Source organism: Heterocephalus glaber, unplaced genomic scaffold (genome assembly GCF_053883595.1).
Source record: "Heterocephalus glaber isolate CG9 unplaced genomic scaffold, H.glaber_assembly_v1.0 deba00001503, whole genome shotgun sequence".
Taxonomy (NCBI): Eukaryota; Metazoa; Chordata; class Mammalia; order Rodentia; family Bathyergidae; genus Heterocephalus; species Heterocephalus glaber.
Window position 1 is genome coordinate 1,556,641 of NW_028258323.1, and position 243,793 is coordinate 1,800,433.

General features: G+C 36.6%; 1 protein-coding gene and 2 pseudogenes across 41 annotated transcripts; 2 read left to right on the forward strand and 1 right to left on the reverse strand.

Moving 5' to 3' along the window:
- The first annotated feature begins 28,840 nt into the window (after positions 1 to 28,840).
- LOC101703605 (polypeptide N-acetylgalactosaminyltransferase 1 pseudogene) lies at positions 28,841 to 31,992 on the forward strand (annotated as a pseudogene).
- Positions 31,993 to 38,204: 6,212 nt separating this feature from the next.
- Positions 38,205 to 243,200, forward strand: Ptpn13 (protein tyrosine phosphatase non-receptor type 13). 41 transcript variants are annotated; one of them, XM_021248832.2, is made up of 50 exons: positions 38,205 to 38,337; positions 80,791 to 80,910; positions 89,248 to 89,373; positions 103,253 to 103,431; positions 127,912 to 127,977; positions 130,237 to 130,422; positions 135,061 to 135,148; positions 144,943 to 145,509; positions 161,134 to 161,229; positions 161,564 to 161,657; positions 164,684 to 164,909; positions 168,136 to 168,210; positions 168,338 to 168,512; positions 170,492 to 170,645; positions 171,885 to 172,023; positions 172,821 to 172,973; positions 173,680 to 173,862; positions 177,139 to 177,325; positions 182,690 to 183,110; positions 183,253 to 183,347; positions 184,839 to 184,895; positions 192,273 to 192,362; positions 192,670 to 192,777; positions 192,946 to 193,077; positions 198,695 to 199,158; positions 200,095 to 200,241; positions 201,741 to 201,834; positions 202,515 to 202,600; positions 204,353 to 204,515; positions 205,839 to 206,053; positions 206,154 to 206,252; positions 207,711 to 208,075; positions 208,788 to 208,971; positions 210,366 to 210,524; positions 211,335 to 211,506; positions 211,600 to 211,810; positions 212,221 to 212,352; positions 214,659 to 214,729; positions 216,819 to 216,880; positions 219,522 to 219,615; positions 220,243 to 220,380; positions 221,191 to 221,279; positions 226,199 to 226,254; positions 228,366 to 228,469; positions 229,895 to 230,043; positions 231,378 to 231,468; positions 237,387 to 237,724; positions 239,755 to 239,970; positions 240,852 to 240,892; positions 242,571 to 243,200. In XM_021248832.2, exons 2-50 carry the CDS (start codon positions 80,796 to 80,798, stop codon positions 242,815 to 242,817), a joined length of 7,899 nt encoding a protein of 2,632 aa, XP_021104491.2. In that variant the 5' UTR covers positions 38,205 to 38,337; positions 80,791 to 80,795; the 3' UTR covers positions 242,818 to 243,200. The 41 variants fall into 41 exon arrangements, 40 of the variants coding, with proteins under 40 accessions (XP_021104491.2, XP_021104497.2, XP_087042027.1 ...); XM_087185900.1 differs by lacking the exon at positions 38,205 to 38,337 and adding an exon at positions 38,373 to 38,505 and having other exon boundaries at positions 240,852 to 240,914; XM_021248833.2 differs by lacking the exon at positions 38,205 to 38,337 and adding an exon at positions 38,373 to 38,505.
- On the reverse strand, positions 98,585 to 99,374 carry LOC101715226 (tumor protein D52 pseudogene; annotated as a pseudogene).
- Positions 243,201 to 243,793: the final 593 nt, after the last annotated feature.

Here is a 243,793-nt window from a genome sequence, read left to right on the forward strand (position 1 = left end):
GACTGAACTCAGGTCCTTTCGCTTGCGCAGCAGGCAACGAAACCACTGAGCTAAATCCCCGGCCCCCTATTCTAAATTTTTATCATACCAGTGTGGGCACTTGCCGTTTCATTCTTGGGTCACTATGACTCTTCCCTATAAGGTTTGGCAGTCTGATAAATCCTCTACTTGATCCTGATGGATTCTGCCTTCTAACGTCTATGTTCTTTGCATAACTATCTGTTCAACAGATTCAAGAATTAATGCCCTTGGAATAAAGTTTAAATTTGTAATCTAGCTTCAGCCTCAATGCTTGTAAACTCAGACACCAATCTATTCATCAACTTTGCCTGCTATTAAGTTAAATTCTGGCAAATCATTCCCTATATATGAGACACATTTCCCATTTCTTCCTTAGATCACACAACTCCTTATGTTTAGAATTCTATTGAAATCCTATCCATTTAAGGTCAAGTTCATATACCACTTCTTCCATAAAATCTACCCAGAATTCATTCTCATTCTCTCTCTCTCTCTCTCTCTCTCTCATTTAAATGCTTGAAGTTCCTTCTTTGTATCACTCCTACAGGGCCAAATACTAGGTTGTATTGTTATATTCATTTCTTGCTTCCTTACAAGTATATTTTTTAAAAACCTACCTTTGGTGTATATCTCTTAATAAATATTGGAGGTGTGAATGAATAAAATGAGAGCAAATGTGTAAGTGGAAATGAAAGACAAGAAAATCTTTGTAAAAATGAAAGAGATGAGGCTGAATTTTCAGTTGAGGAAAGAGACCTCATTCGCAGTAATATCTTGGTTTATAGTTTCCTTACAAGAAACTTTCAGTTTCTCACATTCATTTTGTGATATATTTCATTCATTTATAAAATATTGAGGAGGTACAAAAAGTGTGTTGAAGTCAGGAAGTAAAATCATTGTGAAAATTTCAGGAAAGAAATTAAATCAGAATATCTGAAAAAGAACTTGTTTGACAATTCTTATATTTTTGTGTGTCTGTTTAAAAAAAGTAATTTTCTAAAAAAGTAGTATTATTTGTACCCAAATAATTAAATGTTTTAAATGTTCAGATTTATGTGCTGAAATATCTTTTCTATTTATTTATTTACGGTACTGGGGATGAAGCCCAGGGTCTTGCACATGGTAGGCACATTCTCTGCCATTGAGCTACATCTGCAGTCTGCTACTCATTGCTGGTCTTCTATGTCCATGGTAGTGAAGCCCATTTTAAGATTAGAGTAACTTTTATTATTATTTAATAGGTACTTGAAAGCCTAGGCATTTATGGTATGTGTAGCATTGAGATGAGCAGTCTCCTAGTCACTGAAAGCCATTAGACATTGTTGCTTTGAAAAACAAATATAAGAAAGAAGGCCTAAAGCTGTTAGTACTATTCCTCCCCAAAGCAATAGAGCCAGAGTCTCTTTTCCATTGCATAAGATGGGAGATTGAAAAAAGAGTGCAAGTCAACTGCAGAAAGAGCATAAGAACAGTTGTGTAAAGCATTTATTTGCCTATGGATGAAGAATACTGAGCCACCCGTTGTTCTCCCACTCCCCACTGGGCAGTGTGGAGAAGTCTCTAATCTGCACAGGTAGGGAGCCATGGCAAGCCATCCTTTCACCCTTCCATCACCATCTTCAGAGATAAAACAGTCAAATAGTCTTTAGCTTGTAGTTAGACCTCAGAACCCTGAATAAGGGTGTATTTCCTATAGGGCAAGACAGTCTTGGGAAGGAATTCTTCAAGAGTGCAAGGTCAATTCACTTCGGGGAATAACACAATAGAGCATTTGCCTAGGCTTGTGGAACAATCTGCTTTATTCTCTTCAGCCGTGATGGGGGAGGTTCAAAGGCCTCCCACACTGGAAACTGTACTTAGAGATTTGGCATCCTGAGAACGTACCCAGACTCAAGGAAGAAGTCTCACCCTACAAATGTGCTTCTGGGAGACTTCTAACGTAGCTACTCCTGTTGAGAGTGCAGCTGGCTGCTGCACATGTGGCTGGCAGATGGCTCCCATGTTCCCTTAGCATCCAGGGCTATGGGCACAGCAGAGAAGATGAGCCAGCCTCCTACTTTACACGACAACACATCAGTCAAGTCAAACTTATCTATACAGGAATTTCTGCTTTAATACCTCAGAACAACACATTCTTATTGGTGAAACCCAGAATATATTTTTCAAATTACACATACCTTCATTTCTCACATGACTCCAAAGAATAAATCCATTTTAAAATGAATTACAAGTTTTAAATCCTAACATTTTTATTACTTTGTAAAGATCTTAAGTGTAGATAAAATACAAATCATTTTGTATGTTTTTTTATTAAATTCTTTTATTGGTACATTGTAGGTATACAACACAATTACATTTCTCATTGGGAATTGTACCTTTACATGATGCATCTTGGTTCTTATTTTTTCCCCATTCCTAGCCCTCCCTTCACGACCTCCACTCTTCCCTATATACAAAGACTTTATTTCCATTTTTCCATTTCTCATCATTTTTCCTTTCCCTTCTTTCCTTTCCCCTGCCCCTCCCACCACCCCTACCCCTTTGGACCTTTTCTTCCTATTTTACATTATCGATTATTCATTCTAATCATTGGTACATTTTAGATGTACAATATAATGACATTCATCATTGGAAATTTGCACCTTTACATAGTCTCTCTTGGTTCTTATTTTTCACCCTTGCCCAGCCCTCCCTTCAACTCCTCCAGTCCTCCCTATTTACAAAGATTTTGTTCCTAGTTTTCCATTTTCTCATATTAATCCCATTCCCTTCTATCCTTTCCCCTAGCCCTCCCACTTCCTTCCCCTTTGCCCCTTTTCTTCCTATTTCACATTACCTATCATACATTTAGTCCTTATTTACACTTTCAGTTTCACACACCAGATAAACTATTCGGTATTTACACATGTGTGTCCTATTAATTTCACTTAGGAGTATGGCCTCAATGTGTATCCACTTAGCTATAAATGTCTCTAATTTCTCATTTTTTATGGCTGAGTAGTACTCCATTTTATTAAAAAACCACATTTTCTTTATCCAGTCTCCAGTTGATGGGCATTTGGGCTGTTTCCAAGTTTTAGCTATTACAAACTGTGCTGCTATGAACATGGGTGCACATATATCACTGTGGTATGATTCTTTTAATTCTTTGGGGAAGATACCCAGCAGGGGAATAGCGGGGTCAAATGGGACTTCCAGTCCTAGTTCTTTGAGGCATCTCCATACTGATTTCCACAGGGTTGCACCAGTCTACACTCCCACCAACAGTGGAGCAGGGTTCCTCTTTCCCCACAGCCCCGCCAGCATTTGTTATTGGTGGAATTCATGATAGCAGCCATTCTTTCTGGAGTGAAGTGGAATCTCAGTGTTGTTTTCATTTGCATCTCTCGAATGACCAGTGATGTTGAACATTTTTTCATGTATTTATTTGCTATTTCTACTTCTTTGTCTGAGAAATGTCTGTTCATTTCAGATGCCCATTTTTGGATTGGGTCTTTAAATTTGGGAGGTCTGATCTTTTTAAGTTCTTTATAGATTCGAGATGGTAGATTTTTGTCTGAGGAAGAGCAGGTGAAGATTTTTTCCCACATTGTGGGTTGTCTCTTCACACTGCTGGTGGTTTCTCTTGCTGTGCAGAAGCCTTTTAATAAGAAGAGATCCCACTTCTTGATTGTTTGTGCTAGTTGATGGGCAACTGAGGTTTTGTTCATAAAATCTTTTCCTACACCGATGTCTTCAAGGGTTCTACCTAACCTCTGTTCCAACTGGTTCAGAGTTTCCATTTGAATATTTAGGTCTTTAATCCATTTTGATTTTAGTTTAGTGCATGGTGAGAGATATAGGTCTAGTTTTAATCTTTGTCAAGTTGAAGCCCAATTTTTCCAGCACCATTTATTAAAGAGGCTATCTTTCCTCCAGTGAGGGTGTTTGGCTCCTTTATCAAAGATGAGATGGCTGAGTGTGTCTGGCGTTGTTTCTGCATCTTCTAATCTGTTCCACTGGTCCTCAAGTCTGTTTCTTTGCCAGTACCATGCTGTTTTTATCACAGTAGCTTTGTAGTAGAGTTGCAGGTTGGGGATTGTTATACCCCTGCCATGTCTCTGTTACCTAGAATTGCTTTTGCTATTCTGGGTCTCTTCTTGTTCCAAATGAATTTTTGGATTGTTTTCTCAAGGTCCATGAAGTATGCTGCTGGGATCTCAATTGGAATTGCATTAAATCTATATAGCAGTTTTGGAAGTATGGCCATTTTCACTATAGTAATCCTTCCTACCCAGGAGCAGGGGATGTCTTTCCATTTTCTGATATCACCTTCAATCTCCTTTTCAGAGTGCCATAGTTTTCAGAGAAGAGGTCTTTGATTTCTTTCGTTAGGATGATTCCTAGGTATTTCAGTTTTTTGGATGCTATTGTGAAAGGAATTATTTGCCCTATTTCTCTCTCAGTGAGTCTGTCATTGGTGTAGAGGAAAGCTATTGATTTTTGTGTGTTGACCTTGTAACCAGCTACTTCACTGAATTTGGTTATTAAGTCTAGAAGACTTTTGGTGGAGTTCTTGGGGTCTTCTATATAGAGTATCATGTCATCTGCAAATAATGACAATTTGACTTCTTCATTTCCTATCTTTATTCCTTTTATTCCTTTCTCTTGTCTAATTGCCATGGCTAATGTTTCCAGAACTATATTGAACAAGAGTGGTGATAGTGGGCATCCTTGTCTTGTTTCTGATTTTAGTGTGAAGGATTTCAGTTTTGGACCATTTAGTATGATATTGGCTGTTGGTTTTTCATAGATGGCTTCTATCAGTTTGAGGTAGAGACCATCTATTCCAATTTTTTGTAGGGTTTTTATCATAAATGCATGTTGGATTTTGTCAAAAGCTTTTTCTGCATCTATGGAGATAATCATATGGTTTTTGTCCTTGGCTCTATTGATATAGTGTATTACATTGATTGATTTGCATATATTGAACCTTCCCTGCATCCCTGGGATGAATCCCACTTGATCAGGGTGTATGATCTTCTTGATGATCTTCTGCATTCTGTTTGCCAGTATCTTATTAAGGATTTTTGCATCTATGTTCATTAGTGAGATTGGCCTATAGTTCTCTTTTTCAGTTGGGTCTTTCTCTGCTTTGGGGATCAAGGTGATGCTTGCTTCCAGGAATGAATTTGGGAGTATTGCTTCCCTTTCAATTTCATTGAAGAGTTTAAATAGTAGTGGCAGCAGTTCCTCTCTAAATGTCTTGTAGAATTCATCAGTGAAGCCATCAGGGCCTGGGCTTTTCTTAGTTGATAAGTTTTTAATTACATTTTCAATTTCATTGGTTGATATTGGATTGTTCAGAATTTTTGGGTCTTCTTCGTTCAACTTTGGCAATTCATGTGTATCTAGGAATCTGTCCATTTCTTCTGTGTTGTCCATCTTATTGGCATATAGGTTCTGGAAATAGGTATTGATGATCCTCTGGATTTCTGCTGGGTCTGTTGTAATTTCACCCTTTTCATTCCTAATTGCATGGATTTGGGCCTTTTCTTTCCTTTTTCTGATAAGGTTGGCTAAGGTTTTGTCAATTTTGTTGATTCTTTCAAAGAACCAACTCTTGGCTTCATTGATTTTTTTGTATCATTCTCTTAGTCTCCATTGCATTGATTTCTCCTCTGATCTTTATAATTTCCTCCCTTGTATGAGCTTTGGGGTTGTCCTGCTCTTCTTTTTCTAGAAGCTTGAGTTTCAGCATCAGGTTGTTTAATTGGGCTCATTCTGTTTTCCTAATATGCGTATTCACTGCTATGAATTTCCCTTGTAAGACTGCTTTCATTGTGTCCCATAGATTCCGATATGTTGTATTGTCATTGTCATTTAATTGAAGGAACTGTCTGATTTCTTCTTTAATTTCCTCTGTGACCTATTGGTTATTCAGAAGTGTGTTGTTCAATTTCCACGTGTTTATGAAATTTTTTGAGTTTCTTTTGCTATGGATCTCCAATTTCATGGCACTATGGTCTGATAATATACAGGGGATAACTTCAATTCCTTTGCACTTACTTAAACATGTTCTATGTGTGAGTATGTTGTCTATTTTGGAGAATGACCCATGTGCAGCTGAGAAGAATGTGTATTCTGATTTTGTGGGGTAGAAGACTCTGTAAACATCTGCTAAGTTCATTTGTTCAAGAGTTCAATTGAGTTCTAGTATTTCATTACTTATTTTTAGTCTAGTTGATCTATTTGTGACAGTGGGGTGTTGAAGTCCCCCACTACAATTGTATTAGTACATATATGACTTTTCATGTCCATTACTATTTGTTTTATATAGTTGGGTGCACTAGTGTTTGGTGCATAGATATTTATGATTGTCATCTCTTCCTCTTGGATTCTTCCCTTTACAAGGATATCGTGTCCTTCTTCATCTCTCTTAATCAATGTTGGTTTGATCTGCTTGATCTACTTGATCTGCAAAGAGGATAGCTACTCCTGCTTTGTTTTGGGTTCCTGTCACATGGAGTATTGTTTTCCACCTTTTAACTTTCAGTCTATGAGTTTCCTTTTGAATGAAGTGTGTTTCTTGTATGCAGCATATTGTTGGATTTTGCTTCTTGAGCCATTCTGCCAGTCAATTTCTTTTGATTGATGAATTGAGACCAATAACATTAATGGTTATAACTGAAATGTATTGACTTGTCACTGCCATGACTTTTTCTTTTTGTTCGGTTCTCCCCCTTTACATTTAATTTCTTGTCATGCCAGATGGGTTCATTCTGCTTTGCTTCCTGGGGTTGTGATCCTCAATGTCTGTTCCTAGGATATTATGCAAAATTCTTTGGAGTGCTGGTTTGGTATTCATGAAGTTCCTAAGGTGCTGTTTGTCATGAAAGTATCTTATTTCTCCTTCCATTTTGAAAGATAGTTTTGCAGGGTACATCAATCTGGGTTGGAAGCTGTTTTCTTTTAGAGTTTGGAATATGTCACTCCAAGCTCTTCTTGCCTTGAAGGTTTGTGTTGAGAAGTCTGCTGTGATTCTGATGGGCTTTACTTTGTATGTGATTTGTTTCTTTTCTCTAACTGCTTGTAGAACTTTGTTCTTCTGTTGAGTTTCTGGAATCTTAACAATTATATGCCTATGTGTAGATTTTTTTTGATCAAGGCTATTTGGGGTCCTATATGTCTCACTTATGTGTATGTCAAGCTCTTTTCCCCTGCTTGGGAAGTTTTCTGCCATTATTTCTGTGAAGAGATTTTTTTATGTCATCTGCACTCTCTCCTGTTTCTTCATTGAGCCCAATCAGTCTTATGTTATTCTTCTTTGCATCATCTAGCAGCTGCTGGATTGATTTCTCATGTTCCCTTATAATTTTGAAGCAATTTTTCTTTTCCTGGTCACTAATTGCAATCTTATCTTCTATATCTGAAATTCTGTCCTCACATTGGCTCATTCTGCTGTGTAGACTTTCAGTGGAGTTTTTCATGTCCTGGAAATCTATTTGCATCTGTTTTATGGATTCCATTTGTTTCTTATGTTGGGATGTCATCATGCTCCTGAGCTCCTCTCTAGATTTATTAATCATGTCTTGCACTAGGGGCACAATTTCTCCTGTTATCTGAGAAATTATTTCTGATTTCATTTTTTCCAGATCCCCTTTTGTTGCCAGTTCAGTGGGTCCAGGTGGTTGAGTATCTGAGGGTTCCATCTCATTTCCATTTGGGGTTGCTGTAGGTGATCTGGAAGTCTGGTTTTGAGACTTATTTATGTGTTTTCTCATTTCGACTGGGGCGGGGGGCTGTTAGCCCCTGCACGGATTACCTCCTCTGAGCTGGGAGAGTTGGGACAGGGGCCGGGAGCAGCGGTAGGGATGATGGCCCAAAAGCCCTTTCCTGTGAGCTGGGAGCAGCGGGAGGGGTGGTGGCCAGGAAGCCCCTTCCTCTGGACCAGGAGCAATGGGATGGCGGCTCAGCAGCCCCTACCTCTGGGCCAGGAGCGGAGGGACAGAAGATGGCCCAAAAGCCCTATCCTCTGGGCTGGGAGCAGTGGGAGGGATGGTGGCCGGGAAGCCCCTTCCTCTGGACCAGGAGCAGTGGGACAGCGGCTCAGAAGCCCCTACCTCTGGGCCGGGAGCAGCGGGACTCAGTCTGGTGTCCTCTGCGTCTTTGTAGTGTGGAACCAGGTGGGCGTACAGAGGAGTGGGGGTGGGGGTCCAGTGGATTGTTGCCAGAGGGTGGGCTGATTCTGCTTGTTTCCCACGACTCGGGACCTCGGTAGGGCGTGCACAGACCTGCCTGTCTGCAGTGGGCTGATTTGGCGTGTCACAAATCTTAAATATGTAAGATACTAAATTATGTCCTCACACTATAGTAGGCTCTAAAGAAATCTCAAACACACATTTTCTCTACAAACTAGCACTTCAATTCATCAGAAATACAACAATGAAAAAAGGGACACATATTTGAGACAAAGGAAGATTTTCAAGGTTCTTCTGAATCACTAGTGATAAAATTGTATTTAGCTTTTTGAAAACCAACTCTAATGTAACTAAAGAACAATGAAAGGGCTGGGGATTTAGCTCAGTGGTTCCTGCACCTGCCACGCAGGTGCAAGGACCCAAGTTCGATGCCCGGTACTAAAAAAAAAAAAAAAGAACAATGAAAAAAAGTACATAGATGTAGCATTTTTGTGAATCAAAAATAATTAAAATATTCAGTGGTTCAGCCCAGGAATAGATAAGATTAGCTTGCCCAGAATACTCGTTGCCTGTCCCATCCTCATCTTCCTGTTTAAATTTCTTTGACAGATTCTCATTCCCTGCATTAAAATTTCAATCTTTTTTACTTGGCCTTCCTTATGACACTTCTCTCAACACTCCCTGCCTGCTTCACAAGCCCAAGGTCCAGAGTTCGATCCCGGTATCAAAAAAAACCCAAAACCAAAACCAAGAAAAACACTCCCACTGTATTTCCAACTACTTCCCTACATAAAACATAGTAGAGCAGTCTATTCAGTGTTTCCTAGGCACACATTCACATTATTTCACCTTTGTGTTTTTGCCCAGTCCCTTCCTAGAGTGTTTTACTACTTCTCCATGGCTGAGGCTGTACCCTTTCTTGAATAGGTAGTTTTATTACTACCTCTTCCCGGAAGCCTTTCTCAACCATCTGTCCACTGAAAGGTCTGTACTTTCACATCCTTGTGGACTGTTCTCTCCCCTGCATCCTCTGGCAAGTATTGTCTGCCCTCCCATTTGCTACTTTGTTCCCCTATCCACTCTTATCAATAAAAATATATTGCTCTCAACTATTAAAGCACAAATTCACAGATAAGTTTGACTTAACTGATGTGTTGTCATTGTACAGTATTACCCTTTACCAAGCCAAAGATTATGTCTACTATTTTTATTCTCATAAACTAGAACCAAAAAGTTCTCAATAAATACTGGTACTAATAAAAAGGAATTTGATGTGATGGTAATTATGGACCTATGGAAAACAGAGACCAGAATGGAATCTTTTAGGAAATTACTAGTTGTAAACAAAAAGTGAGTTTATTTTAGTGAGAACACTCTATTCCTTTCCTCCATTTACCAGATATCATAGTGACTTTCACTTCTTTTGAATAAAATATGGTTATCATCTCCATTTTGGTACATCTTTCAAGACTACATTTAAAAATTATCTAGACTGTGTACTGTGCAAAAAGTATTTTCAAAAGTAGAAGGTTTCAAGGTCCAAAGCGGTAGGGGTAGTGGGAGGGGCAGGGGAAAGGAAAGAAGGGAAAGGAAAAAATGATGAAAAATAGAAAAAATGGAAATAAAGTCTTTGTAAATAGAGAAGAGTGGAGGGTGTGAAAGGAGGGCTAGGAATGGGGAAAAAATAAGAACCAAGATGCATTTTGTAAAGGTACAATTCCCAAAGAGAAATGTAATTGTGCTATATACCTACAATGTACCAATAAAAGAATTTAATTAAAAAAAATAGAAGGTTTCACATTTGAAAACTCAGGGCAGAAAATTATCTCTAGGGATTTTAAGTTCTAGTAAGATTTGAAAAATTTTTCCCTCTAGAAGCCATGTAAAGTCCTTATCTCTGCTAGTCCACGCTGGTTTACTTACACTCCCAAGTTTTCTGATCATTCATAATTCTCGAAATGGACATATTTGAGGATGTATGCCACAATCATTGGAAAAACCCTCTCTACCTGAGAGTAAGAATGCCTTAATTTTTTTCTTTTTTTTTTTTGGTCTGCCTCTGTGTCACTGTGGGCAAGTCCTATTCACCTACATTCTCCTATCAATATCAGTAGTTTTGTTTATTTTGAATGTTGTTTCTTTATTAAAATTATTTCTCCTTTTTAAAAACTTTAATAAGATAACTGTATTAAACCAAAAATCTGCATACCACATAATTTATGAACTTAAAATATGAGATTCAACAGAGCCCAGCACATTGTCAGAGTGGTACAAACAAAACCACAATAAGGCTTATGTCATTTTTGCCGTGCCAAATCAGAACTCCTGGCTATGGTCTCCCAACCACTGCCCCCCTAAACCTAGGTAACCACTGAGCTACTTTCTATCGTCATAGATAGAAAGAATAGGAAATACCCAGAATAGGAAATTTACTTTTTTTTCTTTCAAAATAGATCATGTTCTTTTTATTGCCTAGGTATGATATATTAGATAACAGAAATAACAGACCTGAAAATCTGTACAGAAATACCAATAAAATCAAGGCAGAATACAATGAGATGGAAGCCTGAAATAACCATGACTCAAACATTTATTGGTTGAAATCAAATTACTAAGCACCTATAATGTGTTAGTAATGCCTTGCCTGGAATTCAAAGATTAATAAAACCTGAGAAAAATTCCAAATCTCAAAACACAGTAGATACACTGAGGTAAACAGATTTGGGCCAGCAAACTATGCTGCATGGGGTTTTTTGTTTGTTTGTTTGTTTTTGTTTTGTTTTGTTATTCCTGAGGCAGGGTCTCACTGTGTAGTTCATGCTGGCCATGAACTCACTACAGTAGCCCAGGCTGACCTCCAACTCCAAGTGATCCTCTTGCCTCAGCCTCGAGAGTACTGGGATTACAGGCCTGTGCCACCACGCCCAGTTTGCTGCATGTTTTTGTGAGACTTCTGAGATAAGAATGGTTTTTACAGATAAACATTTGAAATTGATTTGATGACAGAACAGCTGGAATCCTAGTTAAGAGAAATGTTATCTTCCACCAAAAGAATTCCATTCTTCTGATTAGTATATCTCTACTTTTTAAAAAAAATTGTACTCGATTTTCAGTATACTGTATATTTAATTTTGCCAACAAAAATATTGTGGAAATGTATCTTTTCTTTCGTTACATACATATATTCTTTTTTTTTTTTTTTTTTTTTTTTGGTACGGGGGATTGAACTCCGGACCTTGTGCTTGTGAGGCAGGCGCCGGAACCACTGAGCTAAATTCCCCGCCCACATACATATATTCTTAATTTTGCATCTTGGCCTTCAAACTCTAAAATATTTACTCATTGCATACTACAGAAAATAATTTTTTACTGCAAAATGAATAAATAATTAAAATGTGGTAAATGCATTGAAAGAGAATGTAGCTTGAATTCAAGTCATTACGAAAATATTGAGGAGGAACACTTGAATCAGGCTGGGATAACGATTTCAGAAAAGACTTTCAGCAGTAGGTAGCAGTGGACTGAGCCTGAAAAACTAGGTGTCAACAAAACAAGGTGGAGGAGACACTAGTGGTAGTTGGTAGAGGAATTTAAATCACTCATGATTTGGGTCATTGGCGAGAGAGACAGACACCAGTCAGGGATTACATCTGATTAACTTCAACTATTGATAACATCTTCACTTCATGTATCTACCACAGACCTGGTCCCAGTTATAACCAGCTGTCTGATGGTATTTTTAACCTCTTGAAGAGCTCTGTCATTCATATCTCGCACTCTATCTCTAAACTCTTCCTGGTGATACTTATCTCTAAGTATCACACTGCCTTGAACACAGTAGATTTATAAGTTTTGAAATCAAGCAGTGTCAGGTCTTGTATTTCTTTCTGTTTGAAAATTGCTGTGCCTGTAGGTCTTTTGCATTTTCAAATAAAGTTTAAACTCTGCTGTTAATATCTACTCCAAAATCTGCTAAGATTTTGATTGGAAATGAATGGATTCTGCAGATAAATGGAAGTTGAACTTATATATTTTTTTAAAAAGTAAGTTTTGGGCCGGGAATTTAGCTCAGTTGTTCCACTGCCTGCCTTGCAAGTGCAAGGTCTCAAGTTCGATCTCCGGTACCAAAAAATAAATGAATAAATAAACATAAAAAATAAAATAAAAAAGTAAGTCTTTCAACTCATGAACATTTATTAGGGTTTTAATTTCTTGCACCAATGTTTTGTAGTTTTGTGGGGGTTTTTTGTTACCGGAGATTGAACTCGGGTCCTCGCACTTGCGCAGCAGGCGGCAAAACCACTGTGCTAAATCCCTGGCCAAATTTTTTTTATTAATGTTATTATTATTATTTTTTTGGTACCAGGGATCAAACTCGGGTCCTTGCACTTGCGAGGCAAGCAGCAGAACCACTGAGCTAAATCCCCAGCCCTGTTTTGTAGTTTTAAGTATAGAAATCTTCCACATTTTAAAGATTTATCCTTGAATGTCCATGCTTTTTGGTGCTATTATATTTTTTAAAATTTTCAGTTTACAATTATTATTATAGAGAAATATTGATTTTATAGATTAATTGGTTCAACTCAATTTTTGGAGAACATTTTGTGATTGGGAAGGCAACATGGAGAGATAATCATATCATCGGGAAATACTGATAGTTGTATTTCTTCTTTTATAATATGTGTGCCTTTTATTTATTTTTCTTGCCTTATTGCTTTGACCAGGGACTCTAATTCATTGTTTATACATTTGTTGTTGCTGTAATAGTATACATGAAACTGGATCGTTTACAAAGGAAAAAAGTTTATTTTGGCTCACAGTTTTAGAGGCTGGGAAGACCCAGAGCAATGTGTGGCCTCTGCCTGGCTCCTAGTGAGGGGCTCATGGTGGAAGGCAAGTGCAAAAGAGATAAAACATGAGAGATGGACTTGCTTTATAGCAACATGCTTTCATGGTAACTAATACAGTCCCATGAGAGTGGGAACTCATTGATGGAAGAACTCATTAATGCCTTCATGATGGCTCTGTGCATGACATGAATACTTCCCTCAGGCCCTACCTCCCAGCACTGCCACAGTGAGGAATTAAGGTTTCAACACATCAACTTTCAGGGGACACATTCAAACCATAGCTATGCCTAATGAAACAGGATGGTTAATTTTGTGTGTCAAGTTGATTGCATTACCAGCACCCAAATTTAACATTATTTGTGGGTGTGTCTCTGGGGGTTTATTGGGATAAGATTAGCATTTGAATTGGTGGGCTCTAACGTAGATCACCCTTCTCATGTGGTATATCATCCATCTGTTGAGGGTGGAATAGAAGATAAAAGTGGAAGAAAGAGAAAGTCCCTGTTCTTTTCCCTACTTGTCTGCTTGAACTGAAGCATTGGTCTTCTGCCCTGGGATGGAATTCACACCAACTCCCCCTTTGCTGTGTAGGTCTTTAAATTCATACTGTAATCACCCCACTGGTGTCCAGTTTGAAGACGGCAGATTGTGGGACTTGTTGGCCTCCATAATTACATGGACCAACTCTTCATTATCTCTCTCTTTCTCACCAATAGCATGAAGAAAGAGCTCCAACCACCAAGATGTTTCTCGGGATAATCTTGACTAATGCACAGAAGCAGTTAGAGCAAAGATCATTTCTTCCTAATTGTGAAATTTCTGTGCACCATAGACAAAGATCCCGAACCTTCCACTAAGGAAAAATAATTTACACAGAAAACTCCAGAACTGGAATGTCAGACTTTTCAACTGAAACCCTGAAAGTCAAAAGACAATAGACCAATGCCTTTAACATTTGGAGGGTAAATAATCTCCAACACTGTATTTAGAATAAACTTTCAGATATCAATAGGTCTATAGAAGTTGCCCTAAATTGTGGGAGCAGGCTAGGAGGGAAAAGGCCTAAGATCTTCAAATAGAGGGGTCAAGCACACAATTAGGATGAGACAAAACTCAATAATTGTACAAAGAAATTCCAACATGAACCCTGTGTGGCAGGCCTGGAAAGCAACAAGCCTATATTGGAGCAGAACACAAAGCTCTAGTAAGAACATCCTGAAACAGGAAAATTATTTGTTTGCCAAATATTTTCAATTTTATTGAGAAAATATTTTCATTTCTGATAAACAATTTAAGCATATTTAGGTACAAAGAAAACTAGGAAAACAAGCAAAAGAGGGACAATTGTTTACTCTAGAAGAAAATAGCTAAGAAAATTACTATAATCCTAATAAATGACTCAGTGTTGAGTAATTATCCAGTTATAATCATTATAAAGGCTGAATATTGACATAAACAGGAATTATGATATTATATGGAAAAACAAGGGTTTGTGCCTTATGGATGAATCATGGAATGAAAGAATTTAAAATATTTTATTGTGGGGCCGGGGATTTAGCTCAGTGGTTTCACTGCCTGCTGCGCAAGCGCAAGGACCCAAGTTCGATCCCTGGTACCAAAAAAATAAATAAATAAATAAAATATTTTATTGAAAAATTTTAAAAACTACTTACTATATGCTAGGGAGTAAAGGTGTCACAAATACTACCCATTTAACCTGATTCTGGCTCTATAAAGTATTATTATTATTAATTTTATTATTATTATTCTTTTCAGTGCTGGAGATTGAACCCAGGGCCTTTGTTCCCAGAGAACACTTAGCAATACCTAGGACAGTTTTGGTTGTCACAGCAGGGGTTGGAATGTTACTAGGATTTTGTGAATGGAGGCCAGAGATGGCATAAGACAGCTTTCCACAGCAAAGAATTATCTGGCAAAAAATATCAACTTTGTGCTTTGATTAAGAAAAGTTTAAAATGAAAAGAAATCATGAGTGACAGAATGAAGTTAAATCTTAGCAAGTCTTGATGATTTTACTATGTTGCCTTTCAGTGAAGTTAAATCTTAGCAAGTCTTGATGATTTTACTATGTTGCCTTTCAGTGAAGTTAAATCTTAGCAAGTCTTGATGATTTTACTATGTTGCCTTTCAGGGTTATATTTAGAAACATGAAGGCAAATATTAGAAGAAAGAGCTGGAAGAACTGAAAGTAGTTGCCTCTAAGGAGAAATAAACTAGTGAGGGGGGTGAAAGCCAGCAAAAGGTTCTTGTGCTTTTGTGATTTTGTTGTTTTCTGTTGTTCTCTTAAAGGTATTGAAGAACTACTTAAATTACAATATGCTTATTTTTAAATGTTAAAATGTGAATATTCAAATTATTGAATTCAGCTTAATTATCATTTCCCATATTTAAGACTGTTTATTAAAATACAGTTTGTAAAAGATGGCTAGGGCAGGGGATTTAGCTCAGTGGCAACACGTCTGCCTTATAAGCGCAAGATCTGAGTTTGATTCCCGGTGCTGGAAAAAAGGAAAAAAAAAAACAACAAACGATGGCTCTCAGTAAATCTTGTAATGAAGGCAAAGAAGAAAAACATGTTCATGGAGGAAACAGCATATAAAAAGAAATTTGGGACTGGGGATTTAGCTCAGTGGTATCCCCGCCTGCTGTGCAAGCGCAAGGACGAGAGTTCGATCTCCGGTAAAAAAAAAAGAAAGAAAGAAAACTTTTGTTGTGACTGACATCTTGCACATCAAGTTCCGACTTGCAACATGATGAGGCATTTCAGACAGAAAGTCCTGAAGATCCAGATTTGCTACAGAAAGGCATTCTGATCTTATAAGCAAACAACAAAAATTCCTTTACAAGATAATGATAGATTACTAATATATCATTACATATATAGAAACTCATATTACAGGAACAATGAGGTTTTAAAAAAATATTGAAAGCATGGGGTCAGGGATTTAGCTCAGTGGTTCCCCTGCCTGTCTCGCAAGCCAAGGACCCGAGTTCAATCCCCAGTACAAAAAAAAGAGAAAAAAAAATATTGAAAGCAACTAAAATAAGGGTGACACCTTTGTTAAGAACAACTTTTAAGGGCTGGGGATTTAGCTCAGTGGTTCAGGTGCCTGCCTCATAAGCACAAGGTCCCGAGTTCGATCCCTGGTACCAAAAAAAAAAAAAAAAGTGAGCCAGGCATTTAGCTCAGTGGTTCCACTGCCTGCCTCACAAGTGCAGGGACCCAAGTTTGATCCCTGGTACCACAAAAAAAAAAAAAGAACAACTTTTAAATTTATAAATGTAATCTTTCAAAATCCATATAGAAAATGCAAATTTTGATGTACCTTTTTTTTTTTTTTTGGTACCAGGGATGGAACTTGGGTACTTGTGCTTGTGTAGCAGGCAGCGAAACCACTGAGCTAAATCTCCAGCCCAGAAAATGCAAATCTAATTTAGAAAGTCAGCCCTAACACCAGGATCTCCTCCCAGTAACAATTTATCTTTAATGTAACAGGATACTTGAGCGAGAACAGGAAGAGAAACTAAGCTCATATCGCTCCTGCATTACTATACTGGATGAGCAGCCATCTCACGAGTCTTTGTCCTCAGAAAAAGCAAAAGCCATCTTCAAGGATCTTCCCATCTCTATTTCCTTCCCACACATCTTTTTCCCCCTTGGGTGTCTTTCCCTGGTCAATGTCTCTATGTGTGCTCTTTTTTTCTAACTAGGAGATTTAAAATTTCACAAAGATGTCCAAATGTCTACAGTTTTAAGTCTTGGATGTGCTGGTGTCCACATTTACCGCATCCTTCCCAGTCCCTGCAGGATTATTTTTAATAGTATTATCCTCCCAGTGTTTCTTTATGTAAATATATGTAAGTACAGTTATGTATATAAATATGTATATGTAAATGTATTTTCTTATACTTCCCATATACTTTTCTATAACTTGCTTTATTTCACAATATTTTAGAATAAAGTTTAATATATTATTTGAACTTTGGTCATCTTAGAAATACCATTTAAGGGCTGGGGATTTAGCTCAGTGGTTCTGCTGCCTGCCTTGCAAGCACAAGGTCCCGAGTTCAATCCCTGGTACCAAAAAAAAAAAAGAAATACCTTTAAATTTAGAGAGATTATAACTTTAAAATGCTGATTATAATATTTATTTAACAAAATTTATTAAGGTTTCAGTTCTCAGATACACTGAGGAGAAAAAATGATTTTAACTGGGCACATATTTTCTGTGTTTCTTAGGATTTCAAAAAAAATTATTCAGCCAACCCAAAGAAAATAGTACTGTAGTATGTTGTGAAACAAATTCATAGAGACTTCAAGATATACTTTATATATAAGGTCTTAATTTGGCTCAATTTTATATCATTTTCTGTATTTCTAAATAGAAATTAATTATATTTTAAATATAATTTCTCAAAGATATAAATTTCTCATATTTAACAACATATTCCTGATATAGTTAAAGGCTATAAAACAAATGTTGAGATACTAAATAATCACATTTAAATCAGTTTTTTCCAGCAACATCTTAATGGGGCTAAGAGAATTGGGGCTGTATAGTCAGTTAGACCCTCTCCCTAGCTCCTGCAACAGGGGCTCAGTTGGAAACATACTTCTTTTGAGTGGAGCTCAGATGAAATCCTGGTGGGGGAAAGAAAAAAACCCTACAGCATGTGATCTGCACACTCTAAATTACATCAGGATTATCCCTCTCAGGAAAGCCTATCAGTCAAGCAGACCTGTCTTGGAATTGGGAAATCAGAGGCATTGAGACTTCTCTGAGGTTCTGCCCAAACTTCCAGAGATCTGAGCCTATTCAAAAGCCATGGGAAGGTCGCTCTTATGATCAGTGGTCTTGGAATGAATGGTCCTCAGCCCTAATTCAAATTAGTATTGTCTTTGGGGGTGTATGTTAAATTACTTGATCCTGTTCTATCTCAAAAGAGATAAGAAATTACTTTGTCTTTGTGGATTCAAGTTACTTTCCAGATCACAGGAAGATGAACTATAATCAGAGGGCACTGCACTACGTCTGTTTGAATTTTCTGTGATTAAATTAATGATCTTATTTTTTTCATTTTATGAAAAAATAAAACAAAATTTCATAACAAATAATAAGAGAATAACTACATAAGAGAATAATACACTGTGTATCATTATGTTCAAAGTAGTTACTCAGAGTACAAGACACCAAAAAGATTCTTACAAAAAAGACACAGAAAACACAAAACTTTCTTTTCAATGATCTAAGATAAAGTAGTAGTATAAATGAAACAAAATAGCATATATATTAAAATATTTTTGAAACAACAAAATACATAATTTGGGGAAATATTTGAACTTTTCCCTATTTAATATTTATCTCTCTTCTATTTTGCCCTTTATTTGTATATTTATGTATATTTCATGTTTCTCATACAAGAGAAACAATAAGATATTTGAGCTTGTAGGTCTGACTTACTCCACTTAACATTATGTTTTCAAGTTGCATCATTTACCTACAAATGTCTGAAGTTTATTTTTCTTTATGGCCACTGTTATAGCTTGTATCTAGATGTCCCCCTAAAGCCTCATGTGCTCATAGGTGGGGCTTTGTGAGGTGGTTGGATCTAGGGTGTGTGATGCTGTGATTAAGGATGTAGAACCAAATTGGTTTAGCTTAGTTTTGGATGTGGATAATGGAAGGCCCACCCAGTGTGTACAGGTAATGACCAATAGGCTTACATAGGGAAAGATAGAAGGCAGGGTGCTTGCTACTTGCTGCCTCCTGCCTGCTCTGCCATGGACTGTTTCTCCTCTGTGATCCCCATCTGCCATGCCATCCAGCCTTTCTGATCAAATAGCTGTACATGCCTGGGGTTGGGTTCTGCTTAAAGCCAATTGATTATGGACTGAAACCTCTCCCAACTGTGAGCTGAAATAAACCTTTCCTCCTTTAACTTGCAGGTATCAAATATTTTATCTCAGCAATGAGAAAAGTATGGTGTGTTTTCTTTAATTTTGGTACTGGGGATCAAACTCAGGTCCCTGTGCTTGCGAGGCAGCCCTTAGCAATGGGAAAAGTAAGACAGCTGTGTAGTACTCCACTGTGTCTAAGTTCTACATTTTTCTAGCCTATTCATTTGTTGATGGACATATATGCTATTTCCAAGCTCTTGCTATTATAAATTGTGCAGCTCTAAACATGGGCATGAATATATCCCTTTAATATGATGATTTTAAATCTTTTGGGAAGATACTGAGAAAGGAGATAGCTGAATCAATTGAATTTCTATTTTTAGTGTTTTGAGGAATCACCACACTGATTTCCAGAGTGATTGTCCTAGTTTACCTTTCCACCAACAATGTTGAAGAGTTCCTTTTTTCCCATATCTTCACTAGCATTTGTTACTATTAGATTCTTTTGATGATAGCCATTCTTTTAAGTGTAAAATGATATCTCAGTATAGTTTAAATTTGCAGTTCTCTGATGGCAAGCAATGATGAGCATTTTTTTCATGCATTTATTGACCATTTGTACTTCTGAGAAGAGTATATTCATTTCAGTTGCCTATTTTTTCACTGGGTCTTTAATTTTGGAAAGTCTAATTTTTTGAGTTCTTTATATATTCTTGTTTTGCTTAAATTCCTTTATTGGTACATTTTAGGTATACAATACATTTACATTTATCATTGGGTATTTGTACCTGTATATGATGTGTCTTGGTTCTTATTTTTTCTCTATTCCCTGTCCTCCCTTCACCACCTCCACCCTTCCCTACAAAGACTTTGTTCCGATTTTTTTATTTTCTCATAATTTTTCCTTTCCCTTCTTTTCTTTCCCCTTCCCCTCCCACTTCCCCTACCCCTTTGAACCTTTTCTTCCTATTTCAAAGTATCAATCATTTGTTTTAATCATTTTAATCCTTATTTATACTTTAAGTTTCTCATACCAGAGAAACTATTCAGTGTTTACACCTGTGTCCTATTTATTTCACTTAATAGTATGACCTCAACATGCATCCATTTAGCTATAAATGTCTTTAGTTTCTCATTCTTTATGACGGAGTAGTACTCATTTTATAAAAAAAAAAACCCACATCTTCTTTATCCAGTTTCCAATTGATGGGCACTTGGGCTGTTTCCAAGCTTTAGCTATTATGAACTGTGCCACTATTAAACATGGGTGCACATATATCACTATGGTATGATTCTTTTAATTCTCTTGGGAAGATATCCAGCAGGGGAATAGCTGGGTCAAATAGGACCTCTAGCCCTAGTTCATTGAGGTATCTCCATACTGATTTCCACAGTGGTTGCACCAGTCTGCACTCCCACCAACAATGGAGAAGGGTTCCTTTCTGCCCACACCCCCGCCAGCATTTGTTACTGGTTGATTTCTTGATAGCAGCCATTCTTTCTGGGGTGAGGCGGAATCTCAGTGTTGTTTTCATCTGTATCTCTCAGATGACCAGTGATGCTGAACATTTTTTCATGTTTATTTGCTGCCTTTACTTGTTTGTCTGAGAAATGTCTGTTCATTTCAGATGCCATTTTTGAATTGGGTCTTTAAATTTGGGGGGTCTGATTTTTTTTGAAGTTCTTTTTTTTTTTTGGTACTGGGGATCGAACTCGGGACCTTGCGATTGCAAGGCAGGTGCCAGAACCACTGAGCTAAATCCCCAGCCCTTTTTTAAAGTTCTTTATAGATAGTAGTCCTTTGTCTGAGTCTTTATATATTCTTTTTTTTTGGTACCGGGGATCGAACTTGGGTCCTTGAGCTTGCGAGGCAGGTGACAGAACCACTGAGCTAAATCCCTGGCCCTGAGTCTTTATATATTCTTGATGTTAGTCTTCTGTTTCTGAAATACTTGGCAAAAAATTTTCCCCTTCTGTAGGTTGTCTCTTTACTCTGTTGGTGATTTCCATTGCTGTCCAGAAACTTTTTAATTGTTATCTCTTCCTGTTGAATAGTTTTATCAACTAATATATAAAGTTCCTCTTTGTCTCTTTTGATCAGCTTTCGCTTGAAATCAACTTTGTCTGCAAAGAGGATAGCCACTCCTGCTTGTTTTCAGGTTCCCACTGCATTTGATATTGTTTTCCATCTTTTGATTTGTAGCCTATGAATTTCTTTTTGCGTTAAATGTGTTTCTAATACACAACTTTCTGCTGGATTTTGTTTCTTGATCCTTTCTGCTAATCTGTGTCTTTTTATTGACTAATCAATCTATTTGCATTTATAGTTATAATTGATAGGTATTGACCTATTCCTATCATTGTATTATTTTCTAGTTAGATTTGTTTTGTTTTGCTTTCTTTCCCTTCTGCTTAATTCCTAGTCCTACTTGATGTATTAATTTCATTGGACCTTTTGCCATTGTTAGCTTCATTGTCTCTTTCTAGAATACCCTTGAGAATTATTTGGAGTATTAGTTTGGTGGTAGTGAATTTTGGGGTTTTTTTTAAATGGAAGTACTGTATCTTATTTCTTCATCAATTTTGAAAGATAATTTTGCAGGATATAACAGTCTGGGTTGGAAGTTATTTTCTTTATAAACTTGAAACACTTCATTCTAAGGTCTCCTTGCCTTTAAGATTTGTATTGAGAAATCTGTTGTAATTCTGATGAGTTTTCCTTTATTGGTGATTTGTTGTTTCTCTCTGCAGCCTTTGAGATTCTGTTCTTGTGTTGTATTTCTGGTATTTTAATTATTATGTGGCATGGAGTGGTTTTTCTGATCATGGCTGTCATGAGGTTCTACATGCTTCACTTATCTGTGTTAAATTCTTTTTCTATGTCCAAAAAGTTTTCTGTTATTACTTGTGTCAACAGGTTTCTTATGCCCTTTGTACTGACTTCTGATCTTTTACTAATTCCAATTACTCTTATATTAGTCCTCTTTGAATCATCTAGGAGCTGTTGGATCCATTTTTTATGTTCTCTTGTTGATTTTAAGGTATCTAATTAATTGATCATTGACCTTTCCTCTTTCCTCTAGATCTGACACTGTCTTCACATTGGTCATTTCTGCTACCCATACTTTTCATTGTGTTTTTGAGCTCCTAGATTTCTGTTTGGACTTTTCTTATGGACACTCATTCTTTCCTATGTTGGGCATTCATGTTTTGCATTTCTTTCACTCCACTAGCTGTTTAGTAGTGTCTTCTCTAGACTCACTGATCATTTGTTTCATCAGTGTCATTATCTGATTAGTTACATATTTTTATGTTTCCAATTGCCTTATTGAGCTGTTTTACCTCCATTGGTATCCTTTCATACTTATTGTTATCTTTTGTGTAGGTTATGATTTCCTCCCCCTCAATGCCCCTGGTTTTGAGAGAGTTGGGTGTTTTGGGCACATTTTGTTGCCTTGTCTTTTCATGTTTCTGGTTTTGTTTATTTTTTTGTGCTGGAGTTTTCAAATTCTTTGGCCTAGTGCCCTGTTCTCCAGGAGTACGCTACAGTAATCTTTATGACCCCCGGGCAATGCAGGTATTGGCATAGAGATTAAACCAATTGCCAGTCATTACTATCTTACCTTTTCTACTGTAATAAATTCAGAAACAACAATGGCATCAAATATCAATTGGTTTTTGCCAAACCCCAGGGACTACTCATGAACAGCCCTTCACCAAAACAAAGAGGATTATGATTTTAGTGAAGATGATTAGGCTCCCCTTATATTGACCTATAGTAATTCAGACCACTTACTTTTGCTTGATGTTGGCAGCAGTACCAGAGCTCAACATACCACCAGACCTTATGTCTTCTTCTTCAGGACTATCCCCTCTAAAGATTACTTCCACTGAATGTGGCCTCTCACAGCAGAACACAGGCCCTATGATCTTCTTGGTCTGATTCCAGGCCTCCCAGGAGATCCCCAGGGATCGCTATTTAGCCATCACCCTCTCCAGCCCTATCTTCCAAGGCTGTCTCTTACCTGGTCTCTGTGGTAGGGTACCATTTCTCCTCTCCTCCTGGGTGTTGGGCTCTCATTTGATCAGGTTGGTCTGCAGTTGTTACTTCTGTTGCCTTGTGCTGTAGAGAACCTAGAAATGAGGTGGGCTGGGGGAGCAGTTCCTAGGTCCTCTTGGCTGTGAATGGGACCTGGGCAGGCTTCAGCTATGACTGGGGGTAGAACTTGAGATTCCTAGGTACTGCTGGCTTGGAATGGGGCCTAGGCCAGCCCCGGCATCAGCTGGGAGGTAAGGGCATAGTTTCTGGGTCCTCCTGACTGGCAGTGGGGCAAGTGTGTGTCAGTGTTGGCTGCAGGCAAGGTACAAGGTTCCTTGGTTCCTGTTTGAATTCCTTAAGACATATGGATGTACTCTTGTCTGAAGTTAAAAACTGTAGAAAGATAAGATCCAGCCACAAAACACAGAGAGAAAAGATTTCTACATCTGCAAAATAATTAGAAGAAATTCAATGCCTTTTGAAAAACTACTTTAACAAATTAAGAAGGTGGCAAATCCTCCTTCCAACTTTTCAGAGCTTGATTAAACAGTCATGTATTAATTATATACTTGATTAAACAGTCATGTATTAATTATATACATGATTAAAACAGTTATGCATTAATTATATCAGTTTTCTAGTAAAGAAAATTAAATCAAGATTCTTCCATGAAAGTCATGTATTCTCACAAGCATGAAAATAAAAATTGATAAGAAATGGTAAGAATTTGTCAAGATTCAACTGACAATATTTTAATTGAACCAAATTTTCTCATCAGATATTCATTCTTAACAAATTTCTTAGGTTCATACTGGGAATTTGTATCTGTATGTGATATATATTGGTTTTTGTTTATTCCCATTCCCCTTTCCTCCCTTCCACTCCTTTACCCCTCCTTCTTTACAAAAGCTTTGTTTCTGTTTTTGCCTTCTTTTCTAACCATGAACATGTGCTTTATAGTAAAGATGAGGTGTAAGAACTCAAAATTTATAAGCCTCTTTCCAAGCATCTTTGAATAGACTGTCAATTTTTTGAAACATTACTAATTAGATATATCAACTAAGCTGCACACTCTTGTGTGTTATTGCCTTACATTAATAAGTTTCTGGAAATGACTAAAATATCATAAATTATTTATAAATATCTTCAAACACTGAAGTGGCATGTGAATCAAGTTGTTTGGAAAATTGATGTCCAAATAGAAATATATTTATTTATTTATGGATTTTTAAAGAGTGCTACAGATCAAACCCAAGGCCTCATGTGTGTTGTCAAGCACTCTACCAATGAGCTTTACCTCCAGTCCTAAATTTATTTGCTGTTAATATTACTTACTGGGTCCCAAGTGAATTCTCAGGAGCTTCATAGTAAATCTATATGTTTTTTTCTTTGACTTCAAAGGTAGAAGACATATTTCATTGTCATTTTTAAAAATGAAAGTAATGGGGCCAGGGATTTAGCTCAGTGGTTCTGCCGCCTGCCTCACAAGTGCAAGGACCTGAGTTCGATCCCTGATACCAAAAAAATAAAAATAAAAATAAAAATGAAAGTAATGATAAGTATAAAATCCATATAGGAAAGAATAGAAAAGGTAAACCAAAAGTTACTCTCTAGCTCTTTTAAAGTAAAATATACTGACTTTCAAGAAGTAATTTAAAAGTCCAAGGCAAAGTAGCTTGTGCATTTTTGTTTACTTTGTCAGAAGTAGAGTATAAAATTAGTATTATTTTCAAGGAATGGATATCATATTGCTAGTATAAATGAATGCTTTTCAGTGAATGATGACAAAGTAATATGAAAGAGACAAAATCAACCAAACTTTTTGCATATATCCTGTAAACATAAATTCAGAACTTTGGTTTTATCAAAACTGTACAAACTTTAACCCCATTTATGTCTATGTCAAATAACATTTATAGGTTCTTTGTTTTCACTTTCAAAACAGGCCTTTGGTGCCTTACAGTGATTTCATTTTTCTTAGCTTAATCTATAACCAAAATTAAACTAAAATAATCATCCATGTCATCTAAAAAAACCACACCTTTCCAAACAACATCATGGGAAAGGAGAGAGGCAGTGACCTGGCACTGATGACCATCAATCGGAAACTGAGAACTAAACTGATAGGCCCTGGAAGACCAGAAATTTGATAGGAAACTTTCTATAGCAGCTTAGAAACAAATGATACTTTGCATAAAATTTAATCTATTTCCTAGGATTTTTGCATTTTCAATTACATTCATATTTTGATATCATGGTCATAGTTATGGTCTGAACAAGACCATATATTATAATATTTGAGGTATTATAAAGTAAATTAATACTTTGTTTTATGAAAATATTATTGTATTGTTCAAAAACCAAATCATTGTTCTAAAGTAAAATGCACATAAGATCTTGCTGATTTATTTAGACATTCACAGTAAAACTTATTGTCTAAATAACCTGTTCTTCCTACCCTCACTACCCACCAAATATTAACTCTGTACGTGGTACCCCCACCCTGGAGATACTAAAGAACAGAGACTAATGCTTACCTAAATAAACAGTGTCTTTTCCAGCCCCTGCTTCCCATGGCTGCTTTCAGTAAAGGTTAGAAAAACTAAGTACTTGTTTCTTTCCTTTCCTTGCAGTTAGAGGTGAATATATCACATAAATCTGGACAATTTTCAAATGAAGAGGCTACTGGAAAGTGCTTTGGGGAAAACTAAATTTTCTATATAAAAAGAGACTATTGGGCCGGGGATTTAGCTCAGTGGTTTCGCTGCCTGCTGCACAAGCACAAGGACCCGAGTTCAATCCCTGGTACCAAAAAGGGACTATAGCAATCCTCTTACAATGGTAAGAGAAAAGGATGGAGAATTGCAATGACCTTAACTTAGACATTGTTGAGCTATGCCATCATCAGAAGAAGATGCCTACAAGTTCTTCCTTTTGTGACAAAATAGCCCTTTCTGTTTAAGCCTCTTCTTATCAGATACTCTGTTACTTGGGGCCAATAGCTTTTCTAAGGCATTGCCCTCAAAGAGTTCATATGCTACTGAGAAAAACGTAATCATATGCCCCAAGAAGGTAACAGTGCTATAAATACATTGCTTAACATCTTCCATCCCCACATCCCCCTTGCTGCATTCTGAATATCAGAGTCAGGCTGTTTGCTGGAAGGGCGGGCAAGTGATCTCTCCAAGCATCTGTTGGAATTTATACATAAAACTGCTTTTGCTTTTGGTTGAAGGACAGAGAAGGGGTGTGTGTGTGTGTGTGTGTGTGTGTGTGTGTGTGTGTGTATACAGGTGCATGTGTGTGCTTAGATCAGACTAACCTTGCACTATTTTTTTTTTACCTTGCACTATTAATGCAACTAAAATATAGTCCATACCCTAAGCTGAGGAGGACTCTAAAAAATGTGACTTTTGACTGACAAAACAGATTTTTGGCAGACACTTTAACTTTTCATCCAATTCAAGTTGCTGTTGGGGATACTGGGAAGGCTTTCCACTAATAGAAATAGAGAAGAGAAAGGGGGTCATTTGAACAACAATGAAGAAGAGAGAATGCTTACTGAAAGCTGAGTCACTGGAGTATGTTTTCTGATAAAAAGAAAGAAGATTTTGGCCAGGGATTTAGCTCAGTGGTTCCACCACCTGTCTCACAAGTGCAAGGTCCTCACAAGTGCAAGGTCTTCAGTTCAATCCCCGGTACCACCACCACCACCACCCAAAAAAAAAGAAAGATTTTTTTTTTTTTTGATACCAGGGATCAAACTTGGGATCTTGTGCTTGTGAGGCAGGCAGCAGAACCACTGAGCTAAATCCCCAGTCCTAAGAAATAAGATTTTATTCTTTTGGGGGTTTATATTATATAATAGAATAGTTTAGGAACTACTTTGTTGAAAGGCTTAAAAGTCTCTTTTCCCCTGAACACTCAAAGTCTCTGTGTTGATCATTTACCCTTCCCTTTTCTTTCTACAAGAATAAAGAGATTAACAACAAACTAACAAAGACTAACATTTCTTCAAAACAAAATAAAAGGTATATTAAACCACCTAGACTTAAACCCTAACCTTAACTAATGCCCCACAAAGACACACCAAACAGACCTGTGGTCTCGAATGTGTATGAGTGGGACATAGCATAGAGTACCTGAACATCTATGCTTCTTCCAGCAAAGTCATCACCAACAAGAGCCCTTAATTCATTCTGTTCCTAGTAGTATCTGGGTGTTATTATATAACAGGCATTCTTCTAGCAGCTAGGGATACGGCAACCAGTAGAACAGGCAAAATTCCTGTCCTGATGAAACTTACATAAAAAATGATTGTTTTAGTTTCCCAAATTCTTTTTTTTCCATTAAGTTTATTGGTACATTTTAGGTACAATACAGTTACATTCATCATTGGGATCCTGTACCTTTACATGATGTATCTTAGTTCTTATTTTTTCCCCATTCCCCTGCCCTCCCTTCCCTATTTACAAAGACTTTGTTTCCAGCTGGGGATTTAGATCAGTGGTTCCACCGCCTAAGTCCAAGGTCCCAAATTCGATCCCTGGTACGCCCCCCCCCCCAAAAAGTCTAACAACAAAGACTTTGTTTCCATTTTTTTCCTTTTCTCATATTTTTTCTTTTCCCTTTTTTCCTTTCCCCTACCCCTCCCACTTCCCCTACTCCTTTAGACCTTTTCTTCCTATTTCACAATATCAATTATACATTTTGATCCTTATTTACACTTTTAGTTTTTCACACCACAGAAACTATTCGGTACCAAATTCTTTTTGTTTTTTCTCCCCCCTCCCCATACCTGGGCTTGAACTCAGGACCTTGCGCTTGTGAGGCAGGGGTGGCGCCACTGAGCTAAATCCCTGGCCCTAGTTTCCCAAATTCTTTTTTCTTTCTTTTTCTTCTTTTTTTGGTACGGAGATCAAACTCGGGTCCTTGAACTTGCAAGGCAAGCGGCGGAACCACTGAGCTAAATCCCTGGCCCCTAGTTTCCCAAATTCTTAATGACTTATCCTTGCTAATGTAAAGATGTAACAATTTTATATACTTTACTAAATATGCATGAAATTTTTTTTATTAAAAAGGATATCAATACCTGAAAGTGGCTGGTGATAAATTGTACGTTATGTACATTTTACAATGAATTTATAAAATACACCTGAATGCCATAGAGAGATAAATTACTGCCATAAATTACCATGGCCAAGAAAACTGAAATACATTATCCAAGTATAGAAGAATTCTAAACTTGTATTATTTCATAATTGTCCTCAAGTTCTATATTTCCTTTAAGAAAAACTAAAACAAGCAGAGTGCGGTAGCCCATGCTTGTAATCCTAACACTTGGCAGACTGAAGCAGGAAGATTGCAAGTACAAGACCAGCCTGGCCTGCATAGTGAGCTCAAGGCCAGCCTAGGTTACTGGATTTCATAGTAAGACCTTGTCTCATAAAGCAAAAAGAGAAAATTGTAGCTCCATAGTCAAAAGGGTTTGGCTCAACATCAAAAGATTGGCTAATAGGGCGGCCCCGCGGCCCCGCGGCCCCGGGCCGCCGCCCTGAGGGGCCCTGAGCGAGCCGCAGCGGTGCAGCAGGCAGGGCGGCCTGGACTAGCACGCCCAGCCCAGGAGGCCTGGCGCGGAGGCGGGGGCGGCCACGATGGAGGCAGGGCCCGAACCGGGCTCGCCCGCCTGCTCGGGAGCCGCGGGCAGCGGCCGAGGAGGTGATGCGGTGGACAGTGGCCCGCGGGACCGCGCCGCGACCGCGGGGGCTGCCCCAAAGGAGCGCCCGCCGCCGCTGCTGCAGCCGCGGGCACAGCGAGGAGATGTGGGATATGTGGATTGGGAATATGAATTCATTTGAAAAACCCATTTGGGGGTATGAACGTGATTTCTGATGAAACTGGATTGGGATAATTTTCATGATCTTTCTCTCTCTCTCTCTCTCTCTCTCTCTCTCTCTCTCTCTCTCTCTCTCTCTGTGTGTGTGTGTGTGTGTGTGTATGTATGTATTTTAAAATTTTGCATTTGATTTAAAGTGCCATGAGAAAATTTGCATATTGCAAGGTGGTCCTAGCCACCTCCTTGATTTGGGTATTCTTGGGTATGTTCCTGCTGCTTTACTTCAGTGAATGCAACAAATGTGATGACAGAAAGGAGAGAGGACTTCCTGCTGGGATGGTGTAAAACAAAGGTGTATCCAGATAATCTTCCAACAACAAGTGTCGCGATTGTTTTCCACAATGAGGCTTGGAGCACACTTCTTTGAACTGTTCCTAGTGTCATTAATTGCTCACCAAGACACATGGCAGAAGAAATTGTTCTAGTAGATGATGCCAGTGAAAGAGACATTTTGAAAAGACCTCTAGAGAGTTATGTGAAAAAACTAAAAGTGCCAGTTCAAGTAATTCTAATGGAACAGTGTTCTGGATTGATCAGAGCTAGATTAAAAGGAGCTGCTGTCTCCAAAGGTCAAGCTATCACCTTCTTAGATGCTCATTGTGAGTGCACAGTCAGCTGGCTGGAGCCTCTCTTAGCCTGGATCAAACAGGACAGGAGAAGAGTGGTATGTCCTATCATCGATATGATCAGCGATGATACTTTTGAGTATATGGCAGGCTCTGATGTGATGTATGGTGGATTTAATTGGAAACTCAATTTTCGCTGGTATCCTGTTCCCCAAAGAGAAATGTACAGAAGGAAAGCTGATCAAACTCTTTCTGTCAGAACACCTACAATGGCAGGCCTTTTTTCAATAGACAGAGATTACTTTCAGAAAACTGGAAAGTATGATACTGGAATGGATATTTGGGGAGGAGAAAATCTAGACATTTCCTTTAGGACCTGGCAGCGTGGAGGAACTTTGGAAATTGTTACATGCTCACATGATGGACATGTGTTTCGGGAAGCAACACCTTACACATTTCCAGGAGGCACGGGGCAGATCATCAATAAAAATAACAGACGACTTGCAGAAGTGTGGATGAATTCAAGAATTTCTTCTATATAATTTCACCTGGTGTTACAAAGATAGATTATAGAGATATATCATCAAGACTTGGTCTGAGACACAAACTACAATGCAAACCTTTCTCTTGGTACTTTGAGAATATCTACCCTGATTCTCAGATTCCACATCATTATTTCTCACTGCGAGAGATACGAAATGTGGAAACAAATCAGTGTCTAGATAACATGGCTAGAAAAGAGAATGAAAAAGTTGGAATTTTTAGTTGTCATGGTATGGGAGGTAATCAGTTTTTCTCTTATACTGCCAACAAAGAAATTAGAACAGATGACCTTTGCTTGGACGTGTCCAAACTTAATGGCCCCATTACCATACTCAAACGCCACCACCTAAAAAGGCAAACAACTCTGGGCGTATGACCCAGTGAAATTAACCCTGCAGCATGTGAACAGTAATCAGTGCCTGGATAAAGCCACAGAAGAGGATACCCAGGTGCCCAGCATTAGAGACTGCAATGGAAGCTGGTCCCAGCAGTGGCTTCTTCGAAATGTCACCCTTCCAGAAATAAATATTCTGAGACCAAATTTACAAAAAAAAAAAAAAAAAGGGATTGACTGGGCTACCTCAGCATACATTTCTGCCACATTCTTACGTAGCAAAAAAGGAAAAGTGCTTTCTTCCTCTGCAGGATGTAAGGTTTATCAGCCATTAAAACTCAGACTCCTCTAGCTTTTCACTAGCTCTGAACCAGCCTTCCTGTCCAAGGAGGTGAAACTGCATAGTAGTGAGACTGTGCACTCTGATGTTTACAAGATGGAAAGTCTTTCAACAAGAGACATGGGAAAGAATAATCAGACAGCAAAATTTAATCAACAAAATGTCCTTTTTGAAGAACTGCACCTTTTATGGTTTTCTTGCACATCAGTAATTTCTGCTGAATGTGCTGTCATAATGAAGATATTTCCAAGATTTTTTTCCTGATTAGAACTGGTAGTATATTAACTATTGATATACAAATAGGTGAAAAAGAACTGGAACCAGATTCACAATCATGAAAACAACATTTTTACAACAATTTTTAAAAACTACATTAAACAGGGTTTAAAGAAAATTACAACAGAACTATGAGAAGTACAATTTGTTATAGTATAGTATCAAGTTTCTATATAAATTTTATACCTCAGTGGGGGAAAAAACTGATTTCAATGACATTTTGTTTTCATCTGTGATAGTCATGGATGCTTTTATTTTTCTTGGGGTGCAGAAAATGAGCTGGGAAAAAAGCTCTTTGAACATAGTTTTAATTTCTACAATATTTTTTATTTGGTTTGTGGGCTATTGGAATTGTAATTTTTAATTGCCTTCTAAAAATGGAGAATTAAAATGATGGTGTCTGGTCTCAACTGAACAAGTTAAATATTTCAGTTGCTCTTGGGTCAAATGGCTTACAGTCTGTCTCTCCCTTTGCCTCATACACACACGTATGCACACACACACAACCCACAAATTTCTTGCCACATCAACTTCTTAACTTGATTCAACAGGTTATGCTTAATACCCAAGATTCATACTACTGTATTACAGATTTGTTTTCTTAGCAATAAATTTTTAGTTCTTTATGATTCCACTTAACAAAAGGCTTATAGAAGCATTTTATTATTTGGGTATTTGGAGATAATATATTTGATGGTTTTTTGGAAAATCTTTTTCCCTCCATACTCATATGTACTTCATTGTCAAGTGCATACTTAGATTAGATTCTTGAATTGTAATGTTGATCTACTGCTTTTTTAAAAATAAAATTTATCTGAAAATGTTCAATTGGCAGTTTTTACTGAGTTAGCCAAAGAAGTGCAGCTCTTTTTTCATATGATTAGACCTACATTTCTTCCCTAAATTGCATTTAGGTTAAATTGGTTTTATTTTTGTCCGATTTTTAATATTTAGGTATCCATTAAAAGTTGATGTCAGTTAAAGGTAATTTTTACTCTCATAGAAGGAAAAATCTTGTTATGACACTCTCCCCAATATGTAAAGCAATCTATTGGCAAAGGTGCATATATTTTTCCTTTCTGCTCGTAAGATTATATTTAATGGTAGTCTTTTATTTAATTATCAAAGACTGTCACTGCAGGCAATGCTATTGTGTCTAAGAATGTTTCTGAAAGTCATATCACTAATGAAACTTGCCAACTTGGGTATACACAAAGCTTCTCATGTCCTTTTATTAAAAGATTAATCCACATCAAGCACATGTGGATGTTTTAGGGTGAGGCTATAATACAGAATGCATAAACTGTCCCCAGGAAATTTGAAATGATTCAGGTGCTGGATGGAATTCTTTTTCCTACTCCACAGCTGTGTTCAGTAGGCCTACTGCTTGAATAAATCAGATGTCTAATCAATAAATTATTTTCATGCTCAGAAAAAAAAGATTGGCTAATGAATGTAATGATAGGTTTTTTTGTAAAAGTAAAACACTTGCATTATGTCTGTATAATGTTTTACAGTTCTCTGCTTTCATTTTTGCTGAAGTACTACTCAGCCTAACAGTTTCAGCTCTCTGAGATAAATTCCCTGTCTTCATGTTGTTGTCAACACATCAGGGTCAGCATTTCCCTCTTTTATACGAATACTGTAAGTCAGGATTTGGTCTTCCAATGGTTAGCTAGGCTCTCTACCTAAGACCACTTCCCTTCTAAATTTTCCATTAGACACTATAGGGGTAAATGTAAAAATCAAGGCAATTCATTTTAAAATTATTTTTTAAAGTGATGCCTTGTTATGTTAAACATTCCAGCTCCACCTCACAAGCCTCTAATTGTCAGTTTTCTTACACAGCAGCCTGCTCCCATCAGTCAGTGTAAAATCACCCTCTTGAAAACAGGACATAACTAGAAACTTTTGTCTTGGTCTCCATTGAGAGAGCACATTAAAAACCAAGATTAGCAGCCAGGAACCATCAGGCAAGTCGCTCTGGGTCAGGTTTGGATGACAGTATATTCATATTAAATTACTCAGTGTTGTTCCAACAGGGTCAGATTGGAAAAACCAGAAATATTATGCTTATTTGCCATACTCCTTTCAACCAAATTGAATAGGTGGCTCTATAACTTGCCAGAACAAGAAGTAGAAATGAGTCAGAGACAGGACCAACCCTAGTAAAAACGTGAATTAAGTAGTTTGACTTCAGTCCCACACCCCCTTCATGTTACATATAGTGTACCGCCCTTGTCCCCTCCTTTGGTTGGTTCTCTCTCTCTCTCTCTCTCTCTCTCTCTCTCTCTCTCTCTCTCTCTCTCTCTCTCTCTCTCTCCCTTCCTTGAAACTAGCTTCCCCTCTTTCCTCTTTCTCCTTCATTAATTACAGTTTACTGCTCTAGTATCTCCCTCAGTTTAAAATGACAACTACCTAATCTAACAAACTAACCCACACTCGTGTCAGAGAAAAGGCTGGACGGTAAGGGAATTTTATCTCTGACTCTCTCAAGATATCAGCTTTGCAGATTAACTCAATGGTAACTGCAAGTGAAAGTTTGCACCCAAAGAATGAAGGTGTGGAAAATGTTTTGGTTCAGGAAGAGCCTGGAAACCCCTGGCAGATCAAATAAGAACAGACGTGTAGCCTAACAAGCAAGAGCACCGCTCCCAGTACTGTAACTAGCCCTGGGCAGTTTGAGGCCAGGGAGGGGAAACTGAGAGTTAAGTGTCAAAAGGAGGTTGCTTGGCAAAGACAAGTGCAGAATACAAAAGTATCACAACTAAATTTTTCTAACTTAGTCTAGCTAGTTCTAGTACCTAATAAGAATGAAAGAGAGTGTCTGAAACACTAATTCCAAAATCCATACAGCTTTTGGTTGCTGTTGTTGATTGATTTTTTAAAATAGTGCTATGCTGTTTACAAACACTTGTCATATGCAGATTTCATTTGATCCTGATGAATATTTACCATGTGTGGAACATCATCAGCTGTTCTTATTTCTTGCACTTTATAAACAAGGGAATTGCGGGTCAAAGAAGTCAGGTGGTATGCCAAAGTTTGCACCTGGGTCTTCTTTTCAAGGTACTGAACTTCCAGGCTGCCTCCCAACAGTTAGTTATCTGTGCCATTGCTGTCATGTAACTCGACATCCTAGGGGAATTCTCAAATTTTAAAGAGAGTCTGGCTGCCCCCAAAAGAAAATAACCTATTTATCCACTGGACCAGAGGGTAATTATAGTCCTATCTGCTTTCTACCCCTGCATTTTTTCCCTAGCTAGTTCACTTGCAAGTGTCAGTACAGCCTCATAAAGTTTTCCTTAAGCAATGTCAGAGTTTGTGCTCCAATTACCTGCTCATGTTTTGCTGGATTACTTATCTTGCTTCTGCTTCTCACCTGGGCAAAGTTCCCATCACAGTCCTCAGCCTGTAACCAAGAAGAGATAATACATTTCTGGTTTAACGGTGAGAAAAACACTAACATAGCTGGTCCAAGCCAGAATACAAATATTTCATGTTGAGACCAACACAAGAAGCCAGCTGAGAAAACACTGCTGTTTACAGTTTTGGATTAGTCCAGAATTAATTTCACCCTTGGAGATAAAAAGTGATGTTTTAAACATTGACATTTAAAGCACATAATCTTAGCATTCTGGACAATTTTTTGAAACATACAGATACATTTCCTATAAAAAACACTTAATCAAACATAAAGTAGTATATAGGCCTCAGGATGTTCATGACCTAAGAATCATCCTTGGGAAGCACTAAGTGTATCGCAGTAATTTTTATATGGGACTCCTAGTCATCCCATTCAGATCCCCAAGATTATATCCCAAGTATGTGTATTTGTGTTTATAGACATAAACTGAACACACATTTCCAGAATGGAGGGAGTCCACCTATGGATTCCCATGGGACATTATCTATTTCTCATATTTTCACCAGTATTAGATATTATGTCTTTAAAAATAGTTACAAATTGGTAGTTTTAAATGATATCATGTTTCTCTTTTAGTCTTCCTTTCTTTAGCACAGTTGTTTTATTTGCAAATATTCATTGCATTCTGTATTTGTTCTCTTGTAAATTTCCTATTCAACAATTTTTATTTTCCCAGAGCTTCATGCATGGTAGGCAAGTGCTTTACCACTGAGCTACATCCCTAGGCCTTCTTTTATTTTATTTTGAGACAAAGTCTCACTAAATTGCCCAAGCTGGCCTCAAAACTTGCAGTCCTCCTGCCTTAGTCTTCCAAGTAGATGGAATTTCAGATGTGTGCCACTAGGTCTGACTTATATTGTATTTTCTAATTGTTTATGGTTTACATATGGAAAAGCTCTTGGTTTTTGTGTTTATTTTATAACTGGCTGCTTCAACTCATGTTTTACTGCTTTTAAATGTTTTTCAGTTGATTCTTTGGGGTTTTCATATCATTTGCAAGCAAATGACAATCCTGAAGGTAAGCATTCTTGCCTTGTTCTGGCTTCAGTGGAAACAATTGCAGTATATAAAGCAAATTGGTATACCATATCTATTGGTATAACATACCTTTTTCAGAGTTCTCTATTCCAAATTCTTAAAATGTTTTTATTAGGAATGATGCTTCATTTTAGAAAATCTTTTCAGCATCAGTTGAGACATACTCTTTTCTCCTTTGACCTATTAATGTAGACAACTCTATGAAAAATTTTCTATTATCAAACTGATTCTATAAACCTGGAATAATTCCTCTTAATTTTGGCATATCATTTGTTATGTACAGCCGAGTTATATGTGTTAATATTATATTTTTATTTTTACATTATATCCAAAAGGAGATTAACCTATAGATTTCCCTTTTGTGTATCTGGTTTTATTTTAAAACTAGTCTTTCAGCTCATCCCAAACAGAGGGATTACTGGGGGAAAAGCCTCAGAGGCAACCACCTGAAATGGCCTTAATGCAAAAGAAAAAAAATGCTCACAACACTGTGGTTTGTCTACTTTTGTGAAAATTTATAACATCATTCTTTTCATACTTTCTGATACAACTTCACAAGTTATTGCAGGTATTATGCATATTCGTTTTCTTTCTAAAAAATACATGCATTTTCAGTGGCAGAGACAGATGTTGGATGAAGTTTTTTGTACTTCCAAGCCTAACTGTCTTACTGCCCTGAAATGACATGGACCACAACATGGAAAACTTTGGGAAAGGCTATGTATCAATTAGCTTTCCTGTCACTGGAACACAATATCCCGCACTCACAACTTACAGGTGATGAAGCTTAATTTGGCTCATGATTTCAGAGGATTCAGTCCATGGTCAACTGGTTCCAAGGTGGAAGCATCACAGCAAAAGGGCCTAGTGGAGCAGAGACATTCAGTTCATGGCAGCCAGGAAACAAAGAAGGTGAACAGTGCCAGAGAGGAAGGGGCCTGGGACCATACAGTCTCCAAACTCACACCTTATCACCTACCCAGACACAACCAGAAGTGTGCTTTATTAGTAATCTCTTAGGAGATTCCCAAACCAATCAAGTTGACACAATCAAGCTTATCTACCATAGATTGGAAAAACAAAACAATGACAACAAAAAACCACCACCAACCACGAACTCCAACCATTCTCTTGTCTTCACTCCAAAAAGGCAAGCCATCTCACTGTTATTTACTTTTTCCACACATTCCTCCTGATCCTTTGTTTGGTGTTGTTTCCCTCAACTGCATTGCCTCATCTTCACTACATTCATTCCACTACCTGCCATTTAAAGCCCAGATTAAATTTTCTTCCTCCATAACTTCCTCTTATCTGCTGCTGAACATTTTCTCTTATCTGCTGGCCAAATATTTTAGCTACAGTCTTCAAATTGTTTCAAGAGGGCTGGCTTTCTCAGGATCTCTGGTTAGCTCCTTGAAGGCAGGGACTTTATCTTAGAATTTTGCGGTGCATTCTGCATTGTGTTCAGCCCTGTGAGTAATCACTTTCAGTGCACCCTGGCAAGGCATATTTGAGGGAAGACATCCATCACAGTTATTTATTTAGTAAATGAGATAATGAAAACTCAAGTGCTAGCCAAAGGTAAATCATTACTATTAATTCCCTCATTCATCATGCATGTAGGGCAGCCTCAGGGGCTAGGGAGCCTAGGTCCGCAGCTTTCTTGGGGTAGGCAGATAAACCTAGATCTCTCCATTTTGGAGCCAGTCATGAAGGAAATAGACTCCATCAGGGCACAACACTAGGGTCTCAGACTCTATTAACTTGGGGGGGGGGTCCCCTTCCCTGAGGGGAACAGGTTACCTTGTACCTTTAAAAATAAGCCAAAAACTCAAATGGTAAGACACTATTTGCTCATGAATTCTACAATACTTCCCTGTAAATTATTGAAAGTCAGATCTTTTAGTTTTCAGAAGAGACATAGCTACCAGAATATACCTTTGTCAAATTGTAGAATGCATAGAAAAATGAAATTATTTTATTGATTATGCTAAACCTTTTGCTTAAATTTTAGGATTGCTTTCATTTCTTAGGACATAAAAATTTACTTTTTAATTTTTATTTATTTTTTTGCAAAAAATGAGTACCCAAGTTTTCCCAAGGGCCTTTCAGGGTGCGCTGCCACCACACCTTTGCGGCTCACTTTGAGCGGTGGCAAAGCTCCCCAAGCGGTTGTGGATGACCTCACCACTGCTAGGTGGCTGGGTCGTTGCAGGGAGAGGGCACGGCTCTGCTCTTTCTGTCCTCTTCCCCTGCCGCCAAAACTCAGACAAAGCCTGACGACAATTTGGAAACAAGGTTAGAGACTGGGAGGATCATTTCGACTGTTAGGGGAAGAGCAGCGGTCCTGCCCCCACCACCCCGAATTCCCCAGGCCCGTCAAGTTCTGCTTCTGAGGTGGAAGGGTAGAGACAGTCCACTGAGTCCTCAGGTTGGCCTAAAGCCCGATTCCACCCTGCAGGGACCCGGCGCGTGGCCGCCGGCCTTCCACCTGCGCTTGGGGCGCGTTGAGCCGAGTCGCGAACCAGGCCCCAGGCGCTGGTCGGCTGGTCGTCATGGGAACCGGGCGCCAGTCTCCCCTGGCGACCTTGTCCCGCGGGAGGGGCGGGTCCGAAAGCCCCACCGGCCAATGAGATAGAGAGGAGCGCAGGGTCAGGGAAGCGCGGGCCTCTGGAGCCTTGACTGACAGGCCGGGGCGGGGCCGACGCGGCCGCCTGAGGTGGAGCCCGCGGAGGGTTGGAGTCGCTCGGGCGGCCGCGCGGCGCTGAGGTGACACACCATGGTCTCTGACCCCACGGACCGTCCTGCTGGCGAGCAGCAGCGCTCCTGGGCTCTCCGCTCCGCCTCCGACACCCGGGCCGCGCTTGGAGCCCGCTGCAGGCGCTGAGGCGCACAAGGCTCCGCGAGGTCCGTAACGCGGCACTGCGCGGCGCTCGGGCGGGCCGGGCCGGCGAGGTCGCCCGAGGGGCGTTCGAGGCGCGTGCCCGGGAGATGCGGCTGCGGTCCGCGCGCGCCCCACGCTCCCTCCAGCTCCGCGGAGAAGAGCCGGCGGGACCCGGGCTCGCGGTCGCGCGGGTGAGGACCGTGGGGGAGGCCGGAGGGCGAGAGAGCGGCGGGCGCGCGTGAGGACGGCGGCGGGGTGGAGGGCCCGGGCGGCGCGAGGCGGGCGCACGTGCGGGCGAGGCTCTGACGCCGCGCTCGGCTCCTCCTGCTGCTCAGGCGCGGGCCCCCGATCCCCAGAAGGTGGAAGGCGCCTAGTTTTGGTGTTAGTGGTGGTGGTGGGGAGATGAGATTGCATCGGGCACTTCCCTCGCCCCCGCGGGACACAGCGAGGTATGGGGCCCGGAGGGCCGCGAGGTCGGGCGGCTCCGGTGACATCGCCCCTTCGCTCCCGCGCCAACGGCTCCGTCAGTGCACTTCGGGGAAGCACCGGGTCTGCTTCGGATTTCTGCGGTGACCGAGGGACTGCGTGGTCCGGGGCCGCCTAGGAACGTGTGTGGCAGGGCCGGAGGGGCGGTGACAGGCCAAGCGGACAGTGCTTGACGCCAACTCTGTTGCTTTCCTGGTTCAAAAGCTCTCCTTCCCACAGGCTCCCCCATCCCTGTGCACAGGGTTTGATGGTGCCAGCGGAGAGTTGCAAAGCTGGAGTTGAGCTAAAGTCAGGACAGTTCTGACAAACTTTAGCTTCTTTCAATTGTGACTGCTTTGGAGAAGAGAGGGTGGATACAGATACTGTTCCTAAGGGACTTACAGCAGTGCAGTTTTCATTGCACTCACATTTCTGTGAGCCACACCGCCACACACTTCCAGCTCATCTCTGACGGCCCCGTGTCATTTTCGTGTAATTACATCTTTGAAACAACAAACGCGGTGACTTCATAGGGAGCTGCCTAGAGCTGAGTTTACCTCTCAGAAAATGGGGCAATTGGGTTTGTTTTCAAGGCGGGATCTAAACAAAATGTAGGACACCTGATCTGGGTTGAAGGACACTGGTAACTAATGAGCAAGATTTTTAAATGTGTGTATGTAGAGTTTACTAAAGGATAAGAGAAAATAAAGGTGTTGCATTATGAAACAGGCCTTGCGGTTTGCCCAAGTGTTTGACGGCTGGGTTAGCAGGGACCAGGTGAAAACTTGCTTCGTGCTCATCTGCTGCTTGCAGTGGTGCAATGTACAGATTCTTTCTTGTTTTACTATCATGAGAATGTTTTACTGAGTTGATACACATACTGCATCAGGTTTTTGGGGGGGGGGGCGGTACCAGGGATAGAACTCTGGACCTTGCGCTTGCGAGGCAGGAGGCGGAACCACTGAGCTAAATCCTCGGCCCGAATCAGTGTATTCATAGAGGAGTGTTCACTAGTTTATTATCCAACCCTAAATTTATTGTAATTTTTTTGTAACATTGTGTCCTAACTTTGATATTCTAGAGGCTTTGTGGGAGTATGTGTGGGGAGAGGATGGGATGAAAGCTGAAATTTAAAAACAATTAGGGTTAGTTGTTAAGAAAAAGGACAAATTTTTTAGTGTCTTTCACTTCTACAATTAGAGAATTATGACTTCCTTTAGCATTATGTCAGTTTGTCTTTGAATTTACATTTGTCCCATCAGCATTTTTGTTCGTATACTTATATTTTGAAGGTGATTGTGCAAAAATATGACTTTTCATGTTGCAAATGACATGCACACACACACACTCACATACTCACATAAACACCCCCATTCTAAAAAGTGCCCATTTAAAGGACAGATTTTAATATTACTGTATGTGGGGTTAAACTTGTAAAACTTAACAGCTTTTTGGGGGAGGTGGTTCTGGGATTGAGCCCAGGGCCTTGGGACTGAGTTATATCCCTAGTCCATTTGCCTAAGCTGGGCCTGAACTTTCCATCCTCCTGCCTCAGCCTCCCAGGGTGCTGGGATTGTAGGTGTGTACCACCATGTCTGGCTTGAGGGATGCTTCCTGAGTGTGGGACCTGAATGTGAGAGAATTGGCTACCCTAATGTTTTAGGGTAGGTGCTAGATGTTCATCTTTGAATGAAAGGTATGTATTCTTTATTAAGAAGAGCAAGTCTTGTTTTGTCTCACCTTTAATAAGTTAGAGATTGTACGGGGAGCCATTGTAGTTTCTTCCATCTTAATTGGGTATATATTTTTCCAACTCATCTTCTTACTCAGCCCCAAAGATATTGGAGGACTATAGGAAATAAACTAGGGCTTCTTCTTTCTCTTTCTCCTCCTCCTCTGACCGAGTGTGTGATTTTAAAATAAACTACATAACATTTTTTATAGTGTGGTTAAATTATAATTAGTACTATTTGAAATAGAAAAGAAATCCAGCCTTACTACAAGCCAGTGCATTGAGAAGTTACTCCTTATCAACACACTATTATTTTGGAATGTGTTTTAGGAAAATCTGTGCCATTCATTAGAGTAGCAAGATCAGAGTATTCTCTGGGCCTCTGATGTAACCAAGTATGGCTTCTTTGAATTTATGTCCCTTAACAAGGTAGGAGCCTGAGAAAGAAAAGATACTGTGTCTCAGGATAGGTCAGTGCTGATGGCCAGGGTGGGATTTGTTGCTCTGCACCATCCCCCTTTTATGAAAAACTTGCTCAGTTTGAAAATTAAGATGGGTCAAACTGTTCAGGAGCTGGATTTTTTAAAGATAGCTTTTAACTAGTAAATTAATACGTGACTTTTAATGGCATAAGTTAAAGTATAAATCCACACTCACTACAAATCTATTATGTCAAAACTGTGGTCTCTAAACTTGGGAGAAAGAGTTCCAATAATCTTAGAGTTTGGGAAAAAACCAAAACCATCTTTAAGATCCTTCTCTGACTTGGTTTTCTGAATAACTAGCCAGTTCTAATCTGTCCAGTTGAGTTCCCAAATGTGTGACTGCAGTATCACTAATAGTTTGGAAAGCAGTAGGAGACCAGTTGTTTAATTTCTTTAGCATACAAAACCCAGCAACTCCTAAGGCTGGTGTAAATTTGAACCACAAACTTACCTTTTTTTTTTTCCCAGAGTCTGCTGTCAGATGCATACAAAGTGTGGAAATGGGGACTGGCTTACCTACTTGTTTAAGCTTGTTCGCCTTACCCTGTGTTCTAACATTGAATCCTCTTTTTTCTTTTTTATGTTTTGTTTTCACACTTGAAAGTTGTGAAAAGTTTTTGAAACAAGCTGCCTTATAATCCTTTTGCACTATAGAGTGTAAAGAACTTCACTGTCTGACAAAGGTTACAAAATCCTAGTGAATGTCTTTAACTTTTTTCTTCTTAAACAATTTAATAATACCTACCCCCAATGAAATTAAGTAATACTGTAGATGCAGGAATGGCAAGTGTAAGCTGATGCTTAATAGTATTTAATTTCCTTCTTTGTTAATGATCTTTTTTTGAAAACTAACATTTAATAATTGCAAAAACTTAATGATGGCTACCCAAGTAATTTCTGAATGTCTAGAATCTGTAACTTATATTTAGCCTCAGATGTTTTGACTTCAAGTTGGGTTGTCTAAAGACCCTGTTCACCTCCTGATAGCCAAGAAATGTCTTGAGTTGCATACTACACCTGGGTTTACTGAAGTTTCTAAGTTTTCTTTGTATTTTAGTGGCACTCAACTATGGCTCTATGTTAGACTCAGCTGAATAGCTGTAAAAATTTTTTGTACTCAGATATCAACCCAGGCTGATTAAACCAGAATTCTTTTTTTTTTTTTATGATACTGGGGATTGAACTCGGGACCTTGTTCTTTCGAGGCAGGTGCTGGAACCACTGAGCTAAATCCCCTGCCCTAAACCAGAGTTCTTAAGGGTTGAGATTCAGGCAGTTGCATTTTAGAAACTCCTTAAGAAATTGCAACAAAGGCCGGGGATTTAGCTCAGTGGTTTTGCCGCCTGCTGCACAAGTGCAAGGACCCGGGTACCAAAAAAAAAAAGAAAGAAAAAGAAATTGCAACAAAGAGCCAATTTGGGAACCCATGTTCTAGGAATTGAGTACTGTATAGAAAATTTAGTTTCACAAATGCAGCAACATTTTTATGTTGTCTTGTAAATCACAATGTTTTAAAAAGTGTAGACACATCTGTGTATATGACCATCTACAGGATTTTTTTACTGTTTAAATGAAAATTTAAGGTACAAATACCTAACTAAAGTTCCCTATGGCAGTGTTATTCAGATTTATAACTTAAAATATAGTGTTATTTTTTCATATTTTTTTAGGTGAAAAGAAATACCATATTTTTGTGTTTTTTGGTTTGTTTTTTTTTGGTACTGGCGATCAAACTCGGCACCTTGCGCTTTTGAGGCAGGCGTTGGAAATTTTTGATGATTACATTACCTCTTTCCTTGATCTGTTGTACATAGTTACAGGGTTTTCCTTTTCAAAGTAAGAAATTTAGTACCCTCGTTGTTATTTAAATCAATATGCTCTAAATCTAAAGGGCTTTATCGTATACCACAAAAGTTTTAGGTCTGGAAATGTAATGTACCAAACACTGAAAACAGAAACAGTTGTCATTCCAATTCAAATGTTAGGACTTGATTAAAGGTTTTCCTTTTTGACAAAGATCATTTTTTTCTTTACCTATGGAGACCCTTAGTTATTAAATGACATAATCAAAATTTTCAATAAAAAACTGACTTATTTTAATGTGAATGTACAGATGCAAGAGAAACTTATTTTTCCCACACAGAAGGGCATCCACTTTGAAAAATAAAATTGCTACAGAATTTCAGACAGTTGGAAGCTAGCTCTGTCTCATTGCATTTAATGGCGATTGCCACTTGTTAATGACTGATGGACAGCTTAGAAGAAACTAATATGTAGTTCATCCCACCTGTACCCTCTCATTAGGACCCCTAAAAAAGATGTCTTTTAATCAAAGTTTTATTGGCTTAGTGAGTTTTTCATATAGATGAGAACAAAAATTAATTTTAATTACAGTATTCTTTCTTGATGGGTGCTGTGTGTGTGTGTTTCAGCTAGCCTACTCAGATCAGGTAAATTTGCACACAGAACATTGGGGATTATGTTGTTGAAAGCATGATGGACGGAAACTTTTGCAAACAGTATCATTTTTCATGTCTTAATGTTTCTCTCCCTAGTTGTAGTATTGTACATGGAATAAAAATGAAACATTCTTGTTGAATGATATGAATTAAGTTTAGAACAATTATGTAACCTGAGACGGTAGTAAAGATACTCAAAATTGCATTTTGTTTCTTTTTTTGTTTCTTCTTTTTTGGTACCGGGGATTGAACTCTGGTCCTTAGCTTGCACGACAGGTGGTGGATCCACTGAGCTAAATACCCGGCCCTTGTTTCTTTTTTTTTTTGAAGAGTCTGAGAATTTTTAAAAAATAAAATAGTCCTTTAAAGAAATTTGGTTTCTTTTAGCACTGTGTAAGGGTTACGTTTGGTTCTTTTAGAAAAATATCATCTTGAAAATAAACATTTAAATTATTTAAGGATAATTAATTTTATATCAGTATAGTTAAATATTTCTTCTGAAAACTGTAATTCTTTTTTTTTTTTTTTTTGTACCGGGGATCAAACTCAGGTCCTTGCGCTTGCGGGGCAGGCAGCGGAATCACTGAGCTAAATCCCCGGCCCATGTAATTCATTTTTTTGAAGAAAGAAAATAATCAGTATTTTGGAAAAGAAATTTTAGTTTGGAATTACATATTATTTTCCTCCTCAGTTCCTGATGAGCAAATACGCAGTTTCATGGAATTATTTGAACATAATATTGATAAAATTCACTCTTCGTGCAGTCTGTTTTATTTTGATGATTTTTTCTATACTTGGTTCGTGGCATGAGTTTATAGCAATAATTTATGTGTAAAATATATCAGTTATCTAAGAACTGTATTAAAATTTATCAAGGGTGAAAAATTATTCCTTTTAGCTATACTTTAAGGTAAAATAATTTTATTTTTAAATCTGAAATATTTTCAAAGTCAGTACAATAAATATGATGGAAACTTTTAATTATCAAATCTAAATCACATAGAACTGCATTGTAAATATATACCATTCATTTAATGTTCAAGGAGCTTTGAAATTCCTGATCCTCCTGCCTCAGCCTGTGGAGTAGCTGGGATTACAGGCCTGTGCCAGTGTGCCCTGTTTATGTTCATAGTTTATAGTATATAATTCTTAGCATCTCCATGAAAAGTCTAGAATGTTTTATTCTCCAATATTAAGATTTAATGGTGTCAGGTGTGGTGACACCCCTGTAATCCCAGCTACTTGGGAGGCTGGGGTAAGAGGATTGGCAGTTTAAGGCCAACCTGGGCAATTTAGCAAGACTTGGCCTTAAAATTAAAAAAAAAAAAAAAAAAAAAAAGGGCTAGAGATGTAGCTCACTGCTCCTTAGATTCAATCCCAGTTCTGCAAAAAACAAAATAAAACAAAACCCCCCAAATGGGAATTTCCTTCAATTTTTAAACACAAAATATTTTATGAGGTCACATAATATATTCCATTCAATGTGTGAATGAAGACTAAACTGAGCTCTTTATTTTTTTAATAAAAAAAATAAAATTTTGTAACCAGATGAGAGAATAACAATAGTTAATACACCATGTATTGTTATCTTCAGAGTAGTTACTTAGAGTAAAAGTCATAAACCAAAAAGATTTTTACAAAAATAAACCGAACTCTTTTAAAATAAAATTTCATTGAATCTTTCTCCATGTTTGTGTCAGTATATCAGGATTTCTCTAACTTCAAAGGAATTTTAAGATTGTATTAAGATACTATGATTAAATAAAAATAGGCATCCCCCTGCAGGGATACTAAATAATCACTTAGATGGGCCACACCATTTTGGGTATTTTTCTAGTAATAGGAATAATGAATCTAGGCCAGTCTAACCACATTCTTATGCAGTTCCCTTTTTTGATGGTTCCTCACTCATAAACTCATATTCTCTGCCAGGCACTCTGTAGGCACTGATGATACACAGAAAGGACACATTTCCATGCTGCTTGAGAGGCTCATTGTGCTCACTGTAAGGTCACTGCAGTGAATTATTTGTGGGGCTTCCTGCAACAGTTAGAAATGGCAGTAGGTAGTAATTCAAAAGATGTAGCACAATAATAGCCTAAAGATGGTTGGGATTTTTCTTTAATGTATCATACAGTCAGCCCAGGCATTAACCTCCAGTACTGGTTTAGTGGCTTCAAGTGAATCCAGACGTGTGATTTTCTTCTCAATTTCTGTAATCCATGGCTTTTATTCTCAAAGTGGCTTCTTGGTTGCAAAACGGCTGCCAGCTGTTCAAAATGTCATTCCAGACAGAATGTGGAAGAAAGGAATATGACAAAGATAATGTGATCTTCCAAATCATTCAGGATCTTGTAAAGAATTTTCTTGAAAGCTTTACCCAATGATTTCTTTTGACCACCCCTGCTTGTAAGGAAGTTCAGAATTGTAGTTTTTTGCTAGACATTTGCTTATTTCAAAACAAACTGAAGAAAATGTTGGAGACCCAGTTATATTTTACTCTAGACTTCCTGGCATCTGGTCTCTGCTTTAGGGTTCATGGAATTTGATTGTCATAAACATAGAAAATTATATAGACTATCTGCCTGGTTTCTCTGGGACAGGGAGCTTGATTTTATTGATTTATACTTGATATCTAGCACACAAATGATGCTAGTAGAGGACCTTGCCCCCGTGAGTAGTGAACGCAGTGGGTTTACTTGGGGGGCCGGGTACAGAGCCACTGAGATTATTTGGTACTTTGTTCTTTTTGTTGTTAATTCCTTGTGTTATGATTCATTCATAACAATTTTTTAAAAATCAGTACTTTGTCAAATACTAAATCTAGTAAATGTTAACCTTTTAATAAAGCAAAAGTAATATATACATTTATATCTATTCATAAGTGTTTAGCTTTTGTGAAAACTGAATCCATATAGTGTAATGATTTGTTTGTTCACATTTGACCATAAGTTAGGAAACAGTATGGCAGAAAGAGTTCAGATTTTGAATTTAGTAGCCTTGGGTCTGAGTTTTAGCTCTTTGAACAGTGATTGTGATAATTTCTTTCTCTCTGTTCTATAAAAGGGAAATAACATCTACTTGACAGGGGTTTGCAAGTTTTATTTCTAAGTCATAAACATGTAAAATGATTGGGCATGGACTATCAGTTCAGTTTACAAGAATTCTTTACCTTTAATTTCATTCTTCTGCTGCATTACTGAGGGAAATAGCAATTTAAGAAAACTGATTAATAAGCAGAATGTAGTGTGGCACGCCTATAATCCTAGCAGTCTGGGAGCCTGAGGCAGGAGGATCAAACCTGGGTAATTAAGAGATTGGACAATTTAGGGATTTAGTGAGACCCTGTCTCAAAAAAGTCTGTGGATGTAGTTCAGTGTGAAGGCCCTGGGTTTAATCCCTAGTACAAAAACAACAAAAAACACACAAAAATGCAAAATTTGATTAGTAATGCTTAACAGAAGCATGGCTTTGTATTTCTCAGATTTTAACTTCTGCAGTTCAAATTGTTTTGAGCAAGCTCCTGATTGTGCTTATTTATGTAAGCTCTTTTTAGGCAGAAGAGCTATATATAGGTTGCTTTAGGAATAAAATGGTTAACATTTTAAAGGAAACAAAATAGGTAAATCTGTCCTTGAGTATGAAGAATATGGAAATTGGTAGAAAAATACCCACAGTATTTGACTGTAACTAAAATTGCATTTACGAGTAATATAAATGAAATTGTGTGAATCGTTCATACTTACTGTAAAATATTTAACTAACCAGTCTGTGCTCAGAATTGTTTTCTGTATTTTGATACTGAAGAAGAAAATCAAAACAGTTCCTACCAAAATTTCTTTTAAAAAGCACAGGGAAGATAAGAAACTATTATAGATTGTAAAACAGTGAGTAAGTACAATAAAAGTCTGAAGGAAGAAAGTGTGATCTGATCTAATCTGAGGATTCATTTGGGAAGTGAGCTTGTATGAGCTGAGCCTTGAAGACATCTTTAGATGTCTGGGAATGAGCATGCTGTGTCCTGGACCAAAACAAAAGATAAGCCTCAGGGAGTTCAGGAGAGAGGAAGTGTTTAAAAAGAAGCCCTGGAGCAGGCATGTGAAAGTAACAAGGGGGGAGACTCAGAAAGGAATGTCTGAAGAGGAAAAGAATTTGGAAAGTATAATGTGAAAGTGTGTTTGGAGAGTGGGGAGTGCTTGATTGTAGTTGCAGATGCGGCAAGGAGCCAATGGAAAAGACACAGGAAAAGTATGTAGAAGAAAAAGAACACTGACTGCCTGAATATTGTTATCTTCAAAACTTTACTACTTTACTACATTGATATGAAGGGGGATAGGGAAGAAATTGAAATAGTGGATGATATTTGGTGGCAAAATGAATGAGAATTGGATGACCTGGGAAATTTCATAGAATCAGGAAAAATTCCCTTTTTAAGATTGTAAGTGGTGATAAAAGTTTCTATGAGCTCATTTAAAATGATAGACTAAGAATCATCTCCTTTTAAGGAGGATCTATCATGATAGGAAGGAATGAGATGTAGGTAGAACTATTAGTTTTAATCACGAAGGCAGCAACTTTTACCCTGAGAATGAAGGGAAGGCTACAAAGACTGATGTGGGCCTACTGATGAGTGGAATGAAAATAAAGCGCTGAAAGAGAATTGCTCTGATCTTCAGAAAGTACTGTCAGAAGTGACAACAGCTTTCAGGAATGATTTGGGTAGTAAGAAATGGAAGCTTATTAAGGGGAGAAGTTAAGCTAGAAATCATCACTGTTGGAAAAGTTATGAGAGATTGATAAAGGATTTAAGAGGGCTTATCAATTTGAGGTTGAATATTTCAAATAATAATAGCCTCAGTCCACATCTGAAGAAAATGAAGAGTAAAATACAGAGATAATTGCAGTCTATAGTAGTCAAATAAAATATGGACCCTGGAGTAATGAGGAAAATCACTGAGGCTGGGAGGGTTGGGTGAAGTGGAAAGTAAGTACTTTACTCAGTACTTTCTGAATATGCCCAGTAAGCTAGCTATTGATTGAAGTAAATATATTGATCATTTTGGACTAGTTGATAATTAGTACAAGCTGACAAAAGATCTGGACTCTGAATAAAATGTGTGCAACACTTGCTTACTTGACAATGCTATGTGGGTTTACTGTTGCTTGGCTCACTTACTCTGGCATTAGGGATTGTATTTAAAATGAGCCATCTAAATTATAAATTCATAAAAATTGTTTAAATCAAAATCTCATTCTGTTCAGTGTTACGCTATCATACTTTCTTTTAAAGGGTACTGAGGTACATCTCCAGCCCTTTTAAAATTAAAAACAATTTTTGTTTTGTTTTTAAGATTGAATCTGGCCAAGTTACTAGATTGCCCAGTCTGAGCTCAAATTTGTGATCCTCCTGCCTCAGCTTCCCAGAATGCTAGGATTACAGGCATGTACCTCCACACTGATCCATAGTTGGGTTTTTTATTTTGTTTTGTTTTATTTTTGGTATCCAGGATCAAACTTGGGACTTTGCGCTTGTGCAGCAAGCACCAGAACCACTGAGCTAAATTCCCGGCCCCATAGATGGGTTTTTAGAGTTTTTGGTTTTTTTTTTTTGGTACCAGGGATTGAACTCAGGACCTTGTGCTTGTGCAGCAGGCGCCAAAACCACTGAGCTAAATCCCGGCCCAAGATGGGTTTTTAATTAGCCATTAGTGTTATTTTTCTGTCAGTTTTTATGCTTGCTTATTTATTATGATAATCATTAGTATTCAAAGTTAAATGAATTGGAAACACTTTTTGCAAATTGCTTTGATTACAAAAGAACTTTCTATTCTCCTTAGAAGTTAGCATTGTTGGGGCCGAGGATTTAGCTTAGTAGTTCTGCAGCCTGCCTGGAAAATGCAGGGTCCAGAGTTCGATCACCAGTACCGAAAAAAGAAAAAAGAAATTAGCATTGTACTGAGCAGGTTTTTTCTAAAAGGTTTTGAAATGAATCCAAGCCTTCCATTTTAAGTTCAGATAAATGTTTTATCTGGTGTAGCATCGAATGTGTTGCAATTCAGTAAACACATTTAGTATTTTACCCACTCAGGGGTTGATACAAACTTTTTAAATTCCAGAAATAACATCATGAAACTCCCTTAGCTATTTGCAGATACTAATTTGATAGCCTAAAGTCACCTAGTTGATTATGGATTAACAGCAAAATTTAGTGTAGTCCTTTAAGATAGTGTCTTAAGTAGCTGAGCCTTCTGAGGCACTCTCATTGCTTTGATGAATAAGAAATGCATAAAAGTAGCCAGTGCAAATGCAGATTTTCTTTTCTGCTACTTTTCCAACTACTTTTTTTTTTTTGGTGCTGGCAATTGAACTCTGGACCTTGTGCTTACGAGGCAGGTGCTGGAACCACTGAGCTAAATCCCTGGCTTTTCTGCTACTTTTAATGTTACCAGATATTTATAAGGGGGAAAAAAAACCTCAAGAGGGAATAATGTTTTTCTAGTATAAAATTAACTTTTAAACAGCTCCCTCTTTTTTTTTTTTTTGGTACCAGGGATAGAACTCAGGTCCTTGCGCTTGCAAGGTAGGTGGCGGAACCACTGAGCTAAATCCCCGGCCCTTAAAATTAACTTTTGATTCACTTAGCATCTGTATTTAATTGGCTTGTTGTGTTGTGGGAAGACAATAAGCAACACTCGCAAATTAAAGGAGAGGTTTACTTTAACTCATGGTTTCAGGGGATTCAGTCCATATTTGGCTGGCTCCAAGGCAGGAGCATCATAGTGGAACCGGGTGTGGTGGACCAAAGCTCCTTATTAGTTCATGGCAGTGGGGAAGCTGTCCAGGGGAGCTGTTCCTGAGAGGAGGGGCTGGGGGCCAGATAGACTTTAAGGCCACACTCCCAGTTGCCTCACAGATAAACCCAGAAGTGTGCACTGCCAATCCCCTGGGCCACTCCCAAGCCAATCAAGTTGACAGAATGACGCTTAACCTTCATAGCATTTCATGTACGTTATATTGGAAATTTTAATCATGTGAAAAATATTTAACCTGTCTCAAGGTAAATAGTTGCAATGCATTATGCTACAAGGAGCTAAACTTACGATTTGTTTAAAACTGTTATTTAATCTGGTTGATTTGTGTTGCTGGGTATTGAACCGAGGGCCCTATGGCTGCTAGACTTATCTTTTTAAAAACTTAATACTTAAATAACCTTAATAATAAGGAATGTTATAAATATTTTTATATCTTCATATATAATTTTGCAATTTTTTTGTACTACATGAAAGATTTTTTTTCCATTTAGTTTATCATGAAAGATATATATATATATATATATATACACATATATATATATATATATATTTTTTTTTGGTACTGGGGATCAAACTCGGGTCCTTGCACTTGCAAGGCAGGTGGCAGAACCACTGAGCTAAATCCCCAGCCCCCATGAAAGATATTTTTAAAGCCATGTTGCAGCAGTCTGTGAATACAATCTGTGCCATCATGCTTATAGATTAAGCCAATAGGTTATATACAAACCATACATCTAGATGTTTTCTTATCTTTCAAACCACCTAAATGAACACTAAAGATGATTACAATGATAAGGTTCTTTTCAGTTATTTATTGTATGTTAAGCACTCTTTTAAGAATTTGACACATAGGATATTATTTCTTTTTACACCGATCCTGTGAGGTAGATGCTATTTTTCCTGTTACACAGATTTGAAAAACAAAAACAAAAACAAAAAAACAGGCTCAGGGAGGCTTAATGAGTTGGTGGTAGAGCAGGTATTAGAATCACAGTTGGTCTGATTTCACAGCCAATTATCTTAAATAATGTCTTTTAAAATGAGTTGTATTAAGGCGAGGCAAAAAAAAATCACCTCAGTTTATATGAGAAAGATGAAAGAAACTTCAGCACTCTAATTTGGAATCTAAATTTATGAGATTGCCCATTAGCTTTTAAACAGTTTTATTCTTTTTTTTTTTTTTTTTTTTGGGTACCAGGGATCGAACTCAGGACCTTGTGCTTGCGAAGCAGGCAGCAGAACCACTGAGCTAAATCCCCGGCCCTTAAACAGTTTTATTCTTAAAGTGATGCATGGCCCCCTCCTCCAGGGTCTTCATCTACTAATCTGTCACTTAGGTCTTCACAGCATTGAGTTCCTATTCATCTGTTGAGTGAAGTAAATAAAGGGTCATTTTGAAAATCATAAAATGTTTAGATGTGCTTTTGCAGCGTTATTTATGGTGGTGTAAAATTGAAAGCAATGTTATTAGCTTATAGAGGAATGATTTAAAGTATTCTAAATTCTTACAGAATTTTGTGATCAGCAAAAGTTATATTGATAAGGAACTCTTTGTAACGTGGAAATAAAATATTCAATTAAAAACAGGTTAAAATGGTAAATAAAGCATAATTATAGCCATAGATCTTGTTTTGCTTTATTTTTTATGAAAACTTTCATTTAAAAAGGCCAGAAAGAGACAAAAAAGCCCAAAATGGTGATTTTTTTTTTTTAAAAAAAGGGAAACCAACCTATTTTAGGAGTAGAATATTAGATTATGAAGACATTTTGAGGTATAGAATCTGTTGAGGTGAGAAACAGATTTTTTTTCTTTTAAATATGGAATAGTCTTGCTAATTCTCATGCTTTGTATTACTTATCCAGTTCTTTCTTTAGACAAATTAGATATACTTGGCTGAATTACTGTTTTACAAAGATATTCAGGTAATAATAATGATAATTATAAAATGTACTGTTGATGTAGTAAAAATGTAATTCTTCAGAACAATCCTTTCTGGACTTTTACAGGTATGGAAACTGATTTGAAGCTAGAGTAACTTACCTGAAGTAAAGTGGATGGTCAGTGGGAGAGAGAGTATTTTGTATGTAGGCAGTCTGGTTCCAAAGCCTGTAACCTTAAATACTACACACTATTTTAATAGTAAAGATCATTTCTAACTTTTAACTCAGGGTTGCAAGTAATGAACTTATTAAGGTGTGGTCATTAAGAATAGTTTATGACCGAGTCTCAATTTCATGATTAATGCATTTAAAATTTGTCCTTTGGTTTGGTTGACAGCTATTATTTACAAAGTCCCAAACTGTTGTGACTGCAAACAAAGTTTCTTTTCTTCTCCTTTGAATCAACTCTTTCAGTAGACTTGGATGTGGTCCTTTAAAAGTTCCTGATAAGAGAACTACAAAAGTTTGTGGATTTTAGCTTATCAAATGGTTTTAAAATTCATTCAGTCTTGTTGGTTGACATTTGCTTTTATTTGAAGAAGTGGAATTTGTTTCCTAGAATTCTTTGAGACAAAAAATTAAAATCACTATTAACTGTTTCCCTTAGGTGACTGTTTATATCCTTTTTTCTTTTTTTTTGCTTAAGACTTACATGGACTATCAATATGCAAATAGTTTAGATGGTCACACAGTTCTTCCAATAAATAAACAGTTTTGTCCTCTAAAAGACATGGAGTATATAAACTCTAGTAATTAGAGCAGATAAAAGCTTGTTTTATAATCTTAAATATATTTTTTCTGGATAGATAAAACTTGTACATTATACAAAATTTAAGTCTTGTTTCTATTTTTATTGTGAGGCATCCCTCCCTGGGGTGCTTTTCTGTAGTGTTCATTCCCATTAACATCAAACCTAGGAGGAAACATTAGTGACATCCCAAATTGTTGTTTTAGTCTTCCTTACCATGAAACTATATATATGATTAAAAGTGTGTCCTCCATCCGCATGCACTGGGATGAAACTTAGGGCCTCATGCAAGCTAATCAAGCTCTGATACTGAACTACACTAGCAGCCCTAGTAGATGTTTTTTTCTTTTTCTTTTTTTCTGGTACTGGTAATTGAACCCAGGAACCTCATACCAGGCTATAAACTCAGCCCTGTTTAGTTTTTATTTTTTTTAAAAGAATTTATACAAATTCTTTTTTTTGTATGTTAAATAGCACGACTTCATTTTCCTGTTAAATCTCCTCATAGTCAAACCTTTCTCAAATTTTTGACCCATTAATCTCATTCTTTCATTAGCCATTAAAAATGTTAGTAAAAACAAACTTGGAGTAGCACTACTCCTATAATATTTAAGTTGAAAGTTTTCTTTCAACTGGAATTGATCAATATTGGATACAAAAATTGAAAGTTGGATCATTTTATGGTCCAAAGGGGAATTTAGATTTATTTCATTTCCTTTGTAGAGCGCAAGGATATAAAGAAGTTAAGTGTATAGCAATTTTTAAAAACATATTTGTTCTTCTGGTTTCCTTGGTTTGAAGATGAATAGTGAAGACTAAGTATGAAGTTACTGTTATTATGTACCTAAAGTTCAGATTTTTTTTTTTCCCTGCTTAAATGTGGTGCATTGAGAGTAAAGGTGTTCCAGAACATAATTTGCTGGTCACATCATTTCAGTTTTTTGTTATTATGCTTAATCATGTGTGTACCTTTTGAAACAAGCAAAATGGTACAACAGATGATTTGTAAGGATAAGCTATGTATGAATTACCTATGAATTTAAAAAAAAATAAACATTTTGGGGTACTTTCTGAAGCCACAGGAATCTGTAATTTAAAATTGTGTCCCGTTGACTATGAGTATACCTCAGTGCTAGAGAGCTTGTCTGACGTGAACAAGGCCCTGGGTTTAATCTTCAGCACTGAAACAAAACAAAACAAAATAAAACAGAATAAACTTAAAATGTGTCTCAGCTAGGCATGGTGGCACACATCTGTAACCTCAGCACTCTGGGAAACTGAGGCAGGAGGATCACAAGTTCAAGCCAACCCCAATGGGCAATTCAGTGACTTAGCAAGACCCTGTCTCAAAATAAAAAATAAGAACTTATTTTCAATGAGAAAAAAGTACTGAAGAAAAAAAAAGGTGTCTCAAAAACAGATTTCCTACTATTGGAACATTTTCAATGAATCTTTCTAGGAATCTTGTCTTTAAAGAAATTAGATATTTTGGTTGTGCTTTTATATGATTCTGTAAGTTTCAAAATGCCAATTTATTGGAATATTATTATATATACTTAAGATCAAGTATCACTATCCTAAATGCCTAGAGGGGCAAAGAAGTGCAAGTGTTTGGGGAGGAAAGCAATAGTGATAGAACCGTAGTGAACTTGTTAACAAGCTTGACCATAGCTAATGTGGGCATCACCAAGAGCCCTACACCATCTCCCAGTGTCTTCCCCAAGATTTTTATATGAAATCTAGTGTGTGAAATTTTGTAATTTATAAATATTGGCCATGAATGCAGACTTTTGCAAATTGGCATAGGCCATCACTCTGAAGACCAAACAAAATATGTGTAGGCTAGGTAAGTCCATGGGCCACCAGCTGGCAATTTATGCTCTTATTATCTTAGCCTTATACTTGATGAATTGTCCATATTTTGTTTTGACATTTATTAAGAGATAATGGTTCTAGATATCTGCTTTAATATTTCACCTTAGCATATTAGTTTAGTAAATACTGAGTTTTGTATAGAAAGAACAAAGATGAGATCCTAATATGTATGGAAGATGATGTCTTATGTATAAATTTTCAGATACTTGGTTTCCATGATTGAAAAAATTTATTCTCAATCTTTCCTTCTCAAGGCCTGCCATTCTTCCTTTTTTCTGCCTTCACAGCCAGTATCTCCCCATTCTTCCCATGAATATTCTTTTCATTTGTAAGAATTATAAAAGAAAAACCCTTCTTAGAGAAACTCTATAGAAGAAAAATCACTTTGTGAGAACTTAGCTGCACAAACTTCCATTCTTCCTTGTAGCATTAAAATTCCTTAGCCTTAATACTGTTTCTTTCAAGTATGCTTTTTAAATAGAAGAATGACTTCCTTTAAGGCTGTTAGTGAAAAGATCCACAGAAATAATCTAGAGGAGCAACCTCTTAACCATGTCAGATTTGACCCCAATCCATCTGGAATAATTGAACTGAGACACCATTTACTCTAATTTAGTACAGAGGAATAAACATAACCCAGTGAAACATCTAGCCAAGATAGGATAACAAGGTGAAATTTACCCTCCCACCTACAGCAACTAAAATACAGATAAAATATCTGAGACAATTTTTAAGACACTAAACATTATGTAATGAAAGACAGTGACCCCAAAGAGAAAGAAACACGATGAGGGTTGTAGAGGTCCCAGCTTACTGCCTTGAGAGAGTTTTTCCAGGATGTGGTATGTGGTAGGGGAAACTTGGTAGGGAGCGCTGAACTCTGTTCCCAAAAATGGAGTTGAAAGTCTGGGAGCCCAAGGTGGTTAGAACAAAGAGGGCAGGGAACCAGAAAGATGAGAACTTCGGAGTGAAACATTGGAGATATCCAGAGGGATCCCCCTCAGGTCTTTAGTGGAGTACTCTGTATTACATGCCTGTGAGGAAACTGCCAGAGGCTTGGGAAAGAACCACACTAGAAGATTGAAAGATTGCCAGGAACAGCACCTGTTTTCACAAGGTAGACCAGAAAAACCTCGAGTCATGAGGCACTGGGGAGAGCATGCAGAAGAATCTTGACTAGTTGAAAGAGTAATTGGCCCTTGGCTTTTGCTGTCTTCCGCCACCATGAACTGTTGCCCCTCTGCCATGTGCCACCTTTCCCTAAAGCCAGCTGATTATGAACTAAAACCTCTACAAACTGTGAGCTAAATAAACCTTTACCCCTTTGAAAAAAAAAAAAAAAGAGTAATTGGCCCTTGACTACTATAGACAAGCCTAGCAAACTTTAAAAATAAGACCTGAAAGGATCACGTTTCCAATGTTTAAATAATTTAACTTCATCCCTGAGCAAAACTCAAGACTATTTACTGTCATTTTAAACCTAACAAGATAAATTTCACAGTAGGTAGCATCCTATCAAAAATTTTTATGAACACAAGCAGAAGAATATGATCCATGAAGAAAAAATAAATAATCAAAACTAGAACTGACATAGAGGTTAGCAGTAGCAGGCATTACATGAGAATATTTTTATAACTATTTTATGTATTCAGAAGTAGAAACTCCAGGGATTAAAAATTGAACGGAGCACCAGTGGGTTGTACAGTAACTTTAAGTGACCAAATACATGTGAAATTTGAGTCTCTAAAGGAGAGGAGAGAGGGGCATGATAGAAAAAAATTTTGAAAAAGTATGGCTGTAACTTTTCTAAATGTTATAAAAACTATAAACCTGCAGAGTCAGAATGTCCATGAACACCATGAATGTGAAAGATGAAGGAAGTTACACCAGGAACTCATATTTAAATTATTCAAAAACTGTGATAAAGAGAAAAATTTAAAGGCTGCTATGAGAAAACACACGTTATGTACAGAGGAACAAAGATAAGGATGTTAACAGATAAGGGTTCATACACTGAAGTCCTAATCCCCAAGTGACCACATTAGGAGATGGTGTCCTGAAAGTGGAACCATCATGATTGAGATTAGTGCCTTTAAGAAGGAGACCTCATAGAGCTAGCTAGACCCTTTTACAGCTAGAAGATGCTATTTATGAGAAAGCTTTCAATAGACACTGAATCTGCCAGTACCTTGACCTTGGACTTCACAGCCTGCAGAACTGAGAAATATCTGTTGTCTATAAGCCTGCCCAATTTGTGGTATTTTGTTACAATAGCCCAAAAAGATTAAGAAAAGTCTGGAAAAATATACAATGCTAACACTAATAAAAAGAAAACTGGCTTATGTTAATACTAGACAAAGTAAATCTTGGGACAAAGACTCACCAGAGTAAAAAGTATCATTTTGTATGATAATAGAATCAGTTCATCAAATCTTAACTTAAGTACTGCGATGGTTAATCTTGTTTGTCAAGTTCATTGGCTTGAGAGATGCCTAGGAGATTGATAAAGGACACTTCTGAATATGGCTGGGTGAGTCATGGGTGCCTGATGTTGGGGGCCAAATCTGGCCCAGCTCCTCTTGCTAGGGCTCTTCCCTTGCTCTCTGCTTCCTAGCTGCCATGAGGCAAGTAGCTTTCCTCCATCATGCTGTTTCTGCCTTGGAACCCACCACCAGTAGACTGTAACCCCTGAAACTGCGAGCCAAAAGAAACCTTTTTTTGTCGGGGGGGAATCTGGGATCAAACTCTGGACCTTGCGCTTGCAAGGCAGACGGAGGAACCACTGAGCTAAATCCCCGGCCTGAACCCTTTTCTTTAAGGCATGTATGTTGGATATTTCATCCTAGCAACAGAAAGGTGACTGATCATGTACCTAAAATAGGGCCAGGGGATTTAGCTCAGTGGCAGCGCACCTGCCTTGAAAGCCCAAGGTCCTCAGTTAGGTCCCCGGTACCCCCCCCCCCCGCAAAAGATGTTCCATAAGGAGATAGCTTGTGCCATTAAGATGTATTATATAGCTGGGGATTTAACTCAGTGGTGCTGTGCCTGCCTTGTAAATGTGAGGTACCGAGTTCAATCCCTGGTACCAGAAAAAAAAAATACCTAAAACAAAGCTTTAAGATACATGAAGCAGGGCCGGGGATTTAGCTCAGTGGGTCTGGTGCCTGCCTCACAAGCGCAAGGTCTTGAGTTTGATCCCTGGTACCAAAAAAAAAAAAAAAAGATACGTGAAGCAAAACCAGATACGACCGAAGGAAAATGGACAAATGTACGGTTGTAGTTGGAGGTTTTAATATACCTCTCAGTAGCTGACAGACAAGTAGACAGAAAAGCAGTAAGATACAGAAGACTTTAACAACACATCAGTTAACCTTACCTAACTGAAGACAGGTACCCAACTACAGCCCAGTGCATATTCTTTTATAGCACACACACAGTATTTACCAAGAGAGTTTACATTCTGGATCATGTTCTGATAGATTTGAAAGTATTCAGTAATATAAAGCATCTCAGAAAAATCCCCAAGTATTTCAAAACTAAATTACATACTCCTAAATATCCCATGGCACAAAGAGGAATTGAGAAAAGTATACTGTATGGATTACAAATGAAGGTGAAAAATATAAAAAAATGTGTAATTTAAGTTCCTAAAACAAGATAAGGGGAAAATTTATAGCATAAAATTCCATACTGGGAAAGAAAGAAGTCCCAAACTAATGATCTCATCTTTAACTTAAAGAAGCAAAGTAGTACATAATAAATAAATTGTGTGCGTGCGTGCGTGCGTGCGTGCGTGCGCTGAGGATCAAACCCAGAGCAGTCTACCACTGACCTACATCCTCATCCCCTTTTATTTTTTATTTTGAGACTGGCTCTTGCTTGGTTACCCAGGCAGGACTAGAACATGCAGTCTTTCTGCCTCAGCCCCCCTTATTGCTGGGATTATAGACATCCCCACTGTACCTCGCTTGTAAGTAAAATTTTAAAAAGGACTGGTCGCCGCCTGCCTCGCAAGCACAAAGTCCCGAGTTCGATCCCCAGTACAAAAAAAAAAAAGGACTGGGGATGTAGCTCAGTGATAGAGTACTTACCTAGTATGTGTGAGGTTCTAGATTTAGTTTCCAGTAGCAGAAAATTTTTTAAAGAAGTGAATACAAGAATCAACAGAATAACGATCAGAGAATAAATCAATAAAATAGAAAAAAGATTAATAAAATCCAAAGCTAGGTTATCAAGGAAACCAATTAAACAGACTGCTCAGGAAAGGGAGAAAACCCAAATTACCAATATCAGGAATGAGGTAGTATCCTCTATCTGTACTATTTAATAGAAGGAAAAAAGGAAGGCAGAGGTGTGGGTCAGAGATAGAGCACATGTTCAACATGCCCGAGACCTTGGTTGCAATCCTCAGAGCTTGAAAATATCATAGAATCTTATCAGTGATTTTTATGGCAATAGATTTGACACAAGACATGATCAAGGCTCTGAATAACTTACTGAAATACAGGTACTCTCCAACCTTGGATATTGCTAAAGAGGTGATATTCAGTGAAACATCTTTAGATCTCTCTCTCCCTCTTTCCCTTTCTTTTCTCTGCCCCCCCAACTTGTTTTTTTGTGGTGCTGGGAATTGAACCCAGGGCTTTGCACATTCTAGTTGAGTGCTTTACCACTAAGTTATATCCCCAGCTGAGAGCATATTTATTTTATATTTGTGATTTCCTTGAAAAATTGATCTAAAAATTTAAAAATACTGAAGAACATTGTCTTCAGATGACCCTATTTTACCTTCACATAATCAATTTTTAGAAAGTACAAGGATTCATTTCATTACAAATGATAAAATATCTTATTTTTAAATTTTGAACATAAGTCGGGAGGTAGGAAGTTTATAGATTTACTCATTGGCTCAGTCATTATTCTGTAAGGTTCCTTGCTTAATCTAGTCTAGCTTCTGAATGTCACCTTGCTCTAAATGTCACCTTGAACTTGCAAGGTTTATCCTATAGTAGTTCAATATGTAGGCCTGCCACAGTTTTAAGTATTGCCTGTAGACAACCCTCCAGCTAGTGTCGGTGGGGTCTAAGCCGGGAGGACTTAGCACTGCAGATTTATTACTACAAAAGGATATGGCACAACACGAAAAAGCAAAGGTAATGTGGCAAAACTTGGAAGCAATCAGGCATAAACTTCCAAGTGTCCTTTCCCAGTGAAGTCACACAGGATATGCTCAAATCCCTCAGCTAAGAGTTGTAAGTCACAAGTGAGCTGTTGTCTCCCGGGGAAGATTATTCAAGATGCAGTACTCAGTTTTCACCAGGGTTGATCATGTGGACGCCCTCTGCCTAGCCCTAGCCATACTAAAATTCCACATTCCCAGAAGGAAAGCAGGTGTTCAATATAAATGACATTGTTTGCACAAACAATTTAGACACAGTGAGCCACTCATAAGCCTTCTGGGAGTGGTAGGAACCCTGCTGAAGTCTCAGTTCTCAAGTGCCAGCCAAGCAGCTGGCTATTTTAGTTCTTTTCTGCATAGTTAGATATAGAATGAAGACATTTCCTGTCGTGTCTAAATAGGATAGACCAGTCTTTCCTGCTTTTCCTTTCTTTAGATTCTGTCTCAATACTATTAGCTAGGTAATGAGTATAGGTTGTTGCTATTCCCCCTCCTCCCCCATGTGTCCCTTAGTATTGAGGATAGAACCCTGGGCCTTCATACTGAGCTGTGTCCCTAGTCCTGTTTTTTTTTTTTTTTCTAGACCTGTTTTTATTTTTTGGAGATGGAGTTTTCCTAAGTTGTTTAGGTTGGGCTTGAACTTGGGATCCTCCTGCCTCAGGGTTTCAGAGTGCTGAGATTATAGGCATGTACCACCATGCCTGGCTGTTACTTATAGTTTTACTGCAGTGATGCTAGGAAGTTAACTCTTTGGTTTCTAGCTTTATTGGAAGACAGGCTCTGCCAACAAGAAGAACAGGCATGGGAGTGGGAGGGAATGTCTGTTAGGAAGATGAATATTTTTTGAATTCATAATTGTTAATAGTACTTTTAAGGATAAAGTGCTAAGATACTCATAGCTAGAAAAAGTAAGCATCATGGCCATTTACTTTTCATATGAAATAGGAGAGTGAGGTGTAGTTCAGTGGTAGACCACATACTTTACATGTTCAAGGCTGGGATTTGATCCCAGTGATACACAAGGAAGAGATGTAACTCCCAAACCTACTAGATATCCAAAACGCGAGTTCCTGTTCTCTAAAATAGAAGAATGAATTCTAGGAATAAGAGAGGTTAAGAGTAGGAAAAATTTATTGGGAGAAAGAAAGCTTCTGCCTAAGACAAGGGGGACCAGAAAGTGGGTTGCCCGCCCACCCCTCTTTTCAAAGATGTTTTATACAGCAAGGTCATGTGGTGAGGTGGGTACAAAGTGCTTGTGTGACAAAACTATAAGACCCAGTGGAAATTTACAAAGTGGGCATGAGGTGGGACAAAACCATGACCAACCAATAAGATTACAAGTACAGTCACTCAGGTGATATTTATTGATTAAATAGGGATCAAATGGGAAGACAAGTCACATAGAAGGAATTTCCCTTTTAGAATGTCACTGCTATCTGTCTCTAGGAGACGTAGTACTTCTTTTCTTTTTTGTAATGCTAACTAGTGAATGTGCCTCAATTGTTCTCCCTGTTGGTTCCTTGCTGTGTTGGCTCCTGGAGGGCTGGCGCCTTAAGGGAGGCCCTGTCTACTTGCAAACAAGATATCTAATTAATTTACCTATCTATAATACCAGCACAGGAGAAGGAGATGGAAAAATTATAGAGTTTATTAGTAAATTTTCAGAAATTTAAGGTAGATTTTGTTGAACTTTAGTATACAAGACAGATTTGTAAACATTAAGGCACAGTCATTATCAGTAAACTGAACAGGAAAACGAAGTCTCAATCCTCCTTTTATAAACAGCACAAAAAATAACCTCCCTCTAAATTGTTTAATTGATTTATCAAATAACATGCTAATTGACTTATTTTCACACAAGAATTTTTGTCTACACTATTCTTTAAAAAGAATCACTTTTTTTTCTTTTTTTAAACCAGAAGAACTTTTAGCATTTCTCAGTGATTAGTTATTGCTTTCACTTTTAGGAATTGCCTACACTTTTAGTCACTTAAATAAGTGGTCAATTAAGAAACCCAGTTGACATTATTGGGTAAATGTAAAGTGGCATTTACAGCAAAACATAAGCCATCAGAATACGTTTCCTGATATGAAAATTCTGCTGTGTTGTCCGTGGTTTAAAACAGGACAGTTGTGGGGGCAGGAGATATAGCTCAATGGTAGAACACTTGCCTAGAATGTTGGAGGCCTAGGGTTCAGTCCCCAGTACTGAAGAAAAAAAAATGCAGTCCTGTAATGAAGAATGTAAACTTGCTTATCAAAAACCCTCAGTACTAAGGAATGTTACTACTTCTGATAAGGTGTTACTGATTTTGGAAATACCTCTAAACATTCAAGTGCAAGGATTTATTAGGTTTAAGAAAGCTGAAAGGCCCTTCATAGAAGAGCAGACTTAAACATTGTCCTTGTTTTTCACATTAAGAAACTTGGGTAGGAATATAATTGCACTGATTACCTAAGATGTAATTACTAATTGAAGTAAGAGATTGTCATCCAGATTCTGATTATTCACTAACAAGTTTGAACCTGCTATGAAGCTACTTGGCTAGTACTAAAGTCTGTTTTACTGCACAATTTGATTTTAGCTGATTTTTCAAGATCTTAAGAATTGCTTGGCCTATTACTTGTAAGAGTGTACAAGTGACTGTCATGGTCTACTGGTTACAGTTAAGGACTTTACCATGTTTTGTTGGTATACATGAAATTTTAGAATAAGATCTATGATATTGAATTGATTTTGTTTTCCTGAACCAAATATTTTTAAGAATGATTGGGGCCGGGGATTTAGCTCAGTGGTTCCGCCACCTGCCTCATAAGCGCAAGGACCCGAGTTTGATCTCCGGTACCAAAAAAAGAAAAAAAAAGAATAACTCTCTAAAGCAGATAGAGAAATTACATAGTGACTATATTAATAAACCCTGGAAGTTCATTTTGAAGTTAAATCATAAAAATAATCAAATAATGTTAGTTTCATATGGTTCAGTGTGATATTTACTGTATATAGCTATATTTCTACAAACACAGGTACAAAGTGTTTTTAATTATTCCATAGAATATTTGTGTGTTAACTGTTTTCATTTTCATTTTCATTCCTTCCTGTTAGGCTTAAGAATTATTACTTGTGACAAGCAAGAAGCACCTGGTCAGAAAATGGCTGGTGTATTAGCTTGCATTCATTATAGTATTTTATAGACAATATGTTAGACTTCGAAAGCCTGTTAGAGGTCTTCTAAGGTAACTGTACTTGGCTAACATAGGAAAATCTCCTTGACATCCTTTACAGTTGCTTGTTTCTCCCTCACTAACCACATTAAGACATTTTCTCAGGGAGTTTTCTACATTATTAGAAATTCTAGATAGTGACCTGCAAACTACCTGACTTTACCGCACTGATCCCAGTTCTGTATTCTGTTAGGAATACCATAAAAAGACTACTCTTTGCCGGGGATTTAGCTCAGTGGTTCCACCGCCTGATCTGCAAGCACAAGGACCTGAGTTCAAGCCCCGGTACCAAAAAAAAGACTACTCTTTGCTGATGCAAATATTTTAACATTAAAAGATAGACATTTTTATCTCCTATTCTCTTCCCCAAGAAAAACAATAGCAGCTATTTTCAATTGAATTCACAGATTCAAAATTTTAGGATTTAAAGAACTAAGTATTATTCCAGTGGTAATCTGATTTACAAGCTCTAAACTACCACTTGAATTCCCCACATTGTCTGATGCAGTGCATTGAAATATTTAGCACTAAAGAAATATGCGAATGGAGGGGAGATTACTGAGATTTGAGTTTTTTTGGCATTTAATAAATATTTATTGGGACTCTACCCTGTGCTAGGCACTGTCCTAGGCCTGTGGGAAAGTACCATTTCACCAGAGACAACTGCTCTCATGAGTTTTATTTTGTTGTGAAACACACTCAATAAAGATCCATTCTAAAATATATCGTCAGACATTATTATAAAGTATAACTGGAGAAGGTATGAGAGTGAGGGCTTAGACGATGCTACTATTTTAGATTGAGGTGACTGAGAAAAGCCCTTCTGCAATGTAACAACTGATGAAAGAGTTGAGTAGGCTCAGCCATGTGGCAGTTTGGGACAGGAGTGTTCTAGACAGATGTCATGTCTTAAGAGTCAGTGTGGCTGGGGTTGAATATGTCAGGACTAAGAGGGAGAGATAGTGGGTAGTCGAGGTGGAGAAGAGCCTGGGGAAGAACAGTTTAGGAGATCTGAACTGAATAGGGATTTGAGATTATTCCCAGTGTGATGGGCAGCCAAGAAGAGAACAGTGACATGTTTGGACCTGTACTTAAAAAGGATTACTGTGGTGGGAATAGACTAAGGGGGACAGGAGAGGAAACAAAAAGACCAATTGAAACCCTATCATCATCGTTTTCTAGACCTCCACTGTCCAATACAGTAGTCACGAGCCACTTGTGGCCATTTTAAAAAACTTAAGTTTAGGGGCCAGGGATTTAGCTCAGCAGCACCGTGCCTGCCTTGCAAGAGCAAGGTCCTGAGTTCGATCCCCAGTACCAAAAAAAATTGTTTATTGTTACATTTTAGATATACATGGTGATCACATTCATCATAGGGAATTTGTACCTGTACATGATATATCTTCCTTTTTCCCCATTCCCCTCCCCTCCCTTCAACCCCTCTTCCCCTCCTTATTTACAAAAGCTTTGTTTCCATTTAAGAATGGCTATTATCAAGAAATTAATCAATAACAAATGCTGGCAGGGCTGTGGGAAAAAGGAACTCTTCTTCACTGTTGGTGGGAGTGTAGACTGGTGCAACCATTGTGGAAATTAGTGTGGAGATTCCTCAGAGAACTAAAACTGGAGGTTCCATTTGACCCAGCTATTTCCCTTCTTGGCATCTTCTTGAAAGAATTAAAAGCATCGTACCACAGTGATATATGCACACCCATATTTATAGTGGCAAGGTAATAACTAAATCTTGGAAACAGCACAGATGTTCATCAGCTGCTGAGTGGATAAAGAAGATGTGATTTTTTTATGCAATGGAGTACTACTCTGTCATAAAGAATGATAAACTTGAGACATTTCTAGGTAAATGGATGCACCTTGAGACTATACTCTTAAGTGAAATAAATTAGACGTGTGTGTAAATATCACATTGCTTCTCTGGTATGAGAACCAAAAGTGTAAATAAGGACCAAAATATATAATAGATATTGTTAAATAGGAAGAAAATGTTCAAATGGGAAGAGAAGCTAGGGAGGTGGGAGGGGTAAAGGAAGGAAGGGAAAAGAAAAAAACTTGTGGCCATTTAAATTAATTAAAATGAAATAACACTTAAAATTCAGTTCCTCTGTGACAGTAGTCACATTTCAGGGGCTCAGTGGCCACATATGTTTAGTGACTTTACTGCATTGGACAACATAAATATAAAATCTATCTACCATCACAGAAGGTATAGCAGGCAGCACTATTCTAGACAATGCAGAGTGTCCAAGATTGTGCCATATAGTAGAAGCCATGAGACTAGTCACATATATTTGCAATATATTTTGAAGGTATAGCCAACAGAATTTTCTAACAGACTGAATGTGGGATATCAGGAAGAAACTGCAATCTGGTAACTCCAAAGTTTGTTTCTTGAATAAATACCTGCAGTTCCATTTCAAAGTAGAAAATAGTGGAGAAGAGGTTTAGTAGTTAAAATCAAAAGCTCAGTTTTGAATTTAATAAATGACATGTTTGTTAAATTGTTTTTAGGATGAGGATCAATGGATTTGACAATGTAGACTTTATTGTTATTTTAAAGTTTTTCTAATGACTAATTTTTTTGTTTACTATCTGCCCCATAATTCATCAGATCTGTATATTCTGAATTTTTCCAATAAATGAGGATACAGTTGTTCAGTATGTACTTACATCAGAAATGTACCTAGTCTTTGAACTTAAGAGGGTTGGACAGATTTACAACTTAATTTCCTAAGTGTCTGCTTAAATGATGGTATACAAATTAAGATGCTACAAACTCACAGTAAAAAAGTGAAGGGATGAGGGAATATCTGTTTCTAGAAATCTCAAAAACTTTCAAGTGACAAGCTGAGGCAGGAGGATATCATACCTACTGTGAGATCCTGTCTTAACAGAATAAAACAAAAACAACAAAACTTCAAATGGGCATAAAGAGCAAAGGTACCTGAGAAAGTCAAGTGGAGGAAATCAAGTACAGAAATGAACAGAGTGAGATTTTTTTTAATGGAATAATTTGGTCCCACAAACCCTGGAGAGGACTTGGTTTAGAAGCATTAGGTATGAAGGGAGCAGGAGTGAGTTGTGCTATTGGGAATGAGGGTGTGAGTTAAAAGATGGACTATAAATCAAGTTTATTCATGCTTCAGTTTTTATTTCTAAAAATCCTATTAAATTATTATGTTGTTAAATTACAACACTGGTCAATGAAGTTTTAAAATATTACCCAGAATATAATATTTTCTCAGTGCCTTGACCAAGTACTTGCATGTTGGATCTGCAGTTATCTTTAATTTTGGGGAGGGATCCAGATATATGTGTCATACAACATAATGAGAAGTGGAGGAGACAATTACAGTAAAATATTAAATATGAGAGACATCTTCAGGTTCCTCCCCGCCCTCTTCTGATCTTTGCTGTAGGCACAGAGGGCAAGGAGAACTGCCTTTTGGAAAATCCAGGACAATTAATGAAGCCTGTTCCTTGCTGCTGAGCTACAGCCTCAGCCCTAGCTTCCCTTCTCTTTCCCTTCATCCTCTCTGCACTTCCCAGTGGGAAGCTGAAAAACTGAACATAGACTCACTAGAAAGGTGAGAGATGCAGTGATTTAGGGAAAGCATCTTTAAAAAATACTATTTTTTTTGTTAAATAGGGAAATACAAAATGTATATAAATAAATATATTTTGTGAAGTAATTTGAAATTTAAATTTAATTGAAGTGTGGTATATCTTGTTTCATTATGTCTGCTGTTTTGGCTAGTTAGACATGAGGTTCTGCCTTAAAGCTCTGTGTTGAGAAACATGGAGAAAGATTCTAGATTGTTCCTGCTCTTCTCTGTCATACACATGGCTCACATACGTACAGCATTAGTGAGCCATATTGCTAAATCCTCCATTTTCTTCTAAGAAGGGTATTTCCTACCCTCATAATCTTGCCACATTCAAATGCCATTTACTTAATATTTTTGTAGTGTCTCATTTATATGTTTGAAATTATTTCAAAGGAAATCTTAGATCAGTATTATTTTATTGAACAGAATGCCAGTAAAATTTTCCATAAGTAGAAAATTAAGTACAAATCCATGCTGGTGTGATCTAGGAAAACAGCAGTGTGATTGTGTATGGGCTGGGGATGCAGCCTGTGCAGCGGAGGCAGCACTCTGGAGGGGCAGTCTCTCGCTATTAAAGGGAAAACTGGCAAGTCACAAGCCAGCCAGCACCAATCCGCAACTTTCTCCATGACCTAATCTGAAGGATCGAAAGAAAAATTAAGAGAGAGTAATTTGCTTATTGTTGGCAAGCTTTTCTAAAATCTAGCTGCAGACACGATCTCCATTGCTAGTATTACTCTTAGAAGAACTGTACTTTAAGCCAAATGTAATAATCAGGAATGTTGTAGAAGATGCTGAGAAATGTGGAAGTGTGTGGTATGGTGATAGCAGTTGGGATTTGGACTCTTTCCTCACTCTTTTTTTTACACCTAAGAAATGACAGGAACCAACATTTGGAAGGCTTCCAGACTTGTCTGTCATTGCTCTCTGTATTTTAATGTAGTTTCAACATGTTTGCTTATTAAGACAGCAAGCAATGCCTTTTTCATGCTTAAATTTTAAAAAATTATTATAGTTTTAAAGATTAAAGATTTTGCGTTCTCTTCATCTGTAGGGAGCATCTCTCAGATTAGTAAGCTTGTAAATGTAGCTTACATTTGCCCCTTCTTTATCAGTTTTTCTGTGAGCTGCTTCTGTACTGGAAAATTAAGTTCATATTTTGTATTTCTCTATTGAGACCTCTCACTAACTTTTTAATTTTTAACAATATTTATTATAATTTGTTTGGCACATGGACAATTACATGTTTTAAGTCAGCAACTCCCATTTTACAAATGAAGGAGCTCATGAGCTTGTAGTTCTAGAGTTTGTATTCTAGCTCTGCAGTTTACTGGGTGTATAATATTGGGCAAGTTATTTAATTTTTGTGTCTCTACTTCTCATCTGTCACATGGACTACTTCATGGAATCGTTGAGATGATAATTTTCTGTGCAACCCATAGAACTATTAAAGAGTTAAACACCTCTTTCTATTTTTTTGGTACCAGGAATTGAACTTGGGACCTTGTGCCTGTGAGACAGGCAGCGGCACCACTGAGCTAAATCCCTGGCCCCAACACCTTGTTCTTAATATGTTCAGTCTGTCAGTAGCTCAGTTTAAAAACTAAACCTTTCAGTGAAGCAGGTGGTGCCTGCCTGCCTATAATCCCAGCACTCTGGGAGGCTGAGTCAGGTGGATCACAAATTGAAGCCTAGCCTGGGCAACTTAGCAAGGCCCTGTCTAAAAAAATAAAAAAGGGCTGGGGATGTAGCTGTGCCTGAAGGACCTGCTTTTCATTACCACAAAACAAAACAAAACAAAACAAAACCTTGTTTTTCTTCTTCCCTCTCTCCTTCTCTCTCCCCCTCTCTTTCTTTCTTTTGCAAATTAGTATTAGAAAAAATATTCTATAACTTGTAAAGTTCTTGTAACAGCACTGAAGGGAATAAAGTTACTTCTTTTTTCTGTTTTTGGAGATGCTGGAAAAAATTTCATACTGACCATTTTGACAAATGCCCTTTTCTATAAAATTATGAATAAAGAGAACTAAAATCTAGTAATGATTTTCTTCTGAATGTATAATAGTTGAGCACATCTTTTTCAAAAGTATCATTAAATTTGTTTCTGCATAAACCATTTTCAAAATTAAAACTGACCAAAGCCCAGTTTTTAGTGAAGTGTTTGGAAATAAAGATCTTTAAAAAGAAAACTATTCTTCTTGAGCCCTGTCATGGAATTATCTCTGTATGATATTTGCATAGTTCCGCTAATTCAAGAGTTGAGAACTTGACCCAACAAACATTTCTTTCATTCAGATACTTAAAATCCTTTGTATATGTGAGTACATGGAAGTGTTTTTGAGGGTGATTCATTTAGGCTATGATATATCCCTCATGTCATACATGATAGAATGCAGATTTTTTTTGGGTTTTTTTTTTGTGCTGCTGGTGATCTGACCAGGGCCTTTGAGCATGGTAGGCAATTGTTTTACCACTGAGCTACATCTCTAGGGGATATAATAGAATGCACATAATGGAAAACAGAAGAGGTAAGCACTGTATTCTTTGAATCATAATGTTCATATGTACAGTACTATTTCACAGTTCTCCTTGATTAATGATCACAGAATATAATTAAGTCACCATAGTGCTCATTAATTAAATGCCAATTTTTAAGTCTTTTTTTTTTTTTTTGGTACTGGGGATCAAACTCGGGACCTTGTGCTTGCAAGGCAGGCGCTGGAACCACTGAGCTAAATTCCCAGCCCTTTAAGTCTTGTTTTTACCACCCAGAGTCTAGAGATGCCTTTAGATATTCTCAAATAGATACCAAATGCACAGATACTATCTTTTTTTTTTTTCTTTTTTTTTACAGATACTATCTTGTAGCTCCAGCTTTGTTTCTTTCTGATTACTTGGGTGTTTACTGTTATCTGATATTGGTTGAAGATTTCTCCCTTTTTGTTTAGGTATCTATTGTTTGTTTCTAGAAGTCTCTTCTCAGTTTCTCTTGAAGTGTCCCATTTTGTTTCTCCATTTAAAATGGAAAAAGAATGTAACTGTCCCCCATATAGGCTAACTCCAAGTAGGCCTTGTATGCCAAGATCTTGTACTTTCTCACTGGCTTTTTGAATTCTGTACACTCAAAAAGCAGACAGCCTCTGGGCTGGGGTGTGCAAATGAGAATCACATTGCAGGCTGGAACTGTAGACAGGGATCTTGTTTTAAGGGGTGTGATCACTTTATTAGTGGATCAAAAACTCTAATGTTCACAATAGGCAATGGGATTTTTTTTTTCAATTTTTAGCTGTTTTCAAAAAGAGAATCTTTTTTTTTTTTGGTACTGGGGATTGAACTCGGGACCTTGTGTTTTTGAGGCAGGTGCCGGAACCACTGAACTAAATCCCTGGCCCAAAAAGAGAATCTTTTAATACATCTGTATACATTTTAATTAGGTTCAATTCTGCTCTCAAGTTCTTTAAAAAAATAATAGAATTTTCTATAAAATTAACAGCCTCTTTAATAAATATGTGTTTATAAGCCCCTTTTTCAGTTCCAGAATATGAAAAAGTCTAAACAAAGCAGTTTTGTAACTCATTTGAATGTAAAACCTGTCCTGTGCTTTTTTGGTGGCAAAACCTGAAAACTTATGTGAAGAAATTTACAGTTGTTATTTATCTCACTTGAAATGAATACCATAGATATATACTACAGAAGTGCTGGCCCTTTGCTCAAGATGTTTCATAGTATAAAGTATAAGCACTGCATTGGTTTTGAGAAATCTGAGATATTGTTGCTACTGAGATGCAGTTGGTCCAGAATTTCTTATAAGTGGTTAGGAACTTGTATATAAGGAAGATTAAAAAGAAGAGATAAAGTAAAGCTTAATCATTTTCTTTTTTTTCTTTCTCATTATTTTCCTTCTTTTGAGTCATATTTTTTCCCTCCTCTTTCCCTCTCTTCTCCACATCCTCGTTCCTAATAAACAGTAACTAACAATAATCTAACAATAATAAATGATTGCAAATGTACAGAGTTCTGTCCTTGATACATTTTCAGTGACCTTAATAAGATTTGCAGTTCACTGTCTATTATACATTACAAAACAGAACCTTAAGTAAACACTGTTTTCTAAAAATTTCTCTATTTCATGTCTCTGAAAGACCTTTTTAGGGTAATATAGCAACAGTGTCATTTGGTTTTTTTTTTCTTTCTAAACTGCATTTTGGGTAATTACCACATAGCTTAGTAAAATTCTGTCAATTTTATCTCCAGACTGATACAGTATGGCAAATAAGGCCATTGCCTTTATTCCCTGCTTTGTGCATCATTTTGGAAACAAATTATGTTTTACTTTTCATCATTTACTTTAGCTTGGTTTTTCTTTATTTCTTCATATAATAAAGACTAATTCATAAAAAACATAATTTTTGACATAATCGTGAAATGCAGGATTATGGGGAATCTTTGCTAATAACTAAATACATAATAGTCCTTCTTAAAGTAAGCAAATGAAAGCAAAAGAAACCTTACCTAATTACCTTGAATTTAAATAATCCATTTCTAGTCATAGGACTCTAGAGCTGAAAATGAGAGGAAAAAATACCGAACTTTAAAAATATTGAACTATGTTTTACAGATTAATGGCATATTTACAACAGAGATCACTTATATTTAAAAAGATATATAATGTATGGGTCATATTTGGATCCTCATTTTTTTGTTGTTTTTTTTTTGTTGTTTGGTACCGGGGATCGAACTCGGGACCTTGTGCTTGCGAGGCAGGCGCCGGAACTACTGAGCTAAATCCCTGGCCCTGGATCCTCATTTGAACAAATGCAATTTAAATAGCTAATCCTATTCTGAGATAATCAGGGATCACTGGAATAAATGATTGTGGGGAAAGACCACTCCTATTTACTCTCCTTTTCTTATTAGTTCTCATCCCTCTGGTCTTGATTTCTCTTCTATTTGCATATACTACTTTGGATACCTCATGAAATTTCAGGACTTTAAAATACCACCTATATACTGTCTACATTTAAATGTACATCTCCGTATCATATAACCAGTTACCTACTTGACATTGTCACTAGAGTATTTAATTGGCATTACAAGCTTAGCAAAATCAAACTCAAAACTCTGAAACAAAATCAAGCCTTGAAAATTTTCCTCCAAACCAATTCCTATCGGAGTCTTCTCCATCTTAGTTAATGGTAACTCCATCCTGCTATTTCTAGGCAAAGTTTATCCCTATCAACAAAGCCTTTGGCCCTCCCTTCGGAATATTTCCAAATTCTGAGAACTTCCCACTTGTCCTGTAACTACCCCGAAGGGCTAAGCTACCATCATTTCTTGCCTGGATTATTACCTTAGCTTCCACCTTGTCCTTCTGTATTTTGTCAAAACAGCAGCCAGAGGGATCCTTTTAAAACAGATCAAATCACATCTCAAAAGCTCCCAGTGACCTTTCCATCTCAGTGTAGAAATCAGTGCTTCCAGTGACCTAGACAATCCTGCCTCATTTATTTTGTTATCCCCCCTCCCCGGCACACACTCATGGTGTGTCTCCTTCCTGTTCAAGTGACATACTTCTGTATCAGAGTTTTTTTATTTTCTGCCCAGAACATTTCTTTCTTGTTACCTATATGGCTTGCTCTCTCACCTCCCTCAGATTGTTACTTAGATGACATGTTCTCAGTGAGGCCATCCTTCATTATGTTATTCACTCTGTAATTTCCTTGATTTATCACTATAAGATCTCTTTATTGTGTATGTAACTTATCATCTCTCTTCTCTGGTAGAATGTAAATTCCATAGAGCCATGTATTTTTGTCTGGTTTATTCCCCACTATACCTTCAGTGCCTAAAGGAATGTGTGACTCATAGTTGGTACTCAATAAATATTTGTTGATTGATTGAATAAAAACTCATTACCTGGGCCAGGGATTTAGCTCAGTGGTTCTGCCATCTGCCTCACAAGCACAAGGTCCTGAGTTCGATCCCCGGTACCCAAAACAAACAAACAAAAAAACTCAGTACCTATTAGTCTCTAGCACACAACCGTTTTAGTAAATATTTAAATGAGGTATTAAGTAATATGGGGAGTAGATCATCTTATTCTCTCCTAAGCTATTTGACTTTATCCTATTTTTATTTTCTTTTTTGGTCATCATCTATCCCATCAATAACCCCTGCCTCAAACCCTCAACTCTCTTTTTGGTCATATGGATCAAGGCAACCTCTGGCTGCTCTGTTATCTATTGATTGCCAAGTACAACCAGGACAAAGCTAAGAATCTGACCTCTGGCTTTAGGGAAAGCCAAGAATGAGACCGTTCATGGACCAGTACACCCCTAAATGATATGTGGTCTGTAGTACCTAAGCACTGCAACTCCAGCAGACTTTTTGCTTTGGTTAGTTTTCTGATTTTGTAGATTGAAAAGGCACCACTTAAAAATAGCTCATTTATACCGCTGCCTGCCTCGCAAGCGCAAGGACCCTAGTTTGATCCCTGGTACCCCAAAAAAAGCTCATTTTTGATTTGTTAGTTCAAGAATCTCCAGTTGCTAGAAATCAAGGATAATGTACTCGCTTTGGCAACACATATACTAAAATTGGAAATCAAGGATAAGTGTGGTAAGGACATTCTCACCTGACTCATCTGTAGATAGCAAAGTCTGGGATTGACTGTTTCTCTTTTAGAATAGAAATTGTTGTAATTGAGTGTTAAAGCTTTATCCAAAGAAGTTTAATGTAATGATTCTTTAACTATTGTGTTTGGGAATTACCTGGGGAGTTACAGATTCCATAATACACCCTGAGAGACCCATCTTGGGGGATCTGTAAGCTAGAAGGCATTTGAAGTTGGTCATGAGGACAGCCTCACTCAGCTAGTGAGGCCATTAGGCAAGACATTTCCACCTGTTTTTATGTGTGTACAGGTTTTTTCTCCTTTGACTTCAGTGGGCCAGATGAAGTCTCATTGGAAGCGTAAACACTCTTCTAACCTTATGATGTTACCTTATTGGTCACTTACCTCCTCCTGTATCTTCAACTTCTTCATTGACTCATCATCTCAGCCTATAAACAGTCTCTTTACACCTTTTAAATTAGCAAATATCATCCAGCTTCCACCTTCAGATTTATCACTGTAACTTTACTCCCACCACCAGCCCAGCTTGTAGAAATTAGTACCTAGGATTCTGCTTCCTCTTCTTCATCAATGTGAGGCAGGTGGCGGAACCACTGAGCTAAATCCCCAGCCCTTCCTATTCTTCATCGATGTGCTTTCACGTGATTGAAACTCCTTTTGGTAAAGTTACCTGTGATATCCATGTAGCCATATATTCTGATGTTGCATGCAATCTCTGTGTTGAGACTGTTGATGATAGATAACACTTGTTTGTTTATTCTCTTATCAGGCCCTGAACCAAGGATATCATGTGTATCTCATTTAATTCGTGCCAACATCTTGTGAGATAGGAACTGTTAATAACTTGTTTTGAGAAGAAAACTGAGCTTGGAAATATTAAGTTAATCTGACAAAAATTATGGAGCTAGTGATTTGAACCCTGATGACCTGGCATACAAATCCACAGAATTTACATTCTGCTGATTCCCTATTTGAAACTTCCCTTTCATCCTAACATAATAATCCTGAGTTTTTCTTCTTATTTTTCTGGCTAAATTGTTTTTTTTTGTATTAAGTTCTTTTATTGGTACATTGTAGGTATACAACACAATTACATTTCTCACTGGGAATTGTACCTTTACATAATGCATCTTGGTTCTTATTTTTTCCCCATTCCTTGCCCTCCCTTCACGCCCTCCACCCTTCCCTATTTACAAAAACTTTATTTCCATTTTTTCCATTTCTCATCATTTTTCCTTTCCCTTCTTTCCTTTCCCCTGCCCCTCCCACTATCCCTACCCCTTTGGACCTTTTCTTCCTATTTTACATTATCGATTATTCATTCTAATCATTGGTACATTTTAGGTATACAATATAATGACATTCATCATTGGAAATTTGCACCTTTACATATTCTCTCTTGGTTCTTATTTTTCACCCTTGCCCAGTTTCTGGCTAAATTTTTATGTAGTTATCTTTACAGCCCTCTCCCCCAACTTTTTAATGCTAGTCTCCTTTCTGTTTCTGTATTTGACTCTTCTTGTGTGTTCTTCCTCAGTAACTTTATCCAGATCCTCGACTATGTCCATCACTTACATATTGCTTATTCTCTTTATTAATTCTACTCTATAATTTAAATGATCTTTAAAAATTAAACCTCATAATTTTATGGCTTCCCCTGAAATTAGTCAATGCTTTCCTTAGGTTTCAGAATAAAATTCAAAGTACTCAACACCTCACAAAAAACAAGGTTCATATCTGGCTACAGTTTTTCACTGTAGGCTTATCTCTTTTCTTCCTTTCTCTTTCTTTAAGTAATCTACATAATTTGAAACCTCTTACTATTTCATGTCTCTGTCTTCATACAGTTTGTTTCCTCTGCCTGGAAGATCTTATTTTTAAAATCACATCCCCCATCCCGTGTCCCCTTTTCCTTTCTCCTACCTATTTCTCAAACATCTCTCTCTCTCCACCCCCACCTCAGAAGCACTTCCAGAATCTGTTTCTATTATGATTAAATGCCCTTTTTGGAATTCCATGGCACTTGGACTCATTATAACATTTAACACAATATATTATAACCACTGAGTTAGTCTGTCACCCTTGATGTTGAGTATGTCAGGTAGCACACCTATATATGTTTTGGTCCCAAAGTCAATATAAAATCTGCCATATGAGAGGTATTTGAATATTTAAGTAGTGCATTGATGAATATGTGAATATGGAATTTATTTGGTGTGAATATGGCCTTATGTGAAGGTTTGTGAGCTTAATGATCTGATGATAGCTCTGCTTTAGAAAGTTAATTTAGAAGTATGAAGTTAATCTAGAAGTTAATTTAGAAATATAAAGTAGATGGGATATTATTTATACTAAATTTTCATTTGGTGAGGCATCAGGTAAATAAAGAAACTTATGGGCTGGGGATTTAGCTCAGTGGTTCAGCTGCCTGCCTCACAAGCAGAAGGACCCAAGTTCGATCCCCAGTACCAAAAAAAAAAAGAAACTTACGTACATGTTACAAATTTATGTGTTGTGGTTCTCTTGCTAACTACTTTAGGCTTAATTGTGGTCATCATTCATATGCAAAAGCGCCAACCCCTCAGTATTTCAGAATGCAGCTGCATCAACTGCAAGTGGAGGTAGGATATTTAAAGTGGTGATTAATTTAAATGAAGTTTAGGATGGACCCTCATCTAATCTGACTGGTGAAGATAAGATCAGGACACAGACAACACAGAGAACAGACCATATGAAGGCACAGGGAGAAGATGGCCATCTACAAACCAATAAGAGAAATGTCAGGAGAAACCAACCCTGGGAATCTGTAATTTGTGACAAAATAGATGGAACTGGAAGATGCAGGAGCACTTTATATACTATTCTGAATACAAATCCTTTATCAGTTAGCTGATTTACAAATATTTTCTTTTAGTAGTTTGTGACTCCTCCCTCCTTCCCTTCATCCCGCCATCCCTCCCTTCCATGCTGAGTATTGAACCCTGAGCAAAATTCTTTGTCTTGAGGCAGTCTCCCTAAATTGCCTTGAGTAAATTGGACTTGAACTTGTGATCCTCCTACCTCACCCTCCCAGAGTGCTGGAATTATAGGCCTTAATCCCATTTTCAAATCCCAGTGAATTATAATCTCAGAAGTATTTTAAACTGCATTCATACAATTAAAAATCAATTTTAAAAGTATGCCGCCATGTACCTGGCAAGATATTTTCCAAATATCCAGGTCTTCTAATGCATTAGGACTTATTTAGTAAAATTTTTTTTTATTAGTACATGTTTGCAGGTCATAATGATTACATTCATCATGGGGAGTTGGTACAGGGACAACGTAATTTATCTGATAGGATTTATGTATGGCAAGGCATTATTTTACACATTTTATTATATGTTTCAAACATCATCTGTTTCTTAGCTGAAATATATAGGTTCATTAACTTAAAAAATACTAATATATGTTGTGCTTCTCTTAAATATGTACTTAATTCTGAATCTTCCCAGGCTAGAAGATGCTTGTAGTTTGGAGTTGCCTTCTCTACTCACTGTGGTTTCTTAATGACTAAAGATGCCCTCAGCCAGGATGCTGAGTGGGTCTGTGGTCAAATCAAGTGCATATACAGAGGTCTATCTTATATTTGGTTTGTTTAAGGCATTACTGTTGCCCTAGTTTCTTAGAGTCAAGTTAATCATTCTTAATTAGTCTACTCATAGACAGGTGATTATATCACTTGATTGGATTGTTAATCTGTTTACTGCTCATTCTTTTTGGAGTGTGTTGTCCTTCAGGATTAAAATGACATTTCTTACTTGAAATTATTTACAAAAACTTTGTAGTATCTTGTAGCATATAACTTTCAAGAAAATAAAAGTAAATAACATGCTTATGTTTACTGTAAAGAATGAATTTTGTGATTGTAAAATAGTCCCTATTCTGTATTTGTACTTCAAGCTATCTAGTACTGTAAGGAAGTAATGGAAATAAAACTTAAAAGATTTTTTCTTCATCAGTTCTTTCTGTTACTTATTGGTTAACTTAAGATATTTCCCCCCTACTTTCTGTATTTTTTTTCTGAGGGAAAAACTCTCTTTTTCTCAGTTCTTTTTGCATCCCTCTAAAAACATCTGTATTTCCTTCATTTCCTTTCCTTCAGTTTCAGAGGTAATGTAGTAAATGTGGATAAACATAATTAAGAGAGAAATGGTGAGGGTAGACAATTTATAATCTTTATGTTTGTTGTGTTCTAGAAAGCTACTGTAGGGCTAGGGATTTAGCTCAGTGGAAGGTCCCGAGTTCGATCTCTGATACCAAAAAAAAAAAAAACAAATACTTAATGTAAAGCTACATTAAGTTTTGAGATTGAGTGATCAGGGTGAAGCAGTTTAAAAATTTTTAAAGTTCTGTTCTAGTAAAGCTATAAACTAAAAATAGCAAATCTGTTAGCTAAATGATACTACTTTGAAAAAATTTCCTTCTGTGTTTCAGAATTTCAAGTCGTAGCCATAGATGTGCTTGGTAATCCTATATTGAAAAAAAAAAAATTAAATAAAAATTAACAGGGTTAATAGAGTATAATTTGGAACTGATTGAATTGAACAACAGAAGTATAATTAGTAATCTTTATAGACAACAATCAAGCACTAAAAAGTATGTTATATGTGAAGTTATTTTTCCTTTCTATTGTCTTATAGGGAGTAATTATATTTTTAAAAATTTCTTTAGAAAATAAGTATAAACCAAGTAAATAATTTTAATAAGTAAAAAACCAGTAAAAAATTTTAAGATTTAAAATTTAGTGCACCTACAACAAATACATGGCTTTTCCAATGTGATACACAAGACGGGATCATAAACAACTTACTCTCCATCACTTTTTTTTTGTGGTTCTGGGAATTGAACTCAGGGTCTCCCACAAGCTATGCAAGCACTTCACTGAGCTACATCCCCAGCTCTCTCTGTCTCTCTCCCTCTCCCTGTTTCTCTTCCTTCCTGGTTCCCTCCTTCCCTCTTTCTTCCTTCTGGAGGGTAAGTTCTTCCCCTGCCTCCGTATAAAAATTCAGGTCCATAATTTTACAGTCATTTTCACTTAAATTTAGAAAGCTTTGTCAATTCCATAATTAAAAGTGCCTTTTCAGTACATTAATCACCATTTTATTCTTCCCTCAGAGCTAAAACTTGTCCTTTCTCTTAAGGACAACAAACTGGTGGGAGGCCACTCACCAATATTCGCATCCTGGCTGGCTCTCAGCCTGCTTACCTTTCAGGCCACTTTGTGGAGTCATCAGTCTCATTCTTTTTCCTCATCTTCCTCTTTCTTCCCTCCCCTGTCTCTCTCATTTCCTCCCTCTGTTTTCTTGGGGTTATTCTCGCTACTTGAGGTGGTACTTTGAGTAGAATTTTGTCTGTGTATTTATATTTGTGGTGCTGAGGCTGGAACCTTACGGTGATCACGGGAAGTTCAGTAATCAGTCAGTCATTTATTTATTTATTTATTGTGCTGAGGAAAGAATAATTTTCTTTTTAAGCTATGACAACGGATTTTTGAGATGTAATCCACACCACATACAATTTATTTAAATTTAACACATACCTTCAGTAGTTACTAGCATGCACACAGAGTTGTGCAAGAACTACTGCTGTCCAAAATTTGAAGACCTCTGGTCCTCTGGCCAGGACCTAATCCAGCTCCACACTGAATCAGTGTTGTCCTGCCATCCTGTGTCCTTTCCTCTCCCGTCCCCACCTTGGAAGTGGAGCTGGCTCTGCCACAGCAAGCTATGCACTCTCCTCTTTCCCCTCTTGCTCCTGTCTCTGGGCAGTGCGGGAAGTGTGTATCACGTACCAATCTGCTGTGTTATCTTGCCTCCAGGCAATACCTATGAAGTCCTTCACAGCTCCCACTGAAGCTTCTTTCACTGGCTTAAGAGAAAAGCAAGGCTTTTTCCCACACTGCTTCTGCTTTAGGGGAGAGACATGGAAATCTGTACAACTCTCTTCAAAGAAACCCTTGTGCAATCTTCTCACTTTATGTCTGTGTGTAGGCTTTGGAGCTATCTAACCAGTTCTCAGACAAAACACTTTGGGAATTTGCTAGAGGGTAGTCTTTCTTACAATTCACATTGGTGTTTGATTGCTCATAGGATCTTTATGTCTCTATTAAAACTTCCAGTTTATTAATGTTTCATGTGAAAGATAAAAATACACATCTCTTTGAAAAAAATGCAGCTTCTATTTTTTCCCTTAAATAAATGTAATAATTTTTATTTTTTAGGCATGTCAATTCAGGAAAATTCACAAAGGAGAATTTTGAGGAGCAGCATTTTCCCCTTACAAAATAAAAATGAGATTACTAAACCTGATATCAATATGTCACCTTAAGCAACACTGGGAAAATTGATCCTATAAAAATATCCCCAGAGATATTTTTCTGATCTTTTCTTAATTCAACTTGTGCAGAGTTTTAGGTTACAAAGCATGTTCAGAGACATAGCCTCTTTTCTTATCATAGTCAAAATGGTTATTATTATTATTATTATTATTATTATTATCCCAAAATCACAGATGGGAAGCAGATGTACAGGTAAAGTGACTACCAGGAGCAAATGGTGACTTGTCAGCAAAGTTGGTTCTAGAAATAATTCTATTTTTTGCAAAATTTATGCACACACACATATATGGAAGAAATGTGTTGCGTATCATTCCCAGCTTCTTATGTGATGGCCATAAGTCTCTTTTCTGCTGTATATCTGGGAAGCATAGAATGAAACTTAGGATTCGATTCTGAAAGGCCTTTTGTTTAGTCTGGCTGCTTTGGTTTCATCATCTGTAGTTTGGTGCTTCCTGTCCTCTCATGAAGTAGTCACCACCATCCCCCAGTTCCTGCTCTGAGGTTGACCCTGCTAGTTTAGAGCAAATGAAATAGTTATTTTGAGGAGTTATTCCTCACATTTCTTTGCCTTTTTTTTTGGTACCGGGGATCAAACTCAGGTCCTTGCGCTTACACAGCAGGTGGCGAAACCACTGAGCTAAATTCCCGGCCCTCTTTGCCTTTTTTTCAATGAGGCAGGGTCTCTCTGTTTTGCCCAGGCTGGTCTCAAACTCCTGGGTTCAAGTGATCCTCTTGCTTCAGCCTCCCAGGTGGCTGGAACTACAAACACTAACCACCGTGCCCAGCTTCTTTTACTCTTTATGAGTTTAAGACTGTAGGATTATATGTAGACTGAAGGGTGTATTGAGAAATGGGTAGATGGGGGTTTGTCACCTTCAGCACTGAGTTGCTGACACACAGACATCCTTTACCTTTGTTCCAGATAATATGCATGTGTCACTAGCTGAGGCCCTGGAGGTTCGGGGTGGACCACTGCAGGAGGAAGAAATATGGGCTGTATTAAACCAGAGTGCCGAAAGTCTCCAAGAATTATTCAGAAAAGGTAAGTTATTGTAATTTTTTAAAAATTTTATTTTGTATATTGAAGAGCTGAGATTAGATTTTTGTTTTGCTGTTCTTGTGCTTTTGACAGAGAATGAAAAGGAACATTTCATCTTGTCTCTTGTAAGAGAAGTGACAGTGCTCAGATTCTGTCTACCAGGCACTGCAAGTACAATGGATATCAAAAAAAAAGCATTCCTTGCTTTTTTGGAGCTTTCACTCCAATGTAGAAAGTAACTATTAATAAAATATTTATACATTTGTAAAAAATACATCCATGACGGGCTAAAGAAGAGGAAGTTCAGTGACTATGAGACTAGGCGATGGGCGATGTGACTTGGTCACAGGGAGGAAAAGGAGGGATTACCTTCACAAGTCATCCCTGCATTGAGATCTGGAAGAAAAGTCCAAGTTAGCCAGGTGAAAAGGAGGAGAAACTCTAGCAAAGGGAATAACATGTGCACCCCTGTTACTCTGAATTAGATAATGTAGGCTGAATAAATACTATAGTTTGATGCTTCTTTATAGGTGGTCAGTTGGTCCGAATGATTGTGTGGAAAAGCTAGTCACTTGTGGTTGTCTAAAACCGTTTGAGATGGTGCTGAAAAACTCCATATGAAGATGTTGTTTGTCATTCACATCATATACCCAACACCTGTTTAGAACAGTAGGTAAATAAACCAGGTTTCATCTCTTTGAAAAAAATCAGAATCCTGATTTTTAATATTCTATTAAAATAGAAGTGCATAAATAAATTATACAAAATAAACATAACAGAAGTAAGTGGGGATTGAGTGTAATGATAGGCTTCAGAGGGTGGAAGCTGGAGCAGCAGCAGCGGCATCACCTATAAACTTCCTGACCCCACACTAGAGACCCACCAAAGAAGAAACTCTGGGGATGGAGCCCAGCAGCTTGTGTTTTAACAAACCCTCAAAGACATTCTGCTGCTTGCTGTGGTTGAGAGCCAGGAGTCATGAAAACCTGGTGGAAAGGTGCAGGGATAACTGTGGATTGAGTATAGAAAAGTCTAGGACACAGGAGAAGAGCATTTGGGGACAGTAAAGTTTCTTTGTTGTTTTTGAATTTAGTGACAGGAATTTGAGCAAAACAGTGTTAGGGCCACTTATTACTGCTTCTTACTCAGATGTATGAAGACCTTTGATCAGAGTCAGGATTAATCTAAAGAAAGTGTATTCTTTTATCTGAAATCACTTACCAAAAATCTGGTTATCTTAAGTGAACTCTATAACTGTGCTTGCTTCACTTTAATTTTTCAGAAAATTCTAAAGTATAGGAACCTTAGAAAATAGAGCAGTTAGCCACACTCCAAAAGTGTTGTTGAGGAAAAATTTGTTGGTTACATTACTCAGTTAATTACCAATTAACAATAGACAGTCAATAAATATATAAGAAACAAATGCTTTGAGGTATATAATATGTGGGAGATCCAAATAAGAAGGTGTCATTGTTGCCCTTAAGGGGTTTATTCAGATCAAAAACAAATAGATGCATGTGAAAAGTTTACCATTTAAAATGGTGTGCCAAATGAATGACAGAGACAGTGAGTACTACAGATGTTCAGAGGAGGGAGAGATAATACCTCTTTTATTATACTAAGGGCAGGATCACTGCCTAGGGTGTGACTCACAGAATATAAAGCAACTTGCGCACTGTAAGTACCTAAGATTTTGTCCTTGTTTCAGATTTTGTAAGGGTGATAGAGATTGTCTGAATTTACAGTTCTTGTCATTGAGAGGCAATTAGTACACATTGGCACTTTACAATAAAGAAATCTACTGAATGTGTTATAAAATTAATTGTGAGGCAGCTGTATGTTAAGACTGCCCAATGAGAGCTGGTTACTCTAAGGGCCCCAGTCATTCACAGAATGATATCAGTAATACAGAGAAATTAAATTTGGCAGTTGGGAGCTTACCGATTATTATGATTGCTAGTTGGAAATTTCTGTTTATTTGGAGAAAACAAATGTTTAGTTGATTTATTTGAAATTTCTGGTTTTTCATTCATTTCATTGGGTAATGCAGTGGTCATTTTACTTCACGTTCTTCTCCAGAGTCTTACTGTAAGCTGAAATAAAATTACTATTAGTTTGTTATTTTTCAGATGAATTGTATATGCCTTCATTCTCTAGTAGACGCCCCTATGAAGAACAAGGAGAATGTTAGGGGAAAGCAGGTGAAGCGACCTCCAAGAAGTTTGTTTTTTTAAAATGCATCATCCTATATTAGTTTTATTTGTCTATGTTTGCTTTGTTTTGGTTCTTGTCTGTGTCTTTCTTCCTAGATCATCCTAATCTTCTTTGTTACTTTCTTTATCTTTTTCAGTGTATGAGTTCAGACATGCTATTGATAGTCCTATAATAAAAAGGTAGAAATAAGCATTTAGCAAAATTCAAGGAAATGATGTATTACTTCATGTTTTTGAGCCTCCCAGAAATTTAAGCCTTTACTCATAGAGTAATGGTAGCTAAGCATTTTGTTTACTTGAAGGAAGTAACCGTCTTCAAATGTTTCTCTTCATAGGAGAAAAAATTTAAAACTTGAGAAACATGCAGTTCCACACACTTAGATAACGATGATAATGGTACTTGGTTCCCTTTTTGTTTAACGTTTCTTAGTTTTATTAATATGTGAATTCTGTATGATTACTGCTGTAGAATTTTTTGAGATTTGTGTATGGGTGTTTGTTTGTTTGTTTGTTTGTGATACTGAGGATTGAAAGCAGGGCTTCATACATCCTAGGCAAGTGCTCACCACTGACTACGTCACTAGCCCTTTTTATTTTTATTTTGAGACAAGCTCTTATTAAGTGTCCTTGGCTGGTCTTGAACTTGTGATGTCCTGCCTCAGTCTGCTGAGTAGCTAAGATTACAGGCATGTACCACCATACCCAGTTTTTCTTGTGGTCTGGTACATGATCTGTCTTTGTTTTTATTCTGTGATCATTTGAAAAGTTTGTGTGCTTTCTAATATAGGCTATAACTTAGATTTGTTGATGTTTGTGATTTTAATTTTTTTAAATAAATCTTCATTACTTGAATCCTTGATTTGCAAAATAGGGATAGTTAAAGTTTCCCATTGTGATTGAGTTTCCATCTTCTTAGTTCTTCTGTCTTCTTACCTCTGTTTATACTTATTTCTTGTAATTTTGTTTGATACATATAATAGTTAATAACTAATATAAGTGGACTGGATCTTTTCACTACTCTTTGCACTACATTTTCTCTAGTCTGGTTTTGTGCATAAATGTATGTGTATACTTGGTTATTGTTGGTTTTGTGTTTGTTTTGTTTTGTGGAGTTTTTTGGTACCGGGGATCGAACTCAGGACCTTGTGCTTGCGAGGCAGGTGGCAGCAGCACTGAGCTAAATCCTCGGCCCTGTTTTGTGGTTTTTTTTATACTGTGCTACAACCCCAGCATTTTAAAAAATTTTTACTTCGAGACAGTATCATTGAGTTGCCCAGCCTGGGGTCAAACTTGTGATCCTCCTCCCTCACCCTGCCAGAGTGCTGGGATTACAGGTGTGCAGCACTGTGCCCAGATTTTAATTTGTTCTCAATAATGCCTTGGGTTTCTTTTACTTGCCATTTATCTAGAGCAGTAGTGGTGAACCTGGGACATGCATGTTATTTATTTCTCTTGACAAAAGATGTTAATGTATGAATTGTTTTTTCTAAACCAAAACCTCAGTATTCGGGTTTAATTGCAATGTTGGCACTTTGTGACAAATAAATGGATTTGAGGTTGCAGTTTGGGCACTCATTTCTAAAAGGTTCACCATCACTGATCTCTAGAGTATCTTTCTTTATTTTCATGTGCTCTACATTGTAATTTAGATACAAATAGCAGGTAACTGAATTTTGCTTTTTTATCTAGCTAAGGAGTTGCTCTTCTATAGAAATTTGAATGTAGTCATTGAAATAAAAGTTGTGGGGAAATTTCATTAAAGCTTTTACTATATGTATTATACTTCCTAATTATATACCTCTCTGTCCATTTTATTAATTGATTGGGAAGCATAGCTTAGATCAGAAAAAAATACATAGACAGGAAAAAAACAAACTAGTCTCTCCTATCCTCAGACAACATTTCTGTGACCAAATAAGTGTGTGGGGTGGGGGAGGTTAATGGCAAAACACTGTGTCTTTCCTAAGAGCAGGAATAAGTCAAGGATGTCTATGTTCATTACTTATTTTCAACATTGTATTTGAGTTCTAACCACTGCAGTAAGAGAAGAAAAACAAATGAAGAGCATACACATTAGAAAAAAAAAAAAGTCAAATTACATTTATTTAAAGATGATATCCTCTATATAGAAAATAGGATAGAAACTACAAAAAAAATCCACTAAAACTAAGCATTGTTCAAGTTGAAGGGCACAAGTTCAGTATACAAAAATCAGTTGTAGGGCTGGGGATTTAGCTCAGTGGTTTCACTGCCTGCTGCACAAGCTCAAGGACCCAAGTTTGTTCCCCGGTACCAAAAAAAAAAAAAAAAAAAAAATCACTTGTCTCTTTACATCATAACAATGAGCAATCAGAAATTAAAAATTTTAGATGCCTTGTAAAAATGGAAATAAAAGTGTAAAATATGAAATATAAGTCTGGGTATGGCAATACACACATGTAATCCCAGCTACTTAAGAGGTTGAGGAAGGAGAGTTGCAAGTTTCAAGCCAGCCCTGGCAACTTAGACTTTGTCTCAGATTTAAAAAGGCAAGGGATGTAACTCAGTGTTTCCAGAACTGATTGACTGCAGTGCTAAAGAAGAAAAAAAGAAGAAGAAATTTAAAGATATGAAATAACCCGGCATGGTGGCACACGCCTGGGATCCCAGCACTTGGGAAGCTGAGGCAGGAGGTTTGCTCTGAGTTCGAAGCCAGCCTGGGCTACATAGTGAGTTCAAGACCAGCCTGAACTACAGAGTGAGACCTTGTCTCAAAAAAACACCAAAAAATAAAATAAAATAAAAATAGGAGTGAATCAGAGAAAAGATGTAAAGACTTGTATAATGAAAACTAAAAGCAATGCTGAGAGAAGTTGAAGATCTAAATAAATGAAGACTTGTACTGTGTTCCTGGATCAGAAGACCCCATATTGTTTTTTTGTTTTGTTTTGTTTTTGTTTTTTTGGTACTAGGGATCAAACTCAGGACCTTGTGCTTGCAAAGCAGGCGCCGGAACCACTGAGCTAAATCCCCAGCCCGACTCCATATTATTAAGATGTCAGTTTTCTCTAAATTGATAGATTCATCAGCCCCAACAGTCTTTACTTTTGTAGAAATTGAGAAGTTTGTTCTAAAATTCACATGGAAATTCAGTGTAAGTAGAGTAGCCCAAACAACTTTGAAAAGTTTGAAGACTGACACTACTTTATTTCAATACTTCTAAATCTGCAGTGATCAAAATATACAGGTAGATCAGTGAAACATAATAGAGTACAAAAATAAACCCACATGCTGAACTTGAAATTGACTTCCTGGGACATTTTTAAAGCCTTTGTAGGAAATAAAGAAAGATTTTGAGTAAATCTTTGTAGAGTGTATGCAACCTTTAAAAGACGAGATCCCAGCTACTCCCTTTTTATTGCCTTCCTCATTATCTACAATCATAATTTTGTAGATTAAGAGGGAGTATCAGTTGTTTTTGACATGCTACATCTTGCCTTGCATTTGTAAGGCCAGAAGTAACAGGTCTTTCAAGTTAAATGTGTTTGAACTGGATAAAATTAACCCATTTGTTTCCTGGAAACAAACTGTAAAACATTAAATTTAATGCCTAGCACTCTTTAAAAGATCAGTATAGACTGACAAGTGAATGAAACACTCACAGTGAACAGTACCTTCCTACATATGCACCAGCAGTACCCTGTGTCTTAATATGAAATTATTTGTATTTTAGATCTTCTAAACAGACAATCTTATAAATTTAAAGATTCATACATTTAGGGGGGAAAGTTGCTAAGGTCATACTCTTTGGTGAATGTATATTTTAATTTTTTAAACCTAGAGGAACTTTATAAAGTTTAGGTATAATTATACAGTAAATAGCATTATTGTTAATTGTACAGCCTGATGAATTTTTTGACCGTATGAATACACTCAGATAACTGCCACCAAGATCAAGATATAGAACATTTCTTGCACCCAAAAGGCTCCCTAAGTCTCCATCCTAGTCAATCTTTAGTCATCAGGGTTAATCACTGCTATGACATAGCACTTAGACAAGTTTGCCTAGATTTGAACATCATACAAAGACATTCATTTGTGCCTGGCTTCTTTTATTCAGCATTCTGATTTTGGGATTTTTTTCCCTTGCTTTACTCAATTTATATTTCCATACTCTAATAGTATTCTAGTCAGTTACCAATTACATTGTAAAAATTGACTGTGGGATTGATTCACATTATATAACTAAGGTTTTAAAACATTGTTTTACAATTTTTTTCTTAACTTTCTTCCCTGAAATAGAGAAATTTAAAGGGGGATGTATGCTTTGTATCATTTACTTAAGATGTTTTTACTTTCTTAGGGTGAGGTCTATTAGCTATAGTTAACAATTTTGTTAGCACCATATAAATAACATTTCTTTTTAGGGAATGAATTATTCATTTATTTCACAAATGATTATTCATTCAAATAATCCTCTGTTCTTTTAGAAGGAAAAGATCTTTATAGAGTAAGCTGGGGGTTGATATCTGAGGAGTAGCAGGAAATAATAAATGGCATTAGTAATCAAACAAATATTTTTCCTATGTGGAATCATGTTGTCACAAGATGGTTCCTCTCTAGAAAACTGGTATTTTTCCTTTGGAAATTGAAAATATACTGTAAGTTTCATTGACCTTTTTATCCAATTCTCCAAAAATGAAATCAATGCCAGACTCCCATTAAGACTATTGTTTTTTTCAGTCTTTGCATAAATTTCAAGCCCTTGAAAGTAAAATGAAGTCATGAAGTTCATTCTTTAAATTTAGTTATTTTCCCTTCTGATTTTATGGGGATAGTAGACATGGGAGAACAAGATGTCTTTCAGCTTGGAACTTTATCTGCACATAGGGGAAAAATTCTCATGCTTTACGAAGGACTTTTATCATAAAACTTATTTACATTGTTAATTGTCTCTGTTATAGTTTGTATGGTAAAATGACGTACATAGGCTATCATGGAGTCATCAGGTGGCAACAAAAATCCCAGCACTTTGAGAGGATTAGCACATTGTCCCAAAATTGCTTAGACAAAATTGTTAAAAGCTAGTTCTTAGTCACTTTCCCATCACTGGGACAAAAATACCTGCAACTTAAAGGAGGAGAGGTTTGTTTTGGCTCACAGTTTTAGGGAGTTCAGTCCATTGTCAGCTGGCTCCTAGGCAGAAAAGGCATGATGGAAAGGCTTGGAAGAGGAAAGCTGTCCCACCTGTGGCAACTATGAAGCAGATTAGAGAAGATCTTTTTTTTTTTTTTTTTTTTTGGTACCGGAGATCGAACTCCAGTCCTTGTACTTGCGGGGCAGGTGGTGGAACCACTGAGCTAAATCCCCAGTCACCTTCCAAGTCCATTTCTGAATACTTGAGACTTTTGGAGGTCATTTTAGATCTAAACCATAATAACTAGCAATGATACTGTTTTAAAACAGACTTTACTGTTTGTGGTTAATATTTTTGTAGCTGCTTAGATAGGATGATCAAACAAGACATGTCTTATATTTTAAAAAGAAATCACCTTCAAGTATACTCCTTTTTAAAACATCTGCAGCCTACATATATGATATAGTCTAACTCAAATTTTGGATCCTTCCTAAGGAAATAAAAATTGATATTAGTCCCAGGAACTTTCCTAGGTACTGGTGTGCTTAATGGCACATTCATGTATCAGATGGCTGGAGGAGACCCAAGGTGCTCATCCCACAGCTTGAGCGGGTACAACATAGATATTTACTGGATATATGGAAAGCATTGCAGAATAAATAAAAGGAATAGGAAACTCATTTGTAGTTTTTTTTTCTTTAAAAACAAGATAGAAAAAACCAAATGAAGATAATGTTATGAAGTAATCTAGGGAGGAAATCATTCCTATTACTAGCTTCATAGCTGAGGCCCCTATAATAAGACAGATTAACAGGAAAAAAGGACAAAAATTTATTTTTTGGTGACACAGGAGGCTTCAGTAATGAAGACCCAAAGAGACAGGCAAACCTATGATATATTTTGTTTTGGTTTTAGCGCTAGTGATTATACCCCAAACCGTATGCATTGTAAGCATGTGCTCTGCCACTGAGCTATACCCCTATCCCAACCCATGTATTTTTTTTATTCCAGATTCTGTGGAAAAGTGGATAATTGTGGACAAGTATGATAGGATAGCAAAGTTGAATGTAATGGTAATACCTAGGTGGAACTTTGGAAGGCCTGTTCAGATTTTCCTCTGTATCCCTGTCTTCACAGGTAAGACTGGTCCTTCCCTCGAGTTATAGGGAGGGCATCTCTTGAATGAGTGTCTTTTGACCTCTTTTCAGGGGAGAAGATCAGAAAGAGGCCTTCCTGCTTCTGTAGTATTCTCAAATGTCAATGGGCATGTTTTGGGATAGTAAATCCTGAATCCCATCAGGATAAAACATTTTATTTCTAAATGTCAGTATCATGAGTTGGGAGCCATTTAATCAGCCTCTCCCTTATAAACAGAGAAGAGTTATTTATATCTCATTCCTAGTCTAAAATTATTTCTGATAGTTATTCTGCTTTTCTAATGTAATATTATTATTTTAATAAAATAGTTACTTTTTGACCTCTTGTAGTCTTGTATTCACTGTAAAAAAAACAAAAAAACCACATATGGAAGTATATAGTCATAAACTCTGTGATGAATATATCAGTTGACTTAGAATTGGAGCAAGTGTAAAAAATCAAAAAGTCACTTCTTGCCGTGATACTGGTTTTTTTAATGATACCATTTTAATGCTAAAGTAAGAGCAGGGGTTCTTCTTTGTGTGCAGGGTAGGTTGGTATGAACATCTGAATCCCTAGGAAGCTTTTGTGAGGAATCCTGTGTTCCAGCTCCAGAATTCACACAAAAGCTCCTCTGTGGCTTAGGAGACAAAAGGTTTCTTAATGATCTCAAGTCCCCAAAGTCAGACACTTTGAAAGTATAGTTGTTTCAATGTTCAGATTAATAAAGCTGACACTTACTTTGAAATATAACTAAACAAGATTGCAGAAATAGAATCCAAATCCAGATTATTCTTTGGGTGAATAAATACATTGGTCAACCATTTACTGCATATAATAGTTTATCTGGATGTTACTTACAAGCTCAGGTCTCACTCATGTGTTGTGTTAGTTCTGGAATTACCTCATGAATCCTGCAGTACATAACAGAACAAATTGCCAGAAGGTTCACTGATCAGAAGCCATCCCAAGGTTCCAGTGCTTATGGTTTATGCAAGCAGTTCACATCTCGTTAGTCATTTAAAAACAAAGAAAAACAGTTTCTGTGGGGGGGGGGGGGCTGTCTTCATTGAGAAATAAAAATGGCTTTTTTTCTCCTAATCTAGTGAAGAAAATTCATAAAATCAGTGTGAGAACTTTGTAATTTTATGTTATCAAAATGCTACAATTTCTATTACAAATAAAAAATTTTAAAACTGTAAGATTGATCTTGTAGTGATATGTATATCCAAATAAATATTTAATAATTCATTATATACCTAAAGATAATGACCAGATACAGTAAAACATCAAATTTGGCAAGTATAGTTACTCAATAAGTACTATTGGCTAGATTGTGACTCTTAAACCCCTTATTCTAAATTTGGGATTTATGCTAACTAGGAATGTCATATGATAAATAGAATACTTATAGAAGAGATATTCCCCAAGGAACTAATTATAATGAAAGAACAAATTAGCATTTTAGAATACTTTGTACTCACATCATCTGTTTCTAATATGACTTCTAGGTAAGAGATGCAAAAAAATCTTAAACTTACAATAGAGCAGTTTCAGAATTTGATCAGTTACTCTAAAACTACGGTACTAATTATGTATAGTGCATGCTTTGGCTCCCATTGGGTGAGACATTGAGGATATAAATGAGAACGAATTTTGAGGAGTGACTTTTCTTAGATGCCTGCACCTTTCCTTAGCAGTCTATACCTGCTATCTTTAGGGAGATTTTTATTAAATAGTGATAGTGTAACTATTCAAAGTGCTTTTTTTCATTAATCCTCATAGTGACCTTATCTATGAGGTTAAAAAAAACCTAGATTTACAGATAAATAAATTTAGGAACAGAGAAGCTAGATAACTATGTATTGAAGATCACAACTGTAAATTCTAAATACAAACCTAGGGTTTGAACCAAGAGCTTCCAGCTTAGTCTGTGCTCCCTACATTGTACATTCTGTCTTTCTTAGTTGCCTGAAACTGAAGTCAGATATTTAAAAAAGAATGAAATGGAGCTGACAGTTTCTCTGATATCTTTGTAAATCTCCTAGATGAGCTTAGAGATTTGGGTAATTAGCAAGGTCTGGGACCTACTATACCAGAAGATAAACTCTTGAGAACCAAAGACCTGGTGAGAGTTCATTAAGTGCTGTTGAATGATTGGCTATATCAAGAAAACTTACATGATATAAAATATCTTTAGAAAGCCTATCACCATCAATTTGTATTATTATAGACATCAATTTACACAATTTATTTTTAAAAAGTGATTACTATTGTATCATTTTTTACACTAGAACAGGTAATTTTTTTAAGTAGTAGCAAAACTTAGGAAGAATTAATATATTTTTAATTTATAACCAATCTGTAGCATATACCAAAATTTCAATGAACCTTAAATAATTTATCACAAAACTTTACTATCAAGAAAATGTTAAAATGTAGGGGAACTGTTCTAACCATCTTTTGTTTCTGTATTATGTTCTGTCAAGTGGTTGACTTAATAACATATTCTTATGCACATATCAACTGAATTTTTGAGAAAATTGTGTTATAGAGTGAATTCATCAAATCTTTCTGCATATGTTTTTGCTAAGCTCCTTATTAGAACATATGAAATACAAGGACTACAGTTTCTTTCCTGAATAGGCAAGGATTTTCAGTTCAGAATGGTATATTATTCTAAGTCTCTAGATAAGCTTCCAACACTTTTCATTACTGTTCCCTTACCTTATTTTTTTATCTATTTCTGATCATTTTCCAAATTTTTACATTGTACATGGGAAACAAAGAATTAAGGGGGAAATGTAAAAGAAATGACAAGGGCCCTGAGGAAAAGAAAGTATAAGTGTTAAGTGGCTCGTGGATTTTAAGTTTAGGAGAACACTGGAAAGAAGTTTTAAGATTTTTTTTTTTTGTATATCAAATTTCTGTGTATTTCTAACTTTGCTTCTAGCTTCTTAAAATTCTGTTTAAGCAGTGTTTTTCTGTGGAATCTTGATTAAAAGTCTCTAAATAGAAGAACTTGACTACTGATTTACTCTTTCATAATCATAGCATTCTTCATTATAGTCAGTATACAACTAAAACAGGATATAAAATTATAAGCTTCTGGAAACTCATTTTAGAGTATTCTCTTATTAGCATTCTTTGAAGAATTTTGAAAATATTTTCTTTAAATTCTTTCCTTTTAGTGTCAAGGATGAATTTAAAACTGCTTCTACCTACAACTCTAAATTCCCTCACTTGTAGGTTTGCATAAGCCATTACAATTATTTAGAAATAAGCTTTGTGGTTTGGGTCTGTTTTTCTCAAGAATCCAATACTTAAATGTCACGTGTGTGTTTTGGAAATTTGACAACAACATAGTTTGTGGTCACAGTTGCTTTAGCTATTACGAGACATTTAAGAATCACTTTTGAAAACACTCCTGTCATTTCTCTGTATGTGTTTTTTAAAAGGGAAAATTATTACCCACCTTTGTTTCTGTTTCTGACTGTTCTCTGCTATTCCTCTGCCCAAAATACTTGCTATTCTTTGTCCAAACTTAATAATTTTCTGACCACATGTGCATGCCTTTGCTTTGGCTGTTTCATCCCCTTGGAACTGTACCCTTAACCACAGTCAAGTGTTCTGCTCTTAAAGGGCCACATATATTTTTTAAGATAATAGGGAAAGGGAGGTTCAGGAAAGGGAGGCTCAGAAAAGGAGGAAAGGGGAGGGGAGAGAAGTAAAGGAAAGGAAAAGGAAAGGAGGGGAGGAAGAAAGCAAGGGAGGGAGAGATAGACAAAGTTTCTTTATGTGTTGTTATTGATACAGTTTTGCTGTCCTTGAAACTTCCTTTTATATTATGCATTTCTCTCTTAGACACTTTATACTTTCTATCTTGCATATAATTATGTACATATTTTATCTTCCTAATAGTACATTTTGGACTCTATTAGCAAATGACCTATAATGTTGAAAAGACTATATTAATATATATAATGCTTAAAAACGTTATGTTCATTAGATTTCAGTAAAAACAAGAATGTATAAAGCAAAAGTTTAAATATATAGTTTTTGGCAAAGGAATAATAGTTTTATTGATCTTGGTTGTGGTGGTTAGTGAATAAATCTCTTAATAATTTCAGAGTGATAAGCAATAATAGATTGCTTTCACTCCAGCAGTTTCTACGTGATACCACCATGTTAAAGAGGGCACAGATTTGGTCTGTGGCCAAGGTGAGGTAGAAGAGTGTAGCAAGCCCTTGTCTGGTCTCTGGATACCAGCGTCCAGGATAACAGGATAGGACACAGTATTTATATTTTCAGCTAGCATTAAGGCCTCTGGGTTAGCTGTGATCCTTGATAATTTATAACCTGAAAATGGTAGCAGGTACCAGAAATCATAAAAATTGTTCCCAAAAGAAGAACTATCGAAAATTGGCCATGAGAGTCATAATTATGCATGTCTCTTTAGAACGAAGTACTATACTGGGGATCTGGATGGAAAGGCTAATAAGAAAAAAATTAATTAAAAGAGTGTGGTGGAGATTGGTGCTAGTGAATTCAAGAAGTGTTAGAGGGAATTATAACATTATACTTTCCGTGGATGCCCAAGAGAACAATAAGAACTTAAAAAAAAGACTGAGAACGAAGTCACTCTTCATTTTAATACCCCAGGACTCAGTGCTTGGTCTTTAATTCTCATTTATATTAACTCACTTTATGGATGAGCAGATCACATGACTTTAAATACTATTTGTTACACCAATGACTCCCAAGATATATTTCCAGTTCTGACTTCTGTCCCATTCTCCAGGTTCAGCTGCCTTCTTGACATCTCCATTTGAGTATCTACCAAGTGTAGAATGTGTGAGTGCTTGCATGTGTGCCCATATGCATGTGTGTGTGTGTGTGTGTGTGTGTGTTGCTGGAGACCAAACTTAGTGCCTTGTGCATGGCAGGCAAGCATCTTACTACAGAGCTATACCCCCAAGTTCTGACAAATATCTTAACAAGTCAAAGTAAAGTCCTATTTTTTACCACTACCACACAGCCTCACTCCAGGAACTCAGCCTTCTGCAGTCTTCTCTCTCAATTGATGGCATTCCATCTCCGCAGTTACTCGATCAAAACTTTGGCATCATCTAGCTTCCTCTCCTCCTCTCCCTGCACATCCAGTCTGTCAGGAAATTATCACTAGCTCTAAACTATGTTCGGTATCCTGCAAGTTCTTACCTCTTCTACAGCGACTATGTATAACTATGGTTATACATCATCATCTTGGACCAGATATTAGTGCTTTGGCTTCATAATCTATCTCTTGGTGTTTGAGCTCCTTAGTGGCTTATTTGGAATTGATTTTAAACTGTTTTATCATGTTTCAGACCTGAAATCTCAAGGTTTTGAATAGCATCTCTGCCTTGTTTGAGTAATTTTCCAGATGGATTGTATTTTGATTTTTCCTGAAATACCAAAGAAGAAGCTTATAACAGAAAATGTGTAGATTGGCTGTTAAAGACAACAATATGTTGAGAATTCACAGCATGTTCACCCATTGAAATATGCTTTTCCATGAGAATTGTGAGCCATGTTTCAGCTGTCTCATATATGGCTGATAAAGACTAAAACGTCCATTGGACTGCAAGTCTACATCAGCACTATGTAAGATGTGCAGACTAATTAAAACTTGTGTTCAAGCCATGCATGGTGGTTCATGCTTGTAATTGTAGCTACTCAGGAACCTTGAGGCTGGAGGATTGCAAATTCAGGCCCAGCCTGGGCAACTTAGCAAAAATTTGTTTCAAAATAGATAGATAAACTGGGCTTGGTGGTTCACACCTATAAACCAAGTACTTGGGAGGCTGAGGCAGGAGAATCACTGAGTTCAAGGCCAGCCCAGGCTACCTAGTGAGTTCAGTATCAGCCTGAACTACAGAGACCCTGTCTGAAAAAATAAAAAAATAGAGCTGGGGATGTACCTCAGTGGTAGAAGTGTTAAACCACATGCGTAGCATATGTGGGTTCAGTTCCCAGTACCACCAAGAAACAAAACAAAAAAGGTGGATTCAAGCATTCCCCCAAAACACAGTTATTAAAGATATTCCTCAGATTCATAAATGTATAGGGACATTTTAATCTTCAAAAGCGGAATGACTTTTAATAGTTTTTTAATAAAATTAAATCAGATTCTCTTTGTCTTGACCATAGGTTGAGGTTAAATCAAAGGATGGATGATTTGGTTCTGATAAAAGGTGTTTTCAGGAAAGCATAGGTAACTTTATGATTGGTAAACTAACTGTTCCTTGGACTTGTGTCAGTTATCTGAGCTACAGCAATGTTAGTACAGTGCATCAGATTGAATAATGGACTTGGCAGTCTCAGGCCTTCTGGGACTTTTCTGTAGCAGTTTCTTGAGTCTATAGCCCAGTACACCTAGAAATTATCTTAAAACCTATATTCTTTCTTTTGATAGGGGAGAATAACGCTTAAAGTTCTTTCTAACGAGTCTGTTTTCTTGAGTCTAATGTACACCTTTATTTTTTGGAATAGGCGTTCTGAAGTCTAAGGGATTCATTTTTAGAAAGCTCTTCTTAAATATTGAGGTGTTAAACACCTATAGAGGCAAATAACAAAACAAGACATTAAAAGACCCTGTCAATCAACCTGGTAATACAAAAAAAGTCACCTGAAATTAAAGTTAAGTAATGAGCAAATGCAAACAAGACAAAATCCAAATTCTAGAATTCAAATATGCAAAAGATGTATTTTGACTAAAAAACAACAAAACAGCTTTTGTTGTACACCAATTCCAAATCTAAGGAATTTTCAAAGGAACTGACTTCTATCAGTTTAAGAACATTATAGTCTAAGAGAATATTGACCAAGAGTTCATAAATGAGCTATAAGTGAATCTATGAACTCTAGGATTTACATACAGTTTTATGTTTTTTTTTAATTTGTAAATCTATTTATCTAAATCTTTTCAAATCCATTTTTCTGAATTCATCTTTTTACTTCTAAGAGCAGAGTGCTGTATAATAGATTAATTTTTAAATTAGGTATCTAGGAAAGGAAGTTTCCCATTTCTTTTATAGCCATCCCCAATACTCACCTATATAGACGCATCCCCACTTCCCATACCCATTTTTCCTCATGGTGGGAAAAGAGATTTGAAGATATATCTCTTACCTAAAGAAATTGCCATTGTGGAAAAATAGGAACAGGGCAGGACACCCAGCAAACAGTATGATGAAGAGAAGATATAGGAACACACCAAAAAAAAAAAATCCTTGATAGAAAAAATAATTTAACGGCTATGTTAAATAACCACAATATTTCTACAAAGTGACGAACTTCTACAGATCTGCTCTTCTCGGACAGAACTTCGGCAATCTTTGCCTTAAGCCCCTAGAAGGAAATTATTCAAAATGTTAGTCTGATAGCATTAAGCAGTGATTTAAAATTGACAGTGAAATACAGTTTTCAAAGTATAGACACTAGATGACTCTTTAGTACAACAAGTTGTTCCAGACCACTGGCCTCATAATAAATATTGAGACCTATATTACTGATATGCAGAATTTATTAAGCTTTGCACATGTAATAGAGCAGTTTCATTTGCATCCAAAGTGCTAACAAAATCTCTAGCAATCAAGAATGGCAACATGCCATTTTATAACAATCAACATTGTAGCTTTTCAAATTTGGTTTTCAGAAGAATCTATCTTCAAGTAAATCTAGTCATGCTTTTAAAAATTGCTTTAGGGGCTGGGGATTTAGCTCACTGGTTTCGCTGCCTGCTGTGCAAGTGCAAGGTCCCAAGTTCGATCCCCGGTACCAAAAAAAAAAAAAAAAAATTTGCTTTAGGTCACTCCAAGCTTGGCAGTTAACATTTGGCATAAACAAGAAAACAATCCCAATTTGATAAATAACAGATAACATTGTAGGCCATAAACATACAGCATAAGGAAATGGTGGTGTAAGTCAGTAGTTATTAAGTTACTAGAGTACCTTGGCCTCTATGCAGAGGGTTTGATTCACTAGCCTGGACACCCAGTTTTCAAAGTAAGAGCAACGTCTACAGTATCATTTCTAACATTGCAAACAAGCAGAGAATGAGGAATTCCTTTTTTGTTTTGTTTTGTTTTTTTTGTTACGGGGGATCAAACTCGGGACCTTGCACTTGCGAGGCAAGCAGCGGAACCACTGAGCTAAATGAGGAATTCATTTTTATTAATAAATTACACCCTCAGGAGTTAGAATCAACACCATAGTATAAAAATGTTCAAGTTATATCAGTCATAACTGTATGCTTATTTTAAAAGGTGCTAAATGGATTAAATGGAGACAGCAATGCTCCCCCTAATGTGATTGATCTTACTTACCATGTTTACAGCTATCAAGACCTAAAACTTCAGGTGTTTGAACTGAATATTGATGAGGACACTTATATTTCAACCTGATATGCTAGACTCTGTTATTTGGTCAACTGTCCATTTACTCTGAAATTAAAATTTTAATATTATCAAAAATTGATATAAGTGGCATAATAACAAATACGCTGAAATGGTTATAGTCGCAAATGGCAGTTAACAAGGATATGGGGAGATCCCACTCCCAAGTCACCCAGTAGTTGGAATTACTGTATATACTGTCATAACTATAACAAATTGGATTTAAAGCTGCTTAGTCTGACATCTTCACACACCCAAGATATGTACCTTATATGAAAAGAGTGTTTATTCAAAAACAGAATTTTTGTAGCTGTTAAGTTCTTCCCTTAAATGTAAATAAAATGGCACAGAAACTTATAATAACCAGGACTCAGAAAATTTAAAAGAATAATTTGAGTTAGGAATCAAATATACAGAGTCAAGGAAAAAAAATCATCTAGAAGACAAAAATCCAAGTAGCATCTCAGATGCAGAGCACTTTTGTAAAGTGGGAAAGCAACTGTGATCACCTACAGCTTCTCAGATCATTCTAGCAAGTGTCTTCAGGTACTACCTGTTGTCTGTATAATAGTATTTCCCAGGGCCGGGGATTTAGCTCAGTGGTTTTGCTGCTTGTCTTGCAAGCTCAAGGACCTGAGTTCGATCCCCGGTTCCAAAAAAAAAAAGTATTTCCCTAAATAAAGGGCCTTGAATGCACATTCAGTGTGTTTCCTGTGAGTAGAAGTGAAGATATTTTCATTTTGTTTAACTCACAAACTATTTGGTCAAAGAAATATGTAAAGCTAAATAAAAGCACATCTGGTAGAAATCCCTAGCGATGAATGTTGACAAGATGTGCTTGGATCTTGCTTGCAGCATCTGGCAGTGGGTAGTGGAACAAAGGTAGCAATCTCACAGATTCTCCTGTGTCTGTTCTGGAGGTGGCTCCATGGCGGTGGCACTAGCATTTGCAGTTGAATTCAGGACTTCTCCAAAATCACTGTCAGCAGGCTTGGTTCCCCCTGCTTTAGACTTTAAGTTTTTGACCTTTTCTTCAAATGACTTGAAAGTTGGGGAATTTTTTACATCTTCTAGCTTTTTGGTGATAACAGAGCCAACAGATGAAAAGGCCACTGAAGCCTCCTGTCTGGCCTGAGATAAGGTTTCAGTGGTCTTCCTGTATGCGGACGTGGCTGTCACATCCTGCCGCCCTTTGGCAATGTTCTGCTTTAGCTCCTGTAGTGAGCCAATCCCAAGTTTCCGCTTGATCTCTGCTAGATGCTTCTCTTTTGCTGCTAACACTTGAGACAGAGTTTCGATTTCTTCTTCCACATTTACCAGCTCTCTTCTCAGCTCATCCTGCTCCTCTTCGGAGAGTGTCTTGGTGGCGCTAAGCATGGCTGCAGCATCTTCTCCTTCCTCAGGTACTGGGTTTGTCCTGAGCAAACCAAGTTTCTCAGTAGGTGATCCGGGTAGAGATGAATTCCCACTAGGGGACAGGTAGAGGTAGTTTTTGTTCACTCCTGCATTGAAATTGAACGGGAACTGGTAGTCTTCATATAAGTCTGTGTCTCTGTGATCCATCATCCCAGGCAGAGGCAGAATGCTTGGTTTTATGGCTGCCTGAGCTCCCTCCGCAGTTGCTCGCCCCTTTGGCCTTATTCCCCTACAGTTTTATGAGTAGTGTCCTTGAAAGAGAAACTATAGCTTTCACCAATTTTTCAAAGGAATCTATGATTTGAAAAAAGTTTAAAGACCTACCATTCCCTATCAATTTTTGTATGTCACTGTAATAAAATACCTGAATAAAGTTTCTTATGAACAGTAATGAAAGTGCTTTATGTCTCATTTTGTGATAGTCACATTCCTTGTCATTGAGGCACGATACCAGACACCCACAATTTAAAGGAGGAGAAGTTTATTTGAACTCACATATTTAGTTCATATTTGGCCAGCTTCAGGGCAGAAACAGCTCGATGGAAGGGTCTGGAGGAAGAAAGCTGCTCACATCATGGCAGCCAGGAAGCAAAGAAAGAAGGAAGAAGGTGAAAAGGGAGGTACAGCTTTCCAGGTCACACCCATAGAGACTCACCTCTTCCAACCAGGTCCCACCTCCTAACAACAAGTCAGCTATGACGCCCTTATAATCTAGTTATGTTCCACAAGCCCTACCTCTAAGAGCATAAGGCTTTGAGGGGACATTAAGATATAAACTGTGACAAGCTTCGAGAACCCATGCAGATTTTTTTTCTGCATTAGGTTTATTAGTACATTTTAGGTATAAAATACAGTTAACATTCATCATTGAGATCTTGTACCTTTACATGAGTATCTTGGTTCTTATTTTTTCCCCATTCCTCTGCCCTCCCTTCACCCCCTCCACCCTTTCCTATTAACAAAGACTTTGTTTCCATTTTTTTCCTTTTCTCATATTTTTTCTTTTCCCTTCTTTCCTTTCCCTACCCCTCCCATTTCCCCTACTCCTTTAGACCTTTTCTTCCTATTACACAGTATCAATTATAATATCAAGATTCAGAGGACATTACCACAGATTTTACAGAATTTAAAAGGATATGAAAGCATATTACAAAAATCTTTTTTGAAATGAATTTGACAACTTCTAAGAAGTACCTTGGAAGACAAATTAATGAAACTGACTCTGGAAGAAATATAAAATTTAAATAGCATCTGTTAAAGTATATTCCTAGCTTGAAAACCCTACCTGTATGACAACAACAGGCTCATATACATTTTAACTGATTAATTATATCAAACATTCTTTCGAAGAACCAACTCTTGGCTTCATTGTTTTTTTTTGTATCAATCGTTCTCTTAGTCTTCATTGCATTGATTTCTGCTCTGATCTTTATAATTTCCTCCCATGTATGAGCTTTGGGTTTGTCCTGCTCTTCTTTTTCTAGAATCTTGAGGTTCAGCATCAGGTTGTTTAATTGGGCTCATTCTGTTTTCCTGATATGTGTATTCACTGCTCTGAATTTCCCTCGTAAGACTGCTTTCATTGTGTCCCATAGATTCCGATATATTATATTGTCATTGTCATTTAATTGAAGGAACTGATTTCTTCTTTAATTTCCTGTATGACCCATCGGTTATTCAGAAGTGTGTTGTTCAATTTCCATGTGTTTATGAAATTTTTGCGGTTTCTTTTGCTATTAATCTCCAATTTCATGACACTATGGTCTGATAATATACAGGGGATAACTTAAGTTCCTTTGCACTTACTTAAATATGTTCTATGAGCAAGTATGTGGTCTGTTTTGGAGAACAATCCATGTGCAGCTTAAAAGAATGTCTATTCTCATTTTGTGGGGTGGAACACTGTAAACATCTCTCAAGTTCATTTGTTCAAGAGTTTGAGTTTTAGTATTTCATTGCTTGTTTTTTGTCTAGTTGATCTATCTATTTGTGACAGTGGGGTATTGAGGTCCCCCACTACTATTTTATTAGTGCTTATGTGATTTTTCATGTCCATTAGTGTTTGTTTTATATAGTTTTGCGCACTGTTTGGTGCATAGATAATTATGATTGTCATCTCTTCCTGTTGGATTGTTCCCTTTACAAGGATGTGGTGTCCTTCTTCATCTCTCTTAATCAGTGTTAGTTTGAAATCCACTTGATCTGCAAAGAGGATAGCTACTCCTGCTTTTTTTCGGGTTCCTGTCGCATGGAGTATTGCTTTCCATCCTATAACTTTTAGTCTGTGAGTTTCTTTTTAAATTAAGTGAGTTTCTTGTATGCAGAATATTGTTGGATCTTGATTCTTGAGCCATTCTGCCAGTCTATTTCTTTTGATTGGTGAATTGAGACCATTAACATTGATGGTTATAACTGATACATATTGACTTATCATTGTCATGACTTTTTCTTTTTTTTGAATTCTCCCCCTTTGTGTTTAATTTCTTGTCATGCCCAATGGATTCATTTTGCTGGGCTTCCTGGGGTTGTGGTCCTGGTTGTCTTTTCCTAGGATATTGTTTAAAATTTTGGGGAGCGCTGGTTTGGTATTCATGAAGTTCCTAAGGTGTTCTTTGTCATGAAAGTATCTTATTTCTCTATCAATTTTGAAAGATAGGTTTGCAGGGTACATCAATCTGGGTTGCAGGCTGTTTTCCTTTAGGACTTGAAATGCATCATTCCTTTAGGACTTGGAATGCATCACTCCATGCTCTTCTTGCCTTGAGGGTTTGCATTGAGATGTCTGCTGCAATTCTGATGGGCTTTCCTTTGTATGTGATTTGTTTCTCTTCTCTAACTGCTTGTAGAATTTTGTTTTTCTGTTCACTTTCTGGAATCCTAACAATTATATGCCTATGTGTAGATTGTTTTTTGATCAAGGCTAGTTGGAGTCCTATATGCCTCACTTATCTGTATGTCAAGTTCTTTTCCCCTGCTTGGGAAGCTTTCTGCCATTACTTCTGTGAACAGTTTTTTTATGTCATCTGCACTCTCTCCTGTTTCTTCATTGACTCTGATCAGTCTTATGTTATTTTTCTTTGCATCGTCTAGGAGCTGCTGGATTGATTTCTTGTGATCCCTTACAATTTTGAAGCGATTTTTCCTTTCCTGGTCACTAATTGCAATCTTATTTTCTATATCTGAAATTCTGTCCTCACATTGGCTCATTCAGCTGTGTAAGCTTTCAGTTGCGTTTTTAATGTCCTGGAAATCTGTTTGCATGTGTTTTATGCATTCCATTTGTTTCCTATGTTGGGATTCTATCATGTTCCTTACCTCCTCTATTTTTTTAATCTGTGTCCTCTCTAGATTTATTAATCATGTCTTGCACTATGGGCACAATCTCTACTGTTATCTGAGAAATTATTTCTGATTTCATTTTTTCCAGATCCTCTTTTGTTGCCAGTTTTGGGAGTCCAGGTAGTTGAGTATCAGAGTGTTCATCTCCTTTCCCTTTGGGGTTCCTTTAGGTGATCAGGAAGTCTTGTTTTGAGTCTTTTCTACATGTCTTCTCATTTCAAGGGGTGGGGGATATGTGTGCTGCTGGCGCCCACGCGCCTCAGCTCCTCGGCGCTGGGGGCGGCTCTGCTGCTCAGGACTGGGGGCAGTGGTATGGCAGCCCAAAAGGCTCATCTCCTCCACACTGGCCTTGGCTCTCTGAACACAACAGTGTTTCCCATCTGTGGGAGCAGAGAAGGATGGCCTTATTAATTCACCTTTCCTGGCAAGGGAGGAGATGGTCAGCCCCATGAAAATTTTGAAAGATTAAGCCAAATCAAGGTGGTGTTAATAATGTTAGCATTGTTAACAATGTTAGCATAAATAATTTCATTGTATTTATATGAAATCTCTTCTTGTAGCATGTTGATTTGTTGTGTTTAACTACCATTAATATTTTTATGAACAAGCTGAGGTACTTATTGAAGTGATCTGTAGTAACTTTAAGCAATTTTTTTTTCTTTTTATTTGGTGCAATTATAAACCAGTGAGCATAGCAGATCCTGCTGCCCTTGGCTTCATCATTTCTCCATGGTCCCTGCTGTTGCTGCCATCTGGTAGTGTGTCATTTACAGATGAAAATATTTCCAATCAGGATCTTCGGGCGTTCACTGCACCAGAAGTTCTTCAAAATCAGTCACTAACTTCACTGTCAGATGTTGAAAAGGTAACTGTTAAATCTTTTTAAAAATTTTGTGTTTTACCTTAGCCCTCTGAAAAATATCCATTCAATACAGAGTGATTCTGTATTAGGAATCTCATATTTATTTTTCTTAAGGAAATTCAGAAGAGTTCTATAAAAGCTTATGGATCTGAGAAACATATCTTAAAAGTGAGTCATTATTAATTCATGTTTATACATATGAAATGCTTTATAGAAATCTCTTCATTAGATAGAAACAAACATAACTAGAAAGTACACCCTGATTATTATATACAGAATAATCTATAATACATGGCAGGTTGAAAAAATACTATGTAAGGGGATAAAGTGTTTTGAAAATATGCAAAAGGCACAATTTTTAGCATAAAGCAGTATCACAAAGATGGTAGCATTTTCAGTTATCCAAATTCTGCTTATTCTTCATTCCCTGAGAATAAGTAGAATTTATTTAAGTGTAAATTCCTAGAAAGGACATTGCACTTAGGCTTACTAATATGAACAGTGACAGGAGGGAAGAAATTGTCCACTGGTTGGGAATGGCTGACCAAACCAGCTAAAGGAGAGCAGTAGCTGTCTAAAGTGCTATAGTTAAAGAAACGGGCTGCAGGTCAACGTGAGGGCAAATTTTGAATGCCAGAACCCGAATCTTTCTTCTGAGGCGCAGTGGGGATCTGTTACGCTTTTAGGATTGTGATGTGGTGGGATTTTTGATCTTGGAGGTGAGGCCTGAGAAAAATAGGTAGCCTGAAGAGATTAGATTTCTTGAGAGTCTAATTGGGGAGCTTTAATAATCTGGAGAGAAGAACTGAAAATAGTGTAATGCCTTGAGAATATAAAAACGTGGATGAACAGGACACAGTGGACACCAAACTGGTGGAGATTTCCAGTTCATGTGATGGAAAAATGAATAAGATGGGAAAGTTTATAATAGAAATAGTCACTCTGACAATGGTGATGTCATTAACTTCATAATATGGTTTAATTTCATTGTTAAAGCTATGAAAAAAATCAGAGGGCAGGGGCCAGGGATTTAGCTCAGATGTTCTGCCTCCTACCTCACAAAGGCAAGGTCCTGAATTCGATCTCCGGTACCAAAACAAACAAACAAGCAAAAAATCAGAGGGCAAACATGAGTTATTGTATAACAGACTATGGGTGTTAGATAGGGAGCTCTCGAAACTAGCATTTGCTATGAACATCTTTTCCCATACAGCAAATTTTCTAATAGTAATTTTGTTAAATAAAAAGTATGCGGGCTGGGGATTTAGCTCAGTGGTTCCGCCGCCTGCCTTGCAAGCGGAAGGACCCGAGTTCGATCGCCGGTACCCAAAACAAAAAACAAAAAACAAACAAACAAAAAAGTATGCACATTTTATATTTTCATATACATTGTTTAGTTGCCATCTAAAGAATTGTACTTATTTATCTTTCTACTGACAATCATATTTCCCTTTTGAGAGAGAGAGATTGAGAGAGCGAGGGAGAGGGAGAGAATGAATGAATGTGACGATTAAGCCTCTTGATTTGGGCTGTCAACTTTATATCTGAAGAAAGACTGATGAGAATTGGTAGTGTGACTCCAGGCTTCAGTTTATCTACTTTTTTTTTTTTTTTTTGGTACTGAGGATCGAACTCGGATCCTCTCGCTTGCAAGGCAGGTGGCTGAACCACCGAGCTAAATCCCCGGCCCCTCAGTTTATCTACTTTTTATAGTTTATAAGCTACTTAAGAAACTTGGGATGTACAAACAACCAAATAAAGGAGACAGAAGCTGAGGTGGAGGGAGTGCATAAAGCATTAGCCCTAAGAAATTTCCACTACATAAGATAAGGTATTTGAAGAGGTCTTTGTGTAGTATAGAGTGTATACAATCCTGGCTATTGTTACATATCATGAAAGTATTCAAATATACTGGTAATGTTTTATTAAGCTGAATAATATATACATAGTTATTCCTTAAACAGTATGCCTTCATTCTGTACACCATATGATTCATTTAATAATTCACTTAAAAGACAGGCTGATTAGAACTTTGGAAATAAGTAAATTGTGTGTGTGCAAATTTTTTATCCCTTGAAATTTGTGGATCACAATCAAGCTTTAGGGTTTGTACAAACCAGTAAGTTTTGTGCGGTTGACCACTTTTGGAAGAAGGTGTCCATAATGTCATCAGTTTCTTAAATAGTCTTCTAGTGACCTCAAAAGACAACTACTGCATTGTAGTAAAGCTATAGATACCTTAGTTTTTAAAACCGCTACTGCATTATAGGAGAATCTCGTTCCCTAATTATGAATAATTTTGGATAAGTGTCTGAATTCTTTCTGTAAGGCTTTTAAAATTTACAATAAAAGAAAATAGTGCTTAATACAAATTTCAGGTGTACAAGTGCATTTCTAATTTGCTAAGAAGTTTCCCAGTTTGCCTGTGATGTCAAGATCCCAAGCAAGTAAAGTGCTATGTGTTAGAACAATTGGTAGACCACCTGTTTGACAGAGTGTTTAGGAGTAACTGTTGGGTATGTTACCATTACATTACTAAGTCTGACTGAAACTTCTAGTTTACCTTTGTGTATAAGTTATATGCAAATGTTATGCCATTTTATGTAAGGGACTTGAGCATTTATTGATTTTATTATACACACGGGTCATGGAATTTATCTTTTCCAGGTTAAGTATAGGATATTGTGATTTTAATATGGGAAGGACATGTTGAAAAAGCGGATGGTAACTGCATTCGATAATTTTCATGAGTTAAAGATATCTCATTGATTGACATTCAATAAATGCTTGCTATTGCATATAGGTCACTGATTAGTACTTTATTGTGAATAATAGCGAGTGCTTCAGCAAGATCTTGACACATGAAAGTGTTCCCCTTATTCAGTAAGACTTAAAAGTATCTTGTAAACTATATGAATACTTTTGTAGGAAACATGTCCCTTTGAGTAGCTAAATTTATACAGGTCACACTCAGCTTTTTGGTCCTCTGGATTTTCCCTTTTGCTTGTAATTTTCTGCTTTCAGCTTGCTATTTGTTACAGTTTTGATGGAATCTGAATCAAATCATTGTAATTTCGCTTCTAGAATATTGATGTATACCAAGGATTTACAATATTTAGCTTAAATATTCATTGCCACTGATTTCCAGTCTAAATATCAAGAATTGTGACTTCTACCATCTTTTGCTTTACTTCTTCAACCTTACCAGCAACCTCAGTTGAACTTGGCCAAAGAAAAGATTGAGAGTTCTTAACCACACTATACTGTATTTACTCTTCTTAAATTTTATTGATCCATTTTCTTTCTTCTCCTTTCCATGTATTCATTTGCTTATTTATAAGTTTGACAAATATATTTCTTATATGCCAGTTTGATTTACTGAGAGCAATCAGAATTGTCCAGTCGCTGAGTCTAGTGTGTAATTTGATAAACATTTAAAAATACTAGATCCTAGGGCCGGGGATTCAGCTCAGTGGTTTCGCTGCCTGCTGCGCAAGCACAAGGACCTGAATTCGATCCCTGGTACCAAAAAAAAGAAGCTAGATCCTAATGCTTTGAGGAACCTCTCCAGCCTCCTCAGTCCTTTTGTGCCCTTGATGAAAGAATTCAGTCAAGACACCTACGAGGCTCTCCAGAACTATAGATAGAGTTTAAGATAAAGCAGATATAGATGGATGTCTTTAAGCTAGAAGGCAGGCATGACATACAGACATCTGCACTGAGTGCAAACAATTTTGTGTGCATAAAATTTTTTTTTATGTACACAAGATTTACTCCTAGGTTCAGGGAACTATAGTGATTATGATGCTGGATGCTTATAGTTCAAAAATGTCTTCCTTTTTCTTTTCAGATGGTCGGTGTTCCCTCAGGGGGCTTAATTATATAAGAAACTTAGGAATGAAAGAAAAAGTTCTACAGTAATCTAAATTAAGTCTCAGCCCAACAAGGGAAGGTCCCTAAAGGACATTTCCTCTCCTGATATCACTGGGCTCTAGGCTGTGGCAACCAAGAATACTATATGCCTCGTTCTAGAAATGGAGGCTTTCTGTCTTTGAGTCTGAGACCTAGTAAATAGTTGCTAATATATTACATATTGAGATCTTTGTTTCTTTATATTTAACTACACCTGGCAAAGCATGCTATTTTGTGCTCTCCCTTTGTCTCTCAGTCCTGCTAACACCTAACTATCTGCATAACATGATGGCTTCTACATAAGGAAAATAACAACTCTTGGTGATGATACAGAGAAATTGGACCCCTTGTACACTGTTGGCAAGAATGTAAAATGGTACCGTCACTATGGAAAATAGTACAGAGATTGCTCAAAAAGTTAAAAATAGGATTACCACATGATCCAGCAATCCCTCTTCTGAGCATATATCCAGAAGAACTCAGAGCAGGTTCTCAAAGAGATATTTATGTACCCATATTCGGTGTAGCACTATTCACAATAGCCAAGAACTAGAAGTAACAGATGAATAGATAAAGAAAATGTTATATACATACAATGAATATTATGCATCCATTAAAGAAAATAGAAACTCCTGTTACATGCTACAACACAGATAAACTCCAAGGACATTATGCCAAACAATATAAGCCAATCACAAAAGAATGAATGCTCTGTGATTTCACTCATATGGAGTATCAGAAGTAGGTAACATCAGAGAAACAAAGAGAGACAACTTCAGATCTGGGACGATGGGAGGGTAAAGGTTAGCATGTGATAGTTTTTCCAGGGCCTGGAATGTAGACATCTAGAAGACAACAACATAGCAAAGAGGAAAGGAAGAACTCTGTGAATCAAGAAAGAACTGATAGGGCCAGGGATTTAGCTCAGTGGTTCTGGTGCCTGCCTCACAAGCGCAAGGTCCTGAGTTTGATTCCCGGCACCAAAAAAAAAAAAAAAGAAAGAAAGAACTGATAGGAAAATTAGAAATCACAGAGAAACTGAAGACATGCAGGGAAAAGAATAAAGTAGCCTGGACATGCAACGCAGGCTTCGGGTTGGGGGATGTATCTCAACAAACACAGGATAAGCATGGAGGGGCTCAGCAGCCCCAGGAAGAAAAATGGACCAGTAGCACTGGCCACAATAAAAGCCCGTGATTGTTATAAACTACAAATAAAATTTTACTGTGACTATAATTCCTTCTGCATGGCAGGCTAGAGTTTGAAGAAGAAATCCAGTGCAGCATCATAATATTTGGGCATGATTAATCAGGAGCCATTTGGGGAAGGGGTTAATTGTTTAAGACTGAGCTACTTATGGAATGAGAAGCCACAGAACAACTACATTTTGGGGTTTCTGGGATTATTACTCAACCATAGTGACTGGTTGGGAGGTGACCACAAGAGACTGTTGGAGAGAGGGTGTAGGTTATGGACCTCTTGAGAAGTTTCAGCAGTCCCACCCTCTGTGGTGAGAACCCAGGTGGCTTGCAGTTACATGTGGTTTTCTGAGGGGGCTGAGTCTGAAAGTCCTGGCATTAAGTCCATGGGAATGCTCAACAATCTCTCACTACTTGAAACACAGAGCTTGGCGGTCTGTTTGCTTTTCTCATCTGCTAATGTGATCAGGGATATGTTTCAGCTTGGATGGTTGCCAAGCCCAGGATATATAGAGGGGCCTCACAAACCCTCAGGCCATAAAACTAGCTGGAGATACATAGCAGTGACTTAGGCACACAGAGGGCCAAAAAACACTTAAGACCCACTGGAGTGAGTGCAGCCCTAAGGCAGACCCAAATCCATTGATAGACCATGCCTACCAGGAAATGTGGAGGAGTTAGCATACACACAAAGAATTGTGTGGAAACAAAGTAGGACTTAGATACTAACTCACTATTCCCTGTAATACTGCAAGCTCTAGAAAGAAACCACTTACCCAAACACACAGAAGTATTTTTCGGCTCATTTTTGTTTTGGGAGGTTTGGGGGGTTTTTTCCCCTTTTTAAAACCTTTGTTTTGCTCTGTTTTATTCTTTTTTCTTATTTTTTGTTACTTTTATATAATTCTGTTAACCTTTATTAAATTTGGATTCTTTATCATACTTTTCTCTCATCTTCTTTGGCTTTCATTTTCAATTTTTACTTTTCTTTCTCTCCTCACCCTCTCAATTTTAATTATTATAATAATATAATTAAATTTAATTATTATAATACAATTTAATTATTATAATTAAGCTTTATTAATTTTCAGATGTTCACTTAACTATGATATTACTAAATTCTTTTCTATTAATGGTAGTATAGCTGTTGCACTTAGTATTTACTCTTTGCCAATATTGGGTTTGTCTTTGTAACTGTTGTTATTGCAGATCTCTTTTCTGTTGTTAAAAGTGTTTTAGTTGTAGCCTTTATTGCTTCTTATGGTAAGTAAAACTCTGGTTTATCTTTGACTCTTGCTTTTGCTGATTTCTTTGTGATTGCTAATGGTGGCTAGTTGTTGCTGTTCACTGGTTTTTACTGTATACCAATATCTGGTTTATCTTTGGGATGTCAACATTGCTGAGGTTTGCTTTCTTCTCCGTGTGGTGCTGGGGATCAAGCCTTCAGAAGAATGTTGGACACTAGTAAGACACTTAAATATTACTCTGAGTAGGTTGAAGAGGAGTATAAACAACAAAACATAACCAACACAATGTCACATCACCGAGAGACAGATTCTGACTAAAGAGATCTCCACAAACAACAGTGGAAATACGAGAAAGCAAGACATCAAGCTGCTTCCTTAACTCCCCAAAAGCGTATCTCACAGAAACTGAAGGAGAGGAACTTATAGGCAGAGAACTCAAAAACAAAATGATCAAAATGTTTGAAGAACTCAGAGAATAAACACATAAGCAAATACATGTTTTACAAACTTAAAGAGAATTTTATTAAACAGAGGATTTTACTAATAAAACGCTTGACAAGCTTAAAGAAGAAATCAAAAACTAATTGAGTTAAATAAGATAATACATGATATGAATGACCAGTTTGTCAAAGAACTAAAATTTATGAAAAGAAAGCAAAGCAGAAATACAAGATATGAAACATTTAGTAGAAAGCATGGGTACCAGATTTGACCAATATGGAAACAGTATCAGAAATTGAAGATAAGGTGGATGTAGCAGATCATAAACTCAGTGATACTCTAAAGATGACAATACAAAATGCAAGCTAGATCTAACAGCTGCAAGATGAGTAAAAAATATATATCAGAATTATAGAAGGAAGGAAAAAATTAGATGACTCAAACAGAATTAAAAAATTTATTCACTGGGCCAGGGATTTAGCTCAGTGGTTTCACTACCTGCCTCGCAAGTGCAAGGTCCCGAGTTCTATCTCTGGTACCAAAAAAAAAAAAGACAAACCTTATTCACTGAAACCATAGCAGAAACTTTTTAAGAAAGGAATCTAGGAAAAGAATTCAGTATTCAAGTATAAGAGGCTATGGCCAGCAAAGAACTTGTAATACATCATGATCAAAATTTCCAGAATTTCAGCAAAAGGAGAGAATACTGAAGGCTATTAGAGAAAAACAGCAAGCTAATTAGAAAGGCAAGCCCATCAGAATTACAGTGAATTTCTCAGCATAACCTTAAATGCCAGAAGAGATTAGAGCAAAGTTTTTCAAACCCTAAAAGAAAACAATTGTCAAGCCAGATGTCCATATCTTGCAAAATTAGCCTTCAAAATTGACAGAAAGAGAGAGAGAGGAAGAGAGAGAGAATTGACAGAGAAGTAAAGACTTTGCATGACAAATCCTAAAGAAATACATGACCACTTAACATTGTAGACAGAACTCCAGGGCATCCTACACAGAGACTGGGAAGCCACTAGCACTAAAGAGGCCAAATGGAAGTATACATCTAACTGGGAGAGTTAACAGAAGGAGAAAAACAAAGGAATTAGCACTGTAAAAAATAGAGTGACAGAATTCCGTAAACATTCACAATAATAATAAATAATAAACAGATCTGTTTGTCCTGTCAGTTTTAAGATATCACTGACTTTATGATCTGCTACATCCACCTTATCTTCAATTTCTGATACTGTCTCCATATTAGTCAAATCTGGTACCCATGCTTTCTACTGAATGTTTCATATCTTGTATTTCTGCTTTGCTTTCTTTTCGTAATTTTTAGTTCTTTACCAAACTGGTCATTCATATCATGTATTGTCTTATTTAACTCAGTTTTTTATTTCTTCTTTAAGCTTGTCAAGCATTTTATTAGTTAAAATCCTTTGTTTAATAAAATTCTCTTTAAGTTTGCTAAACTTATATTTGCTTATATATTTATTCTTTGACCTCTTCAGAAAATAATAAACAATAATAACTCTTAATGTCAGTGATCTGACTCCCTAATCAAAAGACACAGACTGGAAGATTGGAGCAAAAAACAAAATGCAGCCAGCATATTTGCCTACGGGAGACCTACCTCATCCAAGAAGAAGCTCATAGACTAAAGGTGAAAGGATGGAAAATGATATTCCAGCCAACTAGAGCCTGAAACCAAGCAGAAGTAGCTAAATTATTTTCAGACACAACACACTTCAAGCCAAAACTGATCAGAAGAGACAAAGATGGCCACTACATACTGGCAAAGGAAACAATTCAACAGAAGAGATAACAATTATAAATATGTATATACTCAACGTTGACATACCCAACTTTATAAAATAAAACTACTGGACATAAAAGAACAGATAGACACCAATACAGTCATAATGGAGCACTTCAACTCCCTACTTTCACAATTAGACAAAAAATTAGTAAAGAAATGTAGTTAAACCACACCATTGAACAAATGGACTTAACAGATACTACAATACTACAGAATGTATCATTCAACAACAATAGAATACACATTTTTCTCTGCAGCACACAGAACTTTTTCCAAAATAGACCATATCTTAGTCCAGAAAGCATGTTTAAACAACTATAAAAAATTGAAATAATCCACTGCAAACTATCAGATCATAATGGAATGAAGCTACAAATCAACTGCAAAATAAACCATAAAAACTGCACAGAAACATGGAGAATAGATAGTACATTATTGAATAATCAATAGATCACTGAAGAAATTATGAAATAAAAAATTTACTAGAATCAAATGGCAGTGAAAGCACAACATGCCAAAACCTGTGGAATACAGTGAAAACAGCTCTAAGAATGTGAATGCACACATTAAAAGAATTCAGCAATCCCAGATAAATAACCTAATGACTTCCTAGAAAAACAAGAGCAATCCAAATCTGAAATTAATAGAAGGAAAGAAATTATAAAGATCAGAACATAAAATAATGGAATTGACACAAAAAATATAAAAGATCAATGAATCAGAGTTGGTTCTTTGAAAGAATAAACAAGATTGGTAAACCCTTAGCCAAACTTACAAAAACAGGAAAGACAAAACCGATGTCAATGCAATTAGAAATAAAAAAGGCAAAGGACAACTGACACCACCAAAATCAGAGAATCATAACCTACTTCAAAAACTTACATTCCAATAAATTGAAGAAATTGAGAAATTCATAGACACATATGAATCACCAAAACTGTACCAAGAAGATATAAAAACTCAATACACCAATAACAGGGAGTGAAATGGAGTAATAAAAACTCTGCTCACAGAGAAAAGCCCAGGACCCAATGAATTCACTGCAGAATTCTACCAGATGTTCAGAGAAGATCTAACAGCAATACTTCAACTTTCAGTGCAATTAAAATGGAAAGGCTACTGCCATACTCATTCTGGAAGCTAGAATTATCCTGATACCAAAACCAAAAAAAAGACTTAACAAAGAAAACTAAAGACCAATCCCCTTAAATAACATAGATGCAAAAATCCTCAACAAGATGCTGCCAAACTGAATATAACAAACCATTAAAAACCGATCATGTGTCATGGCCAACTTGGCTTCATTCTAGGGATGCAAGATTGGTTCAGTATACTTAAATCAATAGATGTAATACATTGTATATATAGGAGGAAAGACAAAAATCACATCAACTCAATAGACACAGAAAAAACCTTTGACAAAATCCAACATCTATTTATAATAAAAACTCTAATGAGAATAGGTATAGAAGGACATTATCTTAATCTGATAAAAGAAATTTATGACAAATGCACTGTCAACATCATACTAACTTTCCCTGTGAAATTAGAAGACAAAGGTATCCACTTTCACACTCTTGTTCATATAGTACTTGAGACTTTACTCAGAACAATCAGTCAAGATAAAGAATTAAAAGGTATACATACAGGAAAGGAAGAAATCAAATGATTCTTATTTGCAGATGACACGACCCTTTACATAGAAGACCTAAAAAACTCCACCAAAAGATGCATAAGACTTAATAAATCTAGCAAAGTAGCAGGACACATACTAAACACACAAAAATCAAGAGTGTTCCTATACCACCAACAATGAACCTACCAAGAAAGAATTTAAGAAAATAATCCCAGCTGGTTTTGGTGGTATATGCCTGTAATCCCAGCACTTGAGAGGCAGAGGCAAGAGGATTGCTGGGTATTTGAGGCCATTGTGGGCTGCATAGTGAGTTCAAGGCCAGCCTGAATTACAGAGCAAAGCCCTGTCTAAAAAAAAAAAATAAACCTCATTCACAATAGGTTAAAAAAAATAAATACATAGGCATTAACCTACCCAAGGAAGTGAAAGACATCTATAATGAAAAGTATAGTATTCTGAAAAAAGAAATCAAAGAGATCATCAGAAAATAGAAAGACATCCCCTGTTCCTGGATAGGAAGAACCAATATTGTCAAAATGGCCATACTTCCAAAAATTGATTTATAGAGTTAATGAATTTCCAATCAAAATACCAACAACCTTCTTTACAGAACTGGAAAAAAGTCATAAAATTTGTATTGAACAAGAAGAGACCTACAATACCAAAAGCAATTTGGCAACAAGAGCAAAGCAGGAGGCATCACAATTCTGGATTTCCTCATATAACTAATCTACAGTGATAAAAACAGCATGGTACTAGCACAAAACAGACATGTGGACCAATATAACAGAATAAAGGATGCAGAAAGAACCCCAGGTGCATTTAGCCATCTGATTTTTTTACAAAGGGGCCAAAAATATATGCTGAAGGAAAAATAACCTCTTCAACAAATAGTGCTGCAAAAACTTTTTATCAGCATGAAGAAGGAATCTAGACAAGTATCACTCACCTGTACTAAAATAAAGTAAAAATGCCTACATATTAAAACAGAAACACTTAATCTGGTGAAAGAAAAAATAGGCAAAACTGTTTAGGACACAGGAAAGGAGTTTGTGAACACAATACGAGTTGCACAAGAAGTACAGTAATATGAAGAGTCAACAAATAGGATTATGTCAAATTAGAGAGCTTGTAAACAAAAGAAACCAACAGAGGTAAGAGAAAACCTACAGAATGGGGAGGGGGGCTACTTCTCAGACAGGGGGCTAATACCTAGAATATATAAAGAACTGAAGGCTGGGTATTTAGCTCAGTGGTTTTGCCGCCTGCTGTGCAAGCACAAGGACCCAAGTTCAATCCCCGCTACCAAAAAAAAAGAACTGAAAAACAGACCGTCAAAATAAAAGATCCAATAAAATATGGGCAATTGAACTGATAGGCCCTTCTCAGAAGAAGTACAAAGGTCCAATAAGTACTTGAAAAAATATTAAACAATTTTGGCTATTAGAGAAATACAAATCGTAACAACACTGAGACTCCATCTTATTTTAGTAAGAATATCTGTCATCAAGATCTCAAAAAACAACAAATGCTGATGAGATTGTTCAGAAAAGGAACCCTTCTACATTGTAAATGGGGTATAAAATAATACAACCACTGTAGAAATTAGTATAGAAATTCCTCAAAAAACTAAAAATAGAAATTCCATTTGACCCAGACATACCACTTTCTAGATATCTTCCTGAAAAAATTAAAAACATATTACAATGATACATGCATGCCCATGTTTTCAGCAGTGGAAGTCACAATAACTAAGTCTTGGAAACAGCCTAATCGTAGGGCATGGCAAAGGAAAGCTGCTCACACCATGGCAGGCAAGAAGGAGGAAGTGAGAGAAAAAGAGAGGAGGAGTGTTAGGAAAGGAATGGAGGAAGAGGAAAGAGAGACAGGCCAGGGATAAGATTATGCCCTTCCAGGGCATTTTCCCCAGTTACCAGCCTTCTCCAACCAGGCCCCACTTCCCAACAGCACATCAGCTATGAATTTATCACTGGACCAATCACCAGATGAGTATAGCTTCCCAATAATCTATGGCCTATATGTTCATCACCAGATGAATAGATAAAGACACATGTGGTATGTATTCACAACAGAGTATTAATCAGCTATAAAGGATAAATTTGAGTCATTTGTAGGAAAATGGATGCATATTGTATTTCTCTAGATGGATATTTTATTTTCATATGTATTAATAACAGGTTTTTTTCCATTAAGTTTATTGGTACATTTTAGGTATAAAATACAGTCACATTCATCATTGGGATCTTGTACCTTTACATGAGTATCTTGGTTCTTATTTTTTTTCCCTTCCCCTGCCCTCCATTCACCCCCTCCACCCTTTCCTATTTGCAAAGACTTTGTTTCCATTTTTTTTCCTTTTCTCATATTTTTTCTTTTCCCTTCTTTCCTTTCCCTACCCCTTCCACTTCCTGTACTCCTTTAGACCTTTTCTTCCTATTACCAGTATCAGTTATACATTATTTTAATTACAATATCAAAATTTAGAGGACATTACCACAGATTTTACAGAATTTAAAAGGATATAGAAAGCATTTTACAAAAATCTTTTTTGAAATAAATTTGACAACTTCTAAGAAGTACCTTGGAAGACAAATTAATGAAACTGACTCTGGAGGAAATATAAAATTTGAATAACACCTATTAAAGAAAGTATAGTCCTAGCTTGAAAACCTACCTATATGACAACAACAGGCTCACGTACATTTTAACTGATAAATTATATCAAACATTTAAAGCAGAAAAAAGAAGGAACATTTCTCCCCTCATTTTAGGAAATCAACATTGTGCTAATACTAAAACTGGATAAAGATAATAGAAGAAAAAAGTATGAACATAGATAGAAATTTGTTTAATAAAACAAACTATTAGAAGTCATATCTGGTAGTATGTAGAAAGTGGTTTTGTTATAGGGATGGCAGTGTTGGTTCAGCATTGGAAGATCCACCCCCAAAAGTCATCATTTTAACAGAGGAAAGGAAAAAACCATATCCTGTCAGTAGTTGCAGAAAAAGTATTGGACTAAATTCTACAGCTGTTCATGGTAAAAGCTATCAGGAGACTAGAAGTAGAACAGAACCTTCTCAACAGATCAAAGACATGTACTCCATACTTCCAGCAAGAATGCCTTATATGAATGGAGAAGATACAATGCTTTCTGCCTAAGGTGGAGAACAAGGGCAGATATGCCTACTCTTCATCTGTTATTAAACTTTGAAACCTAGGCCCAAACCAAAATAGTCTGGCAGTAAAAATAAACAATTAGCGTAGGATTGGCAAGGTAGAAGCAAAATCTTTACATGTAGATGAAATGATCATCTACAGAGAAAATACTAAGAAATCTCAAGGAGCCCCTAGAACTTGTATTTGAATTTAGCAGGATTAGAAAACACAAGGTTTGTATAACAATTCAGGTCTGTGTATACTTGCTATAAATGAAGAATTGGATATTGAAATTTAAAAGTTATGTAGGAGTACAAAGGACCTAGAAAAGTAAAAAGAAAAAAAAAAACTGTTGGCAGACATTTATTACCTAGTTTTAAGACTTTTTCTAAAGCTACAGTACTGAAGGCAGTGTTGGCATAAGGAAAGACATATAGATCAATGGAATGAAACAGAGAATCTAGAAATAGAATCACATATATATGGTCCACTGAGTTTTGAAAGATAATCAACATTAACATTTTATAGAACATAAATTCAACTCAAGAGCAGAGGAAAAGATAGTGTTTTCAGCAAATGGTACTAGAACACCTGTTATCCATATGTAAAAAATTAACCTCAATCCTTTATTTCCACACATAAAAGTAACTTGAAAGGATCTATGAACTTAAATATGAAAGATTAAAACTTTAAGAACAAATTATAAGGGAAAATGCTCATGAATTTAGGGTAGGCAAGAACTTCCTAGGATACAAAAAACATGATGTATAAAAGAAAATTTGATAAATGAGATTCCATCAAAAGTTAGGACTTTAAATGACATCATTAAAATGAAAAGTAGTCCTTAAACAGACCACATTTATAATGCATATAACCTATGACCAGAATATATAAAAAACACAGCTCATTAATAGACAACCCAATTAAAAAGTAGACACAAGAAGATGATAAATAGCCAGTACAGCACAAGGAAAAGTGTGCAACACTAGTATCAGAAAAATACTAATCAGTACAGTAACAAGATCTTATTATACACTCATTAGGGAGATGAAGTTAAAAGTTTTAAAAGAACAAATGTCAGCTTAGGTGTGAACCAGTTAGAACTTTCCAATACTGCTAATGTGAATGTAAAATGATAAAACATTTTGGAAAACAATATACAAGTTTGTTGTATTACTGTTAAGAACCAAAGTTTCGTTCTTATGTTTTTACTTAAGATGAATGAAAGCACACGTTCACAATAGATTTGTACAAACAAGTTGACTATCCCTTATCTGAAATTCTTGGGACCAGAAGTGTTTCAGATTTTGGGTTGAAATCCACTTGATCTGCAAAGAGGATAGCTACTCTTGTTTTTTGCGGGTTCCTATTACACGGAGTATTGTTTTCCACCCTTTAACTTTCCGTGTATGAGTTTCTTTTTGAATTAAGTGTGTTTCTTGTATGCAGCATATTGTTGGATCTTGTTTCTTGACCCATTCTCCCAGTCTTATTTCTTTTGGTGAATCGAGACCATCAACATTGATGGTTATAACTGATACATACTGACTTATCATTGTATGACTTTTTCTTTTTGTTGAATTCTTCCCCTTTGCATTTAATTTCTTGTCGCACCCAACAGATTCATTCTGCTGGGCTTCCTGGGGTTGTGATCTTCATTGTCTTTTCCTAGGATATTGTCTAAAAGTTTTTGGTGTGCTGGTTTGGTATTCATGAAGTTCCTAAGGTGTTCTTTGTCATAAAAGTATCTTATTCTCCATCAATTTTGAAAGATAGTTTTGCGGGGTATATCAGTCTGTGTTGGAGGCTGTTTTCCTTTAGAGCTTGAAATACATCACTCCAGGCTTTTCTTGCCTTGAAGGGTTGTGCTGAGAAATCTGCTGTGATTCTGATGGGCTTTCCTTTGTTGTTGATTTGTTTCTTTTCTCTAACTGCTTGTAGAATTTTGTTTTTCTGTTCAGTTTCTGGAATCTTAACAATTATATGCCTATGTGTAGAATTTTTTTGATCAAGACTAGTTGGAGTCCTATATGCCTCACTTATCTGTATGTCAAGTTCTTTTCCCCTGCTTGGGAAGTTTTCTGCCATCACTTCTGTGAATACTTTTTTTTATGTCGTCTGCACTCTCTCCTGTTTCTTCATTGATTCCGATCAGTCTTATATTATTCTCCTCTGCATTGTCTAGGAGCTGCTGGATTGATTTCTTGTGGTCCCTTATAATTTTAAAGAAATTTTTCTTTTCCTGGTCACTAATTGCAATCTTATATTCTCTATCTGAAATTTTGTCCTCACATTGGCTCATTCTGCTGTGTAAGCTTTCAATGGAGTTTTTAATCTCCTGGAAATCTGTTTGCATCTGTTTTATGGATTCCGTTTGTTTCCTCTGTTGGGATTCCATCATGTCCCTCAGTTCCTCTATTTTTTAATCTGTGTCCTCTCTAGATTTATTAATCATGTCTTGTACTATGAGTACAATCTCTGCTGTTACCTGAGAAATTATTTCTGATTTCATTTTTTCCAGATCCTCTTTTGTTGCCAGTTTTGGGAGTCCAGGTAGTTGAGTATCAGAGTGTTCATCTCCTTTCCCTTTGGGGTTGCTTTAGGTGATCAGGAAGTATTGTTTTGAGACTTGTTTACATTTCTTCTCATTTCCACGGGGTTAGGGGGTTGCTGCTGGCACCTGTGTGGCTCACCTCCTCTGCGCTGGGTGGGGTGGTGGTACAGTCGCCCAGAAGCCTCCTCCTGAGCACTGGGAGTGGCTCCCCTCCTCTGTGCTGGGGGGGTGGTGATGGTATAATGGCACGGAAGACTCCTCCTGGGCACTGGGAGCAGCTAACCTACTCTACGCTGGGGCGGGTGGTATGGCGGCCTGGAAACCTCCTCCTAGGCAATGGGAGCGGCTCACCTCCTCTGCACTGGGCGGTGGGTGCGGGGTGGTGGTGGTGGTAAGGTGACTCAGAAGCCTCCTCCTGGGCGCTGGGATGCTCACCTCAATAAGGGTTTTTCAAGAAACAGAACCAATAGGATGTATGTGTACATATATGAGGTGTGATTAGAAAATACTGTTTAAATTTAAACGTTTAAAAATTTTAAAAGTATTACAGTCAAAGACACATTGCTAGTAATCCTCTCAAAATACTTCCCCTCTCTTGAGACACACTTATTCCATCATTCTTGGCACTTTCTGAAGGAGTTCTTGAAGTCTTTAATGAGTATCACTGTCATGGAATCCTCAATGTCCAGAATCAATTCAAAGGGTTTACCTTTTATTGTCATTTTGACTTTGGGGAGAACCAGAAGTCACACAGTGCCAGATCAAGGCAGTAAGGTTGATGGAAACAAAATGTTTTTACTTTTTTGTTGGGTAGTACTTGTCAGCAATATTCTCTGTATTTTTGATCACATCTCATAAATCTACCCATGAAAGTGGATTCCAGAACTGCTTCAGAAAGTGGCAAGAAGGATGGAATAAGTGTAATTCAAGCAAGGGTTCATTTTTTTATAATAAAAAAATGTGTATTTGGAATTAGCCAGGTGGACTCAGTTTAGATGTCCCTAGTTTTGATAGCAACATCCAAAGCATCATAGTCAGGAGCCAGTAGAACATATTCCATCTTTTCTCCATCAGGCCTGATCCCATGTCATAGAGCTGCTTCAGAGCTTATTTGATCTGGTACTTGTTGGCCTTGACATCCACAATCAGCTTGAGTGTGTTGTTGCCCTCTATCTTCTTCATGGCTATCTCTGGTCAGGGAGAACACGATGATGGCATGGTGGTCAAGCTTGTTTCTCCTGGAGGCGTTCTCCCAAGGGTGTTTGGGCTGCCTCCAGAGCCACAGTGTCTTGGGATGGCAGAAGGTGGGTGACATGCAGATCTTCTTCTTCTTCTTGTGGCAGTGGATGCCTTTCACACTGCCTTCTTGACCTTCAGAGCTTTTGCTTTGGCTTCAGCTTTGGGAGGGCTAGGACCTTCCTTCTTTGCCATTGGTGCCATCTTGGCAAAAAAGAAGGGGTCCTTTTTAAAGGGTAATTAATGGCAACATGTCTTTTAACATAATAAATTTTTCCTGTAAACATTCACCGTATTTTTCCATCACCCCTTGCATATGGATACATGTGTATAAAAAGATGTTTTATAAGAAGATGGCACGTGCAGTGACAGAGGCTAACCAGTCTCAATATCTTCAGGGCAAATTCTCCAGCAACAGGCCCAGGAGAAATGATAGATCCAGTCTGATTCCAGAAGCCAAAGAACAGTAGAACTTCTGATATGGTTCCAGTGCAAAGGCCGGCAGGCTTGAGGCCCAGGAACAATAGTTTCAATCCAGAGAAGAAAAAAGTTAATGTCTCAGTTTGAAGACAGTCAGGCAGAAAGAATTCTTATTCAGGACAGCAAGCCTTTTTCTTCTCTTCTGGTTTTCAACTGACTGGAAGAGGCCCACTCACTTTAGGGAGGGCAATCTGCTCATTCAGTCTACTGACTTAAATGTTACTCTTACTCAAAAATACCCTTACAGAGGGCTAGGGATTTAGCTCAGTGGTTTCACCACCTGCTGCGCAAGCACAAGGACCTGAGTTTGATCCCCGGTACCAAAAAAAAAAAATACCCTTATAGAAACATCCAGGTTAATATCCCGCCACATATCTAAGCACTCCATGGCCCACTCAAAATGATACAGAAGTTCTACTCTTCTTTGGCCTGGTTAGCTATGCAATGGGAACCTGAAAAAAAGCAGGAGTAGCTATCCTCTTTGCAGACCAAGTGAATTTCAAACCAACACTGATTAAGAGAGACAAAGAAGGACACTGTATCTTTGTAAAGGGAACAATCCAACAGGAAGAGATGACAATCATAACTATCTACGCACCAAACACTAGTGCACCCAACTATATAAAACAAATATTAATGGACATCAAAAATCATATAAGTACTAATACAATAGTAGTAGGGGACCTCAATACCCCATTGTCACAAATAAACTAGACAAAAGCAATGAAATACTAGAACTCAATCAAACTCTTGAACAAATGAACTTAACAGATGTTTACAGAGTGTTTCACTCCACAAAATCAGAATACACATTCTTTTCAGCTGCACATGGGTCGTTCTCAAAAATAGACCATATGCTTGCTCATAGAACATATTTAGGTAAATGCAAAGGAATTGAAGTTAATGTATATTATCAGATCATAGTGTCATGAAATTGGAGATTAATAGCAAAAGCAATCACAAAAACTTCATAAACACATGGAAATGGAACAACACAGTTCTGAATAGCCAATGGGTCACAGAGGAAATTAAAGAAGAAATCAGACAGTTCCTTCAATTAAATGACAATGACAATACAACATATCGGAATCTGTGGGACACAATGAAAGCAGTCTTACGAGGGAAATTCATAGCAGTGAATATGCATATTAGCAAAACAGAACAAACCCAGTTAAACAAGCTGATGCTGAACCTCAAGCTTCTAGAAAAAGAAGAGAACAACAAACCCAAAGCTCATACGTGGGAGGAAATTATAAAGATCAGGCCAGAAATCAATGCAATGGAGACTAAGAAAACAATACAAAAAATCAATGAAGCCAAGAGTTGGTTTTTCGAAAGAATCAACAAAATTGACAAACCCTTAGCCAACCTTATCAGAAAAAGGAAAGAAAAAGCCCAAATCCATGCAATTAGGAATGAAAAGGGTGAAATTACAACACACCCAGCAGAAATCCAGAGGATCATCAATACCTACTTCAAGAACCTATACGCGAATAAGATGGAAAACAGAAGAAATGGACAGATTCCTAGATAGATTACCAAAGTTGAATGAAGAAGACCTAAACATTCTAAACAACCCAATATCAATCAATGAAATTGAAAATGTAATTAAAAACTTACCAACCAAGAAAAGCCCAGATCCCCAACTTCCCTGGGTGATGTCTTTCTGGGGAGCATGTTTTATTCTTTTATTGGCAGTATCTCTCTCTTTGGAGGTGCTTCAGCGAAGCATTAACCTCTCTGGAAGTGAGGGAGCTGGGAGGACTCAGACTCTTTCTTATCTTGATGGTCAGTTCCCTTTTATATAGGGACCTCTGGGTTCCCCCATCCGCATCCTCCAGCTTCTAGCACTCTTCTAGAGAGAGGGGCAGGCAGGAGCCATGGCCTTTGAGGCCAAAGCCTTACTTACTATCAAGTGTCTTCCTTATGTCACAGGTTAGCATACACCTTGATGTAAAATCATGCCCCTATGACCAATCCCTCTGTGGCACTGCCTGACACCAGTGCTTGAGGGGCTGGGTGGCCTTCCTGCCCTGCAGAGATCTACACCAGCTTTCTTTGCTCAGCTGTGGCTGAAGGAAACAGAACCAAACTGGCCCTCTCCGGTAGCCTGAGAGGCTTTGGCCTGCGACTTCCCTGCTCCCCCCTTTTCTCAAGTGCCTTAATAGAATGAATTGTTGGGGAAGTGGGAGAGGGCAGGCTAGAAGCTCGCCAATCAAAACACACGGTTTTCAAAGGAGCTTGACTCTTGCTCTTTCCACTCTGAACTAATAAATGTGTTACCAAGCTGAAAAAAAAAAAATTCAGCTTCACTGCTGAATTCCACAAGACATTTAGAGAGGAACTACTGCCACTACTGTTTAAACTCTTCAACAGAATTAAAAGGGAAACAGTACTCCCGCATTCATTCCTGGAAGCAAGCATCACCTTGATCCCCAAAACAGAGAAAGACCCAACCGAAAAAGAGAACTATAGGCCAATCTCACTAATGAACATAGATTCAAAAATCCTTACTAAGATACTGGCAAATAGAATGCAGAAGATCATCAAGAACATCATACACCCTGACCAAGTGGGATCCATCCCAGGGATGTAGGGATGGTTCAACATATGCAAATCAGTACATGTAATACACTATATCAATAGAGCCAAGGACAAAAACCATAGGATCATCTCAATAGATGCAGAAAAAGCATTTGACAAAATCCAACATGCATTTATGATAAAAACACTACAAAAAATCAGAATAGACAGTCTCTACCTCAATCTGATAAAAGGCATCTATGAAAAACCAACAGCCAATATCATACTAAATGGTCAAAAACTGAAATCTTTCACACTAAAATCAGGAACAAGGCAAGGATGTCCACTGTCACTACTCCTGTTCAATATAGTTTTGGAAACATTAGTCACAGCAGTTAGACAAGAGACATAAAAGGAATAAAGATAGGAAATGAAGAAGTCAAATTGTCATTATTTGCAGATGACATGATGCTCTATATAAAAGACCCCAAGAACTCCACCAAAAGTCTTCTGGACTTAATAACCACATTCAGTCAAGTAGCTGGATACAAGGTCAACACACAAAAATCAATAGCTTTCCTCTACACAAACAACAGACTCACTGAGACAGAAATAGGTCAAACAATTCCTTATACAGTAGCATCCAAAAAACTGAAATACCTAGGAATCAACCTAACAAAAGAAATCAAAGACCTCTTCTCTGAAAACTTTGAAAAGAGAGATTGAAGAGGATATCAGAAAATGGAAAGACATACTTTGCCCCTGAGTAGGAAGGATCAACATATTGAAAACTGCCATACTTCCAAAACTGCTATATAGATTCAATGCAATCCCAATTGAAATCCCAGCCACATACTTCATGGACCTTGAGAAAACAATCCAAAAATTCATTTGGAACAAGAAGAGACCCAGAATAGCAAAACCAATTCTAGGTAACAGAGACATGGCAGAGGGTATCACAACCCCCACCTTGAAATTATACTACAAAGCTACTGTTATAAAAACAACATGGTACTGGGAAAGAAACAGATCTGAAGACCAGTGGAACAGATTAGAAGATGCAGAGTCAACTCCAGACACACTCAACCACGTCATCTTTGACAAAGGAGCCAAACACTTTGACTGGAGGAAAGATAGCCTGTTTAATAAATGGTGCTTGAGAAATTGGGTTTCCACTTGCCAAAGACTAAAACTAGACCTATATCTCTCACCATGCACTAAACTAAAATCTAAATGGATTAAAGATCTAAATATTAAAACAGAAATGCTGAATCGGCTGGAACAGAGGTTAGATAGAACTCTTGAAGACATTTGTGTAGGAAAAGACTTTATGAACAAAAACCTCAGTGGCCCATGAACTAGTGCAAACAATCAACAAATGGGATCTCTTCTTAATAAAAAGCTTCTGCACAGCAAGAGAAACCACCAGCAGTGTGAACAGACAACCCACAATATGGGAAAAAATTTTCACCAGCGGTCCCTCAGACAAAGGTCTACTATCTTGAATCTATAAAGAACTTTAAAAAATCAGACCTCCCAGATTTAAAGACCCAATCCAAAAATGGGCATCTGAAATGAACAGACTTTTCTCAGACAAAGAAGTAGACATGACAAATAAACATATGAAAAAATGTTCAACATCACAGGTCATTTGAGAGATGCAAATGAAAACAACACTGAGATTTCACCTCACTCCAGAAAGAATGGCTGCTATCATGAAATCAACCAATAACAAATGCTGGCAGGGCTGTGGGGAAAGAGGAACCCTGCTCCACTGCTGGTGGGAGTGTAGACTGGTGCAGCCACTGTGGAAATCAGTATGGAGATACCTCAAAGAACTTGGACTGGAAGTCCCATTTGACCCAGCTATTCCCCTGCTGGGTATCTTCCCCAAAGAATTAAAAGAATCATACCACAGTGATATATGTGCACCCATGTTCATAGCAGCACAGTTTGTAATATCTAAAACTTGGAAGCAGCCTAAATGCCCATCAACTGGAGACTGGATAAAGAAAATATGGTTTTTTAATAAAATAGAGTATTACTCAGCCATCAAAATGACAAACTAGAGACATTTGTTGCTAAATGGATGCACATTGAGGCAATACTCTTAAGTGAAATAAATAGGACACACGTGTAAATACAGAATAGATTCTCTAGTGTGAGAAACTGAAAGTGTAAATTAGGACTGAAAGGTACAATAGATAATGTGAAATAGGAAGAAAAGGGGCAAAGGGGAAGTGCGAGGGGTAGGAGAAAGGAAAGAAGGGAATGGAATTAATATGAGAAAATGCAAAAAGGAAACAAAGTCTTTGTAAATAAGGAGGGATGGAGGGGTTGAAGGGAGGAAAAATAAGAATCAAGAGAGTATGTAAAGGTGCAAATTTCCAATGATGAACATCATTATATTGTACACCTAAAATGTACCAATAAAAGGATATACCAAAAAAACCCACCAAAAAAAATAAAGAAAGAAAGAAAGAAAACAAAAACTAAAGGTTATTATAAAAAATTTTGCTTTGTAAAATTTAGGAGTCATGAAAATATTTGTAAAGCAGATCCATTTTTCTAATCTATAATTCAGGTGACAATATAAAAATTATATTAAAATGTTATGAGATTGTGAGAATGGTACCCACTTTGAATTACATATTATCAATAATTTCTAAAGAATTGAGAGAGGTTTTTTGTGGTTTTTTTGGTATGAGGGATCGAACTCGGGTCCTTGAGCTTGTGCAGCAGGGGGCAAAACCAATGAGCTAAGTCCCGGGCCCCTGAGAGAGTTAACTGAGAGAATTAAGAAATAATGGTGAGAAAATAGAAGTAGTGTTAAATAAAGGCAAGAAAATAAGACAAAGCAAGATATGGTTGGTGCCAAAAAAGTATGCAATAAGAATCCAGTATTGATAAGAGATAGGCTAAAAGTTTATCTGTGAATCTCTTACTTAGGAGGAAAAGGGAAAGGTGATTACTTAAAAGATAAACTATCCCCACTCTCAGCAGGTAATTTTGCTTCTTCTTACATAAGAAGCAAACAAAAGAAAACAAAACAAGAATCAGGCAAGAGGCTTTTCCCAGCATCCCTTTACCCGCTGGCCACATGAATTCCCCTGTCTTTTGCCTCCTCGCCAGTTGATTGACTGTGCCCCTCTGTAAAGCCAATCCTTCATTTGTACTTTACCTTCCAACTCCACCACTCTACTCAACAGTTTCCTCCATCAGCTGCCATTCTCATCTGCATGTCTAGCTTCCCCTGCAAGATCATTCCTATCCACATAAAAATATGTTGTTTTCCCCCCAGTCTTTAAGAAGCAAACAACACAAAAGAAAACTTTGATCCTGCATCTTCTTCTTTTCCAACACTAGACATTTGTCGTGAAAAAAATGTTAAGCAAAATTGCAATTAGATTTCCTTTTACTTTCACATTTTATACTGGCAAAAATCCAAATCTTGTTGCTGGTTGAAATGCAAAATGATAAAACTTCAATGTAGTTGAATGTGACAATATGTATCAAAACTATAGGTGATTAGCCTGTTCATCCACAATTTCAGAATTAATCCAAGAGAAATACTTTCATGTACAAAATTACATCTTAAAACTGTTGAAACATTAGTTATAATAGAAAACATTTGCAAAAATCTTAATTGCCCTTTAGTAACAGATTGGTTAAATAATGTTACATCACACAACAAACTTCTTTGCAATAGTAAAAATGGATAAGTTCTCTACCCATTGATATGGAAATATTTCCCTTGATAAATTAAAAATACAAGGCACTGAGTAACTTAAAATTTGAGATTTTGTAAAAGAAGAGAAAAATGACTATACATATTTGGTTGAATTTGGATGAAGAAACTTTATGCTTTTTATACTTTTAATTTTTATTTTTATGAGTACATGTTTGTAGAAATAGTGATCACATTCATCATGGGAATTGATACATATACATAATACATTTTAATTTTTTATATGTTCCCTTTCTCCTTTCCCCCTCCCTCCATCTCTTTGTCCTCTTCCCATTTGAATAAGATCTAAACTTCAAATAAAAGCTTTTAAAGTATTATTCACAAGTAATGGGCTCAGAATTGTAAAAAAGATCTATTCTAATAATTTTTTATCTTGTTTTCTGTTTTAAACTCATGCAGAATATAAAACGATTTTTCTCAAATTGTATTCATATGTTCTTTGAAATAAAAAAATATAGTACTTACAAAATGTTTTATTCTATCATAAAATGATTGTTTAAAAATTTATTTCTAGATCCATATTTATTCTCTTGGAATGACATTATATTGGGGGGCTGATCATGAAGTACCTCAGAGCCAAGTAAGTTGTTTTTACATTTGTTATCCTTTTTACCTTTGTGTAGTTTCACAGTTTTTAAAAAGTTCTTTCATGTACTTGTGGATTACAGCACATTAGTATGCATGTCCACATTTTTATACTGGTTGTTCATGTCAATAATGTCACCCTTTCAGAATGAATTAACAGTATAAATACTAATGAAATTATTTTCAAGGTATTCGTAGAATTATAGCAGTCATCACTCAAGTTTTAATAATTCAGTCTGTGAAAGAGTTGGCCTCTTCAAAAATTATAGCCATGGAAATGGGAATATATTTTATTTCTTCTAATTTAATGACTGCTAAGGATTATAAATATCTTTTTTTTTTTTCATACTGGGGATCGAACGCCGGTCCTTTCTCTTGCGCAGCAAGTGGTGAAACCACTGAGCTAAATCCCCGGCAGGATTATAAATATCCTTGATGGTCCATTCTTGCACCGAAAGTAGAACCCCTTTGATACCAAAATTATAATAATAGTAGCCCTCACTCTACTGTCAGCAGATAGTATGAGAGAACATCATTTCTGCTTTCTCTTAGCAATTCAGAATCATATTTTGCTACCCCTGCAACGGAAGGTGCAGGATAATACCTTCTCAGGTCTTAGACTTGGATGACCATTGAGCCACTTCTAGTCTTTATTTTCTAAAATAGTTCTGATTCTTGAATCATTGTATACGTCAATATAAACATAGTAGTAAGTAGTAATTGAAAATTTAGAAATAGTTTTATTTTTTCAAAGCTAGTATAACATTTAAAATTGGGTTTTATTTTAAGTATTTAGAAGTCAAAACCAAAACTAAATATTTTTTCTTACTAAATATCAGAAGTAACAAGGATTTTAGCCTAAACTCACAAACATCTTAAAATCCATGAAAGATGATTCAACTTAACTTGATCTAATTTTACGTCATGAAAAATAGTGTGTATTTTCTATCTCTTCTCACTTTCAGTTCTGTAAGTATAAATAAGAAAGTCAAATTATTACTAGAAATGTTCATGTTATATATCAGGAGACCAAACTTCATGTAAAATGTGGTCACAGTTTGTAGTTAACATTTTAATCTTTTCCGATAACTAGAAATAAAGTCAGTATCAATAATGAGTAAATTAAATAGGAAATATAAACTTATGTGTTGATCAGAAACCATCATTTTGGAAATATTGCATATTAATTTAAAAATATTTATTAAGTATCTTTCTTGTATCAAGACATTGCCTATACACTAAGACAACAGTTGGTCACACCTGGAATCGATGGGAAGGTTATAAACAGCTAAATAGTTCGCCACATCGTGAATGCTATGTTAGAGGAAATGGATAGGGCTGTAGCAAAATAGTTGGGGCTCCTGATTAGAATTGCAGAATCAGGGCGGGTCTCTTGAAGGACACTCCCTCTAAGCTACAACCTAAAAGAAAAAATAACTGAATGGATGAGAAGCTGAAAGGGTCATGAGTAGATGTAAACATTTAACTTCCCATCAGCAATGGAGCGTTCCAGTTGCTCTACTGTTTACCAGTATTTTGTATTATTAGTCTTTATACATTGGATGAAAAGTGGCTTTTATTTATTTGGCAGTGCTGGGGATCAAACTTCTGCTCTACTGATAAACTGTACCTTCGGTTCCTTTGTGGCTTCTTCTGTGATTTTTATTTGCATTTCTTAGTAATGATGTTGACCACTCAATATGCTTATTGGCCACTTGGATATAATATTCCAAAAATTATGTTAACTAATAAAAATAATCTCACATGATTGTGTTCTTTGTTTCCCCAGATCAGAACTTGTATTTAAGTGATCTTGAGTCATTGTAATACCTGAAATCTTCCGCCTTATGGTAGAAATATCAAATTATATTTATATAGAGAAAATGTATTATATCTTATTGAATATTAGAAAACAGTTTACTGCCCCCAAATGGTATATAGGCAAGAACTGTTTTCCAAAATATTTGAATAATCAAAAAATTCCACTTCTTCATCAAGAAAACAAAACAACCCAGCTGTTTTCTGTAATACTTCCTATCTGGGAAGATGTATGTTAACCATCTTCTGTTAATTTTTTTGGACCAGGAATGGTAAAATGCACCAAAATATGTATGTGCTAGAAGGGAAAGATTTCATTTTCTCTGTGCATTTGAAATATGCTTGTTGTGTTTCCTAAGATTCATAGACAGGCTTTTCTCACATTGGAAAGAAGATTATTCATACTTAACATGGCTTTTCCTATCTTTATTTTCAGCCCATTAAGCTTGGAGATCATCTCAACAGTATATTGCTTGGAATGTGTGAGGACACTACTTATGCTCGGGTTTCTGTTCGGACTGTCCTGGATGCTTGCAGTGCCCACATCAGGAACAGCAATTGTGCACCTTCATTTTCCTATGTGAAGCAGTTGGTAAAACTGGTTCTGGGAAATCTTTCTGGGGTAAGCTACAGTTCCATATATAAAAATTTAGTGTCATATCACAATTTTCTTTAAAAATACTGTATTAAGCAACATTTTCTCAGTGAAGACTAGGAATGAGAAATTGAATTTATTATCCAAATGTTAATTGTTTACTTGAAACAATACTTAAAATTTAGAAGACTATTGCAGTTGCTTAGTCTCCTACATTTTATGAGAGCTGGGGTTCTTTAGCACTTTATTCCAGAAGACATCATAGGATCACAGCAACTTGAGCTAGAAGTGTCTGCTTTTGCCTTCCGAGGTATTTTCCCAAAGACCTTTTAAAGTGATTCTATCATTGTGAACACCTAGAGAAAAATGCATTAACATGAAAAATATTTAGAAATATTTTAAATACCTTTTCTTTCCTATTTCTTTATGCCTGCTTCTTGGCCACTCATTTGTCTGGATTCTTTAGATTTTTGTTTTGTTTTGTTTTGTTTTGTTTTTGGTGCTGAGGGATCGAACTCGGGACCTTGTGCTTTCAAGGCAGGCGGTGGCACCACTGAGCTAAATCCCTGGCAAGGTTTTTTTCCAACCTTTCCCATCTTCTTTGGACACTGGCATCTTGGTGTGTTGGAAGCGTCCATGCTGTGTTTCTGCCAGATGACCACAAGACTTGGACTCTTCCATTTCCTCTTGTCTTGGATATGAAGAATCCCAAGAATAACAAACTCTGTATCTGACAGTACCATCTCTGCTCTGCATCCCTTCACCTGCCTTCTATCCTGTTTGGCCTAGTTTGAATACTCCTTGGTTTTTCATATCTCCTCTGCATCTAAACCTTATCTGCTCTTTCCCATGGTAATTTCTTCTCCTTTGGTGGGCTATAAATTTGTTGCTGTTACACAGGGTTTCTCCTGGCTTCTTTTATTTGGGGGGGCGGGGTGGGGAGGTTTGGTACTAGAGATCAAACTTGGGTCCTTGGGCTTGTGCAGCAGGCGGCGAAACCACTGAGCTAAATCCCTGGCCCTCTCCTTGATTCTTCATCTCAAGAAGTTTAGTTCCCTCATCTTAGCTAGGATATTGTATGGCTTCGAAGAATATATCCAAGTTCCATAAATTTGTAGTTGATAAGAAACAGGCTCAGGGATCTTCTGGACAAATGGCTTATAAACTGTCTCCTTTTAAGCTTTCGCAGTTCTGCAGTGAGGGATGGGGTAGTAGAGGCTAAGTGATTAAGATTCTTGACTGCCCTTTGACCCTTTTAACTACAGCAGTTCCTATTTTGATTTGTTTGTGTTATTTCTACGTGTTTCTTTTTTTTTTGAACAAAGGTAAAGCTAGTAAAAGTATGTGAAAGCCCTTTATCCAGACCAGTTTCCCACATTACTGCAAATGTATTTTTATTAAATCTGTGATCAAATGGACTTGAGAGAAAAAAACATTTAAAGGAAATTAAATGTATTTTCACTGCAGAAATTCTCAGCACCTTTAATACACTAGACTGTAGTATGACTCTTCAAGAGAGATGAGCATACTGACCAAACTTTTCTCAAACTTATTTGATCCTAGAGGTTTTGTTTAATAAGCCTATGATAACACTTATAATCTATAAACTATTTCTTTATAGATGAGTTCCAAATAGCTTTAGGATTTAATTTTCTTATTTTTGAGTCCAGGGGTCTTGCTATTACAACACATCTTCTGTAAAACATTTGTGTTCTTTGCTGATTTTACTTCTATAGTAAAATTGCTAGAAATATTTTTTCTTCTGCCTTTCCATGAAGAAATATTCCTCCATAGGAATTTTATTACCTCATCTATAATGATTACCTATATTACATAAAAGATCTCTATCCCTTTAAGATTTGACATTTAGTTCAGTTTATTATATTTATTGTTTATCTATGTCTGAAACTTGTACTAGAGGAGACATATTTGAATAAAATATTTGATATTGGTGCTTTTAAGATAGAACTATTTGCTTAATTATAAAATGCAAATAGGGCTCTGAAAAACAACAGCAAAATTTTAAAACCTATGAGATTTGCAGGGAAGGCTATAAGTTAAAACTCAATTTAAAAAATAGTTCTTTGAGGTAAATCTTGTAGGCTAGATAGAAAGTAATCTCAGCAGAGGAAAGTAAACCTGCATACCTGCTGTAAGATGGGAAAAGAGCAGGTGTTTGGGAGCAGTAGTAAGTCTGGCATGAGGTGTGCCGGGGGTTGTTGTGGGAGAGAAAAATAGAAGAGTCAGCTGGAATCAGCATGTGGAAAACCTGGGTTTACAGAGGCCAATTTTTACTAATAGAATACTTCTCCCCCACCCTTCCACTGTTCTTCCTAGTCCCCTGGACAGAAGTAACTACAGCAGATATGTTTACTTTGTGCCAGGCACTGTTTGCTATTTATATGCTTCATCACATTTCTTTATCATAACTCCACCCTAAAATACTTTTATCTCATTTTAGTGATGATGAAACTAAGGCTCAAAATGATTTAATAACTTGGCTCTTGCTGCACATATGATAAATGACTGAGAAATAATTGGACCTGGATGTCTCCAACCCCAAAGCCTGTGCTTTTAGCTGTTACTTTCCTGTGAGGCTGTTATTATCCCCAACTGTTCATAGAATGAATTAGTCTTTCACTACTGTGAAATCCATTCTGAGTAACAATAATTCTTGCTTAAGATTAGTTAGCATAGAATTTTTTTAAAAAATCACCAGGACAGCTTATTCTGCTTGGTTCTTACAATTTTGTAATATTTTGATCTCAATTTTAGTTATTTACAAAATAGGAATATTATTACATACTATCTATTAATATTACTGAATAGCAGTGAAAATAATTATTTCAGTATTGGTGAGCTGTTTTAAGGTCCTTAGAAGGTTTTTTTTTGCTATTTCTAATGTTATATATAACATAGGAATAATAGTAACTACTACATGATGTTGTTTTGAGAATTAAATAACATAGTTTGTAAAGTCCTAAAGCAATGACTGATAGAGTAACTGTTCACATAACAACAGCTGTTCTTAATATTTGCTTCAATGCAGGAATTCCCAATTATGTAGAATGTTCACTATCTTTTCTACCACTGACACTATGCTGTAATCTAGACTAACAATTTATGCAGTTTAAAGGATAGCATTATTTCAAAAATATTTCCACTCAAGTCTTCTTAGAGGTTGGAATCATGCTAGAACTTCAAATATACTCTCTTCCACAGGTTTTTAATTCATAGTAAAACACATTTCAATTATGTAGGGATTTTAAAACGTGTGTGTGTGTGCAGAAACAAGTGTGTATGCGTGCTCTTGGTGGTAGATTTAAATAACTTGGTTTCATTTTCTCTTCCATTTTATATCTTAATGTTTCTCCTCTGTTTGGTTGTTCTGATTAAACTAATTTTCTAACTTTTCACCCTTCATAATATGAAGTTTGACCTAATTTGAAGCACTTTATTTTATTTTATTTTTTTAATTTTTAAATTAATTTTATTAGTACATTTTATTGGTACATTTTAGGTATACAGTTCGTTTACATTTATCATTGGGTGTTTGTACTTGTACATGATATATCTTGGTTCTTATTTTTTTCCCCATTACCTGTGCGCCCTTCACCCCCTCCACCCTTCCCTTTTTTCATAGATTTCATTTCCATTTTTTTTTCTTTTCTCATAGTTTTTCCTTTCACTCTTTTCCTTGCCCTTTCCCCTCCCTTCACTCTTTCATCTTTGGACCTTTTTTCCTATTTCAAATTATCAATTATTTTAATCATTTTAACTCTTGTTTACACTATCAGTTTCTCACACTAGAGAAACTATTCGGTATTTACATGTGTGTCTTATTTATTTCACTTAAGAGTATGGCCTCAATATGCATCTATTTAGCTATAAACGACTCCAGTTTTTCGTTCTTTATGGCTGAGTAGTACTCCATTTTATAAAAAAAACACATTTTCTTTATCCAGTTTCCAGTTGATGGGCACTTGGGCTGCTTCCAAGCTTTAGCTATTACAAACTGGATGCACTTTATTTTAAATAAATATCCTTGGTTAAAAGTTCTTGATGTTTAAGATTATTAAAATATTTTGTTGGGGATTTAGAGATTATTGATTTAAATTTAATTGCTGTCCACCAATGTGTCCAGTTAGTTTAAAGACTTAACATTTCTCAAATGTTCTGGCAGGCAAGATCTAGAAAATTATTTTTGAAAATAATTTAAATTAGTTTTCTCAATACATACTTATAATCAGCAGAATGTTTCATCATTCCATAATCTGATTTTTAAATTTTATAATTCAATCAAAGATAAATTAGTTACCAGTTGGGAGAAAAAAAAATGGACACTTCAAGTTTACTGTTTTCAAAAGCAACTCAGTTTAACTATTACTTTTATCTGGCTAATTATGTTCCCAGTTGGCAATACTCTTTGGTAATTATTTCTCGAGTTTTAATTTCCTGAAGATGAGTTGGCCAGTACTGGCTGTAAAAATCTTATCCAAGGAATACAAATTATAATAGGATGTGGAGTCTGTTTGTAATAGTATTAAGTCTTTCAGTGCAATACCCTCCAAAAATTGTCTTACTGGTGTCATTCTGTAGACAGTTACAGTGAAAACAAAAGAGAGTTTCTTTTGTCAAACTTGATTTTTGATTACCTATGTACAGACGGATCAGCTTTCCCGTAACAGTGAACAAAAGCCTGATCGAAGCCAGGCTATTCGAGACCGATTGAGAGGAAAAGGATTACCAACAGGTAAGAGTATATTAATAGGAAACTTCTAGGCTTTAATCTCATTCTATTATTTCTTTTATGAAATTATACTTACCTGGCCTAGAAATCTAATAATTGTGACTATGATTAGTTAGAACATGGGATGCAAAGTTGAGGCAAGGAACAAACAGAAATATTAGCTACATTAAGAAATAGCTGGAGATTTAGCTCAGTGGTTCCGCCGCCTGGCTCGCAAGCGGAAAGACTGGAGTTCGATCCCCCGTACAAAAAATAAATAAATAAATAAATCCACCGAAGTTATGCAGAAAATATTAATACAGTCAAGACTCCCATAGTAAGTTATTTTCCTTTCTGATATTGTTTTTATCAATAACATTATTTATTATTTTAGCATGTTATTTTATATTTAAAATACATTTTTTTTTCTTGATACCAGGGATTGAACTCTGGACCTTGCACTTGCGAGGCAGGTGCTGGAACCACTGAGCTAAATCCCCGGCCCAAAAATGCATTTTAAAATGTGACCAAGCTCAAGGTTGTGAGTACAAGGTTGTTTGTGCAAGCGCAAGGTTCTGAGTTCCATCCCCGGTACGGAGGTGGGGTGGGAGTGTGAACAAATACACGCATATATTTGTGAGTATAAATATTAATGCTTCAGTAATCAGCATCGCACTCACATTCTCTGTTCTAATTCTTGAATGATAGTCACAATCATTAAATTGATTTCATGACTTGAAGTTATCAAATGCTGCTTTAGTAAATAAAAATGAATGATGAATAGTGGTTTTGCATTGCCAATAGCATTTTATAGTAATTATTATATAGATTTTTTAAAAAATGCATGGAAACCCCAAAATACTTGAAATAAAAATAGAAATGAATTTTTCTGTGATAATTTATTTTCAGTGTTAAATTTCAGGCCTAGCGTAATTAATTTTTTTTGAGGCAGGGTCTCACTATGTAGTTCAGGCTGGCCTTAAACTCACTGTGTAGCCCAGGCTGGCCGCAAATTTAAGGCAATCCTCTTGCCTCAGCTTCCTGAGTACTGAGATTACAGGCCTGTGCCACAACACCTGGCCAGGCTTAGTTTAATTTAAAAATGATTTTTTTGTTTTTGATGATTATCCTTGTTCTTTTAACTTTTCTTTTATAATACTAAAGTCATGATAATCTAAAACAGAAATATTTTGTGGGTGAAATATTTTAGCTTTTAGAGCAAGGGAGAAGTAAATAAAGAGAGCTTAAGTATATTCTAATAAAAGACTAATTGATACCATCTAATGAAACATTGAAAAGCCAACATCTGATTTTCATTTTTGTTTTTTTGTTTGTTTGTTTGTTTGTTTGTTTTTGGTACTGGGGATTGAACTTGGGTCCTTAGCTTGCGAGGCAGGCAGTGGAAACACTGAGCTAAATCCCCGGCCCAAGGAAGGAAAAACATCTCTTTTTTTTTGGTACCGGGGATCGAACTTGGGTCCTTGTGCTTGCGAGGCAGGCAGCGGAGCCACTGAGCTAAATCCCCAGCCTGATTTTCAATTTGATCAATCATCACTAGCTATCTTATTTAAAAATTTATGAAAAAATCTCTTTGTGAAAAGTAAACACTTGATTATCTGGACCAAGTGTTTTGTAGGGTTCAGAACTCCATCTCTCAATACAAGGACTATAATATAAACAATTGAATTGCTTATGAAGTCAAAGAAAAGCAGTAAAATTGTTTCTAAGGAAGTGATTCTCTAATGATACACTTGTCATTTTGGTGCTTCATGTTACTTACTTTGAATAAGGATTTTTTTCTGTAAAAATATCTTAGCTTTCATGTCAAGATAAATCAATTTCTGGTTAGATGAAGTTTCTTTTCTAATACATATATTATTTATATGTGGATAAAAAATGCAAGCTAGACTTTGTCTAAATTGCTTTTTACAATGCTTGATGGCAGTTAGCGTATTTAAAATCATTTTTTGTGTTTCCTTTACCATACTTATGCCTTAGGGGTAAAAATCCATTTCCCTTTACTATTCTAGGATTTGAGGTAGGATATAAAATGAAACTTGATGCTAAGAATAACAGCAATTTGTTAATCTATTAAATTTTAAGTTATTCTCCCATTTTAGAACTAAAGAAACAGACTGTCCAAACACAGATAATGAAGGTGTATTTGAAATGACCACAAATTAGTAGACCCTTAATAGACTATCCATTGATCTTATTCTCTAGTGCTGATCTCAGAGAATAAAATCTTCACTAGAGAATAAAATTTTCAGGAATTGCAGTTAGTCACTCAGGATAAACCTGATTTTATGTTTATATTTTTTAGCAGAATTAGAGATCCTTAATTCTTTTTTTTTTGTATTAAATTCTTTTATTGGTACATTGTAGGTATACAACACAATTACATTTCTCATTGGGAATTGTACCTTTACATAATGCATCTTGGTTCTTATTTTTTCCCCATTCCTAGCCCTCCCTTCACGCCCTCCACCCTTCCCTATTTACAAAGACTTTATTTCCATTTTTTCCATTTCTCATCATTTTTCCTTTCCCTTCTTTCCTTTCTCCTGCCCCTCCCACTACCCCTACCCCTTTGGACCTTTTCTTCCTATTTTACATTAGAGAGATCCTTAATTCTTAATTAATAGCCTTGTTTGAATCAGATGTAATGGAAAAAGATTCTTAAGACCTTCTTAGCCATTGCTTTCTACAATAGTATTACTTCACTGAAGCTCTTAATTTACCTTTTACAAATTTAAAACCTTATTTCACAGGCAAAAATCAACATAAATATACCAATTATAGCCATTAGGGGGTAGAAGCAGTTAGCAGCCAATAGTGGCTATTTTTAAAAGTTTTTAAAGATTGAAACAAAAATTATCTCTTGAAAAAGAAATCTTCTAGGACACTGGTGTTGGTTTTGGGCACTGTTAGTTAACTCACAGTTATCACTTGCAGCAAAGCAGTCTTGTCTTCCCACGTTGGTAGTAAAGTATTCTCTTCAGTGGGCATCAATCTAAAATGTTGCATACTATTATCTTTAGTTTATTAGGATCCTTACTACAGTGTTCAGTAAAGAAAATGTCAAGATGGGCATTGAGATATCAGAATTAGATTAAAAGAAGTAAGTAAATGTAAGGTTACCTTAAAACTAGCAATTTAACTTGCCAACTTAGCAAGACCTTATCTCAAAATAAAACTAAAAGGGCTGGGGATGTAGTTCAGTGTGAAGACCTGGGTTCAGTCCCCAGTACCACACACACACACACACATATTTAAAAAAAAAATTGGCAAGGGTAGGAGGGATGGTCTCTTTCACCAGAGAAGTGTTTTATTATTGTTTCTATTTTTTGTTTGTTTGTATGATATTAAAATATAATATAGAACAAAACACTCATCAGCTAAAGTTTAATGAAACTGTTCAACTACTAGTAAACGACCTTTCAGTGTCTTCTTATATCTTGCTTTTGAATTCTTTCACAAAGCTAAAGCCTAAACATGTGAGATGTCTGCCCTGCTTCATTTACTTAACACTCCCACTGCTGGTAAAATGGTTTCAATAAGCAGAAAAAAAGCAGGCTTATGGTGGAACCTACACCGTAATCAGATCAGCATGATAGTGCTTTGGAACTTCGGGTTTGTTGATAACATCAAGTGTTTTTTAATGCACTTGAACACATTTGGGAGAACAGATGGGGAATTGAGGAGCCTCTTATAATACTGAAATGTTGGTTTGAAGTTAACTTCTAAGAGATGCTGTGAATCTTTGGGTCTATGTGTGAGGGGAGAGGTGAAAGATGATATCCAATTAGGGGTCATGTTAATCAGTAGAACAAAAATAGTTAAAGCACAATATACAAGGAACTTTTTTTCCCAATTTAAAATAAATGCAATATATTCTATTAATAAGAGTTTATATTCTTAAAAACTCTTACTGTAGCTTTTTAATGTATATTTATTGTTTTCCATTTAGATTTTAGCAAGTTATGCTAAAATTGTTCTTTAAAAGGAAAATGTTTATGGTTTTATTTTAAATTTGAATGCTTATAATTTTATGTAATTTAATGTTATCTGTAAACTCTCTGAACTCAGAGCCTCCCAAGAGATGGAAAATCCACTTGTAGTCACCATTTTTCCTATTTTGAAAAATGTGATACTCCCCACTCCTGGTACTGGGGATCAAACTCAAGAACTTGCACTTGTGAGGCAGGCACAGTGCCACTGGGATACTTTTTAGTGGATATCTTTTTCTTTTTTTGGTATCAGGGATCAAACTCGGGACCTTGTGCTTGTGAGGCAGGCGGCAGAGCCACTGAGGTAAATCCCTGGCCCTGATACTTTTAAAATAAAGGATAAATCTAAAACATTTATGGGAGATCTTCTGATGCTTGGTTTCTATTATTTCCTCTCAAAAGAACTTTTAAAAATCCCCCCTCAAGAGATGATTATATGCTTAGGAAAACAAAGCAGAAATGGAAAAGGGAGGCAAAATTTAGAATTTTATGTTTCCCTTGTTCAGAAGAGCTCAAAATAGTTCATATGGGTTATTTCATTTATCCTGTCATCTCTGAAAAGAAGACTGAATAAATTATATCTACATTTTGTTGAGTAACTTGCCCACACTGATGAATGGAAGGAAAGCTTGTATTAAAGCCAAGTCTGTTCATTGTAATCTTTCTAGTAGATTATGCTTCCTAAATTAAATTTTAAAGGTTTCCAAAGGTTGTGTAATCGACCCCATTCTGTTAGCATTCTTTTGGAATCAATCTTATTAGGGACTGGAAATATAAAAAAAGACATGGTCATTACTGTTCCACTTGGGAGTGGGATTGAGGAAGTTAGTGGGCGTGATGACAGATGGACCATACAATGGACAGTTTTTAAACAGTGAGACAAGTATCATAATGCACTTGTTCTTTGAGCATAGTGGGAGGAAATCTGTGCCAGGATAGGACAATATCAAGATGTGTTCCTTTTAGCTGAAATCATTCTAGAGTAGCTCTGATGGTGTTGCTTTCAGCAAAAGCATAAGCTCAATTTGTTATTATCACAATAGGTAGTAAGCACACCTATTAGATGTACTTAATGATTCCAGTGTTGTTCATTACTTATTAGGTAAAATGATCCTAATAGCCCAAACACATGTTTAGAGAAATTTAGAAAGCAGTTGAATAAGTTGCCCTCTGTGTAGTCTCAGTTACGAATTAGTACATGGCCCTAATGTTAACAACACTACATGATCTTCACTGTTGTAGAACTTAATAAATACCAGCCCAGCATTCATCTGGCCAGGTTCTATATTTGAACTTCCATTTTCTGTGCCTATAATAGTGAAATTATTCCCTAGTCTTTAGCAGCATAAAGCAGCTCACTTTATTTAATAAGATTTGTAATTTTCAGAACTGAATTACTACTTTATATTATACTATATATTTTCCTTTATATAAAGAAACCTTTTGCAGAAAATAATTTTATCAACCTGTGAGGAGTTGGTTAAGCAATTGCATAGCCAGTTGTTTAGTTGAAGGTAATGGTGTCATTAACATGATAAAATGCAGTGATACTTCTGTGAGATAGGAATACTTGATTGAAGAATGGTATATTTGTACCAGCTAAAACCCATTTGTGTACTGTATACCTAGATACCTACCTAAAGATATGTCTCCTTTTTCTTCCAAAAAGCAAACAAAAGCAGTCCTAGGCTAATGGACCCAATAGAGAAACTAGCACTTAGCTCAAAGCTTCTCTTTCTCATCACTTCTTTTTCCGTCCATATTATTTCTTCCTTTTATCCTTTTGTGATTCATAGCTCGTAAAATTTTACCAGCTCATCTCTGACAGGTGTATTCCTATCACTGTGAATCTTGTTTCACACTTCCTCAGCTTTGTTCAGTTTGTTCAGGAAGATCACTATTCTCCTAGCTTTCTTCTTTTCTAGCTGCTTTCTGTTGGTGGCCTATTGGACACCAGAAAAGAATTTAACTACGTCTTAAAATCATCTTTTATAAGTGCAAATAATTGTCATGAGATTTTAAGTTACCTATATTAATTTGATTTTCAAATGTAGCAAATCAAACCATAGCTAATTTTTAATATTTTGTAGAAAAAGAACAAAGTTACTGTAAACTTTCACATAAATTTTTGTTTTATATTGCTTTATTTAAAATGACACCTTACTGATTTTTAATAAATATGTATGGAAATATTTTCATATCTAATTAATTTGCACTAAAACAATAAAAACCCAAATAGGAATTATCCAAGAACCACCTAATTAGCATTTAGCTTTAGGCCTGATATGGCTAGTGAGAAGACAGTGGTTCTCTTAAGACACCATGGTCCATTAGTATATTGTTAGTAAATACTAATGACCTAAAAGAGAATAGTACATTTACCTGCCTCAAATGGAATAATCTCATGATGCATTTGGAAAGCCATCTATTTACATTATGGTAAAGTTAGGGTAGATTTCTTTGAGAAAATCATATTTAAAATAAAACTATAGGATGAGAAGCAAGTGGTCATGAGAACAATCTGGAGTAGTATTCAGGACAGCAGAAACATATGTGTTATACAGAGGCCCTTATGTATTAAGAGTGCTTAACAGAAGAAAAATCTGTAGCCTGGATTGAATTAGAGAAGTAGAAACAAGACCAAAAAGGATTTAGTGGCCAATGTAAAAGGAATTTAGATTTGAAAATGCAAGAATATGTCTTTAAGTTTCATTAAACAGGATTGTCACATTGTGGAATTTACATTTTAAAAAAATATTTGGGCTGCTGAATGGAGGATAGTTGCATGAGAAAGTAGAAGCAACAGGAAGCCTGTCTGGAGATCACTGCAGCGTTGTAGCCAAATGATAGTGTTAATTCAGACTAAAGTGATGACAGTGGAATTGGAAATAAGCACATGAAGTTAAGATATCATTGAGAATTTAAATCACTAGCACTTTCTCATGAATATGATAGGGGTCCTAAAAGAGATGACACATTTAAGAATGGTGCCCATACAGTATTTCTGTTTTGAGCAAGCCACTGGATAATGGCACCACTAATAATAATAAAAGCCGAGGGACAGTAAACAGTTCTGGCTGTGGGAAGCAAGAGATTAGTTTTAAGCATGTACAGTTTGAGGTGCTTTTGTAATATACTAGAAGTTCAATTATAGAAGATCGGAACTTCCAGAGGAGGTCAATGTTATAAATTTGGGAGTTGTCAGAATATAAATTTGGGAGGGTTTTGGTTTGGCTTGGTTTGGTTAATGGAAGTAACTCAGTAAAAAGGAAATAATGAAGGCATAAGCAGATAGCATAGAAGTTAATCCAAAAAATTAAATCTTTGATAAAATAGATGGGAATCCAGAATATATATTGGAGATTGGCCTTCAACTAGCTGGAAATTTCATCCTTTGCAACAGCAAGGAAAAGATCTGCAGAGTATGTAGAATTAGTCATGAAAAGATGAGAAAGCACTTCTTTTTTTTTTTTTTTTTTTGGTACTGAGGATTGAACTTGGGTCCTTGCACTTGCAGTACAGGTGGAGCAGGTGGTAGAACCGCTGAGCTAAATCCCCAGCCCTAGAAAGCACTTCTGACAGCTTCTGTTTTCTTGGTAGACTATGAGACAGGATCATCAGCTAAAAGAGTAGAAAGTTAAGGTGAGAAAGTTGGAAAATAAGGAAAAGTAAAATAGTCATAATGGAAGTGAGTGAATCTACTCTTAACACATGGTATTGACTGTCCAAAGTGATTGTCTGTGGGTTTATGGTGTTGGTAAAATACCTGCTTGTTTGAATTTTTCCAAGTTTTGACTACTTGTTGGTAGTCAAAGTAATAGAAGAAGGCAGATGGTTGCATTCATCTTTGGCTTATGATTCTTCAGTCTTTATTGATTCTATTGATGTAGCTGTCAGTTTCCAAGAATATCTCAGTTCTCTAGTCAATAAAATTTTAAAGTAATTTGTTTTGAAATGTGGTTCATTTAATAATATAATTTATATATAACATAAACATGTTTACCAATTTTCAAATTAGATTAGAAGCTAGAGTCTGTAACAGTCTGCATGTTGTATGGCATATTGCTTGGTATTCTCTGCACGGATATTATTCATATTTGCGCTTGAGTAGCTCTAGAGGAAAATGAGACATAAGTAAAGCATCGTATTTGAATCTAATTCTCAAGTAAGCAGGTTGTTGCCATTTTGAAAAGAACTTATTTTTTCTAACATTTTTACAGTAAAATTTGTGGTCATGGAATCAGTTTATAGTTACTCAGAAGATATAATCAAGGTCTGTACATGAATAAGCAATTTATTATTACTTGGAAGGTTTTAGTTATTTTATATTGCAGAGCAGACAGGCTATCAAAGAAAAGTTGCAGAAGGTAGCAGGGAGATCATCAATGTTTATGGCCTATTGGATTAGTATTTTTCTGTGTTCTTCAGTGGTGGACAAACACGATTTTTTGTTAAATCTGTGTGTTCACAAGATTAAGGTCTGAATGGACATTTTTGGTTCTCAGCATATATGGACTGCTGCCTTAAAAACAAGTAGAATGGGTTACTGGTTTTAACTACTCCAAAATCTAAAGAAAAAGTAAGAATTAGTATTTTATTCCAGTTGGCAGAAATTAATACATTGTGTTTTAGAGGGAAAAACTATTTTAGTACATGATGGTTTGCCATAGAAAAATTTGGTTTCTTTCATAATTTAAATGTAACTAAATTACCTGGATTTCAAACACCATAAAAATGTTTGAAAAACATATCTAATTCTAATAAAATTTTGAACTTCAGAATTCCAAATGCTATAATCTTTTTCATATCTATAATATAGCAAGAATTCATTGTTTCCCCTTCAAATGTATTTATTTAAAAGACCATAATATACTCGGTTTTTATATTCAAGTAGTATGTTTAAATTATTCCTTTAGAAGTTAAAGGAAGAGATTGAACATTCTATTATTACTACAAATCATTTCATAGATAATTAATATTGTACCAAACCAAATAGTATCACCAAATTTTATCCGTTTTAAAACTAATTAATAATTCACCTTTTATTTTTTTTAATTCTTTTATTGGTACATTTTAGGTATACAACACAATTACATTTCTTATTGGGAACTTGTACCTTTACATGATGCATCTTGGTTCTTATTTTTTCCCCATTCCTAGCCCTCCCTTCACCCCCTCCACCCTTCCCTATTTACAAAGACTTTATTTCCATTTTTTCCATTTCTCATCATTTTTCCTTTCCCTTCTTTCCTTTCCCCTGCCTCTCCCACTACCCCTACCCCTTTGGACCTTTTCTTCCTATTTTGCATTATCGATTATTCATTCTAATCATTGGTACATTTTAGGTATACAATATGATGACATTCATCATTGGAAATTTGCACCTTTACATACTCTCTCTTGGTTCTTATTTTTCACCCTTGCCCAGCCCTCCCTTCAACCCCTCCATTCCTCCCTAAATAATTCACCTTTGATAATAAAATGGTGCTCAAAGAGTAAGTTCAACATGCTGTTTATTAGATAACAGACATTGGACTGGGAGTATAGTTCAGTATGCTTGTATGTTCTAGGTTCTTGGTTTGATCTCCAGCACCACAAAAATGAGCTGGGGAATGGAGAAGAGGGAATTGGACCATGAAAAGTTAGACAAACATAGCATGTCTTTCTACTTCATCATCCTATGTCATCTCTGATCTTCCATTTATAGAATTTAGGAAATTACCACTGCTTTCATTGTCAATAATGGGTTACATTCCAATTTATTTTCTAAAACTTCTGTGCATACATGATAGATTCTTATCATTCCAGGAAGAAGCCCTACTTCTGATGTACTAGACATACACAAGGCTCCATTCTCTCATCAAACCTTTCTTAACAAAGGGCTTAGTAAATCTATGGGATTTTTGTCCATCAGAGACACTCAAGATGAGGAAGATTATTTCAAGAACATTTCATCAGAGAATAATTCTGGACATGAAGATTTTGAAAATACCAGCACTCCTTACCAGCTCAAAGGCGATGGCCCACAAAAAAAGGTTGTCCCTGTCATTGATGTGCTTCCCAAAAAGAAGATTTGGGCTTCATCTGTGGACTTGCTGTCTTCTCCTGATAGAGATTTCTCTTCTGGAGAGATCAACAGATACCAGCGCTGTCACCCTGATGGCGTCACAGGGCGGACTCCAACTACTCCTAGGAAAAAAGAGGCCAGATACTCTGATGGAAGCATAGCCTTGGATATCTTTGGCCCTCAAAGAATGGATCCAGTATGTTATACGCGAGAATTGCCCACTCCCTCAGCAATATCAAGTGCTCTGGACAGAATTCGAGAGAGACAGAAGAAACTTCAGGTTTTGAGAGAAGCCATGAATGTAGAAGGTTAGTAGTTCTGTGTGTGTGCGCGAAAGAATTGAATTGAAATATTTAAAATTGTGTTTTGAAATAAACGGTTATTAAATCATTCCACAAGTCTTATTTACACTGCCAAGCTTTTGTATCCAGATTACATTTAATTCTTCTGTCAGTTTTTATTCTTCCACCAAAATCCTTGACACCATTTCTGCTTCTACAAAGTCATCCCTGTGAAACATGCCAGGTTCCAATTACTGTATATTCTCTTGGTCTATTGGGTTGTGTGTTTTCAGACTGTGAGCTTTTCAAGGGCAGGAGGCATGTTTTCCACCTTGTGCACTCTCTTGTGTGAGGCTTCAGGAAATGGCTGGCTCATGGGAATGAGGACCAGCAAATCAGAATCAGCAATCTGGGGGAGGCAGAATGGTGTGGAGATGGTGTGGTGGGTCCATAACCACCAGTTCAAAATCACATTTCAGGACACCACTCCTGGAGCATAAGATTTCTTTTGTCTGAAATAGTTTGGAATCTATACTTCTAAAATCATAGTGATAAGGTTTATAGATTTAGAGTCAGCCTAGATTTGAATTAGTTCCCCCCTTTAGTATCTGTGAGACCTTTACTTAAGTATTTGGGTGGATCTCTTCAACTTAAAGTTATTCCATCTGGAAAACAGGCCTGCAGAAATAGATCAGTTTAACTTTGGTAAAGAATTTAGAGTGATTAAACAAATTATTGCATTTTATGAAATAACTTTATGCATGAAAAATTCTAGCTGGGCATGGTGGCACATGCCCGCAGTCCCAGCATTCAGGAGTCTGAGGCTGAAGGATTCGAAGTTCAAGGCCAGCCTAATCTATATATGGAGTTCAAAGCTAGCCTGAACTACAATGAGACTCTGTCTCAAAAGAAACAAAAATAAATAGCTAGTAGATAGATTTAAAAAATGGTAAATTTTTATTATTCTATGGTAACACTCCATTTCAAAAAATAGCTGATTCATGAAAAAAATCAATATATTGAATGGAATAAAATTATGTTCTAGACATAGGAATAGAGCCTATGTTTAGTATAGATGCAAGAGAAAACAAGAAAATTTTCAATTATTTCTGTACACTTTTAAAGATTAACGTTTTATAACTGCCTCTGCCTCCTAGTCAGACCTTGTGACAGTTAATTAAAGGGCATTTTACGATGCTTTCTAGTTCAGAGAGGAGCAGTGTAGTTAAGGATCATATTTATCTTTAAGGTCATTGATCCAGTATAGTATATTCAACTCATAGATTACTTTTAAAATATTCTGCCAAGGGGCTGGTGATTTAGCTCAGTGGTTTTGCCGCCTGCTGCACAAGCACAAGGACCCGAGTTTGATCCCCAGTACCCCCCCCAAAAAAAATTCTGCCAAAAGCCTTTTGTTCTATTAAGTTTAATCAGAGCTGATCACTCAAGAATTATGCTTTACTTAAAAGAAACTTTGTAATTTTTTTGTCAATTCAGGAGTAACAAATTAGTGAAAAGTTTGGAAGCATAAGGAAATTATTGAATACTTAATTGATATTATGGGTTTCCATAGTAGTATATAACTTTGGGGGGGGGGTTGCTGAGGAGTGATCCCAGGACCTCACTCATGCTAGGCAAGTGCTCTTCGATTGAGCTACACCCCCATCCCTTTTATTTTTATTTTGAGACAGGAACTTACTAAATTGCTCAACTTGCAATCTTCCTGCCTCAGCCTCCCAAGTAACTAGGATTACAGACATGTGTCACTGGGGTGCACTATAACATGCATTTTCGAAAGCACTAGCCAACTTTATCAAGTAGTGGTATCTATTCTTCATCTGAAAAGATTTTTGAAAGTCTTGCAAAGGAAGAAAATTTAGAAATTAATTTATTCAAAATTTCACTATTTAATGTTGGGAACTGTGACAATAAAGAGTAGGCAGTTTCCTTAGCTCAAAAGTCTCCCATTTCAGAAGTTGCGTATCATACCTGTTTAGTGTTGCACAGTAGCTGGGATGGGAAAAGTACTGTAACCTAGGCTTCATAAGAGCACCCCTCATGGAGACATTAAGTAGAAATTTTGTCCATTGTGAAAAAAGACAACCTTCAATGATTCAAATAGAGAAAACCATAATAGTCTAAAAGTCTAAATAGTGAAGATATTTACCAATCCAGATGAGCATTTCCAACATTTAAGAGGTTGTGCACTATCTTTTCTTAAAATGTTAATACTAAAAATAAAATAATTTTTGATGTTCTCAAGTGTAATTTAGTTTCAGAAGACTATTTTCCTTAACATTTGGTAAATTAATTATGAATTAATGAAATTTAGTGAATTGTTTTTACACTTGAACCTTCGTTTGAGAATTAAAAAGGAAAGAAATCAAGCAGTTATGGAAAGATGTTTCATCTGTTAATTTGCACCGTAATTGTATATTTGATATATTTTGTTTGATTTTTATCTTGATTAGTCATAACAAAACATTTTAGACTACTGTAGTACTATGTGATCCTACTATCTTATCAAGTAGTGTGTGTACACATATATAAGCATTAATGAAACTCAAGTAGACCAACTTCTTTCCAAATATGCATATATATCTGCAGAGTTGATCCATGGTCTTTGTTGAACCTTATTTGTTTAAAAGGTAACTACTTATGAAAAGTCATTTCCTGATTTAGAAATTTTAGATTTGTTACAAGAGGTAACAAAGGAAAAGCTTACTTTTTAAAAATAAAATATGCTTTGAATTGTTGGAGATAGAACAGTTTCTATCTATTTCTTTTCCATTATTGAAAATTATTCTAAAGCATATCCATGTTTTGCCAAAGGATATTTTAAAGCCTAAGTAAGCAAAACCGGAAAATGTTGGTTTATTGTGAGAATACATCACTTTCCATAAACTTCCATTGTTATATTTGCAAATAGTAATAAATTATGCTTGCTTGAGAAGAAGCAGCATTATTTGAAAGGAATGTTTGAGATATGGAAGTCAAAAGAAATAATCCTTATTAATTATTTAGTTGAGTAACTTGCTGGTCTTAGGCTGTGCTGTCTTTTTCTAAAGGTGAAGCAATATATGTTAGCTATGCAAACAAGAGTGCAGATTGCTAATATGAAGATGTTAACTAGTGTAAAAGAAAAAATGTGAATAGAAAATAATGTAAATTCCATTTATCTCATTTAATTCTCATAAAACGTAGGCTCTCTAGATCCCTTTTATGTGTGATAAGTCATGCAGAACAGTGGGTGTCACTACGTATTGACACATATATTTCTAATATTTGTATTTTAAAATAAATGCACTGCATAATTTTTGTGATCTTTAAATTTGGTAGTTGTTGATGGATTTAAGTAATGTTAGAAGCATGTGAGGTCTTAGATCATATGTTATCTAACTATATTCTTGGGCTCAGGAAGATTTAGTAACATTAATGATAGAGTGTGCATCATTTTGGGAACTGTGGCTTTTACGTCATGGATTTTCAGAGTTCCAGTCTAAAGATTTCTTAGCACATATTACTTTAATTTTTTTTTTTCCGGTTTTGGGAATTAAACTCAAGACCTTGTGCTTGCCAGGCAGGCATAGCACCACTGAGCTACATCCCCAGTCCTACTTTAATTTTTTGTTTTCTTAAGAAGCATAACAATGTTCATTGAGCTAATATAACAAGATGAAATTGTTGTATTTCTGTTTGTTCTTTTGGATTGGCAAGGAGAGCTGTTAAACTAGTAAGCAACACAGTTGTCTTCTTCACCTTCTGGTGTAAACTCTTTCCTTAGTGCAGGCCCCATTCTCTCTCTTTTTTTTTTTTTGGTACTGGGGATTGAACGCAGGTCCTTACACTTTCAAGGCAGGTGGTGGAACCACTGAGCTAAATCCCCGGCAATTTTGGATCTTTCTAGAGTATTATTAAACTGTAGAGGCCTTAAGATGTAGCTCCATTTTGCTGGATCCTCTTTATGATAATGTTTTGGTAGGGTTTGACCATGGTAGAGCTTGAAGGTGTTTAACCCAACAGCTGATGAGATGAGGGTATAAACTCTCAAAAGACAGTGTTTGACATTGTTCATGCTGATTTTTTTCTCTTGAAAGGAGCCTTTACCTAAATCATCTCCACAGCATCTCCTCATCTAATACCATCTACCAACCAATTAGCACAGCGGACACCAGTTTTAAAGTCAAGGAGCTTGGAGCTGCAAGGAATCTGGCTACCATTTAATCCAAACAGCTCATTTTCAGAGACCCAGAAAAATAGGCTAGTTTGTCACATGACATACATAATTCATAACAGAGCTGTTTTTAATCATATCTCTTGAGCCGTATTAAATATTTGCCCATGCTACCATACTGATATTAAGAAGTGACCACATCTGTTTCAAATACATTGTTGGGAAGACATTGTTACTGCCTGGGAAAGTTGAACATTCAACTAACCACCTAACCCCTTAAGTCTCTCCTTGTTAAAATTATACATGTAACTTTTAGTACATTGACACAAAATAGCATTATGGAAGAAAGACTAAAAATGAGACACTTTCGGATTTTTTTTTTTTTTTTTGGTATCGGGGATTGAACTTGGGACCTTGTGCTTTCGAGGCAGGCGCCAGAACCACTGAGCTAAATCCCCAGCACTTTTGGATCTTTCTGGAGTAAATTAAACTGTAGAGGGCTTAAGATGTAGCTCCATTTTGTTGGATCCTGTTTATGATAATGTTTTGGTGGGGTTTGACCATGGTAGAGCTTGAAGGTGTTTAACCCAACAGCTGATGAGATGAGGGTATAAACTCTCAAAAGACAGTGTTTGACATTGTTCACACTGACTTCTTTGGGCACAGGTGAGAGTCAGAACAAAAAACTATAGTTGAAGTTTGAAAATTAACAATGTAAGATTTCTAACGTATTAAATTAATACTTAAGCTTTCAGATCTCTTTATAAAGCAGTAGGGAAGAGGAAGGAAAAAAACATAACTTAGATTTCTCTTTCTCCCTCTCCCTCTCCCCCTCCCCTCCCCCTCTCTCCTCTCTCCTCCCCTCTCCCCTTTATTCTTTCACCTTTTTTCACCTCAGCATAGAACTGTCTTTTCCTTTTCTCCTATTCCCAGCATGTTCTTTTCTCTCTCTACTGCTTCTCAAACCCTGGTAAGTTATCTGTTTTCTAATAGCAATGTGTCTAACAAATGTCACTGTTTCCCTTATGATGCAATCACTACACACACCCTGCCCATTGCTCTGCGGTTGACAGGAGATTATGAGAGATTGACTTGGAACCAGTACTGTGAGTATAGTGTGATCAGTACTCCCACACCCTAGGTGGGGACCATGAATAGTATTTTGCTTCCAGCTGTTGAAACTGCTCTGCATTTTACACAATACAGTGCCATGAAGGAAAGTGTAAAGAACAGATAAAACTTTTCTACAAGAGAGGCTATGGTTAAAGGTTATTTATTTAATGAACTGTTAGTTCATCTTACCTCAAAATTAAATACTGTGTCCGTCCTTCAGGTTCTCTGACTTCTGATCATAGCCTAATTTTGTTATCCCGTGACAGCCCTGTAAACGCAGCTTAAAGTCTGCATTGTGCAAGTAGAAAATATAAACCCTTAATAGAGGGAATATTCTCTATCTGTGCAGTCCAACTCACTGGGAGTGTTAGATGATTGTGATGTGGCTAATGCCATTGAGGAATTAGCTTATTTAAATTTACTCACCCAAACTGACCACTGGCCACCATATTGGACAGTGCCACTTCAGACCATTCTTATATAAACCTATTCCAATATACAGTATTGACACTTAATTGAGGAAGCACTCGCTTAGAAGCATTTGGGAAGAGATGGGTAGTAAATTATTCTTTAGTTTAAATAAGAACACAACTGACAATTGACACACCTCTTCATTTATCCAAATGGAAAAAATGAAGTTGAATTTTCAAATAATAATGAAAGTTAAAAGTAAAACCATTGCAAACATTCCAGTATCTGCACTTGTAAGTGTAATATTGATTTTGGACTGGTGAAATAATACGCTACTTTGTTGGAAAGTAGGGGCCTAATTTAAATCTACTCACAGAATTATTTATATAGACCCAGTTTTTGCTTTAACTGTGCCACCTGTGAGACGTATAGGCTGCTGTATCTTAAGAAATATTGTAAATAGATCTTACTAACAATGTATGTCATCACAGTTTAGACCCAGTAATTTTAACCTCCAAAATATGTCTTAATTTCATCGCAGGCCCTATGTCTTTATGATGCAGTTTGTCTCTCTGCCATGCAAACCTGAATACACTTCTTTGTTCCATCACCTGTGCACCAGAAGTTTAGATCCTTATACTTAAGGCTCTCCGAAGTTGTATCTCTTGTCTTATCCTTTAGCATTTGCCAACTTCCTCATTCTCTCCTCCCTTCCTTTCCAATTCTCCCTCCCTTCCACCTCTTTGTGTGTATATATTGAGAGAAATAAATATGTGTATGTGAACACACACTTGTATATAATGAAATATCTGCCTACCCATTTAAAAGTCATTTTACATTTACATGCTTTTGTTCATACACCCATCCCTCCTTAAGACTATCAAGCAGTGCCTGGTTTAGAAATCTTTCATCTTCCCAGTTTAGAGTGATGGTCTATATTTTTTCACTGAAATTATTTCTTTTGAATAGTTTATTTCTCCTGCAGACCTCAGAGAGTTGGCCTAGTCTAACTCATAGTCATATCCTTGGCATCTGCCATTACACCTATGCAAAGGTGCTAAATAAGTGTTTGTTAATATAATCTGAGTATCACAGGGTGGCTGTTAAGGAACTTCAGTTTATTCAATGATAGTTTTCAAAATACAGATACAATAATAATTTCTAGTCAGTTATACATATGAGTGAGGAGAAATCTGACCTCCTTTTCTGTTTTGTCCAAGAGTAAAATCATATACTCATCAATCATAAGCTAACAAGGATTAGCAGCTTGAATCAATTTCCTATGAACTCTGTAGTCTTTGAGAGTTCTAGAAGGGTCAGCAAAGTAGAAAAACAGGGAATCCTACAGGATTCTGGAAGAGCATAGGCCCAAGTCATGGGCCAGATATGTGATTACTACATTGCACAGGAGGGAACTGGAGGTCATTTCTTATTCCATTCCTGTCTCTGCACAAGTTTGACATAGATCAGTTTACCGTATACAGAGAGTTTCTCCATATGCCCTTCCTCACTTGCACCTCACTTCCATATATTCATACTTGCATGAGCTTTGCTCTTCCAGGTTAAAAATTTTATTTATCATATCTTCCTTTCAAGGGACTTGAGAACATATTTTCTTCTAAAGCATGGTGAAATATAGAATGTGGAACCCATAAAAGGTGCTATTTCTACTCTCCAGAAGTTAATCTCCTGAAAAAGAAGCTAGAGAAAAACAGTATATGAATATGTGGTGATATTACTTGTGTGTCTCTGCTTTGTTTGAAAATTGAAGGTTTTTTATTTATTAGGGCTCATATCCTTAAAAATGTGAAGCTTTAAGAATGTTTTATAGTTCTGAGCTACAAAAGTACTCATTTTAATTCAGTTCTCTGAAGCTTGTATCTGTCACTTCAGTCACGTAGTACAGGTAAAGAATGGCCAAACTAAAATCAATTATGTAATTCCTGTTTTTGCCATCGCCTGAGTTGTACTTTCTGCATATTGCTTGTCTGAGCTTGAATATGTGTCACTTGTAAATGATGTTTTTAGATTAAAGTGTGTGCTGGCTTGGATTTACTTCAATGTAAAAATTGCAGACTGAAAATAGCTTAATGTAAACCCAAAATAGTATGCAAATCTTCATAATCAGAGTCTAATGTCCTAAACATTTACAGTGTTATGTGATAGTAGAAATTGTGGCTTTTAGTTGTCAAGATCTCACAACAAACCACTAACCTACTGAAAACTGCTTTTTATTGTTGCTATATAAAGAGACTCAATAGGATAGTAGAGTCACTGTAAATGCTGTTCAGAGGATAGGTTATGATTAAAGGATAATAAAATATTTGTCAAGTTTTTTATACTTAAATTCTGGCAAAAATAGTATATACTTAATTATGATCAAATAGTTCTAGAAATTAAAGAATCTCTTCAGTTTTCAGAGTACTGTTTGATTACAGAATCTCTATAAATGGACTTCTATCCAGATCTTAATTCTTTAAGCAATTCTACTTTAGTCCCTATTCTTTTCATTCTCTCATGACTAGTCTACATTAGGAGAAAATATTTTTATACTTGATTTATGTGTTTATATATATAGTTTTTTGTGACATGTACCTGGGCTGATTTTACCCTCCCATTTGCTTTTTTATACTCATTAGTATGTCTAACGTTGTTACTCTTTCCTAAAACTTTATTTTCTTCATCTGAAAACTATTCATAGGAAGTCAAAGTAAAGGAAACTATCTAATGAAATGAGGAATAGTCATGATTCTAAATGGCCCCTCGTACAATGATTTGTACATTGTAAGCTTCATTTAGATATATACTCATTGAGAGAAGGAAGTTTCAAACCAACAAATTAAATGAGACTGGCTTTACCCCACAAAAGACAGATACATTCAGTTCTGCAGTTATAATGGTGAAAACTCCAATTTTTCCTACTAAATTATTAACATTGCAGTGAAGGTAGCCACATGTGTATTTTATAAAATGTATATTTGGATGCTATTCATGGATCCAGTGCACATGATCCAAAAGTTTTTAGTGTTCAGAAAACTTATAATATTCTGTAAATATGTAAAAACATTATTTTGGTTTAAAAAATGGCATGAGGGCTGGGGATTTAGCTCAGTGGTTTTGCTGCCTGCTGCGCAAGCGCAAGGACCCAAATTTGATCCCCGGTACCCCCCAAAAAATAAAAAATAAAAAATGGCATGATACTTTCTGGCTAAAATAATTAATCACCAGGTTTTGTTGACACTAGGAAATGGTATGCAAATATTTATGATACTGTTTGTTATGTGCCTGTTTGGATCTTTGCATAATACTCAGTTTTCTTAAAAATCACCTAGTTGAGTTAAAATGGTTACAATGAATAATTGATAATTTGAAATAGGAAAAAAGGTCCAAAGACAAAGGAGTGAAGGGAGGGGAAGGGGAAAGGAAAAGAGGGAAAGAAAAAACTATGAGAAAAGAAAAAAAAAATGGAAATGAAATCTATGTAAATAGGGAAGGGCAGAGGGGGTGAAGGGCGCACAGGTAATGGGGAAAAAAATAAGAACCAAGATATATCATGTACAAGTACAAACACCCAATGATAAATGTAAACAAATTGTATACCTAAAATGTACCAATAAAAGAACAACAACAAAAAAATCATCCAGTTGAGGATGAATGGATAAAGAATATGTGGGCTTTGTATACAATAGAGTACTACTCTGCCATAAAGAAGGATAAACTTGAGATATTTTTAGGTAAATGAATGCACTTTGAGAACATAATTTTAAGTGAAATAAATTGGACACACATGTTTAAATATCACATTGTTTCTCTTGTGTGAGAAACCCAAAATGTGAATAAGGAGCAAAATGGAGGACAGGTATTGGGAAGTAGGAAGAAAATGTCCAAATGGGAATGGGGCAGGGAGAAAGAGATTAAAAAAAATAAAAGAATGAAAAAAAAGAATGGAAAGAAAGCAATAAAAACAAAGTTTTGTAAATAGAGTAAGAAGGATTGAAGGGAAGGGAGGGAAATGGGGAAAAAAGAATTAAGATATATTATGTACAGGTACAGATTCCCTATGATGAATATGATTATTATGTATCATACAAAGATGTATCAATAAAAATTAATTTTAAAAAAAAATCACCCAGTTGCTACCATATTCCTAGGATCTGGACAAAATGGACGATACATTAAATACAGGTAGCAAACCTACTTGGGATGTGTAGATCTTCCAAAAATTAAAAAAGAAAAGCTGTTAATAATGATAGGGCATTTCATTGAAATTAAGCATGGGCTAGAAGTATAGCTGAGTGGTAGAACACTTGTCTGGCATACACAAAACCCTGGGATTGATCCCCAGTATCAGAAAAAAAGGGGCAGGGGTGAGAGAAAATTAGATAGTGCATTTCTTCTGCAGACAGAACAGTACCTACTAGACACCTTTATATATATGGGTCATCTCAAAGACTCAAGAAATGTTCCTGCCCAGATGATCTGTAAGCATAGGAAATATACTTCTCTATATGTACCAATCCAAGATACTCTTGGTGAAGAACATATAATTTTATAATTTCTGGAAAAGTTACATTTATTACTTACTTCAGAAAAGGAAAACTCAGACTACATTTTTTTTTTTTTTTTTGGTACTGGGGATTGAACTCGGGACCTTGCGCTTGCAAGGCAGGTGGCAGAACCACTGAGCTAAATCCCAGGCCCCAGACTAATCTTTTTTTGTCAGCATGACTGAGTAGTAAATTTTGGCTTAGGTCTTTAATCACATTAGAACCTTTTTATAAGCATGACTGAGTACTAAATATTGCCTGGAATTTTTAATCTAATTATATCTTTCATGCCATTACATAAAAGGAACGTGGCTAAAAACACTTTAAAAGATACATCACTGCAGAATACAGGAAGCTCACATGCGTTCTTTTTCCCCATTCCCTTCTCTTCCCTTCAATTCTTCTTACCCTCTCCATTTATAAAACTTTGTTTCTATTGTTTCCTTCCATTCTTCTTTTTTTCAATCTCTATTTCCTTCCTTTCCTCCCCCGCCCCATTCCCATTCGAACATTTTCTTCCTACTTCCCAATACCTATCCTCCATTTTGCTCCTTATTCACATTTTGGGTTTCTCACGCAAGAGAAACAATGCGATATTTAAACATGTGTCCAATTTATTTCACTTAAAATTATGTTCTCAAAGTGCATTCATTTACCTAAAAATATCTCCAATTTATCCTTCTTTATGGCAGAGTAATACCTTATTGTATAGAAACCCCACATTTTCTCTATCCATTCATCTGTTGATGGGCATATGGGCTGTTTCTAAGATTTTGCTATTAGAAATAGCAAATAGATTTTGCTGCTAGAAATATTAGTGCATATATTGCTGTGCTATAATGCTTTTAACTCTTTTGGGAAGATACCTACAAGAATAGCTGGGTCAAATGGAACCTCTAGTCTTAATTTTTTGAGGAATCTCCATACTAATTTCCATAGTAGTTTTACCAATTTGGACTCCCACCAACAGTGGAAAAGGGTTCCTTTTTTCCACACAGCCTTGCCAGCTTTTGTTATTAGTTGATTTCTTGATGATAGTTATTCTTTCTGGAGTGAGATGGAATCTCGTGTTGTTTTAATTTGCATTTCTCAAATAACTAGGGATGTTGAACATGTTTTCATATATTTATTTGTTGTTTGTACTTCATCTAAGAAGAGTCTGTTCATTTCAGATCCCCATTTTTGGAGTGGGTCTTCAAATTGGGGGGGGTCTGATTTTTTTGAGCTCTTTATATATTCTTGATATTAGCCCTTTGAGGAATAGCTGGTAAAATTTTTTTCCCATTCTGTGGGTTATTTCTTCACTCTGTTGGTGGTTTCCTTTGCTTTTCAAAAGCTTTTTAATATGATGTGATCCCAGTTGTTGATCTTTGTAACATTTCCTCTGTGATCTGGATTTTGTTCATATCAGGGTTTTGTTTATAAAGTCTTTGCCTACACCTGTGTCTTCAAGGGTTTTACCTATTCTATCTTGCAGCAGATTAAGTTTTTCTTTTAATATTTAGATCTTTGATCCATTTCATTTTTGTTTAGTGCATGGTAAGAGATATGGGTCTAGGTTTAATCTTTGACATGTGGAAAGCCAGTTTTTCCAGCACCATTTATTAAAGAGGCCATAAACACTAATACAATTGTAATGGGGGACCTCAACACTCCACTGTCACAATAGACAGATCAGCTAGGCAAAAAAATCAACAAAGAAATATCAGAGCTGAACCAAACTTTTGAACAAATGGACTTATATATCTACAGATTGTTCCACCCAGCAATGGAATATACATTCTCAGCAGCACATGGGACTCTCTCCCAAACAGACCACACACTAGCTCATAGAACATGCTTAAGTAAATACAAAGGAATTGAAATTACCCCATGCATAGTATCAGATCATAGTGCAATGAAATTGGAAATCAGTGGCAAAAGAAACCATAAAAACTATATAAATGCATGGAAATTAGACAGTATGCTCTTGAACATCCAAATTTTAAAAAATGAAAAGGCCTGAGGATGTAGCTCAGTGTCAAGGTCCAGGGTTTAATCTCCCAGTTTCACACACAAAATAAAACAGATTATCAAAGTTATGTAAATTGTATTTATTTGTCTTAGAGAACAAAACCAGAGATTGAAAAAGTTGCTACAAGTGTCAGTAAACTAAAGAAAAAGAAGACCAAAAAAACATAGACTAGGTTAAAAAAAAATGTACATATAAAACAATAGAAGAACAATTATAAAGCATCACCAAAAAAATGGAAATTCAGATTAAATTTATGTATGATCTTACACCAGCTTTGCAGAAATAGTTATGAAATAGTAAATTCATTTATTGCCTAATGTGGAGTATGGAATTGTTATAACAAGGACTGACATCCAAGTGACTGAAAGGTCTCCACTCAGTTTATATTGCCTCTTTAACTTTGGCCTTGTTGGTTTTACTGTCTTGAAAGTTGCAATTCTGCATTTGTAATTTGGTTAAGTCTCCTTGGATAAGTCTCAGAAAACAGGAAGTCTGTAACAGTAAAACAGAAGCGCTTTGATGCTCCTTAAAAATAACAGTTCTTCCTAAGTAACTCTTTAACTTGTGTATAATGTTATTAAGTTTAAACTGGTATTACATGAAACAGTTGTTTTCAGTCTTCTATAATACTTTCACATCACATTAATAGTAAACTAGAGGATTTGAAAAATTACTTATTTTACAATGACACTTCTCTTTGGAAGAATACCATCATTAGAAAAAAGTAATGGTAAATTCAATTCTAAAACTCTTTCCTCTATTATGGTATTACTTGATATTCATGTTCACTGTACACAAACCTGGTCAAAGTACCAGTCTGCTATATTATGCCTGTTTATCCAGGTAAACATTGTCTCAGGAACAGTATACAACTTCTTTTCTATTCAGTCCATGGCCAGTCATCTATCCATTTAACCATTTCATTTATTTATTAATTTATTTTTCTTTTAACAACCTCTGTCAAACACCTTCTAGCACAAGGAAATCCCTGTCCTCAGATATGCAGACTACTGAAAAAGAAGCCCTCACCTGTCTTAGTTACCTGCTGCTATACATGCTCTGTCTCCCAGTTCTAGATATTACCTGTGGACTACTTTTTCCAGTGCCAATTAAAAGCTCCTGAATAATTCTGATCATGCAGTCTCTCCTAACTAAATGCTTATGCCACATGAAAGATTGATTCTATGTGGTTTTTGCTGACTCTTCCCACATCCTTCGAGGCAGGCAGTGGAACCACTGAGCTAAATTCCCAGCCCTCAACAGAATTTCTTTACTCAACCCTCTCATCAAACAGGCTCACAGGAAGTGATTCATTTTTATTAACAGGCAATTTTCTGGCATGAATGTCTTGGAATTTTGTCTGCATTTTCACCCTTTCTCTTGTTCATCCTTTTTTTTTTTTTAAAGAAAAGGTCTCTCCCTTGCCGAACTAATCATCCCACGTGAGTTCTTTCTCCCATGTCCCATTTCCTTCAGCACATCAGTTTCCATTTGCAACTCCAGACTTCACTCAACAAACATATTATCCACTGCTTGGAGCCATGTATAAACATTCCACTATACCAGAAAGACTGATAAGTCTGTATTTTTACCTTTCCTTTTCAAAACTTCTTGAAAGAATAACATATAACCATTTTCTCAATTTCTTACCAACTAGTCCTTTACCCTTCTCTGATTTGGTCTCTGATCTGTTGGTGCAATGAAAAACAGTTCTCTTGAAGATCATCTCTGTGTGGGCTTTATATAACACTTATATAACTTATTCACTCAGAAAATATTTTGTGCTTATTATGCACTAGGAACTGCTAAATACTAGAGGTTCATCTGAAAAAGACAAGATCCTTATTGCCGGAGAGCTTGTAATTTAGGTAAGGGAAACAAGAAGTAGAGAACTAGTAGATAGTGGAAGAGTTGCAATATGAAAGTAATACAAGCAATATGAAAGTAAAACAAACAGTATATCACTCAGCCTTTGATTGATCATAAAGACTTACAGGGTAAGAGGTGAGGCTTCTCAGAGAAAAAGGGAAGATACTCATTTACAGAAGAAGGGAAATCATATTTCTAGTAGAGCAAGTATCTCCCAAGAAGTGATCTAGAAGTTTATATTCTTTGGTTATCTGCAAACTAAGTAATTTTTTGTGCAGAATTTGTTTGGGGAAGAGAATGGTGATGAGGCTTTTACCTGAATCTAGTTTTTAAATTCGTATTTAATTTTTGTGTATATATAAGTCTGAGGGGAGTGGAGAGATCTAGACTTTTTGCCAGTTGCTCACAAAGGAGTGTATGACTTCAAAATATGTAGATGTAGGTGGGGTCTAGGTTATAAAAGGCTGAGGAGTTTCTGAGCTACCTCGAAGGAGGAGTTCAAGAAATAAAGTATCCTGCTCAGGCTTTGATTCTGGAAAGGCCACTCTCTGAATTTACCAAAAGAGAGGATCATGTCTGCAGAGGGAATTGAGGCATGCAGTGGTCCCGACAGGAGACAAAACACTTGGTTTTTTGTTTGTTTGTTTGGTTTTGGTACCGGGGATCAAACTCGGAACCTTGCGCTTGTGAGGCAGGTGCCAGAACCACTGAGCTAAATCCCTGGCCCCAATATTTTGTCACAGGGACAGTGGAGACAAAGAAGAGGGAGCGGGTCGGAAGTATTGAGAAGGCAGTGTTTAGATATTAGTAACTGTTGGCCAGGCCCTGCCCACTTGTAGTCACATACTGCAGGAGCTTGTGCAGTCCCCCAACCCTGCACTTAGTGTCTCATCCTAATGGGCTGGAGTATCCTGTCTCAAACAAGAGATTGTACATTTGTCTTATCATCTGTATTTTAAATGCTCTGTGTCTGTCTTTGTGTTTTCAGTCACAACGTGTAACAGAATTTCACATAACATTCTAAAAACTGCCTATTAATGATGATGCTGTTATAGCACTGTTCTAAGAGCTTTGCGTATGTTCATTCATTTAATTCTGACAACAAACCTATGAGGTGTGCACTGTTATTATATCATATCCCATTTTTGGTTTAGAAAGAAATGAGTCACTGGAAGGTTGGAATTTTTTCCCTGAGATTCAAACCTAGTCACCCTGACTCCAGAGTATATGCCCTTAATCAGTATGCCAGACCATCTCAGAATTAGAATCTATTAAATACAATGATTGGTAAATTTATTTATTTATTTTTATTTTTTTTGTTGTTGTTGTTGTTTTTCAGTGCCTGGGATTGAACTCAGAAACTTGCAAGGTGGCATGGGTGCCATTGAGCTAAATCCCTGGCCCTTGGTGATTAGTAAATTTAAAGCAATAAAATATTCTAGCTCCATAAGATTAAACGTAATTTATTTGTATAGAACAGCTCATAAGTTTGTTTTCTAATGTTTTTGTTTTAATCTCCCTAGAACCAGTACGAAGATACAAAACTTACCACAGTGATATCTTTAGTACATCCAGTGAAAGTCCATCTATTATGTCCTTGGAATCAGATTTCAGACAAGGTAAGAGGCATCTGAAACAAGCAAAAACAAAAAGTTAAAGAAACTATGATTATATTCTTCAGAAATATTGAAATTTAAGTGAAGATTTAAGAGTTGTAAAATGTTGTCATGTACTTATTTTGATAGTATTACAGGAATTTAATAGCAGTTTCAAACAATGATGTCATTTTCATCATAAAGACAGGAGATCATGGTTTTTAAAAATAGCATAACTTACTTCAGGATTTAATAACATCATTAGTTTGGTTATATTAATATGATTTGTACAGTTATACAAATGCTTGAGTTTTAGATAAGATTGTTTTCATAGTTTTATCACCTGTGCCATTATTAGTGAGAAGGAGTGATGCTTCAAAGAGGTTCGAATCCGGCAGCGGTCTCCCAGGACTGGATGAAACTTCAGGTCAAGGCCAGCCACAGAGACCAAGGTATGTTGGGCGAAATGGCAGAGCAATAGACTGCTAGTGACAGGTGGTTTTTAAATTTTGTTTTGCATTTTTCTTAAAATCAGGTTGGACTTCTTTTTCTTTTTTGCTGTTGGGGATCAAACTTGGGACCTTGCTTGCGCTTGCGAGGCAGGTGGTGGAACTAAATCCCTGGCCCAGTAATACTTTTTTTAAGGTTAGAATAGGCTCTACCAGCAGGCTTTCAGTGAGAATTTATTTATTGAGAGAATAATGAGTAGTAGCAGTAATAATGAGTACATAGTAGTTACTACTATGTGACTTGTTACACAAAAAGTAAATTATTTGCTATCTGGCTCAAAAGAGTTATCCAGTATTGTTTAAAAGCCTGATTTGGGATGTTTTGAGTTCATTTTCTTAATGAAATACTTGGCAAACTTCTTGTGTTAGTATTGTTTATGTTAGGCTTAAGATGGTGGTGTTAACAGCTGTGTATTTTCTTTATTGAAACTGAAAGATGTCAGGTCAATAATGAGTATGTTGATAACATATCATTGTCATGTTTATAGGTCCCTTATGGGAACAAAAGAGGCTGTTAATGATAAGTATTAATTTCAAATTGTAATATGACATTAGAAGTCTGAAGAGTGCTTTAGAATTTATTCCCAAAGTGTGAAAATCTTTTTGAACTTGATCTTTCAGTTTGTTTAATTCAAGGGCTACTAGATACAAGAGAATCATTTAAAAATTAACAAAAATTTGTCCCTTAGCTAATTAATTTGCCAGATACTGTTTCACACCTGTAAACTATTAATAGACCAGGTAACTCTAACGGCTAAAACGTCTTATCCATGGCTTAGAGTTCAAGTAATTAAATCATTTTTTCTTAATTATGTTCCTTAATGTTTCAGTTTTTATTGACTTTATTTTGTTTTTTATGCCTTTTATCAATAGCATATAATATTTTATTTTCTTTGGGGAAAGCTCCAGTAAGTATTCATTTACCTAAAGCTATGTTTGCATAAAAGTCTTTTATATTATTGTTTCCTTGTAATGACCCCATCTTGATAATTTGTACAAAGATGCAAAAAGCAATGATAAATGTATATTTGATTATATAGGTTTTACTAATGAAGCAGAAGCATTTGAGGGTGAAGAGCAGTAAGAAGCCAATATTGAGTTGCACCCAGCTCAGGGCTGCTTGGAGAGGAAACTTCTTTAGAATTCACTCCTCTCTATATCTGACTTGCAGAAGGCCTTAAACAGTTAATATGATGCCCTTTTAGCTTGACTGAAAAAAGTAGAGGCATCAACTGGAAGAATTAAGATTGTGTATTAACAATTTGTTTGTAGTTTGTTATTTCAGGACATATTCTTTCTAAACAAAAATCATCTTGTGAGGTTTATCTCAGTTTTCTTAATAAATAATCTCAAAAGTGTCAAGATTATGGGATAACTTTAATTTTGACTGTTTTCAGATTCTATTCAAGGAAACATTAACATTGAGGCCATCTTAGCTTGTTAGAGCTGTGTTTTAAAGATAAATTATTATTGTTTCTTAATTTATGGAAAGAAAAACCCATGTGGTATACATAGCATCTGAGTTAGATACAGGTATAGGTGGAAAAAAATATTTCCAGGACAGGTGGATTGTTTGATGTATGTCTTGTGTCACAAACATTGCTAAACTCTCTTTTAACCAGTCCCATCCTTTTGCTGCCCCGAGAAGGACACATAACCTCCAATACCATAAAATCCTTATGCAAGTGCAAAGTTTTGTGAATGTGTACAGAGGTTTCTGATAGTGTCCTCAACATGTAGTGCACAGTAAGAACCTTCTGCTTCATTCTTCAGGGCACATATTGTGAGAGCTGTAAACAATGCTGTATTTATATGTGTTGCAAGCTTCCTTATTAAGAAAAATTCCATTCCCTTTAGCTGGAATGAGATGACGAAACAGATCCAAGCAGAGCTATTGATTCTATCACACAGATGAGGGGGAGGGACAGGAAATGATGAGTCAGATGTAGCAAAATAAGTAATTTTGGATTCTCAGTGATCAAAAGTGTCTTTCAGTGACCAAAAAGGATACCCAAAGCTGTTTCCAGAGAGCGTGCCTCAACCTTTTCATGTGTCAGCTTTTGAAGTACAGCTTAAACATGGTACAGCTTCCAGTGCTTCTGTGGCTCTGCTTGTTGAGATGACCTTCTTTCTGACTCCAAACAACCTATTTTTTGATCCTTCAGTGATACAGATTTTCTGAATCTTCGGCTTGTTTTTGTTGTTTCCCCTCTCAGAATTTTAGTCTTTGTAGAAACTTCTACCAGTTACTGTTTTGAAAGAAATAAAATGATAATCACTTTTGTTACCTGTGAGTAGCTCTGATATAAAATAATTTGAACAAGGAGGCTAATATAATTGATGAAAATTCTTCATTTAGCTGGACATGGTGTTAATAATTCCAGCATGGAGGGAAGCTGAGGCAGGAGGATCCCAAGTGATGGTGAGCCAGAAGATTATATTCAGTCACTCACTCAACACGTAATTACTGAGCACTATCACTTAGTAGATACTTTTAGGTATTGGAAATAGAGTTAACAACACAGAAAAACTCTCAGGAGACTTGCTAGAGATGAGAGAGCCAGTAAACAATTAAAAAACAAGTAATGAATGCACTGTTATGTAGCATAGTGCTTTGAAGAAAAGTGAAGTAGGTTAATGGGACAGAGAGTGTACAGATATGTGTGATTCTATTTTGCATAGCTACTATGATCAGGTTTGATAATTTGCTAGGTTGGCATAGAGGCTTTGATGGAGATTTCATAGGCATGCCACGTCCCTCAGGTATTGCAAGGGATTTAGGAGCAGTTTGTATGCAATACACACACACACACGTACACTCACAAGCACACATCTTATTATGCAAAGATTCTTCTAAAATGAAAACAGAATTTGCTTAAATTCTTGATGCCTTTACTCAACACAGAGTTTTCTTCAGTAGCCTTAAAATAGTTGTGCTGTCCCCAGCCTTGACTTTTCCTCTTTTTAAGTAGCAGACGATATGAAACACCCCTGGAAGGCAACACAGTCAACCAGGAGATCATGCTGAAACGGCAGGAAGAAGAGATGATGCAGCTGCAAGCCAGGATGGCTCTTCGACAGTCTCGGCTCAGCCTGTGTCCTGGAGACACAGTCAAAGCTTCCATGCTGGACATCACCAGGGATTCGCTAAGAGAAATGGCCCTAGAGACAGCCATGACCCAGAGGAAACTGAGGGTAAGTGCATTCTCAGGTTGAGGCATCCAAACCTGCTTTCAGTTACCTGTTAGGCAAAGAACTTTTAAAAATTACTAGCAGTACCCAAAAGTTGCCTATAAGTGAAATTGAAATTCCATACTAGTTTTCATTTGGGATTAAATATCTTGTTAGTTGACATTAAGGTAGATAAATATTTAGCTGTTGTCGTTACCTTATTCTAAAATAAAATTAGATAGATTTAGAGTATCTTGACTCTCTGATTTTAAATTCTATGCCTAGCCAGGTATGGTGGCATGTGCCTATCACCCCAACTGCTAGCGAGGCTGAGGCAGAATTGATCACTTGAGCCCACAGGCCTGGGCAACACAGCAAAACCCGTAGCAAACGAAAATGTTTTTTAAGTTTTTGTGATCCTCAGAAGCCACTGGCTTTATTCAGTATTATGGGGGATCATTTTTTAATCCAATAAATTGAGAGATCAGAGATACAGAGAGTTGAGGGTTGGTTCAGAAGCTCAAGATAATTATCCAGTGCATCTTTTTTTCTGCTCTACCATTCTCAGAATTTTGGCAGTACTTTGCTTTCTAGCCAGAAGATAACTGCATTAGCTCCAAGCATCACATCCAAAAACAGGAAAGAACAATCTGCAAAGAATACCTTTTGGAAAGACCTTTTTTTCAGCACTGGGGATTGAACCCAGTGCCTTACACATTTTAGGCAAGTGCTGTACTCCTGAGCCAGATCCTTAGCCTGTGAGGGGATATTTAAAAATCTGTATATTCTCTTTGGGATATTTTTCTGTAAACATACATATGAACATACATATAAACATACATATAAACTTATGAACTTTAATATAATTTTATAAACATGAGCTCAAAATGATCATGTCTTTTCTGATATAAAAGCATACTAATATGTATTAGTAAAGATGATATAACTGATGATTTTTTTTCTTTTTAGTTTTTTTTTGTTATTCTTGTTGATTGCTTCAAAGAATTACCTTAAAAGCATATTCAAGTTGGTAGGATTAAAATTTCCTTTATAGAATTCTAAGGACAAAAACAGTATTGGGTGGTGAAAATTGTGTTGAGCTACAAATTTAAAGACTTGAATTTTATTCCTTGTGATGCTGTTATATGACTTTATGTAAAATTTTAAATTGCTTTGTGCCTCATTGTCCTAATTTTTTACTTTTAGGGATTTGTTTTTATTTGTTCTTTTGCAGTGCTGAAGATTGAACCCAGGGCCTCATACATGCTAGGCAAGCACTGTACACCTAGCTACATCCCAGCCCCAGTAGTAACTTTGTAAATGTGGAATTGGATTATAATTCATAAGACACTGATCAATTTTAAAGTTTTTAGATTCTAATAAAATATAAATGCATTTTAAGCTAAAAGGAAAGAATTCAGTAAGGCTTTACCAATTTATCATTATAACCAATACCTGTATCAAAATTGGGGAATAAACTAAGCAGGATACCACAGAAAATATTGTGAGCTTCCAAAATATTATGGGCATCTCCAATATGATAATTCAGTAAAGAACATGAAGAGCATATACATAAACAGACCTGTTTCCTAAACCATGGTTTCAGAGAGCTGGTCTAGAGCTTTGGTCTATTAGCAAGTCAAATTATAGATTGTGCCATTACCGTATCACTTTATAGCACTATCATCTATTATCTCAGTCAATTTCTGGCTATTTTGAGGCACATACATCTTTACCAAAGACATGCTATGTCAGTGATTAAATCATGTGAACTACTAGTCATTTAAGTACTACACAAAGTAGCTGGGGATTTAGCTCAGTGATTTCACCGCCTGCTGCGCAAGCACAAGGACCCGAGTTCGATCCCTGGTACCAAAAAAAAAAAAAAAAGAGCAGAATGATATATATTTGAGGCTGAAAGGGTATACTAATATGTGGAAAAACAATTTCACAATTGGATTAATATTCTTTTTCAAAATATACATTAAATTGTTTTCCTGTTCTCCTTTCCTTGCAGACACATTTAACTTGTTAATACTCTACTGCCTTTGTTGATCTTTATTAGATTCACAGACCATTTTTATTTACTCTATTTCTGTCCTTGTTTAAAATGTGTCCTGTCAGTTCATTGACTATTAACAAACCGTTGATGTTAACTTTTTACTTAAATGTTCCACACTCAGTTAATTGAATAGAATTCCCACACCAAGCAACCAAATGAGCTGTACAACCAAATGCAAAGAAGAAGCCAACAAAAACAAAACTCCAGTGACCTCCATTAGTTCAAACACACATGCAGGACCACACACACTACACCACCTGACTCAGCCTGAATATTTGCCTTGCCTCCCTCCTGCCTTTCTTTCTAACTGTTCTCATTCCTGCTACCCCAGAGTGTAACTTGTTTTAAGTTATCTCTTAAACCAGTTCTCCCCTCTTAACTAAAGTCCCTGAGTGTACAAGAGGATAGGGGAGAGGACTGAAGAGCAATAAATTCAGAGTACAGATTCTGCTCTCCCCATCCTTTGAGTGTTCCCAATTCCTGAGGTATTTTATTGATGAGAGATAGAGACAATGTGATGTCTATATTGTCCCTAATTCTCACTGTGTAAAACAATGTAAAACAAAAGTGTGAAAAGCATTCCAGAGTCATGGGTACAGATGGATATGTGTATTTTGTACTCACCAAGTAGGTTCCTTTTACTGTAATTCATTTTAGATTGAATATCACTCTAAAACAATGCAGTTCTCTTCACTCACTTCACACATTACCAATATAAAAACAAAACTGTATATGAATGAACTTAATAACTAATTTTTTTATTACTTTATGTGTTGCTTTGTGTGTGTGTGTGTGATGCTGGAGATTGACGCGAGGGCCTCATGATGTTAGGGACGCACTCTACCACTGACCTACACCTTGAGCCCAAGATTACTTATTTTTTTAAGCTACCTGAGGGCCAAATATTGAAAACCAGTAAAATAATAAAACAGTATAAAGCTGGGCATTATATTTGACCTCACTGGTAGAAAACAAATATTTAGGAAGAGCTTCTGTGTGTAGGGTATGTTCCATTCTTGGTTTTGGCACATTTCCCTAAACTGCTCTGTTGAAAATTTCTGCATTTGTTTTAGATCACCTAGTTCTAATGTGGTAGCTTTAAATGTTATGCATTATTATAGCATTATTTTTCTTGCAAGGAAAGAGAAGAAATGGTAAAAATATTAATTCTTCTTATGTAATTTGCAGAATTTCTTTGGCCCTGAGTTTGTGAAAATGACAGTTGAACCATTTGTATCTTTGGATTTGCCACGGTCTATCCTTGTAAGTAATAAAACCAATTTGTATACCTGGTGCAAAAGTATTATCCCAGTACTTTTGTTTTAAAAAACCCATTTAAATACTTATAAAGCTTTATTTAATAAATGTCATTTCTTTTTTTCAATTGTAGACCAAGAAAGGGAAGAATGAGGATAATCGGAGAAAAGTAAACATAATACTTTTGAGCGGACAGAGATTGGAACTGACCTGTAATACCAAAACCATATGTAAAGATGTGTTTGATATGGTTGTGGCCCACATTGGCTTAGTGGAGCATCATTTGTTTGCTTTAGCAACTCTCAAAGGTACCATGCATTTTAAAATCAGAGAACAGAATGGAAACTTAGCAGCAAACTGACTTCCTTTAATTATTATCTTGCTCAACTTCATTTTGGGAAACATTAACTTAATGAACAAGTCAGTGTTGAAAAGTGGAAGTCAGTTAGGAACTTCTCCCACCTTCATTTTTTAATAGCCATGTTTGTTAGGTACCTTCTGTATCTACTATGAAGATTTTTCTTTGGCTAACACTGTAAGAATAGATTGGGTTTTGCTGCTTTATCTTGGGGTATTTGTTTTCCTAGGCCAGTCTCAAATTCTTAGGCTCATATGATCCTCCTGCCTCAGCCTCCTGAGTAACTGAGACTGTACCATTGGACCCAGCTAAAAATACAATAGATTTTAATTGTCACATTCTAGGGACCATTATCAATATGTTAACTGCAAATATATAAGCATATGGTGTATATTTATATATCACAGGGCTCTATCTCTGAGTTTTCACAACTTATAGTCTACTGTCCTAAAACTATGTAGTCTTTCTTAAGTGTCGTTAGTTGATGACTGAAAATTAGTCATTTCTCTTATCTTCTAAACATTACATCCACTGAACTCCATGACATACACAACCATAGTGGTCTCAGAGCACAGCATTAATAAAAGCTCCTCTTTATCAATTATAGTTGTCATAGCAATAAGAAGCTCTTCGGAATTGATTTTTATTCTTTGATAAATCATTATGCTTATGAATTACTCTTTAGTATTTCAGATTTCTTATAGTTTAACTTAGACAACAAGGTACCATAAATGACAAAGAGTCAGTGATCTTGAAACTCTACAATATTTTAATGACTTTTTTAAAGGAAGTAAGTATTTCCAGGCTGGGGATTTAGCTCAGTGGTTCCAGTGCCTGCCGTGCAAGCGCAAGGTCCTGAGTTCGACCTCCGGTACCAAAAGAAAATAAGTATTTCCTTAAACATATTTTACTGGGCTGGGGATTTAGCTCAGTGGTTTCGCCGCCTGCCTTGCAAGTGCAAGGGCCCGAGTTCGATCCCCAGTACCAAAAAATAAAAACCAAGAAAAACCAATAACATATTTTGTTGAATATTATGCCTTAAAAATGAATAATTTGTTTTGTAGAGTCATTGAATAAATATGCAATTAATACTTAATGATATTCTATTATTTAACAATTCTCATTTTTAGACTAATCAGACATGAAGATAGTCAGAATTTCTATTTATAATATACCAAATTGCTTAAACATTTAGTACAAAATCAGATTTTATTGAATAATCCTTTTATGTATTTGTAGAGAATAAAAAATAGTTAAGTAGTAACATTTAAAAATAAAAAGTATTATCTTTAGTTAGGGCCAGGGATTTAGCTCAGTGGTTCCGCTGCCTGCCTTGCAAGCATAAGTACCCAAGTTCGATCCCCGGTACCAAAAAAAAAACAAAAAAACAGTATCTTTCATTTCTCCTAAGTTTCAGCTAGTGGTTCACTTTTTTTTTTTGTGCCAGGGATTGAACTCGGGACCTTGCACTTGCAAGGCAGGCGCCGGAACCACTGAGCTAAATCCCCGGGCCTAGCTAGTGGTTCAGTAATAACAAGTAATAGCTCACATTTATTTTAGTACCATGTACAACTTGATTTACCCAGTATTTTATATCCAGTATGTCATCTGATCCTTACAACAACCATAAAAAGCAGGAACTGGTGTTACCCTAATCTTATAGTCAGGAAAATTGATGTCCCGAGAGGTAGAATAGTTTATTCAGTGGTGTACAGGTAGTAAATGATGTGGCCAGGAATCGAGTCCAGACCTGTCTGTCTTTAGAGCCTGCACTTTAAAAGATGGAGCCATATTGTCTTCACCCATACCCAGTGATGTACAGCTCCTTGTCATACTTCATAGCAGTCATATTCTTGTGTGATAATGTTTTGTACAATGAAGAAATCAAAGGGACACTTTTATCTGATAGTTCTTCTCCCTCTGTTTTAGATAATGAGTATTTTTTTGTTGATCCTGATTTAAAATTAACCAAAGTGGCCCCAGAAGGATGGAAAGAAGAACCAAAGAAAAAGAGCAAAGCTGCTGTTAATTTTACCTTGTTTTTTCGAATTAAATTTTTCATGGAGGATATTAGTCTAATACAGTGAGTACACCAGAGTTTCTCATTTACTCTTTTTGGGCCCCTTCTCTTTTGACCCTAAGACTTACTGGTGGTGAATTACTCTTGACTTACGTGTAGTGAACTACTTGATAGTGATCAAGGATAATTTCAGCTTTATATTAAAAGAAGTACAGTAGGCCCTCCCGTATCTATGGCTTTGTTTCCATAGTTCAGTTACCTGTGGTCAGCCACTGTGTTAGTTACTTTTCTCTCATTGCTGAGTCAAAACACCCGACACCCAAAGTTAGGGGGAAGGGGTTTATTTGGCTTACAGTTCATAGAGGTTTCAGTCCATAATCGTCTGGCTCCAAGGCAGGGTGAATGACAAACACTCATAGCAAAGGAGAAACAGAATGGTGTGCACAAGGTAGCAAAGGCAACAAGAACCCTTCATTACCTCTTCTGCCTCTTTTATCCCATCTAGATTACTGGGATTAGGGTGGTGCTAAACCACTCACTCACATGTAGTGGTTTAATAATCACATGCCCTTAATCCCAGCATCACACATTCCAGATTCAGCTACCTCTGACTGAATGAGGCTTTGGGGGGACATCCAGACCCAAACCATAACAGCTATGGTCAGAAAATGTTACATAGAAAATTGCAGAAGTAAACAATTCATGCATTTTAAATTGCACTGGGTTCTTCTGCATACCATGTTGTACCATTCTACTCCTCCCTGCCAGTGTATCTGTGCTGAATACACAGTCTGCCTGTTAGTCACTCAGCAGCTGTCTTGCTTACCACATCAGCTAGCATGGGATTGCAGCATATGCCACACATATGCCACAGAGAGTCTGTAAAGTGCTTCGTTTAAGTGAAAAGGTAAAAACTCTTGACTTAATAAGAAAAGAAAAGAAAATAGACTAAGGTCACTAAGATCTGTGTTGTTACTGTTATAAATATCTTATTGTGGCTACTTTATAAATTGAACTTTATCAAAGGCATGAATGTGTAGATAAAGATACAGTGTGTATAGGGTCTGGTGCTACCTGAGTTTCAGGCATCTGCTGGGAGTCCTGAAACACATCCCTCTTAGATAAAGGAGAAGATCAGTATTTCCTTCACATAGCTTATTGAATTCTTGCACCTTTTAAAAACTCAACAGCAAACTTAGTAATAAACTACATTGGAAACTAAATTTGTGTGCCTATAATTAAATTCACCTCAAGATTCAAGACTAAAGGCCAGGGTGCTGGTGTGCTTGTTTGTTTTTTCAGACATACTCTGACCTGTCATCAGTATTACCTTCAGCTGCGGAAAGATATTTTGGAGGAGAGGATACACTGTGATGATGAAACTTCCTTATTGCTGGCATCCTTGGCACTCCAGGCTGAGTATGGAGATTATCAGCTAGAGGTTGGATTTATTTTTTTCCCTCAAGACTGCTTTTATATTAGCATTACCCTTAGCATAATTGAGAACTAAATCTGGTTAAAAGATTTCATGCTCAGGTCTGAAGTTTTTGAGGCTAGTTTGGTGCCTCAGAATGACTAAACTCCAGAAGTACATTTGCTATGCACAGTCATACAGAGTGGGACTTATTTTTCCATTTAAAATTATCCTATTTTAGAGTTTGGGACTATCTATCACTTACCTTCTCCTCTCCCAGTCTCTAAGTAATAGAGTCTGTGTAGGGGTCAAAGGGTTCCTCAGCATTGCACTCATATCTATGAAGTGAGAGGCTGAGAACAGAGCAGAGCTCAGCGTGTGGAAAACTCACTGTATCCTCACAGCCTCCTGATCCTGTGTATCCGTGAGCTAAGAGGAACAAGGTACAAAAGACTATACCACCTGAGCAGCAGCCCTCACACATCAATTCTTTTTTTTTTTTTTTTTTTTTTTGGTACTGGGGATAGAACTGAGGACCTTGCTCTTACAAGGCAGGCTCTGTGCCGCCGAACTAAATCCCTGGCCCCCTCACACATCAATTCTTAGCAGAGGTAGCATGAGGCCCTCAGATGTCACGTTCCTGCAGCTTGCCATCAGTTCAGTCCTTCTGCCTCCCTGAATAGAAGAGAGACTGATGCCTTTCCCTTAAAGCTCATTCCTCAGAGAGAGAGAAGCAGAAACAGTATTCATCTCTTGACTAAGGCAAAAGAGTTGTCTCTAATAAAAGACAAATAGGACCGCTTATGAAACATTCTCCCTTCTAGGTTCATGGTGTATCTTACTTTAGAATGGAACATTATTTGCCTGCTAGAGTGATGGAGAAACTTGATTTATCCTATATTAAAGAAGAGTTACCAAAATTGCATAATACCTATGTGGGAGCTTCTGAAAAAGAGACAGAGGTAGAATTTTTAAAGGTAAGCATATAAGACTACAAAAGATAAACATCCTCCTACAAAATAAGGAGATGTTGGAGGACACACATCTAAAAGCTCAGAGGCCAGTAATTGATACTGTGGATTATTTTATTTCATTTATTCCTGACTAAATCTGTGGTGTTCTGGCTTGTTCGTTGTTTATGGTTTGTTTGTTTGTTATGGTGCTGGGGTTTGAACCATGGCCTTGCACATGCTAGGCAAGTGCTCTTCTACACAGCTATATCCCCAACCCTTTTTATTTATTTTGAGACAGAGTCTCACTAAGCTGCTAAGTTGCCTAAGTTAAGCTGAGACATGAAATTCTCTTGTCTCAGCCTCCCAAGTATCTGAGATTATAGGTGTACACTACTGTGCCTAGTTTAAATATATGTACATAGATCTACTTCTCAGGGTGTATTTGCCTTTACATTTTAAGATTGACTCTTGATGAGCAAGTTTTTAATGTTACTAAAGTGATTTGTTGTTAGATTTGTTTTCCAATGCTAAGTATCAAGCATAGTAAAATTTTTATAAGTGAAATAAATGTTGAGGTTTATTTTTTGGCAGTGGATATACATTGTTCTGGCAACATTGTTGGAAAGACTGTCCTTTTCACATTAAACTACATTGGTGCAAGCATAACTTCTATAGCTTCATGTCACCATTTATCAAAGTACACTGCCATGGTATGATATTGTTCCAACAGGTCTGCCAAAGACTGACAGAATATGGAGTTCATTTTCACCGGGTACACCCTGAGAAGAAGTCACAAACAGGAATACTGCTTGGAGTCTGTTCTAAAGGTGTTCTGGTGTTTGAAGTTCACAATGGAGTTCGCACATTGGTTCTTCGCTTTCCATGGAGGGAAACCAAGAAGATTTCTTTTTCTGTATGTCCATTTTTAATCCCCTCTTCATTGTATTTTAAATGACTATTTTCAATTCCTATGTAACATACTAATTGACTTTCTTCAACTAAACTTAGGCCCTACCTTTCAGTAATGTTATTATGTCTTAATACTATTTAACTCTTCTTTCTTAGCTATAGGAAGTATTATTGAGATTTGTTTCTAGTTTTCTCAGATAATTTTTCACAGCATACGATACATTCTGAGCTGGTTATATGCTTGGTTAACCTAAGTTAAACTACAACTAAATTGGATTCTCTGTTAAGTCAGAACTTACTCCAGGGTTGTATACAACTTTTCACATGGAGAAACTCCTCCAATATTTTTAAGGTAGATGACTATCTTGATAAAATTTGTCTAGCTCAAGAATGGGTCCCTTATAGCAACTATTATGGGAATCTCAAATTCAAAGCTATAATGCATTTTATAAACTAGTCCCATGACTTTCTACAGTTTAAGGTTTTAGTGCATATTCTCTAGGGAGATAAAGTTAGAAAAGTTATATTCAGAAAATACCATGTTTATGGAAGATGCTAAGCTCTAAAGGCCTATTTTGATTTTGGACATAGAGTATCTGGACATTGAAGTGCCATTGGCAAACCCCAGAGGTGAATAGAAAATATGTTCGGATATTTATTTCCTTGTGGTATTCGTGGATTCCTGATATCTTTACTTCATATTTGGGTTGAAATATGTTTTCAACAGGATAATATTTGTAAGGATATCAAGGTCATGATAGACTTTGGATTATGTTCAGCCTAAAGGGACTGGGGATTTAGCTCAGTGGTTTCGTCGCCTGCTGCGCAAGCGCAAGGACCCAAGTTCAATCCCCGGTACCAAAAAAAAAAAAAAAGTTCCAAACAAAAAAGTTCAGCCTAAAGAACTTTGAAATCAGTTGTAGACCTAATGGTGGGTTGGTTTCCTGTGAAACCCAGAAGTACCACCAGGATTATCAGATAGTAATTTGTTCTATTCAGGAAACCACAGACCACCCTCACCTTCTCCAGATTGTCAGCACCAGAATATTACCTGGGTTTAATTTTCCTCCAGTGGATATTCTAATGTAACAGGTGTCTGAAGAAAACTTTAGATTAATTTAATATAATCCATTTTGGACCAGTTTTGAAAGAGCAACAAGTAATCATTATAGTATTTAGCTCTGTTATTCACCAAGCTATCACACCATCCACCTTATAAAGAGTACTGTGTGTAACCATGATAAACTCATTTGTAAAGATCTGCAGTAATAAAGAGTAGACCACATTCCCACATAAGCTATTCCGGTATTTAACAGCACGATTTGTCCTGAAATTCTTTCTGTAATGCAGAGCTCTCTTTTCTACTAACTTTGGGGGTGATGGCGGGAGGGGAGGGGGTGAAAAAAATCACCCTTCAGCCTTCAGGTCTCTCACAACTGAGTTCTCACAGTCACACTTCTTGTCTGCTCATCAGTTAACTCTTATAGTCAAATATTATTCTAGTTTGTTTCAAACCAGTATTTCTTTCTTAGATGTTAAATCATCTACAACAACATAGGGAGGGAAGGGGGCTTGAGGTGGGGAATGGTATCATCTACAACATCACTTTTCATAATTATTCTGTACCTCTAACTTATCTTTGGTGGGGGTTCTTCTGCCCACACTCCTTTGTTGCCTTTGGGTATCTTATACAGATTCCAATTTTGTTGCTCTTTTGTCTCTCATATGATTGACTTAGTCAGTGAGAGTGCTTTACCACCTTAGAGTTCAGTGTCCTTGCAAATTACTTGATAGTAGTTAAGTGATAAGTTTGAAAGGCAAAATGTTCTCTATCTAATGGAAGAGTTACTAATTATACTACTTGAAGAGTTACCAATTGTACTACTCACTATCAAGATAATACTCACCCTGACAAGGGTTAGGCGGTTTCTGAGGGCATTCCTGTGTCTTTGCTTGTTTGCACTTAAAGCCCTCTGACTTGCTTCCATCACTCTCTGGATTACCTCAGTTTCCTTTAGTACTGCAGGCTTTGTCAAGAACCTTATCAAATATGGGAAGCATAGTTTGGTGCTACTGTCTTTAAGGCTTCTCTAACAGTTGCTGATTTCCACTTTTAATAGAGAACAGGCTTAGTCTCAGATTTCACTGGCAACCATATCTAGCTAGAATTTAACAAGGTTGTTTTGGTTTTATTACATTCATTATCATGTATTTCTAGAGATAGATTCTATTTGTGGCAAGTGATAACTAGTTTTCTGTTTATCATTGGGACATAAAGTTTCTTTAACATAAATTTTTGTAAATAAAAAAATCAATTTAAAAATTTATAAATAAGCAAGGCCAGAGATTATGAAGATGCACCTGAGTAATTATAGTCTGGGCAATTCTATTGTTGTATCTTTTGTGATCCTACTAAATTTGACTTTTCTGCATCTATTTTTGCATTTGAAATAAAAATAAAGGACATGAAGTAAAAAGAATAATTTGCACAGTAGGCAAGCGACAGCCTGTACTCTAACTGGATTGAAGTAATTCTCCAGGAATATTACCTTAGATGTCTAGAACATTACATGCTTATCTCTAAAGGTATATATAGATCCACCTACAAGCTTCAGCACATAGCTTGCAAATTTGAGGAAGACTCATACAAGAAACATTCACTTTTTGGGAATCATCAGGGAAATAAAGCTAGCTTGTTATTTTCCTACTTTCCCTGAGTTGGTAAGAATTTCCATCTCTGAATGTCAAAGCATTTTATCTCTCAACCCAGCAGTTATCCAGTACCATTTCATTACCACATTTTTTAAAATTCCCACATCTATCCTAGTCTTCATACCGTCCAGATTCTGTTTAACTGAATCACAGCTATTATCATTGTATATAAATTAAGAAAAACAATAATTGTTGAACTTCAGTTTCTCTACTCAGACAAATAGAATACATATTTCTGGTCATTATTTTAAACAGGCTTGATAATTTGAAAACACTGCCATCAACTTAAAATACCAGTCATCTCATTAAAAGAAACTCCTCTCTAGCTCATGCTGACCTGCAATCTGATTTAGGCTACAACTTCTGAAAGTGGCAAATAATTTAATTTGTTTCCTGCATTTGTTTATAATACAGGATTATATTTTTATATTTATATTAGGTATCAGGCAAGGAATACCTCTGCCTAATAATAGGAAATATAAATTATATTTTACTTACTAGAGTATTTGTTTATATAAAAGTCATAGGAAAGCATCCTAATTATGAATACCCCTGGTTAATATTGTAGAAAAAGAAAATTACACTGCAGAATACATCAGATGAAATAAAACATGCCTTCCAGACAGACAACAGCAAAGTCTGCCAGTACCTGCTGCACCTCTGCTCTTCCCAGCATAAGTTCCAGCTGCAGATGAGAGCAAGACAGAGCAACCAAGATGCCCAAGACATTGGTAAGGAGAAACAAACTGCTCCAGGTGACTCATGCATGATTTTTGCTGCAAATTTTGAAAAACTACCATGCTTAGAATGAAAACTTTATATATATATATTGACTACATCAAGTTTGCAAAGGTGTCACAAGTGAAGCAAGGGGCTGGGGATGTAGCTCAGTGGCACTGCGCCTGCCTGGTGAGTGCAAGGTCCTGAGTTCAATCCCCAGTACTAAAAGAAAAAACAAGTGAAGCCAATATTTCAACTTTATGTTCATTTTGAAGACACCACCCCAGCTTAAGTCAGGGAGAATCTGTTGAGAGGACTACTTTGTAATTATCTATAACGTATTTGATATAAATATTATGAAAACATTTGGGCCACATTCTCTACCTATAATAAACTTACACACTATTTGGAAAAGTTAAGACCAATATACATGAAACAGTAGGACACAAAAAGTTTCAATAAGTTCCGTGAGTTTAACTGATTGTATCATATAGACTCTATGGTCTGCATTGTAAGAGAAGAGGAAGATCAGGCTGGAGGACTGGAGAGGTGACACTTAAATTAGACTTAAAAGGCAGAATTACTTCAGTAGTGGCGATAAATGAAATGGATAAGGGAAATAACATGGGAAGCAAGGCAGGAGAAGATGGAGTAAGTACTCAGGACAGGAAGAGAATCTTCCCAGGATAGTAAAGAGATAGACATGCATTTTTGTGAGTGGCCAGTTTACCATCTCTTAGTTTTAGCTGAGTGCATCCCTGCTCAGAAATTGAAATAAATAACCACAGTACTCAATATAAATGGTGAGGACAGTGGTTTCACTTTTTCTGGAAAAAAAAATGGAAAAACTAATTTAGCTCTAATAATAACTCAATCAGAGCTGAGTTAAAGTTTATCCTGCAAGACGACATGCAGAGATTAAAGTGATACAAAATCAGTTCCACATAGCAAATTCTTTTACACCTAAGTGAATACTCTGAAGTGTATGATTTTAAAATTTAATGGAATAGCAGTAATGACCTTGTGCTATGAATTCTTTTCTCAAACTTTCTTACATGCTGAAATCTTACAGAAAATATTTTTCCCATAGGATCAGACTGGGATGATGGCAAACTATGAATAGATGCCTCTCAATCTTTCAGAATCAAGATGAAGTGAGACCATATGCTTATTTAAAATGAAGATTCTAGGAATCTACCTGAAACTTGGAAAAATACATTCTTTGGGAATTAGGTCCCTAGAATCTGCATTTTAATCAACTTTCTTCAGTAACAATTTTTATGCATGCTAAAATATGATAACCATTACTATAAAGTAATTGCATTTTTAAAATTTCCCTTCTTTGCTAAAAAGTTTATGTGCTATTATATATTTTCAAAGGGTAGTGAAGTGTCAAACTATTAAAGCTATCAGAATTATCATTAGGAATTCCCACTTGGAACCAGAATTGATCAATTGAAGATTATATCATTTTAGATGAAATATAGTAAAAAGAGTCAGAAGGCAAAACTTTGAAGCCATTTGTCTGTCTTCAACATTTCATATTAAATAACAAATATAATGCAGTTTGAGTATCCCGTATCTAAAATATTTGGGGCCAGAAGTGTTTTGGATTGGAGATTTTTTTCCAATTTTAGAATAATGAGGTATATTGTGGATGGGACCAAGTTTAAACACAAAATTCATGTACATCTCATATGTGCCTTACACACATAGCCTGAAAGTGACGCTATATGTATTTTTAATGTGCCTGTGTTCTGGCTGTGACCTCTCAGATGAGATCGGATATTGAATTTTCTACTTGTAGTGGCATATCAAACACTCAGAAAGGTTCACATTTCAGATTTTGCATTTTCAGATTAGGGATATTCAACATGAACGGTGGTCAAGAGCTTGAGCTCTGGAGTCCACCTGCCAGTGTCCAAAGTGGGTTCTGTCACTTACAGACCCTAAAGCCTGGGGCAAGCTGCTCAAATTCTCTGCCTTGGTTCTCCATCTCTCATGATGATGATGTCTGCACCATAAGATTGTTGTGAAGTAAAAAGGATTTATACATGGAGAACACTGTAAACACAGTGCCCAGCAGACCAGGGCTAAGGATGTAGCTCAGTAGTAGAATGCTTGCCTAGCATGCATGAGGCCCTGGGTTCCATCATAAGGTCACATACACATGCCCAGCAGTGAGAATTCAATAAATATTCATTATTGTTGTTGTTGTTGTTGTTGTTGTTATCACCACAATCCAGGTTTTACCACTACTCCTTTGCTACTTAGTACTTTGGTAATTGTAGTACCAGCAGCAGCAGGAGATAATGCTACTACTATACTCTGTGCTCTTCTGTGATGTACCACATACCATATAATAGTAGGAGTAGTAGTAGATGAATGACCTTAGGAAAGCAACTTTTAGTCTCATTTTTCTCATCCATGAAGGGAGAAATGCTCTGCGCAGCTCACAGCTTCACCTCTGGGCTCACCATAGCTGTGTATCTTTGAATTCATATTGTGAGAGCACTTTTAAAGATGATACTCATAATATTGCCCAGATTTTGTTGAATTTTGAAAGGAATTATTTTCTTTTAGAATTGGGTGAGGAGTCGCTGTCTACCACTTACCTATCTCCACTAAACAAGTAAAAATTACTGGTACAATCTGTAGGAGGTTGAAGTACTAATAAATGTATTGAACTTCTTTAGCATCGTAGAATGTGGGTGGCAGAAAGTAGCTTTAAGGCCATTGAATCCAAAATTTTACTAATGAAGAAACATGTTTAGAGAAGAGTGTCTCAACTGACCTCAAAGGAGGTCAAATTCGAGTGGAGCTCTAATCTCTGATTCTCAATTCAGTGTGCTCTCCTTTGGAGAGTCTCAAAGAACTAATTTGCCTGAAATTGAATTAAGAAGTAATCACTTGTTGAACACTTAGTATTTGTAAGTAGTAGTACACTGGGATAATAGAATAATGAATGAAGTGTCTCCCTGCAAAGAGCAGGAGGTTAAGTGAACAGTGCAAGGAAATGCACAGTGGTATGAGGAACTGAATAGTGGCACAAACACATTAGGACACATGGGTCACAGGCTGAGGGTGAAGCCCACGTGTTCAGCAGTGATGCCAGGGCAGAGGCTGTTCTCATACCTCTCCTGGGCTGAGGCCATGCTAGAGCCCTTTTTGGTAGAGGGTGGGGGCCAGGGAGATAAGCAGATGCTTTATGTTCCTGTGGCATGAGAATATGCAGTGCTTTAAGTCATGAGAATATGCAAGCTTTAAGAGTAGGCTGTGAGCCAGGCATGGGGGCACATACCTGTAATGCCAGCACTTGGGAGGCTGAGGCAGGAGGATCACCATGAGTTCAAAGCCAGCCTGGGCTACATAGTGAGTTTAAGGCCAGCTGATCTGCATAGTGGGACCCTTTAAAAAAAAAAAAAAAGAGGCTGTGAATGAATCTGAATACCATAGTCCCTGAGATGTTCACAAAACAGGCAAAATCTAGACTCAACAGGCACCCTTATTGGTGCCCTTTTCCTTAAGGATAGATAATGCAGAGGTGTAAAGACATTCCACTCTAAGTAATTGAATCTATACAAGACTCTTTTCCTTCTTTAATTAAAGGCTGCTCTCAACATAAAAGAAAATAGTGTCATCTGCGCTAATAAAGATTCCATATCTTAAGTTAAAGATAGTAAAGGTGATTCTGGGAAGTTTAAAACAAAGGTTGGGGGGCCCAGGGATTTAGCTCAGTGGTTCTTCTGCCTGCCTCACAAGCACAAGGTCCAGAGTTCAATCCCCAGTACCAAAACAAACAAAGGTTGGGCTCTTTCTCTCCCCACTCCCTCTCCACCCTCCCCCCTTTTTTTCTCTCTCCCTCAGACTGGGGATTGAACCTAGGGCTTTTTCAGTGAGCTACATCCCCAGCCCTTTGTCACTAATTTGTCCAGGCTGACCTCTAACTTGGAATCCTCCTGTCTCAGCTTCCCAGAGTGCTGGGATGACAGGTGTGCACTACCACACCCAGCTTACAGAAGTGTCTTTTTAAGTTCTTGTTTTAATTCGATGTCCTCTTCTACTTTAGAGAAAGAATGTTGAATTTTCTTGGTAACAATGAGATGTTAATTTAAACTTCATTCTGATACATGAATATTAGAAGTCTTCAGTGTGTTTCAAGGAATCTAAAGTTCTAAGTAATTATTTGACATTTTTTAAAGGAAGTTTTTCCAGCTATTCACCATAGTGCTCAAGCTTCACTCCAAATTAAGCACAACACACAATGACTGCTGCCTGGGGTCGGGGGGACAGTGGGGGTGCCAGTGATGTGGTTGTGTAATTCTTGAACCACCCTATTTGAATTGTGTTTCCTAGTCCTTCATTTACATATGAGGCAGTGCTTTTGTGAATAGCCTCAAATGTCATATACTTGTGTGAAATTGGTTCCTACACAGTAGAATAGCCAAGTGCTTGTTAGAAGGTATTCCAAAAGTTAGACTCTGAAAGAAGACTTTGTATTTAGTAGTGAATTTAAATACAGAGCCAGAGCTTGTGGGCCACATTAGTACAGATGCCAAAATAGAAGAGTAGCACTGTTTGATCCTCCCGTGGCTCCTTGCTCTTGGTGGAATCATGAAATCTGCACGATGAGAAGGGAGAATCAGCATGACAGTGAAAAAATTAAAATTAAAAATGTTGCCTTAAAGGCCTTGGCCTGGGGATTTAGCTCAGTGGTGCCCCCGCCTGCCTCCCAAGTGCAAGGTCCCTAGTTTGATCCCCGGTACCAAAAAAAAAAAGGCCTTTTTTAATGACATTATTGAGCTGTGATTTTAGTAATAAACAGTTGTAAAATGTACAGTTCAGTACTTTTACTACGTTCAGAGGTAGTGCATCATTCCCAAAACCTGGAATGTTTTTAAAATTAAAGGAACTGAAAACTTTTTCTTGGGACAAAACTCTCCTTTGCACACCTTCTTTTTCAAGCATATCATCCTATCCAGGTTGCATCTCTCCCTCTCCTCATCTTTTTGGTTGCTGATGTTTTAGTGGAAACACTACTAGGGTTAAAGTTTTCTCTTGTAAATGTCAATCTCATTTCTAACTGAAAGCCGTTAGGAACTTAGGGTCAGCAGGCCTAAAGTGCAAATTATTGGATCCAGGAGAATTGTTAAATCAAGTAGGAAATGCTGAGTAGGTTATGGCTGAGCAAAAACTAAAAGAATGGAGAGAGGGTGTGAAAACCAGGATCTGCAAGCCTCCTTTTAAAACCCTTGATTGCCATACTTCGAAAGCTATCCACTTAGGTCGGCAATCAAAATGATTAAAAACTGCATGCTGTATTTTACATATGACAATGACTCTTCTCATAAAGATACTGTGGTGTTCCCATCGTGTAAAGCAATCCTATTTCCTTGTAGAGAGAGCTTCGTTTAGGAGCCTGAACCTCCAAGCAGAGTCCGTTAGAGGATTTAATATGGGACGCGCAATCAGCACTGGCAGTCTGGCCAGCAGCACCCTCAACAAACTTGCCGTGCGACCTTTGTCAGTTCAAGCTGAGATTCTGAAGAGGCTCTCCTGCTCAGAGCTGTCGCTTTACCAGCCATTGCAAAACAGTTCAAAAGAGAAGAGTGACAAGGCCTGCTGGGAGGAGAAGCCTAGCGGGATGAGTAAATCATACCATGATCTCAGTCAGGGCCCCCCCCTCTCTCCTCATCGGAAAAATGTCATTGTTAACATGGAATCCCCACCACACACCATTGTGGAGTTGGTGGGAAAACCTTTCCACCAGATGACAAGATCTGATACAGGATCTTGGGCAGGACCCACAAAACTCAATAAGTAAGAACGTGATTAATTCACCCAAACTATATATTTGTAAATTCTACATTTCATACATTTGGGTTTTTGTTTAAACATTTTGTTATTTTCATCATTTTTTTACATTGACACTTCCCCTCCTACCTTCCTTTTCCCTCTTTAGTTCAAAGTCTGTTGCAAGTTTAAATAGAAGTCCTGAAAGGAGGAAACACGAATCAGACTCATCCATTGAAGACCCTGGTCAAGCATATGGTATAGGTCGGCATAAACAAACTTACCTTCTTTCTCCCAAGCCTCATGCTCAGAGTGAAGTGAACAAGATCCTGTCAGTGCCCAAGAAGTTACTGTAGGTTCCATGTCCTAAAGTACCAAATAAGATAAAAGTGATTGTTCCATGGCATCGACTATTACTTAAGCTTCTTCTTGATCGCAGTAGCCATGGCAGTCCCGTGAGAGAATCCAGTCTGGTGCCGCTACTGTGGATTGCTGTCCCTTGGCTGCTTCTGACTAGTCTGTGTGGCTTTCTGATAAGGCCATATTTTTTGAAACGTTTATTTAGGCTGCTTTTAGCTTAGCATGAATGTGATTGTCTCTGAAAAGTTAATTTATGAAATGTTTTACACTTGATGGTTGATAGGTACAAATCCTTAGTTGGTTTAAGTTTCCTTAAAGTCTCCCAGCTAGCTGTTAAAGGGATATTAATTATTTAAATGCAGAAGATATATATATCTATAGATATATAGATATATATAAAATATCTTACAAGATAAGTAGTTTAGGTTGTCCTTGTCCTGTGTGTTAAAAGGAAAAGGCAGTGATGTGAGACTCTTAGAAACTTCAATATCTAGGCACAGAGATCTGAACTACTACTCAAAATAAAAGCAGCTGACGAGACAAAAGAGAAGCAAGGATACCCTCTTCTGTTATTTTACCAAATACTACTACTTAACTCTCTCCTTAGGTCCAAAATTTAGCCTTAATTACCTAGCTTAAAAAGTACTTTTTTCATTTTGTAATTGGAATACGGATATGTGGAATAAATGAAGTTGGAAGAAAACTCTATATTATAGATGATAAATATTTATGGAAAACAGCATTTTTAATGTAGGCATCCACAACTTTCAGAGATTACCACCCATTTAAAATCAGTTTTTAAAAACATTAAAGCAGATAAAAGGCAAGATTTCTCCTTGGAGGTAAAACTGTGTTGAAATAGTAAGTAAGAGACTCATCAATACATTAGATTTTCAAAGTATGTTCACATAGAATGAGATCTCATAAATTCTAAGCTATTTTCACTACAAAGGCTTTGTCCTATAAGAAAATCTACCATGTGTTAGGAAAGTAGTAAATATTCTATAGAAAAACAGATAAAATAAAACGTCCATAAGGGAAATTTACTTTCTCCATTTGTTTTTTGTTTGAATTATTCATTTTATTGAATATCAAATTTTTTAACATTTGTACAAATGCTTTTAAAACTTTTATCATTTCATATTTGACATGTCAATGTCACTGTCAGAAACAACACATTTGTGTTTAAATTTATACTGCAAAACAGGTTAATAGGCTTAAATATTATTTAAAAGTAGTAAATGTACCCATTATAGGTAGATGTATTTTTCTCAGTATATATTAAAATGTTGCTGCCTTAATGTTTTATTGATTTTTATGAATATTTCAGAAGAAATTAGTTCTGTAGTATCTGACTATTTTATAAAATGTCTAATAACTTAATTTATATCACAGGAATGACTATGCATAATTCTGGAAATTCTTCATCCCAAGTACCCTTAAAAGAAAATGGTAGGTTTACAAAATGTTTTTCCCCCATTTCCATCATTTCCTTTTTTCTTTCTTGTATCTTGATGCAACAGTCTTGGAACTAACAGTGGAGATCTTTAATTCTGTGCAAGGAGTTAGGCCTCACCTGAGAGTCAAGAGAGACTGGTATTTTTCAGCATCATGGTGTTTTAATGGGACCTATTCATTAGGCTGCTGTTGATAAAGTAAATAAATGACAAATTGAAGATTTAGAAATCTAAGATAATACTTCAGGTGAGAGATAATTTTGACTAAAAGTATTTTAACCAAGGGAGTCATTTTAGAGGGATGCTGGAGCTGAATCTTGAAAGGAGGGTTTGCTCAGAGGAAATGAGCTTCCCAGACCAAGGGCACAGTGTTTTTACAGACACAGAGAGATAGGAGAGAAAGTAAGATTCTGAGAACAGAAAAATCTCAGGATGGAGGCATGTTAGATTCAGGTTAAAGCTAGGAACCAAGTAGAGCCAGATGTGATGATTCACATCTGTAATTCCAGTACTCTGGGAGACTGAGGCAGAAGGGTCAGAAGTTCAAGCCCAGCCTGGGCAACGTAATGACTTAGTGAGACCCTGTCTCTAAATGAAAAATAGGAAAGGGCTCAGGATGTAGCTCAGTACAAAGGTGCTAAGCTCTAAATCTCCAGTACCACCCCCCACCAAAAAAAAAGAGAGAAAGAAACAAAAAACCGTAGGGACCAGCCTTAAATCCTAAATATTATGAGGAGAATTTGAAGACTTTAAATGTTAAGATTTATAGTTTAGAAAGAATTTGAAACAAAGCTGTAGGAGTAATACTGGAAATGTGCAGTGACTTAAGTCAGTGGGTTCAAAATTTTTAGAATTTAAATTCAAAGTACTTTTACTTTGTACATTATCTTTTATTTGATCTAACAATTTTAAGGGTAGAAAAATGTTTTGTTACTACCTATACATTTCTTACCTCCAAAAATTTCAGAACCTTACCCTTAGATCCTGAAAGAGGAACTAATTAAAAGTCTGATTAGAAAGAAAGAAAAATGCTAGTCAGAATTATTGTTTTAGCCAAACTTGATGAAGCAGTAGTTCCTGATAGAGAAGGCACAAAGAGGCATGAGACAAAGGTTGAACCATGTGGAATTGGTGTTTTGTAAATCAAAACTGTCAAATACCAAAATGTTATTTTATATTATTTTCATTTTATCTATATCATAGAATTCATCCTCATTCTTCAAGAGGCCAAAATTTTTCTTGAAAGTAAAATTATTTCCCAAGTAAAAAATGCATACAATGTCTTAAATACCCATAACAAATGAAGATTTTTTTAAAAATCTCTATTCTGGATGTATTAATCCTCAAAAAAAGTTGAGGGCATATCATTAAAGACAAAAATATTTGGACATGTGCATGGGCCTAAATGAAAGTGACTAAGACCTCAGTATATAGTTTTCTGTAATCAGACTTCTTATGTGGACTGAACATAACCATAATGGTGATTATCATTGACTAAAAACATTGAGTGCTTCTTACTGAACTAAGCGCTTTATGTTCATTTCTCATTTAATCCCCATCACAGTCCTATGAGGTGGGTGCTAATGTTATTCTTCTTCACAATGATAAATCAGAGCATAGAGAAGTTCACTTGTGCAGATCACAGAGCTAGTGAGTAATAGAGCCAAGGTCTAAAGGGGGGGAAGTCTTCCCAGAGCCCACGCTCTAATCCACTTTTTAGACTGCCCCCTGGTGTGATAATGCCTAGCTATTTGTGGATTTTATTTCTCCCAGCTGAACTTTTAAAAGAAGCTGGATAATAATCTATACAAGGATGAGAACTTGCAATTTGTTTTAACTACAGTTCTGATGGAAAAGAATAGGAATTTACTTTGGGTATCCAGTGAGCATGGGCAGGTTAAAGTAGGTTCTCTGGAGCCCCATCTCTTCACCTGGCCCTACAGAAGGGCCACTCCACCTTCCTGTGGAGGTGTCCCCCAGTTAGCTTGCAGACAAGGCTGTGGTCCCCTCAGTACTCTTTTGCAATCTGCCTAAGTAAGCTGAAATAATGCCCTGTTGAGAATCCAGTTTTTACATAATAGAGTATGGCTAGCATAATTTCCAAATACAGCAACAAAGGGTCGAGAAGTTAAATCTGTTCTACAGGTAAGTGTAGGACTTCTCATTATCATTTCAGTGTTCTTCTTGCTGGCTGAGGTTATTAGATGACAGTTATAAATGAATATCACATAATACCGAACTATTTATCACCTGAAGCAAGAATGAATGTATTAAGTTCAATCTTACCTTTCTCGGCTTCCACAGACTCTTAAGGAATATAAAACTTGAAGAAAAGACAAAAAAGTCATGAAGTCTTCTAAATTTACACTTTGAAACAGATATGGGAAGGATTCTAAACCCTTGATTTTTTTTTTTTTTGCCCCCCTTGATTGTTCTTTTTGATACAAAAAAGTCGTGACACCTTTCCAGAAACATGCTTTTCTTAACATTTCCTCATAAGAGAGTAAAAACAAACTATGTAAAACTTATCCAAGAATTATGTGAATTTGATTCTTAATGTTTCTTGTTTTTCTTGTTTATTATTATACAACAGCTTAAAAGAAACTTTGAGCTAAATTTGTCATGTTATTTCCTGGAGTATCCAAAACATGAAATTCATGCAAGTATTTTATGGAGTCTAACATAGGACTCTTAACAAAAATGAAATGCAAAAACTAAAAACCTCCTGTAAAATAGACTGTTCTAGTGCACAGTAACATGGTACAAACACTGAAATAAATATCTTTCAATATTAGAACTCATTATGGGCCAGGGATTTACCTCAGTGGTTCCACCGACTGCCTTGGAAGCACAAGGACCCGAGTTCTATTCCCGATACGAAAAAGCAAAAAACTCATTATATTCTTTTAGTGAAGTGTTAAACAACTAGAATAAGATTTTAAAACATACTTTATTTACTCAGATACCAAGGGCCATGGTAATTTCACCTGCTAGTTTTCCTCTCTAAAGAGGAAATACTAATTTGAATACCTGCAAAGTTAAAAATAATAATTAAAAATAAAAGTCCAAAGTGCCCATAAAGGATTGAACAAATAGGAGAATTAACTAGATGCAATTTTAGTAAATTGAAAGTATCCAATCCATCTCTCTGTATTCTATGGATGATTTAAATGAGTTGGAGATGTTATGTGGTCCTAGTTGACTTAATAGCCGACATAGAAAACTAAAGTTTTAATTATGTTCCTTCTTACCACCAGAATAGATAACATTTTAAGTTGTGTAACAGTGAAAACTGCTCCTCTCTGTTTTTATACCAGTATGATGTTGTTGGCCCATTATCCCAAAGATTTGAAATAGGTCTTTTTCCCTAGAGAGAATGATGGGTTGGTTTTTCCAGAGCCCCTTCTGCCCTCTCAACAAGAGCCTTTTGTACCAGTAACTCTTCCAGTCAATGGCATGCAGCTGCTAATGCTGACTGGGGTTGTGTGGTAATGGGAAAAGGTTGACTCTAGCACGCATGAGATACTGGGTACCACACGTACACACAAACACACATTTTTAGATTGATACAGATTTTCGCTGTATCATGACCTTTTCATTCTATTAACATCCTGCCCTACTTCCTTGAAATCCTTTCCTCCTCCAATATAGTTTTGACATTGTCGGAGCTACGCTCTTACTGGGCAACTCAATTAGTTTACTCACATATCTATCATTAATATTACTTCATGTATTCTAACTGGGGCTGTGTACAATCTCATGAATGTAATGACAGCTGGGTAAGGCAGGATTAGAGCCACAGTTGCTAATGCAGAGAGCATATACACATAATCTCTAAATTGTGCACTGGTTGATCCTTCTCAAAGAATTTCCCAGGTAAGCCCTGTTGGGGATGGCACCAACATGCCATATTACCTAAAGAACTGGAAATTTGGGCCAGGGATTTAGCTCAGTGGTACCCCCGCTGCCTCACAAGTGCAAGGTCCCAAGTTTGATCCCAGTACCAAAAAAAAAAAAAAGAACTGGAAATTTCAAATTGAAGTTTTTCCACTGTATTATTTGCAAACTTTTCTGTGATTATAGTGTATACTAATAGGAAAGGAAAATCACAGATTTAAAAATAAGTACTTGAGGGCCAGGGATTTAGCTCAGTGGTGCTGCCGCCTGCCTTGCAAGCACAAGGTCCCAAGTTCAATCCCCGGTACCACACAAAAAAGTACTTGAATATTAGTGTTTTCATATAGTAATTAAAATAACTCAGAAATGTCATGGTTCTTAAAATATCTGTTTCACTTACAGAAAAACATAAAACCTACTCAGTTCTCATCGAACACTATGAATATTTGCATAGATTGTCACGTACTATACTATGTAACATCAGATACTGCCTCCTCCAATTTAAAAAAAAATCAGTGTAAAAGTATTTTTGGACATTTATGGTGTGAAAAGAGTTGAAGATAGACACTCAGAGTGTCTGCAGTATTATTCAGTAACGTGCAACTGCGCACCATCTTTCCTTCTTTCTACCCACCACAGTGATGGGTCACTTCATGTACCACCAAGGCTCTGGCATGGGGGGAAAGGGAGTGTTAAAAAGTAAAAAAGAATGGTGGACTAGCAGAGTTTCCCTTCCTAATCAAATAATCATTCAAATCTTGTTCTCTAGACATTTCCTTGGGAATGCTTTCAGTCTTCTTCTCATGTGAATGTCTTTCTTGTTACAGTGTTGCCATCTGTATATTCACTTATTAAACCCTACCCTATTTCCTTGACATCTCCTTTACTTCCAGCAGGAAGAAGCCTCTCCTCTCTGGGAATTTCTTTAGCACTTTTTAGGACTTCATGCCTTTGTAATGCAGCTATTTGATTGACAGAATTAAGGGGATTCTGTGTCATAATGAATGAGCTCTTTGCTTTTTTTCTCACATTTGCTGTGCTATCAGCTTTCATATACGTCACCTCCTTTATTTCTCAAAGAGCTTAGGGATGGACATTCACAGTAGAGTTGCACAGTTAAATGTGAAGGATAGAATTGAATGAATGAATACTGAAATCACAGTAGTGAATCCTTGAATATAGAGAAATCTTCTGATTAGGGAGACAAAAATATACTCATGCATGTGTGCGTGCGTGCACACACACACACACACACACACACAATTAGCCAGATGAGTAATAACCAATCCTTATTAGCACATTATGTTGAAAATAAAAATAACACAGGGCCAGGGATTTAGCTCAGTAGTTCCACTGCCTGCCTCTCAAGCACAAAGTCCCGAGTTTGATCCTCAGTACCAAGAAAGAAAGAAAAAAAACACAGCATTTTAACTTTTTAAATGAACATCTATGATTTCAAACATTCCATAGAAACATTAAGACTATTGATCAAAGGTAGAAACACTGTATAAAGTAGGTGAATTTTATCTTCACAATGGTAAAGAAAACTTATCAAGGTTAAGTACAGCACTGACCTATTCCTAGTTGGATTTTATTTTGTCTATATTGCCTAGGAATTTGCTTTTTTGGAAAATGCAAGCATTTGCTCTTACCAGGTACTGTGGAGAAATGATTTTCATCCATTTCCAAGTATCCTAATTCCTTGTTAATCAAATGCTTAAATCTGTGACTTGAGGGCAAGAGTGGAAATTGAAAGCAATCATCAGTTAATCACTCTATGCTTTGATCTTTATTGATTCTCTCTTCCACTTCACTAATGTGGTCACTTTAGCACTTTGCTGACTTCCATTCTTAGAATGTGGCCTCACTCCTTGTTTATTTCATTGTATTTTATGATTTTTGTTATTTTGTATTCTAGCTGAAAACTAGACCCTATTGTTTATTTGAGGATAAAAAAATCTTAGGGTGATATTTTTGTAATCTTGTTAATAAAATCATTAGAAATAACAAATTACTACTATCTTTACTGATCATAACTATGTTTTGGTCAAAAAGAAACGACTGACTAGTAGTATATGCACTATAAGGAGCTAACAAACATATTAATATTATGGTTAAGATACAATTAAGAAGGGCTGGGGATTTAGCTCAGTGATGCCACTGCCTGCCTTGCAAACACAAGGTCCCGAGTTCGATTCCTGTATATAAAAAAAAGATACACAATTCACTCCTGAGAGGAAACGATGTTTCTCAAACCAAAAGAATGTATTTCTAGAATGTAAAGTATCACATTTATATCCCTTCAGCTTCTATATATTGTGCAGCAAATTACCAACTGTTTTATAGCTTAATGCAATTTTACATCCATGGGTGATCTGATGTTGGAAGGTAAACACATAAGGTCTGTATTCGCAGTAATTTGCCTGTTACAAAAATGCATATAAAGGTTTAAGGCAATTTAGGTTTGTATTTTAGATATACCATAATCTCTACTTTTCAAAGTTTCAAAATGCTTAAGAACTACATAGAATTTGAAAATTCAGTTTACAAAAACATATCTTTAAAAATGTGTGGAACTCACTGTTGCTACCACCTTAGTACACAGGCCATTTTGAGCTATCAAATTATAATTGATGTTAAGAACTGTGTGTTTAAATACTTGAATTGCTAAATAGATGAACTAATTGAATAACGTGGCAATTAAGCATATTTATTGGTTTAGTTAATATATTTGTGAATGATTAGCCTACTTAAAACTAAGTGGAAGGCTGAGGATTTAGCTCAATGGCACTGCGCCTTCCTCGCAAGGGCAAAGTCCTGAGTTCCATCCCCAGTACAAAAAAAATAAACTAAGTGGAAATCAGAAAAAAGTAAATTCTCATTCTAGTGCTGACATTCTTTTACTCTTTTTTTTTTTTTTGGTACTGGAGATCAAACTCGGGACCTTGTGCTTGCGAGGCAGGCGGCAGAACCACTGAGCTAAATCCCTGGCCCTGCTGACATTCTTTTAACTGATTTATTTAGCCACTATTTACTAAATACTGACTTGAAACATTTTTCTGGTAATGGTTTGTTAGAAGGAAATTCGTAATAACATTGAATATTGTCAAATGTGATATAACAGAAACACCTGGAGCCAGGAAACCTGAGTTGAAGAGAGCTCTTTTCGGTGTTAGTCAACTAAACCTGTTCAAATCCTTTATCCTCTCGAAATTTATTTACCTACTTGTAACTGAAATACATAATTTCGAAGAGAATAATTTATGGAGAATAAATATGATAATAGTTGTTTTTGTAAGCTAGAAATCACTAAAAATATGACAGCAATACCAATAAATGCAAAACACATTTTTAAAGTGATCGATCGAGCAATCTGTTAACAGTATTTGTTGGTATATACATTGGAGCAAGCTGACAATTTTACTGCTTGAGCATATGATACTTATTTTCGTTTAAAATTATAAATTCTTAATAGATGTGCTACACAAAAGATGGAGCATCGTGTCTTCACCAGAAAGGGAGATCACATTGGTGAACCTGAAAAAAGATTCAAAGTATGGCTTAGGTAAGTCTGTGAGATTCCTGAAAATCTCTGAAAATCCAAATAATCTGAGGCATAGCACTGACATTGAGGCAATCAGTAGTCCACTTCATTGCTCGACCCCTGCAATCTACCACCCCACCCAAATTACCAGATCCCAAAGAGGAGGTACCTACAAGAAACACTTCCAGCAGATTTAACAGATGTTTCCATGTCAGATATGTTATCTGTTAATCATGTTTGACCTGCATCTCCACATTTCTGTTTCTCAAGAAAGCTAATCATTGAAAACATCTGTATCCTGAAGATCTTTTTAAAAACATGTTTACAGGATTTGAAATTATTGGTGGAGAGAAGATGGGAAGACTGGATCTAGGTGTATTTATCAGTTCCATTACCCCTGGAGGACCAGCTGACTTAGATGGATGCTTAAAGCCAGGTACTTTGCATTTTGGTAACTTCCTGAGTACTTACTAATAGGCATGAATTTGCAAAGAGGGCAAAAGTGGAACTTAGGCCAAACAAAACTAATAACATGGTGACATTTCTACAGTTTGGTGTGAATCTCCCTTTGTTGTTGGAAATACAGGATTATCTATTTTTACAGGAGACCGTTTGATATCTGTGAATAGTGTGAGTTTGGAGGGGGTCAGCCACCATGCTGCAACTGAAATTTTGCAAAATGCACCTGAAGATGTGACACTTGTTATCTCTCAGCCAAAAGAAAAAATATCCAAAGGTAATGTGATTATTTCTTAGTTATGTGTTCTGTTTCACTTTTCACAAGCACTTCAATACAACGGCCCAGTAAATTGAAAATAAGCTGGTTTTTTCCTTTCTGGTAGTCTGACATGTGTGCTTCTAATTGCTTTAATTTTATGTGTCAGTGTAACATTTCATTCATTGTTCCAAGATTGTCTGATTTGTTCCTGTTTAGTAATATATGCATCAAATAGATTCATTGTGCAAAATCAGTGTCATTTGTTGAATGTGATGGTGCATGCCTGAAATCCTGGGTGATCAGGAGGGTGAAGAATGAGAATCCTAAGTCGAGGCCAGCCTGGACAACTTTGGGAGACGCTAGCTCAAAATAAAAATAAAATAAAATAAAATGTGCAGGAAATACAGCTCAGTGTTAGCACACTTGCCTATCATCCACAAGACCCTAAATTCAATTCCAGTACCACCAAAATAAAAAAAAAAGTCACAAATGAATTCTGAATACTTGGTGTGTTCATCTCTACTCAGGTCTAGTGAGGAATAGAATTATTTTATCATTGTGTAATTAATATGGTTCTATGATAGTTATCTATGAAGTCCTGCCCATAATCTTTTCTCTATAAAAAGGAAAAGAACAACAAAGCAGAAACTTAAAAACAAGACCATATTTTGTCTTATAATCCCTGCCATTAGCACATTGTAAGAGAAAAAGCATGTGAAGTAGATCAGAAACCCTGGGTTTAAGTTTTGCCTGTCTCATTTATTAGCTCTATGAATGAAATCCTCTTGAGCCACAGTTTTATTTCATTATGTTATTTAAAGAGAAGACTGATCTCTGTCCTGCCTTACCTGCCTTGTAGAATTGTTAGGGGTGGGTGCTTGTGAGAGAAGCGTGCATGGCCATGTGGGGGCAGCACAGTGCCCTGGACCATGGCAAGGGCTCCACAGGCCAGCACTGCTGTCTCCACCACTTGATTCTGTGCCTTGAGAAAGGCTTAGAAGACCTCCCTGTGCTTAGAGACCCACATAGTGACATATTTTGTAGATTATGAAAAGTAAGGCAACATAAAGAATTAGTACATGCCTGGAATTTATTAAGCATTTAAATGTGCATTTTAGTTCATTTTTAATAGTATTTTCCAAAAATAGGGAAATGTTAGATATATACACATACTACACTCATGTACATTTTTTTTTCATCCCAAATATATACTGGGAAATATTTTTTTGAGTTCTAATTGTGATTTTTATTTTTTAAACATTCTTGTGTATTCAGTTAGGGCTGTCCATTAAACTATCATCACAAGAGCATGGGCTGCTGATACAATTTGATGGGCCCTGGGGAAGGCCTTTTGCTTAAAATTACTTCCTGCTGTGTATACTAAAGGACTACAGTTCACCTGTATTGGTAAATAATTATCACTTTCAAGCTCTATCATGTATTAGCTCTTGATTTTTTTCAAGATACTAGGTTTCAGTGCTCACAATATATTTAGATCAAGCCAGGCATGGTGGTACACACCTGAATCCAAAACTCTGGGAGGCTGAGGCTAGAGGATCGCAAGTTCAAGCCCAGCCTGGGCAAGTTATTGATTTAGTGAGACCCTACCCACACCCTTAAAAAAGGCTGGGATATAGCTCACAGTGAGAGAAGGCCCTGGGCTCTGGAAAAAAAAAAAAATATATATATATATATATATATACACACACACACACACACACACACACACATACATACGGGGATATGCATATCTCCATTCCCCATTACTCTCCCTTACACCCTCTTCCCCTGCCCCTTTTCCCTCCCTTTAGTCTCCCTTCTACTTTCATGTCATCTTTTTAGATTCCATATATTAGGGAGAACATGCACTGTCTTTGAGTCTGGTTTATTTTGTTCAACATGATTTCAGATTCATTTTTCCTCCAAATGACAAAAATTCTTCCTTCTTTATAGTTGAATAGTACTCCATTGTGTGTTTTTTTTAATCCATTCATCTGCTGATGAGCAAATAGGTAGGTTCCACATCTTGGCTGTTGTGAATTGTGGCACAGTAAACATGGGTATGCAGGTATCCCTTTAATGTACTGACTTTAATTCCTTCAGGTGTATACAAAGGAGTGGTATAGCTGAACCAAAAGGTAGACCTATTTTTAGTTTTTTGAGGAGGCTCCATGCTGATTTCTATAATGGCTATACTAATTTACATCCTTACCAGAACTTATTCTTTCCTGTATTCTTGATGACAGCCATTCTGACTGGGAGAGATGGACTCTCGATCATTTCCCCAATGGCTAAACATGTTAAACATGTTTTCATATATTTATTGGCCATTTGCATTTCTGCTCTTCAGAAGTGGTCCAATTCCTTTGCCCATTTATTGATTGGACTCTTTCTTTATATATTCTAGATATTAATTCTTTGTTGGAAAAGTAACTGGCAAAGATTTTCTCCCATTCAGTAGGCTGTCTCTTCTCTCTGTTAATTGTTTTGCTTGCTGTACAGAAACTTTTTAATTTACTGTAGTTCCATTTCTTGGTTTTTACTATTATTTCCTATACTGTTAGAGTCACATTCAGGAAGGCGCTGTCTGTGCCTGTGACTTGAATTGTTTCCCCCATTTTCTTTTAGCAGTTTCAAAGTTTTAGATCTTATGCCTAGGTCTTTGATTCATTTTGAACTGATTTTGTTTTTTATAAGGTGAGAGACAGGGATCAAGTTTCAGTCTTTGATAAATAGAAATCCAGTTTTCTGAAAAATATTTTAAAGAATTAAGAAAAAGCTGAAAAACAACTTTAGATAGTGAACATTAGTCATAAATTTAGGTGTTTATGATAAAAGATGAAAAAATATAGTTCATATAATATGACAAAATTTTAAAAATTTTATATAGATGTCATTTTAACTGTGGTTCCTCTGTAACCTAAATATTATGTCTATGTTGTATTTATGTGTGAACAAACACAATAGATGGATAGGAAATAGGAGACACTGCCACTACCCATAAAAGCCTTCTATTCCTACTGAAGTCTGGTCAGGCAAAGAAGGAAACCTGAGTTTCAAGGAGCCAAAATCTTTTTTTTTCCAAGAAGCAGAACATTGGGTTCCGTTATTCACTATTATTTTATCAAAAGAAGTATATAAATTTAGAATAAATTCATTTACCCCTGAATTCCCTAGAGGAGATTTTAATTTTTAAGATGTGTTTTATAGGGCTGGGGGTGTAGCTCAGTGGTTCCGCCGCCTACCTTGTAAGCACAAGGTCCTGAGTTCAATCCCTGGTACCAAAAAAAAAGATGTGTTTTATAGGAAATTCTTTCAATTGTTCAAATATTTATTATGTGGAATGTACATGACACAATACCACCACCTTCATGGAAATCACACTGTATCAGAGGAAATAAATATTGAACAACTGACTAGACAGACTTAGTTATACCTGTGTCAGCAGGGAGTCAAAGATGTGAAGACTTGACCCTGTGACACAGAAACTTTACACAGTATGAGGGTCAGAGGAGGTGTTTGTCTCAGCAGAGTTTCCTGTGGTGTTGGTTTGTTTGTTTTGCTCTACTAACCTCAATAGAAATTAAAAGCACAATGTTAAAGTGTGCTTGTGTGAAATTATTTCTTTAGAAAGAGATTAATCTTATGCTGCGTAGCTGTGCTGTAGTGTGTCTTGAAAGGAGGTAAAACTCAAAAGTACCTAGAAAATGACTAGTGTGTACCCCGGGCTATTTCTCTCAATTACAGCTTAACCAGAGAAGAGGACTTTGTCTTGGTCCATTTTGCTCTGCTACAGCATAACACTCCAGACTGAGTACTTCAGAAAGAACAGAAGTCTGGTGGAGAAGGTCTAGATTTCTTGGGAAATCAAGATGGGGGCCTACATCTGATGAGGGCCTTTTTGCTGAGCCATCCCATGGAGAAAGGGAGAGGGCAAGAGGATGAATTCACAGCATGAGTCCTTTTTCAAATTGGCACAAATCCACTCATGACCTAAACAGTCCCCATTAGAGTCCACCTATCAGCTGTCACATTTGGAGTGAAGTTTCCATCACATGAACTTTGGGGGGGGTCACATTGAAATCATAGCAGCTCTTGTTTTTCTTTTTGTTACTTATCTCTAAAGTTATATGATGCATGCTAGCTCATTAAAATGAATCTAATTTATGCAAAACTCATGAGATAAGAGCTAAAAATCTTCTTGCCCTATTTTCTAAGGAAACTATCTGGTGTGTATGTAGTTTTCTGTCTATTACAGATATTTACATAATTTATATGTGTTTTATATATATATAAAATGCAAGCATTTTTACTAAAAATTTTTATACTCAGCATATCATTCTGTTTCTTGTTCATTCAATGTATTGTGGACATCCATCAACATATACACCTTTTTAATGGGGCATTATATTTTATGTTTTGAACATATTAAAATTCATTGACTTTTTTATAACATTGCAAATGTATATATTTCTGGAGGTTAGATACCTGAAACTAGGTTAAAGAGTATGTACAATAAAGTTTTGACAAGTGTTACCAAATTGCCCTGCAAAAATTTGTAGCCTAACCTAGTAGATTTGACATTCTTCATTACATCTTCAGTGGAAGTACTAGAATTACCAAGTTATTCTCATTTTTGTCAGCCAAATAGGGGGTAAAAAACTTCAATAAAGTGTGTGTGCCTAAGCAGTAGGGAAACTATCTTTTCATATATTTATTGGTTATTTGTATTTTACTTCAAATTTCCAGTCCACATATTATGCCCTGTGTTTTTTAGGAGGTTTGTTTTTTAACCTTCTTATTAAATTGTAGAAACTATGTGTATATTGGGGATATTCTATCTTTTGTTGTTGGTGTTGGAAATATTTGCTGTCTGGTTGCTTATTCTTTTAACTTTTTCTTTGATGTCACTTGCTATGTAAAACTTTGAAGTTTTTCTTTATAAATTCGCATCTGTAATTCTTTTCCACATGTCTCCTGTGGTTTGTGTCTTCAGAAAGTTTTCATAAGTGGCTTCTGATAAGAATTACGTATAAGGAATTTAGAGTTGCCCTCCTTGGTAATTACTTGGAGTCCAATAAATGCTGTCTGGTAGGAAAATATATGACTAGTATACAAATAACTATTACATAAAGGAGAACAAGAGCTAGAGATAAAATTCAATGGTAGAGTGCTTACTTAGCATGTATGAGGCCCTGGGTTCAATCCCCAACACTTTACAAAAAAGAAAGAGAGAAAGGAGGAGGGAAGGAAAGAAGGAAGGGAGTGAGGGAGAAAAAGACCAAGAATGTTGGAGACTCAAAAAAAGTATACATTATCTTTGGAACCAGAAAAGTTATCACAGAAAATTGATTTGAAATGAGACTTGAAAAAGAGAAATGAGATGGGGAGCCAAAAAGGGTACACATTTTAATAGAGGTTGTTGTAAGAACAACCAGAGGAGGGAGAAAGGAAAACAAAACCAATCTCTACTCTTTGCAGGGACCCTGCTGTGGCTCCACAGCCTAGGTTAGATGTTTTGCCTGTGTTACTTTGTAAAACTCCAGTGATCCTCAGGGAGCCTTGTGTATGAGTATAAACACAAGCATGTATGGCATGGACTTTGTTTATTCTCTTCTTGGATCTTGGCTTACAGTGCCTTCTACTCCTGTGCATTTTCCCAATGGGATGAAAAACTACACGAAGAAGACTTTCTACACACGAGAAAACACAGTGGATTCTTTGGAGGACCCCCCCTGGCAACGGGGTGCCCTGAGGCACCTCACAGAGGGCTCCTGTATGCTGCCTAGGGGCCTGTGGGAAGGAAGCCTCAGTTCTCAGGACTCCAGGACAGAGAGTGCCAGCTTGTCCCCAAGCCAGGTTAATGGTTTCTTTGGCAGCCATTTAGGTGACGGAGCCTGGCAGGAATCACAGCATGGCAGCCCTTGCCCATCTGTAGTATCCAAAGCTACTGAGAAAAAGAGAACTTCCTCCAACAGTAACCAAAGCAAGTCCAGAAAGCCAGCCATTCCTGATGCACCAGATGACTCTGAACGCGGAGACTCAGACATGGATGAAGCCACTTACTCCAGCAGTCAAGACCATCAGACACCAAAAAAGGCATAGTTTTAATTTGTTTGTTTGTTTGTGTTTTCCACTTAACAAAGCAAACAACAGCAAATACATTGACTAAAAGCTGCTTACATGATTTTGGAAAGGAAGGATGGTAATATTCTCTGCTACTAACTGCTACTGCATTTGATGCTAACTTGTAGAGAAAATAAAAGCTCTGACACTAACCTTAAAATGACTGTACTTAGATTTTGATTGATCTCTTACAAGTTGTTCACCTCTTGCATATTTAACATATTAGGAAAAGAACTTTAAAATCTGAAAAATTCTTCCTGAATAGGCAGTTAAATTTACTATTTATGGCTTAAGTTCTTCTGAAAATTTGAATGGATGCAAATAATAACAATGAAAATGGCATATTAGAAATGATAGAAATGTAAGCTCACATTCACGAACAGCTTTAGAGAGATACCTTATACCTTTTGCTCACTAAAAATGAATATTCCTCCCAAGAAGGTTATGCCCTTATAAACAGGGCTTAACTGTTATTCCTGTGTTTATATTGAGTTTGCAGACATAAGCAAAACAAAACACGAAGTTGTCTTAGAAGTTCCAGTCCAGCCTACCACTTGAGATAGAGATTTTTAAAGAAAATGGAAGTTTTTGATGAACTTGGAAATATAAAATGAATTAAACAAGTAATCCTAGTTAAGTTCTAGTTAGGATCTAGGCCTCTTTCTGCCATATCTTGCTGTTTGACCTCAAACAAGTACTTCAAACTCTGGGCATTGGTTTCCTCAGCCGTAAAAATGAATGCATTGGACTCTTAGTCTTCCAACCCTTTTGTTTTTTTAATACACTCTAACTCTATCCCTTAATATCTTGTGTTTTAATTTTTTCCCAAAAAACACATATTTGTCTTCCATTAGTAATTCATTTTGACCCTAACAAGAAATCCTTTTTTGTTTGTTTTTCTTTGTTAAGGAATCTTCTTCCTCAGTGAATACATCCAACAAAATGAATTTTAAAACTTTTTCTTCATCACCTCCTAAACCTGGACATATCTTTGAGGTTGAACTGGCTAAAAATGAGAACAGCTTGGGGATAAGTGTCACGGTACTGTTTGACAAGGTTTTCAAATGTTTTCTCTTCTTCATTTCCAGCAGCCTATTATATACCAACTTATTAGTTGAATTATTTTGCTTCATATGGAGCACTTGTCAAATACAAAATTTTAAAATTAATTATCTTAAAACTTTTTTAAAAATTGAGTGTTGGGCCGGGAATTTAGCTCAATGGTTCTGCCACCAGCCTCACAGGTGCAAGGTCCTGAGTTCGATCCCCAGTACCAAAAAAAAAAAAGGATAAAATTGAGTGTTAGTCATTTTTTCCTGTTTTAAAAAAATTATAGAGAAACACTGCCTTTCTTCCCTTTCATGCTTGCTTAATCTGAAGATAAGACATGCAAAGTATAAAATGAATCTGTATGCTTTATACACTTGACAGTTTCTGCATGAGTGTAGAATAATGAGATGATGCATCTCTAACCTAGATCATGAATAATTAAGACAATAGGTATTATATGTCCTTTCTCTAAAATATATAATACTTGTAAAAATATTTAATAGTTAAAAATTAGATGTTCCAAAAAATATGTATCTTAAAGGTTATTTAAATATGAGCATGGGCTCTTTGATAAAATTATTTTGGAATATTTTAGAGTTATACTAATCTCCTGTTCTTGAATTATTATAATTATCATTTACTACATTCAAAAAACTATTGAAAATTATGAAAAATCATTCAAACATACAGGAGAAACAGCACTGTAAATATATTGAGGTCAAAAAGAAAACCTGATTTTCTAGCATATTTTAAAATATTTTAAGAAAAATCAAGATATATTATGTACAGGTACAAATTCCCTATGATGAATGTGATCATAATGTATAGCTAAAATATACAAATAAGGTCAATTTTAAAAAATATTTTAACACTTTTCCTCTCTCTTGTCTTTCTGTGGTGAAGGGAGATAAAAAAAAAACTGCATGGGGCCAGGGATTTAGCTCAGTGGTACTGTGCCTGCCTCACAAACACAAGGTCCTGAGTTTGATCTCTGGTACCAAAAGGAAAACCTACATGTCCATAAAAGATAGAAAACTGATTCATTACATTTTACCTATATCATAAAAAAACTTCTCTAACGACCCTTTTAAATTTTTTTTAAACTTTTTCCTTGCCTCATGGGATTTGCTCTCAGATTTGCAAATATGATCTGAAAGTATTATTCCATACACTGTTTTTCTGATAATTATATTCTCACACTAATTTTGCATAGATAGACTTTGCTTTCTGCTTGCTTATAATGCATGATGTAGACTTACAAAGGAAGAGCAATTCCTCACAGAGTTCTTGTATAGTTACTTACTGAATTAAATAGTTTGCCAAAAAGAAATTGTTTTGACATTTAGAAAATTTAGCTAACAATATTCTTGGGTATTAAAATAACTGCACATGTGGAAGTAATGGTACTCCTTTGTCTAGTCAGTTGAATGCTTTCTAAGGCTCATATTTGGCAGAGTGCAAAATTTTTCATATTACCAAATATTTTTTTTTCTTTTTCTGTTTAGGGAGGTGTGAATACCAGTGTCAAACATGGTGGAATTTATGTGAAAGCAGTTATTCCCAAGGGAGCAGCAGAGTCTGATGGTAGAATTCACAAAGGTATGCTTTTATGTATGTAGGAATTATATTCACAAATAGCCATCAAATAGATAAAAAATAATAGACCTGATATAGACACTTAAATTCATAATATGAAATTAAAATATACTCAGTTATAAACTACATTAAGCAATTCCTTAACACCGCTTTAAAAACTCTTCTTTCATCTTATTCCATAGTATCAGAAGATATCTTGGGCCAAGGATGTAGCTCAGCAGTACCATGCCTGTATGGCAAGTGCGAGGTCCTAAGTTAGATCCCTGGTACCAAAAAAAAAAAGAATATATCTAGACAGTGTTTTAGTGTGTATTTTGTACCTGTTAATAAGCAAGTTTCCAAAGAATGATGAAAGGATAGTATGTGTCCTTGCAAAAAAAAAAAAAACACCCAAAACTGACTTTTGTATTTCTAAGGACTAACCAGGGACTTGCTTCCACTCTCTGCATTTGTAATTCAGCTTTTTTTTATGATTTAAATTGATTTTTATAAAGATGCTCTAAAATGTAATGGAGATTAACAGTGTAGAATTGAACAAGAAATTAAATAACATGTTAAGATATGAAGCAGTTTTGTCCAGAATTTGTCTGTATCTCTCCTCAAATTAATTTGAAATAGAACTAGCAGATATAAGCATGTAGAATCTTTGATTTCTTTCTTTGAAAATTACCGCCTAATTTTAGGTGATCGTGTGCTAGCTGTCAATGGAGTAAGCCTGGAAGGAGCTACCCATAAGCAAGCTGTGGAAATACTGAGAAATACAGGACAGGTAGTGAATCATAATACCAACCTGTTAAGAAACCTTAAAAAGACGTAATATGTGAATAGTATCAGTTGCATAGAGACCTCTACATTTGTTAATAAAGAAACCAAGCCTGATTTATGTATCTATTCTGGGTCTGTTTTTTGCCTTCCAAATTGACTAGTATTATGACAGAAAGGTTTTTTACTGAGGAAGTTGGCTTTCTGTGTCTCATTTACCCCTAATATTACCAAAGATGAATGACAGGGAAAGGGATGGAGATTGGATTGTTTAAATGTTTCATAAACATTTCCTAGTTTTTAGTGATTTTTCACTTCTAGTCATTCGACAGCCCAAAAGCTAAATTCATTTTATTCAAATACATTTTAGGACTGGAAGTCTACCAAATTATTTATAATGATTTTTATACTACAATTTAGTAGTAATTTTTTTCCTAGTACTCAAATTTTCAATGATTTGTTTATGCTATTATCATAGATTTTAACATGTTTTATGGTAGGGTGTTTTTTTGTATATCCTTTTATTGGTACATTTTAGGTGTACAATATAATGACATTCATCATTGGAGGTAGGCACCTTTACATACTGTCTTGGTTCTTATTTTTTCCCCCTTCCCCTGACCTCCCTTCAACCCGTCCATCCCTCCCTATTTACAAAGACTTTGTTTCCATTTTTTCATTTTCTCATATTAATTCCATTCCCTTCTTTCCTTTCCCCTACCCCTCTCACTTCCCCCTCCCCTTTGCCCCTTTTCTTCCTATTTCAGATTATCTATTATATCTTTTAGTCCTTATTTACACTTTCAGTTTCTCACACTAGAGAAACTCTTTGGTATTTACACGTGTGTCCTGTTTATTTCACTTAAGAGTATTGCCTCAATGTGCATCCATTTAGCAATAAATGTCTCTAATTTCTCATTATTGATGGCTGAGTAATACTCCATTTTATAAAAAACCCACATTTTCTTTATCCAGTCTCCAGTTGATGGGCAGTTGGGCTGCTTCCAAGTTTTAGCTTTTACAAATTGGGCTGCTACGAACATGGATACACACATATTACTGTGGTATGATTCTTTTAATTCGTTGGGGAAGATACCCAGCCCGGGAATAGCTGGGTCAAATGGGACTTCCAGTCCTAGTTCTTTACGGTATCTCCATACTGATTTCCACAGTGGTTGTACCAGTCTACACTCCCACCAGCAGTGGAGCAGGGTTCCTCTTTCCCCACAGCCCTGCCAGCATTTGTTGCTGGTTGATTGCATGATAGCAGCCATTCTTTCTGGAGTGAGGTGGAATCTCAGTGTTGTTTTCATTTGCATCTCTCGAATGACCTGTGATGTTGAACATTTTTTCATATGTTTATTTGCCATGTCTACGTCTTTGTGTGAGAAATGTCTGTTCATTTCAGATGCCCATTTTTGGATTGAGTCTTTAAATTGGGGAGGTCTGATTTTTTTAAGTTCTTTATAGATTCGAGATAGTAGACCTTTGTCTGAGGGACTGCTGGTGAAAATTTTTTCCCACATTGTAACTTGTCTGTTCACACTGTTGGTGGTTTCTCTTGCTGTGCAGAAGCTATACAGAAAGTAATAAAAATGTGATTTTGAAGCTTTTGATCCTTTGGTCTGTCTTTTCCCCCTCTAGCTATATTTTGGTAGAACAGGTAGCTACTTTAAATTATTTTATACTCCAGCTGTACAAAGTCCTGATAGTATTTTCTTGTTACTCTTCCTAATTAAGTGCTATTCTATTTATCCAGGTGGTTCATCTACTGTTAGAAAAGGGACAACCACCAGCATCCAAAGAACATGTCCCTGTTACCCCACAGTGCACCCTTCCAGATCAGAATGCACAAGGTCAAAGTCCAGAAAAAATGGTGAAGAAAGCAACTCATGTCAAAGACTATAGCTTTGTTACTGAAGGTCAGGCCTTGGGAAACTCATGTGTCACTGTGAAATTATTATTACATTATTCAAAATATGGTATTTACATGTTGGTTTACAATTCATGCCCTAGGCAACATTCCACCTAATAATTCCCAAATACTGGTCTTTCTTAAAAAATTTGCCAGCCCATGGACATATCACCAGTTGGTAGTAAAATTTAAAAATTAAGAATGATATAGTAGTGAATTCTCAGTTGTTTATAATACTGGAGTAACATTTATCTGAGATTCCAACTTTCCACCTCTTAAGGGACTTAAATGCTCTTTACCTTATAAATATGGTGCCTGGTACACAGTCATGGCTTGTCTTTTATTTAAAATCTATATTTGATCACACAAATGTTACAACTCTGACTCAGTGCCAAAAGTAAGGTGGTCTACCCGATATTATTTTTCCTGATTATGAAAATAAAAACAATATAACTATCTTTTCACACTGTTCTTTTTTATCATTCTTTTTTTTTACACGTGTTATTTTTAATGCCTTAAAACCATAATTGAGGGGTTTTTCCCAAAGAATTTAAATTCTTAAAAAGGATATCTGCATATAAATGTCCTCTTATTCAGAGTCAGCTCCAGTATATGAATGGCAAAACTTCAGACATGAATGGCAGCACATCAAGTTAGTACCATACAAAAACATCACAAATTTAGGCACTTTATCAAAGGAAATGTCTAGAACACTGTCAATGAGGTTGTCCTATCTTCTGCCACACCTAGTCAGGGCTCTGCTGGTCCCCACTCAAATACTTTATAGCAGCCTCACTCCATCCTATCATTCTTTCTTTTTTGTGTGTGTGCGTGTGTGTGTGTGTGTGTGTGTGTGTGTGTGTGTGTTTTCTGGTCTTTATTCCTTTATTTTGCTGCTGAGAATTTTATTAGAATCCCATTGTAATTTTTCTGGATTAAATTAGACCTCACCAAAATATCCATGTCAATTTTCCCATACCCTCAGCTAACATTTACTCTGCTCTTCTTACCACATATACCTGAATTTCTCTTGTACTTCCCCTTCTCTGGATCCACTCACCCCATCCCACCCCACCCCTTATTAAACTGTCTTTTATGCTTCAGAAGTCTTTTCCATTGAAACAGCTTAGTCCTTGTAAGTAGTTCATTGAGTTTTCTTAATGACAGAGTGGAAAATGGGATTTGAGTATAGTGTGAAGGTGCACTGTGTACATACAGAGTAAATATCATGGGTGAATTGGGATTTTTAAAAACGTGTCTAAAAGTCTATATTTTTGTATGCTTGTGTGCATACACAGCTTTAAAATATTTAAATTTTCTTTTTTTCCAGAAAATACATTTGAGGTAAAACTGTTTAAAAATAGCTCAGGCCTAGGATTCAGTTTTTCTCGAGAAGATAATCTTATACCACAGCAAATGAACACCAGCATAGTAAGGGTTAAAAAGCTCTTCCCTGGACAGCCAGCAGCAGAGAGTGGAAAAATAGATGTGGGAGATGTTATTTTGAAAGTGAATGGAGCCTCTTTGAAAGGACTGTCACAGCAGGTGAGCCCTAGGACTAGAGTGTAGCATTTGTAATGAGGAGCTGGGTAGCTTGGGCCTTGCTGGTTAATGGTGTCTTCATTTGTTATTCATGGTACCCCAGGAAGTCATATCTGCTCTCAGGGGAACAGCTCCAGAAGTGTGCTTGCTTCTCTGTAGACCTCCACCCGGTGTACTGCCAGAAATTGATACTGCTCTTCTGGTAAGAAGTGTGAGAAATAATTCATATTTTTGTAGAATGTCAATTTAGTAATTTGCTAATTCAGTTGTAGTACTTACATCATGGATTAGTCTCCTGGGTTTCATCCCTAACTAATTCTTTACCTGGGAGTGCTATCTTGTGTCACTCAGCCTCTTTACATATATTCCGTATTTGTAAAGTAGTCAGTTTAATAGGCAAGATAGCACATTCCTGTAATCCCAGCTACTCCAGAGGCTCAGGGAGGAGGATCACAAGTTCAAGGCCAGCCTGGGCAATTTAGTGAGACCTTACCTCAAAATATAAAAATAAAAAGAGTAGAGATGGAGCTCATCACTCCCTGGATTCAATCTTCAGTAACCCCCACCACCACCATGCACATGCCAAATGTGATCAATTCACAATTCACTTTCTGTTCTCTTCTGCATTTCTATAATTCTAGATGCTAGAACTTCAGGAATGTGTCTTCTAAGCATAAATGGAAAAGATAAAATAATGGTTACAAAAATCTTATGTCCATTTTTTTCACTGAAGTAAACAAGGGCTGAGCTTGTTTGGATAAAAATGAGTTAATATTTTTAGGGCCTTCTTTTTTTAACAGAGAATAGAATATGTTTGAGTTCCTTTCCTGCCAAGGTTTGGTTGAAGGATCCAGAATCTATTTCAGTGGTGATTTACAAATGCATACCAATAGGTAGGGGTCAAACCTAAGTGAACACTAATGCAATTAAAGAAAGTTTTCCCCTTGTCTGTCTACATAAAATTGCTGCACTACTAGTGAATGGTGACTCTGGGCTTTAGAAAGCAGGAGTATCTGAGACAGAAGTTGTAACCTTTATACTGGGGAGAGGGGAACCATTAGGAAGACATTAGTAGAAATGGAACATTTATATAAAATACACTAGAAATAGCATTTTAAAAGATGACATTGATTTAGGGCACCAGATATGATGAACCAGATGGAGGTCTCTTAAAATCTTCCTGGAAAGCAATTTGGAAATATTTAACAGAGCTTTTAAAAAATCCTTTGTCTGATAGTGTAGAAAATTACAAGGGAATAGAAACCCAGGTGAAAATTTACATATGCACAAAGAAGTTCTTCTAGTAGTAAAAACCTAGAAACAATGCTATAGCCAAAAAGAAAAAGCCTGAAATAAGTTAAAGGTATAGCCATCCTTAGGATTGCTAGATGATTATTAAAATTATTTACAAAGCATATTTAAAGAGTTTAGAAACCTAAATTTTGAAAGTAGGATACAAATTAGAATATGTAATTCTAATTCTGATTTAAAATATAAGTCATACAATATTAGCTGCTGACATATTTTTTTCTTTAATGATTTTAAATTACTGTTATTGTCAGAAAATTAATTGAATATTTTAATAGAAAGTGCTGTTATTCAACAGGTTTGTTTCCAGTTGAGTTGTCACCATCTGTCTCTTTAAATGTGTCCATTACAGACCCCACTCCACTCTCCAGCTCAAGTGCTTCCAAGCAGCACTAGAGATCTTTCTCAGCCATCGTGGGTGGAGCAAAGCACCAGCTCAGATAGAAATGAAGTGTCTGACAAAATCAAGAAGCCGTGCAAGTCCCCCTCCAGGAAAGATAGCTATAGCGACAGCAGTGGGAGTGGAGAAGATGACTTGATAAAAGATCCAGCAAAGATATCAAATATAACTTGGAGTTCAGCTTTGCACCAGACTCTAAACAACATGGTAGCCCAAATACATACTCAACACACAGCACCCACGAGTCAAGAAAATGCCATGTACACCATGTTTTACTATCCTCAGAAAATACCCAGTAAACCACAATTTGAGGACAGGTATTGTCAATGTTATGCTTAACACTCAAAATAACTGGTGATGTTAGCAACAATAGTGGCAGAAATATATATATTTCCGAAAGGAGTGTGTCTGTGAACTTCCCAGTGATTAGGGAAATGATGACTTTTTTCAATGTCTAGCTATTGTGACTACCAGTTTTATTTGGTTAAGCAGTAAACACTCTAGCCAGGCAACCTGAGCGTTGCTTCTCTCTTGAGCATATTTACTAGTAATTGAGAAAATTGTTTTTCAATACTACTCAACCAGAAAGCCACAAGATTTATTTAGGTAATGATGCAATGGAAGATTAGAGCAAATTACACAGGGAAGGGAGTGGGGAGAAAAGTTTGTAAATGGCAGTTCATCCAAGATGGGAAAAGAAGAAATGATTGAAAGCAAAGATGCATACAAAGGAAAGATTAGCTTCAGCCTTGAATTATCAGCTAGGAATCAAGAGTATAATTCTTTGACCTGTCTTTATACAATTTAAAAGATTTGAGTTCCTCCAGAATAAAATCTAGATAGAGAATAAATAATGACAATATTAGCATATAATAGACAAATAAATTCTTAGTCTAGAACCAGACAAAAAGTAGCTAGGATCTCAAATCAAAACCAGACAGGAATATGGGAGCATTTTCTGTTATAGCACCAACTTAACTATGTTGACATTGGAATGTATTTGAAAATAGTCTTGCTTCTTTGTCTCAGTAGTAACCCTCCTTCTCCTCTACCACTGGATGTGACTCCTGGGCAGAACTGCCAGCCCCACTTAGAATCTGCTTCCTCTAATTCAGTGGGTAAATATATACATCACACTTCCGAACCAGCTAGACAAGAAAACTTGATAACTTTGAAAAATGACCTGGAAAACCAAGTGGAAGACTTTGAGCTGGTAAGGTGTTCTGTATTTCAAGATTCCATGTTTTCTCAGTGCAGATATAGACACTCAAGATTTCTCTTTTAGTTGGGAAGAAAAGCTACCTTTTAGAGTAGCTTCATGTCTGTGTCTAATAAATAGATAATATATCTAATATCTTTCTCTGCTGAGAAATTAGAGAAAAAGACAAAATAATCTGGGTTCAGATCCTTGGCTCTGTTGCCATATGGCAGATACCTGTGGGATAGGTCATTTCTGATTCTTAGGAGCTTTGGCAATACAGTGAGGCTAGTAACCTGAGAGGATTGTGGAGAGATTAAATTAAATACATCTGCAAAACTAGACCAGCCGTGGCAAACCTATGGCATGTGTGCCACAGCAGGCTTTTTGTATCATTGAAAGCTTTAAAAGGTTTACCATCGCTGGGCTAGACCCTTAGTAAATCATATTTTCATTTGTTTCTCAAATTCCAATTAACTACTCTACCTGTTTAATTTTTAAAGTTTGAATATTTTTTCTCACTTTTTCCTCATGTGCCTGACAGGAATTCTTCATATTGTGAAAATAGCCTTTGAACTTATGAACATACAAATCAAGCTTGGGAACAAAATTTCCAAGTATATGAACCTTTTTATGGATTAAAAGCCTATTTTAATACTGCTTATTATCTAAGTAATAAATGTTTATTATAAAAATTACCTTTAAAATATTATTAAAATATCTATATCTCACCACCCAAAAATCATAAATATTCTGGAGTTGATCTGTGCAGATATTTTGTTTCCTTATAATGGTGTAAGTATATGTAGCATCTACATCTTCAGCTTCATTCTTAGCAGTACAGTGAAAATGATGTTTGAATGATTTCCTTGGAAATCTGTCTTCATCCACATGAGCAACCTATGTATCTCAGTTGAAATATTAAAATGTTTTTGCTTCCACGTCGTAATAAATCAAGTTTTGATATATAATCACTCAAAAACTTCCTGTTGTACCAAAAATAACACAAAACCCCCACTTTCTTTTGTGATTTCTTGCATCTATCTTGGTTGTTTAGAAATATGTGAAGAACTTTTCTAAATCTTCCCTCCAAAAAATATTCTTTGATTATCAAAGTATAGCAGCTGATGTCCTTGTTTATCTTGGAAATACAAAAATGGAAGCATGCCTATGTTCTGTCTTTGCTATCTGAAAACAAACATGTAATGTTGTACTTAAACCCAACTTTTACTTGCTTGGGGGAAGGAAGCATTCTATCCACAGATGAAAGGCTTAGTTTTTTTCACTTCATCAAGTTAAGTAAACTTTTGAGATTTGTTTTCCTCTTTAGCTAATCAAAATAGTCATCTTTTTTGTTTGGCTGTAGGGTAAAATAGACAACCTTAAAGGAATCTGTTGTATTTCTCTAGGAAGTAGAACTGCCCATTACTCTAATTAAATCAGAAAAAGGGAGCCTGGGTTTTACAGTAACCAAAGGCAACCAGAGCATTGGTTGTTATGTTCACGATGTCATACAGGATCCAGCCAAAAGTGATGGACGGCTAAAGCCTGGAGACCGGCTCGTAAAGGTGGGACCTTTAAGAGGAATGGAAGACTTGTGCAAATGTAAATTAGTTCTTTTTTTGTTATTATATTGAAATACCTGAGGCAGGTCAACTTTATAATGAGATTTGATCATCTCAGGATTTTGAAGATTTAAGGGCATGCAGTGGCAAGGAGATCACATCTCGAAACAGGAAGCCAAAGACATGGGACCTCACAGTTCCTTCTTAGAGCACACCCCCAGAACCCACTAACCTCCTGCTAGGCTCTGCCTCTTAAAAACCCCAACAGCACACTCAGGATCAAGCCTCTAGCACACAGCCTTTAGGGGACAGACTTGGATCCTATCCACATCGTAGCATTAACTAAAGAACAGTGGTGGCGAACCTATAGCACACATGCTGCAGCGGGCACACAAAGTCCTCTGTCAGCACACGAGCCAAGTATATGAGTTGCTTTTTCTAAGGTTTAATTGTAGTGTTGGCACTTTGTGATAAATAAGTGGATTTTTGGGTTGCAGTTTGGGCACTCGGTGTTTGAAAGTTTCGCCATTACTGCCAAAGAACAAGCCAGGGCTGAAGAAAGAACAAGGTTGAGTTAATGTAACACTGTGTTTCTCTGCTAGATTTGTTTCCCTTTTCCACCACTTAAAAGTAAAGGTTTTTGTTCAGTTAACTCTTTAGGAAATACTCAAGATTCCTGTTTCATTTGAAAGCCCCTTTAATCTCATTAAGGCATATTATGTAAAAAGCTAGAAAGATTGTTGTATTCTTGGCAATTTAACTTTCCTGTTCTAAAAATTGTGATCCTATCTTGCCCCTTTTTCATTTTTCTAGGTTAATGATACAGATGTTACAAGCATGACTCACACTGATGCAGTGAATCTGCTCCGGGCTGCACCTAAAACAGTTAGATTAGTTCTTGGACGAATTCTAGAATTACCCAAGATGCCATTGTTGTCTCATTTGCTGCCTGACATTTCATTAACATGCAACAAAGAGGAGTTGGGTAATGAAAATTCAAGCTTTGTACCCTATGATTTTCTTGGCTAGATTTAGTACACTTATGACTGAGAAAACAATTATGTTCTGTTCGTTGAAGGTTTTTCCTTATCTGGAGGGCATGACAGTCTTCATCAAGTGGTATATATTAGTGATATCAATCCAAGGTCAGTTGCAGCTGTCGAGGGTAATCTCCAACTTTTAGATATCATACATTATGTGAATGGCATCAGCACACAAGGAATGACCTTGGAAGAAGCTAACAAGGCATTAGACACATCGCTTCCCTCAGTGGTGCTGAAAGCAACAAGGTACTCTGCAGTAATGGATGGGCTTTGTGTATGTGTGTGCGTGTACTTCAGGTTGTTATTATACTTATGTACTCTTACAAGATACTACAAATTAATTCACAGACTAGACTAGCAGGACTCAGTAAAGTTCGAATAGACTTCCTGGCAGGAGATTAAGTGGTTAAGTCTTTGAATACATGTTTGTAATTAATAGGACAGTTTACACATTTATCACTTAAGATATTTTCAGTTACAAGTAACAGAAATACAAGTCAGCTTTGTTAGAAGAAGAAAGAGAATTTATTGGTTTATTTGGTTTGTATGATTTTAAAAGCCTAAAGATAAAGCAGTCATCAGGTGAAATTTGCTCAGGGCTCTGGTTCCCTTTCTTTGCTATTTTCAGTTATTCCTTCCTCTTTGTATCATTTTAGGATAGGCAATTTTCTGCATTGCTTTCATGCCTCACACCTATGTACCACACCATCTAGAGAAATCTTCAAATGGAAATCTCACCAGTCACCACTGGTAAAATGTGTGTGCCTTTGCCCTCAGCCTAAATTAAGGTCAGTCCCTGAACTGAGGCAAAGGGATAAAAGGAAGTTGATTGGTTTTGGGCAGTAACAGCCTTTCCTAGAGCTAGGATTGGTCATTCCTGCTGGAATCTACTGATGAGCCATGGAACTCAGAACAGCTTCACAAGATTAAAAAATACTAATATGTAACAGGTTTTCTTTAACTTCTCTGAAATTAAGAAAACATGTATTAGTTTCTTTTTGCATCTGTAACAAATTACTCAGTGATTTAAGACAAAACAAGATTATCATAGTTCTTGAGGTCAGAAATACAAAATGGGTCTCATTGAGATAAAATCGAGGTATCTTCAGGGCTGTGTTTCCTGTGTAGGTTGTCAGACAAGATCTATTTCCTTGCCTTTTCCACCCTTCTAGAGACTCCCCATTTTCCGTGTCTTCCTGGTCCCCGCCTATCTTCAAAGCCAGTGGTCACTGCTGCCTCTGCTGCCACATCTTTCTCTGCTTCTGACTTTCCTGCCCCCTCTTTTCGTGTATTAGGTGGGGCCTCAGTGACGACAGTCCAGTTCTAATAAGCCCAGGTAATTTTTCCATCTCAGTATCCCATCTTTTCTGCTATATTAAGTAACATATTCATAAGTTCTGAGGTTTAGAGCAAATCATTAGCATGGACACATTTGCGGGGGGAGCCAGTATTTTGCCTGCACAATGTATATGAATCCTGGCTATCTAGATTACAAAGTAAGCCAAATTCACAATTATGTCTGTGAATTATTCCTTTCAAATATGAAAATTGTGAATTAAATAATTGATAAACTTATTTTTCCTTCTGAATCTTTTAAGTTAGATTATAAGAGAATATAATCTCTGACCTGACTCTTTTATAGGTTTCCAAAAATTGGATTGGCATAATTATTTTCATAGATCTATCTAAACATTAATTACTGGAGAAGTCTTCCAACAACCTGAAAATATTTTTGTGAAAGTTAACATAGCTGCCACCCTTAGATCTAGCTAAATGTTTGCCTCAAAAGCAGTAAAGTGTTATTCACCCAGCCCTGAAATCACTTTATTTCTGCTTTTCTACTTTTATCTTAGCCCTTGCTACTAAATATATTGTAGTCCTATTTACAATTACTTTCTTTTTCTTTCTTCTTCCAGGCCTCTCTCCACTGTTTCATACATATGTCCTCTTTAAAGTCCACAGGGTAGCAATAATGGAGGAATGTGTATTCGTGGTAGTTATCTATTTGTTAAGAACTATAGTGGGTCTGGGAATTACCCTACTTGCAAGCTAATAAGCTAGCCAAAAGATTGGTACAGCAGGCAGCATGAGCATTGTGAGCGTCAGTTCCATTGTCCCTGAAGGCCCACAAGATAACATCTGTGAGCCTTGTGGATTCCTGCACAGGCAGTGGGTTACACTGCAGGAGAGAACAATGTAAGAGCAGCCTCAGGAGTCCATCTTTTATAACAGCCTGTTAGAGAGACTGGTATTTTGCAGGTGAGAGAGGTTACCTCATCCTCCAGGTTGCTCCCCATAAATACAACCTTGAGAAAAGGGGCCTGGATAAAAGAGATCAGGGTCAGGACCTTACATTTTGGAACTGCCCAGCAAGAACATACAGGGATGCTTAGACCTGTGATGTATTGATCCTCCAAACAATATCCACCTTAGGCAGCCTCCCTTTTCCCTCATGTATCTGCTGTAATAAGATTGCATATTAATCCATGTTTCCCAAAGTACTGTCTTTTTGGCTGTTTTTCTCTTTGATATAATTCTTATAATTCTTTGAATATATACATATATTCAAAGAATTATAAGAATTATACATATTTATGTATTTATATATAATTATAATTATATATAAATTATAATATAATTATATATAAGAATATATATTTCATACAGATTTTTCCCTTTAAATAATCTAAAAAAAAACTTGTATCAGGGGCTTTAGATACATAAAACTTGTAATCTAGGATTTCTAAGTTTAATTTATCTTTGAGCTATCTACTGATTGACAAAGAACTAAGTCATTAAATCATGAACATTCCCAGTGTTTTAAGTGAGGGGGGAAATGGAGGTTGTGTTGAACTGAAACTCAAAGAAGGCTCTGTAAAAGTTAGTTTTAGTCTTTCTTGGGTCAGAATTCTCTCCCTCCAAAAAAATACATAGATGAAAACTATCATAAAATGTTGTCTGTAGCATCAATGTTCCTAACTTTGAGGTCTATCCAAAATAAAACCCCTGAAATTGTTAAATAGTTCAGAGGATATTTAAACAAATTATCTTAAATCTTTGCAATTTTTTTTTTGTTTGATTTGGTTTTTTACAGAGATGGTCAACCAGTGTTTCCTAGTTCAAAGAAGTCTGCCATTTCAACCCTAGAGTCAACCAAAGCCAATGGTAAGGGCACATTCACTTTATAACACAAGTATTTATGGAAAGGTGGCTTTTTTTCTTCCTAAATAGCAACTTTGCATGTTGCCACTAAAATGCTTTTATTGCTCTTCCAGAGTGTTTTGCAGAATCTAAGTAAAATATTGTACTTTAATGAAAGCATCTCTGAAATTCAGTGTACAATATAATGGAAAAATGGTAGAACAGGGTGAACCACAAAACATATAGCCCAGTGGGCCTAAGTTTATGAGTTCTGTGTGACCTTAGCAAGTTACTTGATCCATGTATAAGCCTCTATTTCCTATTAGTAAAATAAGAATATTATTACTATCTACCTTGGAAGGTGATACTGAGTCATAAATATAATAGTACGTGTAAAACACCATCATCCTTATCACAAAGTACTTTCTTCAAAAATGTATTCATTGAATTCCTCTAAGTTAGGCACTGTTCTGGGCATTGTAAATGTAGCAGTTCATAAAGCTTCTGCGATACATTCTAGCATAGTAATAGGAATAGTAGCAGTAGTTGTTGTGGCAGCAGTTTAATTTAATATCCATTCTAGACTAAGCATTCTTTTAAATACTTTAATCCTCACAGTAACTCCACAATTCTAGTGTTACTATTATCACTTTATAGAGAGGGAAACTGAGGCATGGGGAAGTTTGATAACTTGCCCATGCTCACAGAGTTAATAAAGACTAGAACCAGGGCCTGGGATTTAGCTCAGTGGTTCTGCCACCTGCCTCGCAAGCACAAGGTCCCAAGTTCGATTCCTGGTACCAAAAAAAAAAGACTAGAGCCAGAATTTAAATCCAGGAAATCTGATTCCATGCTCATTTACATAATGAGGGCCTATAAATGGAGCTTTTATTGGTAGTACTCGTATGTTAGACATAGAAAAATGATTGAAATTGCTGCATTTGAAAAGTAAATTCAGTGCTTCATACGTAACTAATTTTTTAGGTTAGTGTCTAAGTACCAACAGTAGCTAAAAGAAACTTTACTGTAACAGTTGTTTTGCTTCTAAAAGTTAAAGCTTCTAAAAATCTAAAGAGGTCCCTTTTATATATATAAAGAGGTCCTGCTCTATAATAGTTCCAATTCATGGCAGGATCATAAAACAATCAGGAGAACATTTTTCTTGTGACCTCTGGGATGACTCTTCTTTGTCACTTTCCAGTGCTCTGCTCCTTTGCTGAAGTTACCTAGTGAGCTACTCTCGATGAGATCCTCTGACTGATAAGACCTGTTTCTGTAGAAGTTTTAAAACTCATACAGTATCAGTAACAGGAGCTCTCTTAAGGTGGCCAGAATGCAAAATGGCATAACCATTTTGGAAAACAGTCTGATAGTTTTTGTGCAGAGCTAAAATTAATACCTGGTTTACAAATTATAGTTATATTTGTAACTTTCAGTTATACCTACAACATATTTTCTTGTATTGAAGAGATAATCTTTATGGAGTAAGGTAAATGCATCTATTCCCTTAAATCATGAAGTGGGTAGGTGGCTAGTAAAATTCAGTACCCATAATTCCTCCCCATTCAGTTGAGATCATTTATATTCAGTGCCTTGCCCTTGAATCTTTCAGCCCCAAATGAGCATTAATGTCAACGATTTTCTTTTAAGAAATTGTTTGTCTTGGGCCAGGGATGTAGTTCAGTGACATTGCACCTGCCTGGCAAGTGCAAGGTCCTGAGTTCAATCCCCGGTACCGGGGGATGGGGGGGTTTGTTTTTCTCTTGGACTAACCCCTGCTCTATTTTATTGTTTAGTTGGTTTATCACTTTGTGATGTGGCCTCTTTTAATATAGCAATAAAATAATTTCATCAAAAGTGTTGGTTTTCTTTCTTTTTTTTTTTTTAATATGTATCAGATTCTGTAGAGGATCCAACCCAGGGTTAGGTTTAGCACATGCTAGGCAAGCGCTCTCCACTGAGCCATATGCCCACCCCATAGTACTTAAGGCAAATCTTCAGGTATCTCCATGTCCTGGCAGACATGTAGGTCCTTACATGTCTTTAAGTGTGTTGAGTCTTTACTGTTAGTGTGACTGGCTCATCCCCTTCCTTTCTGTGCTGTTCCTTGCAGGCCATCACAGTATGGAGCTCTGTGGCCAACCCACCCTCGCTCCCAGGGACTCGTTCTCCAAGGTAAGTAAAGACTACCTTCTTTCATGTCAGATCACTCTGATTGTTTCTGTTCACACCAAATTGATTTCATATTGAAATATTCATCTTTTTTAGATAAATAAGATATTTTTTGGTGAATTAATAGGTAAAGTACACAGCACAGATCCCCCACATAAGCAACCCTACATCCTTTGCCACAAACTCAGCTCTTAAATAAGTTAATTACTTAAATATAACTTTACTCTTGGGATCTTTTTTTTTATTAGTATGCACAATTCTTTCAGTTACTTCATAGACCATGGGAAGAAAAGAAGAATATAATTAAGAATAGAGCTGGGCCCAGTGGCACACCCCTATAATCCCAACTACTCAGGAGGATCAAAATTCTAAGCCCAGCCTGAGTACTTTGGGAGACCCTGTCTCAAAATTAAAAATTAAAATATGAGCTAAGGGGCTGGGGATTTAGTTCAGTGGTTCTGCCGCCTACCTCGCAAACGCAAGGTCCTGAGTTTGATCTCCAGTACCAAAAAGAAATAAAAAATGAGCTAAGGATGTAGTTTAGTGATATAGCACTGATGGGTTCAATCCCCAGTAGTGGCAGAAAAAATTGGTCCTTTAGGTTAATGTTGGACAATAGAGACCTGCCAGTGTTAAATCTATGCCACTAGTGAGGAAAAACAGGATTAGCCAAAGAAATAGGTTTACTTGCTTTTGAAAGACTTAGAAAATGCATCACCACATGATAAAACAAGAGCTGGAACATTTAAGACTAATACAGAAAAATCTGTGAATAATGTCACCAAAGTATCTTAACGCATAATAAATTCCATGTCATTTGTTTGGCTAACATTTATTTTTATGATCTTTCTGGCATGTAATGTACATTTCTAAAATGATCATGGCTGGTTGTTCATTTTGTTGGATTGTCTTTTCTTATATTCGTCCCACACCATCTATTCCAAACCTCCCTACTCAAAGTTTCTATGTAATGTAAAATTCATGGCGTCTCCCATGGTAAAACACATTCCTCTTCTAGTAATCTAAAAGTCTTATCATTTCTATGGGATTCTGGACATGAGCTAGCTTTGATGTAGAAAAAAATGAATTTAGTGACGAAAAGCCAAATAATCTGTGCCTTTCATCTCACTGTATTTTCTCACACTTGTGACTTAGTTTAGCAGCTCCTCAAAAGATAGTGCAGCAGAAGAAATGTTAAGGCAGAAATGATTGTGACACACAAAAAATGTGTTTATATATGTGTATGTTTGGATTGAGCTACAGCAGTACTGTTTATTCAGAAGATCTTCAGTTTCACATAGCAGAAAAGAACTGAATTTTTATGCATTTCTAATGCTATTCATGCTGTATAGTATTTACTTTCTTTTTAAATATAAGCATGTTGTTGAAAGAAAGAACAGTAGAACTTCTCCTAAATTAACATGAAACCTAAGAAACCAGGACTTTTGTTGTTAATTGCTGTCAACAATTTCATTGGAGTTCATATCTTCCAGGAAGTTTCCCTGACAATAATGTTCTTCCCTCAAATGTTAATGTTTATACTACGAATTTTTCATGAAAAATAGGATTTCACAATCCAGTGATGCTTTTTGACATCATTATATCTCCACTGTTTATAATAATTCTGTCACATCTACCATGTGTTTTTGTACCTTAAAAAAAGAATGAGACCTGAGAAAACCACAACTTTTTATTTCTGCAAAATTATTTTAATTTATTCTAATTATTTAACTTTATATTTATCTTGGTATTTACCCAAATCTTTTTTTTCTGGTAGTTCTGGAGATCCAACCCAGGGCTGCATGCATGCTGGACCAGGGTGCTGTCGATTAGCTATAACCCAGACCCATTTTTCTTTCTTTCTTTCTTTCTTTCTTTCTTTCTTTCTTTCTTTCTTTCTTTCTTTTCTTTCTTTCTTTCTTTCTTTCTTTCTTTCTTTCTTCTTTCTTTCCTTTCTTTCCTTTCTTTTCTTTCTTTCCTTTCTTTTCTTTCTTTCTTTCTTTCTTTCTTTCTATGCTCCATAAGTACTTTCAACTTATTGCATTAAAAAGTTACATTCTGTTGTTCAGTATTTATTATATAGTTACGAATCCATTGTTATTTTTCTTAAATTCACATATGATTAAGATTAGATGTGAAAATCTTTACACCTAAAAGATCACTACATTTAAAGTCTATATCCATGTAATCACCTCATAAATAATTCAAAAATTTATTTTTCCATTTCCCTTAACTTCTAAGCTTCTATAGTCCTGTTAAACTTTTCAAAAATGTTCTTTGGAAGACAAATCCCATAAAATATGTCTCAGGTAAGTTTAAGTCCAATATGTTTAAGAATTATTTAATAATATATTTCTTTTTTAGCAGCTCAGAAACTGTAGTAAATGTAAGAATTTCTGGGACCAAAAAAACCTGATTGAATATTACTTAATGGAGTGATTCCAGGTGTATTTGATGAGGGAAAGCTCTACCCCTTTGCACTTTTCATTTGCACTGATTTTCCTGGAAACATAGTCTCAAGGTGGAAAGATATAAAATGATCTTGTACTGGGAAGAAGAGGAGAGGGGCAATGGTGCAGTCACTCCCTAAGCCTGGAGGATGGTAAAATAGTAACCTGATGGTTTGTTTTGCTTTATACTTTAGGTTAATGGGGAAGAAATCATTGAAATTTTGTATCCTGAAGGAAAATGTTCTACTTCTCAGATGAAGGGATCAGCAAATTTGACTGGGCCTGAAGGTAGTTTTTCAAATAAGTCATCCAGTTACTCTAAGTGCCCTAAAACTTTGGGTAACGAAAATAATCGGGTATCTTTTTGTATTTGCCTTACATCTCACTGTAGCTTTAAAAGGAATTAGTCTTCAAGAAAATTTTTAAAATGAAAACAAAGGAATATAAAACTAATATTGTTAACTTTATTAATATACAAATGTCCTGCATCTATTCTCATCTCTGAAGCTGGAATTACTTTCAAATAATTGAAAAGACAGAGCTGCCTTGTTTCATGGTGTTTCCTATGTTCTGTAAAGCAGCACCTCACAGGCTACCTAACAGTTTAGAAACTTTATCTTGAGGATGTTTTGTACCTTAATCTTGGTAATGTAACTTTTTTTGGCTTCTTTTTTTGCACCAGGTATGGAACTCGGGACCTTGCGCTTGCGAGGCAGGCGGCAGAACCACTGAGCTAAATCCCCGGCCCTTTTTTGGGCTTCTTTCATAAATTAATAATTTGAAATTAATTTAAGAAAATAAACATTTAATTACAACTGCCTTTCAGAGTAGCTGCTTGAAATTTTATGTGCTGACACGTCCCTTTCTTGTTCACTATTTTTAAAGTAAAATTCATGTAAATTAATGTTTTTCAAGAATCTGATATACAAGATGGCGAGATTTATGATGATCCTCAAGAAGCTGAAGTTATCCAGTCTCTGCTAGATGTTGTGGATGAGGAAGCCCAGAATCTTTCAAATGAAAATAATGCAACAGGAGATGCTTGTGTTCCAGGTACATGAACCACATGGACAAATTGGTACTCTAAGGGGGTACAAGAATGTTTCTAGCAGATATATTTTGAGTAAAGATGAAATACATTACCATCTTCCCTGTTCCTCATTGGTAATATTTCAGAAGTAAAATAAGTTTTATCACCTATACATAGGTATTTTCCTCTCTATATTTGTGAGTAGGTTACCTTGTCAGTGAGATCTCAGACTGTCTCGGTAACATTTTGGCTTTTATTTTCAGAAATGATATTCCAGGCCAGTCCCACATAGTGATACACACGTGTAATCCCAGCTACTGAAAAGGCTGAAGCAGAAAGATCCTCAGTTCAAGGCCAGCCTGGACAACTTAGCAGGATTCTGTCTCAAAATAATATAAAGGGCTGGGAATGTAGCTTAGCACTCCCTGGCATTCCTGGTCCCAGGCGAAAAAAAGAAAAGAAAAGAAGTAATATTACTAACATTTACCCTTGTTGATACTAAATCATTGTTAGAACATTGCAGTTTTTGTTTTGTGTGGTTTTTGTGGAAGTTTTTCTGTGTGTGTCTGTGTGTATTAGACATTGCACCCAAAGCCTCATACATATTAAGCATATGCTCTACCACTGAGCTATATCTCCAGTCCCATAGATAATTTTAATCAGAATTCTACCCTGACATGTACTATTCTTTGTTACTGACATTTACAGTTACAACACTGAAACTATCTGTGAATATTAGCCCTTTTATTGCCTTCTTTTGAAGAAGAATGAAAACTTTTCTATTTTCTCATTAGTTTCATTAGCCCCTCTTGGCTTGTATATTTCTCTCCCAGGTACATTGAAAACAAATGGGAGGTTATCAAAAGAGAGAGCAGAAGACACAGACTGTGATGGCTCACCTTTACCTGAGGACTTTGCTGAGGTGAGGATGATACCTATATAAACATAATACCTATATAAACCTACAAGAACTCTTCTCACTATCCTTCTTAGTCTTCTACTTCACATGTTCAGAATTGTCAAACTGTGCTGATTTGGGTTTTTAGAATAGTTAACCACCTGTATCACTTATACACAGTCTCATACACATATACAAATGCTTAGTGTGTATATACAAGGAAGGTCACATCTGCTGAGTATTTTATAATCCTCAAAATTGATTACACAACACTGAATATCTCAACTACATTCTTTAGTGGTTTCACTTAAGATGTTCTTTTGTTATCACAGTATTAATGATCATAACAATAGGCTCTGAAAATTTTTCTGAACACTTTATAATAGTTCTAATTATATTTTTATTAATAATATTAAGAGTGACACTTAAAATGCATGTCCTAAAGTCTCTTTTAACTAAGAGAATAAATGAAAAACCTTAATTGTCATTTCAATAATGTAATGTCAAGCTGGGCATGGTGGGACATGCCTATAATGCCAGCAGTCAGGAGGCTCACCATGAGTTCGAGGCCACCCTGAACTACATAGGGAGACCCTGTCTCAAAAACAAAACAAAAAAAGTCATATCAGATGCCTTTAAAAAAGGGAAAAGGCTTGTTAACATATGTAGATTCTCATTTATAACTAAACTATGGTAACAGCAGTTAATGGCAAAACGTCATTATCTTTATTATGATTTTTAATATATTTCTTCATTGTAAAAAATTTTAATATGAATTCTATCACATTGTTCTAAATTTAGTTTTTCCTTAATAATAGATTATTACCCTCTTTCCACATAAATATATATAAGTTTGCTTCATACCTTATCATTTTATCATATTAATATATCATAACTGATTAAATTTGCCATCTACTGATGATTATTAAATTTCTGGTGGTTTTATTTGTTGTTTGGTGCTGTAAACGGTCAGGTCTCACATGACAGAATTAATTTTACAAAATATAAGTGGCTTGTGTTCCAAGACCACTTCTCTGTGGACTCCACCGTTTCCTGTTGTCCTGGCCTGCCCCACCCAAGCATTTCACTTCAGGGTGGTCTGGTCTCTGTAGGCAGTTCAGTTTGCAGCCTGTCTAAGTCTGTTCAGGTTGCCATAACAAAACACCACAGACGAGGGGAGAGGGAGTTTAAACAACAGCAATCTATTTTCTCACAGTTCTGGAGGCTGAAGTCTGAGATCAGGGTACATCAGGATTGGTTTCTGATGAGGCTTTTCTTGTGGGTTTGCAGATGGTTGCCCTGCACTGTCTCCATGTGACTGCTGCTCTGTCAATGCACTCCTGTTACCTTTTTCTCTTCATATAAAGACACCAGTATTGTTGGATTAAAGACCCACCTTTATGGCAGTGTTTAAACATTAATTACTTTATAAGGCCCTGTTTTCAAGTACAGTTACATGAGGGTTAGAGCTTTAACCTGCGAATTTGGGTAGGAGGTACATAATTAAGTATATACAACAATCTTTGCTTAACCAGTTGTAAATGTTAAGATTTTGTTCACAGTAGTTACAGACAAAAGTTCTAGATATCAGTTCAACCAAAAAAAATGTATCAGACCTGTCTTATGAAAATTTAAAACTCCACAAAGAACCATGAAAGAAGTATCCAAGAAAAAACATTTCTTGTTCTTTGACAGAAAACCTAAACTTTAGGCTGGGGATTTAGCTCAGTGGTTCCACCGCCTGTCCAGCAAGTGAAAGGACCCAAGTTCGATCCCCAGTACCAAAAAACCCCACAAAACCCTAAACTTTAAATTCTCCCTAGATTCACCTATAAATTGAATATGTTCCTATAAAATATTTCAACTCTTTAAAAATGAGAAAGAAGGTATACTTGATAAAGTGATTCTAAAGTTCACCTGGGAGAATTAACATTTGAAACTACCTAGGTCAAGTCTTAAAAAGGCTCAGAGGTGGATAATATTTCTTTGTCTTCCCAACAAAATAAAGATAGACCAGTACGTTTGTGCATTCAGAATACACAATGCTTATGCCCAAGCATTTTATGCCCATCCATCCACAGAAGTAATAAATTAACACTTCTTAGGAATTTGAGAAGCAATTTTAACCTCTGGTAAGCAAAACAAAGTAAGAAAATAAATTTTAAAAAAAGAAAATAAATTTAAGAAAGGAGAAACAGGTAAAATATGAAGAGTTATTTATATCAAAGAAGATATGTTTAAATCACTATGAAATTTCTGCTCACGAGACAAATTCAGAAGAGGCATACATGACTCATCTGTATAGCTGAAAGGAAAACTGAGCCAGTATTCTGGAAAAGTATCCTGTTTCATCTTATGTTTCCAGAATATTGCCACATTTTAATACTGGCTAATTTTTAGAGTGCTTCAGAATTTTCAGAAATAGTCATTTAGCCTGGCATAGTGGCACATACCTGTAATCCCAGCTACTCGGGAGACTGAGGCCGGACTGCAAGTTCAGGTGTAGCCTGAGAAACTCAGCAAGACTCTGACTCAAAATAAAAACGGTAGTGATACAATGTTAATGATAGAGCATTTGCTTAGCATATAGGAAGCCCTGGGCTTAATCTCGGGCAAATATTTTTTATATTAAAATATTTGTATATTATATATTAATATATATGTTTAAATATGTATTTATAGTCTATAGTTTTTTATATGTCTTTTTATAGTCCCATACTGGATATAGTCTTTTTTTATAAGTAGATTATCTATAGATCATCCTAAATATGTTGTAGATTATTCACTGAATTGGTTCTAACAGCATATTGTACAATCCTGAAAGTTTTAGCCTGTACCAAAAGTAAAGATGTTAACCATTCATATTACAAAGTATTAGATCTAGCTTCTTAAAAAGGAAAGTTGAGCCCTCTGGTGTTACTCATGCAGAATCATATGTGCCACTCTATTTTAAATGTCTCTACATTGTAGTGCCTCTTAGTAAAGTACTTTAGTCAATGTCTATGTTTCACTTATGAATAAAAGAATGGGTGCCAGTCATATACATTATTATAAATTATCATCCAAAGTTCACACTGTTTATTCAGCTGTTTCTGAACCTGTCTGACACTGATTTTCCTGGGGATGATGGTAAGAAGAGATACCAATGCTTCTTTCCTACATTTGCAGATATGTCTGGTGATCAGTGTGTGAGATGTACACATGTAAATAAACACAGTTTTGCAAAAGCTATACTAAGAGACACTTTGCATGAAATGTTTATATGAAATTCTGAATGGGTTATGAAGAATAAAAGAAAGGGTAGTCTGTGTGGGAGCAGGTGGGTCAGCTTATTAAGGCTTGCTAGAGAATTAGCTTTTTAAGGGTATTTGACAGGAGAGATGAGATAGAAAAGACCATTCTGTACTGTGGAGCTACTTTAGCAGAGGCAGAAAGGCCTGGGTCAGCCAGAAACATTTCAGGACTCTGAGTCATTGAAAATAGGATATCTATTACGCACTATTTTGAAACTGAAGGCTGAAGAGAGAGGAAGGAGTTGGTTATTGATGTGACTTGGATGCCTGTGAAACCACCTTTTTTCCTTCCATCAGAAATTTTATATGTACAGGACTTCCAGTAAATTGAAATTATTATCAAGATAGTTTAATTCCTAATGCTTTTCTAACTTTACAGAGTCTATAACAGAACATGTTAAAATGTCATTTTTATTAAATAGTTGAGATAACCTTCAATGTGTCAGGCTTATGCGTAGGCATGTGTAGACACTGGTGAACAGATAGGCATTTCTGCTGTCATGAAGCTCACAGTCTAATAGAGAGGAAAAGAGAAAAGCAAACATGCAAATAGATAGGGAATGTTTTACATATGTAATTTAAATGGTGAGAGAGTCTATGAAGTTTTGGGTTTTATTTTTTTTAAGGTGCTATAGAAAAAATAACCAAGGAAACCTGCTTTAGATTGAGTGGCTAGGGCAGTGATGGCAAACCTATGGCACACGTGCCACAGCAGGCTATTTGTTATCATTGAAAGCTCTAAAAGGTTCACCATCACTGGTCTAGGGAATATCCTTAGGAGGAAAAGACATAGTCAGTGTTTTTAAATGTGCCTCCCAAAGAAAGAGATCTGTGGTAGGAGATGAGCAGTTTTGAAGACATGAAATACCCACAGGTTTGAAGCCTAGTGGTGACAGATGGACAAGGGCCAGATCATTCAGAGCCATGCCATAAAAGGAATTTCCTCTTTGCTAAGATAACATGTCCTGATAAAGACTGAAATGTAGGATTTACTCACCATTTAATGATACAATTTGGCAAGTCCTAATTGTAGCAAACTGTTCTTTATTGTGATCTCGAAAGACCACACCCAAAGTACAAGATCATTGACTTTTGATTACAAAAGGACAAGGTAATTTAATACATTTGAAAGTACATCTTGAGCCATTTTCAGATTTGTTTTTTTTTTGTTTCTTGTTATGTTCCACAAGCTGGCCTTGAATTCCCAGGCTCAGTGATCCTCCTGCCCCAGCCTCCCAAATAGCTAGGACTACAGGTGCATACCACCATGCCTGGTTTATTTTCAGATTTTAAAGTTTATTAATTAAGAAATTTATTAATTAAAATAGTATAAAAGCATATGCCAAATGTGCATATCCAAATAATCGCTAATTCATATTTTTACCTTGCTTTTTCCTTAGCTCTTTTCTATTTATATCCTTTAAGTGACAAGTGAAAAGCTACAATGCCCATGAAAATCAGTAACTGGCCAACAGAAATGCTTGGGCCACTGAGGACCCCTCAGGATCTGTCTGCAGTGTATTAATTGAATGTCATGTGTTTTTGTAATGTGAAGATGAACAAGAGCACCCAATAATTCACAAAAAAATAAATATGAGATGAATTTGTGTTATAGAAGTTTAATTTAATTTTAATGTATCTTCATTGTAGTCTCCTGAAATGAATGATTGTAAAGAATACTGTGAAGAAAAACTAAACAGTGAAAGGTAGGAAATTTTTTCAAAGTGTCTATAACACTTCCATTCTTTTTTCTCAGAAATGCTCCGAAGATATCCATCTGCTTTCCAATAAAATAAAAATGATTGAATAAATTGTAGAAATATAAATGAATATTTAAACTTTTAAAATTTTTATACAAGGGCCGGGGATTTAGCTCAGTGGTTTTGCTGCCTGCTGTGCAAGCGCAAGGACCCAAGTTTGATCCCCGGTACCAAAAAAAAAAAAAAAATTTATACAATGAAATTATATTGGCTGAAAATACATTTATGGTACTATTGCTTCTAAAAAGCTATGTTCACTCAGCCATGGGAAAAAAATGAATGCAAGAATAGTCTAAAACGAAATATGCTAACAACAATAGTGATTATGTTCTTCTGCTAAGATTATGGGTAATTTAGTTTCCTGTTTCTCTATTTTTCTATGCTTTCAGATTTTTAAATTTCATTAATAAAATAATGAAAGTAAAGATAGTAAAAAACTTTTTTAAACCCCTCAAAACGTTTTATTTTTGAAAATAGTTTCTACTATAAATTTTTTTTAATTTTTTTCTACTATAAATTTTTTGTAACACTATATACCACAGCAAAGTTGTGTGTATTATTGATTAACAAGATGATTATACATAAATTTTGCTTCATATGTGGTGATAATCAGTGAAAAAGAGCTATTTGCATTTTCCTAGAAAGGCACATTGACAGTGAATTTTTTACTAAGTTAGACAGGAAGACTCCAGTTAGAACTGTATGTTAATGATTAATGATAATCTAATGATTAATGATAATCTAATGATTAATAAATACCAAAAAAAGAGGACTCTCAACTAACAGATGCCTCTTATGCTTTGTTAGGGAAGGAAAGAGGAGGAAGAGGAAAGGTAAATTTAGTGTAGTCTCTTGGGGAGGTAGTTGAAAAAATTGTCATCATGTTACTAATTCTTGGATGTTCTTGTTTTTGTTTTAACATCTCTAAAATCATGAAGGCTATTACTGTTATAATCATTAATATTATTTCTTCATGTAAACAGAATAGTAGTATATCTTATGAAGATTAGGGATATAGATCAAAGACAAATGATACTTCCCTTTCAACCTAGAAATTTTATATCTAAGAATAAGTGCCACTGCCATAGGTATTCAAAGACCTTTCTGCAAAAGAATGCAGTATTCTTTTAGAATATTACTCATAATTCATAATTGCAACTTTGTTTAAAATAGCAAAACACCCTAAAAGACAGTAAATTAGAGTGCACTCGTGCAGTAAATATTGAGCGGCTATTCAAAAGAATGAAGACTGGGACGATGGAAGAAGGACCTCCAAAGATGTCTTTGCATGTGTGTTAGCACACAGACCAACCCCAGGGATGCAGAGCTTACACATGGCCTGTTAGGTGAGCTGGAGCAGAGGAAACGCCTACCATAAAGCAGCCTAACTGCCACCCCACCACCAATACTGTGGGACCTTTAGTCCCGTCCGGCTTACAGTGTACGGTGTCATCAGACAAAAGCTCTCTGCTTCCTCCCAACTCTTGGAAAGTGCGAATGTGCCCAGACTTTTACATAGTCCTTTTTTTCATCTCACCTTGGCGAACAAACCATTATTTTTCTACCAGTTTCTCCATCCTCTTTAGAGGGATGCCGTCTGCTGTGCATCCCTAGAATAATGGGACTCACGTGGAGTTTCCTTCCATTATGTGAGTGCCCAGATACAGCAGTGCCCTCTGGCCTCCAGGTTACATCCTGAGTATTTCTCTGAATAAATGTAGATGCTTGCATGCAATGCGATGGTGAGTGGACATGTTGGCATCCCTCATGCCATGAAGGGAAGGAAATGGAAGCACCATCTTCTCCATCCCCATGGCACGAGCTTGGGTTCTTCATGAGGACAGAATGAAAACTGGGTTTAAACTTTTCTGCACCTCAGTTCAGTGTGTATCTACCAATAAATTTTAAGAATTATGGATTTGGGGTTTCTTTAAATCAGATAATCTTTTTTAAAATACTGTAATAATTTTAGTGAAAATGAGAGGTTAGGGGCTATGATATTTAAATGTATTTTGTGGAGAAAGAGAAAACATAACAAATGTGTTTTATTGGCACAGCTCACTGCAAAAGTCACAAGAAGGGAAGATGAAAGAGGACGAGGGAACCTGGGGAACTGGTGATTTGTCAGTGGGAACCATAGACCATGAAGACTCCAAGAAAGGCAAGGGTTTATTAGACTTTATTCATTAAAACAATGGGTAGGACTGTCTAGAAATGAGTTTCAGAATATATGAATGGTATTTCACCATCCATTTGCATCATTTGGTTCTATACATAAAGCTGAATCACAGACAAGCAGCAACATCCACTATATAACCAGGTTATTCACAGGAGTAGCCTGAAATGCTCAGTAGCTTGGACTAGAACATACAAATGAATGTACAAGTGCCTTAAATGGAAACACAAAGCCATAATTTTGCCTGTGGACACCTGGAAAAGTAGGGAATTATTTCCTTGACTCCCAGCCTTGTATTTTAAGAACAAGAGTCAGTTGGTCTCTTCTCACTATTACCACCTGCTCATTCTATTACTGAGCCAGTGCTGAAACATTCTGTCCAGGGTTTTATTTCCCTATTTTTGTGTTAAAAATGGTATGTTGGCATAATAAAAGGGCATGGTTTTCCCATTTGAAGTGCCTTTTAAAAGAAATTACGGATGTTGAATTAACGCTTTTTCAACATGAGTACTGTGTGTACAACCATGCTCTTGTTGACTCCTGTCACACTCATTCTCCCAACCTTGGAGCTCCTGTTCCTGCACACTCAGTAACCTAGAAACATTGACGGCTGTTCACTGAGTAAGCTTTTTGTTCCCGGCCAGATGCTGACCTCCTGGGATCTCTTGTCCAGCCTTGCACTCCTCACAGTGCCCAGCAATACTCTGGCTACATACTAGCCACATTTTCAAAGTGCTTAATGAAATGACTGCACTAAGGTACACTGAGGCAGGCATTGTAGAAAGAAGCCTCACTTACCTTCTTCTAGAATAATAGTTACTTTCTAATATTGACTTCTACAGAACCAGGTACTCAGGCCCCTGACTCTTCTGAGATACTTGTTTGATTGAACTCTAAAAAGACCCAAGCAAATTCTTCATGTGCATGGAGAAAACTATCAGATGCCAGGAGTGGGTGGTGATGAAAGAAATCAGTTTCCAGAGCCATCTCTCCTATATGAGTACTTCTGAAGCATTTCTCATCTTTCTCCATGTGCTTCGAAACTACTTACATGCAAAATAATAACAGAACTACATGTTTTCCTCTTAAAAAGCAATATCATTGAAATAAAGAGGAGAAAGAAGCAACATATACTTTTTTCGAAAATATAGGTAACTGAGAAGCAAAAACCTTAAGTATTTCTGAGCAAACTATACAGAGACTTAAAGCCACATTTTACAAAGACTTTGATGTTGACTGCACTCACTCGCCTGTTTACTGTGTTGCTTTACTAGTGCTCTCATATTCGAAGATTCTCCCTTTGGTAAAAATTAAGGAGGAGAAAATAGGTTCAGATTAGGCCACTTATTGCTCAAATAAGTTCTGGAGAAAATTTTTTTAAAGAATCATCATCTTCTCCCCTCCTGCTAGGTCATCTCTTCCTGACCAGTGAGGAGCTGGTGGCACTTCCTGTCATCAGAGTGCTGCCCTCGGGGAGATACACCGGTGCCAGTTTGAAATCTGTCATTCAGATGCTGCAGGGCTTACTGGATCAGGGAATCCCTTCTAAGGAGCTGGAGGTAAATTACCCAGGCAAAGTTTATGCATTTAATTGTAAGGAAAATGTGTCTTCTTAAAACCCCAAGTTTAGGAGAATTTTTGAAAATTTTTAAAATGCCTATTTCCAAATTAGCTGGAGTTAACTTACTTCGAACTGTGAAAGCACCATCTTATCTAGCAGTAAATAATTTTTCTCACTAGGATCTTAATAGTATTGAGATCATATTAACTGCTTAGAGAGATCATTAAAGAGATTATATGAACTACTCAGAACTTAGTAAATTTCCCTGAAGAGTATCTTCCCTGCCTCATATAAGGATAAAAAGTTAAAAAATAGAAAAGGCTAAGTATAAATTCCAGCCATTTGCTAACCTTCATATGACCTGCTCATCATTAACAGCAGTGGTCAGAGCCTTTGCCCCTGTGTCTGCAGCACCATCCACGTTCAGCAGTGGGTGAGAGGGAAGCAACCCCTCTGTGGGGCTGAGACTGAACTGGCCCCCCTCCCTCAACCCAACTGCTCATTTGTCCACTTCTTGAGCTTTGAGACCTCTAAAAGGAGCTAACTTTTGAGAGTTTTCTGCTGTGTGCTTATCATTTTGTATACATTTCTCAAAATATTTATGCTATTGTATAGATTTAGAAACTGAAGCTAACAGTAATGAAGGCATATACTCTTCTCCAGAAATCTCTTGAAGAAGTAGTACTTAGTTCATGCCAGGACTTTCATTATACTCCTAATAAAGTAGATCTTTGTTTTTCTTCGTCACAGCTGCTTGTTAATTTCTCCAAGACATATTTTGCAACCTCTGCCCATGTACTTCATTGTTTCCTTCTCACAATAGTTGTTAGCTCCAAGAGAGCCATCTTTTCACTCACAGCTGTATTCCCAGAACTATGTACCTTGCTTGTGATGAGCAATATGTATTTTTTTGAGTAAGGGAGTGAATGAAAAGTGAGAGAGAGTTGACTTTAGAACTCTGACTGCAATACCATACATGTGTGACCCATCAGACAGTACTATCAGAAAGCAATGCTCTGTATCATTATTTAAGCTAAAGTTGTATTTTTTTCTAAAATGTTATTGTAGATATTTTTAAACTAAAATTAAAACTTAAGACACAAAGTGTTCTCTCATAAAGTTAGTTGACTACATGTCCAATAAATGTGCTTGCAATAATAAATTTCAACATTGGTTGATCAAATCAGTATTGATTTTAGGTTTATTTAAGACATTTCTGTTAACATCCAAAATCTGCCCTGATCAGCCAATTATGCCTCCCACCCATTAAAAGCAGTTTTAGTTGCTCAATTATACCTTTCACAACAAATTTATCTGCATTTTTGTTTATAGAATCTTCAAGAATTAAAACCTTTGGATCAGTGCATAATTGGACAGACTAAGGAAAACAGAAGGAAGAACAGATACAAAAACATACTTCCCTGTAAGTTCCAATGTGGCTTCAAATTGAATGTATGTTCAGTATCTTTCAAACTGTTTAAAAGTTTAACCTGTCATAGGAATGTGTGCTGTACACACATTCAGAGATTTACTTCAGTAAATACACAATGTGAATTCATTTTTAAATCAGCTATATATTCTAAAAGTGTGAAATCTTAAATATTGGTTAAGATATTTCTGAATTTTTATGATTGCTGTATTTGAAATTAATTTGTGATGCCAAATCAGTAATCTTAAAATCTTTTTTAAAATATGAATTGCAGACCTGAGGATGTATCTCAGTGGGAGAGTGTTTGCCTGGCATGTGCAAAGCCCTGAGTTCAATTCCCAGCACACACACACAACAAAAAAATAAATGGATTAGTTTCTGGATAGATGAGCATTTTCTTGGATTCATGTATCACAACTGCCATCAATTTATTCCACTTAAATTTGCAGAAATGTCTGTGGTAATTGCTAACTATGAACACACATATGACTATAATAACAAAATTAAGCTGCATTAGACTTGTTTTGTTTCTTTTGAGATAGGGTCTTGCTTGCTTACTGTGTAGTTCAGGCTGGCCTTGAACTCACTATATAGTCCAGACTGGCAACAGTCCTCCTGCTTCAGCCTCCCAAGGGTTGGGATCACAGGTGTGTGCCACCACACGTGGCCAGGCTATATTAGATTTTGAATCATGTCAGATACCAGAAGGAAATAAAAGCAGTTACATTAGCCCATACTTTAATCATTTCACAGATGAATAGTGTAATTTAAAGTCTTAAGGTCGCCAGCACATAGGAGGTGAGCTGCTCCCAGTACACAAGAAGAGGCTTCCAGGCCGCTGAACCACCCCCTCCAGCACACAGGAGATGAGCCACGCGGGCACCAGCAACCACCCCACCACCACCAAATAAGACACGTAAACAAGTCTCAAAACCAGATTTCCAGATCACCTACAGCAACCTGAAAGGGAAATGAGATGGAATACTCTGATGCTCAACCACCTGGACTCCCTGAACTGGCAACAAAAGAGGATCTGGAAAAAATGAAATCAGAAATAATTTCTCAGATAACAGCAGAGATTGTGCTCATAGTGCAAGACATGATTAATAAATCTAGAGAGGAGCTCAGGAACATGATGGAATCCCAATGTAGGAAACAAATGGAATCCATAAAACAGATGAAAACAGATTTCCAGATTAAAAACTCCAATGAAAGTCTAAACAACAGAATGAGCCAATGTGAGGACAGAATGTCAAATATAGAAGATAAGATTGCAATTAGTGACCAGGAAAAGGCAAATTGCCTTAAAATTGTAAGGGACCATGAGAAATCAATCCAGCAGCTACTAGATGCAAAGAAGAAAAACATAAGACTTATTGGAGTCAACAAAGAAATAGGAGAGAGTACAGATGACATAAAAAACCTGTTCACAGAAGTGATGCCAGAAAACTTCCCAAGCAGGGAAAAAGAACTTGACATACAGATAAGTGAGGCATATAGGACTCCAACTAGCCTTGATCAAAAAAACAATCTACACATAGGCATATAATTGTTAAGATTCCAGAAACCCAACGGAAGAACAAAGTTCTACAAGCAGTTAGAGAAAAGAAACAAATCACATACAAAGGAAAGCCCGTCAGAATCACAGCAGACTTCTCAATGCAAACCCACAAGGCAAGAAGAGCTTGGAGTGATGTATTTCAAGCCCTAAAAGAAAACAGCCTCCAACCCAGATTGATGTACCCTGCAAAATTATCTTTCAGAATTGATGGAGAAATAAGATACTTTCATAACCAAGAGCACCTTAGGAACTTCATGAATACCAAACCAGCACTCCCAAAAATTTTAAACAATATCCTAGGAAAAGTCAATGAGGATCACAACCCCAGGAAGCCCAGCAGAATGAATCCGTCAGGTGCAACAAGAAATTAAACACAAAGAGGGAGAATCAAACGGAGAAAGTCATGACAAAGGATAAGTCAATACATATCAGTTATAACCATCAATGTTAATGGTCTCAATTCACCAATCAAAAGAAATAGACTAGCAGAATGGGTTAAGAAGCAAGATCCAACAATATGCTGCATACAAGAAACACATTTAATTCTAAAACAAACTCATAGTCTGAAAGTTAAAGGGTGAAAAATAATACTCCATGTGACAGGAACCCCCCCAAAAAAGCAGGAATAGCTATCTTCTTTGTAGATCAAGTGGACTTCAAACGAAAATCTGAAACACTTCTGGTCCCAAGAACTTCAGATAAGCAGTACTCAACTTGTATGTACAAATCTATTGTGAACATGTGTTTTCATTCCTTTCAAGTAAAAACCTAAGAACAGGACTATTGGTTCTTAACAGTAATACAAGAAATTTCTATATTGTTTTCCAAAATGGTTTTACATTCACAATAGCAGTATTAGAAAGTTCTAACTGGTTCATGCCTAAGCTGACATTTGTTCTTTTAAAACTTTTAACTTCATCTCCATAATGATTGTATAATTCATTCTTTTTTTTTTTGGTACCGGAGATCGAACTCGGGTCCTTGCACTTGCGCAGCAGGCAGCGAAACCACTGAGCTAAATCTCCGGCCCTGTATAATTCAGTCTTGTTATTGTGCTCATTAGTATTTTTCTGATTCTAGTGTTGCACACCTTTCCTTATGCCGTACTGGCTATCATCTTGTGTCTACTTTTTAATTGGGTTGTCTATTAATGAGCTGTGAGTGTTTTTTATATATTCTGGTCATAGGTTATATTCATTATAAATATGGTCTGTTTAAGGACTACTTTTCATTTTCTTAGAAGTTCTAAATTTTGATGGAATCTTATTTATCAATTTTTTTCTTTTATACATCATGTTTTTTATATCCTCGGAAATTCTTGCCCACCCTAAATTCATAAACATTTTCCCTTATAATTTATTCTTAAAGTTTTATAGCTTTAGTCTTTCATATTTAGGTTCATAAATCCTTTCAAGTTATTTTTATATATGGAAATAAAGGATTGAGGTTAATTTTCTATATACGGATACCAGGTGTTCTAGTGCCATTTGCTGAAAACACTATCTTTTCCTCTGCTCTTGAATTGAGTTTATGTTCTATAAAATGTTACTGTTAAATAATCTTTCAAAACAGTGGACCAATAATGAGTGGTTCTGTTTCTAGATTCTCTGTTTTATTCCGTTGATCTATATGTCTTTCCTTACACCAACACTGCCTTGATTATTGTAGCTTTAGAAGAAGTCTTAAAATTAGGTGCTAAACGTCATCCAACACTGATTGTTTTTTTTTTCTTTTTACTTTTCTAGGTCTTTTGTTCTTCTACATAACTTTTAAATTTCAATATCCAATTCTTCATTTATAGCAAGTATACGTAGACCTGAATTGTTATATATGCCTTGTGTTTTCTAATCCTGCTAAATTCAAATACAAGTTCTAGGGGCTCCTCGAGATTTCTTAGTATTTTCTCTGTAGATGATCATTTCATCTACATATAAAGATTTTACTTCTACCTTGCCAATCCTATGCTATTTGTTCATTTTTATTGCCAGACTATTTTGGTTTGGGCCCATGTTTCAGAGTTTAATGGACAGATGAAGGGTAGGCATATCTGCCCTTGTTCCCCACCTTAGGCAGAAAGCATTGTATCTTTTCCATTCATATAAGGCGTTTTTGCTGGAAGTATGGAGTGCATGTCTTTGATCTGTTGAGAAGGTTCTGTTCTACTTCTAGTCTCCTGATAGCTTTTACCATGAACAGCTGTAGAATTTAGTCCAATACTTTTTCTCCAACTAGTGACAGGATCATATGGCTTTTTCCTTTCCTCTGTTAAAATGATGACTTTTGGGGGTGGATCTTCCAATGCTGAACCAACTCTGCCATCCCTATAATAAAACCACTTTCTACATACTGCCAGAGCTGACTTCTAATAGTTTGTTTTATTAAACAAATTTCTCTCTTATATTCATACTTTTTTCTTCTATTATCTTTATCCAGTTTTAGGATTAGCACAGTGCTGATTTCCTAAAATGAGAGAAGTGTTCCTTCTTTTTTCTGCTTTAAATGTTTCATATAATTAATCAGTTAAAATGTATATGACCCTGTTGTTGTCATATAGATAGGTTTTCAAGCTAGGAATATACTTTCTTTAATAAATGCTTTTCAAATTTTATATTTCTTTGAGAGTTAGTTTCATTAATTTGTCTTCCAAGGTACTTCTTAGAAATTGTCAAATTTATTTCGAAAAAAAATTTTTGTAAAATGCTTTCTATATCCTTTTAAATTCTGTAAAATCTGTGGTAATGTCTCTTAGATCTTGATATTATAATTTTAAAAATGTATAATTGATATTGTGTAATAGGAAGAAAAGGTCTAAAGGAGCAGGGGAAGTGGGAGGAGTAGTGGAAAGGAAAGAAGGGAAAAGAAAAAATATGAGAAAAGGAAAAAAATGGAAACAAAGTCTTTGCAAATATGGAAGGGTGGAGGGGGTGAAGGGAGGGCAGGGGAAGGGGAAAAAATAAGAACCAAGATACTCATGTAATGGTACAAGATCCCAGTGATAAATGTAACTGTATTTTATAACTAAAATGTACCAATAAACTTAATGGGAAAAAAAAAATAAAGTCTTAAGATGTAGGGATATGGCTCAGAAGTAGAGCACTTGCCTAGCATGAGCTAAGCACTAGACTTGTTCCCCAGGACCACGAAGGAAAAAGCTCTAGCAACTTCTTACGGTTATTGTCAGCCAAACTTTTATAACCTTGGATTATAATGTGTATGATACACTGATCCCAATAGTAACAAATCATATAATAATAACAATACAATTGAATTTTGTCAGCCAGAAAGGAAGACAAAAGTTCACTCTGGAAAGCTTCTTACAAGAAACAATTCTTAGACAACATTTTTTAAATGGTTTGGCATAAAGTACATTGGAATTATTTTAAGGCAAAAAGATGACCAATTGAGTATTGCAAAATGTGAATGAGATTAAACCATAAAAACAAAACTAATGTGTGGTCTAGATTCCATGAACTAAACAACCCAGACTAAGAGATAGAAATCAAGTAATAAAGGACAGTTGATGGGTGTTTTTTGAAACCTGATGGAAGATTTTATGGGTAGGTATGGTGTCACATGCCTATAATCCCATCACTCAGGAGGCTGAGTCAGGAGGATTTCCTTGAGTTCATGGCCAGCCTGAATCATATAGTGAAACCCTGTCTCAAAAACACGCACACAGAAATTTTTTTTTAATTTTAAAAGGAATTTTTAATTTATTTGGTAGATATTGAAACAAAACTGATTTTAATGTATATATATGCAAATTTATTCTCTAGAATAAACCATTGACATGACTTTAGTAAAAGAGCTCACGTACTTTTCGTACTTTTGTTTATTAAATTATATTCTATTATATCCTGTATAATTACAATTAGACAAGGCAAGGCAAACAAGAGTTAATTATGCCAGTAATAGTTGCAGTAACTACTTCATGGTGTTGTGGGAATATTGATTTTTGTTCTATGAAAAGTGACATTGTCATTCAGTGCTATTATTATTGTCATCAGCATTAAAATATTGGAGTAGAAGTAGCAAAATTGTTTTTGCCTTTTTCTCTAGTTACTTATTTTGAAGTTCTAAATGTGTTTATTAACTTTCATTTCTTAAACCAAATCTATATAGATAATAAATACTAAATTTCATATATACTAGCATCATAGATATACCTGTAACATGAGTAAAAGAAATAAATATAATTTAACTGTGCAGAAATTTGATAATCGGCTTTTAAAGTATGTTTGCCATTGTATCTGTGGTGATAGGGATTTCCTTTGACCTTTGCCTCATGCTGTTGTAAGCCTCTTATTCAGCAGTGCATAGTATTGATGGTTTCGTGGTGGCAACTTCACAGATGACGCTACCAGGGTGCCTCTGGGAGATGATGGGGGCTACATCAACGCCAGCTTCATCAAGATTCCAGTGGGCAAGGAGGAGTTTGTTTACATTGCTTGCCAGGGGCCTCTCCCCACAACTGTTGGAGATTTCTGGCAGATGATTTGGGAACAAAAATCCACAGTGATAGCCATGATGACACAAGAAGTAGAAGGAGAAAAAATCAAATGCCAGCGCTACTGGCCTAACCTCCTAGGCAAAACGACAATGGCCAATGACAGGCTGCGCCTGGCTCTGGAGAAGATGCAGCACCTGAAGGGCTTTGTGGTGCGGGCACTGACGTTGGAAGACATTCGGGTGAGTGCCGAGGCTGGCTCCTCCTTGGAAACCAGGCCTCTCTACAGTTGAATCTGGGTTTCTAAATAAAGCCACTATCCTGGTTTCCAGTGTGGTAGAACTTTTTTTTCTTACCAAGTAAATTTTAAATGTATTTATGAGTTACTTGCTATAGGAAAATGAAAAGAAAACAGAACCTTTTGTGTGATCATTTGTCATCCGTGGCTCAGTGACAGCACAAAATGGCTCAGAAGCTGCAGGATAGAAAGTTACGTACTTTTTAAAGGTCAAACATCTAAGTGGGCTCATTGACCTTGTTTTATAAAAATGTGAGTACAAAATATCTCCCCTAAAGGTGGCTAGGATTTTTAGGAAATGTGGACAATTGTAGCATAAACAGTTACCATGTGGGTGATTCTTCCTGCAGCCATGTAACTCTGAGTAGCTTAGCCTGAATGAGGTAAGTGCTGTCCCTAGGTGAAGCCACTTGTTCCCCCCTCCCCAGTCACCTGAGTGAGCAGTGGCACAGGACCCCTGCTGGAGGGTTCATTGAAACCCAGAGCGTGAACTTTCACAGAAGCACAATGTGTTAGTTACTTTTCTCTCATTGCTGAGACAAAAGACCCGACACCCAAAGTTAGGGAGAATAGGTTTATTTGGCTTACAGTTTGTAGAGGTTTCAATCCATAATTGGCTGGCTCCAAGGCAGGAATAAAAAACAAACATCGAAGAGGAGAAGCAACATGGCACACACACAATAACAAAGGCAACAAGGGAGAGCTTCATGTGTCTTTCTGCCTTTTATCCCATCCAGACTAGGAATTAGGGTGGTGCTAAACTACTCACTCATGTGTAGTGATCACATGCCCTTAATCCCAGCATCACACATTCCAGATTCAGCCACCTCTGACCAAATGAGGCTTTAAAGGGACATCCAAACCCAAACCATAACACAGCATACGAATTCAGTTCTGTTAGTGCCATATAAATGGAGCCTAATAATTTCCACTAGAATTTACTTCATTAAGAATTAAAGTTACACCTTTTTTTGATGTTTTAAATATATTTTGGTTTTGGTACCGGGGATTGAACTCGAGACCTTGCGCTTACGAGGCAGGTGGTGGCACCACTGAGCTAAATCCCTGGGCCTGTTTTAAATGTTTTGGACACATAAAAAGTATGCATATTGCTGGGTACCAGTACTGTTTCAGCCCATGGGTGTCTCTCTACTCACGTTAGCTCACCCATCACTCAGTGAGCACAGTAGTTCAGCATCCCTCAGGGAGCTGATCACTGGATGCGCTGTGTTCACAGAGCTCTGCCTTGGACTGGTTGGGATCTGGGGTGCAGCAGGGAATGACACAGACATGGACTCTGCTTCCCAGTGGGAGCTGCTGGTGCTATGGGAAATGTAAAGTATAGAGGGACAAATGATTGTGGCAAGGAGCCACACACTGCAGTTCTCAGCAGTGTCAGGGCACCCTGAGGGGCAGCATCTGAGAAGAACTGTGAGGAGTGGAGGGACAGCTGGGGACAGCATTCCCTTCAGAAAGAGCAAGTGTCCCTGAGACTGACCCCGAGCCAAGGTGCAGCTTGGTGGTGGAGCACTTGCTTTGCACACAACAGCCCTGAGTCTTGCTGGTGCACCACACGCACAGAAAATGTGGGTCTAGTGGCCCCCTTGGTAAGGTTCCCCATGTGTGTCTCAGAGACATTTTGTCTCTTCTTCTCTTTTGATCTGGTCCAATATACAAATCAAAATTTGAAAGAGCAAGCTGGGTGTGGTAATGCACACCTTCAAGCCCAGCACTCTGGGTGGCCAAACAGAAGAGTCTCAAGTTCAAGCCCAGCTTGTGCAACTAAGCAACTTAAGACCCTCTCTCACAATAAAAAGTGTATTTTAAAAGGAGGACCAGGATGTCCCTCAGTCCAAAGGCCTTGCATTCAATCCCCAGTCCCACCAAAAAAAAACTTGAAAGGACAAAATATTAAAAACTAATTATAGATGAACAGTATGTAACACAGCGTACTTACTGTTTTACAACTTTCAGACAGGAGAGGTTCGACATATCTTCCACCTGAATTTCACTGCCTGGCCTGACCATGACACACCTTCTCAGCCAGACGCCCTGCTCACCTTCATCTCCTACATGAGGCACGTCCACAAGTCGGGCCCTGTCACCACACACTGCAGCGCTGGCATTGGGCGCTCAGGGACCCTGATATGCATAGATGTGGTCCTCGGACTGATCAGTCAGGATCTAGAAGTAAGTACAAGACAGGCGACGAGCGCAAGAGTGGCCGGAGGTGGCGATGATGCCAAACTCTTTAATAAAGCCCCTTGTGCAGTATGGCATGTTGACCCTTGTCATCTTAGGCTTGTATGAGATGTCAGTATTGTTTCCACCCTATAGAAAAAGTCACAAATAAAGAAAATGCATTTTTGGAAGGAAAGATCTTGATTTTTTGCAGTTGCTGTTGTTACGTATGGGTGGGGAATATATATTTTGTTATATAAGTTAGTGCTAAGAAGTCCATCTCTAAACAGTCACTCCCAATTTAAAAAAATTATTACTAGACCAAGAAATGCCAGAATATCTATCCATCTAGCTTGCTGGAATATCCTACTATATTTCAGTGGAATATAATGCCACATATAATGTGTAAATAAAGGATTTCAGTAAAAAGCAGTTCTTACACCTCAAATGCTACTATCTACTATCATAAATACTATATCTACTATCATAATTTAACTAGGACAAAACCAAATAGTCCATTTCTCCCTTGTTTCCAGCTTTTAAATGTCAGCCAAAATTTACAACTCTAGTTTTACTCTGAAAAACAATCTGTAAGAAAATAGTTTATATTGCTTTTTAAATTATAAGAAATTAAACATTTCTGGGGAAGAGAATTTCTGTTGAAGATTCTCAAATAGAACAACCTGCTGTAATTCCTAGAGAAATCATAAATGATGACAAAGTCCATTCACCAAGTCACTTTCTAAGACAATTTCCCAAAACAGAGAAGCAACGTTGCAGGGCTCTGGGCTCTACACAAGCTGTCTTTCTGTCTGTCTGTCTGTCTGTCTGGGAGCGTCTTGGGTTCAGACACAGTCGTCCTGTCTAAGACACACTCTCTCCTCCCGCAGTTCGACATCTCCGACCTGGTGCGCTGCATGCGGCTACAGAGGTATGGGATGGTGCAGACTGAGGTGAGTCTGCCGCTGCCTTCTGGTGGGGGCTTCTGGACAGAGCAACAGCCGCTGTGTGCTCCTCTGAGTAACAGGGAGCTGTGGCAGGACTGTGGCCTGACACCTGTTAAAGGGCCACTCAAGCTTCTGGGTTAAAGGAGACCTGCCCGGGCAGGGGAGGCTGGATTGAAGAGGGAGGTCAACTGGAGGTGCCCAGGAACTGGCCCAGAGCAGAATGCTAAGTGTAGGCAGAAAGGATTAACTAGTGGGTTGTGGATGGTGTGAGAGAAAGAATCACAACTGAATGTGGGAAATGTAGGAAAGGCAAAAGACAGGTAAGCAGAAAGGAAATGAAAAGGTCTCTTGTATTCCCACTTTCAGAGAGTGTTCATGTCTTAAAAAATGTGCTGGGGCTGGGGATTTAGCTTGGTGGTTTCGCCGCCTGCTGCACGAGCGCAAGGACCCGAGTTCGATCCCTGGTACAAAATAAATGAATAAATAATAAAAGATGTGCTGCATCCTTTATCCTAAACACATATGCACACACATTCGTGTTCACATATGCATATGTGTAACTATTTTAAATGACATTAAACTGTGGGGTTTTTTCATTATTTTCCTTTTTTTGTTTGAGACGTGGTCTGGCTATATACTTTAGGCTGGCCTTGCGACAATCCTGCCTCACCCTACCGAGTGCTGGGATTACAGGCATGCACCACCATGTCCAATTTCCATTTAATATGTTATTAATTTTTCCTCCTTATTTTCAGATTCGTTTCTTGTCAAATAACAACAACAAAAAACTCAGATCCCTACACCAACTTAGTTTCACCACAAAGCTGCATTTTCAAAAATCTTTGGGCCGGGGATTTAGCTCAGTGGTCTTGCCACCTGCTGCTCAAGCGCAAGGACCCGAGTTCAATCCCTCGTACCAAAAAAAAAAAAAAAAATCTTTGATTTGTTTTTTTGTTCCAGAATATTGAAAGAAAAATTATTTCATATTTTTTAATACTTAAGTGTATTTTGAAAAAAATTTTGATTTCTTTTTTTAAACTTTGATTTCTCTTTTCTTTTTTTTTTTTTTTTTTTTGGTACCAGGGATTGAACTCATGTCCTTGCACTTGCACAGCAGGCGGCGAAACCACTAAGCTAAATCCCCAGCCCAAACTTTGATTTCTATAAACATACTTGTTTATTTCCAGTTCTTTCGCTCCAAAATATTTAAATAAAATTTTTAATAACTTCTTAGTTACTTCTTTGACCTTTTAAAATATTAAGATGTTTCAGTAAGTCTAGAAGAAATTTTATAAAAAGTTTATTTTTCCATGAAACATTATCAGAGCACAAAAATAGAAGTGGTCAACCAATTACAGACAATTTCAGTTAGCTCTGGAAGTTTTACCCCCAACCCTCAGGCTTTTTTCCTCCTCGTTTTGTCAATTTAGTTTCTGCTTTTTTAATTATTTCTATGACACTGAGTAATTTGTGACCTGCTCTTTAGACTCAGGACTTAAAATTTTTCCACATTTTAAAAACCAAAAAAATTGCTTCTTGGCCTTTTGGCTAAGATTATGTGTAGTAAAAACCCAAACACCACTCTCTGTAGTGGTTGTAACTATGTGTGATAGTCACATGGCGCATCTAAAATCATTCTCTCCCACCCTCCCTCCCCCGCAGGATCAGTACATCTTCTGCTATCAGGTCATCCTCTATGTCCTCACACGTCTTCAGGCTGAAGAAGAGCAAAGAGAGCAACCCCAGCTTCCGGAATGATGTGACAGGAGCAGCCTTCCAGTGCCTCCGCGTCTCTCCACCCTGCGGAGGAGCCACCATACAGTTCCATTCTGCTGACTTCCTGACCTCACAGGGGCATTCTCATAGTAACGATGTCAGATGCTGTCTTCACAGCTGCATTCACCTGTGATAATTGTGAAATTGTTTAACACTAACTGAACAGGGCTAATGATAGCATTTGCTTATAGTGGACTTTGTTACAAGGACACACTTGAGTCTATTTTTAATGTACCAATCTTGTTTATAGCAAAATTGTTTCCAGTATTTTAATAGAGTTATTTTATAGGGGATACTTGAAACCAGTATTTAAGCTTTAAATGACAGTAATATTGGTATAGACAAAGTAGCAAATGTTTACTGTATCAATTTCTAATGTTTACTACATAGATTATCCTGTAATATATTTATATACTTTTTCATGAACATAGAGTAAATCTGCATTGACGGAGTTAGCTGCATCATGTGTTTGTAATGCAACATCTCACTTTGTAAATAAAAATGTGCAGAAACACATTTTCAGTGTTAATTTTTAACGAAACCTAGGCCTCTGGGAAGCCAGAGACCTTCTGACCCAAAAAACCTCCCATCCACCCAGTTGGTTACCATTGTGCCAGCCACATACAGGCAGTGCGAGTATCAAGGATCCAGTAAATCTTCATTAAGGGCTGACACGGCCAGGACCGGCTGACAGCAGCAGTGAAGTCCAGTCTCCCTCTACCATGCCCTGTGAGTGGCACCAGCTTTCTATGCCTGACTGATGTGTGAATCAGAATATTTGCAAGTGACACTCAGGATTCTCAGATGACCAAGGAGTGATCACACAATAGCATCCTGCCTGGGAAGTTTCTATGTGTCTGTGCTGTAGGAAGGCAAACAAATCAGCTTCAAAGAGCCTGCTTCAACACTGTGATGTTCTGAGTCCTGCACCCGATTCCCTAATCCTGACTCTCGGTGTTCCTCGTCCTGTCCTGAGACCTGGCGAGCTGCATGGTTGCTCCTACAGTTGCAACAGTTCTGAGCCCACAGACTGGAAGGTGACCTTTCCCAAGTGTGGTGGTTTGCTGGGCCCCACTCCTGGGGAGGGAGGCTCTGCAGGCAGAAGGTAA

What these genes read in the sequence shown, in the direction of transcription:
- Ptpn13 (XM_021248832.2), top strand. Translation starts at nt 80,796, where the DNA reads ATGCATGTGTCACTAGCTGAGGCCCTGGAGGTTCGGGGTGGACCACTG. An exon ending in AGGAAAAGGATTACCAACAG is followed by an intron (nt 135,149 to 144,942) that starts GTAAGAGTATAT and finishes TTATCATTCCAG; the next exon opens with GAAGAAGCCCTACTTCTGAT. An exon ending in TCACGGTACTGTTTGACAAG is followed by an intron (nt 200,242 to 201,740) that starts GTTTTCAAATGT and finishes TTTTCTGTTTAG; the next exon opens with GGAGGTGTGAATACCAGTGT.